The sequence below is a fragment of the Artibeus jamaicensis genome, unplaced genomic scaffold (genome assembly GCF_021234435.1).
Source record: "Artibeus jamaicensis isolate MK-2021 breed Jamaican fruit bat unplaced genomic scaffold, CSHL_Jam_final contig_432, whole genome shotgun sequence".
NCBI classification, from domain to species: domain Eukaryota; kingdom Metazoa; phylum Chordata; class Mammalia; order Chiroptera; family Phyllostomidae; genus Artibeus; species Artibeus jamaicensis.
This window is the reverse complement of record NW_026521828.1, coordinates 14802085-15026840: the sequence shown is the minus strand read 5'-3', so window position 1 is coordinate 15026840 and position 224756 is coordinate 14802085. Positions and strand designations below refer to the sequence as shown.

Sequence of the window (224756 nt, the reverse complement as noted above, 5' to 3'; positions counted from 1 at the left end):
AGAGACCCTCTTACTTCAGTGACAATCACAAAAGCCTAAAATTGACTCACAGACTCAATGCTTATCACATATACAACACACAGAGATGCTTTTGCTCACCCTTTATCTGCTTCGGAGACAACTACATTAGAGATCACAGGCATGCACCATGAGCCAATGTATGTGAGACAGTTACAATAGTGATTGGCATATTTTCCTTAGCAAAATACTCCTAATACCTCCTCCACACACAACCCCACCTAATACCTCACACACTGACCAAAACTCAGATGTACCTGAGTCAGGACCCTACATTTGGGCTCACACATATTAGCTCAGATTTACCTTAAAAAGTGTGCCACCAAAGTCTTGCCTTCCATGCTACATCAGCTATGTGAGGATTTTATATATATATATATATATATATATATATATATATATATATATATACACACACACACACACACACTCCCACCAGCTCACCCTCCTTCCTGTGCCTACCCATATATATTCTAACCCACACTCTGCCCATAAACAGGGCCCACAAACTTCGGAACTGGTATAAATCTGCAGAAACCCAGGAATTGCGGTGTTCCCATTTAACCAGGCCTCCTCTCAGAAACGCACTCATTCTTGTAGTCACTCAACATGAATGGTGTGCTTTCCATGCTCCTCACAAGATACTGGAATGACAGTGTTAAACGAGGTAGATGGGGGCCTGGCCTCACCAAGAATGTGGCCCATAGCCAGCCATCTGGGGAGCCAAGAATTTCACCATTCTACTCAATGTACTACACTCGATTTTCTGAACCTTCCACTACATCATAGGCTTTGTAAAAGGCAGAGATCTGATCTATTTAGTTTACCTTTGAATATCTTGAGCCTACAACATCTATAGACACATTATAGATGTGTCTATATCATATAGATGGTCCATAAACCCTTTTTTGAACAAATGATGATGAAGATGATGATGATGATAGCAACAACAGGGAACACTTATGGAGCTGTTGCTATGTGCCAATCACTATTGTAATTGTTTCATATATATTGACTCATTTAGTGCTCACAAGCACATGGCAGGCTTCTTTGTTTCTCAAGACACGATCTTAGAAGGCATCTCCATGGAATTTGATGACCTGAAACTCTGAACTTCATTTTGGGAGGGAAATTAGGATATTGGAAAATGGGATCTTGGTGGCAGGTCTGTGACAGCCTTGAAGGTTTGGGAGATGGAAGTGGACCTTAACTTGAGTCTAAGACAATTATGTGGCCACAAAGTTAAACTTGCCCCCAACGAGAAGAAAGGCATACGAGAAGAAAGGCATTTGCTTAAACTGCCTGTGCTCTATTTAAATTATTCGTGATTTCTTAAGCTGACTTCCTCTGGGCAGCCGCTCCTTTTTGACAAATGTTGATTGGCAATGGACCCAGAATTTCATATACTGAAATTCTGTAATACAGGTCATTCCCATCCTCTCAACCTCTTCTCTACTCATTAATTCATTGATAGACTTTTAGGGGGACACTTGCTATATGTCCAGCCCAGTCCTTGGTTCCCTCCTCTGGGGAATGTAATTCTAGTGGTGGGGGGAACAGACAGTAAATAAGATGGATGAGGACATAGTCACATGAGCTATGAAGAAAATAAGGTAACCAACTTTTAGATTGGCTGGTCAGGGAGGACTTTTAAGTCTTCGTCCCCTGACTCAATAAGCACCCCTGGCACAAACATTGTCAGCAAGGACAATAAGGCTATTAGCTAACCTTTATTAGGGAGCTCCTCTGTGCCAGACTCGGTGCTGAGGACTTTTCATATAGTACAGTGATTAATCTTAATAACACCACAACTCAGGTACTATTATTTCCTTTCTCACTATGGAGGAAGGCAAGGCTCAGAGTAAATGCCCACATTTTGACAGGATCCTAACAGGAAGCAATATGCACAGAGTCTGTTTCCTTTGAACGGGCCACATTCTGAATGTAGGTGCTTGCGTGTATGTGCCCGTGAGTGCGGGCGCAGGAGCAGAGATTAGCCACACTGTTACAGCTACATTGCTTCACCACTATGTTGCAATGTATATGCTAAATAATTACATTTGTTGATAAAACAGCATATTTAGAGTCAACAGCTATGTATACACATATGTATTTAATTAAAGAAAGAAGAGTGAATGGAAAAGGCTGATCTGACTTCAGTTCTGTAACTGTGTGTCCCTGGTTAACTTCTTGATGATGCCTTTCTACTTCAGATTTGACTCACCCACTTAAAAGGATTATTAAAGACTTCATGTCCTTGACTAAGATGTTGGGCTAAGAATTTCAGGTGCATTGCATTCATTTGCATAATAACTCACAAGTTTTGGTGTGATTGTTATTCTCATTTTACAAGTGGTAAAAACAAGGCTTAGACAAGTAAGTTTATTGCCCAAAGTATCACAGATAGCACTTCAAGCCAGAGTTCAAGCTTTCTACTAACTAGTTCCAGAAGCTGTGCTCTTAAAAACCACCCCACAATAGAGTTCTTTTTAAGGATCTAAAGAGATAATAAATGGGAAGACCAGAAGTCAGGTGTCAACAAATGAAATAATCCTGAGTGGCCCGATTGTTCTTGGCTTAATATCCTACCAACATCTTCCTAACAGAGGTCCATGGACATATGGTGATTTTGTCATGTCTCTCCCTAATAAGACAGAGGATGCATTTCTTATGGTAGTCACAAGCATAACATTGTTTTGTCTTAATTAAAGTTATAAACATTACATCTATGGCCACCTAAATCAGACTTCCCAGAGAAGGGACTCTCCAAACCCAGCCAGCTGTTTCTATAAGCAGGTAACAAACTAGAGCTTTCTGCTTTTTACACACTGGATCAAATTTACATTTCCTGTGACTCTGCAGTAAGTGACTTGCCACTGTGCAGTGAGATGACGTGTGATGTAAGCCCATAGCATATCTGGTTATAACTTTAGGAAAATGTATTCCGGAGGCGTCTCTATTACCTATAGATCAGCGGAAGGAGAGACAGCAGTGGCGTGCATGCAGCAGTCCCAACAGAGCTGCCCATGGAATACCTTTTACGCAAAATGAATTGCACTGCATTCTCATAAAGCAAAATTCTACTCGATAGAAGATGACATTTTAATGCTCACTAAGGCTGTGTCTCCATGTTCAAAATAGAGAAAAAATAAAGGGGTTTTGATCTTACCTTGACTCAACAGTGAATTTCAATAGTTCTGATCAAAACCCACCCTCTGTCTTTTTCTTCCTTGAACTGTGGAACTTGAACCTACATTATCTCTTTCTCACTTTATTGGTAGAAAGATCAAACCTCATTTTTTACCCTAGAGATGGCATATATGAGGCAATCTGCAAAACCGTCAGCTTTCTGCCCGATACATAGTAGTTGCTTAATAAATATTAGTTCATCATTTCCTCAGAATATAGTTAGATATGTCATTAATATCACACAGAGTTTGCAATAATGAGCTTTACCATGTCCCATGACTTTAGCTTTGTAGGGTTTATGGAGCAATTTGACATAATATTATTTGGAATATATGTTTTAAAATAACTGCTATTTTTACCACCACATACTAAGAATTTTCTTAAAAGGCTACTACTGAGTTACAGTTTAATATTGGTAAACAAAATGTTCATTAGAAACCTGAAACAAGGTTATTTCTTAAATATATCTACAATGTTAAAATCAAATTATAAAATATTTTTAATAATCTTAATCATGCATGCAGAAAAAAATCCTTGCTGTTTCATAAATATATATATATATATATATATGGAGAAAAATTATAAAAACATATACAAAATATTAATGGGGGCTGAGTTGTGGGATTATGGGTAACTTTTAGTTTTTTCTTTAATGTATTTTATATTTTCTAAAATATGTATAATAAATGTGAATTAATTTTATAATTAAAAAGTATGTTATTTTTAAATGGCATCCAGGATGTTATTTTACATAAAGAATACATTTATTGGGCATGTCAAAAATCTCTGATGGAGAATTAGTGAACCAAGCTGTTCACTCTTTACTGTATTATAAAGATCTATTATCAACATTAAACAATAAAAATAAAAGGAAATTAGATGCCCTCATCAGAGTCAAGTTGTCACCTTATGCAAAGCACCTCAGCAGTTGGACAGCTGAGTGAGAACATGGTCATTATGATGAGCAGGTGAAATGAAGGCTTAGAAATGTCCTCAAGGCAAATCCTTTCCAGCAAAGGGTTACTTAATGAGACATGACATAATCACCTTTCTAGTGGGGACATGGGGAAGATACTCCTTCTCAGTATCTTTCTTTTTCTTCTTTGTTTTTCTTTTTTTATCATTTTCCTTCTCAGGTTAATCCACTGAGCAACTCTTTTTGATGTTACTATTTTCAAATGTTCCAAGGCCAGTGTCAATCACTGAATTTCCTTTTGCCTTAAGTGAGAAGGAGACAAATGTTAAGTACATGCTGACTGATACGATAAAGCAGATATTTGTTTCAAATGCTCTACGGCTCTAGTTTCCTTGGATCAAGTTCACAGGTGCAATTAATCTCCTGAATGAAAATCTCTGAGTAAGGATAGACAATAAATCCAGTTATGAGATGTAATAGTAAAAAAAAGTAAAAAACAAACAAACAAGTCTAACTTCTTTACCAGCCACAATGACTCAAAGTGTGTTTTCAAGGTTTTAAAAAATATGCTTATTTGACCCTGGCTGGTGTGGCTCAGTGGATTGAGTGCTGGCCTATAAACCAAAAAGTCATGGGTTCAATTTCCAGTCAGGACACCTGCCTGGGTTATAGGCCAATGTTTCTCTCCATCTCTTTCTCCCTCCCTTCCCCTCTCTCTAAAAATAAATAAATAAAATCTTTTAAAAAATGTGCTTATTTGTTATTTTTCTTATTACTTTTCCTGGGTTTTGCCCAATTTACAAAAAAACTCATTGGTTTTATATTATTAAGTCTCACTCTGATTATTTAAAATAAAAATAATTCCTTCTTTTTTGCTATCCAAAGTAAAAACAGCAGTAATGAATCCTTTGTTTATTTCTTCCTCCCTTCTTTCCTTTCTTTTCAGTGAAATTTTCAAAATGACAAAAAGCACAGGGTAATTTAATAAAACTTGCATGTACTCAGTCTCTAGAATTTATAAATGTTAACTTTTCATCACATTTTATTCATGTTTTTAAGCAATAAAATGTAATAGAGTTCAAATGCCCCCTACCTGTTCTGTGCTTTCTTCTTGCCTCTGAAACAGAACCAATAGCCTATATTAATCTCACAGATTCCTCTGGAGACCTGCTCCTTTTGGAACCTGATCCTTTCATTGGGATTTTTAAAACTTTTTCTCATGCCAAATAAATTATTGCTCTCGTTTAATTATTTGCTCTTAAGAATGACCATCATGTGTTTGATATACAGAAGCCCCTCACTCTTAGAAAGCTAAGGATTGCAGCAATAACATAATCAAGGCAATTATAACTCATGTATCAGGGCAGAAAATGGCCCACTTAGACTCTCAGAGAAGGTGTGTGTCTTCAGAACTCCAGGTTTCTGAATTGAATGATACCAATTCTGTTAGGAACAGATTCAAAATCCAATCACTTTGCTATGATTGGGGAATATTTTTGCTGTTATTATACCTGGGGTGGCTCAAGGGACCTAGACATGAAAGTTACACTTAATATTTAAAAAGATAGTTTTTATTTTACTATTATTCCCTTGAGCATAAGCTAAGTACTACCCAAAGGAAGGTAGTCAAATAAAATGACAGTCTGAAAAGAGAAGCTCCTTTCATGCCAGACAGAATCTTGCTGGCTCGACAAGACGAGGGCACATCCTGGCTCCAACATTAATAGCTACCAAGCAAAGGCATGAATGGCAGATGCTAAGAGATATGGGAGAAAAAAACGGAAACATGGCGAATAATACTTTCATTGAGAATTTTATAGTTGTGTATAGATTCAGAAAATATAAATGCATTGGTAATGCCTTCTTACCCAGTGACTTTGTCTGATTTCATTTTCCTGTTAATAAATAACTCTTTGTTTAGGCAGCTCCCCAGCATGCCTTATTCCTCCAGATCTTGCATAATTATGACAAATGGATAGGAAGCAGGATCTGCTCAATGCTTCAAGCTCTTATAGTAATTTAATTGGAAACATGAAGAAAAAATAGGGAGAGACCATTAGTTTAGTCATGTAGCCTCAATTTCCATTTCTTATTAAGAAATATTAGAATATTGCTCTGGCTGGTGTGGCTCAGTGGATTCAGTGCTGGCCTGCAAAGCAAAGGGTTGCTGGTTCAACTCCCAGTCAGGGCACATGCCTGGGTTGCAGGCCAGGTCCCCAATAGGGGGAGCATGAGAGGCAACCACACATTAATGTTTCCCTCTCTCTTTCTCCCTTCCCCTCTCTCTAAAAATAAACAAATAAAATCTTAAAAAAAGAAGAGAAATATTAGAGCATTTATATGGAGTGGAACGTGTTTGAGAAAGACATGGAGTCTGAAGTGAGAAAATCTGGACCATAGTTGTGGGTACCCTACGTGAATCTGGAGGGATTGCATGAACTCTATTTCTGTTCCCTCACCAATAGAATTGGAATAAAAAGCTGTGGTGCTGGAAAAAATAAAGGTGAGATGTTGCATACCAAGTTGTAACTGTTCTCTATAAATGTTACTGATTTTTCTCAGAGCCTTACCCTAGTTGCTGTCACCCAATAAGTAGATAAGCAAAAAACACATTTTAATTACTAATGTTACCTAAGACTTTTGCTTTTCAATGGTAAATAGAACTATATGTAGTATATAGCCAATGACTACTACTCAGTCTTAAGAATGACCAAAGTGAAAATATAATTTGAGAAACTTGCATATAATTTGCAAGTCGGACACCTGCAATTGCAATCCTGAAGCTCTCAGATGTTTGTCTCCTAAAGGTATCCTAGATCAAAGATATAGTCAGATGTGTATGTGAAACTTACTATATAAAAATTCATCAAAAAAAAACAGATGAATGTTTTCAAACATCAATATTTCATATTATATCTCATTAAAATTTCCTCAGTGCTGACTATATAATATCTAACAACTTATTCAATTATTTTTAATGTTTTCTATCACTAGGAATTATAACTTTGAAAGTACAATGTTAACTTGCTAAAGTATTTATTTCTTATAAAGAATAGTCAATATTAAAATATGCTCAAATAATAAACTACAAAATTATTAGTTTTATTAGAAGGCATTTTTTGCCTATAAAATTTATACCTACAAAATTACATAGTACAGACTTTGGCAACAAAATTGATCATTATTAGGACAGTTTAAGAGTATATCAATATGGACTAATCTGAAATTTTGAAATTAGGAGGATTTTTAAAAAAAGATTAAAGGTTAAACACCATGTAAAAGTTATAGTAGATGAATTATCTGTGAAGTATTTTATTTTTAACATAATGACTTATTTTATGGCTGAATTTTAATTAAAAATTAATTATCAAACCAAAAAAATTGAATGAGTTAAGACCTGGGTAGGATTCATTTTTTTTAAACTCTTTTATTGATTATGACATTACATTTGTTCTATTCCTCCCCTCCATTCCCCTCCACCCTGCATACCCCTCCCCCACCATTTCCCCCTTTAGTTCATGAACACATGTCTCAAATTCTTTAGATTCTGTATTTCCCCTACTATTCTTACCCTCCCCCTATCTATTTTCTATCTACTGTCTATGCTACTTATTTTCTGTACCTTGTCCCCCCTTCTCCTCCTCCCACTCCCCTGTTGCTAACCCTCCATGAGATCTTCATTTCTATGGTTCTGCTCCTGATCTAGCTGTCCTCTTAGTTTGCTTTTGTTTTAGGTGTGGTTGTTAATAACTGTGAGTTTGCTGTCCTTTCACTGTTCATCTTTTTTATCTTCTTTTTCTTAGGTAAGTCCCTTTAACATTTCATATAATAAGGGCTTGGTGATGATGAACTCCTTGAATTTGGTCTTATCTGAGAAGCACTTTATCTGTCCTTCCATTCTAAATGAAAACTTTGCTGGGTAGAGCAATCTTGGTTGTAGGTCTTTGGTTTTCATGACTTGGAATACCTCTTTCCAGCCCCTTTTTGCCTGTAAGGTCGCTTTTGAGAAATCAGCTGACAGTCTGATGGGAACTCCTTTGTAGGTGACTATCCCCTTAGCTCTTGCTGCTTCTAGGATTCTCTCCTTCATTTTAATCTTGGCTAATGTAATTATGATGTGCCTTGGTGTGTTCCTTCTTGGGTCCAACTTCTTTGGGACTCTCTGAGCTTCCTGGATTTCCTGGAAGTCTATTTCCTTTGCCAGTTTAGGGAAATTCTCCTTTATTATTTGTTCAAATAAGTTTTCCACTGGTGGCTGTGCCTTTCCCCCTTCTGGTACCCCTATAATTTGGATGTTGGAGTGTTTAAAGATGTCCTGGAGGTTCCTAAGCTTCTCCTCATTTTTCCGAATTCTTATTTCTTCATTCTTTTCTGTTTGATCATTTTTTTCTTACTTCTGGTCCACTCCCTTGATTTGAGTCCCAATTTTCTTTCCATTACTATTGGTTTCCTTTGTATTACCATTCATTTCAATTAGTTTAGCTTCCATATGTTTCTCTAATTTGTGACTAAAATCAACCAGTTCTGTAAGGATCCTAATAACCAGTGTTTTGAACTGAGCATCTGAAAGACTGGCTATTTCTTCATCACTTAGATCTATCGGTTCTGGGGCTCTGAGTTGTCCTAGAGCCATTTTTGGTCTATTCGTGCTGTTAAGTAAGCGGAGCGAAGCCTTAGTTGTTTACCAGGACAGGGCAACCCAGGTCGCTGGTTTGTGATGCTGTGTGTGGGGGCGTGGTCAGAGAGGGAGCAATGGCGGACCTCTCCTCTAGCCCAGCCCATCCAGTCACACCTCTCGCCCCAGGCTTGTTTATCCTCGGAATTGTGGGAGCCTGCTGCCCTGCCCAGGCTTCCCTTCACACTGGTTTCTCCGCACGCAGATGTGCCACCAACCGACCGCAGACAGCCCGCCGCGCCTCTTCCCTGTGCGCTCCGGTAGCTGGCTCTCGATTAGCACCTTCGGCTGCTTGCGCACTGTGCACCACCCGGGAATTTTTTCTTGCTAACCTGCTCCGCTGCTGGCTTCGCTTCTCTTACCGGTTTAGCTGAGCATTTAGTTGTCTTTGGACTCCGTATTGTCGATTTTCCGTGTGGCTTGGTTGTTCTTAGATTTGGTTGTGCACAGAGGCAAGGTGGTTCCTCCACCTATATCTCCATCTTGGCAAGATCCTCCTGGGTAGGATTCATAATGTGCCTATAGCACGTGGTAAGTCTGGCAAACGTGGAACCTGGGAACTTCCCTTGTGATGAAATACAACAAGGATGTGATCTTGTTAGCTGGATTATTCATTGTTATGGATATAATTTTTGACATTAGCTAGCAAGTCATGAACACTTCTTTGAAAATTTAATAGTCAGTAATTAAAATATCTTAAATCATATAATGATGATGAATTTCACTATTTGAGTTATTCCCAGTGCTTTTTACATTGGATCCTGAGAAGTATTTAATTCATTCAGAATAAGACATAAGTAAAAACTTCCCATAGGGATGCCATATCCAAATTTTTTTAGAAATATAACTATTTCTGTAGATCTTTCAGTAGTCTTTCCAAAATTTTAGTACACCTTATGATAGGAAGGTGTACACCTTATGAATTTGCTTTTCTTTTTTTATCTTTGAAGATATTGAATAATGTCTAAAAAACCACTTTGAAATTTGTTCTTATTTTAATAAACTGTGAATTTTTGAGTTGGCCTTATTCATTCTTTTTCTGTATCTAAAGACAAGTTTTGTTTATTACCCTCAAATAGTTCAAACACAGGAGAGAAAATATTGGAGCCAAATGAACTATCACTGAGCTTAGGGGAGATGGCAGCTCTGCCCAGGTAACAAAAGGAAGTTTGTGTTTAATCAGTTTAATTCATTACATATTTAATGAGTACTTATTTTGTGTCAGGGAATATTCAAGGTATTGTGGGAGTTTATAATACAGGAGACAAGACAACTATTCAAATATAATGCTGCTCAGACTGTGATAATGGTCACTAAGGAAAGAAAAGAAAAGGTTTTCTGAAAAGCAAACCACAAGTCTCAAAGTGCAAATTGAGTGAGGTCATTCCTGGCAGAACGAGCAATCCTGGGAGCAATCCTGCTTGGCCAGAGAGGCTTGCAGGGTGGTAATGGATAAAGTCAAGAAGACTGAATATGATTGAATAGGGAGGATCATGAATGAGAGGGAGAAATTTCTTGATTAGGAAAAGAAGTACATCCTGGGTCATACGTGTTTTGCAATACTAACCTCGCCTGCAGCCATGAGGTTTGATTGCAGATGTAAGTCACTTCTGCATCTCCCCTCCCCCAGATTTCTCCTGTCTTCATCTTGCTATATGAAATAATTTTTAGGACTTTTGTTCTATTCCTTAAGACTTCCATTCTATTACTTAAGACTTTCGTGCTTTTGTAGTCTTAAGAATTTGTAGTTACAAATTCTCCTGACAGTGACCTTCAGCTATTAGTATCCTGATGTCCCATCCCTTGCTGAGTGGTTTGCCAAATCTCAAGGTATGATGCAAAGAGTGTTTGGAGAAAGGTTCAGAATCAGGAGGCAAGTTTTTACCACAGAAAATTTCCAAATGAGCCTTCAGTGTGTTTGAGACCAGAGTTGATGTTCTTTTGTCAGGGGCAGCAGGAGGAGGATTATTGGTGGAATATCTGTGATTCACAGCAGAGCAGAAAGCTCGGGGCTGTGCCTGAAGAGATGGACTGACTTCTGCCATTCTCAGGGTGGGGTGGGATATGAAATATAAAATCAAATAATACATACAGGCACCTAAAGAGAGGTTTTGATTCTCTCCATGAGAGTGTATACGTTTTCTGTTCTTCTATAACACATTACTGCAATTGAGCAGCTTAAAGTAATCTCAGAATTTCGATGGAGCAGGAATTTGCGTTCAGGTCTCCCCAAGGGGAACTCATGTGTCAAAGAAGTCTGAGATCCTACCTCAGTCTTGAGGTCCACTTTTAAGGTCATTGGTTAGCAGCAGAATTCTGTTATTTCCAGTAGCAAAAATTCCAGCCCAGTTCTTGCCAACTGTAAGCCAGGGGCCACTTTGAGCTCTTAGAGGCCACCTTCATATCCTTGCCATGTGACCCCTACTCCTTCATAAGCAGTTTATAACATGGTTATTTGCTACTTCAATATCATCAGGAGAAGCTCTGTTGCTTTTAGTCTTTGCTGTTTTGTCAAATCTCACCAGACTGGGTAAGGCCCACCATGATACTCTCCCTAATTAAAAATTGATTAAGGGCATCAATTGCACCTGCAACATTATTTCAGAGCAGCACCTAGATTAATAGTTGTTTGGTTATAACTGGGAGATAGTGTATACAACCAAGGCAGTAGGATGGTTGAGGGAAATCTTAGAATCATGCTTATCACAGATAGACATAAGCCAGAATCCTTAATAGGTGAGATTGCATGTTAATGTTTTTATTCTTTGGGGAAAGTTGTTGAAGAGTGGGCCAGGCCAGCCATTTCTTATATGTCTGAACAACTCCCTCCACTGCTTAGCATTTAGTGCCTAAGGATTTACCAAGTATCACAATATCTATGCATATATGCAAGGATGACTACATAGATACGATCCTATGATTTGAAATTATATTTTATTAATAGAATTTTGTTACATCATATTTAGGTGTCAACAAAAACTCCTGGTACTATAGAATAAATGATATATTGAATTCAGTTTATATCTTATGAGAGCCCTTGTGGAACAGGCACAGTAGAGGATCATGTTTCCAGTTCAGACAGCATGTTACTAGTAAGCAGCTCCCAGGCTGGCCGCTCCAGTTCTCTGAACCCTGACAGGCTGCACAAGGGGACAATAAACCTCACAGGCACATCTATTTTACAAAGTTGCTAGATCAAGCAAGATGACTGTAAAGCTCACAGGGGAATTTCTATGAAATTTAGGGAGAAATTCTTAGACAAAATCTCGATGAGTTATTTATTGGGCGAGACTCCCTCCAAATATTTAAGGAAGAGAAACCAGAACACTGGCAGACTCTTGCCTCATGTGGTCATGGTAAGATGATTCTTCCAGCTTCATCAATGGGCCTTAGAAGTTCTCATAAAGAGGCTCAGCAGTGGTCTAACATTGGGGGCTTGAGAACTTAATGTATGTCTACATGGCTAAGTAAAGTGTCTACTCTTTCTATATGTTTTTAAAAGGGAATGATGAAAGTATATAAGGGAACATTCAGGAGTTTAACCTTTTTTACATACGAAAGTTAAATGCTAGTCCAAAAATAATTTCTGTAATTACACTTGGATTGCCTCAGTGGCATCTAGACTACTGATCAGCATATTGTAGTCCATGGGCCAAATGCTGTACAATGCCTATTTTTCTGTAGCACTCAAGCTAGAATTTTTAATGTTTTTAAATGTTTTAAAAACTCAGAAAATATTTCATGATGTGTGAAAATTTTATAACTAAATTTTCAGTACCCATAAATCAATTTTTATTGGATGAGAGTGCTACTTATTTGTTTAAGTACTGCCCATAGCTGATTTCACATGCCAAAAGCAGAGCTGAGTAATAGCAACAGAGATTGCAAAATCCAAAACACTGAAGATATTTGCTATCAGTTTCACCAACCCTTGTTCCATAGTGTGTGCAGGTTGGTGAATGTGCAGAAAGATAAATTCTGATAACTTTTGGCATTGTTTATAAAGTGCAGCACTGTTAGAGGGCAGTTTGACAATAGATATCGAGTCTGAACATATTCAAGAAATCTGCCTGTTAAGATATATCTGCCAGGTATTTCTGCAGCAAGTGGTTCTCAGCCAAGACACATTCTCAGAAGTCATGTTCCCTAGTGTCTCTGAGACCAACTCTATTGAAACTCTTTTCCTTTCATGTGTTGCTACTGTTTCCTGACTTGGAGAGAATACCCAGGTCTCCCTTTCCTATCTGGTGCAGGTGGAAAATCTTTTGTAGGAACTGTTCTTTCAGCACCACAACCCACCCGTCTTCTCACATGCAGTTCACATACCTGAGTACAGATGGTAAGTGATGGATCCTTCAAAGAGCAAATCCTTATAATTCCCAGGATTTCCTATTTTAAAGATTTTATTTATTTATTTTTAGAGAGAGGGATAGAAAGGGAGAAAGAGAGGAAGAGAAACATCAATGTGTGGTTGCCTTCCATGCTCCCCCTGCTGGGCACCTGACCCACAACCCAGGTACATGCCTTGACTGGGAATCAAACCAGTGACCTTTCCATTCACAGATCAGTACTCAACCCCACTAAGCCACATCAGCCAGGGCTTTCCTATTTTAAACAGTAATGTTACCAGACTAAAGTCCATGTGCCCAGTGCTTCAAAAGGCCAAAACTCAAAGTGTTGGATTTTGGAGCAAGGAAATTTTTACTGATCAAGAAGCTGCCAACCAAGAAGATGAAAGTCCTAGTGGTACCTCAAATCCATCTTAAGAAAGTACAGAGTTCAGGCTTCTTTTATGCTAAGGAAAGGGGAAATGGGAGGGGCAAGAGGTGACTGACCACCCCAGACATCAGGGCACCAGATGGGTTCTAAGGAAGACTGTCTTTGTTGATGTAAGCCTCGTCATGAGGTTCCTGCAAATCTTTGGTAAACAATACATCCTTCCTTACCTTCTCAAGCTGCAAGCATAATTCCTCTAATGATTCACATGTCTATATACAAGACTGAGAAGGAGATATTAGCCTGAAGGCCATGAAAACAAAGGAGGCTTGAACAAGATGGAGTCAGAGAGAGAGCACATTTCACTGTTACAGTAATAGTCTCATATTGCTTGCAAGTGGCACAATTTTGGATTTTTCCAAACACAGTAGAATGTTCTAACTGGTTTTAGATAATTTCTTTTTTCTTTTTTTTTTTCAAGAAACATCAATGTGTGGTTGCCTCTCATGTGGCCCCCACTGAGGGCCTGGCCTGCAACCCAGACATGTGCCTTGACCAGGAATCGAACTGGCAACCCTTTGGTTCACAGCCTGCGCTCAATCCACTCAGCTACACCAGCCAGGGCTAGATGATTTCTTTTATGAAAAGTGTGCTTTGACTCTGCAGAAGAAAATACTTACAGTTTTACTGCTAAGAGAAAGATGTAGTACCTATGGTATAGCATTCTGCTTTGGCTTCATAGTTTTTTAAGCCAAAATACTCTGTTTTAAATGTTAACATTAATTGCAAAGAGTTGAAATTTTGTGCCAGTGTCAAGAAGGACCAAAAACCTGGACTGCAATAAGCAAATTAATGAATCAAACTGCTCCCTATTCCTGTTTCTAAATCTGAAGCAAACTGATAATTTAGCTATTACTTCTGTGTCTGTCAAAGGTGCAGTTTGACAATGGCCTAGGAAAAGTTAATAATTGAAAAAGTAACGAGAAAGTTATTTCAACTTTCCATGTTCTTGCCATTTTGTACCAAATAGATTTTGGTTCCATTTCAGAGAGGTTGGCAAGCCAGGGACTGAAAATATGGCATGAGGAGTAGCCTAGGTTGGCTTAGTGTGAATTACAGAAACATGAGTTAATTCTCCTATTAAAAAAATTCCCATGGGTCTACTGTATGTGAGCACTTTTGTATGCATAGCTGATGTGTCAGTCATTGTGGTATATGGGCTCCCAACATCATGGAGGAGACCAGCAAATAAACTGCAAATGAAAATAAATCCAGCTCAGACAAGGACCACAGAAAGCCATCTTTGGAGGGTAAGAGAAACCGAATTAAAAAAAAATGAGTAGGGAAAAGCAAAGTGGTATTGAGGGAGCACACTGCTGAAGAAGATTATATGTAAAAGACCAGCACAAGAGATAGCATGGCTGGTTCTTGGAACTGTAAATAGTTTCCTATTAACAGAGAGGGGGGACCTAAGAGTATGAGAAATAAAATGAGCAGATGTAATATACTTTTATAAGTACACAGACATAATTTTCAATATATAAAATATTTCATCAGTTTAACGAAATATGTATATGACAAGTCTAGAAGAAGTAGTTCAAAGGAAAGAAGAAGGCATATTTGTATTATATCTATCTGGTGCCTGGTAAGCCCTTAATATTAGTTATTATGGTAAGAGAAATCTTAAACTTAGGTTTTTCTGAGATGGGTGCTTTATTTGCTCTCTGATTTGTGGAGGCACAAAGGGCAGAAGCTGAGTGGGTCAAGAAGGAAGTTAGTGTAATGATTAAGAACCAGACAGACTTGAATTTAAATCCTGGAGTTAAATAACTGCTCTATGTCCACAGGCACAGTTTATAAACCTCTATAAGCCTATTACCTCATCTGTAAAATGGAGATAGTGCACTTCATTCACAGAACTGTTGTGAGGGTAAGATGCAATAATATATGTAAAATATAGCACAAATGGACCTGCACATAGAATGCACTAAAAAATGGACATTTCTTGTACCACCACAAAAGGAGACACAGGACATGTGGCAGGGATTGGGGAACATTCCCAGAAGATGTATGGTGATAAGGACAATTGTCTCAGCTGGGTAGGAACTGGTCTTTCTGTGGTCAGGACTGTTTGTAAAGAAGAATAATCCATCCAATGAATAGGCAGCAAGCCAAGATGGCTTGATCCTCCGCATTGGTTGGAGCCAAGAAATCTCTGAGTGTAAGGAGAATGTGAGTCACCTACTTACTGCAAATTAATTATTATTATTCAGTGGGCAAGGAGGAAAAATGCTTGGTCAGAATTAATCATCTTTAAAAAAAACAGTTATTTTAAATTTATTACATTTGAATATGGTAATGAGGCATTAGTCACTTTTATAACTCTTTGTGAATGGAAAAGAATTAACAAATAAATTTGAGCGTATCCTTTTCCCCCATATTTATTGAAGCCTGAGATATTTGTTGCATATAACAAAACAGGCTTTGAATCTAAAGTAATTTATAGTAAAATAGTGCTTAAAGTCCAGATTTTTCTGACTCTAACCAATAATTCCCAGTTCTAGCTGCACATTAGGATAGCTTGCAAAACTTTTTTGAGCTATCGATGATCATGGTTTACTCCTAGAGATTTTATAGAGTTGTTCAGGGGTAACCAATTCCTAAATATGAAATTCCTTGGTCAAAAGCAAACTTCTTTTTTAAGTCTTGCTAAATACATGATTTTCAAAATTTACAATATCATGCTATCACTGAAGGACTCAACTGAATAATAAATGGACCCCTGTCCCAAGCACCACCCCACTCTGCTGTATCCAGTTCAGTACGTTTCAAAGGCAGGTTTGAAAACTGGAAAAATGAATTCAACCATTTATGCCATCCTGGGAGGAATGGTTTTTCTCCCCTGACCTTTGTGATGAATCACTGACAACGTTAAAGTGGTGAATTTTCAGCCTCATCAGAGAACAAATCCCTCCCAACATTCTAAATAATCAAAACATTATCTAACACATCAGTGAACTGGATCCACATCACCTGACCTTGAAGACTTACTTCTCCAAATAAAAGATGAGTCCATTTGTCTTTATGTTTTTTTATGGCACTAAAGAAAACAGGTCTCCTGGTATTCTGTGAAATTGCAAGGATCTCATAGTCTGTGGCTTCAGGCAATCACTCTCTTCCTCCCTGTATTACACGCTCACTCACGTCAAGGGCTGGCAGTGGAGCAGAGATGGAACAAAGGCTGAGTCAAAATAAACCTTTCACTCACATGTTCCCATTGCATGCTGACTGGAATGGGAAAAATGATCAAATTATTTCCCTTTTAAAAATCCTCTAGATAAATGAGTCTTAAATTTGGGTTAATCTTGATCTCTTTAAAAAAAACATGCTTATTGATTTTAGAGAGAATGGAAGGGAGAGAGAGAGAGACAGAGAAACACTGATGTGAGCAGAAAAATCAAATCTCTTGTTGCCTTCAACAAGAGACTGAACACACAACCTAGGTATGTGCTCTGAACAGGAATTGAACCTGCAACCCTTTGGTGTGAGGGACAACATTTCAGCCAACTGAACCACACCAGCCAGGACAACCTTGATCCTGTTTAAGTAACTAACAAAAGTAAAGCTCCAAGAAGGATTTTTTAAGTTAAACGTATGCCTCAAATATTAACTACCTTGATCTCTAAAGTGTTCCATGAGTTAATAATTAAGAAACTTGACATTATAGAAAAAAATAAATAGGGTTTTCATCTTTTAGCTAGGGAGATGGTCACCATAGTAGAAAACCAATTCAAAGCTAAACTATGTATCAACATCTTTTTAAATTTTTGTTCTGATATAGACAAAACAAAAGCAAAAAAACCCAAACAAAAAACAAGCCCTGTGATTGTTTCCCTGAGATATAATTTTTTCCTCCTGAGTATAGTTCACGAATTGCTGTGTGGGTATGAAGGGTACTTCCCTCAATCTGGCTTCCTAGGTCAGTTTGACACTTCCATTTTCTGCCTCTAACAATTCTGGGGGTTTTATTCTCTTTCCTTTTTTTTTAATCATTATCTTCCAAACATCCAATCACAGATACCCATGAAGGAGCTTTGCTCTCATCTGGCCATAAAGGGAGCTGGTATAACATAAGGTCATAAAGGACCGAGAAATATCTGAGAAAATATTCCAACAGGAATTGGCTAGAATGGGATTCTAAACTGACACCTTAAAAATGGAGCTGCTACAGGAGGAATAACCTGGAAAGCTGTGCTACAGCCCTGTTTTCTATTTCAAGTCAGAAGGGGGAGTTGTAAGAAATCTTGGGAGAGTGGGCATGGGGGCTGTTGTCTAAAAGTGACAGAGAGAAACATGAAGTCCCCCTTGTCCGGCAATTAGAGGCCTTGGTTTGAAAATCCCAGAGCTACTATTCATTTAAAAGCTTTTTCTGCAAAGTGGGACAAGACTACAGAGTATTGTCTCAGTTGAGCTACGTTCTACCCCTTCCTGTCCTCCCACCTTGTCCATCTATGAATGGAAACGTGGCTGTTGATGCTGAGGCATGTGACTGGGAAAATTCTGCTTTCTGTCTTTAACCTGTTCATATTTAAGGGGACCCAAAATTTACTTATATGCTTCTTTATTAAGTAATAATAGTAAAAGCTAGTATTTATTGAGCTCTTACTATATGCCATACATTGACAAACTCATGACATCCTTTCAACAACCCTATAAAATAAGTAATATTATCTCCACTAAGGCATGGAGAGGATAAGTAGCATGCCCAAGTTGCCCAAAAAGTACCCCACCCACCGTGGATGAAAGTGAACTTACCAAGATATGATCTGCTTGGGGAGGAAAGGTGGCTGATCCCTCAAAGGAGAAGGGCCAAGAGCCCCTTCCTCAAGGGGTTTTTATTAGGTTCATTTGCACAAGAATACAGGTAAGAATTAAACAGTAGATAGCATTCAAAGAACTATGAGGGCTTATTCTCAGTCAGGGTCGGATAGCTAAAGAGCCATAAAACTTTGAGGAACAAACTTCTTGCTTGGACCCTTATCATTTAAATGAGAGCATTCTAAACTAAGCAGGTTCCACAGGATTTTACATATTCTTTCTTATGCCTGATCACCCCAGATCCCACTCTAGCCACAATGGGCTGTACTGCCTTCCCCATCATAGGTTTTTAGGCTTAAATGGATTAGAGCCAGGAAGTGCTTCTCTGAGAGGGAAATGAGGACTCAAGCTATGTCGGAATAGCTGGGGGATGAGGGTCCATCACTCCCTCTTTGTTGCAGCCCCCCCCAGTCCTTCCATGATGGCCTCCCAAGTGTCTGGCTTAGCTTGCCCCTCCTCTGAGGGGTCATACTCATCATAGACTAACCAAGCGTTGGGGGCAGGGGACAAGCTTTGTCTCCTTAGTGGCTCACATTCCAGAGGTTGATCACTTAGCCTTAGCCATGGTGGGCAGTTACAACTCCTGAAACTGATACAGGGTGCAGACAAGGGGGGGGCAAAAAAAGATTTGGAATGGTGTCCAAAATTCAAAGTGTATAGGAATATTGGAGAGACATATAAGATGTCCTCACCCTCCCCCCCAAGGGAGACAAATAGAGCTAGGGCCATTGAGAGCTGTTTTGCATAGCAACAGTTTTGCAGCTAACCTCTAGAATGATTATTTAACATATCTATAACTTTTAACTGGTTTCATAGATATGTTAAATAGTTGTGGCCAAGTTTTGAGCCAGGGAGAAGGGAGTGGCTTCTACCCAGGATTTAACTAGGGGCTGCGCTCCTGAGTGAGGAGTGTCTGTGTGAGAACTTGGAAAAGATGGGCTCCAGGACTTGAGGGGATAACTGCCCAGGTGAGGAGAGCCACATGGTTTGGGGCAGAGTGAGGACCCCTGCAATCATGTAAGAGAGAGCCACGAGGTTTCAGCAGAGTGAAGGACCACCTCTTGGCCAGGTGAAAGAGGGAGCCACGTGGTTTTGGGCAGAGTGCAGACCCCCTCTTTCCCAGGTGAAAGGGAAAACCACGCAGCTTTGCCAGAATCGAGATCCCTGCAGCCAGGTGAAGAAGAAAGACATGCGCTTTAGGTGGAGTGCGAACCCCTGCGGCTTTGGTAGAAGAGGCCCACTCAGCTTTGGGGTGCCCCTTTGGCCGAGTGGCCTGGAAAGCAGGAGAGACTTTGACCAGAACTGGGTACAAAGAACTGTTGCCAGTGGACCATGAGAGGGGACCACAGTACTTTGGATTAACTAGAGATCCTGCCTGACACAGCTGACGATACCAGCAGCCTGAAACACAGATGTGTGCTCTTTTCCTGATTTACGGTACCGAAGTTGGGACAGTGGGAGGAGGGAGAGCTGTGTCGGTGTAGGTGTATACCCTAAAGGACTTTGATATTTTAGTGGAGGCATTAGGCCTGAATAGCATTAAATAAACATTTCGTTTCCTTTTCACAAATCTCTGGCGTTGAGAGATGTCTTTCCAATTGGCGACGGACAGAAGAGCCCAATAGATATTAGTATTCTATCCTTGGGAGGGGCCCCTGTTCTTAAGCAGTTTTTGGCATTCCTAGGTGGGCCAAGTATTGCCCCCCCTTGGACCTCTTGTTCGGTAACAATTTGAACTCGCAGGGTCCACTGTAAATCCTGTCGTCTTTACTACTACATTCTACTTCCCCTGAATCCATGCCTACTGGGAATTTTCTCTGTTGGCCTTGGTGATGTGAGCAATTTAATGTAATCCAAACTTGTTATAAAATATAACTTTGAAAAATCAGTAAAATCATGACTCTCATACGTATAGGTATAAATATGAACATGGGTCAAAGATTTTATTAACTGAATAATGAGGAAACTATGGATGTGTTAAACCTGTGTATATACATACATTTATATATCAACAATGTTGAAATGAATATGAAATGGAGGCAAACCTGGATTCTTCCACAATGGGGGACAGAAGGCAGCTGGGCCTCCAGTGGATGGAATTTACATGTCTATAGGCAAGAATTATTTTACATTGCTATCAATTATTTACAGCTTACAGGGCTGTAACTCTCATAGAATCAGAGTAATATAACACTGGAAGGCTGTGCTATAGCTAGTGAGGTGTTTTCTACTGAAGCACAAAAATTTTCCGTGTAATACTTACAATACACTCTTGCTCCTTAAACCCAGAAAAATTTACACACAATAGATATAAAAGGCATTTGGGGAGATAGACATGAATAAACAGTGTTGTACCAACTACCGGATCAGACATTAATAAATAACTCCAGTAAGACAGCTTGTTAAAGAATATACGTAAGGGAAGGAGAAGATCCTTTACCTCTGGGAACCTACTAAAATTTCTATATGAGGCAATCTAATTGGAAGAGGGGACTGAAGGCTATCCTGAAGCTGCTTTTAGATAACACTTTACATAAAATTAAGAAAAGTAGACCATCTTTATTTTAAAAATGCCATGTCCTTGGTAGGACCCATTAAAGCCTCCCACAGCTGTCCCGTGTACTTCATTTGAAATCTAGGAAAAATTCCTTGGAGGAAAAGGTATTTATATTGACCCAGAGGTAGTAGGAATATGTAAAAGTGCCATGCAGACAGAGGTGTATCTTGGTTTTAAGACACAGAGACCAAAGAGGGGAGGTGTCATGGCAATGGGACTGTTGAGAAAGAGGCTGCAAGAGGAAAAGAGCCTGCCTGGAAATCCAGTGCTCCTTTGGCCTACACAGGTCAAAGCACCTGCTAAACTCTGTTTCCTTTTACAAGGATCCTTGACAGCAGGGTCCTTCCTTAATCCCAGAGCCCTGATTCCAGCATGAAAATAGATACTTAATATATATTTCCTGAATGAAAAAGTCTGGAAAGAAGAATGAAGTGGGGGAGGGAGAAAGACAGGAAGGAAGGAAGATTGAACCTTATCTAAGCACTCTGCTCCCAAAAAGAAACTTCCCAAATTTTACTGCTTCTGGAAAGAGCTAACCACAAAAAACCCACACTTCCTATAGGACCCGGTTAAGCTCTGCATCATGAATCCCTTATCTACTTCCCTTTATAAAACCACATGTCCCCATCCTTTTTCTTTAAGATGTGCTTTATTACTGAATATTTATCCTATTGTGACAGCCTAAATAAAATAATTTCTTTAATTGTTCTGTGTATTTTGTCTTTCACAGTTAGAAAGACGAGAGTTTTCTGGGTTTGAAGAACACTTCTGTGGGTCTGTGGGTTGATACAGGATGAAGGCATGCAGGCCTTTAAATTGTTTTAATTGCATCCTTTTTATATACATGAAAGAGCAGGGACCATGCTCTGTAAAAGCTTCAGATTGTAACTTGACCAAGAAAGAACTATTGCTGGTGGCTCTGACATTTACATCTTTGTTTCCAGACACGGGGTGAATTCAGGGACTTGCTTGAATTCCTCATTTTGGGAATCAGGGCTTATAAAGGAGGGTGTTTTTCCTTTCCTTCTTAGATAATAGACTGAGGTTGGGGATTGGGGTGGAGGAGATGTGAGTTGACTAAATTATGCTGTCAACAGAGAGACCAGTTTTGGGTAAAAAAAAAAAGGGCATGCATTTTTATTTATTCAAAGATAGTATTCAAAATGTTGCTAAAAGTGAATGCAAGCAACAAAGCTATCTTTGATCTGCTTAAGAAAAAAAATCAGAGAACTTATTGGAAGGATGTGGCATAAAAGTTAAAGCATAAGTGTAGCTCTGAGAGGTATATGGTAGAAAATTCGTGGACAGTGATGACTGAGTTCTTACTCCTTTTTGCCTCATTTTTCCTCAGCCAAAGAAGAAAATTGCAGGGAGAGGTCATCTGATCGGTAGGACTTGTATCACATACTCCGTTTGGCCAGGGGAGATCCTAATGAGTTGATTGACAGTTCTATCAAGACTGTAGCTGAAGAAGAAGAAATTATACAGCAAAATAGAAGAGAGATGGGAAGAACTGTTACTAGAAGGAGGAGTCAACAATTTTAAGCAGGCAAAACAGTACCTTTGCACTGAATTACCATATGACTCAGAGATTCCACTCCTAGGTCTATACACAAGAGAAATGAAAACATACAATCACATAAGAATTTGTAAATAAATATTCATAGCATCATTATTCATAATGACCATATAGTTGGAAACAACCAAAATGTCCATCAACTAATAAATGTGTAGTCATACAATGGAATATTATTCAGCTATAAAAAAATGGAGTATTGATGCATGCTACATCATGATTAACCTTGAAAACCTTATGCTAAGTGAGAGAACTCAGCCACTGGAGACCACGTATATTGTATGATTCCACTTATATGAAATGTCCAGACTAGACAAGTCTACAGAGACAAAAAGTAGGTTACCAGTAAGTAGATTCGTGGTTACTTAGTGCTGAGAGGACTGGGGAGTGGGGAAGAAGGGTGATGGGCATTGTCTGGAAAAGAATACTGGCTTCTTTTAAAGGCTAGAAACAAATACTGTTATTAAAATTATATTGCAGTGAGGGTTGCATAACCCTTGTGAATACACTAAAAACCTTCAATTGTACACTTAAATTGTATGAGAATCTCAATAAAGCTGTTGATAAAGAAGCAGCTTTTCCATTGCAATGCTATAATTGCAATAATGAAGTTTATTCTCATTGGCTTTATTATTTTTACTTGTAAAGTAAGTAGAAGGTATTGGAATGGATCTTAAAGAGACAGGAAAAATGGCCACTCATCTGTCATGATTTTTGCAATGTAAATTTCTCCTTTGGATTAGGGTATTGTTTTCTGGTAGAGATGGCTATCACCAGTGTGGTTCCTTAGTCAGCTATATAAGTTACCAAAAATAAGCATGGAATTTTCTGTCAGTTTCTTCCAAATGTGTCATCAAACTAAAACTGCTTGGGATGAAACTCACATGAGAAAGTGAAATATGGCTAAGAATTCAGGCTAAGATGTGGGAGCTCTGAATGACTGCTATTGATAGACCATTGATACATACCTAGAATAGATTGCAGAAAAATTCCCTCCCTTCTCCTCAGTTTCCTGATTTGGAAAAGGAAACAGATGAAACAGATTAGTGGTCCCTAAAGGCTGGTTCCTCATTAAGGGTTGTGATTTAATATTTCCTCAGAAATAATTTAAACACAAAAAAAACCAATGTAAAAAGTTCTGGGAAAATAGTATACATATTGGATAGATATAGGAATTGCTGAGATTTGGTGAATGCTACATGAAGCATTCTGCTGCAACCTGGTTATTCACAAGAGGTGGGAGAATCCATTGGCTATAAACACTCCTATTTTATGAAGCTATCTCCTTCCCCCTTTATGTGATTTATGACATTAAGTTTCTATATAAGAATAGTGTCAGTAAGCAATTATCAGGTTAAGTGCTTGTTATGTGCTGGTTCTGACAAATAAAGGGAAAGCTCAGGAAGGTGTTGTGACCAGTCCCTTCAGGTTAGGTGGCTGGGGAAGACCTCCCTAAAGAACTGGGCCTGGAAGGATTATAAGATTTAGTAAGGTGAAGGTCAAGGGGAGCTGCCTACAGGTGACATGGCATCTGTGAAGACCTATACTTGAAATTGAGCATGAAGTTCATTTTAGGAACTGATACATCCCATGTGGTTGGAACATGGAGAACAAGGTAGAGTGAGTTACATCAGGGGTCAGTGTTTACGGAAGAGACCCCTCACTTCTCACACTGCTAGATGCTCTGTTTATTTAATTCAAGCCAAAGAAAAGCATGAGGGGGTCACTGCTCTTATTTCATTTTACAAATGGGGACTGAGGCTTAAAGTTAAAATATCTTGCCTGTGGTTGCAGCGCTAGTAAGAGGGAAAACCTGGATGTGAACACAGTTTGCCCTGAGAGCCCGCATGCCCAGCTTTCACCTAGTACTGCCTGCTGACTGCGCACACCAGTCACCTCAGCTTCTCAAAGTGTCACCATCCCTTGATTGTAGGTTTGTTCTTTTTTTTTAACCTCAACTAGGATGACAGGCTGCTTTAACAATAGATTACTTAGTCTGTGATTCTGGTTAGGAAACCTATTGTTAAAGTAAATAAGACCCTTAAAAGCATAGCCAGAGCTATTAAAATGTTATAAGCCAACTTTACCCAAGATTCTCCACTAGGGATGAATATCAGAAGGACTTGTTATGAAATCCTATCTTTTAGAACTTCTATGTAATTTTTTTCTCCTTAACACAGAGTTGAGAAAGGTAAAAATAACAATGTCTTGTTTTTCCTGGGAAAACAACATAGATTTATTTGGGACAATGATTAAAAAATTATTGCCCCTATGTTTGGTCAATTTTTGCCTCTACATTATGATTTGAAGCAGAAAGGGCCACAAGTCCCTTTTTACCACATTTGTAAGAGGTTTGCTTTATGTTACTTCGAATGGTTCAGTGTGTGTTCCTCATAATAGAGTAAATCCCTAATAATGATAAACATCACTCCTCCTATTGTTAAATACTGAAGAATTCTTATTCCTTACCTCCAATGTACTGTTAGTGAATAAAGGTGAAGAAGGTAACGCAATGCGAGAATTGGATCCTGCACCATTCCAACATCAACAGACAGACCATTGGACATAATCACTTTCATTCTAGTCCAGTTTTTGTAGGAAAACCTTCTTGTTAATGTCTGAGTTTATTATCTTACCATTGGGAAGCTGAAAAAGAAGAAACAAAAATAAATACAATATTTGTCCATGATTTCTAATGATTGGACCTACATGTTGGATAAGATTGTCTTTCCTTTGACCTTTCGTAAGAGGTACTTTTGAAAGGAATCCTAGCAGCTAACAATTTGTATCAAAATGCTTATTGGGAAAGAGAAATATTCAGGAAGTTAGAAGATTAAAACTCAAAGTGGTTTTTCTTTTTCCCAAGCTGACCATTTTGATGGTTTCTATGCTCCAGCAAAGAGATGGCTTGTGCATTGCAAAGACTTCACTCCATGCTTTCTGGTTTTCATTTCTCTGTGTTTGCACCATGGCTAAAAATGACCCAACTTGTTAAAAAACAAAAATCAACCAAGTAAATATGAAGATCTAGTTAGCTTTAATAAGCAATTCATGAATCTGGCAGTTTCCCATCTAGCAAGGACTTTTGGTAACTTACACAAAATGTAAAGTTTTTATAGCCAGGAGGAGAGTGGGACTAAGAAGTTAAAAGAGTGGGCTATTTAGGGCAAGAACACTGACCATTAGGTGAAGGCAGAGGGCCTTAGCAGGCAGATGACCTCACTAGGGGTGATCAGGACATTCCGGACTGATTGGTTTAAAATTCCACTACTGGGAGAGGCCGGAAACTGCAGTTAGGTTAGGTATTAAGGTTTGGTTTGGAGTCTGCAAAGATGATTTAGGATGATCATCTGTCCCTGTTTGCCCAAGATTGAGGAGTTCCCTGGGATACAGGACTTCTAGTGCTAAAATCAGAAGAGTCGGTCACCCTAGAATTTTTTTGTGCCTAGTTATAGATTTTTGCTTGCACAAAACATAGAGGACCCTATCCCTTGTCTCCCGAGTCATAATCTCCTGCCAGCCCAAGCACCTAGTATTTTCAAAAGCTTCCCAGGTTGTTCTGCTAACCAGCCAGCTTTTGCAGTTTTTAAAAACTATCAAGTATTTCCTAAGCAGCATTATTTTCATTGGTCTCAAAGGGAAAATACAATCAATAGAACATCTCCTCTTTCTCATTTTTGCAACATCTTCAATGTTGAACTATTTTTTAAGTAAAAACAAATGTCCTCTTTGAAAAGAGAGCCTGTTATAGCCCTAAAATTAAACAAGCTGCATGCTCTTTTGAAAAAAAACTTTATAAAAGAAAATAAAGAAAAAAAAAACCCTGACTTTTGTCCAAGACCCCAGACTGGAACACCAGCTACCTACGTGGCTCTGAGAACTGTGAGAGCTGTGTTTAGACCAGGTGGTCTTTCATTCCCTCCAGTTTCACATGCCCCATTGAGGGAGGGATGGGGATGGGGACTCTGAACAATTTTTGCTGTAGGGCTTCAGAATGAGTCACCCCAAGATGTGCCTCTGTGGTATGGGAATTATTTTGAGCTAATGGCAACCAAGACCCTTCAGGGTCAAGAGAAAATCTGTAAATTAGGGGCCTTGACCATAATAAGAGATGATCAGAGATAGCCCTTTTTTTTTAGATTTTTATTTTTAGAGAGGAGGAGGGAGGGAGAGAGGGAGAGAGAAAAATCAATATGTGGTTGCCTCTGGAGCACCTCCTACTGAGGACCTGGCCTGTAACCCAGGCATGTGCTCTGTCTGGGAATCTAACCAACGACCCTTTGGTTCGCAGGCCTGTACACAGTCCACTGAGCCACACCAGCCAGGGCCTAAAGATTGCCTTTTTGACCTATCTATTTATTGGGTTGGACAAAGAAGTTTGTTTTATGTACGATGGCTCTAGTAGCACCTAATTGTCGCTGACTTCATTTGAAACAGTTTTGTTCGATTGTATTGTGACAGCTGTCATATCAGCATGCATTTAAAAAAGAACTTATCAAAACTGATAAATTTTTGTATAGCCCTTTTAACATTGAAGATGGAAGAAAATATGCAACATTTTCAGCATATTATGCTTTATTATTTCAAGAAAGGTAAAAATACAACTGAAACACAAAAAAAGATTTGTGAAGTGTATGGAGAAGTTGCTGTGACTGATCGAACTTGTCAAATGTGGTTTGTGAAGTTTTGTGCTGGGGATTTCTCACTGGACAATGCTCCATGGTTGGGTAGACCAGTTTTGAAGTTGATAGCAATTAAATTGAGACATTAATTGAGAACAATCAGTGTTATACCATATGGGAAATAGCCAACATACTCAAGATAACTAAGTCAATAAAGTTATTGGTGAAAATGAAAAAGTGTGTCTTTTATTTTACAGAAAAAGCTAAATGGACTTTTTGGCCAACCCAATATATGGCAAGGCAAACTGTTAATTCTTGAACATCTGCTCTTCTTACCATCCTGCAATGAACTTCCTTCCCCCAGAAGTCCCAGGGCATCATACCTCATCCTTATTTTGGAATGCCTTGTATACCTCTTTTTAACTTCCTGTCTCTGAACTTCTTATGTATGTGAGATTCCCATATGGGTAGATGTAATTAAATTTGGTTATTTTCTCCTGTCAGTCTGTCTCATGTAAACATAGTTAATAGACCAGCTAAAAGAAGGTTGAAGAGAAGAACGTTTTTTCTTTCCCCACACATAACTACTCTTAGAACCTCCACGAAAATACTAACTTCTTCTCCTTGCACTTTCAGTTCCTAATTCTTTTTAAAACTGAAGTTTATAGCCTCCCATTATAACATAACTCATGTTTATTGTAAAACATTTAAAAAGTAAAAGAAGGGGAAAAATGATCTAACTTCTTTCTCCCCAACATAGTCATCTTACTATTCTGGTGTATTTCTCTTCTGATTACTCCTATATATTGCCTTATTAAAACACATAAATATAACTGTTATCATACTAAAGATGCAGCATTGTATTTGTCTTTCCTTTTAAACAACATATTGCATCCCATGTAATATAAACATGTTCCTTTGCCATAATATACTCACCATAAATAGTGCTTTAAGGGCTGTATTATTTAAAGAGGATGAGCATAATTTATCTTACCAGTATCTTGACAAACTTACAAGAGTAATGCCCTTCAAATAATCAACGAAATTCAAATAGATCATTATGAGACAGATAGCCCCCAAACATAATCTGGACAAGAATCACTACTCTGATAGTTCATCTACAGCTAAATATTTCCTTTAAAGAATACATCTTTTCATTTTTCAGGAATATTTCTTTATTCTGGTATTTTGTTAGGGTATTTTTAATTTAGATGATAGAATAGCTGCAGATGAAATATGAAAAAGAAAAATAATCACCCATGATTCCCCTCTGCAATGCAGTCACTCAGAGAGTATAGGCATATAGAATTTATGTAGCTATAATCATGCAATGCATACAGTTTGGTGTTCCTTTTTTTTTCACTTATGACAGTATAGCTGCCTTCCCATGTTATTACATAGTCTTTATAAAAACCACTTTTAATGGTTGAGTAATCATCCACAAGTTACTGCTTGTGAAAACATAATTCCTATGGGTTGAGAACAGGTAACAATTATGTGAAATAACTGAGGAAGAAAAAATTATTTAAACACAATCTAAAGCATTAATTTTCAGGTTGTAATGTTAGCATTCCAAAGGTTACCATTGTATGGGAGATGTTAGAAATGGGAAAAAAAAACAGGCAAAAATGGAGTGACTTTTGCTAAGCCACATCTCCAGCCAAAACTTAATATGTAACCTAACTGCAGTTTCAGTCTCTCCCACGAGTGAAATTTTAAACCAGTCTGGAATGTCCTGACCAACACTAGTGGGCCAATCTGCCTGAGAAGATCCCTGCCTGCCCTTAAGAAAAGATGTCGTTGCCTGAAATAATGCACACTTTTAACTCCCTAGTCCCACCCTCTTCCTACTTATTGGAACTTTCCGTTTCGGACAGTTCACTGGCATGCACTTCTAAGTGCTAGATGGGATGCTACCAGATTCATGAATCACTTAATAAAGCCAATTAGACCTTCAAATTTACTGGCTTGAATTCTAATCTTTAAACAGATGAGAAATCTGAGATGACCCTATCTTTCTTCTGTACAAAGACTTCTTTAAATTTTCTTTTAAATATGATCTTAAAAAAAGAAGGAAGTAAAAATAAGTATAATAAATGATGTAACTTTTATGGTAGTCTGTCATTTGTTAGCTGTGTGACCTTAGGCAAGTCACTTATGCCTGAGTCCCTTATCTATAAAATGAGGATATTAATTTTACCCAACACACTGGGTTGTGGTAAAGCTTAAATAAATACATATGCAATATATGTATAGATATGTGTACAACAATGTCTGGCACCTAACTACTGTATAAGTGTTTGTTAAGTAAATAAAGTAAGATACTGGAAAAAACAGCATCAGATCAACAGACCTTGAATGAATTCATGTGAACTTGGAGGCCAGACACAGAACAATGAGACAGTGACTGATCTGTTGATGGCTGTGGAGGCGCCCAGTTAGAAACAGGCTCACACTCAGACTTGGGGGTGAGATTACCAAAGTGCATGAATGATGTAACTCTGATGCTCTTCACCTTTGGAACTTTAGGCCATTGAGTTAACTTTGCTGTTTCCATTTTTTCATCTGTTCAAGAGTAGAATCATCATTAATTACATCATAAGGTTCTTGTGATCAGTAAATGTATTTCCTATAAAACATTAGCCCAGGACCGAGCTCTTCCTGACTCTTCCACAACAGAGTCATCCTAGGTACAATTTATTGTCCATCATGCACTGAAATGTTTTTGGCACTCTCACAACTTGTTTATCTGTTAAAGTGCCAAATATGCTACATATGGTATCCAGATGGTCAGGATGGAAATAACTTTGGTTTCAATTTGCAAATAGACAATGGAAGAAGGAAATTGATACTGATATCTCTCTGATGTTAATGTGCCAAGACCCTGGTTTTGTTCTGTTTGATTTTTTTGTTTTTGTTTTTTTGTTTGTTTGTGTTTCATAATTGAAGGCAGTGGAGCTTGGGGAAGCATGGAAAAAGTGTGAAAAGACTTAATCTTAGAAATTAGGTCCCACTTTTGTCCTAAACTTGTCCCATGACCTTAAATAAGTCACTTTTCTGTTTCACTCTTAGATGATCTCCTGTCTAAAAGGTGGTGGTGGAATGAGAGACACCCTCAAAGTTATCTTTATCTCCATTATTCTTATGGAGTAAAGGGGACTGTGCTATTTTTAGAATCCATGGAGTATCAAGGTTTTGTGGACAAGTAGGTGTTATATTTTGCAGAGCAGCATGGAACTTTGGGGAAGACTACCATTTGTAAATTAATTTCATTCTCTCTAGAGGGGAGAAATGATCCCACAAATAACCAAGATCTGGTGCCTAAATTCCTGGAGAATATGAATGGTGTGCTAAGTATCTGCTTTTAAAGAAATTTTTATCCAGATATTTACAGTGGGAATTATGGATTTAGCTTAAACCCTCCCTTGTCTGTAAAATAAAGTAAATTTCCACCCTGCCTTAGCATTGTTCCTGGCTCTTAGCAGAGGGTAAGAACATTTTTTTGGTCAGCAATACAGTAGAATTAGAGAATGGTTGCCTTATTTAGTCATGGTGTGGCTGAGTCATTCCAACTGATATTGTTTGGAATGAAAACTTGACCAGATGTTCACTTAAATGAACCAGAGAGATTAATTATCAGTCCTACCATATTATCTAAAAGGGTGAGCGTGATCATCTCCTAAGAATTTCCTGGAGCTGCCACAAAGTTTGCTGATAATAGCTACAACCCGCACTGGATTAACACACACAGTACCAGGCACCTCTATAAATGGTTCCCATGTATTAATTCATTTAGTTGCACAATACTCCTTGCAGGGAGGTACTATTTTATATTTCTTTTATGACTGAAGGTGTGAGTATCAAAGAGGTTAGGGGCTTGCCTATAGTCACCCTGTAAGTGGTTAAAGTTGGACTTGAATCCAGGAACTTCGACCCCTGGGTGCATGCTTTTAAACCATGCCGCATTCATTCCCTATAGAATTCCCTGCTTTTGAGCCAAGGTACTATTAAAACTTGAATATATTAGTGTCATCATTAATCTATAAATGAGTGAAGAGGAATCCAAACCACTGTGAGTAAGGAAAAATATAGTGTCTGACCTGAGGGAAGGAAGAATGCTAAATTTTGGAGAAAACATTTCTATACCTGATTAGAAGTCTCTTGGGTTACCAAGACAACATACCCACTGTTTATTCATCTTTTAAAGTAATCTGAGGAATGTAAGAGGAACTGAGGTTTAAACCTCAATTCCTTGTCTGCAAAAGATATCTGGAATGTTTTGTTGTTACGGTCAAGGCCAAGAGGGTAATAATGTTGGTTGGTGCTTCTTGGTTGACCTTAAGAAGCAAAGAGTTGGATTCACCTCATTTACAATGGAATCCCAAATATTTCTTTGTTGTTGCGGCCTATTGGAATTACTATACTGGTTGACATTTGACATTTTTCTGAGTTTAACTTCATGTGTGAGAGCTCCCTTATCTTTGTTAACGTATATATGCTCCCCAACAATATAAAGAAAGCATAACATTTATGTATCCATTTAGGGTTTGAAATAACACAGTCATTTGAAAAGGGTGTTTGTTCTGGATAGGGAGATGTATGAACATATCTTTCAAATCTGAGACTAAGAACCTGTAATATATTTGAATGGAACGAGGCCATCTCAGACTTTATCTCCCATTTTTTTTCTCCTAAGGACTGTGTTAAAGATATTTTTAATACAGCATATTTTTCCAATTCTTCTTTCCATGAAGGTTTTCAATCTATTTGTATGTAATGCAAGCTTTCATCTACATAATTAGAATCCCAGAAGCTTGCAACAGTTGGCCATGACATCTGTATGTATGCAATTTTGTCACTGAAATATTGTGATATGACATGTGAATTAAAAGCTTCAGTAATAGAATAAGAAAGATTGCAAGGGAAGCAGCTTTGACACAAAATTAAAATATTGTGTTAATCACAAGCCACCAAATAAATTGGAATTTAGATTAAGGCTTTGATTAGCTATGGTATAGTCTACCCTAAGAATAAGAGAAACCATCTTTATTGTGCCTGATACTAAAGAGAGAATTTCTCCAATAGGGAATAATTCTGTCTCCTATATGTGAATGTTCTTCCTTTTAAAGAGTTTATTTTTCTACTATTAAAAAATTTTACACAATCAATGAATAAAGCATAGAAAAATGGAAAGATTACCTAGGGTATATCATCTTCCTCATACTGCTACTTAAATGTCAGCACACTTTTACTTGGTTGTAATTATGTTCTGCATATAAATGCTGCATCCTTCATTTTAAATCCTGAACATTACATTGTCTGTATTTTCTTTGTGTATGGAACCATAACTTTAATGGTTTTCATAATAGTCTTCTGAGTCAGTATGCTATAGTTTTAACTACTTATTCCTATGTCCCTAAACACCTAGGATGTTTCCTACTTCTCTATTACAATAAATAATAATTCAGGATTCATCTTTATGCCTAAACATTTTTTGTTTTAGGATTATCTCTTTAGGGCAGCATCCCTCGAATGAAATCACTACTCAAAAATGTATTCCTACAATAAATTCACCCATGATACACTGTTAATTGGTTTGTCCAATTGAAAAAACAAAGTTTGGAAAACAGAAAGTCACTATTTCTTAAAGGGATGGTGAGTTTTTCTGGTGCTTCAACTAGACTTTCTCAATTTCCCTTACATGATGTTACCTTCGTGCTTCAGCAAGTATTTCTTCCATGAACCTAAGTCCTTGAGTTAATTCACTGGGAGGCTCTGGTTGTAATCACTGGCTCTTTCCACTTAGACAAGTTCTCTCTGTGACATCAGTCTTCCACCTTTCTCCTGGTGCAAGAGGATACTGTGCTTATTTCCCCAAATCTGTACTACCTGTCTTCTGTGTGTTAATCCTTTGAGGAAAGTGGCCCTACCACAGCTGCTGAGGTCATCTCTGATTTAACCTAATTGATCTTTCACTTGCCTGCCACTCTATTGAAACTGCTCTGCTCATGTAACCAACAACTTCAGTTTTGTTAAATTCAATCATCAATTCCCTGCCCTCACCTTAGATAACTTCTTGGTAGCATTTAACACAGTCAATTAATTACTCCTTTCTTCTGGATACACTTTCTTCACTTGGCATTCAGGACCTACTCAAGTCAGCATCTAATCAAGAAAACAGAAACTATTCTTATTATTTGACTAGAGGGAATTTAATCCAGGGCCTTGATGACACAGGAGGCAAAAAAGATGAAAATGCAAATTAAGAGAGAGTGAGGAAACCAGTGATGGGCAACAGCGGGAGCCCTGTACCAACTTAGGCTGGGGAAACAAGGAGGAAAGGAGGTGCCCATGGGCCTGGGGGTTCCCAGGTGAAGCTAGAACTAAGGAGAATTTGTCTGACAAAAGCCAGCGCCAGGAAAGAGATATGGCTACAACCAGAGATACCCCTGGAACTCCCCAAAAAGGAGAGAATGTCCCTGGTTTCTTTTAAAAAAATATATTTAATTGATTATGCCATTACAATTGTCCTGTTGCCCCCCTTTCATTCCCCTCCACCTTGCACACCCCTCCCCCACCATCCCCCCTTTTGTTTATGTCCATGTGTCACAGGTTCTTTAGATTTTATATTTCTCATACTATTCTTGCCCTCCCCCCTGTCTATTTTCTACCTATTGTCTATGCTACTTATTCTCTGTAGCTTCTCTCCCCTTCTCCTCCTCCCACTCTCCTGTTGCTAACCCTCCATGTGATCTCCATTTCTATGGTTCTGCTCCTGATTTAGCTGTCCTCTTAGTTTGCTTTTGTTTTAGGTGTGGTTGTTAATAACTGTGTTTGCTGTCCTTTCACTGTTCATCTTTTTTATCTTCTTTTTCTTAGGTAAGTCCCTTTAACATTTCATATAATAAGGGCTTGGTGATGATGAACTCCTTGAATTTGATCTTATCTGAGAAGCACTTTCTCTGCCCTTCCATTCTAAATGAAAACTTTGCTGGATAGAGCAATCTTGGCTGTAGGTCTTTGGATTTCATGACTTGGAATACTTCTTTCCATCCCCTTCTTGCCTGTAAGGTCTCTTTTGAAAAATCAGCTGACAGTCTGATGGGAACTCCTTTGTAGGTGACTGTCCCCTTATCTCTTGCTGCTTCCAGGATTCTCTCCATTTTAATCTTGGCTAATGTAATTATGAAGGCTAAACTAATTGAAATGAAGGGAAATGCACAGGAAACCAATAATGATGGAAAGGAAACTGGGACTCAAATCAAAAGAGTGGACCAGAAGGAAGAAAAAAATGACCAAACAGAAAAGAATGAAGAAACAAGAATTCAAAAAAATGAGGAGAGGCTTAGGAACCTCCAGGACATCTTTAAACGTTCCCATATCCAAATTATAGGGGTACCAGAAGAAGAAGAGGAACAGCCACGAGTGGAAAACTTATTTGAACAAATAATAAAGGAGGACTTCCCCAGTTCTGCAAAGGAAATAGACTTCCAGGAAATCCAGGAAGCTCAGAGAGTCCCAAAAAAGGTGGACCCCAGAAGGAACATACCTGGTTTCTTTTTTTCTCCCTCCTTCCTAATTTCCATCAGTGCTTTTCATAAATAATCCCAATGGAAAGTGAGTAACATCAGGATTTTGCAAAAGCAGCCTGCAGTGGTCAATCCTTCTTTCTACTGTACTCCAGACTGGAGTGTGGGAAAAATGAGGGATCACTTCATGGTATCCAGGACCAAGTCTGGCACAAGGAACTTGCTCTATCCCCCACTGTTCTGGGCACTTCTTCCCTGTCTTTCTACTGGCTCCTACTTTTCTCCATGTCCTCTTAGTGTAGAGGTGCTCCAAAAATCAGTCCTTATTCCATCTTCTCAGTTACCTTTGAATGCTCAACAAACTTCCTCAACCCTAAATTGTTTAGAACAACCATTTATTGTCACCTCTCTTGAATGTGTAGGTTGACTGGGCTCAGCTGGGCAGTTCCCTTTTGGCATCTGTCATGAAGCTTTGTGGTGAAAACTGTGACGTGTTCATCAGATCCCCCTCAGGTATGAAGGACATATTACATCAGTTACTGAGAGTGTGGTTGATAATCTCCTCTTATGCCAAACTACTTCAAGGAATGCCTTTGAGGGTCACCTCACCCACAGTCTCACACCGTTTCCAAGGTGTCCTGTATCCAATGACTGATTAATACTGATATATAAAGCCCAGCACCTTCATTGCAACCTGAAACACACATGAGGGGTTATCCCATCCTCAGGGCTTTCCAAAGGGACAAGTTGTGGTTTCTGATGAGATTGTTTAGCAGCTTGACTCTTCTTTTTGTTAACTCTACCTCTTCCCCTCCCACAGGTGTTCACCCCCCAAAGCAATTCCTAGAAAGACACAGCAGAGTGACAGAAAGATGGTTCTTGATGACATGGCTGAGTTGGCTGAATCATACCACGTCAGGTCTTCACCAACTCTGAACCCTTTACTTATGGAAGGCAATACATCTTCATTATTAGTTAAGCCAGTTTAAGTTGCATTTTGGTTACCTACAATATAGAACATTCCCTGAGACACCCTTACAGCAAGATTTCAGTTATATTTTATAGAGGTACCTCTGGGGTTATCTAGGATGGTCTAATCAAAAGTCTCACATTTGTTTTCTAAGTTCTCCATCATTTTCTGTTGTCATAAACTATTTCAAACATACCCCCTCCATCAAGTTTTCTTGGCTTATGAATGCTTTTGCAAAGAAATCTCTTTTTAAATTACTATTTACTATTTTAATCAAATAATATCCATTAATATGTTCTAATGGCTGATCCAAGTAAATAGCCTTTTTTAATTTTAATTAATTTTATTTAGTTATTTTTCAAGTACAGTTTTTTGTCTATTTCCCCCATCCCAGCCTCCCCTTGCTCCCCACCTCCCTCCCATTTCCACCCCCCCTTAGTTCTTGTCCCTGTGTCCTTCCTATTTGTTCCTCCAAATCCCTCCCCCTTTTTCATTAATAGCCTTTGATATGTCTACTGCTGAGTTCTAATTGTTTGAATCTATTTCTGCTCCAACTGGGCCAAGTATCAGTGAATGGTGTGACCTCTTACTACTTTTTTGCACTAACTTCCTATAATTCTATGTTCTACTCACTCTGTGCTGGCTTTCTTCCTGATCTCCCAAAGAATCAAACACTTCTATCTTGGGGCTTTTGAACTTATTTCTTCAGCCTGAAACATTCTTTTTCTAGTTGTATTCATGGTTTCTTCCATCAACTTTTTCGCCTTTTTAAATGTCACTATGATGGTTAATTTTATGTGTTAATCTGCTGGGCCAAGGGATGCCTAGATAGCTGTTAAAACATTGTTTCTGAGTGTATATGTGAGCATATTTCTTAAGAGATTAGCATTTGAATCAGCAGACAGGATGAATGTGAGTGAGTACCATCCAAACAGTTGAGGTCCTACAAATAACAAAAAGTTGGAGGAATGGTGAATTTGCTGTCTGCTTCAGCAAGGACATGCATCTCCTCCTGCCCTCAGACATCGGTACTCCTGGTTCTCAGGCCTTCACACTCACAGCCTCTTAGGGCTATATGAAGACACCTGAGGACAACCTTGCACCTTAGCTTCACTTTTATACACTTGATGAATCATGGATCTGTGTAAGATTTTATTTACTACTGCTCCTCTAAAAATAATGGAAACAAAATGACATCGGTAAGTCATAAAAATATCAAGTCATTTATTTATTGGTATATCTCCTAGGTACTGCATATGTATTATAACAAATCAATCAACAAAGATTTGATCCCAGTCTCACGAAGCTTACCATCTCGTGGGTGAGACACACATTAAAGAAGCAAATACACAATGAAAAATTACAAGTCTAAGTAATGTTGAAGATAAGGCTTTTGTTGTTGTAAGTTAATTAGGAAATTTATGATGAAATATTTTGGGGGCCAAATGACATCACCAAATGTAGAAAAATGGTGATTGAACTTGAATATCTTCTAGAGAAAGATTCAAAAATCACTTTTTTGTTGCAAAAACTTGTTCAAATGCATTTCAACATTGACTCCACAATAGCTAATTAAAAAAAATCCAAGTCCTGCTGTGCAGAGCAATGGAAATAGTAAACAATGGAAATAGTAAGTGGAAATGAAAGGCCTTTTCTTTTTTCCTAGTCTGGGAAGAGCTTTGAAAGGAATTATTGGCTTGTTGAGAACTGACTGTAATATGGGCTTTAGTTGCTTAATTCCTTTAAGAAATGTCATTGTCTTTAGGTTATTTTGTGGTGAGGCCAGAGTCTTTTCCATGGTTTCATCTCTGAACAATGAGAGAGAATAACAGTTTGGGATCCTGGGAGCATAGAGCAAATACCACCTTGGACCTTGTTGGGGTTAACACTGAGCCCATCCTTATTTTCTTATAAAGCTTCTTACTCAAGTATAAAAGGGCACAAATTATAAGTGTGTGATTCACAGAATTATGTCAAAGTAAACATATCTGTGTGACCAGTTCCCAGGGAAAGAATTAGAACATTGGTAAAAATTTTGCTCATGCATACTCCCAATCACTACCCCTGCCTCTCTAAGGTATTACTACCTGGACGTGTAATAATATACAGGCATCTCATTATATAGTATTCAACATCATATATTCATTATATATTTATAACTCTGCATAGTCATTGTATATAAAGAAAATATCTAGTATCTAATTCTTTGTGTCTGGCTTTTTTTCTATCAACATTATTTTTGTGAGATTTGCTCATGTTTTTGTATGTAGTGGTTTACTTTTTATTATTGTTGCTCTGTAGTACTTTATGGTATGAATTTTTTTATCCATTCTATTCCTGATGAACATTGGGGCTAAGTCCAGTTTGAGGATATCAAGAAAATGCTTGGAAAAATATAATTCTAAAGAATCTTTAGTAAGCAACTACTGTATTTCTACTGAGCATACATCTAGGAGTGAAATTGCTGGGCCTTGGGTTTGTGTCTGTCCAACATTAATGTTAAACAGTTTTCCAAAGCAGTTGTACCCCTTTGTATTCTTGCTGAAAATATATAGAAATTCCAGTTCAAATTCAAAAATGGGCAATCTTTTCAATTTTAGCCATTTTGGCAGAAAATAATCTTACTTTAATAATGCTTCTTCAGGTAATCATCTTTTGCTTTGACAGTTAATTTTATATTCATTTACACTAGTTGTGCATAAATGTCATAAATCACCATATGAAACTACATACTCTAAAAGCTTTAGTCTCCACCAGTTCATGACTTCACTGCATTATCTTCCACATGCAATATACAGTAATAATAATAATAACAGATAAAGTCTGTTGAAAGCTTGCTATATGCCAAACATTATTTATTCCTCTTAACATTATTTAACTAATTTATTCCTTGTAACATCACTAGGAGATAGGTTCTATATTATCTTCCTTTTACAGGGTCCAGATAAATAAATGAACTCATCACAAGTATGTAACTGGTAACACTTGGGTTAGATTACAAGCAGTTCAAGTTCAGAGTTGATAATAAAGAATACCTTGCATCACCACATACTCACATGCAGTAGAAAATTCAGCACCCTTCCATTATCCCTCCAAATTCTTGGAGGCTTGCATTTTTCCCCTCTTCATTCATTCCTCAGATTGTTTTTGTTTCTCTTTTTCATATGGCTGGATTTTGATGAACGGATACTGTCATTCTTAATTTTCAATCTGTGCTAGTCTCCTGTAGGCTGGATGTGACCTGCAGCATGTCTTCTTTGATTTCCTTGTGTCCCAGTCCAAGGAAATGCATTACATTAGTTGGAGAGAGTTATGTCCCATCATAACAAAGCTACCATATAAAACTTAATGTAAGGTTTTCATGCACCTAAAATCCTATTGCCAGCCAGACCACTGAGCATTTTTCACTGGCTGATGTCTCTGAGGGTGTTCACACAGATGTCATTTTATTGTCCCCCTTTATCCTCTCTTCAGTATTTTCCTTTTACCTCTCCAAACTCTTTATTCAACACCAATGTAAGCATTTCAGAGTGTCTTTGTCACTCTTGAATTACTCTAGAAAACTCTTAAAATCTTGTTTATAACATTGATATAATCTTGTTTAATCTTGAATTTGTTTAATCTTGAACTATCTCTCTCTCTCTCTCTCTCTCTCTCTCTCTCTCTCTATATATATATATATATATATATATATATATATATATATATATATGTCATTCTTGTGATCTAATTTCTTGGCCTTTCAATTATTCTCTTGGGGCTTCTGTTTTCTTAGCTATCATGGACAATCACGGTGTTTTGCTGACACTGTAGCCTTTTCATCAACCTGACCATATTTTTAGCCATGGCCTCTTCATATCTGTCTTTTTTTAGTAGCAAAAATATGTGTATTTGTTAGGTAAAAACAGGTACTGTGGCAAACAAACCTCAGAATGCATAATATCTCAAATACAAGAGATATATTTTTGCCCATACAAAACACATAATAGATGCTCCTTACTGGTGAGTTACTCTCCTTCACTGGGTGATACGGGTGTGTAGGTCCCACCATTCATGGCCCTGCTACCTTTCACATATAGCTACTCAGATTTCTACCCTATTTAGCATCAAGTCAGGGGAAGGAGAAAGAGTGAGAAGGATGGGAGCTGGAGTTTTACAAATCTACCACATCTAGCCACAAGCAGCCTGGGAAGCATATCCAAGTTGTAGGCTCAGGAGGAAGAGGATATGGGTCTGGTGAACACCTGGTCATCTCTGCCCCTGAGGCATAGGGAACTCTATTTTCTCCTGGAAACAAAACTAGTTTCAATCATTTCGACGTGTCAGTAAACATGTTTGATGAAACACAGAACAGGAATGTGTCTATGAAATGGGCTCTGGGAAGCTTCACAAGCAATGGGACCAGGACAGGAGCACAAGTAGGAGGCCAAGGTCCATAGGACCCAAAAGAGGAAAGGGGGACAAAGAAAAGCAGTCTACTTGTGTTACTGTCCCAGGGTATTATTTTGCATTAATCATGTCTTCTGTTTATAAATACTTCATTTCATGTTCAATGCACTCAACAAACAATCAATACTTTGCCATTGTTTCCTATGAGAGATAAGTAGGAAGGATGTGAGTTCACAGGTGAGCAAAATGGGATTTTAAAAAGGTTGTAGTCATGCATTAAGGAATTCAGAGCAATAATGTGAACTTCCTTGTTCATTTGATGTCACTGCTAAACCCCAGGTCTGAGTCTGGGGTAGTGGTTATTCTTGATCCTCCCACTTCCATCTACCCCCTCTGTCACTCAGCCCCACCTCCATGCTCTGCTGTGACAGCTGGCTGGATTGGCCCAAAAAGGTTCATGAGACAGAATTGACGTTTTTCTATTGTTTTCACAAACTATTTCTCTTTGGAGCAGGCTGGAAAAGTAGCAAATTGTGTTCCAATTAAATTACTCTGTCTTTTCCCATTCCCATTTTTATTCTTAGGTCATGAGTTCTTTGGTTTATGGACATCGTCACAGACATCCACTCGTCCTCAGATTAGAGGCAGGGGCAATAAGCAGAAGCAAGTGGGGGAAATGACATGTTTGTTTCTATTAATTCTCAGGACTTATATTAATAGATGCTGAAAATTTCCCCTCACTGAATTTGCTGACTGTTTATAAAGGTAGGGAAAACAAAGGAATAGTTTGAAGATTTTAAAGTACACATTGGTAAGAACAGCTCTTACTGATGCATAGTCATATGATACAGACAGGCTTTCCTTTACCAGTGTACACTTGTATGTGGGAAATATTTCCCCATATTAAATGGAAAACCAAGAAGTTGGTGAATGGTATCTTTGTGATGAAGAGAGATGAGCCATCTTGGAATTAAAGAAGTATTAGCAATAAGCATATATTTTATATTTTTATATCAAAGGCAACCAGCTAAGAAGCTAAATATTGGTTAAAAGGAGAAAATTTGAAGTCAGTGCCACAGTTAGAACCACGGCTCTGGCAATTTACAGTAGTGATACTGAACAAGTTATTTGGCTTCTCTGTGCCTCATTTTCCCATCTGTAAAATGGGAATAATAATAGTTGTCATTGTCAGCATCATCATCATCATCAACTCTTAGGTTTAGATAATTATAAGCTACTAAAAATAAAATGCTTAGCATAGGAGCCTGGTACAAATTGCCTATTCTATAAAGGGAAAAGTGATACCCTCACTAATAGATTCTAATCTTTCATAATTCATCATCCCTCACTCCCCAACAGCCCCCACACACATATAACAAACACACAGCAGCCTACCATACAGGTATATTCATGTATGGTATATATCCCACCAAGCTTTTATCTCTGTACACATAAACATGTACATGTGTATATTCATATATTATTTATGTGCCTTTTTTGACTTTTTAAAATTTTAGTTGTTGTTCAAGTACAGTTTTCTGCCTTTTACCCCCATCCCAGCTATTTATGTGCTTTTTTAAAAAAAATTTATTTATTTATCTTTAGAAGGTAAGGGAAGGAGAGAAATATCAATGTATGGTTGCTTCTGGTGCATCCCCTGCTGGGAACTGGTCCCTGCTGGGAACTGGCCTGCAACCCAGGCATGTGCCCTGACTGGTAATCGAACCATGATCTTTTGGTTCACAGGCCCACACTCAATCCACTGAGCTACACCAGCCAGGGCTATGTGCTTTTTTTTAATTTTTAAAATTTATTGAATTATTTTTCAAGTACAGTTTTCTGTCTATTTCTCCCATCCCAGACCACTCTGCCTCATTTTGTGGTTTTTAATAAACATTAAAATAAGACCTAATTAGCAATTCTGTTCTGTAACTTGTTTTTCTTCCTCTACTTCATGATTTTTTATTATTATAAAGATGTGTTTTTAATTTTTTCTTAGGGTTCCAGTGTATGCATGTGCCATTTAATTAACCAGTCTTCTACTGAAAATCATTGGGTTGTTTTTAAATATTCACTTTGCCACATAAAATAGTGACCATCCCAATAGGATTACATAACACTTTTGGTTTCTTCAAGGAAATGTAATGAAGCAGAAGTCATAGGTTCCAATCTTTGTAAAGGTCATTTGTTATTATTTTAAGGGTGTGAACACACACTCAATGACTACAGGACTTTTTCAAGATCCCACAGCTAACAAGTACTTAAATAAATTTCAAACCCACGTGCCCCCTACTTTTCAGTATAATAAGTATCTATAGTAGGAATGGGCTATTGGGGAAGGTACTGGGCTTGGAAGCATTCAATTCTGATCTCAGAAACTAGGGGTCAGAAATGGCATGTGACACACCCAGGATCACACAGCTAGGAAGCAATAGATGACAACTTCTCTCCTTTAACAAACTCTAGGCAGGCTTCCACGAGTCCTCTTCCTGAGTAGATTTCAACTTTGGTCTTTAAAGAATTTAATAAAACACTAACATAGTTTCTAACAGCTCAAGGCTGTGTTCCTAGGATGACCCTAGCCCCACTTAAAGTGGGGCTAAGACCTTTCTAAACCTTAGAAAACTCAAGGTTTCCATTTTCACTTGCCTGACTCTACTGAGCCCCCAATCAAACCCCCCCTTCTTTTTTTTAAAACACTCATTCACTTCTGCCCAAATCGAAATTGAGCTCAGTTCATGCTGAACTCTATTCCTATTGCAATGATTAAAATCTGTCCTTACCAGTAGAACTATTGTCTGGCTTTATCTTTGATGTGGAACAGGGCTGTTCTAGAACCCCCATTGCCCGTTCTAAACTCGAGCTCTTCAGTGAAACCTGGGATTTTGTCTTTTGAGGGACTAAAAGCAACCCAGAACACTACTGTTATGCTGACTGAGCCTAACAGCTTGGGTTGCTGGGAAGTGCTTCCCTGTTTTCTCTTCCTTTCTGGAAAGTGAAAGCTTAGCTCTGTGACTGATACTTTCTATCCCTCTTGGCAGCAAAAAGAGAAAAGGTCATGGGCAGCTTTTACTGTGTCTGCTATACACCTGTCTAAATATATCCCCCGTGCACTGCTAGGTTCCAAGGCTTTTCCACATTAGCTCAGTCTTTTAGGTATCAGAGGATCAGGCACTCATTTATCACAGGCACTCATTAGGCCTTTTTAAAAGCATAAATATATGTTAGTTTTTGGCAGCAGGGTAAAAAAGAAGTGGGACAGGATAATTAATTTTTCTGGAAGAGAAGGAAAAATTGAATTTTTTAATATTATGAGAAAGAACATCATGGGCAGCCAAGGTCATGAATTAGTTGCCTAAGTAAAGGAATTGTCAAATGGCTTTATGTATGTCAGCCTTATTGAGAGATAATTCATATACCACATAAATTACCTATTTAAACAACTCAATGGATTTTGAATTGTTTTGAACACAATGAATTTTATATCATTTTCATTATGCCCAAAAGACCTTTTTATTCATTAGTATTTACTCCCCATCATCCCCAAGCCCTTCCAGCCTTAGGCAACCACTGATCTACTCTCTGTCTCTACACTTTTGCAGGAAAGGAGGTTTGTTTGTTTTATCATGTCTAAGTGTACCTATGGTTCAACAGCATTAAGCACACCACGTCATTGGACAACCATCATGGCCATCCATCTCCAAAACTTTATTCATCCTCCAGAACTGACACTCTGTCCCCATTAAACAATGACTCTTTACTCCACCTACCCCACCCACCCCTGGCAACTACCATTCTACCTTTTGTGTCTATGAATTTGACTATGCTAGTCCCTCATGTATATGATGTACCATCATATATGATGATATAAGTGGGATCATACAATATTTGTTCTTTTGTAACTGGCTTTTTTCACTTAGCATAATGTCTTCAAGCTTGATTTATGTTGTAGCATGTATCAGAATTTCCTTTTAAGGTTAGATAATATTCCTTTGTATGGAAAAGCCCCATTTTGTTTATTTTTTCATCTGTCAACACACACTTAAGTTGCTTCCATCTTTCGGATTTTGTGAACAATGCTGCTATGAAACGGGTGTGCAAATGTCTGTTTGAGACATTTCTCTTTTTGTCCTTTTGGACAGACTACCAAAAGTGGAATGGTTGGATTATATGGGAATTCTATATTTAGTTTTCTAAGGATCTGCCATACTTTTTTCCACAGAGGCAATTCCTCTACATCTTTATGGACACTTATGTTTGACACTTATAGTTTGGACACTATTGTTTGAGAATAGCCGTCCTAATGGGTGAGAGGTGGTATCTCATTATGGTTTTGATTTGCATTTCCCTAATGACTAGTGATGTTACTCATTTTTTCTTTGTGCTTATTGGCAATTTCTATATCTTCTTTGGAGGAACAGCTACTGAAGTCCTTTGCCTGTTTTTTTTTTTAATTTCATTGTCTGGTTTTATTGTTGAGCTATAGGAGTTTTTAATATATTTTGGACATTAACACCTTATCAGATATATGATTTGAAAATATTTTCTCCCAATCCATGGGTTGATTTTTCACCCTGTTGATAGAGTCCTTTGGTGCATAAATGTTTTATATTTTGATACAATCCAAATTACCTACTTTTTCCTTTTATTTTAGATTCCTTTGAAGCAGGGTTTATGACGAGAACTTATTTATAGATAGTTCATTTTGGAGGTGATCACAGGAAGCAGGAGTGATGGAAAGGAGAGATGGATGCAGGAAAGAATAAAAATCCAGTATAAAGGTATAGGATGGATATTGCTGTCATAAGGGGACAGAGGCTCAGTCCTGCCAGGACATCTGAAAACTATCTAGTCTCTCAAAATGGCCCATCTAAAGAACAAGAGAATGAAGCCTTTTCCCTGAGGTTCTATCTCCACTGGTTGAGGGTTACCCTGGAAGGTGATAGGTCTCTGGCAACTCCCTAGGGTGCACATGTTGGGAAAGTGACCTGCTGGACTTTGAAGAAGGCTCCTATGTGTGGTACCCACCTGGAGACTCAGACCATCATGCCTCAGCTTGCAGAGACCCTCCTCAACAGCCCGCGTGTCAGGTGTGGGCGAAGCAATGGGATATAGACTCCTGAAAGGGTCTGCTATGATTAGTTACCAGGAAATATACACTGTTTGCTTTAACGTTCAGCAGAGGGTCCACTGTAGGATTCAGACTGTGTCTGTGGGTGGTGACTGCAGGGATGAAATGCAAAACATATTCTTCTGTGGAGGAGCTCTGATATATAAGGGTGTGTGTGATAAGCTATAAAAACGAACCAAACAATCCCTAACAAGCTACAGTTTAATAGAGAAGATATAGCAGCTGTACAAAGCGCTGCTCTAAGGGAGAAAAGAACTGATCAATGATATATAGGAGACACATATGGGAGGGAGAGGTTATTTAGGAATGGGCAATAAAGGCTTAATGAGAAAGGTCACATATAAACTGGGCCTTATAAGTGAGGTTTATTTATTTATTCATTCAAGAAATATTTATTGATGGGTTACTGTGTGCCAGGCATTTTATTGGGTGCCAGGGATTCTGTGGTGAACAAGCAGAAATGGCTCCTTCACTATTTTCAATCTCAGGGAGAGACAGGGGAGATGGTTTATCAGTTAACTTATCAAATGAATAAACAAGATAACATCAGATAGTGTTCCGTGCTGTCAACAAAACTAAATGCGACAATTTGATAAGTGTTGAGGTGGGAAGCGGGTACTTCAGAGAGTGTAGTCAAATAATTCTCTAAGGAGAGTTTAAACTGAGGCCTGACTGAGGAGGAGAAGGCATCAACCCTGTGACCAAGAGAGGAAGATGTTCCAGAATCAGAGAAAATGCAAAGGTCAGGCTTGGCAGGTGTAAGGAATAGAAATGAGGCTAGTGATTCTGGAGAGTAAGAGCCAGGATGGGAGAGGGTATGAAGTCGGGTAGATGGGCATGGGCCAGGTCACACAGGACCCCGCAGGCACCATGAGGTCTTTGAACATTGTCTGTGTACTGGGAATGTCATTGAAAGGGTTTTGAGAATGAACTAATAGGATATAATTTTGTAAAAGATTGTTCTGACTGGTATGTCAAAAGTAGATCATGCAGGGCAGAAGTAACACCAAACAGTTCAGAGGCCCTTGATGATATCATCTGGATTGGACTTGAGAACAGCTTGGTTCAGGCTGGTGGCAGTAGAAATAGGAGAGAGCGGGCTTGGGATTCAGTGTTGGAGGCAGGCCTGAAGGTTGCTTTGACCTTGCTGAAATGATAGCAGGGGGCCTTGGACATGAAGGCCAAAATTAGAAGGGAAAAAAAGGGTTGTATAAGGAAATGAGGCCTTACTTTCCTCAAATGGCTTATGGGGCCACTGACAAGTAATGATGAAGATGTGGCTTTGAAAGAGATCAAGAACTTTAAACACTATGCAAAGGAATCACACTTCATTCTGAGGGCAACAGAGAGTCACTGAAGGTTTTTTAAACAAATCAGTGATAGGAGCCAAGCTGTGATCTTAGGTCTTGTCATCATTGGGTCAAATAGCTCATGGATCTAACAATAAGGAGAACAACAAACACAACAGCATGTATGTGCGTGCATGCATGTGCATGTTTAAGCAGGGAAAGTGAGAGCAGTTTGAACATTAAAACCAGCAGACTTCTTCAGAGGTTCATTTACTTCTCTGTTTCTGGATATTGCTATGGTGATGCTAGAAAGCTAGCCAGGAGGATAGAGAGCAGTTGACTGTCTCTGCACTTAATAATCTGATAGTATGTAAGACATTGAGAAAGAATGCAATAACTCAGGGCTTTTGCTGAGAGCAGTAAAAGAAACCAGATGAGGCTGAGCTCACATCCTCCCCAGCCACACCAGTGCCTCTCCTCACAGGCAGGGTTTCAGGCCCAGCTGGCCTGGCACTGCCCTGCCTGACATTTGGAGGACCTCACCCTGCATTTTGCCTCCTCTCTTCCTTCTGCTCCCTCAAACTAGAATATTGCAAGCAGACCACAAAGTGAAATGAAACCCCAAGCAACTAGAAAAGGAATTCTGCCTATAAAAGGGGTTTACTAAGGGAGGCTGGTTTCATTGGTGGAGGGAAGCTACTCCCTCCTGGAGTAGTTTGGCCCTGAGCACGGGTCTTGGAGAAGCTGTAGCTTTTTATTTAGATTTGGATTTTTCCACTTTCTTTCAGGAAGTCAGTGTGGGAAGCTGGTGGTCAAGGTATTTTCCTCCCTAATTAGAAACACATTCTTTCTGTTGTTGTTTGGGATAAAAGCATGAATTTTTCACTTTTCTCAGTGTCAGAGTAAATTTGTGCTCTCTAACTGGGTTTTTTTCATATAAGCTATTAAAAAAATTGAAAAGAGACCTTTCATCATCCTGAATTCTAAACCCTGGACATCCTTGATTTTTAAAATAGTGTTTTTACTCATTCCATAATTTTTAAGTACCTTCTATATGCCAAACACTTAGTAGGTGCTAAGCAAATAGTGATGAATATATGCCCCCCATTCTAATTAACATTATAACAGTGTTTTTTTTTTTTAAGAGAGAGGGGAATGGGAGGAGAAAGAGAGGGAAAGAAGCATCAACTGGCTGCCTCTCGTGCATGTCCCTGCCAGGGGAATCGAACTCACAACCTAGGCATATGTCCTAACCAGGTATTGAACCAGTAACCTTTTGCTTTTTGGGATGACACCCAGCCAATTAAGTCATACCAGTCTGTGCAGTAACAGTGTTTTTTAATCTTTGCTATAGTCATGCTATTGTGGCAAGTCTGTTACATGCATTGCCCCACTTAAACCTCCAGCAATCATAAGAAGTATTAGCAGTATCCTAATTGCATAGATAAGGAAGCTGGGGCTTTACTGTCCAGCCTGGAAGCCCACTGATAACCAGGACATTATGTGTGGTGTGATCTGAGGAGTGACAGGAAAGGCCACCGGAATTGTGAAAGAGCAGAGACTGGGCAATTTGTTCTTCAGTGTTAACAGTGAGATGGGAGTTACCAGTCTCTAGTACCTCCGACCAAATACTTCTCTAAAGTCCTTCCCAGCTGTGATATTGTGATTTATAAGAAATATATATATATATATTTGGTCATTCAGATAACCAAAATATATTTCTCATATATATTTGGTCTTTCTCTGTGGTTCTCGGCTCACAGCTCCCAACACTCTTAGAATTTCCTGAGCCTTGAGAATGATAATGGTGTCTTTTCAAAAGCTTCCTGATAGGTAAACATGGAAACTCAGGGAGCAGTGCACACAGAGAGCATGAAAGCTCTGCACCCCTTCCCCATACCTTGCCCTACGCATCTCTTCCATCAGTCCGTTCCTGAGTTCTAGCCTTTTATAATAAACCAGTGATTTAGTGAGTAAATAGTAAATGGCTTTCCTGAGTTCTGTGAGCTGCTCTAGCAATTAATCAAACCCGAGGAGAGGGCCACGGAGCCCTTTGATCTATAGCCAGTCAGTCAGGAGCACAGGTAACAACCACACAGGCTAGGTTGAGACTGACATCCGAAGCACATATTGGGGCAGGGGGCTCTTATAGGACTGAAGCTTTAGCCTGCAGGATCTGAATCTCTATCTGTGTATGTAGTGCAGAATTGAGTTGTGTTGTGAGGACACCCAGCTGGTATCCAGAGCATTGCCTGGTGATGTGGGGCACACCCCTTTCCTACATTAAAATTGGTACTGGAACCTCTATTCCAGCACAGCAGGTAGCTGGGCAGCAATCCCTGGGGAATCAAACAGTCTCCCCTCCTTTCTCCACCGGGGACACCCTACCCTCATGCTTTGCTTTATAGATAGAGTTATCTCAACACGTGCCAGGAGGCTTTGCACAGGCCCAGTCTCATTTCATCAGTTTCCTACTCTTTCTGTGATTGCATTCACTCAGGATTCATAAGGGTATTTTCACATCCTTTGATAATATTGTTTTAAACTTATTTGCTATACATACATTTTCATTTCCCTGCATGTTAGGATTTCAAGAATTGTTCAAAGTCCAATCTCATAGCCTTGAAAACTTTATCTTTAGGGAAGCAAGAGCTCCCTGTCTCCAAGTTGATGGCACCTTATAAAATCACAATATCCACAGCACAAGCTGGAGCCAGACTGAGTCAACATGATATATGGGCCTTAAAATCTGAAGAAACTATTCTGCAAATTAAAGGCTAATGAATGTATTCAGTATAGTCCAGAATATTTTCCAATATAAATTAAACAAATATATCCACATTTACCATCTCTTCCAGGTTAATTTACCAATAGGAAAGAAAAATGCTTCAAATTGCAATAATAAGACTTACCCACTAATGACCTTAAAATGATTATCTTCAAATATACATGCAAGGCAAGAAGTAGAATATCCATTTGTGGCAAGAGCGCAAACAAATATAGTGATAATTATAAAGTACTCTTTTTAAAATGTCAGATGTAAGTATCTTTGGTGTAGAAGCCCTGAGTGGTGTCCGCTGGCTTAGTGAAGAGCACAGTGTGGCAAAATGTTTCCTTCATGAGCATTAATAAATCTCCAATATCTCCTTTAAGAGGAACTTTCCTGATACTTTAGACTGAACAGTGTCCCTTCATATACCCATTCTTTCACCCTAAGTGACCACAGAGGATGGTCTGAAAGTAAAACTTCTAACTAAAAGCAGCTCATGGCAAGTGGTCATGTCCTAGGCTAGAATCTTCTCTGACAAAGGTCATACTTTACCTTACCTGAGCCTATCTGGAGTCTATTTGCATCTAAGATAACATACCTTTGGATGTGAAATTTCCTTTTTCCAGACATTTCAAAGCACAGGTGCCATACCACAGATACTAAGGAGAGACCACAAATCCCTTCATTGCTATTGTTATCATGTTAATTGTTGACTGTTAACTATCCTGTGCCCGCCTATGTAAAAGAAACATGTCTATCATTTTATTTTTTATCCATTCCCAGAGATTTCCCTTCTTTGCTTGCTCCTACCTCCTAAACTATCACCAGTGGATTTCATGAACCCCATTTGCACCTCCTCTTTTGACTGTAATGTATAAAATAAGGTGGAAAACTGCTATCTTTTGGAGCATTTTCTCAGCTCATTGAGGTTTTGCTTTCTGGCAATTACCATCAGTTTGGCTCAAGTAAACTCGCAAAAATTCTCTACTGGTTTGAGTGTTTCTTACGTTGACAAGAGATTCTTTGGTGTTATGGCTGAGCAACGTGGGTGGTTTGTTTTCTGTTTCTTCTCAGTGTATTTGCGGGGAGGGGGTTGCTGCTGTTTATAAAATGTTATCTCTCTGGCTATAATATCTGTCGTTGTTGTTGCTACAGTGCCCGGAATGTCTCTGACCCTGGGTGTAGAAGAGTTATGGCTGACTCGAGGACCGATTAATCACACTGTGGGGGAGAAGAGTGGGCTCCTGTGACCTACCCAGGGCTGCCCCCTGGAGGCCAGGAGCATGAGCCCCTTTCAGGCAGGGAGTGGAGTGGCTGGTGTTTTAGAATACTTGTGGGACCTCCCTTTGTGCTTGGTTTGTACCCCAGAAAACTTTAGTAGTGACATTCTATTGGGTTCTTTTATGGAGATTCATGGTTTCTGTGAGTATTACTTTCCCCTACCCCCTTGGCTGACCAGATTCAGTGATTACCAAAAGACTAACTTTAAGAAACTAATAGGTAATTTCTTAAAGAAAACTGAAAAAGGACAGCATTGTCCATAACCCTATCTCCAGAGAGAATATTTCCATTAAAACTCTTCATCTTTGTTCTCTGTATGGATATATATGCCTATTTATATAAAAATTATTTTAAAATGGAATTATTCTAAACAAACTGCCATATAGCTTACTTTGTAATGCCATTTGATGTCTTAATGGCATAGAATTTTCAAATTCCATACAGAACTTTTCTATTTTATACCCCAAGTAATTCCATAGCTAGAAATGCATGCCCTCCATGTGGAGTAGGTGGTCTGGCCCCTTGGTTGCCAGCTATTCAAACTGAAATGTGCCTACGAGTCACCTGGGGATCTCGTGGAAGTTCAGGTTCTGATTCAGGAGGTCTGCAGTATACTTGAGATTCTACATTTCTACTGGGCCAATTTGTGTGTTTTCTGTGCACTACTTCCCTTACCCCATAGCTGGCCACTGCATTTCTGACATGCTCCCTGATGGGGTTGCTGCCTGTGGCCCACACTTTGACAAACACACAGGTGTGGTGAAAAGAACTCCAACCCAGGAGTCAAAAACTTGTCTCCATATTTTGGCCATGGATTTTGGGGGAAGTTGGTAAACTTCTTAACTTTAGTTCCCTTTTATAAAGAAGGAACCACAATAATCTGAAAATGCTTAATCTAAAACACTGATTTATAGCTGTATGGAATACTTATATATGCATATCCTTATGTGGAAGCGTAGTTGAATAGAAAAACATCATCACAGAAAAGCCAGTTGAGGGGAGAAACAGAACTCTCTTAGCTCATATCACCTATTCATCCTCCCACTTCACCAAAATAATAAAATCTGCCATCAACATATAAAAGGATGTTCATTAAATGGCTTCTGTGCTTTAAAAAGTCCTAGGCACTGAATTTAGAGAATGTTAAAAAACAAGACAACAGGCCCCAAATGGAGTCACTTATGCTAAGCCCTGCATCACCAAACAGACTTACAGTTTTGCTCTCTAAGAAGTGAAATCTAATACCACCCAACAGGAATCGCTTGATAAGCACCAGTTAAGTAACCTGCCTGAGAGAACCCTGCTATCCCCTAAAGGATAGGAACCTAGCAATAACCAGACTGCTTTTTGTCTAGTATAACTCCTTGTCCTCGTTCCATTCGGACTTAAAAATCTTTCATTTTGTATAGCTCCTCAGAGCTCCCTTCTATCTGCTAGAATGGATGCTGTCCTATTTGAGTGGATTTTTGTTCAAATATTACTATGCCTCAGTTTATCTTTTAACAAGAAATAAATGGGTGCATGTTACCTTTACAAAGCATTCAATAAAAAGGGACCTCTAACTCAAATGTGAGTTGATCCCCTCACACAGTCTCTGCTCACCCATCAGCAGATTGAAATTTGATTCAGTTCTTTTACAAATAGACTAACATTTCAAATAGATGTCCAAAGGTCACAAAATCCACGTTTTCTGTGTCTGTTCTTTCTCTGTGTTTTCCGTCTAGGTGCCAGGCACGTCCTTTCTGTCCCCCAAGTCTTGTCTATGGCCTCCCATCTCGCATGCTTTAATTCCTTTTCCCTCCCAGGTTGTCCCCTCTGGACCGCATTCCTTTCCTTGGAAAGTTCTTGGCTGCTCTAGTTTGTATCTTCATATGCATTTCTCTGTCCAACCAAAGGCTCCTCCCCAGGAGTCTGGTGGGACCTTCTGTTTTTCTTGATATAATCATTTGAATTTTATTTTTCCATGGCTTCAAGAACAGAAGAGTACAGAATTAGACTTTTGTATTTCTCTTCTCGACTAGGAATCTTGCCAGTTATATCATTTTTTATCATTCCCGATAACACTTAAAAAATACAACAATAGACCCTTCATCACAGCTTGGCCTCCCTCACAAAGTTAGCCTCCCTCACAACCAGGGCATGGTTGTCCTAAGAGAAAGGACCCCCTCGCATGCACTGGAAGCCACTTGGTGGGATGTCTGCCTAGTTTCATGGGTGGGGTAAATGCTGAGCCAAGTCAGTCTGGGGCTTGCGTGAGTCCTGGGAAGTTCTTTGCATGAAAACTGAAGGAACTGATTCTTAAGTTCTGTTGGAGATTGGCCCCCTGTTAGTAAGTTCTGAAGGCCTCACACTGAGATCAAAATCAGGGGATTACATTCTCTTGGAACACCACCCTGGGTGGGCTCAGTTTGGGAACAGTCACAGCTAGGCAAAGAGAAAGAGTGGACAAAGAATGTTGTGTTAATTGGCCAAGTCAGGCTGAGATAAAATATTTGAGGCTTACATGTCCAGATACTTAATGAGCAGTGCTGTCCTTTACTTGAAATTTTTATAGTGTTGTCTACTTCACCTTGGTGCAATTTTCTGTTTTATCTCACGAAGCCTAACATGCTCTTCAGCTTCTTAGTGAGGGGTGCAAATCCTTCTCTGCAAGCCCACAGCAGCTGGGGAGGGGCTGAATATGGATGGTTTCTTTCTCTTACACTCCTAATTTTTACATAATTTTTGTATGTGTATGTGGCAGGAGATTACATTTCATTTAAATACATATGAGATACCACAAATCCTCTTTAGAATAATTTGGATATACTTTTGATATAAAGAGCCAACTTATACAAAAGGAGGTAACGCAGCAGCAAAAAGAGAATGAAGTGAAGAGGGGCGAAATTTATCGCCTCAAAACAAGTCTCTGATATTTTGATTATTTGAGGCAATCATTTTTGAGAGGCTATGGGTACAGGATACTCTCTGAAACTACCTTTTTGTGAGAGAAATTTACAGGTACAGTGGTCCCCTGTTATTCAGCGGATGAGGTCCAAGACCCCCGTGGGTGCCTGAAACCACGGGTAGTACCCAAAACGGTATATACTATGTTTTCTCCCTATGTGTACATATCTATGATAAAGTTTAATTTATAAACTAGGCACAGTAAAAGATGAACAACAATAACTAAATAATAAAATGGAACAACTATAACAACATATTGTAATAAAAATTATACGAACGTGGTCTCTCTCTCGTAATGATCAGATGACTGAGATGGCTCCTAAGTGACTGGCAGGTGGGGAGCACGTACAGTGTGAATACACTGGACAAAGGGACAACTCACATCCCAGACAAGAGAGAACAGAAGGGGCAAGATTGCATCATACTACTTAGAATGGCGGGCAATTAAAAACTGCATGAAGTGTTTATTTCTGGAATTTTCCATTTAATATTTTGGACTGTGGTTGACTGCAGGTGACCGAAACCACAGAAAACGAAACTGTGGAGACTACTGTGTGAGAAAAATATCCATTTGGAAACATATCTGCATCTCTGCACCAGGAAGAGGAGGATGACAAAATCTCTAGAAACTCGTATCGATGGAGAATCCATAGACTTAAATCTGTGTAAAAACCATTGCTGTGTTTTGCTTGCAAACCTCCCACACCTGTTCTTCCCACCATCCTCCACCCCTCAGCCCCCCTCTCCACCCAACATCTATCTTTTGTCTTTAGCTGAAGTTATTGGAAGTGCTGGTTTGGGTCTTTTCAAGAAGTTACTCAGTTTTCCTGGCTAGCTCCCATGTACCCAGGAGGTATATATTATTGAACTTCTGTTCATTTTTCTCCTGTTATTTCTGGGAGGGGAGGTCTCAGCCAAGAATATAAGAGGGTAGAGGAAAATTTATTATTATCCCCTACAAGAACAATAGCAGGGAAGCTGACAATAAAGATACTATATTTTGATATTTTAGAGACTAACAAGGTAATTAGGAAACAAATTATGGAGATTGAGTTTAAAGAAAAATGAGTCTGGGTAGGACTGATGGAGATTAGAAGATACTTTAGGAATCATGTGGATAATACGCTGGACTCATTAATGATAATCTGTATGTGGTTATACATTTTTTTGTCTTGGGAAGGAGCTTCTCACCCTGCTCATCATGTCTTACATTTATAACGTGGCTTCCATTTATTGATCACTTGCTATGCGGATAACAGTGTTTCGTAGGTGAACAGGGTTCCAGCCAATGGATGAGTTTATCACCATGATCTGGTACCTCGCCTAGGTTATGCAAAGAACTGGATGAAGGCAAATATAGTTGGCAGTACAACTAGACAGGTTTGCCAGTTGGGCTGCAGGAATACTGCCCAGAGAGGTCTAGATTTCAAAGGTCTCTGCCTGCAGAAACACTACTCAGTGGTCATTCCTTAATGGGCAGTGCTGAGTTCCTTCAGCTGCAGGTCAGGGGAGTGCCTCGATGCCTCTGTAAATTAGCATGTCAGGCTCCAGGGTGCACCAGGGACAGTTGCAAACTTGGTATATGATGAGTTGTAACCATCAACACTTTTCTTCCCTGGAGATGACTTAATTCTCATGGAACCTCAGAGCACCAAGCCTTCACCAGAATCTCTATTTGCTTTATTATTGACTATCCTGGACCTCAAGCTCCTTTTAAAATGTTTATGTGGCATATGGCTAAAAGAGGGAGGAGACTTGAGGGCTCTTGGGTGAGGGTAGAGCTCAGAACACAGAAATTAACACATCATCCATGATTTTGATGGTGGTGATTCTGCTTCCAATGACAAGCAAAATGTTTCCATTTCCATAGCCCTCAAGTGGAGTAAGTCATTTAATTTTCTTGGAACTTGGTAGCTGTATTTTCTTTACTTTTTTGACTAAGGAAACCAAGTTTCAGAGAATATTAGCTTGACCAAGAGCACATAATCTGACCAAGAAAGAGCTAGGCTTCAAACCTTAATCCAGTGACACCCAAAGCCCTGTCCTTTCCTTTTGCACATTTCTGCCACCCCAATCCATTGTCCGTGAACCCACCCCACTTCCAACTGCAGGGAGGGACAGGAAGGGAGTGTCACTAAGGTCTACCGCTCTGCCAGTTACTCCTAAGTAATTACCAGTCCTCTCTATCCAATTCGTTTTCTTTTTTGTGGGTTTTTCTTTGGGAGGAGTCCTGTGTATCTACCAACTTCTTTATTCCTTAGAACTGATAGATCTTGGGATTTCAGGTTAAACTTCAGTTTGCAGAAATCTGAGCCCAGTGAAGCATGTCATGGCCACATTAGTGTGGGTTTTTTCTTCTCCCTTTTTTTTTTCCTCTTAGCCAAGCAGAGCTGAATGGATGGGCTCTTGGAAACCTCATTGTATCTATTATGTTGGGATCATTATTTAAACAAATGTATTCACTGGGTACAAGTCAGAGGGACCAGGACACGGAGAATACTTTTTATCGGTCAGCTGGACTGCTCTTCCCATTTCACAAGTCTTTTGTGTCCCATGAGGACCCCTCAAGTGTGAAAGAGCTCACAAAGGAATTAGATGGACACGGCCTTTGTTGGGGAGGGGACAGCCAGTCAGTCCCCTTTGCCCCTTTGCAGATGTCTTGATCCTTTTGGCTGTTTTCTATCTCTATTCAAATAAAAAAAAAGGAGCTGATAAAATGCCCAACACACTGTTAAGGCCCTGGGGACTGCAGAAGTAGATGGAGCCACAGGCAGGTTTTTCACAAGCTCAAGATTGATAAAACCAAGGAAGTACATTAGGAGTGTGTGTGCTCATATTTATACATCAGACAGGGAAAAGGTGTTGAAAGATGCTGGCTCTGCACAGTGTGGTTCAGAGTTCCAGTAATTATCCAAGCGATTGTGAAAAATGTCTTCACCTAGCAAGACTTAAATGCTTCATCTGTAAATGGGGACAATAATTATAGTTATTTCATAGCATGGACTAAAGGGTTAAATAAAATAGAGGATGCAACATGTTTATGGGCACATTTTGAGATTTTATTGAACTCTTGCTCTTATAATTACAGTTGAGGATAGATTTATGGAGGGAGGTGGTCATGGGTCTTGGAAAGGAGAAAATTATAGAATGTTTCAGGCCCAAGTCCAGGGATTCATGGATTTTCGGGATTAAAGGCATCTGCAATTGATCTTTTCACTCTAGATACAAAGTTAGTGAACATTTCACAAATCTGAAAGGTTTCAAGTAAGCTACACTGGTTTAGCACATTGACATTTGAACATAATTTCCCAAACCACATTCCCACATAATAATAGGAATTTTTCCAAAGTTACTTCACTGAACCCTGTAAATAAAGAAGGGTGGGTGGGCAGGGTTTGGTCAAATGTATTTGAAAAGCTCAGCCTATTTGGAAGTTCTTAATAAACATCAGGATATAGGCTTGGAGTGGGTCCATATGAAAATAGCATAATCCAGTGTTAACCAAGTAAATGTGAATGTGAAATGTTCATTCTTTCTACTGCTGCTACTGCTGTTTGGAGTGTGGAAGCAGAAGTGTGTGTATATTAACTTCCTGAAGAGCAGAAGCCCATGGGGTGTGCATTTGGGGGCTGGACTCTCCAATTATTTCCAAGAACAGAGTTGGCTGCAAACTGGCTCACCCAGATGTGTGCTGGCAGATCAAGGGTCTCCATGCAGGGTGTCTAGTCCACCAAAAAAGTGTTCTTTTTAAGAGGCCATGGTGATGCCAGGCCTCTCCTGTAAAGTAGTCGTTCTAAAGGACCATACTTCTGAAGACTAAGAAGCTGAAAAGTCTTAGCAGGTAGAACCAGGCAGCCTTATCTCGGGAGGAAATACTTTATCATGATATTGGAGCTTCCCAGCAAAGCATGACTGGCTTTTTAAAATATTTGAGTTTCCAAGATGTTTTTATTATCAACTTGTATCTAAATCCTTGACTCACCTCACCGCTTTCCCACAGTAACATATAGATTATATGAAAGGGTAGAGCAATGGGTAGGACTGAGAATGGTAGGAAGTATGTGTTAGACATTGAGGGGGAAAAGGTGGAGCAAGAAAGGGAGGTATGAAGGTATGGAGGTATGAAGAAAGGAGGTGAAGGTATGGTTTTTCAATTTAAGTCTATATACATGCAATATATAGATGAAAATATTATTCTTATAACAAATCACTACATATTTTAGATATATAGTTTGGGTTGTATGGGAGTAGAAAGGTTCTAAAGATAACTGATGGAATTTTCAATTTTCTTTTATGTACTTAACAGCTACGTAACTATAGCCTAAAATTGGCTATGCTAAGATTTTGTGAATTACTTAGCATCTCATAGGTTACTGGCAATGAATCATGAGAACTTCCTGATACTGCACTTTTTTTTTGAGCCTGAGCCCATCCAGTATGCTGTGGCTTTGGAACATTTCTTCACCTCATGTATTCCTTATTTATTCCTCTGTAAATTGAAAATATAACTGTGTTTTGGGTTTTTTATGAAATAAAATACAAAACTAATACCCAAATAACCTGTCCTTTTGTTAGGGTTAGTTCTATAACAAGGTTTTTTACCAGCCTATAGTAAAATAAGAAAAATAAAATCACTGTAATGAATGTTAATTGAATTTTATACATTTTTCAAGATGCAGATAAATTCTTTCTACTCTTTTGGTTTAAAACTCCCCCTTCATTTTATAAATTTTTTTCAAAGTTTCTCCTTGCTTATTCCCCTATTTTATCAGTAGTTAGAATTCCAAAGTCCCTGAAGTGATGAGCTGATGATGTAGAAACTTTGGGTCTAATACAGATATGAGTCAGTGTTCCTATGAATTTAAAAAATTTAATCTTTATTGTATTTTTTCCATTACCATTTAGTCCCCTTACACCCTCTCCCCCCAGCTATCACCACACTGTTGTCCATGTCCATGAGTCCTTTTTCCTTTTACTCAATCTCTCTACTCCCTAGTCACCCCACCCCCACTAGCTGTCATCTGCTCTCCATCAATGAGTCTGTCTTTGTTTTGCTTGTTAGTTCAGTTAGTTCATTAGATTCCACATAAGAATGAAATCATATGGTATTTGTCTTTCTCAGCTGGCTTATTTCACTTAGCATAATGTTCTCCAGGTCCATCCATACTGTCACAAAGGGTAATATTTTCTCCTTTTTTATGGCTAAGTAGAATTCATTGCGTGAATGTCCCATAGTTGTTTTATCCTTTCATGTACTAATGGACACTTGGGCTGCTTCGTTATCTTGGCGATTGTAAATAATGCTGCAGTGAACATAGGGGTGCTTGCGTATGAACTTCGCTTCCTGTATGGAGTCATCATCCCTCTGTCTTGCAGTAAAGATAGAACTCTTCAAGTGAGATGGCACCTCTCACAAACAGGGATTTTTGAATGGTTGCCTTAGAAATGTCATTGGTGCCCATGGAACCAAACCAAATGACTCACAGCAGTATGGACCTGCTGGCTGCAGCCTCCATAGCACAGAACTTCTACACCCAGCGACAGCCCATGGACCTGGGAGAGAGCCACAAGCTCTCTCCCCTCAGTGTCTCTGGCTGCATCAACACACCAACCACGACTGATGGCCTGTTTTTTCTTGTTTGGCATTTCCTGTGTCTTTCTTCTCTTCTCTCCTCTCCTCATGCTAATTGTGATAGGTATCAGGTTGAACATTTTAAATACTTTATTATTTTATTTAATTAACAAAACAGCTTAGCAGGATGGGCATTATTTTCATCTCTGGTGTTCACAAATGAGGAAATATAGCTCAGATCACTATGGGCCATACAAGACCATACTCAGGAGAGTCACCTACTTGGTGCCTCATATTCCAAAGGTCACAGCATCGACCCTGTAAATACAAGTACAGCAGGGAAACCTATGGTGGCAACATTAAAAGCAAGGACTTTGGAAATATACAGCCCTCAGTTGTTGCTGATGCTGTTTTTAGTTTGGAAAATGGAGAAAATAATTGCGCCTTACTTTTATGGATATCATGAATAAATTAAATACTGTATATTAAGCCCTGGTGCATAATAAGCTTCTGTGAAATGATGACTGTCACTAATAATGCTAATAATAATAATTGGACTGTGATGCAAGCTGTATGAGACTTTGTAGAAAATGAGCAAATACATCTACAGTGTGAAGTAAAGTGGAAATTTGGGTGGTGGGTTCTGTGTTGGGTGGAAACCTTGAAAGACTGTTAACTAAAGGTGAAAAGGTGATTGGAGGTGGGTTCCCCTGTGGCCAGGGATTCCTTGTTGAGTCCGTGCTGGCCTTGTGGGCCCAGGCAGCCTTAGAAATAGAACGCCGGTCACCAAGTTCACAGAGCTGTCTCACTCCCATGGGGAGGGACATGACCTATGGGGGAGGAGGTTCATGCAGTTGAGGCCTTATGAAAGGAGTGTGCATGGACGAGAAGCTGAGCCCAGCTCCCAAGGGGAAGCCCTCCACCCCGGCTGTCTGGTTTGTGTTGAAAAGCAGAGTCAGCCTCTGATTACCTTGGCCAAAAACCCTTTCTCACAACAATCCAGGAACTGAAAGATTAGGCATGCTGCTGGCAGCTGCTGGCACATCCTGAACCACAGTGTTTGAATTTACTCCAAGGCTGGGACCCAGCTGCCTCATGGAGTGAGAGAGGAAGGGATTTCACACAGCTAAAAACCTGAAAGGGAGAACTTTGCTATGGAAAGAGATGAAGTCATGGCTCCAAGCATTTCCTCCAGATTGGGGGACTAAAGCCATGGTTTTGAGATCTGTAGAAACAAAAATCCACTATTAGGGTGAATATGTAGAAGCTGGCGAAATTGAGGGGGTATCATGTTTATTTATCATTTATTTGAACACACTGTCAATGTAGACAAGGCATCTCAGGTATTATAATTTCTCCAGAAGAGACTCATTCATTGGTTTTTATCTGGCGTATTGTTGTTGGGCACTGGTGAGGAGCAATGAGCTCAATTTTAATAAATGTTCTTGTATATTTATATGTTTGCCCTAAACAAATAGCTTCATTAATAGTTATTGGGTGTCCACCAGTTACATTGTCCTATATAAATATGTATATTTATTGCAACATGTTTATGTATGTTGTCATATATGTAAATATACATTTATAAATACATACCTATACATTTAACCTCTTATTTTTATTTTTTAAAATAGGTTAAAATTTTCTATTGATGTGTGAGAGAGAGAGAAACATTGATTTGTTGTTCCATTTATTGATGCATTCACTGGTTGATTCTTGTATGTGCCCTGATCAGGGATCAGGGAGCCCAAATTGGTTATCCATCTCTAATTTTAACATTTTGAGAATGTTATAGAAATGGAATCATACAGTAGGTGGTCTTCTGAGATTGGCCCTTTTCACTCAGGGGTACGCCCTTGGGGCCCACCCAAGTTGCATGTATCAGTAACCCATTACTTTTTATTGATGAGTAATATTCCATGGTATTGATGTAGCACAGTTTGTTTAACCAAACTGGCCTCCTTAAAAGACATTTTGGTTATTTCAATTTGAGAAAATTGCAGAGCTGCTATTAATGATAAGGTACAGGATTTGTTTGGATAGAAGTTTCCATTTCTCTGGGATGAGTGCCTGGGAGCATGGTTGCTGGGTCCCATGGTAAGTACATGCATAGTTTTATTTTTCAGAAAGCACCAAAGTATTTTTCAGAGCATCTGTACCACTTTACATTTCTACTAGCAACAGATTAGAGATCCAGTTTCTCCACAGCCTTGCCAACATTTGGTATTGTCACTGTTTTGAATTTTAACTGTGTTAATAGGTATGTAGTGACATCATAAGCCCTTAATTTGTATTCCCACCAGCTGCATTGCCAAATTGAAATAACCTTATTGGGATATAACTCATATTTTATTTAATTTTAAAATCTTAAAAAAATATGTCTATTGATTTGAGAGAGAGAGAGAGAGAGAGAGAGAGAGAGAGAGAGAGAGAGAAAGAGAAACATTGACTGGCTGCTCCCATATGCACCCATCCAAGGATCAAACCTGCAACCTGGGTATGTGCCCTGACTGAGATTGGCACAACCTTTTTGTGAATGGGACAATGCTCCAACCAACAGAGCCACCCAGCCAGGGCATCATTCATACTTTTTAAAGTGTGCAATGCAATGGCTCTTAGTTTATTCGCAGAGTACTGTGTCTATCATACAAGACAATTTTTGAATATTTTTATAATGCCTTAACAAAACGCCTTACCCCGTAGCCACTACTCTCCAATTTTTCACTCCACCCAACCTCAGGCAGCCATTCATCTATTTGCATTCTCCACAGACTTGCCTATTCTGGATTTCTTACATAAATGGAGTCACACAATACATGATCCTTTGTGACGGTCTTCTTTCACTTCACCTATTGTTTACAAAAATCCATCCATGTTGTAGCAGGTATTATGATTTCATTGTTACCAAATAATACTTTAATGTATGGACATTTCATTTGTCCACTCATCAGTTGATGGATATTTGGGTTGTTCTACCTTTTGGGCTTTTATTAATGCTGCTGCAATGGATATTCACATGCAAGTTTTGGGGTGGACATGTTATCAGTGGTCTTAAGTAAATAGCAAGGGGTAGAATTGTCACATTATATGGTAAATGTGTGTTTAGCCATTTGAGGAACTAGAGATTGTCTTTCCAAATAGCTGCACCAACTTATATTTTCACCAGAAGTATATGAGGGCTCTCATTCCCCCACATCCTTGCCAACAATCATTATCTTTCTTCTTGATTAGAGTCCCACTACTGCTGGGTGTATGGTAGCATCTCATTGGGATTCGCATCTCCCTGATGGTCTAATGATGGTGAGCATCATTTTATGTTCTAATTGGCCACTTACATAGCTTCTTTTAGTGAACCGGTTAGAACCTTTGCCCACTTTTTATTTGCTGTTTATTATTATTGAGTTTGAAAATTTCTTTATATATTTTAGATACATGTTCCTTATCAGATGTATGATTTTCCAAATTTTCTTGTTCTATGGGTTGTCTTTTCACTTTCTAGAGATTGTCTTTTGAAGCACTGAAGTTTTAATTATGATCATATCCAATTTAACTATTTTTTTCTTTTGGTGCTGTACCTAAGAAAGTATTGCCTAATCCAAGAGCATGAAGATTTACACTTTTCTTCTATGAATTTTATAGTTTTAGTTCTTACATTCAGGTCTATAATACATTTTTTTAGTTGATATTTGTATATGGTATGAGGTAGGAGTTCAGCTTCATTCTTTTCCATGGAAATACATATCTAGTTGTCTCAGCACCATTTCTTGAAAAGACAATTCTCCTCTTATTTTATTGTCTTGGCACTGGCATCAAAAATCAATGAACTGTAGGCCATGTATTTTAGACTTCTTTTTTCCTATCCAAAATCTTCATTTCCTGAAAATTAAGCAATTTAAGCTTCCAAAGGGTCAGCTAGTACTTGATCTAAAAAAGTTCCAGGAGCAACGACTTTTAAATCTGTGAGGAGTCACTTGCTCTTTATTGTAAATGAGATCTAGAAACTTTTTAGAGAGCAACACTGTATATACGGATGAGAGGAAACACAGTCCTGTGGCTCTGGTAACAGGAGGGGAGAAAGGGAATATTAAAAGAGGTGGAGAATACAATACAACCCTCGAGGCCAACTTTTCTTCTTTTCAGTTGTCCCTTTAACTAGTTCAGGGTTTTGTTTGTTTGTCTTTCCTCTATTCTCCAGAGGATATAATATAGCCTCACTTCAGTTAAAAATGCAGGATTTTGCATCAGACAAACATGGGCTTAAATCTGAGGTCCTTTGTTACTTCCTCCTTGTTTGATTTCTTCAAACTTCAGTTTCTTCTTTTGCAAAATTAGTAGTTATGTCTACCTCAATGGACTGATATAAGTATTACATAATATAAACAAATAGCACAGTGCCATGACATATTAAAAGACTATTATTATTACTCCCCCTGTCCAATATAGAAACCTGTCCTGTAGCCCATTCCCTTGGATTCTGCTCTGTAAAATGAGTGGATCTGCTAATATGATTTTAAATAAAAAAATCTTACTAACCACTTAGTACATTTGAAATGTTTTTCTTTTGGCGGAATAAGGAAGATTTCAATTGCTCTTATGCTTTACTTTTCTGAGTACATTACAAGCTGTATTAAGTTACTTTTACTACTTTGGAATTGTAAGGGTCCTAGAGTCACACTTAGTTATTGACATGTGATAGGAAGGGAAAAAGTGCAGGAATCTGCAAAATTCCACAGCCTTTCCTTTCACTGTTTCTGACTGTGGGCAAGTTGCTTCCATTCTGTAAGCCTTAAAGTCATCCCTTGTAAAATGGGGGTAAAATATCAGCCTGGACTCTTGTACAGAGTTGTTATCACATTCAAAGGAGGTAAAAGCTGTGTACAGCCTTAAAAATGATAAAACTGGCTACATCTGCAAGATGATTTTATTATTACATTGCAATACACAGCAAAATGAACTATAAGACAAATGTCAATAAATGTTTGGTTATTTTCATCAATATTATACTGCAGTTAGGACAGCATGGTCAAAAGCTTTGGCTATGAGACAAAGCCAAGGGTCAAATACAGAAAGCATAGTTTTCCACTGAGGCTCTAAGATGTTTTGAAGGGTTATTGCTTAGTGTTTTTTGGCTTTCTCTCCTGAAACCTTAGTGGGCTGGCTTGCTCAATGCTTTTTTTCTTAGTGGTCTGATCTTTGAGAACAGGAAATAGATGAACTCCACTTATAATTTTAAGGGCTTTAATTTTAGGGCCAAAGAAATGATTCCACAGGCTCTGGTTTGGTCATTTAAGAAATTCGATGCTCCACTCTGTGTGTGTGTGTGTGTGTGTGTGTGTGTGTGTGTGTGTGTGGTAACAGCAAACTTGTTTGAAGATCACTGATTCCTACAGTCGAGCACCAGGTTCTTCTTCTTCTTCTTCTTTTTTTTAAAGAAAATTAACAATTACTTTCAATCATAGTTATATATTCAATATTATTTTGTATTAGTTTTTTGTGCACAACATAGTAATTAGTCAGTCACATACTTTCCAGTGTTCCCCCCAATATTTTGAGTACTCCCCTGGCACCATCCATAGTTATTACAACATAGTTGACTAGATCCCTAGGCTGTACTTTACATCCAATGAATACTTTCTAACCACCAATTTGTATTTCCTAATCCTTTCCCCTTGTTCACCCAGCCCTCAAATACCTCTCCCCTCTGCATCAGGTTCTTTTGCTAAATTCAAGTAGAATTGAATTACTTACATGTACTTAAAAATAAGATCCCTTACAGAACTCCATTTCCCTAAAAGTAGCCGCAACCTTTTCCTTTCCACTTGTAAGTTTACCCAGAAAGTATGACGTGCACCTAAAGATTGACCAAGTCACTGCTCGTTGGTAACTGAACTCTCTCTCCGGCCCCTCCCCCCTTTTCAGACAGGGGTGGGGGTTGGACTAAAATTTCCAAACCTATCATCACATGGGTGATCATCCTGGTAACTGGCCTCCACCCACCAGTGGAGTCCAAAAGTCACCTCCTTAATGTAACCAAACACACCTTTACCATTTGCAGCATTTAGGAAATTCCAAGGGTTTTGGGGCTGTGAGCCAGAAACTGTGGCTGAAGACCAAAGAGCTCCTCAATCACCAGAGTGCAGCATGTCCCTTACACAAGTAGTTTTCATCCACACACAGGCACATGTGCCACACGGTGGCCATTCAATAAATTAGTCAAAAAGTGAAGGAATAAATGAGCTAACAAGCAAACAATGTTTGAGGTCTCATCTGGGCCTGAAAAAAATGGCTCTGGTGGGGGACACACATTACAAATGAAACAGTCCATGCTCAAGGGAAAGCTTCCCAGTAATGCCTGAGTCAGTGATTTTCAACTGGTATGCAACAAGAATGTTTAAAACGTGCAGTACCTGACTACTGGGGTACTGACCACTTTCCCTTTAGACTACCAACTAGAAAAATGAACACAGCCAACACAATAGTCATCCAGTGTTAATGAACAAAATCATACCTATTTTTGTCAGATTGGCAAATATATATACACACACATATCTCTAGATATCTCTATTTATCATCTATCATCTATCTATATCTATCTATCTATCTATCTATCTATCTATCTATCTATCTATCTATCTATCTATCTATCCATCTATCTATCTATGTTGTGGTGTGCACAGAAGTTTAATAATTAGTTTATGTGTGCCATGAAATGAGAAAGGTTGAAAATCACTGGTTTGAGCAAAAGGTACCTGACCACAGCAGGGCTTTATAGCGCTCTCCTGTGGTAATAGGGGGTGCTGCAATAATTATCACTCAGGCTTCCCGGAAGTGCCTGAGGCTGACATTTGGTCCCAGGATTTTCCCAGCCACTTGTTTGCTCCTCCTTTACCACCTGTCAACCCTGGCCTGAGCAGGAAGACTTGCTCTACAAGTCTTCTTGGTCCTCTACATAAAGCACTGCTTATTCACTTAACATTGCAGTGGTCTAGCTGAATTCATTTTGCTTGGCTTTTTCAGAAAGTGCCAGGAGACAGGATGGATTGTGAAGGCAGGATGTGTAGGGTCAGAAGCATATGACTGTTTTTTCATACTTTATGTTCTTATACTCACCTTTTATAGTACGTCCTTTTATACTGATAAATTAATTGAAAACAACAAATAATAAAAATGGGATTTAGGAAGTCTACTGAGTGAACCCTTCTATACCAACCACGCATTAAAACTGTTCGTACTGATCCTGCTATGCATCTCATTTAGATGCATACAACATCTAAATGAGGGCTTCTTACAACAGCCCTACAAAGGGAAATAACCTTATTGTCCTATGTGACAAAGAAGGAAAGGGAGGTTTCAGATGGTTCAGTCATCACTCAGCGACACATACCTAGAGGCAGAGATAGGACTGGGACCTGGACTGTGTTTCTTTCATACACATATTGCCTCTCATAACAGAGGAGGAAGAAAAATAGGTCAGAAAAAGAAAAGGCCAACATAATTGGGTGCTTGCTTTACTTCCAACAGTAATTACATAAAGTGAAATTGAGGCACCTGGCTGATTTTGAACTGGGCCCTCCCCTACCATAACTGACATACCTGGGGAGATGCCAACACCGAGAAGCAAGGATCCCTTGTTTATAAGAGGGATGTGAAATGCTGTTTATAGTTAAGAATGGCAGACTCAAGGGAAAAAGCTTAGCTAGCCAATGTTTTGTACAAACAACAAGAAATTATTGCTGTTTTCATTCTTGTACTTCTTGGGAGGTAAATGTTTTTATAAGGACAAAACCCTATTTTTCTTTTTAAAATCCTTTAAGAAACAATACGTTTGGCAAAGACATTTAAAACATAATACATGTAAACATTCAAGTACATTCACATAGCCAGAGAAACTCCAGACACAATAATAGACCGTCCCTTGTTAGGTCTCTGGAGGGACTTGGTTCAGACAATTAGGGAGTGAATCTAATGAACTGCCTTGATCCCCTTTGTCTGGTGTCTGAGGGAGTCTGGAATATTTGGAGACTGCATAATTGGTTGCTATGCTTCCCTGAGGCTTTGTGTTTGCAAATGAACCTGCTGCCGCCCTGAGGACAACAACCAGGCCTCCCTGAAATAAGAAGAAGCTGAAAAAACCAAGGTGGTAAAAAATCATGCCAGAAGGGTGGCCCAGGCAGTGCTTATATTTAGATTATTGCTCTCATATGATGTGTGGAAGAGAAACACAAGACCAAGAGACACAAAACATGCCCAAAAATCGGTTTCGTGTTTTCCTGGAGCTGACACTTTTTCCTGGACTTCTGGAGTAATGCTGCCCTCCTGTGGTCAGATAGTAGAATACAGGGGAATAGAGGCCTTTACCGGAAGGATACCATGAAGTCAATAGGGACTGTATTAATTTTTTTGCATCTGTTTCCTGGAGAGCTTTTGGTTTATGGAACAAAACTCCCCTTGAAAAGAAAGAAGGAAGGAAGAGAAGGGAAGTAAATAACAAAACAAATAACAAAAGCCCAGAAACAACAAAAATATCTTTCAAAAAGTTCCTATTTCCACCTTTCTAGAGTCTTCTTTTTTGCTTTTTAATCCTCACCTGAGGATATGCTTTGATTCTAGAGAGAGGGAAAAGGAGGGGGAGTTAGAGAGGGAGAGAAACACCAATATGAGAGAGAAACCATTGGTTGCCTTTTGTATGTGCCCTGACCAAGGATTGAACAGGCAGCCCTAAAATTTTAGGGGAACACAGGCCAAGCAACTGAGCCACACAGGCCAGGGCCACAGAGCCTTCTTTTATCATTCAAACCAGGAGTGACTCCTCCTTCCACAGTCCAGTACAAAAGCAACAGAACTGGAACAGTTTAGTGAGACACCACTAGTACTAGGAACTGTGTTAGGTGTCAAAGATTGAAAGCTGAAAATCACATATTCATGGCTCTTAAAACAACTCAGATTTAATTGGGGGTATAAATGGGAGTGAACAGAAGTAATTTTAATATACATGGAAAATGACAAGATAGGTACACGTAATGCTTTGGGAGGACAAAGGATGTTCTGTCCAACTCTTGAAGGGAAGGAGATTCTGGCTATGCTGAGTCTTCAGTGTGAGTGACATTTATCCAGGACAAAAATGGCCATGGAAAGCAGAATCTGACCCCACTCCCAAATCCCATGTTTGTTTGTCTTTAGTTCTATGAGCTGTTGAAAGTTAACCTCATGTAGGCCTGGGAAGCCAAAGAGAAATTTGAAAGATGAAAACAGCCTGGTATGATCTGCACATTAAGTCAGGCTAGAAACAACAGGCGGGGCAGACAGGGCTCCTGACTGAATGATGGAATTCGGTCCCAAGAAACCCATCGTGAGTTGCAAATATTGAGAGTAAAAAATGCACTTACTGTACCTAAGCTACCAAATGTCACAGGTCAATGTGGCCTACCTTATGCAGGCTCAGGACACTAATGTTAGCCTGTCTCTTGGCAAAAGTAGCTCACACAAAGCCCATTCTGTAACAGTGTCCAATAGCTCCTGTCGTTATTGGATACGGTACTGAAAGTGAAAACCAGAATGGTTGTATGGGTACTCACCACTAACACACAGTTGACAGCACACCGGCACAGATGGGTATACTGGAGGGGACGTCAAACTATATAACAATATCCAAAAGATGCAGGTAACACAAGGCAGCTAGCCTCGTGACTTGGTGGCTGGCAGGGAGCTGAGGCTCGCTGTTGTGGCCCAGCGTTACAAGCCGGGTTGAAGATCAAAACTCAAAGACCAGATTCTATGAAACACCTATTGCTGTTCCACCATCCTGAAGCCCAAACTTCGTAAGTCAAACTGTCCCGAGTTGGGGACCAGCCATGTTTACAGAGGGCACAACTGGAGATAGCTCATTTCATGAGGATGCCAAGGAAAGAGCTCAGGTGAGATGGTTTTAGAAGTGATGGAGAAGAGAGGACAGGTTGGAGAACACAAGTCAGCAGCATGTGTGAAGGATTCGACATGGAGGGGAGGGAAAGGAAAGTGCATAGAGCATGAAGACCATGAATCCATTACAATCCCACACAGCCTCTGTCATGATGCTGGGGACACAGGAGTGGGTCTGGAACAAAAGATGAGTTCAGGATACTTAGTGATCTGTGGAATCCGGATGGTGTTTACCCTCCTGATGCTGTTTCACTGGCTCAGGGCCTGACCTGTCTTACTGTACTTCAAGTTCACCAAGAGCAAGGGACATATCTCGTCACCATTGCCCTAGGCTGGCTTTGGAGAAAGCATGCTTTTTAAACTGTGAAAAATGTCTTCATAAAAATAAATGAGCACTTTTCGTGTTCTGTGTACTTCATAGTTAAAGCAACCAGCAGAATGAACTGATTTCAGAAGGGCTTAAAGAATGTCCAAAATATACCGAAATGGAGACAATGTGCTAGAAACCAAAGTAGTCTACAGAAGAAAAACCTAATCTTTGGGGTTTTCTTTCTCTATCAAACAGAAAAAAAATTATCACACCTTATAAATTTTCTGTAAGTTAGCCTCAGATTTTACAGAGCTCTCATCGATTATCGTATTTCCCAAGAGCAAGATGATTTTTCAGTTGACATATTAAATTACTTAAAAGTGGAATTATAAGATATATACACACTCATTACTTTGACTTTTTTCCCAAGCTTTAAATATTTTTCTACATACTTTCCTATAGGATCTATAATAATTAATAAGCATTTTAAAAATTTTGAATATATATCCTGTGGCTGTACAGAAATAGGTTTGAGGTGCTCTAAATTCAAGGCAAAATTAAAGTAAATTATTGGTAAAATTATGAAAATTAATTCATTAATAAAAAATTAGAAAAAAATTGATAAGATGCTGTAATTGAATTTCAGATTTGTTAATGCATTTCTAGGAAGTCAGGGCAAAATCATTTACACAGTAAGTTATTTATCTCTTCTAATAAAGGAAGAAACATCAGGTTCTGAGGTGGTTGGCATTTTGTTTTATTTCTTCTTTGTCCTTCTAAATTCTAAAAAAAGAGCTGCACATAATGACAGATGCTGTGGCTCTCGTTACCAGATTTTTATGGTAATAAGAGGCAACTAATACCAATGACTATTTGTTATGGAATTTTTGATCAAAACCCAAGACTTCATGAGTGCATCTGCATATGAAAAATATGCCTTTGGTATAAACAGGTTCTTACTTGGGACATTTTCAGTGAGAAAAATGCCTTCACAATTCACCCTCACATTTCATGTGAAACTACAATGTTGCTTAAGTAAAATAAGCATTCTCCATCTCAGCCACTTGGCACACATCTCTATAGATGTTAAGGGAAGATTTCATCCTTCATCCTTATGGGGTAGGCCAGCTGTAGGGGACACGGCCACACCTCTGTGATGCCCTTGTTCCCCAGTCATTCCCAGGCAGAGCTGTGTCCTGGGCCCACTGCAGGGGCCCTCAGTGTGGGCTTTGTCTGGACCTTGGGGGTTCACTGTCTCACTGTCACTGTGGTGGAGGGTGTCTGCCACCCCCCTTTAGCTGCTCCAGAAGTTGCTGAGGTACTTTCCTCTGGAGCTAGAAGTCATCATGGAGTTGTCGACAGGGTAACATATTTATGTTTTATACCAACAATGGAATTAATTAAAACAAAGATTTTCAGGTATAAAATTCTACAGAACCCATAACAACAATGGCCTATTTCATGGTATACTGATACACAGGCACCTTTCCCACAGAGGTGCAGCCAGTGGTAAGCCTTCATCCAACAGCGTCGACAGGGATGTCTCTCTCACTTGCCTCTGCTTTAAAGAGCTGATACGGCATGAAGCTGGGTCCTATGATGGGTAACAGAACACTGTCAGGAACTCATGAGCAACACTTCTTGCTAGTTAAGAGGTTACAATGGAAAGGAGCACCTTCTTTGCATGGATTTTTCGAGCCCACTGCCAAATACTGTAATTATTTTTAATAGTTCCTAATGGTGACTTACAAAGTTGGAACTCATCTCATGACATCTTGGTTCTTCATCTGTCTTGTGTCTACAGAGGCTGTTTTCTTCATTAGCACTTTGAGCATAGATACAGACATTCCAGGCCGTGGGAATGGGCACCTACACAATGAATGCTCATGTAGTTGTTAGCTTTTTACATATAGTGGCTCTACCAGGTAGAGGAAAAATGTTCAGTGGATCAAGGAAAAGAAGTAATATCTAGAATAAGGGTGGCACATAGCTGGCAAGAATCTCTACCAAACCACCCTTGGAGCAGGTGTGCTAAGGGGCGTTGCTCTCACCTTCTGAGTGTGACTCTGCCTTGGACTCCTCACCGCAGAGTCCCTGGTAGGTAGCCAAAAAACTTCGGAGTAGATGGATGAGAACCCTGCTCACCACCCTATGTTTTGCTCCCTAGCATCATACTGAGAGCCCTGACTTGCCTCCCACTTTGTTTTTCAATAGTAGGTAAGAGTTCATCTAAAAACAAAACAACAACCTATGAACAATGCAAGATAATGTTTTTAAAAATGCAGCTTGTTTTATTTTATATAAACTAAAACACCAGAGCTCATTGAAGCCTATATTAAATACATAAATTATAAAATAACCATTCATAAAACTTTACATACAGTAAGTTGATTCCAATCTCTGCGGTATTACATACAATACATGTACATGTCTGGTGTACTTCAGAGGATCATTCTGCTGCAACTCTGTCCATTTACATTTGTCTTCCATTAGTAAACAAGCACTGAAGCAATACATGGGAGTCATGCTAATGCGACGGGAAGGAAGACCCCAGCTGAGGAAGCTGATCAGAAGGAAGCTCTGAGAAACAGGCCCCTGGCTACCTGCATCCAGAAGACTTCTGGGGAACTAATGTCTTCAGACACATTGGCTCTTGAGCCCCCACAAGATCAGATCTTGAAGGTTAAAACATGCATGAACCCATCTACAAATGGGAATTTTAGCTGATAAAAATATGAGACTTTGGGCAATATTAATACTGTAGATTGCGCTGGACTTGCTATTGCTCTTCCCAGAAAACCACTGGCATCACTACAAGTCTGGTTAATAGGCTTGCTTAATTGGAAAGCCAACGAGTTCTTTGCCTCAGTCAACAACAGGGCATAGCTTTAATTAACAGAAGGTAGGGGTGGGGGGAGAGAGGCAGGTAAGGAGGGGAAGAGCAGACACCAGATGTCAAATAAAAATATGAGCTACCCAGCAGCATGGGAAAATCCCCTCCCATAAGTCCTCAATCCTGGAACAGAAGTACACATTTAGTAAGCACTCACACCATTGTACTATGTACAGAATATATATGTGTAGATATGTACATGGCATATGTATAAACGTGTTTGGACTTTGATCTGCCTCATTACCATGGTTAATGGGGGGAAATAGGCACATTTTGTGAACTGTCAATCAAATATGAGTGATTGCTGTTATTAATGGGCGCTGGGTATCTGCTTGTGGGGAATGGCATCGTCCACAACTTAGCAAGTTTGTGGAGTCTTGATTGTGGGCAAAGTTGGCCTCCAAGTTGTTTATCTGCACCACTTCCACCCTGTAGAACTTCGATGTAACTAGGAGGGAAATACCAGCATGGCTGCAAAGACCTCAACACAGAAACACAAAGACCAAAAACGGGAACTTCACCTAATCAACCACTTGTACTTCTGAGTCTGATATTCTATGTTGAATACAGCAAATTATAATCCTATTATTTTTGTCACATGGTTCCTTGAAGTAAGTATATCTTTAGCAATTTCCATTAAACATTAGACTCAACAACAGAAGATTCATGTAGGATGAACTAAACTGCCAAACTAAAGGCAGCAAAGAAATGTGCATGTTGCCCTGACCAGTACTCCAATGGAACTGCAGAAGATCAACCTTCCATTGTCTGAAGCCTCTTGCTGATATGCCAGAAATGCATTCTCAAGACAATATATAATATGGAAATGACAAGGCAACTGAACAGAATGGAAGCTTTCATCTCTCAATACCATGTGACCTACTCTCTTCCTTTAGAAGGTAGAAGTCCTAATGAAAGGCTTGTGCCCATTTTGGAAGCACAAACTCATTACATAAACAGCCATCTAAGATTTGCTTTGATTACTGATCTCTCAAAAGGTATATTGAACTTTTCAAGTACAGTAGATAAGTATACATATATTTTTTCTGTGCCACTCTTTGACAGATCAAAAATGCAATATTTAAAAATAAAACATCTATGCTTCCATCTATTTTGATGTAACATCACACAGATAATCCAATTATTTAAATATCAACACAAAACTGATGGATATTATTCCTAGTTTCCATACAAAGACTTGCTTCATTTTAAAACAATAAACAGGAATTACATTGAAGACAGTGAATGTATGTAAATTACACAATGGTTTTACAGAAAAAGTTGACAATAAATTGGCAAAAAGGAACATGTGCCAGAGATTTATTTTAAACTAAAAACATAGAAAGTTGAAATAAATACTGTAGCAAAAATTACTTAGCAAAACTTTATTTCCTGTGTTATTTGTGGAGAACAAATGTCCCCTTTCTCCTCCAGTGGTGATCTGCAAGCCCTCTACATCTTCTCTCCTCTCCCCCAGGACCATGGCACCTGCATGAAGTTACTTGTGAGTGGAAAAACCCAGTATTCTTCCAATCCTCAAATCTTACTATTGGCAATCATTTTAGTTCTATGACAGGTGAAAGGGATCATACTTATTTTCAGCAAATTCTAGTGTTTCCAAAAATAAAACTTAGGTGGCATTAGAAAACATCCACTTAGTAATAGATGCTTTCTAGTATTATAGCCAAATATAGTCTTCCATTTTTTTCCTTTTTCATCATAAAAATTTTCCTGTTTGAAAAAAACTGTGCTACACTGGGGCTTTTAGTTGATCTAAAACTATCTTTTAATATTGTCAGCTACCTTTATTTTCCAAGAGATGAATATTTTAAGAACTAAGTAAATCAACCCTGAAAAATGCTGTTCTGATCATTAACTCACTGGGTTAATTAAGATGCAGAAATGAAAGCTTAGAGTGGAGATTATCTGCCCTTTGTAAGAAGCAGAGCCACAGCGGTCTCCACTATCAATGAGATGCTCTCTTTCACTATTGCTGGACATCATGTAAGGGCAGCATTCCTTTAGATAAGGTCCATTTCCATGGATCCATGTGCAAGACTGTAACATACAGTTACAATTTTGTGAATGACGTTTATAATTGTGAAAATGGATGAGATGTACCTATAAAAATATTTAGCCTTATCCAAATAAACATTTTGAGCATCATAAGACTAGGTAAAAATATAACCTTTCAGCTTAAAATATAGAGAAGTTTGCTGATCTCCTGTATGCACCCTTCTTTTGCATTTGCCTGAAACACATTTAAGGATGCTTAGATTCATCCTAGCTGTCAATGCTCTCATGTGACTTGTGTGTGAGTGATGCAATGACATATAAGCTGACAATGTGTATGGTTCAACCACACTATTTTTAATTATGTTTCTAATAATTTAAACCATGATCCGTGCATGGACATAAAAATTCTAACTGCAAATTCCTTGGAGGGGAAAGCAAAACAGAAGGCAAGTCTTCTCTTTGTGGAGAAGATGGAGTATGAATTTGCTCAGATGGACCCTGGATTGGGAAAGAAGAGCAGTGGAAGAAAAAAGCCAAAGATATGGAAGAGTTGTTTACCCTGTTCTGTTTTTTCTGAGATTTGAAAGGATGGAGTCCCAGACTATAGGGGCACCCTCGCTCACTTTGCCTGCACAACGAATCTGCTCCTCATATTTTATCTGGAATCAACCCAACTAAATGAAGACTCCAGTGGAAGGAGCGTTATTATGTATATTGTATATTCCCAGTGGGGCATATTGCTGGACCTTGACCCCAAATGAAAGGGGTGATCAGATCAATGGTGATGTTATTTACTGCCAGCCTTAATTTTACACCTGGCTCTCCTATGATCAAGTGGAGTTTTGTATCATGGCATGCGTCAGCAAGTAGAAGAGCTAGGAGATCCTCATTCATCATTGAAATCACACATTCTTCTATCTTGCTCAATAGCATGAGATGATCTATTTACTAGAGAGGTTATTAGAGATCCTGGCTCTGGATCTCTCAGGCTTTATTGCTAGTGATGTGCCAGATAGTTTGACAGGACAGCTTCAGAGCTACACTGCTTAGATCCCACCAAACTGAAGCCTATTTTATTACACAAGGGACTCTTTTACTCAACAATACAAGAATGTCAAATAATATAGCAGTCATGGTGATTACAAAGCACTTTATGCTACATTAAGCACCTCTTGTTCCAGAAATTGCAAAAAAGAAAACTATATGAAAAAGCATTTTAACCTCATTTTGCAGATGAGGAAACTGAGGCACAGAGAGGTTAAATGACTGGGCCAAAGTTGCCTGTGTCAGCAGTAAATATCAAAACGAAAAGCAGACTCCAGCATCTGAGCTTTTCTTGTACATTCCTCAGTCACCGGGCTGGCTCTGAAAATGCCAGCACTAAAATTGAAGAGAAAGATACTGAGCCCACACAGGGGAGGGCTTGGGTAGCATTTCATAGTTTCTGGCTCCTTGCACACATTCTGTATGGATGGGAACCCCAGCCCTGTACATAAAACATTGACACTTTGAAAAATTGAGGCTGTTTTGTTATCTACAGTTACAATGAGGTGTAAAATCAGCTTTTCAGGAACATGTATTTGCTCTCAAACCTGAATCCAAGAATCGGTATTACATAACTTAGGAAAAGTACCAATCTTTTCACTGTCTCTGGTAGAAAACAACCTTATCAGTAACACACTAGTAGTTCCATGTAAAAAAGTAGAGCTATCTTGTTGCTGTTAGCTCTCTGGGGGGAAATTGTCATCAGTTTAAGTGACAAGGGATCCAAGTGCTCTAGGTGTATCAGGACATTTAAAAAAATAATCATAATTTAATATTCACATCTCTGTGGCAAATAACAGTTGGTAGTTTACTTATCGCCTCTATGGTGTTTTTACTTAAACATCATAACATTGGTTTGCAGGCAATTTTAAGCAGTCATGTGAATACCAGTATTTCAGAAACTGAAAGATTCAGAGATGCTCTCTGGCCCATGTTCCCTATAGATGTTGGAACTATAAATAGAACTGATTCAGGGAGCTTGTGATTGAGAGCATCATCTTCTTAATTTTCAATATGAATAAGATCAGTCTCTTCTTCATGGAGCAACACAGAGGTGACAGAAGGTCAAGGAAGCATCAAATCTGCTTTTATTTTTTATGTGACATTTGCCTGGGTCCTCTGCCTTGGTTGCCAGTGTAGACAGGGTCACCACAGTCCACTTCTCATCTGTCATCTGTGGAATGCACTGCACCTGCTCCACTGTTTGCAGAGAAACAAACTGGAGGGTGCTTTTCTTCTCACTCACATTGCAGATGTCTCTGTTCCTGAGTTTTAAATAATAATAAAGACAGAAAAGCAAATCCCTGTAGTAAAAAACCAGACTTTTCAAATGAAATATTTTATTGTAAATAGCTCCTCATGGGTATTCCTCGTGCTTCATTCCCACCCGCCCTTGTTATTTTGATTTTTTAAAATGATGTTTATTTCAGGACCAGTGTTTCCATGGGGTGTGGTGTTACATTAAAATGACCCCCCCTGCACAGCAGGGGTAGAATGTTTCTTTGTAACTTTGGTTCCATGCCCAAGACACATCTTTGCGTGATCTGCTGAAACTGTTCCCACTGCTGATTTTTTTCTTTACACAATATATGTTTATAGTTCTTTTCTTCTGGTTCCACATACACATGTTTCAGTAAATGCAGCATATATTGTAGATTTTTCAACAGGGTCATATAGGAACTGTCAAGTAAGAAACCTTGAATAATGGCTTTAAAATACACATTGTAGTCCTGGCTACAGGGTAGTTGTTAGCTTTTGATCTCCCTCTGACTGTTGTAAACATTTCTGCCATCTTGGAAGGTTTAGAAGCATTTGTCTTTCTGGGTCTTATCCGTGTTTTCGGTTACTCTGTAAAACAGAGGGAATATTCTTTAGTCACCATTTCTGTCAGTAGCTGAAACTGAAGAAAAAAACAAAATGCTATTTTTTAAAGAAAAAAGTTTATTCTTTACCACCTCTTAAGGTTGTATGATCTTGTGCAAGTCACATAAAGAATGTCTCTAAGCTTAATTACATTAATTTTAAAGGAAGAAATGGAAGGGTTTATTTCAAGGGTTGTGCAATTTAATGCATCTAAAACAATGAACAATTCTTGCCTCACAGTAAGTGGCCTAAAATACCAGGTGTTATTATTATGTGTTCCTCTGGGGCCTTCCAAGGCGAGGCCTTAAGAAGCTCAGTTAAATCATCATGGCTGCGAATTTTAATTTAAGATACTATTTTACAAGCAGGTCTGTCTGTGCCTTTTAGTGACTTACTTTTATGTTACACTTCTCCCCAACAATTGTGTCCAACGGCAGGTGGCCTCTACCCTAAGGTCCTGACCTGAGGATTCCCTATGACGTTCGTCACACTGGTTTCCTGGTTGGCCTGAGAGATGTCCCTGAAGGGGTCCTTCCCTGAACTATGCCTGTCAGGACTCATGGCCTTGTTCCTCTTCCAGTCCATGAGTCTGCATTTCACTTGGGTGGAAGTTGAGGGTACAATGTTCTCTTCCAAGCAACGCTGGACATGGTGCAGAGGATGTGCTGTTATGTGCTACTCAAGATCATGGTTGTTACAGTCTGAATGACATGGATGGAGAAAATGGGATTCCTATTTTCTCACTGTATGTCTACAACATGCTATTGAACTTCTCTAAGCCTTAATTTCCCCATTTATATAATAAAGAGACTAATTCTGTAGCAGGATTACCAATACCCCAGAAATGGTGACCAAGACCCAAAGGGAGAGAAAAGCAGGCCCTAAGTACTCCAAGGGTGCTTCCAGCCCACTGTACAGAGGCAAATTCAAGATTCGGAGAAATTCTCACCATAAGTGCAAGTCAGAAACATTTGGACTTTGTATTTGCAGAGCCAGTATGCTCCAAAAGACTAGATTACATTGGGACAAAGAGTGACAGGGTCCCGGGGCAAACCCATCACTAGGCAGTGCAGTGGCTGGGAGGAGAGTGCACTGTGGGATGGAGGGGAGGTACCCAAAGGCATAACTAGAGGCTGTGCTTGTACAAAGGAGACTCACATCCTGCTGTTCAAGCACAGAGAGATGCTCTCATCTTCCTTCGTCTCTCTGCAGGGACAGAAGAGGGATGGCAGACAGAGCTGGGCCAGAGGCTTTCTTCCCAGCAAGAAGCTGAGGCTGGTACCACCAGTGGTGGAATGCAGGGTGGCCATGGGAGAGCTTGGGCCTGGTCAGTCAGGGGAGGGTGCAGTGGGCGCCCTGCACAGCTCCTTAGGAACTCATGCACAGGTGCCCCCATGGTCCGTCTTTCATCACCTCTCTTTGAGGAGATGCTGAGGCCTGGTCAGTAATATCCAGAGGAACAGCATCAACCACTAGGGAGTACGCCTCAAGCCCTGCCACTGGAGCTGAGAAGCACGTCTCCCTTCCCCTCTTCTCGTTCCTGGCCCTCCAGAGGGGCTGATACTGACAGAGGGAAGGAAAAGGGATCCCTCACAGCCAGACTGTGAACTCCCTCCTCCACTGAGGATAAGAAGAAATGAGATTAAACAGTCTGAGATGGGATTTTTAAACGGAACTAGACTTCTAAAAACTGAAAGTGACTAAAACTTTTTGGAACCTACCTAAAAATTTAACTCAAACGTGAGAGAAGGAAGTAAGACCGAACAGTAGTTTAAGCTATGGTTTGAGAAAAATATATTGTTCAGAGTTACATCTCACTAGAATGAGACCCCTAAACAACTGGTTACAACTATAACATTCTCATATTCCCTGGGAAATAAGGAAACTGGTCTGCTTGTATATAAAAGACATTTTGAGGTATATGTATGTATATAGTGGATGTGTCTGTTTCTATATTTAAAATAAATGTGTAAATACGAAAATCTTTTACTTTTAAACTCTCAGTTTACACACTGTCAAAGATAGATCCTAGATTCTGTTTCAAAGACCATATGTATAATTTCTGTCTTTCATGCGTGTCCTAAAAGCCCATTTGAGTAAAACCATGTTGGGTTTAAAAAACAAATGGGCATAAAGAGAGTCTCCCAAAATGTTAAATATCTGTAAGTTGAGTGCCTATAAAATCGAGTATGATTTCTATGACAGAGCCAGATTAATTCAAACTGGCATTGTGAATAACTGAAGTGTTACCTAACAGGTCACCACTGAAGACCAGTCATTTTCAATGAGCTAAAGGTCAGTACGCTATAACTAAAACAGTGGAGAATACAAATTCATTTTTGATTTCAAAGGCCCTTCTGGATATTATAGAACCTTAGGCATTCTTTTGAATGGCTGCTTCCCAGCTCTGAGCTTTAGTTTCCTCCTCTGTGAAACAGGGATTGCAGCTCTCCCTTCTGAGAGTTCACTACATGCCACCAGCATCTAGGTCAACGAGTACAGTGATGTTACTGCTGACTGGTGACTCCAGTATCCAAGTACCTGCCACACTGCCTGGTTCATAGAAGAGACTCAGCAGGTATTTGTTGAGATCCATTGAAAAGTTACTAATGTTCACTATTCTTCAGGGTTTTGTAACTGCTAGAAGTTTCTTTAGGTCCTTTACAGAGACATATTTAAAAATATATTGCTTAACAACAGTAGCTAACTATTCTCTAGTTACCACAAATACCTAAAAACCATGAAAGGCAGCCCTTCCCTCTTCTGTCTTTCTATATCTCAGTGACAGGCACTGACATCCAACCAGTTACTGGGTCCAGAGCTCTCAGGCCTATTCCTGACACCTTTCACTCACCCTTCCTAGGCAACTTATCAGGTAGCAAAATACTTAATAAGTGGTAGCTGTTATTATCACCTCCATGTTCCAGGTGAGGAAACTGACACTGGGGATTGTTAGGGAATTGGTCTACGAGAATTCTAGGGAGGGATACAGAGAACAGTGAATAAAACTTAATTAAAGTTGAAGGATCAGGGAAAGCTTCCCTGAGTCTTGATTTTACACTGAGGTGGCAAGGACACACGGATATGAACCAGTAGGTGGTGGTGTGGGGGGCAGAAGGGAGATGGAAGCACACCTCAGAACGCGTGATCCGAGACAGAATGCTTGGTATGTCCTAGGAACTTGGCTTTCAGTGAGCCTTTCCCTGGGTCAGGCACCACATCGGTTGCTTTGCATATGCATAAAATCACTTAATCCTCAGAAAAATCATAGATGCCACTATTTGCTCATTTCTTATATTAGGAAATTTATAGTTAAAGATACAATAGTATCTGTTTTGTAGGGTTGTTGTAAGTACTAAATATAATAATGGATATAAAATGTACTTTTCAGCTGCAAAGCAGGGGGTCCTCTCCCTTATCATATCATTACTGTCATTAAAAAAGTATGTGCGGTTGACGGCTATGTGACAGGCACTGTCTAGGTAGCTAGGATACAGACCTGAACATGTATGGTCCCTGCTTTTATGAACATGCCTTACAAAATTAGAGTGAGAGAAATTAATTTTAAGAAACCACCCAGAACCCAAATGCATATAAAATTTGGCCAGAAGTGAAACTGAAGAGGACTCCCCCATGGGAGTCAGTCAGCAAGGATCTGCAGGATGAGCGAGTAGGTGTTCACTAAATAAAGGAGGAGGGAAGGTGTCCTGTGCAGAGGACAGCGTGGGCAGAGCATGAGCTGCAGGAGGGAGCTTGGCTCCTGGGGGGTGCGGATCCTAGAGCAACAGGAAGCCTGAGTCACTGTCTGCAGTTGGACCATGCAGGGCAGTGCTGGCCACATTAGGAACTGGGATATGACGTTAATGGTGATGCTTCCCTGGGAAGAAGACATGATTCGATTTTTGTTTCCTAAAACCCACTTGGGCTACTGTGTGGAGAATGAGTGACAAGAGGAGTGAAGTACTGAGCCCTGTTAATAGGGTACTGCCACTGTGGAATTGGGAGAGAATGTATTTGCATATTCTTTCCTTTGTTCACTCAGTCATTAAGTTATTCTCCAAACGACATACAAAGAACAAATCAGATAGTCATCTCAGTGCTGTGCTATCCAGGGCTTTGATCTAACACATCACAAATCTACCTTCACGCTCATTTACTGAGCCATCCATTTATCTGTCCATCCTTCAACACATCTGTCAGTTTAAAATGTACTCAATATCTAGTGCATACAGGCTGCTGTTGTAGACACAAGATACAAAGATGAATAAAACATAAGCTCTACTCTGCACTTTAGTAACAGGCTGATGTAAGAGACAGAGAGGAAAACAATTTTAATATGACTAGATAAAGGCTAATGGTTATATTCACATACAGAAATGACTAACTGGTAAGCCAAATGATTCATCTTATAGGCTTTTTTAAAGCAATATAAAAGAAGAAGCAAAATTTTCCTATTCTAAACACAAATATAGTAGAGATTGGTTATATTGCCATTTGTTTTCCATAGGTCACTGACAGGCCTTGCTGGGACCAGGGACTGATAAAATATAAATGCAATAAGAAATAAACACAGGCACGTTTTTAATGGAGAATCTGTAACTAGTCAAGTATGGCTGTTATATAGTAAAGTATTTTTTGTTAAGCTTTTTAAAAGCAGAATAATAATATGGTATTATGTACCTTTTAACATGTTTTATGTTATTAGACAAGAAGTGAAAATACTGAGATCTTAAGATCAAGAATCCATGGTTGAGGCCTGGCTGGTATGGCTCAGTGGAATAAGCATTGGCCCACAAACTGAAAGGTCACTGATTCGATTCCTGGTCACAGCACATGCCTCGACTGTGGGCCTGGTCCCCAGGCTGGGGACATGCAAGAGGCAACCAACTGATGTTTCTCTCACACATCAATGTTTTTTTCCCCTCCCTTCCTTCTCTAAAACAAACAAACACAAACAAACAAACACAAACAAACAAACAAACAAACTCTAAAAGAAAAATCCGAAGAGATAGAAATTTCTTTAAAAAAACCATGGTTGACATTAGAGAAGTATCATTAAAAATGAGCTAGATTACAGCAAGGGAATATAGTCAATAATATTGGAGTAATTATGTATGGTACTGGGGGTACTGGAAATACCAGGAGAACACTGTGTAAAGTATATGATTGTCTAACTTCTATGCTGTACACCTAAAACCAATGCAAAATAATATTGAATGTAAATTGTAATGGAAAAAAATTTAAACTTAAAAAATGAACTGTATTAGAGCATGTGGATAAAGAACCATGGCCACCTTCTCTGCTTGAGAAGCAACCATCAACAAGTTGTTGCTATTCTGTTCTTCATCAATCCACTTCTCTTTAGAAGAAGGGGATTTTGAATGGGTCATTGTATCAGAATGTAACAAGCAGCCTGGTGATAGCTCTTCAGGTACTCCTCGCACTTTCTCTCTCCTTTGTCTCTGGGTGTAACTAATGTGAAGGAATCAGTGGTGCACCGTTTCTCTGCAATAAGTACACAGATGCATTGGACAATGATATCTTCTGACACCACTGGTGACCCCTTGCTTCTGGTCAAAGTCCCAACATAACCCTTGGAACTGAATTATTTTTTATTTTTATTTTAAAGATTTTATTTATTTATCTTTAGACGGGAGGAGAAGGAGAGAAGGAGAGAAATATCAATGTATGGTTGCCTCGCATGTGTCCCTTGCTGGGAACTGGTCTGCAACCCAGGCATGTGCCCTGACTGGGAATTGAACCTTGATCCTTTGGTTTGCAGGCCCGTGCTCAATCCACTGAGCTACACCAGCCAGGGCTGACCTGAATTATTCAGTCAGCAACCCCTGAGAGTGGTGAGGGGGCCTTCCTGGAAGCCCTCAGCAGCTTTTAGATCACGGACAAAATGACTTGAGGAATTGCTGAAACAAAAGCCCGATTTTAAGGAAGGTATGGTTATATTTAAATTAGTCTTCGGTTGAAGAACAGAGTATACATTATTAATTTAATAGGATAATACTTTTATGATTATTTGCATTGTATTTTTACTACCTGCCAACAAGCCAAGCATAGTTTTTTTTTCTTTTTTTTTTTACTTCTTCCTATCTCTCTCTCTCTCTTGCCTGTTTTGGAGATGAGTAGCATGAATCAATTTTCAGGAATGTTTTATTCCCTTGTATTATTTAAACCCAGATTATTCCCTGAAAAGAGGAGATGAAAAGGCAACTACTTGACTTGGTTTAGGTGGTAAACCACTTGGCAATACTGGAGATTATAATTTCAAACTCAGGAGTCTATAAAATTAGTAAATATAATAGCTTTCTTTAAAAAATAATAGGCCCTGGCTGGTATACCTCAGTGGACTGAGTGTTGATCCCATGAACCCCAAGGTCGCCTGGTTGATTCCCACCCAGGGCACATGCCTGGGTTTTGGCCCAGATCCCCAGCTGGGGGCGTGGGAGAGGCAAATGATCAATGTATCTCTTGCACATCAATGTGTCCATTCCTCTCTTTCTCCTTGCCCTCCCCTCTCCTCTCTCTAAAAATAAAAAAAAATAATAGCTAAGAGTTGCTGACTACTGAATTATGTCATGTTCCAGGCAATGTGATAATCTTTTTAATTATTTTAACATAACACTGTACACTATTCTATGGAACATAATATAATTATAGGTAATATAATGATAATTATTCTATGGAACAGAAAACCTACTCTCATGTAGATTAAACCTATACCATGGACCTAGCTGGAAAATGGCAAGATTTAAACTTAACAGTCTATTTAACTTCAAGGCTCTAAATTCCTCAGCCATTTTGCTGTACATTAATAATCATTTTCATTCAGCATACAATTACTAAGTGGCAATTATGTGCTACTCTGGAGGAGAAGCAAATCAAACTTTGTACATTCCTCAAGGATTTACAAGTAAGAAAATGGGACAAGATACAGAGATGAGGGCATTGTAATTTCAAAACCCAATAAGGAAGGGGCACTACACTAATTGGGAGGATTCCTCTGGCAGTTGATCTACATACAGATGAACACAAATGATGCTCAGAATGTGAGAGAAATGTCCTCTCTTATGGGTGAGGCAGTCTGGTGGTTAAAAGTGGACTCTGGAGGGAGGCTGTCAGGGTGCAAATCCTCGTCCTGAGAATTGCAGCTGTGTGGTCTTGGGAAAGTCACATGCTACAGTCCTTCCAAATGTTTTTTTTTTTTTTTAAGCAATAAAAGCAACACCTACTTTACAGGGAGGTTTGTGAGGATTTGTCTGTCTGTCACTTAAAATAGCACCTGGTACATAATGGTAGCCATTATTGATGTTACTCTGCAGACCTACACATTTTCTAGCTAGTATGTATTTATGAAGTCGGGCTTTTCTTTCCTCAATGAACACATAGGAATTGTGTCTGATGAACTTTTATTTGACCTGTTTATGCACTGATTGTTCTTTGTGGGAGGGCTGTTTGTTTTCTGATCTCTGACCATTTCGATCCTTTCTTGGAGAGCATCACCGATTTCACTTAAGAAATTCTCCTTCAATTTGAGAGACTTAACTGTCTTCATTATTTGCTGAAAGGCCACCACTCTTAGTGTCACATAAAGGATATTTGCCAGTCTGAAAAGAAAATGTTTTGGAAGGAATAAAAGCAGAGAGTTGGTTACATGAAGACACGGCCCTCTGTTTAACTCCTTGTGCCTGCTGAAGCCTGCCCACTTCTAAGTTCCCTCTGTAGGTCATGGAGTTATCACCATGGAAAGAGAAAATGTCTCTCTTTCATTTTCCAATTTGCTATAGAAAATGTTCAATAACATGAGGTCCAGGGAAGTTCCTTGAATAGTATGAGTTAGGAGGATAACCAAAGTCAGCACAGGCCATGATAAATGGATTTAGAAGTGCATTAAGCCCTTTCTCATTTTTTAAATAATGTTATTGAGACTTGTGGTTTCCATCCCTGGGTAGACGTCCAAATCATCTGATATGCTTGTTAAAAGTACAGACTGGTCCTTGCTCTCTACCCCTCCCACCAGCTATCTCCCCTTCATGTCCAGTAATCTGCTTCGTTAAGTCAGAGGAAGGCCATGGAGTTTTTATTTTTAATGGCATTGGGAATCATTGGCTAAGATTATACATGTATTCATGAGACATGGGCTTAACTTAATAATAATAAGACTCTTCTTTTTTTTCTAAATTGACATTGACAATAATTTTATTTGAAAACCCAAGATCCAATTTCACTCTCCTGCTTTCCTAAGTTCTGATAAAGAAAGGTGAGGAGAAAGCGTTAAAAAAATCAGTCATTGCTTCTTAAGAGTCACAGAAATCAGATTTTTCAAGCTGGAAAAGATACTAAAAATACATTTCTTCATTTTGCAAACATAGCAGCAACCTTCTCTGTATAATGATTACAATGAGATTACTGAGATCCACAGACATTGTGACTTCCCAAAGCAAAACTGTTCACTAGAAAAATATCTTGATTCTCATTTTACTTCATAGTTGCTTTATTTCTCCAATAAACACCTAAACAGTGGATCTGCTTTTCATTTTATGGCATGTAAGTCAATCAAACCAAGTGCATTTTTTTAAATGTGAGCATAGTAACTACAGTAACTACATGTATCATCCTTCTTAACAAATACCTATCAGAACCACATTTGGAGAATTAAATAGAATCTTACCTTCAAGAGGCACCTTGACATCAAGGCCATAGAATAAAGGCAAGAGAGAAGAACAAGAATAGAAACAGAAACTGCAGAAGAAAAAGAAGAAGATTATGTAAATCTGAATTTCGATAGTGCCATTCAGGTAGTACAAAACCTCAGCTTTTCCACATTGCTTGTCTGATCACTTCTCATATAATACCAAGTGCCTATTGTTTCAAAAAACATACCTGTTATTTGTCTACTGGCAAAGCAATGGGATGAGTAACTGGTGTTCCACTAACATCAACTCGTTGTTTTAGAATTCTGAGGGTATCTTACAGATAACTGGCCTAAGCCCCTAATTTTAGAAGTGAGAAAAATAAGCATAGGGTGATTAACCAACAGACTGACTTCACATAATTTCAAGGCATAGTGACGTTTAGAACTTAGACCTCCTAAATCCTACTCTAGTTTATGTCATTATGTCTATTTTTAATGTGTGGGAGGTGATTTCAGGTACAATATAATCAGAGCATACACTTAATCACTCAGTGTTATCTATCACTGTGTGGTTAATGTGCCAGGTTTTAGGACTAAGGCACAGCAGGAAGAATATTAATATGCAGGTCAACATGTGACAAATACAGTGGGATACTCCAGAGGGAAATGGGACACTATCAGTAATCACACCAGGGCAACAGGTGTAAACTGGGTCTGTTCTGCACAAGTGAGTCTGTGTGGCCCCCTGTTGGTGTGAAGTGCACTTATACACTGGTGGGCGCTTTGGATGGTGAACGTACAATGCTGTTCCAGCCTGCCTGATTTGTTGCTCTTCACCAAGACTCTTCACTAGAGAAGCAGGTACTATGATGGACCAACAGATTCCTGAGTGGCATGAGTATATAGCCAACTTTATACCGATTATAAAAGGTCATGGGGCAGGGCAGTTTTCAAACAGATTTCTTTGGTGACTTACTCTTACAGAGCCAGGAAGTCTTTTGCTTTGTTAGCCCTCTTCAGGAGCATTCCGTTGCACTTGACATCTTGTATGGCATGGAGGACATTCCCGTAACAGACATGTTATTTGCCTATTTCTTTTAATGCCATTGCTTATAAGTCTTTGGCTTCACTATGGCAGCATTGTATGAACAAGTTATAAATAAGGTGATAAGATCAAGGTATTGGTAACTACTCTATTCATCTAAAATGCAGAAGGTGTTCTTTTCATTTCATTCCTTGAAAATGGAGAGGGATAGGATGGCGCCTGTAGCAGGCAAGAATGGAGGAGGACAGAAATGGAAGGCTTCCACTGTCCCCAGGAGAAGGTCAAACAGCAGCACTTCTCTCTGGGCACGGAAAAGGAGATGCCCTGCATTTAGTCTGCAGTGAGATTCTGAGCCTGTGCTGTGTGGTGGGCACACCTCTGGCCCTGATTTGCCATGGATTGGTTACACGATCTTGGAAAAGCTGTTCAATCGCGGAGCGATTGTTTTGTTACCTGTGTAAAAGGGGACCATAATGTTCACTGTATCTGAATCACAGAATAATTATGAGAACCAAACAAGATGATGGAAGTGGAAGTGCTCTGGATATGGTGGAATGCTGCACATTTTGGGCAATTTTGCTGTTTGTAGTTATCACCTGATTTGTATTAACTGTGTGCATGGGAATTAGGAACAAAGAAGGAACCTAATATGTACACTAAGAGGGAGCTCAAGTATCCCAGGGGAAAGAAAAAAAGACTGCCTCTGAAATAAGGAGCTTTAGCTTTATTACCAGACTTGCAGATGAGTAGAATGCAGGTCAACTGGGCAGAAGAATAGAAGGTACCCCTTTTACTCAAATCTCCAATCAGAAACAAACTGGATTTGATTGTCTTTGAAGTGGCTTAACTTACTACTACAGGTGGAACATGTTGCTTTGATAGCTAAAGAATCCTTATTTTCTGTTAGTGCCTTATGTCATTATCCTAAGCATTTAAGGTCAAACCTGGGAAATGAACACTCACACGGCATGCTGAACAAAACATAATCCTAATCTCCCTCCTCCCAACATTTCCATGGGGTTTATGAAGGGAATGGGCAGGGTGGTGACATTAGCAAATATAAAAAAGATACACCCTTTATTTATTTGTTTTCTCCAATTGGATGGGGACCAAACTGAACTAACATTCTGGGGCAGAACTGCCTTAACCTGGACTATCTCCTTGAGCCAGGCCTATGGCTATTTTGGGTTAGCAGAGAGAATGACTAGAGCCAAAAACTCGCCATTCAAAAATGTGGGAAATGGAAGACCTGGCATGTCCTTGACAACCAGGGAAGCTTCAGAGCAGTCCCTGTTTTCTGGGTCTTCTTGCCGAACACCTGGGAAATTAGACTAAGTCCCTGGTTGAACTTTGCCTCATTCAATGCTGCAAAACTAAAGCACATATTTCTGAAATGAGGACACATCAAATTTAAAATTTTGCAGAAGTATACTTTCTGTTTGAAAGTTTTAAAAATTATGCTTTTAAATTTGACATACACTTTTTTAGTGATTTCTAATATTCACATAAGAGATCTAATTTGTTTCTCACGGACAGGAGGTGAAGGCAAGTGTTATCATCCTTATTCTGTAGATGTGGCTTAGACACAGGGGGTGGAATCACTTACCCAAGGTCAAACAGTACCTGAGACCTGACCCACATAAGTATCCAGGTGACTGATGGTCTGGCAAGTGGCCCCTACTAACTCCACCTCACCACATACACATGAACAATCACCGAAGTGATTTGGGATGAAACAAATTCTAACCACTGTCTTAGAAATGGCAGATGGTTTCCTATTTCCTTCCTGGGTGGCTATAAAAGATATTGCAAAGCAACCATATGATTTTGCAACACAAGGATCAGACACCTACTTCCAGGCAATCAGACTGGAAATCCTGGAAAACCTCTGGCCATCTTTGCTGTGTTCCTCGGCAGAGAGCTCTGGCATCAGGGGCAGGGTAACTTTTTGCTGTGCAAGGCTGTCTGCCTCACTGCAGCTGTTCAGCGTCCCTGCACAAGCACTACCCCACCCCTTCCCCACCACCCCACCACACACATCTGCGATCGTCTTTTTGAAGAATTACTGTGCTTTATACAATACCAAAAAGTACTGGCTCACTTGGAAGAAGCAGTGACTCTTTCAGATCGCTGGGGGCAATGACACGAGGAGGTGACATGAGGGCACAGTAATCATATATTGATCTAAATTTCTGTATATATTTTTGAGCTGAAACTGCAATATCAGAAATAAGGGCTGTTTATGAATAATAATAGGATTTTTTTAAGGTGCTAAAAGATTTTAAAAAGAACATACAGTAACAACTCAAAAGAAACTTTTGAAAATAAAATAAAGATGAAGAAGAGGAAACTGAGAAAAGAAAACACAGAAAAGAATGGGAATCAATACAAAGGCAGGAATGTCAAGGCTAGCTTACTGTGCTAGAATCCTGGTCCCTGACCCAAGGAGAAGTCCACATCTATTGGGTTGGCCAAAGAGTTTGTTTAGGTTTTTTCTGTACAGTGGCTCAGGAAGTGCTTACAGCCCTGGCTGGTGTAGCTCAATGGAATGAGCGCAGGCCTGCGAACCAAAGGATTGAAGTTCAATTCCCAGTCAGGGCACATGCCTGGGTTGCAGGCCAGTTCCCAGCAAGGGATGCACGAGAGGCAACCATACACTGATATTTCTCTCCCTCTCTCCTTCCCTTCCCCTCTAAATATAAATGAATAAAATCTAAAAATAAAAGTGCTTACATGTCCTAACTTCATTTGAAACAATTTTTTAGGTTGTATTGTGACAGCTGTCATATCAGCATGCACTTTTGGAAAACTTATCAAAATTGATAAATTTTTGTGCAGCCATTTTAATATTGAAGATAAAATAACATAAGCAACATTTTCAGTGTATTATGCTTTATTATTTCATGAAAGGTAAAATGCAACTGAAATGCAAAAAAAGAAAAGGATTTATGCAGTGTTTGGAGAAAGTGCTGTGACTGATTGGACATGTCAAAAGTAGTCTGTGAAGTTTCTTGGTACTATTGACATTTTGGCCAAATAATTCTTTGCTCTGGGGCTGTCTTATGCATTGAAAGGTGTTTTAGCAGCACCCCTGGCCTCCACCCACTAGAAGCCAATAGCAGGAGATAGTCAACATACTGCAAACATTCAAATCAATAAAATTCCTGGTGTAAATGAAAAATTTGTCCTTTATTTTACAGAAAAAAAGCCATAAGGACTTTTTGGCTAACCCAATACTACACCTGCCTATGCAAAATACACAGTCACTGAGAAGAAAGAAAGAACATACCTAGTCTAGTGAGTGACACTGACATTAATTTCTGATTAAAAAATAAAAAAAATACATATTGAACTTAACACATACCTTTTCTTCTAAGTCCTTTATCTGTCTTTTCTGGATGTCTGTTTTATCTTCTAAGTCACGAATTCTCTGAAGAAAGAAGAAAAAGGAAAAGCATTAATGGACATTAAGGTGAATAAAAAGATTATTCACCAACCTAAAACAGTCAACTTCCTATAAAGACATTAGCATTAGCACTAGCAGCTGGAAATATCACATATATGTTTTTCCATATCCATAGTTGCATTTTAAAAATTAACTGTTCTTACAGTGGAAAATTACTGACATTGATTATATTAAAAAAACATTTGCTAGCCCTTTCTACTGGGTCTATCCCCGCAGACACCTGCCCTGTGAGAGTTAGAGTTCTCACCCCGCTGTCCTCGGGCTTGGTGGTGGGACCAGTATTGGCCAGGGGTGTGTGGCTTGGGGGAAATGCTACATTCTAGGAGAGACAGGAGTGTGAATCAGAACTAGTGAGCAGGAAACAGATGCCATTATAAATGATTTGGATTAAGATTTTTGGCTGTCTGTTACTATAGTAAAAAATGGCTAACACAAATGTAAACAACCCTATTGTTTATCGCTAACCTTACTTTTCAACCTTATTTTACTGTTTCAGGGTGGAATTTCCTCACAAAGCATGATTGACCAGTTCTCATAAAGCAAAATAGAGTTCACACTTCCATAAACATTTCAAGGGGGAACTGATAAATTAGGGAAAAAAACATTAAAAATGCATATTTTTACACAGAATTACACAAATTCTGAAGACAAAAAAGTTCTAGGACTATTTCTGAATTTATCTGTCAGCCGTACAATAAAATTCCAGTAATTTAAATAGTGTGGATTTGAAATCAACATTACATAGACAATTATTTCCAAGAGAAAAGTCTTCACATTTCTACCTGGCAAGCTAAGCCATTTATGTTCAGGGCACATGGTTCCACAGTGTAGGAGTGTTATTTCATGCCTCTCTGGGGAATAATTAGAAAATGGAGAACTGGGATCTGGGAAGAAACCACTGGAAGTGGAATGGGGTGTTAAAATAAAAAGAGAGCTTTTTATGATGCAATATGGGGAAAAAAGGGAAGCTAGATTAGAGAATACTTGAACTTGGACATTATATTTCCCTTCCTCTAAAACAGTGGTTCTCTATGGGGGATGATTTGGCCCCCCAGTAGACATCTGGCAATTTCTGTACCCATTAAAAGTTAGTTGTTAGTTAGGTAGTGAATTTATTTTAAAGTGTAGAACCCTGTGGTTTTAGTACATTCAGTTACCTGGACATTTTAAAATCACATGTGATTACTGGTCACAATGGGGAATGGTGGTGTTGGTGTCACAAGCACCCAATGGGCAGAGGCCAGAGATGCTGCTAACTGCCCCAAAATATGAAAATAGCCCCCCACCACAAAGAATCATTGGCCCAAAATGTTAGTAGTGCAGAGACTGAGAAGTCCTGTTTTAAAAGAAAGGGGCTAAAGTGCGTGTAGGAGAGGATGGGGTGTTTTGGTCAGAGATCATCAAGGCTGACCTTGAAATGATACAACAATGAATGTGGAGGGTGTGTGTGTGTGATATGTGTGCTTGTGTATATTTCATGTTCTAACACTACACAGTAAGAGAACAAAATGGCTGGATATTTCCACCCTGAGTGCACAAATAATTCCTTGGTATGTCTACTGGATGTGAAAACTGCATCAACATAATCAGATACATGTGAGATTACTGTAGTATCTATTCAACTACCAAGTCTGTGCTTGCCGGGCAACTTCTTACTCATTCAGGACTGTGCTGGAAGTAACAGAGAAGGCAGGTAAAACATCAATTAGTTCCTGACCTCAAGGAACTATCGGACCTGGGTGGGGGGCAACATTTAAAACACAGGGGAAAACAAATTCAGTAGAAGAGGTAATCAATGGCAAAACCATCTATAACTTCATCACCAATCTCCAACACCTTGTACAGTGTTCAGCAAAAGAAGCTGCCTATGCATATATATTAAATGAGTTAGTTAAGGTACACTGTGTGATGGTTGCTTTATTTCTTTTTTTCTTCCCATCCACTTGGCATCCAATCCAACAGGAAATGCTGTCATTAGTACATTCAGTTACCTGGACATTTTAAAATCACATGTGATTACTGGTCACAATGGGGAATGGTGGTGTTGGTGTCATAAGCATCCAATGGGCAGAGGCCAGAGATGCTGCTAATTGCCCCAAAATATGAAAATAGCCCCCCACCACAAAGAATCATTGGCCCAAAATGTTAGGTTGAAAATGAATCCATGTTCTACTTCCTTTTTATCTTTACTACTACCAACTACACCAAGTCCCTGCTGTCCTTCATCAGGGCTGGGATGATAGATAGCTCACTGCCAGCTCTTCCTGCTTCTAGTCTTATCCAGTCTGTACCCATCTACCCCTGCCGGTGTGAACTGTTAGGATGGCAAATAATCATGGTACTCTACAAGTGTAAAGGGGGTGAGGAAGGGGACAAAGGGAGAGTTAGCTGAGTTGTACTCAAAATATAACCCAAGCTCCTTCCAGGCCCTACATCATCTGGCCCCATCTTACCTCTCCAACTTCACCCCATATCAATGCCACCTTGGCTCTGAGTGCTCCTGCCATACTGGTCTCCTCTGTACTCCCTGAATATTGCAAACACCCCCAACACAGCCCCTACTCTCCCAATCTTCTGGAACATTGGGTCTGATTCCCTGGGCTTTAGACGTTCTCAGAGAGGCCTTGTCTGACCAGCTGGTCTAAAAGTTGTCAATTCTGCTCCTGAACTCATACACGCTGTTGCCACTCTCTGAAATTGCCTTGGTCATTGTTGATTGGTGTTACTGCTTTTTCCCTCTTTTCTGGGAGGAAAGATGAACAAAACAAAATAAACCATCTCTTTTGTAAGTGAAGTATCTTAGATGACTAAAAAAACCTTAAAAAAGATGACAAGGTTTTAATCATACATTTAGATAATTACTTGTCCATCTTAGGAATAAATACTTCTGTGGTTCCATGCCACAGCTCCTGATTTGTTGAAATTAATTAAATACTTTGTAGCATAAGAAATTTATGCAGAAGATATGTTCATTCCCTGGTAACAGGAAAGGAGGTCTGTAGTAATAATGATGCCACAGAATCTACTATCAAATGCTTTAAAAACTCTTTTTAGGGTCAAAACCTAAACCTTTATGATGGACAATGAAGGGGCATTATAACAAACATGCATACATTTATCATCTCCCGAACAAATGGTTTCTGAGTTTCCTGTTAACTTGGGGAGTCTGTTAGCCTATAAAGGTCCACAAAGGCCCTGGCTGGCATAGCTCAGTGGATTGAGCGCGGGCCTGCGAACCAGAGTATCGCGGTTCGATTCCCAGTCAGGGCACATGCCTGGGTTGCAGGCCAGTTCCCAGCAGGGGACTCATGAGAGGCAACCATACATTGATATTTCTCTCCCACTCTTTCTCCTTCCCTTCCCCTCTCTCGAAAAATAAATAAATAAAAAATATTAAAAAAAAATAAAGGTCCACAAAGCTCCTGGCTACATATGAAGTATGCTAACTAGTCAAGTTGTCCATGCATTGTTCATATTGGTGTCATAAAATAATCCCTGTTCCTTTCCCACTCACCTTGATCTCTGATGACCATATGCTTCTTACTTCTTATATAACCCATTTGGATTTTGTACCAGTCACTTGTTATAACTTCTGAGTACCAAATATTATAGCACTTCCAATTCTGGAATTCTTATAGAATCTGCTTTTGCCCTATTCCTTACCTGCCAAGGTATAACATGATGAAGAATTCTGGCCATACACTGATATGGGTGTCTACATTGAGCCTCACTGGTCTGGATGTATTATATAAATCACATGACTCAAGCTGCACTGGACAGTATGTATGTGGTTATGTACACTGGCCTTGGAGACAGGCGAACCTGGGCTGGGATCCTGGTTCTGTTGCTTACTACTATCTCTGTCATCTCGGGCAAATCATTTACACACTCTTATCTCTAATATACCTCTTGGGATAATAAGGAAACTTACTTTAGTGGGATCTTAGGAAGACTAAATGAAATGATGTCAGTGGAGCCCTTAGTTTATTTGCTGACATGAAGCAAACACCAGGAAGTGGCAGCTTCTAAGCTTTGTTATTGTTGCACTTTGTTCTGGGAATAAAGAGAAAGGCCCTTGTGTTCTTTTGCCCTATTCAGGTTACTAGGTTACAGACTGAGGTGAGCAGCAGGATGAAAGCATTATTCCTGTCCTGGAGAAAGTCCTGCTCTCCTGCATAACAGAGATGATCAGGATGAGATGAGATGATCCATGAAATTCATGACCAAATAGCTGCAAAAATCATACCAATAGGCAATGTTTCTAAAATGTCAATTTTCACAAGACTGAGTCATTGCAAAATATCCATCCCTTATCTGAATGCCGTATAAAGCAACAGTTATTTATTTTACTCTCTGAAGATAGCTTCTACCTCCTGGGCTTCTACATACCCATATCCAATACCACAGACTTAGTATGAAGTGTCATTTGCTTAGTACCAACCTTATAGAGAAGTCACTCAATCCTCACCTGATGGGCTTGCTGTAGGAGCTCCATTCTCTCCTGAAGAATCTGACAGTCATACTCTCTGCTCTTCCTCAGCATCTGCCGCCGTAGCTTCTCTACTGCGGTCCTCAACTCCTCCTGCTGTTTCTCACTTAATAGTTCACCAAATTTGATGACAGTTTCTTGCTGCAGAGCATTGTACAAAGTAGCTTCTAGTTCCTGAATTCTCTGGCAAATAAAAGTAGAAAAGTCTAACTTTGGAACTTTGAATGTAGATGTGGTGTGAGTGTGTACATACGTGTATATATGAGAACGGATATATTATTTTAGTCTTCCAGGATCATAGCAGTAAAATAAATTTCATAGCTTATCCAGACTAACTACCCTTTTGGTAATCCCCTTTATGAGATTCCATAAGAATTATTTAGCCAATACGTTAACTTCTTGGATGATGGTAAATTTGTTCTTTTTCTTGAATGACTTCCAATTTTTAGAAAGTTCCTACTTTGTTATAATAATTGTACATCCTTCTATTCTCAAATGTAGCTGGAAACAAGTTTGTTTTCCATTTGATAGCCCTTCAGATACTCAAAGACATCTACTATGGGAGCCATATTTTTAGAGAGAAATAGTAAAAAATCATCAAAGCTGGAAAAAAAATACTTGAAATTAGAGTTAAATTTCATTCACAAAATGCTACTTCTCGTGTACATGACGTACCTCTGTACCTAAAGATAGCTTTACAATCTCCATATTTTTATTAAAATAAAATTTAGGAAATTTGATCTAAAAATGGCCTAGAGTCTTTAGAATTGGTCTTTTTTTTTAATTAAAAATTCCCTCTTTTTTTAGATGAAGAGTCTACTTTTCCTCCTATTGAAGTGTTTTGTTTTAAAACATGCTTCAGACATCTTTAGTGAAAATCTACAATCTTACTCCCTGTGACTTTGACAGAGGTTAAGTGGACATGCCCTGGTGAGGTGTGTTTCCCTAGGTCTTGTCTTGGACTATGCAGATCTTATCTTTCTAAAGTTAAAGATTCTAGTCTGAATGAGCAGACAAGATGGGACACACAAAGACAGAGCTTCATCTTTTTAAGTATTTTAAGTGCCCTTAGAGGAGGCAACAATAAAGGGAGGGACGGGAAGAAGCATTTCCCTCTTTATTACCTAGCAACTAACTCCTTCTCTCTTTACCCCATCAAGTAATGCTCAGAGCCTCTTATTAGTTTTCTAGGGGAATTACCAATTCATCTTTGTTGTAAGTAGAATCTAAGAGCTTCACTGTTTTCCCAAAAATGACGCAAGCTGCTTCCAGGAAAGAAGGCATTATAAGAACCTCTACAAGCAACTCCTTGAAATGTTCTTCTTTTAAGTTTGCTCTTTTTCTCTTGAGTCATTGTGAATAATTGCTGGGGGGCATAGGAGTAGGGGAAGTTCATATGGAGAGAAGAAATGCAAGCTATACTCCAATAGCAGGAGTTACTTATGATGACTTTTGTACAGGGCAATGGACCAACTGTGCTCCTCAGTCAGTACGATCCTCTATGGGACAGAAAAGGGTGCAGCCCAGTTACTGACATAGCCTGATCTGTGGTAGCTGGGTGATGGCAGTTAAACCCACAGTGTCTGTAGTCCCATCTAAATGCCACCCACTTACCAATATGGGCAGAGTTTTTTTACTCTCTAAGCCTTTGTGCCCGCATATGTAATACAGGGATAATGATATCACCTATACCTCACAGGGCTGCCATGAGAAATAAGTAAATTAAGTGTGTATAATGAACATTAAAGGCTTTATTTCTCTATCACTCAATTAGGCTCCCAATTGGATTTAATCCATTTGCTCTTTAATCTCCACTGCCACACAGTCTGGCTTTCATTAAAATGTTACATAATGGCATGCATTTAATTAAGAAATTTAAAGGTACAATTAAATATTTATTATTATAAGAATATTGTAACATCAAAAAGCTAGAGATATATTTTCTGAAATAAGAAATGGAAACCACTGAATAAATAAACCATTGCTTAGTGTGGTTTACTGGAGTACGGGCATGATAAATTAAACAGGATGCTTTCCTCCACAGCACATAATGGAAAAGTTCTGTGTGTCTTGATTGCTTGCTGCACCTACCATATATGCTTGGTCGAGAGCTTGTTTTCTGTAGTCCAGCTCTTCTTCCAGATAGCCTTTGATTTTGCAGAACTGTTCCTATAAAAAAGGGCCATGTTGATAAATAGAGGGCTTAGTTAACCAGAAAGTGATATATAATTGTATTGATCAATGTTTTCTCTAATTCCTGTACAAGACAAATCACTAGTATTTGTTGGGTCATTGATTTTGTCTGTTAGGGAAATAGTTCAACTTCCATCGCCTTACCTAGAGAATGTGAAAATCAATGGAAAGGAGGATAAAAGACATAATGAACCATCCACACAGAGAGTTCTAAAGGGTTTGTATGCTAATTCAAGAGCATGTGATCAAGGATAGATTTTGACAAGATAAACGTTACCTAAAAAGTATATCTGCGCAAATATATTATGATATTGTATTTTGTAAGAATATTATGAAATATAGTACAGCAGAGTTGTATAATAAAAATATCATCCAAAGTCATCTGTGTAAGATTAGCAAACACAAAGATAGATGAGAAATTAGAGTGAGGCGGCAATTCCACCCACAACCACAGTGCAACTTTTAATGAGTCTCTGCTCCTGCTGCAAAGCCAGTGTGACTGAAATCTGATGTTCCCTTACTGTCCTCAGCTTCGGTGCACATTTTGCCATTAGCATTTAAGAATATATGTATCTTTATATGTAATACATCCCAAGACCAGTCAATTATTTCTTTGTGTGTATAACTGTCTCCAGGCCATAACCACCTGCATGAGGAACTTCACTGGTGACTCTCCTGGTGACCTCAGAGCTCCAGTGCCTAGAATGGCACCCAGGACACGTTGGCTGTGTAACTCGTATTTGTGCATTCAAAGGGTTTTTAAGGTATTTTCAAGACAAACAGTCCTTGTTGTGTGCTTTGAGTTTAGAAACTAACCTCTTCATAAAATTTAAACCCTATGTAAAATATAAGCAAATGATCAATAATCTGTCACATGCTATATAAATGCAAGCTCTTCTTATTATAAGATTCCCTAATTTGATAATAATCACTACTTGTTTTTTTAGTAGTAATAACATTAACAACAGTATAATTATAAAATTCTATAATGTATTGCTATGTTAATAATGGCCAATTCCTAGGCTTGAAGATTTTTTAAAAATAATTAGTTATGGTAAAATACACACAATGTAAAGTCTACAATCTTTTTAAATTTTTTGTTTTATTTATTTTATTTTTAGAGAGGGGAAGGGAAGAGGAAGAGAGGGAGAGAAACATCTCACACTTTCTCATCTCGGTACCTGGCCCACAACACAGGCATGTGAACTGACCTGGAATTGAACCAGAGACCTTTTGGTTCACAGGCTGGCACTCAATCCACTGAGCCACACCAGCCAGGGCAAAATTTATCTTAACCATTTTTAAGTGTTCTCACTGTCATACAACTGATTTCCTGGGCTCTTTCATCTTGCAGAACTACAGCTCTGTAACCAACTCCCTTCTCCTTCTCCTCTGAGCCGCTGATCACTACATTGTACTTTCTGGCTCTATGAGTTCGACTGATCTAGATACCTCATGTAAGTGGAATCATGAAGTATTTGTCTTTTGATTGGCTTATTTCACTTAGCATAATGTCCTCAAAGTGCATCCATGTCACAGCATTTGTCAGAATTTCCTTCCTTTTTAAAGGGCCATTAGTATTCCATTGTATGTATAACCACAGCTGCTTATCCATGCATCCACTGATAGATAAATGTGCATTGCTTCCACATTTATGCTACTGTGAATAATGTTGCTTTGACCATGGGAGCGCAAATATCTCTTTGAGACTTTGCTTTCAATTGTTTTGTATGTGTACCCAAAGATAATATTGCTGAATCATACGGCAATTCTACTTGGTACTTTTTTGAGGAATCACCATACTATTTTGCACAGTGGCATTACATTCCCATTAATAATGCACAAGGGTTCCAAATTTTTCATATTCTCATCAACACTTGTTATTTTCTGTTTTTTTTGGATAGTATCCATCCTAATGGGTGTGAAGTGGCTGAGAGATCTTTAAAACCAGAGTTACACCCAAAATTTCTGCAATTTTTGCTATAATTACACATGATAAAAATTATTTAGCCTAAGAGAGAAAACATCTAGCTGGAATTTCTTCAGCACTAGTTTTGGCAATATTACAAAAACACAATGTGATTGCTTTGGATAATGCTACTTGACACTCTTGGATGCTTCTGGGAACCCTGTTCCACAGGCTGTACACAACAATGAGAAGGCTCCAGACTTTCATCACTGCCAAATAAAACTGGTAGAGGACAGTCATTTTCCTTTCACTTTGTCAATTTTCCCTCAATTTTACAATACCTCATCTTTCTACGCACCATGTCACTTTCCAATTCCATCATTTTCTGGTGCAGGGCGGCCTCTGCTCCTTCGATTTGCTGGATCCACTAAATAAGACAAAAGTGTGGACATGATTCCTTGATATGGTGTACACGGTGTTCTCTAGTGAGGGGCTCAGTCGCTTTCCCTTGCATCTAAGAATGGAAGTGAAAACTTGGTGCACTCTATCTCTTATTTCAGAAACAAGACTATAGTTTTTCTTTCATTAATTCATTCATTCAACAAAAGCGCTCATTCATGTCTTCCATGTGTCAGGCAATGTGCCAGCTATGATGGCAACCATCACATTTTTGTTCAACAAAACATTTTTGCCCTCATGGGAGGACACCACGAAAGGCTTTGTTAGGAAGTGACAACTATACTGGAATCTGAAGAATGAGTCAGAGGTGATAAGGCAAAAACGAGGGGCAAGTTCATTGCTCCAGAAAGGATGCCCAATACTCCATGGTTGGGGGGAGCATGATGAAAGAAAGACTAGAGAATTAGCAATTTTTCAGTATATAAAACAAGACAGCTAAGTGTTGAAGGATAATTTTTGTTGAGTACAGACGTTTTAATCACACAAAAAAACTTAGAAATTTTCCCTAACACTTAAAATACATCATTCTGTTACATGGTATTCCTGTTAGCATTGATCAATACCCTGAATAAATTTAGACTTTGAATATTACAGGGTGAATCCACCACATATATGACTTAAAGGAACAAATTATTATAGTGCATCACGAGGTAATTGGGCATAATAATCAAGTGTGTGAGTTCTAGGGACAGATTGCTTTGGGTCCAAATCCCAATTCTAGCTTTTCATGCTTGGAAGATTACCTGATTTCTCTAAGGCTCAACTTTCTCATCTGTAAAAATGGAGTTAATAATAATGGAAGATGAAGATGCATTTCATGTCATCAGGGAGAGCACATCCCAGACACCACTTCACATGTAAATTCTTTAACACACATCCCTAACAGAAAAGGCATTTTTCCTTTTAAAGAGTAACCAAAGATTTCGACATTTTGGAAAATTAGCACTAATAGCCTGTGCTTTCTGATACCCAGTCCGTATTAAAGTGCCTGCAGCTGTCAGCAAACAGCTTGGTTTGCTTGAATCAAGATGCCAAAAAAAGAATTTCACTATTTCTTAAATACCTTTTTACTTTATAGCAGTCCTTCCTTCTCCCTCTGCCACTTTTGTCTTTAATGTCATTGTTTTGTTTAAATTGACTGGCTCATTTGGCCTGTAGAACTCCCTCATCTCAGATTGGAGTAAAGCTGATTGCTTGCACATGGTTTCGCTTAATCTGTAGCAATTTTTATATGCATTTAGGAATTAAGGAAGCATCCAAAGGGACTTACACAGTTTTCATTTTATTCAACCATGTATACATGACTCTCAACCATGTGTCAATTCTGAAGACACCCTGAGCACATGCAGCCGTTTATCAGGCTTCTCTCCACTTGCCCTTTCCTCTTCTCTCACTCTTCCTGCCACTAACCAGGACCGGACACGAGGGGGCAGAGCACACTGCTGCTCTTCTGACAGTCCCCGGGTTGGAATTTCTGAATGAAACTGCAGTGAGCCATCACCAAATCACAGAACCAGTTGGGAAGAATTTATAAGTACACATCCAAGGAAGAAGAGCCTATAAAAAGAACCAGGCTCCAGTTTATCACCTCTCAATTGTTAAAAAGAAAACTGCAGGCCCGAATGGCATCATTTGTGCTAAAGCCCATGACACCAAACCTAAACTTAGTATCTGACCTAACTGCAGTTTTGACCTTCACCAGAAATGTGATATTAATCAACCAGAACGGAATTCTCTGGTCAACACCAACGAGGTCCCTTCTCCCTTTCCCACTGGAGGAAGAGGCGACCTGTATGATAAAAACCTTGCTGTTCCGTTTCCCCCTGAAAAGGTGTCCTGGCCTCAACAATAATCATTTATTTTCTTTAGTTAATAGCTCCCTTGCCTCACCCTTCTTCCTGTAAAAATATTTCATTTTGTACAGCCCCTTTGAAGGCCCTTCTAGTTGCTAGTCACAACGCTGTCTGACTCATGAATTGTTTACTAAAAGCCAATTAGATCTTCAAACTTACTCAGTTGAATTTTGTTCTAATAACAAAATCCTTCTTTACTGGTTCCCAAGCTTGGTAGGGGTTGCTTGAATAATTTAATTTAGAAGGTTTTCCATTTTTTAAGAATTACATGTTTAAAAGACTTTAGAACAAGAATAATCCACCCACCCCAAATCAGTGTGTAGATGTTTTGGTGTGTGTTCTCATTCTATCTGGATTGCATCACCCTGAAAGATAAAATATTCATTAGGTATTCCAGAAGGCAAAGCCATGTGCGAAGAGAATGGCCTTTAACCCTGCCCTGTGCCTCAAGTGCTAAGCCAGACACGAAGATGATTTGAGTGTTTGTACAACTTATTACCTTCTCTGCCAGGGACAGCACAGTGCTGGCCTGGATAATGGCCACTTGTTCTTCATTTCTCAAATTCTGTGAAAAAGAAAACCAGAAAATGAGCCAAAGACACTTAAGATATTTACATTACCAGAAAATATTGCCTAAGCACCTGCCTCAGATACAACTGCCTGGAACCTTAACGAATGTCCTATTTAGCCATAATTCTTAACAAAGAGTTCATTCACAACCTTTACAAAGCATATTGTAATTTTTATACCACTCTAATACTGACTTGGTTTTATGTTTTACGGTAAGCATACATCATTAATAATCAGCTTATAAGAAAAGCATAAGCCAAAATAAAATAAAGAATAATCTCTGCCTAGCAGTTTGATGTGATTTAACTGATACTGTTATCTCCTTTGACAATTTTTTAAGGGAAAAAAGTGGTGTGACTCCTCAACCTACATAAATCATTCATCTAATATCTCAATGAATGATGCTCCCACTGAATTACTATGCCTTGACCCTGCCTGGAAGGTGTTTTTAGAAAGAAAAGGGATTATAGTTCCCTAGTTCATTTTTATGGGGCTGCCACCAACCCTGCTATTTAGCACCATTTGCAACTGCATGACTGATTAATTTCACGCTGGATGCCTCCAAGCAACAGTTAGAAGGCAATTAGCTTTAATCACTGCAGATGTATGCGGTCGGCATTCAAATTGGAAACCTTCTCATGAAAAGCATTTTACCAGTTCCCATTTCTGCCACCACCTTCCTGAGATCCTTCCAATCCCTTAGCTAGGTTGCTTGATAAACTGTTGATTCTTTTCAGGGACGTACATCCTTCAATGAACATGGCCTTCCACCTGGTATTATTTCACATGTGATAAGTATTTTCTTGCCTCTCTCTTTTGGCAAATTACTATCTTTCCTGAACTTATTTAATTCATACTCACTCCATTATCGCCCAAGATATCAAGCTGCTTTATGAGATCAGGGATGTTCACATCCTGCAATAGCAAGGAAATAAACTCAAGTCAAAGACAAATACGGCTTACCATTCTTCTGGTGCCTCGACCCTAATTTGGGGAAGACATTTCAGTGCCTGTAATTCCTTGGGCTGTTTTCAGTGTTTCCATTCCACTTCTGATAAGGTGTGTGAACTTCAGGAAACTACGTAACAGTTTATTCTCAATTTTGCCAACTGCAAAATGGAGATAAGAAGTACCTCCTTCGTAGGCTAATCTTGAGGATAACAAGATTATATACAAAAGAGCCTATACTGTAGTAAAGGCTCTAATTAGCTAATTAGCTTTCTTCTTCCAGTAGTTAAGTTTTTTTTCAATTTTGGCAGATTTCAGGTATAAAGAAAAGCAATAGGTAATAAACAGAAATAATGAACTGATTTCATTCTAATTGACAAAGTTCTGACCTGGTAGAGAATGTGACTGACAAATGAAAAGGTGTAACACAGTTCCATTTTTTGGTAGTGAAAAAATGGAATTCTTTCTATTTTTTGGAAAGAGATGATTTTTACTATAGTCCTTGCATCAGTTTAAAGCAGGTTAACTCCCTTTGAAAGAGTTCCCTTGGATACAAATTACCTCCATGGGATTAGGTTGTTTATGATTAATCTAAAGAAAAAAAGTATGTAAGGAAAAAAGTGCTTTTTTTAATGAAACAAAGTGCTTTGAAGCAAAATGAAGTAAAGTGCTTTTCATTTAATTAGAGTTAAATTTTTAAAAAAGGCTTTGCTTTACAAATTTTCATGTAGCCCAGGAAGGCCAGAGGTTTAAACGCCTTGAAGTGGTTTAAGACAGAGGTCAAGAAAGCACAATTTTACTACCTAATCCACCCCCGAACCCAACTTTTTATCCCATTAGTATCACTTTCTCCTTTTACTCATGTTCAAATGCAGTACAGCAGATCCCACCACAGGGAACGTCTAGCTCAACCTCAGAGGTAGAGAGAAGACAACTAACTAGAGCAGGTATATTTGGCAACTCAGAGTGGGAGTGGGAAGGGCCATGTGGAAGGTAAAGGAGAGGCCAGGAATAGCGGGAGGCTTCCCCTCTTTACCTCTGGAATAATATGCATGTGATTTTATTACGCTGAAGGACAATATTGATTCCAGGAGATGGAGCTGCCTTCATTCAATCTTAATACTTATCTATAATGTATGCCAATACCACTAAGGATAGAATTATATTCAGTCTAATTGAGCACTATGTTATAAACTTTCAAAAGAATAATTGTCCCTAAATTAAACAAACCTAAAAAGAGGGTGGACTAGGTGACTTCAAAGCCACCTAGTGCTGAAATTCTAAGATTAGGAATTCCACAGCACTTACAACAAATACCATCACAGAGGGACTAACAAATACATTTTAATCTGGCATACCTGAAATATGTTTACCGAAGTACTGAATTCATTTAATATTTCCTCTAGGTAACTAAGGGTAATTATCTTAATATTTTGATTTCATACCATTCTTTATGTCACTTTGTTCTACATAATTATGGCTTCCTGTGTTCTGTGCTGTTATCACTCACACATCTGTCACACATTTATTTCACATTCTATGGATTTTCCAATAGAGATGACTAAAATTCCTGTGTATTTTGTATCACAATGACACCCAGTGACCAAAAAACAAAACAGTTGTGAGCAACCTCCCCTTTCCCAATCTCTAGTTTTTCTCTTTTCCAAAAACAGAAAAAATTAAGCATTGGCCTACCTTGACACCTTCTTTCATACAGTAGATCTGTAGAGCGCTTACACCATCTGAGAATGGGTGAATTTGCAGATTAAATGGAGGGGATCGTCTTTCTCTTTCCTTGAAACACAAGGAAGAATGAAAGGGAATTTAAAAAATGGAACAACTGATTAAACACTGAACCAGTGGTCTATTATTTCAGCAGTTTTTCAAGATGACATTTGGTAAAACAAACAAACAAACAAGCAAACAAATCAAAATCCCTCAGGATGTTCATGCTTAAATTTAATGGCAAGACCTGATTTGTTAACAAAGGTATGGAAGACAATTTACAGACAGTGTCATCCAATCTTACAGACTTTTTAACCAGGGAACGTGGGAAGTGGAGTTCCACTTTAAAACTATATGGATGTTTAGTTTCACCAGGAGTGATGTTCTGACCATGAAGCTTTATGGCAACTCACAGACTTTTGCATATTCAATTCACTCAAGCTTTCTAAGTAGGATGTATGGGCTACCAAAGACAACTCTTCTTCACTGAGGCATACAACTGCTGACTCTAGCCAGACCTAACTTGAAATAAACTCAAGAAGAAATTGCTGGCAAAATAAGAGATATCAAATGGGAATTTTTATTATCCTTTACATTTCAAAATACAGTCATTCAGATACTAAGCCAGATTCTGCATGATACAATCAAAATCTGATTTGATTGATATGCTTTACTTAAAAAACGAAAAACAAAACAAAACAAAAAACCTCTGAAATATGATCTGCTTAACCAAATATTTCCCCAAATAAGTTACCTTGCTTCTTAGCCTTTGGCATAAGTGGATTATAGACTAAAAAATGTTGACTGACAAATTCAAGTGTCTAATGATAAAAGAGTTTTGTCTACTGCAATTTTGAAATACAACTCTTAAGGTGACACTTTTTTTTAGTCAGAATTCAATAAAGGATAGAAATGATTATTTAAAAGCAATGAATTACTGATGAAATTTGAAATCTCTTATTTAAATGATTTAAAATCTATTCATTAGTGTTGTTTACAAAGGCAATAACAGTGTTTAAGAATATGGGGGTTTCAGCAGACAATCCCGAGTTGCATCAGTGCTTCACCAGTCTCTCATCACAGGACTCTGGCAAAGGAGTCACTTCAGTGGCCTTCTGCTTAAAATCTCGATTGTGGTTGTGATGACCAGTGAGAGTATGCAGCGGAAATATGTAATTCAGCACCTCATGCAATGGATGTGCTCAGTGTATGTTAACTGCTATGATTATTTATAATCATAATTTCCTTACTTCTAGCTCTAGGTTTCGGAACTCCAGCAGCTCATTCTGGTCTCTGGCATCCTGCAGTTCCTGTTGTAACCGGTGATTTTCTGCCTCCTGTTTTTCTATCTAATAAAGTAAATCCTCAGTTAGGTGAACATTGCCAATACAACTATGCAAAGCAAGCATGGGTAACATTCACTCATCAGTGAATAAATCATCTAGATCACAAAAAAAATTCCCAAGTACATATGAATAAGGTAAGTCTTTGGCTTTCCTTCTAGTTATACTTCAGTTGGGTTTTTCAGGAGGAAAATGCGGGAGGACACACACCTCCATTCATTGAGATCAAGTCTAGAGACCCTGTGAAGAGTGAATCTGAGGGTACTCAGTATGCCCTTGCCAGGGACTAGTGGCCAGGGACTAGTGTCCTAGAACTAGATTTAATACTTGTATCTCTTACTTCTGGAGTTACAAGTTGTTGGAAAAAAAATCTCTAAAATATAAATTAAAAAAAAACCCATCTCTGATCACTTACAAACTTTTCCGAATTCTCTCTTGAACTTTCTCTTCAAAGTGCTTTTCAACTTTCCCTTATGGTACTTGTTGACCATTGGTCTCATGCTGGCACTGAGCCTTGAATGGAATTTACCACCCAGTACAAACCTGCCTCACTCTATGGACAGTGTCCACGTCTGTTCACAGAGACCAACAAAGTTCCGTGATGTGCAAAGAGTTTGGGACCATCTTTGATGTGAGCTATGTGAGTGGACCTTATGCACAGTAGCTAAGTTAGAAATAAAAAGAAAAAAAATGGGCTTTTTAGCATCAGATGAATTTTACTTGCGTAAGTATACAGACTTGAAGTAGCATGTTTCCCTTTATTGTCATTTCAGGTTTTTTTTTTTACTCTTAAAAAATCTAAGCTCAAAATTCTGCTTTTAGCCTAAAGAAATCAAAACCAAGTAAAATAAGACAGAAGACATAATGAAAATGATTTTTTCAATGATAAAGAGATATAATGGCACATTTTACTTGGGCATCTCTGAGGCTACTAAAATCCTCTTTCTTTCATAGCCTCATGATACACAAACAGCACAGGAAAATAAAGATGGGAAAATAGTGAGATATCATGTGACATTAACTAGTCAACTCAAATTTTTTACAATAGATTTTTGTAGTCTAGTAATTTTGAAAGTTTTTAGAAGTTGAATTAGATAACAAAAAGAGATTCTACTTCCTTAGCATCTTGGATTGGGGTCAGAAATGGGATATTTGGAAAATTCCTGGTTCCGGTGGTTAGTGCTAGCAATTAGATCATTGGTTCACAGGTTGTAATTGACAGACCAGGCCCAATATCTAATGCAGTTTCTTTATGGGACTCTTAACTTCTCTGAGAGTAGAGTTCTCAGTCCTGGAACAGCCACTTGCTTTGTATATGTCAGCTCTGCCTCTCATCATGCAGAAAGTGAGATAGGATGCCTTCACTCTGCTAGACCGGAGGGGAGCGGGAACAAGTATTTGCTTTCTCTTCTCATACTTACAAGAGTGTTATAATTTTCATTACTTGTCAAAGCTGGTAAATATTGGTAGAAATTATTCTAAGATAATTTCTACATAATTTTGGGTAGACCTACAGAATTATTTCCCATATTCCAATAGGTTTTCAAATTGTTTTGTCAAGAATAATATAAGATTATTTTGTTATTTTTATTAGATTCCTTGGAAGGTAAATACCAAAGGAAAAGCCATCTTTGAACTTAAAATGATCTCCGTTATATTTCATTGCCCCAAATCAAAAACCTATGTTCAGATACCCAAAATGACATATACATTGGGACTAAACCATGCTTTTGCATCTTGATTTGTTGAGTAAAATCCTAAATGTACAGTTTTGTGCTCTGGAGGCATCTTTTTAAAAGTTCTCTTACTAAAAATATATGTATACATACACATAGCCAAGTTTAGCAAAAAGATTAAAGTGAGAACACAGTCTGTGATGGGTTGCAGCATGGCCTTGGAGTCATAATCTGTCACTTCCTTGCACAAAATAACAAGTCCTATTCATAGTGTGTTTTTTGTAGATGAACAACCACATAGGATGAGTGCACGTGTGGGTATATATATATATGTATGTATGTACAGTATATATACAGCATATATATATGGTTAACACATCAATAGGTTTCGGGGATCACATCCTTCTGAGTCGGCGCAATGCCCAGCACAGAGCCATGCACACGTGCCACTCCATGGATGGCGATGGCGGTGACAGGGATGCGGTCAAGCACGCAGCAGGGGAGAGTGCAGCGCCAAAAAGCCTCCCCTTCCCCTAGCCCCTGTGCCACTCCTGAGAGGACCCCCTGCTGCTCCTGGATCTCTTATCGTTTTCTCCTCTGCCCCACTAGGGTGTTGCGCCCGACATACCTTTTCTAAAAGCTCCTGGTTTCTCTTAATGAAAAGTTGTTTATCTTCTACCCAGTGTGAGTCCTGTTTGACAAAGAATATCGCGCAGTCAGCATTTCAGAGTGGCACGGGAGAGCCTGTGTTGTCAGACCACTTTGCCAGAACTGTCGTCTTTTCACCTGGTTTTGTTTGCCTGCTAGAGACTGGTACATGACACCCACCCCTGCCAGCTCCTTATTCAGAGACACGGGGGCCAAAAGTTGCCAGGAAAGTTGAACCCCCTTTTCATTGTCACTCACTACCTCTAACTTTTTTCAGTCTGAATAATCCAGGACCAGCCTTTTGGGGACTCAGAAGTGACCACACAGGCAAAAAGTGACAAGGGTCAGAATGCACACAGGCTAGATACATATGGATGGAAAACATTAAAATGCAGAACCATAAATTAAAATGCAGCATAGAGGCAGAGAATGTAGCTGGAGTGGGGATCTTTGTCTTAGCAGTTTGTGAGCTCTAGGCTATTTGTACCGGGCTCCTCTTCCTTTGGCACTCCCTCTTTTGCCCAGCCTCATTTGCTGTTGTAGCTGGGTTCACACTCTGGCCAGAAAAACACCAGGGACAGAAACAGAGAGCCGAACATTCTGACACCACTTGAGAAAGGTCACTGTGGAGAGCCAAGCCGTGTCCTGGGTGCGGCCCATGCATGGGGTGATCTAGAGGAAGGTCACATGGAACAGCCAATAACCAAATGCCTACCTGCCCTTTCTGAGCCAGAGTTGCTTCCAGATCTTCGATTTTGGCTTTATACCTCAGCACCTCTGCTTGGAGCTGTTCTTGGGCCTAGTGAAATCGAAATTCCAGAACTCAGTAAGTAAAATGGTAATTCAGTATTTTTCTTCCCCTTAGCTTCCTTGATTAGAACTCAACAAGACAAAAAAAAGAGAGAGAATATATTTATAACCAAATAATCTTTTAAAACTATTTTTATGACCTAAATTCTTGCTTAAAACTTTCAGTGGCTCCCTTTGGATTCAATGCCATTGGATTAAAATTCAAACTCTTTAGCCTGGGGTTTGAGGTTCCCCATTTTATGTTCAATCTTTTCTCACTATTCATGAACAACACAAAGGCTACCCCTTACCTGCTGGTGACGGCCTCATTTCTTTATGCTTTGTCACTCTCTACTGTCTCATTTGAACACATTCCCCTGCTGAAGAGCCTTCTTCTGTTTTGCTCCTCCAAAATCTTCCCATTCTTTCAGAGCCAACTTTGTACCCTGTATCTAAATCCAAATCTATGCATGTATGTATGCACATGTATGCGTATCTGGCAAGTGCTGTGCGTGTGTGTGTATCAGTAATTCTGAACGTTGACCTTGTATGGAGCAACCCTACTTCATTTAAGCCTAGTAATTTGTTCTTAGATTCTCTTGTACTCTCTGTGTATATGATCTTATTTTCTGCAAAAAATTAGGTTGCTTTTTTTGTTTGTTTGTTTTCTGTCTATACACATATTTTTCTCTCCTCTTATCTGGATAGGTTCTACAAAGATGAATAAAGTCAGCAGTGGTAGGTATCCTTTCTTTATTTTGTATTGCTCTGGATTGTAAAATATTATATTTACCTTTATTGGGTTAAAAAATTCCAAGCTTAATTTGCCAAAAATTATTTTAACTTTGAATGGGGTATTGAGCACACTCTATTTTTTTGTTGTATCAAAATTTTACCTTTTGTTTTCATCGATACTATTCAATCTACATTATCTTTTTTAAAGATTTTATTTGTTTATCTTTAGAGAGAGGGGAGGTAGGGAGAGAGGGGGAGAATACAATAATGTGTGGCTGCCTCTAGTGTGCCTCTACTTCTTTAAATTTACTCTGTTGCTCTTTTTCTCACATTTGATTCATTTTAGACTATTTTGCTTTGAACAGTAAAGTTTTGTTTTGATTTTTATTTTGTTTTGTTTTTACTTTAATGGCCAGAGATCATGCTACACCTTTATTTACATGAGAAAGTGAGATAAGAGAAAGAACTGGTTTCTACAGCATCACCCCTGTAAACCACAAAGCACCTGTTAATTACTTTAACTGACAATCTTATGTTGGGAAGAGCGCTTAATAAATGTTGACATGGAAAACTGCAACTATCATAGTTTGGGGGCCTAACGATGAAAGCACACACACAGATCCCTTTCTAATGACTGCTTGCCTGTGTGTTCCAAATCACAGTGTTCTTTTTTCAAGCACGTTTACTCACATATGTGTGTGCATGTATATATGCTGCCATTAAAAAATATATAACTATGATATCTGTTCTTTCCCAATATGCAACTAACAGGAAGCCCTACAACACTCCTCAGAGGGTACTGTAGACCCTCTAAATAAGAAGTGGGATAAAACTACTGGTGGTCACGCTCCTTGCCCCTCGTTAATCTTAATCTATGGGGCATTAAAGCTTGGTGGTTATGACTCTGAACTCAGAAAGACTAATTTTGTATCCTAGCTATAATCTAAGATAACATATTCTGATTTTAAGCAAATTAAGCTTCATTTAATTCTTACTATTTCCACTTCTGTAAAAAGAAGATAAGAGTGAGTAATGGACAGAGTTATTAAAAGATTACATGAGCTAGCAGTAAGTAAAGTGCTCAGCACAATACCTGGAACACAGCCAGCATTAAATAAATGTTAAATGTTAGTATTGTGTGCATTTTTTTGAAATAGGCTTATGAGAGGCAGCTGTGAAAAATGAAAGAAACATTTGACCCAGTAAGATTTGAGATGGAGTATCAGTTTCCCATTTTGCTTTGAACAGTACCCTGCTATCCTGTGTGATCTGAGGCAATTTAATTAAACTCTCTAAGCTTCAAATTCCTTTTTTATAAAATACCTGCCTTAGAGAGCTATTACAAGGATTAAATGAGATTTTGACGGTAAAAATTCTTGGTAAGCTGTCAGTATAATGCAGTGCACCTATTAACTAAGAACAGAAACTGGCTAATCATTGCTTTTGAAAGATAAAATGTTTTTTCCAAGCAAGAAACTAAAAAAATGAATTAGCAACATTCAATATTGTCTGGAAATGTAAGTTTTCAAATAGCAAGGTACTCAACTATCTAAAAGGGACAGAAGCATCGATCCACACCAGTTTTAATGTCTCCAGATCCAAGGTTTGTTGGCATGAAAGATACAACAGTTTAAGAGCTGCAGAGGAGAGAAGGGTACACAGAAAGCTACCCTATTGATATTTTTATGTCCAAGATTCTTTTTTATATTGTGACCACTGCATTAAAAAGCCAATTCCAAGCACTGTCCACAGATGCACACTGACCTTGGCCTCTCTCTCGGCGTCGATTATGCCTCCAGTCTGCTCCTGTAGGAGGGCATATGCTCTTTGGAGGGCCTGGTATTCTTTTGTTAATTGTCGAAATCGTAGCTCAGATTCTTCAGCTGCTAAACTCTTGAGGTGGAAAAGCAAATGGTTAAGAAATAATCATGCTAGTTTCAAGTCCTGTGTTCAATGTGAAATATTCCACTTTTTAATGAGAAGTTAAAGGTTTGTTTAATTTTGAATTCCATGGGATATGTTCTTAACTCTAAAATATGTAGATGGACAAAAATTTCATAATACTTTAGGGGAGGGGGATTGGGAGGCTGGGTAAAAAAGGGGAAGGGTTTGAGAAGTACGTTTGGTAGTTACAGAATAGTCATGGGGATGTAAAATACAGCACAGGGAATCTAGTCAATAATATTGGAACAACTATGTACACTGCCAGGAGGCTGCTGGGAGTATCAAGGGGACACTTTGTAAAGTATATGATGTCTAAAGCTGCATACTTGAAACCAATACAAAATAATACTGATACTCTAGTTTCTCTTTAGAGCATATAAATCTCTCACCTTTTACAAAATAATATTGAAAGTAAAGTGTAACTGAAAAATAAAATTTAAAAATACTGTAATATTGTCAAGATGGGCACCTCAGAAATAAGTATTTTAACAAAAGAAGCACTTGATTATTACCTATTTGGGCTTGGGTTACAGTCAATTTTGGATGCAAATGACAAGAATTTATACCCTGATTACAGATCCAAATTTGAGGAAATGATATTCAGAGTTGTAGCCTCACCTTCTTTCAACACATTCATATCAACAACTTCTTCCCCAGATAAATTGTTAAAAAACAGAGTTTTATAATCACCAGGAAGTTCTGTGAAAAAATGCAGATTTGGGGGTTCCACCCAAAAAATCCTGAGTCAGGAGCTGTGTGGTAGAGTCTAGGAGTTTTCACTGTAACAGACATCCCCAGATGGTTCTGATGAAGGTGGTCTAGGCACACACTGTCTTAATTATATGTCTAAGCTTGTTTCTTTCTTCACAGGTTCCCTAGCTGAAGAATTTTGAGCAATAACTTTTATTTTGAAATAAGTCTTTGGCTTACAGAGCTGAACTTTAAAAAAGTTTCTAAAAGGGCTACATGACACAGGTGAACTATTTCTAATAGATATCAAAGTCTCAAAGTCAAGTGTGGTCTCAAAGTAGGTCACTGTTATGAGATCATTTTTGTTCATTGAAGAGATAAGGAGTGAAATGCTTTTTCTCCCCCTTAAGGAAAGAGTTGGTGACATCACCACAAAAGCCGAAAGAGGTGGAAAAGCTTACTTCATCCAAGTCATCATCAGGAGTGGCTGGTGTCCGGTCTGTTCTGAATGATGCCATGGATGATGTCTCTGAGTCCATGGAGTCCTCGTCATAGCCAATAAATGGGTCCAAAACAGGCCTCTGATGGTGGACAAGTACACATTTACCAACACAAGTAAACTGGGAAAAGCTGGCAAATTATCAAAGCACTGTCGGTTGGCATACATGCCAGTGATTACAGATGACCTGGATTCTTTATTGCTTCTTTGATGAAATACAAATATGGATATGACCATAATAATTCCAATAAAAGTTTGACCCATGTTATTCAATTTCTGATGTTTAGAGGTTAATTAATATTGGCTCTCTTCATGGAAACATCATAGCTTCTTTTATAGTATTTTTATATCATGATAAGTTTGTGTAACTTACTCCTTTCCAATATTTAAAAATCACCAAGGGACTCTAAAAGTCCTGGCCTCTATGTGAAGAGGATTATCAAATCTTAAGTCTTACCATCTAATTCCATATCCAAATCAAATGATGTACCTGAGAGAATTAAAAATCAGATAGTTTACATAATAAAACTTTGTGTTTTATTATTTCATAAGAGGCTATAGAGATACTGATGAACTGAGAATATCATTATCAATAATGCCATCCAAGTGAATAATAAAACTATACTAACTGATTATAGGGTGGGTATCAGATGCTAATATTATTTAGTGGGAGGCAGAAAATCATGTGGCACTTATATGTTCCTGGAGCATGACTCTCTAACAACCCTTTCTATGTCAAACCTTGTAGCTTTTTAACACAGAGAGTCATATGAAAGCAAACCCTTTCATGTCAAAGCTCACAACACAATCATTTCTGGACCTCTTAGAACTGCCAAGAGAAGAGATTTTCTTTTATCAAATAAAGCCCATGGTTTGCTGAAGTTCAGGAACATCTGATTTATCACATCTTTGCCTCACTGTTTGTGGCAAAAGCCTGCTAACCCAGTTTGCTCATTACCTTAATTGGCTTGGAACTTCTTCTGTGCCTTCTCCTGCGGATGAGCTTCTCACGGTCCTGGAAAACAAGTGAAAAAGACTTTCCAGATCTTGAGTTCCTGCATTGTTCCCTATAGGTTTTATTGTTGTTGTTTTGTTTTGCACAGACAGAGTTGTTTTTCCACAGAGGCATTATTTATTTCAATTTATAATAAGATTATGTTTTATATATCAGCAACTCTTGGGTGTGATGCTTGACTATTTTCCAAGTGAGAATATTCTCCAGCTTCTCTTCTTGATCACCTCTGTGGATCTGAGAGCCTCACCATCAGGATGTGGACTGTGTTTCTAAATCGTCAAGTAGCTATGAAATATTTACTCTTATTCTCCCAAAGCACAATTGTTTAGTATTCTCAGACCCAAAATTACTTTAAATTTCAGTGTTGAAAAAAATGTTACTTCACAATAAAGTCACACCTTATCCTTTTCATTTAATCACCTGAAAGGCATGGAGAGTTACCTTTTGCTATTCTTGGATCCTTGTTCTCACCTGCAGCCTCTGAAGTCGTCACTCAGAGACATCATGGGAGCAGGGTGTCTTGGCTGAAATCATCTGGGGCAGCGATTTTCAACCTTTCTCATCTCATGGCACACATAAACTACTACAATTCTGTGGCACACCAAAATACATTTTTTTCTGATCTGACAAAAATGTAGGTATGATTTTGATTCATTTACACCAAATAGCTATTTGAATCTAAGGAAAAGAGATCAGTGCCCTGACTCAATATTCATTGACTGGTTTAAAAATTCCTGGGGCACAATGGTTGAAAATCACTGATCTAGTAACTTTTCAGGGGTGGAAGGAGGGAGGAGAGTATTCGCTGAATTTTCTGGGAAACTCAAAGAATATCTAGAAATAATGTTTTTGTGGTTCACTGTAGTGAATAGAAATATCCTGAAAATTTGGTGTTCATACACTAAGGACTTTAGGTATTTACTGTACACATTTAAGGGTAGATAAAATAAGAGACATTTATGTGTCTTTGAGAGTCTGGTTGGGATACCTTAATGTGTCAAAAGTCTTCAAGAAACATTTGGCTTAAACTCAGAATACCTAAGCCCCAGCAAATTCCTAGACTTATGAATCTGTGAGGTTTATTTGTTTTGAAGGGTATGGAGGTAAAGGGAAAGACATAGCACTTTGGAAGGCCACTCATGAAGAATAATCTGGTTAAGCCAGTGATGTTAACTGTTTTTTTTTTAAGTTTAGTTTATTTATCTTTAGAGGGGAAAGGACGAAGAGAGGGAGATAAATATCAATGTATGGTTGCCTCTTGTGTGCCCCCTGCTGGGAACTGCCCTGCAACCCAGGCATGTGCCCTGAATGGGAATTGAACCGAGATACTCTGGTTTGCAGGCCCAGGCTCAATCCACTGAGCTACACCAGCCAGGGCACGTTAACCATTTTTGATTTCTCACCTTTACATGTAAAAATGTTTTAATCATACAACTTCAATATATCTGAAACTTTACAAAAAAATGTATGCTTAGGGTACCGTCCTAATAGAGTATGTGTATTATAACATGTACTCAACATAGAGAATTTTAAAAGGGTGAACCACATGTAATTATAAACAAAACTTATAATTTTTTCTTCCCTCAGTGGTGATAAATCACCTTGCTCTCTCTACTTTGGAAACTATTACCTAAATCCCCCATCACCAGTTCCTCAACTTTCTGGATCTGGGCGTGGTCTAGAAGTGACAGAGATGCCATTCACAGTATAAAGACAAAGGGGCAAAGGGGGAACCCAAAGGCATGAAAGGTCTTAATCCAAATGCAGATGGGAGCAATAACTGCTCTACCTGCTTCACTGGGTACTGAAGTTACGGTCAGAAGAGCTGGACTACCTGGGATGTCACTGCTCATTCAACAAATATGTATTAAACTGCAACTAAGTGCTAGATGGGCACTGACTTAGGTGCTTGGAAACAAGATGCATATAGTCCTGTTACTGTAGGTAAAATATTTAATCTCTGAGTCTCAGGATTTTGATACTGGAAGGTAATTATAAAATATGCCCAAGCAACATACCTACACATATTGTAATGCAGTTGGAAGTTTCATGTGCTTTGCAGCTATTATCTGTGTTACCAGATAAGTTAACAAATTAATTTATTATAACTGATGATCAGATTATAATTGAAAAGAAATAAAATAATTTAATGATACAAAGTATTTTTGGAATCTAGTCTCTTGAACCTGTTTACATATTGAACATATGAACTTGGGCCTTTGGGGCTAACCCAAAATTATTAAGTGCTTCCAGTATGTGTTGGCTACTTGTTCTTGGGAACAGCTGAGCGTTCATAGATTGATCAAGACCTACCCTGGTGAGCTCATCAATAATGTTCTGTTGTTCAATGACCTGAAGTTTTAGAAACTCTGTCTCTTGTTCTTCATTAGCTTGATCGAGGTCATTCAGAGACTTTAATTTCTTCAAGGGTGGATGGGTTGTTATTTTTTCTCTCTGGATTGCAAGAGAAGAATGTACAGGTGAAGACTTAAAAAAACCCAAACTTTAGTAGTTAATGAAATATTGTAGAAACTCTATAAGGCTCTAGCTAAATCTGAAAACTTCACAGCTTCAATACACACACATCCAAGTAGAACTCTCAAGTACAATACATTTTATTTGCTATAATAAACTGAAATCTTTGGGAAAGTCTGACAATCTCTATAGCTGTACTGAAAGTCTGTTAAAGAGCGTACTAGCATATGCCTTACCCACCCATAATACAAAAGATGGCATTTATTCCCCAGCTACCATGAGAGCTCTTAGATGATGAGGGATACCCACTGCATAGCTGTGCAAAAAGCACCTAAGAGGAATTCATGGAAGGAGGTGCTGCAGCTGACAGCTATGTTGAAACCACACTTCCCTATCTCAGTCCTTTCAAAGAGTGTACAGATTCCTGGAAGCACTCCTACTGTTCTGCAAATTTAGAAGCCCTGTAAAACCCAGAGCCAGCAACCTTTAAAGGTTCCTTGCTTACATAAGGGAAAAATCCAAGCTTTCATATATAGCACATTGTATTAAAAAAAAAACAAACGAGAAAGAGCATGAAGTCAGGCGATTGGTATAATATAAGAAAGGAAGCTGCAGCTTTGCAGAGTCTGGGACCCCTACCATTTCTGAGTTTTCCTTGGTAATGGCTTTCAGCTTCTCCTCCATGCGTTGCAAAGACAGCATCAGCTCATCATTTCTCTTGGCGAGGCACTTGTTCCTTTCCAGAAGAGGTTTACATTGTTTTTCGGTTTCCCGAACACGTTTTAACTGAGAATACACAAGTTACAGTTTCCTCAAATGGCTTTTCACCAAATTCTTCATAATCCTCCAATAGTGCTACCAAGAATCTGCTTTTAGGAATGTTCTAGAAGAGCAATCTTACTCCTTGTTCCCCTCAACTCTTCCAGCCCAGGTACCTGGCATTGCTCAGCCCCAACCCCACCCTGCTCACCACCCCACTCCCACCCACCCCGGGCCTCACTGGCTGAAAGACATAAAGCAGCTCATTGGAATCACACACTCACTAAGGAACACAACCAGGACCCAAATCCAAGCCTGGTTGTCCCCAGAGCTCATTCTTTCCGTCAGGAATATTGCCAAGCCTCCTAACTCACACTAAAGCTTATTTTAAAGAGAGTTTTACTGAGGAAAAACAAAACAAAACAAACTTCTGAAACTCTATGGATATTCATGTTTAAGAACAACTAATGCTCACCAAGCCTTAGAAAAGTATGGTTGGTGCATTGTTACTATCCACAGTTAACTGTGAACACACTGTGGTTTGCCTGGCTAGTCTAAGGCAGGGTTTTCAACCTCTGCACTACTGAAATCTAGGGCCAGATTTTTCTTCTGTTCTGTGTATTGTACGATGTTTAGCCCACTCTGGCCGATGCCCACTAGATGCCAGGTATTGCCAAACCCATTTCTACTTGAAAAACACTGGTCTAAGTTTATAAATGTTGACATAGGATAACCATTAACAGTCTTTCCTTTTAGTATCAAATCTCTCCCATTTGGATAACATATTTAGGGTCACCCTATACATACTGAATTTCCATGTTCAAGTTCTCATGATTGCTTCATTCACTTCATGCTAGTGGTTCTAAATAGGAGTATGCACTGTGGGAGGGGTTACCAAAAAAAGAAAAGTGGAGGGATGTGTCAGAAATATCTGAAAAGATTGTTTAAAGTACTCACTCCTGTTTATGAGAACTTACCATTTTGGGAATTGCTGGGGTAGGAGACTTAGTTACCTGTGAATACTGTAAAAGCCTCTTGTGACTCTAAAGCAGTATTCTCCAACTCTATCCTAATTGCCATTTGAACACTCCCACTTTATATCAAAATCAAAACTGAATTTATATTTTATGAATAATCTCATTTAACCCTCAGTTTTGAGCTTTAGTGCCTGAAGCATTAATATTAAATATTGAGTACATGTAAGACAAATAAATTATTCCCCTAGGTTTACTATGTTAACCTGTGTCTCTTTTCTGGAGGTCAATGCCAAGTGTTTTAAATATTTAAATTTACCTATATATGCTATTTATAGAAAGTGTAGATAAACATAAAGAAAAGGAAATATCTGTAATTTTAATGTACCATACATCAATAACCACAGTTCCACAGTACCCAACAAAATGGCTCTTTAAAAGATATTCTTTAAATACAAGACAGAAAGGTTGAACATTATATATTTTCATGAAAGCACTAAAGAAAAAGACTGATATAGTTCAATTAATATCAAACAAAAATTTAATGTAAAGTATAACTAGAGATAAAAAATTCATAATGATAAAAGGGCCAATACACCAAAAACATATAACAAATCTTAATTTATATATATCTAGTACCATCATTCATATACTTATGTGCATATATATATTAAAATTGACAGAACTAAGAAAGAAAATGAACAAATCTGTTAGAAGAGCAAGCAGACAAAAATATCAGTGAGCAAATAGAGGATTTAAAATAAGACTATTAATAAACTTGACTCAAGCCAATTCTAATAATTGCAGATATACCTTCTTTTCTGGGCACATAGGATATTTCTAATATTGAACATATGCTGGAGTCATAAAGTAAATATCAACAAAATTTCAGAGGAATGAAATAATACAAAATATGTTTTCTGACTATAGTGGAATTAAGGTAGAAATCAGTAACAAAAAAGATACTGATAACTCAAAAATCTCAAAAGTTTGGAAATTAAGTCAAACCCTTCTAAGATGTCTAAAATTTCAAAGAAGACCTTTATAATATTAGAAAAGATGTGCATTAAACAGCAATACATTATGACATAAAAATGGGATAAAGCTAAAGTCATACTTAGAGAAACATTTATGACCTAAAATGCATATTTGAAACAAGGAAAGGCTGATAGTAATGTTTTTATACCAATAGCCACCATTAAGAGGGTAAAATATGGAAAACACAAATAAAAAAGTAATTTGGAAGAAACGGATACTATTCAATGGAGAAAATTCCAAAAATATTAATAGCTTCAGAGAGATAAAAAAAGAATATAACATTCATGAAACAAGAATGGGAGGCTATAAAAAACAGACAAAAAAATGAGCTAATACATAAAAATTTAAAAGGCAACCAACCTAGGAGATACAATATCCAAACAAACAAATAAGCAGGAATTACAGAAAGAGAGACCAGAGAAAATGGCGGCATGGAAGTCAACAAAAGAATTAAAGAGTCTGGTCAAGATGGAGGCGTAGGTAGACACACTGTGCCTCTTCCCACAACCAAAATAAAAACAACAACAATTTAAAAACAAAAACACAACCAGTACTGACAGAAAATTGAACTGTATGGAAGTCCTACAACCAAGGAGTTAAAGTAAACACATTCATCCAGACTGGTAAGAGAGGCGGAGTTGGGGAGCCAGGACAGAGACAGCTCTTGGCAGGGTGGCTGGTGGACCCTGGGCAACAAAGCGACAGCTGGCGGGCCCAGTAAGGCAGTGGATTGTAGAGGGGCACAGTGCATCCGGTCCCACATTCACGAGCAGATAAGCCAGCGAAACTAGGGAGCAAGACAGACCATGCAACCCAGGGTCCCACCTGAGGGGAATAAAGCCTCAAACACCAACTGAAAATACCTGTGGGGGTTGAGGTGCCGGGAGAAAGTCCCAGCCTCATGGGAGAGTTCACTGGAAAGACCCACAGGGTCCCAGGATGTACACAAGCCCACCCACACAGAAATCAGCACCAAAAGGGCCCAATTTGTTGGGGGAAGTGGGGGAAGTGATTGAAATCCAGTAGAGAGCTGAGCAAGCACCACTGTTCCCTCTTGGACCCTTGCCCCACATACAATGTCACAACCCAGCAAATGGGTTGCCCCACCCTGGTGAACACCTAAGGCTCCGCCCCTCGCTAGGTAACAGGCCCCATAAGACAAAAAAAAAAAAAAAAAAAAGGCCCAAATGAAAGAACAGATCGAAGCTCCAGAAAATATATAACTAAGTGACAAGGAGATAGCCAACTTATTGATGCACAGTTCAAAACACTGGTGATCAGGATGCTCACAGAATTGGTTGAATTTGGTTGCATATTAGATGAAAAAATGAAGGCTATGCCAAGTGAAATAAAAGAAAAAATACAAGGAACCAATAGCGATGGGAAGGAAACTGGAACTCAAATCAATGGAGTGAACCGGAAAAAAGAAAGAAACATCCAATCAGAAAACAATAAAGAAACAAGAATTCAAAAAAATGAGGAGAGGCTCTAGGACATCTTTAAACATTCCAATATCTGAATTATAGGGGTACCAGAAGGGGAAGAGGAAGAGCAACAAGTGGAAAAGTTATTTGAACAAATAATAAAGGAGAACTTCCCCATTCTGGCTACGGAACTAGACTTCCAAAAAGTCCAGGAAGTTCACAGAGTCCCAAAGAAGGTGGACCCAAGGGGGAACACACCAAGGCATACCATAATTACATTACCCAAGATTAAAGATAAGGGGAGAATCTTAAAAGCAGGAAGACAAAATGAGAGAGTTACCTACAAAGGAGTGCCCATAAGACTGTCAGATGATTTCTCAAAAGAGACCTTACAGGCAAGAAGGGGCTGGAAAGAAGTATTCCAAGTCATGAAAGGCAAGGACCTACATCCAAGATTGCTCTATCCAGTGAAACTTTCATTTAGAGTGGAAGGGCAGATGAAGTACTTCTCAGATATGGCCAAGTTAAAGAAGTTCATCATCACCAAGCCCTTATTTTATGAAATGTTCAAGGGACTTATGTAGGAAAAAGAAGATAAAAGACACGTACAGTAAAATGACAGTAAACTCACAATTATTAACAAGCACACCTAAAATAAAAGCAAAAACAAACCAAGCAAACAACTAGAACAGGAACAGAACCACAGAAATGGAGATCACATGGAGGGTTATCAACAGGGGAGTGGGAGGGGCAGAGAGGGGGAAAGGTACAGAGAATAAGTAGCATAGATGGTAGGTAGAAAATAGACAGGGGGAGGGTAAGAATAGTATGGGAAATGTAGAAGCCAAGAACTTATAAGTATGACACATGGACATGAACTAAAGGTGGGAATGTGGATGGGAGAGAGAGTGCAGGGTGGAGAGGAGTGAAGGGGGGTAATTGGGATACCTGTAATAGCATAATCAATAAAATGTATTTTAAAAAAGAATTAAAGAAAATTTCCCAGGATGAAAACCTATGAATTCCAAATTAGAAGAGCCACTGAATGCACTATGCAATCCTATATAAAAAAAATAACCCCACACACCAAGCCATATTCTTGTGAAATTTCAAAACTTGGGGACAAACAGAAGATTCTGAATGCTTCAGAGAGAAAAAAAACAGGTCACTTACAATAAAATAAGAATCAAATGGCTTTGGATTTCTCAACAGCAACAGCGAGAAGAAAAAAAAACAAGGAAAAGCAATGTAGCAATATCTTCAACATTTCTCTAAATTGAGCCAAACAATTTATTAAGTATGATAGAAGAATGAAGATATTTTTAGACACTCCAGGACTCCAAAAATTTATATCCCAGCCATCTTTCAGAAAAAAACTAATGAATATTGAGATTCACCAAAACAAGAGAGGAAACCAAGAAAAGGGATGACATGAAGGAGAAGAAAGAGGAAAGTGTTGAAGATAAACTCAAGGGGGAATGTTGAAGGTGGATCCTGGGTTAATAACTGAGCATCAGGTTTAGAGGACAATAGTCCAGATTGAAGCAGTTTTACTGAGACAGCCTTGATGAGGGCTGCCATCCTCGAATACCTGCTGCCTTTTTAAAGGAGGACAGAATACATAGTGAGCCTTGTTACTACCTAGTGTTATACCTATATCTAGCCTGTCTTGACCATATGCCAATTACCTGAGCTCCTGCTTTCTTCTCCATGCCTATTATCTAAATCGATGGAAAACAGGTAGAGCATATGCTCCTGGTCAGTGCATCTCAGTCTTTAGCATGTATCAAAATCACTGCAGGGCTTGTTAAAACACAGATTGTCAGTCCCTAACCCCAGAGATTGTACGCAGTAGGTCTGGGCTGAGGCCTCAGAATTTCTTACGAAGAAAAAAAAGTGCTAAAATATAAGCCACAGAGCAGGATATTTTTAAATATGAATATCCAATAGACGGGGTAAAAAAGTTCCTAAAGTTAATAAGAAAATGAAGACAGTACAATATGGGCAAACTAAAGAGGACAAAACACACAGGCCACTGGAAAAGCCAATAGATATTTGAAAATCTACTCAATCTCACTTTTAAGAAGAAAAATAAAAGTGGAAATCACAATAAAACTGTACCACACACCCATGAAAATGATTAAAATGAACAATTATTCTTGCATTTTGGCAAAGACGCAGAAAAACAATAACTCTCATACATGGCTGGTGGGAAGGTAAATCCTTGTAACAGCTGTGGGAAACTGTTCAGTTTTCTACACTAAACTGCATACTATATGCACACTCTATGACCCAGCAGTTCTGCTCCTTGGTATGTTCCTACCAGCAATGAACACACTTTCTCACCAAAAACATGTTGCAGGTACAATTAACAGCTTAAAATGGTTAAGAAACAACATACATGTTTATTAACAATGGAAGAATAAGAAAATTATGGTGTGTTTATTGAACAATAGAGTATAAAAATGAACAAATATTATATGCCAGACAATGGATGACTCTCACAAATGTAATGCTGAACAAACAAACAAACAAACAAACACAAAAGAGCGATATTGTTTGATTCCATGACCAAGTAATTTTAAAATCAGCGACAGACACCTGTCATGGTAGAAGTCGGTGTGGCGGTTAACTTCAGAAGGGTGACTGTAGGAAGGGGTCACAAGAAGAGGTCTGAGATGCTGGTTGTCTTCCACTTACCCATCTGGGTGGGGTTATATGGGCGCATCACTTTGGGCATATTTATGAAGTTGCTCCTTTATTATTTGTGTACCTTTTTGTTATACATCTATAATATCACATACACTTTTATAACACAATTTCACAAAAAAAAAGAGAAAGAAAACATAAGAACTCACCAATTCATTTCGTTCATCTCCAAGCAAGGTATTCCTGTCTTCTAATTTTCTTATAGTGGCATTCAACTCAGCTATTCTCTTTTGATTTCTTCGCAAATCCTATGCATGAAAGTTAAAATGGATATTTGGTCAGCAACACTTTTCACAAAGTTTTGCAATACAGCTCTTAACAGTAATAGGCTTAGGTCCTTTCATCTGTCTTACAAGGTGAGAGCAAAATGTTCTCTTATTCAGAGAGGAGCAAATACTTACCTTTTTTAAGCCCTCAATATTTACCACTTAGATTCAAGACCAAGTCTAGCTGAAACTTCAGATGAATTTCATGTGGTAGCTAATCCCTGGAGCCCTGACTCCTGGTGGGGGGAGGTCTTTGGATTAGTTTATTGAATCCATGAGCTGTGAGACACACAGCTCACAGCTGTGAGTTGTGATTATATGAGGTTCAAGGAGCACCCTTGTGTCATGGCTATACATTGCTTCCCACAGCTGACACAGATGCCTTGCTACAAAACTTAGCCGAAGAAGGGATAAAGCACCAGGCAGAGATGGGATGTGTAAAATCCTGCACATTTCTGAAGAAGACGGTAAGAGTGAGAAAGTTGGTGCATGACCTTCATGTATAAATGGAATATTTTGCCCAGAGCAACTGGTTTATCAACTGGCATAACTGTCATAGACCACCTTCCACACATCAGTCACAGCTTAATTCTATTCTGTAGAGTTCATAGGACCATTATTACCATACACTTGCAATTCCATTATCATCTTGCATTTTGATCGTGCTGTATTGTTGACAGGCAGTTTCTCACCGATTACATGCCTAGCTCACAATACCCTAGAGGATGCAACGGAACAGGTAAGACTCATGGAGGTCATAACTTGTTCAAGGTCTCGTGGCTGGTATCAACAGATCAATAGCTAATATGTATTAAATGCTAACTATGTGACAGACACTGTTCAATATTTCACATATCAATCTTTTAAACCTGAGACCAGCTTAGAGCACCACTATTGCCTCTCTTTTACAGATGAAGAAACTCTGAGCAATGAAATCATTTGCCTAAGGTCAAACAGTAAATGGCAGATCCAGGATTTGAACTAAAGGGTCTGACTCTAGAGCCTATTCTGTTGACAATTATGCTACACTGCAGGCAGGTAAGTGTTGGTGATAGAACTAAGATTTACACCTGCTAAATCCTAGAACTAAGATTTCCATCTGCTAAATCCTAGTTCTGCAGTCTCTCTATCACCTATTGGGATAGAGATATCCTGAATACCTATTCATAAATTATTCATTACTTGGGTACTACTTTGGAACCTGTCTCTGTGCCTAAATAATTCATTTTCATCTTTTCAGCAGCTAAATAATTTGAAAGGTATAAAGTATGAAAGTCAACTATATATAAGCTGATTGCCATTGCTGTACTTCTGAGAATAATTTCTCATATAAAATGATGAAAATTCACAAATAAGTGGCAAGTTTAATCAAACTAGAAGCATTCAGAGGATTATTGCTTTAGTCTTTCATAGTTACACATTTTGACCCCTGGATATGATAACCATCTTTACCAGTTTCCAACCCAACTGATCACACAAGGGAAAATTACCAGTCTTGGCAAGAGGCAAAGCCTTTTCATCCAATTTATGATTTTTTATAATAAATAGGCTGAAGTTTGGATAGGTATCGATGGCTCACAAAATTCTATGAAAGATTTTTAAAAGATCTGTAATTCTCTTGTGATCTGCTAATGCAGTATATACCACTTTGCTATCTATGAATTCAGAAAACCTTGTTCCCAAGATACTAGCTGGTTTTATAGGAGGAGATAGAATTGATTTCTTAGTAGCAAACAGGAAAAGTGCTTAAGTGAAAAGTAAAACTTGGGAGCTAAATAAAAGATGACTCCTGTGTTCTCAACTTCAACTTGGACCGACTTACAGGACTGCTGCAGTGCTCAGAGCCGTCTCCTGCTCGCCCTGGGATCTCTCGTTTCGGGCTGCTCATGTTGCACTCTGCCTCCTTGACCAGAAAAAGCTGCTCATCCAAAGCCTCCTTCTGCAGCTGGAGTTTCTGCACATAGCCTGTTTGCGTCTCCAGTTCCTTTTCCAGGGAAAAGATGATCCTGTCCTTGGCTTTGATTTCATCCATCTGAATTAAATGACACCCAGGACATTTTATTTAACAATGCTGTGAAGAAATGTATTTTTACAATGACATGTGGTTAACTTCTTTCTGCTGATTGCTATGGAAGAAAGTCAATGCTGTTGAATACGAGGCTAATTAGGTATCAAAGAGAGTAATGTCTTTTCTCTCAAGTAGGTTCTGTGTAGATGCTTTGACTCAATATATTGTTGGAAGTGGTCTGGGTTGGTTGAATAGCAAAAGAAAAGATTCACTTTAAAATGGGTCATTAGTGTTGATAAAGGCAGATACTAAATATACCATGTTTCCCAGAACAATATTTGACATCACCTCCTCTTTGGAGGAATACATTTGAGTTCAGTTCAAATAGCAGTAGCCACTAGGAGTAGGCTGTTTGTAACTGAAGAAGCTTCTGAATTCCCAGGAGCCTAGTCATTTCTAAAGGCCAATGTGTTTGCATCCAGCCTATGAATCTGGAATGAGGTCCTTCCATGGTTCATGTCATCTAGCTCTTTCCATTCCTATCCACCTTTCAGGGCAACCATTTTACCTTTCCTGTCAGAAAACCCTGGTTGGAACAAGAAGAGGGATGGGAAATACCGGGTTATAGCAACACTGTTTCACCTCATACACCCGTGGGATGTATTTATTGAACCCCACACTCATCCCTGTGGAGCCTGGGCGTGGCCTCAGAAATCTTTCTCAACAAAAGGCCTATAAGCATTCAATACCAATTGTTCAGTCTTCCATTAGACTAAAATGCTTTGGCCATCCCAGGATGAGGCCAAGTGGGTTAAGTGTCTATAAATAATTTTTTAAAGATTTTATTTCTTTTTTAGACAGAAGGAAAATGAGGGAGAAAGAGAGGAAGAGAAACATCAATGTGTGGTTGCCTCTCATGTGTCCCCTACTGGGGACCTGACCTGCAACCCAGGCATGTGTCCTGACTGGGAATCGAACCAGTGACCCTTTGCTTCACAGGCCCGTACTCAACCCACTGAGATACACCAGCCAGGGCATGTAAATAATTTTTGAAGACAGCATGGCCACCAGGTAACACCTTTCTTTTCATTTCATTTTATTTTATTTGAATATTCAAATTGGAGGTAGAGAAAAGTCACTTACTATGAGCAACATTATACTCTTCTCTTTATAAAAATGCCTCTTTATAATAACAAGTGACTTTGTATAAATCTTTCTTTGCTGTGTTCCTTAAACAACAACAACAAAGGACAAACACTGTGTTACACAGTCATGTATGTCTCACATGTAAATGTACTGTAAACATCTGTGAGCTGCTGCCTCCAAGTCACATGGTGAAATTTTAAGTCAATTTTGGGTGGCCATCGGGCTAAATTCTGTGATAGTATCTGGTAACTTGGTGAAAAATTTAAACACTGACCTGTTAATTTGGGAATAAAAGCACTGTCTTTATTCTCTACCTCCTCCTAGAAGATCAGCTCCGATGTTACTCTTTACTGAGTGGCACATTAATTTGTCACAACTGTCATCCATGCTGTTATCTACAGTTTACCAGAGTTCCAGATATACATGCTCCTAGGTGGTCTCGATGTAACCTACCCAACTAAATTTGCTGGGGAATCACTCCATTCCTGCTAACACAATCATCCTCATCATCCCCATCTTCATAAGTGAAATTTACTCATCTTCTACCACATTCACAGCACTAAACTCAGAGCTTTACACACCTTATCACATTTTCTTAACAGTCCTTTTCTGTAGGTTCTGTTATCACCATTTTAGAGATGATGACCGGGGACTAAAAGGGTTAACTCGGTCATAGCCACATGGCTAATTGGTGAAGCCCGATTATAAATTCAATCTTCTGACTTCAGAGCCCATTCTATTAGATTCTATGCTATAGTGACTCCAAGATTATTTCTAGCATTTCTCCAAGTGGTTTTCTAGAGGATATACCAGTAATTAGTGTTGAGAAGGCTCTATTATACACAGTGGGTATAAGGATGGGCTGTGGACTCTGAATACCAAAATCTTTCACAGTTCTGTTCTTAGATGAGAATGGAATATGTATTTCTGATATATACATATATATATATATATATATGTATATATATATATGTGTATATATATATATATATCTCAAGAAGAAGTTGAAAAGTAAAGGTGTATCTGTGTGATTGAAAACATTTACCACGTTATTCAGTTTGTACCCTATTTTTGAAGCACTCTTCAGGTAGCTTAGATTTGATATTGTCACTAAGGAGGATTTCACATCTACTTCAGCAATATGGTGATGAAAGAAAAGTCACAGAAAAAACTACATATCAACAAGTGGATGTGCTTGTAGATTTTACATTGAAAACTATCAACAGACAAAAATACTTAATGTAAAGCTTTCTTTTCATTCACCTACCTTCTGACTCCAGAGTTCACAGGGCTGATTTGTTCTAATCAACCACTTTTGTTTCAAAAACCAAAGGCAAGACAGAGACCAGTATTTCTACACTGTGTTTGGTCTCTTTTGTCAACCAGTACAATGGAATGAATTGCAGATAAAGAATTTGAAAAGCGTGGCAAAGGCAACATTTTACAGTCACAATGTATTGCAGTACAAAGAAAATTACACGTGTTTAGTTTTCTAAAATGTTCTATGGTAATCACTTTTTACTTAAAATAGAAATCCTAGAGATTGAATACAGGGAACATAATTAGAATTCTTAGAAAATAATTGCTTAGAATTAGCAGACACAAGACAGAAAGTATAGCTTTTCCCAAGAAATAACTGTTCTTAGAGAACTATAAAATACATTCCAACAGGTGATGGTTAATTTGATAAGATATAACTAATGTTAGACATTCTGAGTATATACATGTAAGCGTTTCTTTTAAAATAATTAGACAAAGTCATTCTAGGCTTTTACACAATAATGTATTTGTTCTATTTTAGACATAGCGAGAGACAGATGGCTTTGGTCATGCATATTTTTATAAAAGACCAAACTCTATAGGAGTTGGAGTGAGTCTTTGAACTTGATAATAGCATATTTAGGAATAAGCTATATCGGAATTTGCATTTAACTAAGAAATTATAATGACCCCTGTTTATTTGGGGAAAACATATTTTAAAAAGTGGCTGGAAATTTTATAGCTCACATTGCTTTCCGCATGGTTCCCAGAAAGATGACTAGTGAGTCACGCAGGATTTTCCCCGTAGCCACCCCTCTCAGATGTCTTAAAAGCCACAGAAACATCCCTTATCCCCGTAAAAACCCAGTTACATTTTTATAAATAGAAAGCACATGAAAGCATGCTGATTTTGGAAAAGCTCATAATTTAGAATACTTTATAGACATCCAAGAAAACAGGAGTTATTGAATAGGTACTCTCCATGTATACAGGGCTGGAAGAATCCAGTTTTTATAAGAAAGGTGATCCAAAATCTTTTACATTTTGACTCTCTGCCTGTTTGTCTGCTTACCTACCTGCTTATCAACTTATCTTGTATTTTGGATAGAACACAAAACAAAGGTGAGTGTATAATCCACCTATGAGAAATACCTGGAAAAGCAAACCTGTGGCACTCTGAAACCCTGGAAAGAGAATGGTTCTGCACTGGGTTACTAACCAGCCTCCGAATATCCCGCTCCGACTCCCACTTGATCTTGGAGATGGCTTCCTGGTGGGATTGATGCTCACTCCTCAGGTCCCCAGCCTTGATTTTATCCGCTTGGATCATATTGCTTAAAGCCTCGTCCACCTGCTTCTTAGCAGTTTTCAGGTCCGCAATTTCCTGTAGGAGCTTAAGGCGCTCTGCATCAAACAATTTCCGGGCCTCCTCCCGGGCCTCAATGGTGAGCGCTGTCCTTACTTTGTCGCTGCTGCCATCCCGCAGGGCGCACAGAGCTGACTTGAGCCTCTGGATCTCCCCATCCCGCACCTTCACTGTCCTTGACATTTCTTGCTCATGCTGCTTGATGAGATTCTCCCTTACAGCCTGCAGCTCCTTCATCTTCTCCTCGTGGAGCTTGGCTTTGAGTTCTGTCACCAGGACCGTGTGCTTGCGCTGTTCTAGCTCACGAATCCTCTTTGCTTCTTGAGTCTTCTCTCTTTCAAGCTTAGCTACCTACAGGCAGAAAGGTGAAAGGATAAAAGAGATGAGCCTCAAAGGATAGGAGTCCAAGGCAGGATTTGCAGACTATGCCCCTGTGATCTCCTAAGTCCTTATATCTTTTCAAATTCCAGGACACTGTGTGAAGGGAACCACAGGTTTTAAAGCTGGGAATACGTGTGTAAAAGGAGGAAATACCTGAGGATGCTTGTATTACTTTGTTCAGACAAGTATTTGATGTGCTAGGGCCTTTCTAGTCAAGGTGTAGTCTGTTGACAAGCAGCATGGGTATCACCCAGAAACTCATCAGAAGTACAGAATCTAGGGCTCCATGCAGATGTATGAATTAGAATGTGCATTTTACCAAATCCCCAGGTGACTGGTATATACAGTGAAATTATGAAGTGGTGCTATAATGGTTTTTGCCTTGGTAGAGAGAAGTTCAAGGCAGACCACCTAGAGAGCTTTTTGGACAATGCATCTCTAGCTAGGTCCAACAGATACACGTGAGTGTCTCGAGACAGTTTGTAGTTCATTATAACCAGTCTAAAAAATTGTGGCAGTTGCAGCCTGAAAAAGCCTGTGACTCCTATTCTATCGTCTTCTTCCCCCAACTCATGCCTGCTGTCTTTGTTCCTCTTCATCGTGTCCACGCTGGACGCACACACCCCACCCTGGAAAAAAGGGAGACTCAGGCAGCCACCGCGGTCATATCTAGTTGACTGAGACTGAGTCTCTGCATCTATAAAGTTGGAAGGTTTCATAAAATAATTGTTAAGAGGCTTTTCAGCTGAAAAGTGTTCAGAATCAAACTTCTTACTGAAATCACTGTAATGATAATATAAAGTGTCTTGAAATTTTACTTACCTTCACAGTTTATCTGCCTTTAGCTACAACAGATTTTTTTAAGTCCAGATGACATTTTATGAATATTTTATTTTAAAGACATAGCAGTTGTTCCCATAGTGGCTATTCTAAAAGAACTCAGGGCCCATGGAGACTTGGCAACGTAAGCAGCCAGGCACCTTCAAACATCTGTCCTTCCATCTCGCCTCCAGCTTAGACCAGGGTCCCTTCCTGGATGCCTCTTATCATACATGCACCAGAGCTGGAGTATCCAACACAGTGGCCACTGGCCACACTGAGCACTTGGAATATCGAAAGTCTGAAGACTTAGCCTAGGTGTAAAATAGATGCCAGATTTTGAAGACTTAGTATAAGGTAAAGAATGTAAAATATTTCATTAAAGTTTTATATTACTTACATATTTAAATTATAATATTGGGAAAATTAAGTTAAATAAAATATATTATTAAAACTAATCCATTTTACTTTTAAAATTCTTGTTGCAAGAAATTTTAATATCACATCTACATGGCTTGCATTGCAGCTCCTATCGTATTTCTCAGGCTGCACCTGCTCCAGGGCTCTTGGCTGTTCACTTAATGAACCTGGCTGTCCCCACATGCTGGTGATATTCTCCGAGGAAAGCCTTGTTCTGATTTGACTGATGTGCCTGCTCAAATGTCACCCAGGGCTCCTTGACACTGTGGAATAAACCCCTCGACATTTTGCTTCACCTTTCAGGCTCTCAGAAGATTTGGTTGGACTTCCGGCTCTGGAATTTTCCTCTTCAGGGACAGGGAAGTATGTCATTGTGTACACATGCCTTGCTTTCCTATACCTGTGTGCCTGCAGCTTCCCCTTCCTGACCCGCCCTTCCCTCCTTTGGGAAGCCTCTCATTTCACATGGCTCAGCTAGAGTCACCCTCTGGGGTCATGCCACCCTTGATCACTGGGGACAAAGCTCATTTCTTCTGCTTTCGTCTTGCAAGTGTACTTTTACAAGTACATCTCTTTACTTGTCCTGTCAACATTTTGTTTTATGCTATGGTTTTTTGTACACTTGTCTGTCCTCACCACCTCCTCTCCTATTTCCATCCAGACTGGAAACTCCTAGAAGGTGCCAACAAGCCTTGTTCATCTATGTATATCCAATGGTTGCCAGCACAACACATCAGAAGAAGTAAAAAAGAGTGTGTGGGAATAAAGAATGGATTCCAATATGTTTCCTTGGCTAGACACCTAATGAGAGGTGGTTAAGAATAGTTATGTTCTATCATACGGTTTAGAGAATACAGGCTTCTAAGGTTACCAAAAGCAACCCTTCACCCACTCCTTCCCTGTATAAAGCAAGAAAAAAAACAAAACACCCCTAACATATAAGGATGCCTACTTGCCCTCTGCTTGATGTTTCTCTCAATGCTTCAATTAGAACAACTTAAATCTTAATCCCCATTTGTCTACAATGAACTGAAGTGGCTATCTTCTGGCTCAGATGTGGACAAACTACAGCCCATGGCTCAAAACTTTCCTGCCCCCTATTTTTGTGAATAAAGTTTTACTGGAACACAGCCATTTCTATTCATTTACCAATTGCCTATGGTTGCTTTCAGGCTACAGTAGACTTGAGTCATCTTAGAGAGATTGTCTTATAAAACCCTAGATACTTACTATTTGTCCTCTACAGAAAAAAGTTGCTAATTCCTCAACTAGATGGAAAAGAAAACTCTTTGAAAGGGGGTTCTTATTTTTCACTGACTTAGAAACTGATAATTTACCTTCCATCTAGAATCTTGGGAAAGTTAAGTTTAGCTCAAATAATAGGAAATTAGTCATCTTCCATTTCAGCAGGATGTTTTTACATTGGGTACTTGGAATAGCATCAGGACCACAAAGGCTAGTATCAAGTTACTACAGGAAATTTTAGCTATTCTCCCTAAAGTAATGAGAACACTGGTAATATGGACAAAGGAGAAGAAATTCTGGGTTTGCATTTCAATTTCATCATCTGCTATACCTAGGAAAGTTGCTTTACCCTTCTGAGGATCTTTGATTATTCTCTTTTTTAAATTTCATTTAATTATTGTTCAAGTACAGTTTTCTGTCTTTTAGTCCCATCCCAGCCCATCCACCCCCAGTGCTCCCCACCTCCCTCCCATTTCCACCCTTGTTAGTTGTTGTCCATGTGTCTTTTATACTTGTTCCTGTAAATCCTTCCCCTTTTCCTTTGAAATTCCCTCCCCTCTCCCCTCTGGTCCCTGTCAGCCTGTTCTGTATTGCAGTGTCTTATTATTCTTTAAAAAAAAAAAAAACTATGAAAGAGTTACTTTCAGGGTCAAATTAGATAAGGCACAGGAAAATAGCTTGAAAAGTAATGTACTAAGAAATATAAGGTATTATTATTGGATATAAAATATGGTTAAAATCTAATATTATTTAGTCAAATTCTCAGTAGGTACATTCTATCACTGAATAGATTCTATCACTTTGTAATTTGTTTCTCTCAAATTATAAACACCAACTTTCATGGGTATACTGTAGAGATAAATTTTTAAAAATCCATGAAAATATAGTTTTTAAAAAAACATGGAAAATATAGGGGTTAGAAAAGCAGGTTTACAGTTGTGAGTAGGAGATCTTACATTACTATTTCTTAATTATCGTTTTATTTATTTGTGTTACTTGCCATCTTCATATTGTTATTATTTTGTATCCTTACTCTCAGGATTTCTCTTCTAGGTAACGATGGCTGATAATTTATCCTACTTTTACCCACCCATGTGCATTTTAGATTGAAGACAAAAACAAATACAAACAAGTACTGGCTTTATTGCCCATCACATAAATGAATCCATAGAACCCAAACAAAATTCAAAGGCACTGAATTACATTTGGCACTGATATTGGTTGTCATAGAAACTGGTGGGGGGTTGTAGAATTTCTAGGTATAACTGCTTTTTAAAGCTTGAGAGGAGTGTTTTATTATAAAGGAGATGCAAAGTCTGTGATTGCCATTTGGATTTAAAGAACCAATAAAATTTTGTGATAAAATAATTTTCTGAGAATTATTTGCAGACCATATTGTAACAATAAGAAAACAGATCTTAATATCTTACTGGGAATTTTAAGAATGAGTATACAAAAAGATCCATGTACAACTACGAAAAAGTATGAAGATGATAATGTGCTGAAACGGAAGAACTGTTTAGTGGAAGAAAGAATCAATTGTGACTAGTGGAAATGTTTTATGGAGAAAAGTTCCAGCTGGATCACATAATAGCACTCCTCAAGGGCTTGCTTTGAGTCAGGTACCTTTCTCTCCTAAAGACTATGCACATGTCAGGACATTTAACCTCCTCACAGCATTGTGATATAGGTAGTGTTTGTTTCATGTGAATTTCAGGTGAGAAAAGTGAAGAACATCTCATGTAAGCATGATGTAAAGAGGGTTGACTGGAGCCCAAAGTGGGTCAGAAGCCGGGTCTGGGTCAGAACCCAGACCACTTTGACAGCTCTGAAACCTTGGGCAAGCTGCTTCACCTCTCGGCCTCTGTGTTCCTGTTTATAAACCAGGATGGGCGCTATCCTTTTCATAGAGCTGTGGGGAACGACGTAGATAATCTGCCAAAGTATCTGGCAAGGCAGGACCACCTGGTAGATGAACAATTATTAATATATGGTAGATATTACAATGTTCATTTTGATAAATCTTGCTATGCAATGCTATATAAATGCCAACATACATAAGTATCCATATTATCATGATAAGACTAATAACAGTATTATTGCATTAAAACTGTAACAAGTATTTTCCTAATATAAATAGATGTTCAAAGGTAAGATTGGGTTTCCTCAGGATGGACTGAGTCCCCTGACATTGATGGCATCTAACCTTAACTCGGAAGCCACTTGGATGATGTATACACAGAGGGAATGGGGTACCGGCTGGGACAGGGCCAGGGGGTGAGCCCTGAACAAGCTTTGAATAACACAGCTCCCAAATCCTTTCTACTGAGAGGCTTTATGTGAAAAAAAAATCATTAGAGAAAGTTAATCCTAGTGGAAAAAGCTTGTGTTATAACAGAAGGAAGGAAATTACTGACTCCCTTCTAAAGACCTACTATCCTCTCCTGTCCGATTCCAGTCTGGCCTTTGCAAAATGCCAGTGTAAATTCTGCCAAGATCAAGTTGGCTGTGATATGAGAACCCACAGGACCTGAGAAATCTAGGATTAAAATTGGACAGTCCCATTAAAGGTAAGGAGGGCTGAGAGGTTATCAAGGCAAGACAAGCTAACAAAAGCACTGGCTCGGATTATGGGCATCGAATCTTGCTGCAGGTCTAAACTCACTAGGTGGGTCAGGGTTTCACAGGTACTACATAAATCCCAATCAGGAGAGGCCAAGGAGGGGAAGGGGCAGGTCACTTCTATGGGAAACTTCACACAACCTGGGGAAGCACAAAGGATTCTAGTTTTTCATTTCTTGATCAGGCTCCCTGAAAACAAAACTAAAGACACAAAAGCCAATAGTACTGCACCCCAAATGTGGGCCCTGAACCCAGAGGCTCTGAAGCACTCAGTGAGGATAGAGAAATGGCTGGTTTTCTGAGAATGCCCTTGCAGGAACAGAGCATGGTGGAATCGGGTTTTCAGCATTACCTACGTCACTGCCTTAGTGAAGGCTGGATTCCTATGTTGGCTCCTCCACTTGTGTGTCACTTGTGCGTCAAATGAGTTAAAGGGTTTGAACTGCATTTCTCCCTCAGTGAAGTCAGGCCAGTCACTGCAGCCCTTTGTCCCCAGCTCACTGTGAGGTTTGCAAAGATGATGTGCGGTCTCTGAAGGGCTATTCCCATGGCGGAAACTTCTGTTTGGAGCTTCCTCCTCCCAGACCCTGCACTCCAGGCCTGCTGCTCTCTGCCACTGAGCCTTCATTCCCTATAGCCATGGGTTGCTCTTAGGTGGGAAGCCCTGGGGTTTGTGGGGCTGGATTTCACATTCCACAGCAATCCCTGGTGTGCTCACAAACATTAGCAATGCATTATAGCCTCACAGTGTCCAATCGGAGACACTTAGAGAAAAATACTACAGCTTAACAGCTCAGGGTGCTGGTCCAAGAATAACACAGACCTGCATGGAAATCCTCTCTCCCCCAGAGCCCGGGATTTCCCACTAAGTAAATACTGTGCCAGGACTTGATGCTATGGTGCTATGGAAAGTTTTTTAAGGGATCATGAAAATTCATTCAGCAAGTAGTACTGTGCACCCCCTCCATGCCAGCAGTAAAAGCACCGTGACACCTGACTTAGGAGACCTGATTTAGGGGAACTTTAGCAGACACGGTCTCTTACCCACAGAGGGCCACAAGTTGTTGGGTGTAGGCAGCAAGCAATAAACAAGCAAGCAAACAAACAAACAGGGTACCTGCAGACAGCACAGAGTTCTTTGATAAAAAAGTATCAGGGTGATGTGGTAGAGCAAATGGGGAACAGTGCTGTTACCTAGACTCAGTGGTCAGGAGGCCTGATAGCTGAAGAACCTGAGAACTATCCGGATGGAGGAAGAGCTGGAACAGGCATGTGCCTTTCCTGACACATCCCTGCAGCCATGGAAGGGCCTTAGCTCTTCTATCTCATCCAGTCCACTCATTTTGTAAATGCGAAAATGCAGGCCAGATAAAGACACAGGGTCCAGCACAAAGGTCCCACGTTGCGCCTTTCCTCCCCACCACACGGCCTCCTTAGGTCCACCCTCCAGTCCTTATGCCAGAAGTACAGTGAAAATGACCTACTTCTCTGAATATTTATTCCTAGGAGTGCTTGGTAAATCTTTTAGATAATTTCTACTCAGCGCAAGTTGACCGTGTCTAACATTTTTGCTTCATTTCCCTGTAGTGGAAATGCACACATCTGTGGGGGAAGGCCAGGGGTATGCTCCGACTGGTTTCTCCATTTCAAATTTGCCTAATAGTGGAAAACACAGTTCTAATATTCTCTTGTTCTCTGCCTAAGGTTTTTGGATGTTTCTAGACCTCCACATTTTTAAGGGCATGGGCTTGGAAGACATGGAAACAACCTAAGTGTCCATCGAAAAATGAATGAAGAATATGTAGTATATACATACAATGGAATATTATTTAGTCAGAGAAAAGAAGGAAATTCTGCAACCTCTGACAAAATGGGTGAACCTTAAAGGCATTAGGCTAAGTGAAATAAGTCAGACAGAGAAAGACAAATATTGTAGAATCTTACTTATATGTGGAATCTAAAAAACCAAAGTCATAGAAACAGGGGTCAGATTTGTGGTTGCCAGAGGCAGGAGGTAAGAGGTGAGGGACATGGGTAAAATGTCAAAAGGCACAAACTTCCAATTATGACAAATATGTCCTGGAGATGTAGTGAACAACAAATTACTATGGTTAGTAATATCTATACTAACTTTTGAAAGTTGCAAAGATAGATCTTAAAAGCTCTCATCATAAGAAAAAATTAACTGTGTGATGTTAACTCATTGTGGTGATCATTTTGCAATATATGCACATACCAAATCATTCTGTTATAAAACTTAAATTTATATGATGTTACATGTCAATTACATTTCAATGAAACTGGGGGGAATATATCAAATAAAAAGGAGCATAGGCTTGGGTGAAGAAGGGAGGAGAGTTGAGAAACTAGCTCTGCCCCTTACTAACATGTGACTTTGGGTGAACTGCTTTACCTCCCTGAGCCTCAGTTTCCTCATCTATTAAATGGGGATAACAACAGTGTCCACCTCAGAGGGTAGCAGTAAAGAGGAAATGCAATAATGAATTATAACACCTAACATGTTTGCCACAAACTAACTGCTCAAAAACTAAGACACACACACCCCCCTTATGAAGCAGAGACCACTACTCTCCCATTCAGTGGACAAGGAGAGGAAAACCCTGCGGGATTCCATGACCTGCTCAGGGTCACTCGGGTGCCAAGTGAAAGTGCTGGCAATAAGCCAGGAGAAAATTTGGCAAATTTTTCACAAGTTTACTACAGCGTGACAGAGAGTAAACATTCAGTGAAGTGTAGCTACTTCTCTCATCAGCCCAAAGCATTTATAACTCTGCTCTCTACACAATGTGCTCTGGAAATGTCACTGGGATGATCTGTCTTCCTGGCAAAATAAGTAATGCCCCATTGTTCCAAAGGTTTCCACTCTCTAACTAGTCTATTCCCCAGGAGCCAAACTGCTATTTTATCATCAGCATCTCGGAACCAAACCGAGAGTGTGCATCCACATCTTGGCATCACTCGTATTCTCTTTCTTAATGCCTGAGCCTTGGAAACACAATTCTATTTATTTTGATAAAACTGCTTTATGACTTGCTTGCCCTCTAAATTCCCTTTGTTCTTCAGGGAAGGCTGCTGACAGGCGGTGAGCCTTTGCTTTAGCCCCTGCGGTGGGATTGTAATTAACTGCCAAGGAGAGGGAGACAGGGAGGCAGCCTGTAGGGGGAGGATAGGGCAGTGCTTTTGTTCAGGACACTGCCTTTCAGTCTCTTGTCAGAGGAAGGGGACAGTACACCTTCCTGACTTAGACTCCAGTGCCAGGTCCTGGATAAACAGGCAGCCAAGTCCAGGCTCAGCTTAGCCCTTTTAAAAGACTTGAATGTGTAGAACATTGGCAGTGGGGGGGACCCTCAGGGCCCCTGCCTCTTTGAAATCCCCTGAGTTTGTTCTCTGTAGATCAGAGGCAGTTTCTGGTTACCTCTCTCTGGGCAAACTGGCTTCTGCCTAGGAATGTAGTGAATGTAGTTTGTTATCCAGTCATTACTACAATTAAAGGAGGCTCCTCCCTTGAAAGGTTACATTGCCCCAGGGAAAGTTAAAGCCAATGAAATGTACACAGACTGTCAAACTGGGGAGGAATCTTAGAGTGGAGTGTTTGTAAAGACGAAGGCGCAGAGCCACCCATGTGGGGACGGTCAGGACTGTTGTTGGAACTATAAATCTTGGTTTTCACCCCACCTATTCCATCAGAATCCTTCAAAAGTCCAGGGGTCTCGATTTTTAATAAGTACCCCCAGGTTATTCCAAGGCACAGTGATGCTTGAGAGACATGGATATGGAGAAATAGATTCAGTCATCTGACTTACAGATCAAGATACTTAAATTTGTCCCCAAGAAGAGGCAAAGAAAAAAATCCATGGTCTTCTGACTCACAAACAATTATTTAAAAAAAAACAACATTATGTTCCTTATAACTTCATAAAAATGAAGAAAATTCCTTCACAAATTTTACACTGGAGCCTGTTTATCCAAGGTTAAGGTTTTGTTGAGATAGGAGGTAAAAGGCTTTGGGTGGCCTAATATTTAATAGATTTGGGAGAAAGTAACTAATTAAAATTTAATAGTAATGTTAAAGAAGAAGAGATAGATAAAACAGAAAAGGGGTATCTGATGTTTTGTGATCTAAAGTTTGATCAAAAACATTTTCTACTATACAAAGAATTTTCTAGATAAAACTTGATGTTGACATGGCTGTGCCCAGTGTGCAGGGAGCAGACACATCTTACTGCATGTTGGGTATTTCCAAATGTTTTCCTATCCATGACCCTACCTGACAGCCACATAGCTCTGCTGGGATAAGTGTTACCAAATCCATTCATAAAATTCAGAAAAGTAAAGAAACTCTCTTAAGCTTAGTTAGTAACCAACACAGTCAAGAGCATGTTAGAAAGAATATTACTATTACTACCATTTTTGAGAGTTTACTATGTACCAGGCAGCTCTCTGAGCACTTGACATGAACTTTCTCATTTAATCCACATAACTACTTTATATACTTGTCTAACTTAAAACTTCATCACAGCTCTATGAGATAGTACAGTGTTACTGATGAAGAAACTAAGGTATAAGGAATAAATCGTCTTTCATTCATTCTTTGACTCAATCAAAAATATATGTGAGCTTTTCAGTTCTGGATATTTCTCTGGGCTTTAGGAATATAGAGGTAAAGTAAGTCTCTGTTTAATAGAGATTGCACTTTACTGGGGAGAGAGAAGCACTAAGCATGTAAGTAAATAAATATGTAATTTTCTATGAGGTGAATCAAGAACAGCCAGCCTGTGGGGGGTAACCGGGCACATTCTGTGTTAGGGATTGTGGTTGGATGAATGACTGCAGCTGTCACTTGAAAAAAGTGAGGACAAAGCAAGGAGCTGACTGGGGAAGGAACAAGAGCAAAGGCCCTCCCTGTGGCTGGCATCTCTCTTGATTCTTCCAAGAGGCTGGAGCAGAGTGATGGGTGGGGTGGGCAGGGGTGGGAGCTGAATTAAAGGGAGAGCTGCAGGGAATGTCCTGTAGTGGTAGGAAAACCCCTTTGCTTCTGAGAGGCAGAGGAAGCCATTGAAGGGTTTTGAGTGACGTGATGTGATACACTTTAGAGACATTGCATGAAATGCCACTTCAGGAATAACCTCTAGAAGGTGAGGGAGGAACTTGCTCAAGTCCACAACTATTACAAGTGTCCAGGAGAGGTGGTGCTGGTGGGGGCCATTGTCTCAATGATGAGTATCTGGTTTCCTGAACCAGGCTTTCTGCAGAGGCAGAGATCAGTCTTGTGACCCTGTTATCGTCACTTTCTGTGTATACCTGGGCTCAAATCCCCCCTGCCACACAGGAGAACATCTCCGTGTGTACAGAAAGGCAACAGGCATAAAGGAGCAATAGAGGGGGTTGGCGGGCAGAGCCAGGCCAGAACCACTCTGCAGGCTGCGGCCACAGGGGCTCCACTCACCTTGGACTTCTCCTGATGCAGCTCTATCTGGATATCTGTGAGCTTGGTCCTGAGGTCTTCATTGGCAGCCTGAAGGGCAACAATGAGCGCTTCGGGCTTCTCGCCCTTATTTCGCCCTTTCTTGGACATTGTTCCTTTCTAAATGGAGTGTGTTGCTTTTTGATTCCTCTCACATGGGTGCTGCCATGTTACTGTTTCTTATCCTGGAGCGCGATGTTTCAGCATCTACTGTGTGGTGTTCCTCAGCAAGGTCTCCTCAGCTGCTGCCCTGGGAACCCTGAGAAGAGACAGTGGTTAATGCAGTGGCCAAGACCTAGGCTAGTGCTGGACAGTCACCCTCAGCGATCGTTCCAAAGGGCCTGCTGGAACACATTGGTGCCCTTCTTCCCATCCTCCAAAGACCTGGGAGTTTGTGCTCATATCTCATCGTGCTGTGCTCCTCCAGCCTACACCTGCCCATTCTCCTTGCCTCATCACCTCCATTCCACTCACGTATACACTAACCATAAGGAATACCTTTTAACTTGCTGATTCTTTCTCTCTTCCCATAAGGGTTTCTCCTATTCTATTCATTTTCCCCATCCTCTGTCCAGCTTCCTCACATGGTCCTCCCTTATGTCCCCACCCTCACACCCAGCCACACATACAGTGTCGTTTGACTCCCTTCTAGGACTTCTTCAGGTCTCAGCTGCCACATAGGTTTCTCCTGGAGACACCCCTCTGGTTTCTACATGCCCTTATTGTTTAACTGGGGCCACCCTGAAACTGTAACCTTGGTGAGAGCAGGAATGTGTTGTTTTTATTTACAACTTGCTTCTCAGAACCCATCATAGGCCTGGCACATACCAGGTACTTCATTAGTATTTGTATCAGGAAGTCACTTATGCAATGACTTCATAGTCACCCCATAAAGAGCCCCAACTTTAAGAGAATCTGATACATAAAGACCTAAAATTATGTAATGAATAAACTGTGAGAAGTGAGGATTAATTATACTGGGTTAATTATACTTATTCATTCAGTCAGTATCATTAGGTTTCCTTCTATATACTCTGCTCAGTACACTATGTTGAAATTAAAAATGTTAGTATCAAGGAAAAACAAAACCCTCAACAAAACCTTGATCTCTTCTATCCATGTCATCATCATCATCATCATCATCATCATCTATTTGATAACTGCCTTTAGAAAGTAAACCAGTTGTTTCAAAAGTATAAACCAAACCTCTCCTTCTGATGGGGTAAGGAAGGCTCTCTGAAGAGGGCTGCAATGGCCTTGAACTTGAGGAATGAGTAGGATATTAACAGGAGAAACAGGTCAAGTGTCCTGGTCAAAGAAATGGCTGGTGCTATGCTAAAACAAATAGAAGCACAGTAATAACTATTTTGTAGTAAAAATGGGGGCTGATTACTTACAAGTCAGGATATGGTTTATGGGCAGTAATGTCGGAAAGGCTGCCTGGAAATGACAAATTGTGGGAAATCTGGAATGTCGATCTTAGAATTTGGGAATTTTTTTTTTATCAATAAGCAATGGGACTCTGCTGAACTTCTTGGCAGTGCTTTGGCCTGGTTCTTCTGGTGGCAGAGTCGGGAGAGAATGGAGGTAGGGAGCTTGCCTACTGAACTTACTAAGGTGGAGAATAAAGAATGAAGGCTGAATTAGGACAGAAGCAAGAAGAGAGAGAAAAAAAGGAGGATGTGTCCTGATTTAAAAATTCTTAAATGCTTCATAGGAACAAGGATGTTAGAAAAACTTCAGCACTAATCTGTCAGTCGATGGAAAAATATTACTACATACCAGAGGAACTCTGCCATGCAACCTTTCAGAAAACTGAGTGTTGTGTGCATGGATGTGCTTCAGTCTAGGATGAAGAGGAAACCCTACTGATCACACATTTGTCCTGGCAGCTGTGTCTCCCTCAAGACCCCTGGTATTCAGCATTTAACACCATGCTGGGATCCTGGGCTTTCTGCTACCTACCCTGTGAACTCTGGGACCATGCTCTTTTTGTTTGTGTCCCTAGGGAAATGGGATAGAGGAAGGTTAGGGGATTGGGAGAATAAGTCTGTCTCTTGTAGTCATGAAACTGCACCACTATTCCACCCTTAATTAGATGCTGGAGTTATCCTTCATGCTTGTTTTGCAAGTGATGACAATTCATTAAAGTGTACGCCTAGGAGACTTCTAAGAGGCACCATTCTTTGGTTTTAGAATTAAAATGAATTCAACCAGCATTACTGAAAACTTTTTTAACAAAAATTATATGGTACTTGTCTTTCTCTTACTGGTTTATTTCACTTAGCATAATGTTCTCCAGGTCCATCCATACTGTCACAAAGGCAAGATTTCGTTCTTTTTTACAGATGAGTAGTATTCTATTGCATAAAAGTAACCCTTGCTTTTTTATTCACTTATTTACTGATGAATACTTGGGCTGCTTCCAAATCTTGGCTACTGAAAGTAATGCTGCAATAAACATAGAGACCGACTCATAGAGAGCAGGTTGGCAGCTGTTGGGGGAAGAACAGGGGGTTGGGTGGGAGATGTGTACAGAATGAACAAGAAAAGGAGAGAAAAATCTCATGGACACAGACAACAGTGTGGTAATTACCAGAGGAAGTGGAGGTAAGGGGGGGTGGAGGAAGGTAAAGGAGGGATAATGGTGATGAGACAGAGACTTGACTTGGGACAGTGAACACATAATACCATGGACAGACGATGTGTTGTAGAATTGTGTAAACCATGTTTTGAGATGTCATAATCCTTGTTGCTATCTTTTGGATTCCCATGCTTAATTTCACCCCTACACACTGTTATCTTGCACTGTGCTCTTTTAACTGGATTTAGGAAGCTTTCCTAAGGATGAGTTTAGCAAAATAAATCTTTTAACACTATATATTCTTATTTGCCTGGTCCTTTCTTTCTGGATTCAAATTGTTTTGCAGCTATTGTAGAATAAGAAAGAGTACAAACAATTCTATACTCAAGGTCAGACAGAGCAAGAAAAGTGAATCAGAGCCCTTGCCTGAAGTAGGCGCTTGCTCTCTGTGGACACTATTATTGAGGGCAAACTAGCATGTGAATACCTAAGTCATTTGGGGGAATTGTCTTCAGGTAATTATATTTACAAGTGACACCAAGATTTTTCTATTTTAGGTTTAAGTGAAATATGTATAACTTATTCTGCTGTTTCCTGGGTTACTGATTTCAAAGACCTGGAATTAAAAAAAAATACTATTATAAAGGCACCTTTGAGTGTCAAACGTGAGCACAAATTTCTATATATAGGACATGCATAATGTGCACCTGCTACTTAAAAAAACAATTTTGTATTAAGAACATTATTTAAGTAAAAGTTTGAATAAAATAACTTTTGGATACAGTATACAGCTTTATTATAAAGAATTGCATTTAATTTTCCACATGCTACTAAAAAAATCTGGCTATCAATATTTTCCCGTTATAATATACTATGCTACAATATAGTAAATTACAGAATATACATTATTCCCTTTTTTAACATATAGAATTCTGTTTTGAGTTTTGTCCCAGAGGCCAATGTCTAACTATACTTTTTTTTTCAATTGGTGGGATTTTTGAAGCAAGGCTATGAGTCTAAAAGAAGGAAAATAATTTAAAAAACTGGACTGATTGTCTCTTGACTCAAAATTACATGCAAGGTTTTATGTTATAGTTGAAGATGATATAGTAGCATCCACCAACCAAAGCTGCATCTATTGTGTGCCAAAGGAGAGAGGAAAAACACACACACACAAAAGAGGAAGAGTAGCATGAGGGCAAGGACTACGTCTCTCTGGTTCCTTGTTGACCTCAGAGTCTAGTACAATGGCAGGCACAAAATAGATTCTGAGCCCTGGCTGGTGTGGCTCAGTGGATTGAGTGCGGGCCTCCGAACCAGACAATCGCGGTTCGATTCCCAGTCAGGGCACATGCCAGGGTTTCAGGCAGGTTCCCTGCAGGCCAGTTCCCAGCAGGGGACGCACGAAAGGCAACCATACATTGATGTTTCTCTCCCTCTCTCCTTCCCTTCCCCTCTAAAGATAAATAAATAAAATCTTTAAAAAAATAGATTCTGAATGAATACGACTAAATAAACAAATGACTTCACCAAAAAAGAAGACCTTAAATTTAAGGCTGAGACAATGAAGGATCAAGAGGAGGGATCAAAGAAAGACAGGTAGGTAGGACAACTGTAAGGTTAAGTGCAAGGAATACATTACAAGTCACTAGCCTAATGTAGTAGGGAACAAATCGGTGTACAGCTAGAAAAATAAGGTAAGGGTAAATTATGCATGTCCTAACTGCCTCCATATTGTATTTATATTCTGTTTAATAAGTACTGGGGATCTGCTAAACATTTTCAAAAGAAGAGGCATCATCTACTTTTTTAAAAGAAAGATTAACCTTGAAGTTAAGTGCAGGGCAGGATGAAACAGAAAGAAACGAGAGGTTAGAGGTCCAGAGAGGAATCTATTGTCACTGTTCAGATATAAATAGATAAAAGTTTGAATTAGGATGGAGAGTAGAAGGGCTGTTTTCTCACCGAACCTAATGGAACTCTTATTCATCTCATCATCATCTTCTTCATCATCAACATCATGTTATTGAGTACGTAATATGCACTGAGCACTGTATAATGCAGCATTCTCTATCCTCCTGTCCCAGATTTAAAACAAGACTAGGAAATACATGCAGCTAGTAGTCCCTATTTATACACTCAAGCACTGAGTTGATAGGAGATCAGTTCCTGTACTGGAAGTCACAGAGCTAGGTAAATGGTAGAGTCAAATGCATTTTAGTCTGAAGATTCTTATGGATTTAAACCAGTAGCTCTCCTCTCTAGCTGGTCTGTGATGTGGGAAGAGTCACACACTGCACTGATTGCTAGGAAGTCGTGAAAGAGAGGAAGAAAGGTAGAGGAGGACACCAACCCTTGTGCATGGGACACTGGAAGAACATGGGCACCATCAACGAACTCACTTAGATGAAAGGAGTCGTGTGTGAGTAAAAATAATAAGAATAATATTTTCAGGGTGGTTAATATAAGCCAGGAACTATGCTTAATGATATGTTTATTTTCTCATGTAATCCACCACATCTTAGATATTACTGATAAAAAGTAAGCTCCCAAAAGAAATATAGATTGTGCAAAATTACGTAGGTGGTACATGGCAGAGTCGGAACATGACATGGACAGTCTCACTTCAGAGCCTGTGACCCTGGTGACTATGCTGTACTGAAAACATCACAGTTTGCTTTTAGAGAAATTACATTTGAGGGACAGCAGTGACATCTTTTTATTATTGATCATTTGGTCTGTTTTTAAAAACTTATTCCACAACTTATTTGTAAATGATTTCCAAGAACTTTATACAAATAAATGCTTCAGCATAGTGTATTTACTAAGTACATTGTAAGATCTAAGACAGTTAAAATGAGGTAGATAGTACATATGTATACATATATAAAGAAAGGTGTTCAAGCAGCAATTGTGGATGATGAGAGAGATATTAATTTAAACTTATTAAGGCTTTTCTTCCCCCTCTCCAAAGTCTCTATAATAATTGTCATAAGAGTTCTGTGTTCTAAATAAAATAATGTTTCTGGGGGAGAATGAAGAATTCAGTGAGGGAAGGGGAGCAAAGAGAAGGTAAGGGCAGGTAACCCCAGAAGCCAGGAGTAAGGCTGAGACACACAGTCATGCTTTTAACAGCACATCATGAAAATTCAAATTAGTGAAAACGTAGAGATTTTGCTCTTGAGTCTGAAATGTTTGGACTCTAAAACACCTCTCCTCTCTAATGAAGAGAGAACCAGCCATCAGGCACAGCAAGTCACAGCAAATAGCGCTACCAAACCTGCCAAGTGAAATTAGAGACCAGAACGGGCTCCTTCTGACTGGATGCTGGGCCCCTTCTCATAAAGGAGCTAACCTACATGGCCAATTAGATTGAACCTTGAATAGTCATCTTTTAGAAATCACTGGGGGCCCTGTTTTTTGTTTGTTTTGTTTCAAAATCAAGCTGACCCTTCTCAGGGAAGCCTTCACTGCTTGCCAGCTTCTGTGACATCTTATAGACCAGACAGTACAGATCGCTCAGGGAAGCAAACTGCATTATATATGAAATTAATTTTCCCTTCAATTTCTCTATCTCTTTTTGCTTCATGAAGGCAGAGATTTCGCTGGGCCTGTTCACCACTTTATGTCCAGTGTGTAGCATAGTGGCTGACAGATGCTACTCAAAAATAAAAATGTTCACTGAAGCAAGAGAATGGAGCCCAAATGAAATTTTCATTGGCAAGAATAAAGAATGCCTTAAACCCACAAAATATTAATTAATGTCATTCTCCCAAAATATGGACCATTATAGGAAGAGGTATAATTCACCATTGACTTACTCATAATGTTATTTTACCCCATATTAAACTCTATAGTGTATCAGTAGCAACTCAGTATTCAGAAATTTAAGCAATGCAAATGTAAGCAATTTACATGTGTAAAACATACTTTTTCCTGGCATTTTATTTGACTTATTATCTCCTAGAACAGAAACTAGGAATTACAATTTCTCACTTAAAGTTTTGAACTATTTCTATAGATAGTTTTGCTAGAAAAAGCAGTCTCAAAGACTCGTTTTTTATATCCACATGGACCCTAAAGGAAGATTCTGTGACCCAGTACTTCCTCTATGCATCATAAGCAATCTTTGATATTCCAAAGCTCTGGGGTCCCAGCCTGTAATATACTAGACCATTATAGCATTTGTACAGATAATTATATTTCAAATACTTACCCACCTCATACTGTGACAGATGAATACTACCACGACTGCTAATCATCCTCATTATCCTCATTGACCGTTTACTCCTGTTGGCCACTCTGCTAAACTCCTTACAAGCATTATCTCTTTAATGCTCTGAGATGTGTGTTAAAAGTCATTTAGCCCAGCCCCAAATGTATGATTTATGAATCCTCTCTACAACTCTCCCCATTGGGAGACACTGACATGTAAATAATGAACTGCAGGCCTGAGGGTATAATGAGCTGAAAACATGAAGCAAACTAGGCAGTACTGGGGCACAGAGGAGGAGAGCCACTTCCCCAGGGAGGCTGGGGACAGCTTCTAATGGAAGGGACCACTGAGCTGTGTCTTGAAAGATAAGAAAGGATTTGTCACATGGTTGTGGAAATAAGAGAGAACTGAATAATTATTACATAAGAAGATTGGGTAAAAATTATGGATGTATCCATACTACTTATGAAATGGAGTTGGGGGAAAGAGGAATTTGGAAAGGGCTCATGTTTATATCTGCTATTAAGCTCATCTGTATTATTATACTTCAGGTAAAACATTAAATTTGGGGGTGGAGGGCTCCATATTCTGAACTATATGGTGGAAGGAACTGCTTAATAATAATTCTATTGAAATTTTTCTATTTGTCAAGCACAGTAGCTACCACTGTACATATATTATCTCACTATAACAAATTCTTGGCATAGATATCACTTTCGCATTATACAAGAAAAGACATTTAAAAAAACTTTAGATTTGTCCAACATTATACAGCTGGTATGTCTAAGAGCCATTCATTCAATTGTTTCCTGAGAGCCTATGATGTGTCTGTCAAAATTTAAATTGGGTCAGCCTGATTCACAAACATTTGTGTTAACCATTACATATCACTTGTCTCTCCTTTAATATCAGAAAGGTCATATATTTTTCTTTTTGTATCTTTCATTATCTTTAAAACTCTCAGATGACTCAAAACAAGCCCTGTACTATAGAGATTAGAGTGCAGGTTTACTAAACCATTTCCTGTCCAGAGAGTAACACAGACTTAGGGTGAGGCTGTGTGGCATCACGGAAGCAACGTGCTGAGCGGTGATGGCGTTCATCACTTTCACTGATAAATCCCATTTTCCAGGGCACTTACGAACTAGCAGTTAGCACTTTTCCTGTGTGAAATAGGGTAAATCAGGGGAATACTTTATGCTTGAAAAAAACAGTAGGCACAAATAGCTATTAAGTCTTAAATGATCACAGGAGATAGATGAGATGGGATTTGAAGCCTAAATTTATGGCTGTGGTGGAAACACTTCTTCCAATGTTGACCTGGTTGCTTTGTGTGGGGCCTGACAAAATGCAACCAATAGTAGTAAACAGCAATCGTACTATTTTCCTTGATTTCTTTGAGAGGAGATCAGGGAATTTAGGGAACACAGATGACTGTTGGCCTTGGGCCCAGCTCTGGTTAGCAATGGAGCAAGGATTTCTTTCACACAAGCTGTACAGGAGTAGAGCCCATTGTCCTCACTCTGTCCCTGCAGTGCCTCCCTCATGGGGTGGCGGGGAAAAGTACAAGGAATAATGCAGGTAAGGGGTTTAGGAGGGTGTGTGTCAAATAAGTGCTCTCTTTTAAAATCAGTTTCTTTGACAAACATGTATTGAACACATAACAGCTGCCAAGCACTGTTCTTGGCACTGAAAAAATAAAACGAAACTTACAAACATCTCTGGCTCATGGTGCAAACCTAAGAGTTGGAAGAGACACAATAAGCTTGATAAACAAATTAATTAAGCACTATGCTGGATTATCACAACATGCTCTGGGAAAATCACAATAAAGTATGAAGGTGACAGGAAGTGTCCAGGTTGGGTTGCCACCTGAGATAAGGAAAAGCCTGTGGTGTTATTCAACCAAAGGTTGGAAGGGAGTGAGCCATGCAAATGCCCTGCAGAGGCCTAGGGAGAGCATTCCAGGGCTGCAAGGCTAGTTCACGAGCTCTGAGCACAGACGTCCGAGGTCCAGGAACTGCAGGGAGCCAACGGGGCTGGAGGGAGCCAGCAGCCAGGAGAGCAGCCAAGTTGAGGGCAGGCATTAGGAAAAGGGCAGAGTGTGCTGACCATGTTGTGCTTTTTACGCTTTTACTGAGTTGAGTCCCACTGGAGGGTTTGGCAGGAGGTGGCCTGATCTGACTGAGGTTTTAGCATTTCAGTGCAAAATGTGTTTAAGAGTAGAAGTAAGGAGATTGGCTGGGAGGCCACTGCAGAACTCCAGCTTAGGGATGGTGATGGCTTAGGCCAAGGTAGGGATTGTGGAGGTGTTAGGAGGAACCAGATATAAGTCTCCATTAATCTCTTTAAGTTGGTGTTTGGCCAAAATCACAATCAGTCAATTGAGATGCACTATACTGTGTGCCTCTGATATATATTAAGGTCCCACCCAAAGAAAGGCATTATGTCAGGCATTGCAGGAGAAATGAGAGTGAGTATTCCTGCCCCTCTGAGAGCTTAACTCTAGTGAGTGGACAGCACATCATAATGGTATGAGGCAGAATGTGGTCATACGCACTCATCCAGTGAATATTTTGAGGGTGCAGTTTCAGGTTCTGGAGATAGAGCTGTGGATATACAAGACAAAAACTCTTGTCCTCATGGAGTTGCTATCTGATTACAGTGAGACAAAAAATTAGCAAGGTAAATGTATAAACTAGATAGCATGTTAAGAGGTAACACCAAGCCACTTTACAAAAATCAAAACCATACCTGTACAATATGTAACAGTGAAAATTTAGGAACACTGTAACATCCACATGAAAGAAACTGGCTTAATAAAGTGGTGTGTCCAGTCTACAAGTTAGTATGTAATAGTGAAAAATAGATAAGTAGATCTGATGAACCAATGAGACTAACTGCACTTCAAGACATTTGTCAAAACAGCAAGATGATGAATGAAGTACAAAGTATAATGTCATTCACATATAATTCTATGTGTACATATATGTATATTAAGCCATAATATATCTTGGAAAGATATATTGGGTGACAGGTTCCACCTCATGTGGGATCAGAAAGCTTTCCTAGCTGCTGCATGTCATTTGCCCAAACCCTCTGGGGAACGGCACCTGAACTGGAATGAAGACCACCAGGTTTGTGATTGTCCACACCTTGTATGAGGGGAGTCTCTGTGGCAGCCTATGTGTCATACCTGTAAGTGCATGTCCTCGAGCCTCTTCAGTTATAAGTTTGCTTGATATTTTTTTTGATTAATACTTACCCCCTTGTTAAAATAAAAGCTCTGTGAAAATAGAGATGATGCTAAATTTTGTTCATCATGGTGAAGAGCATAAAAACAGTACAGAATGCAATTAATGATAGAGTGAATAAATGAATGGATTGATGAGTGGTAAGTAGAGAGTACAAAACTCATAATTTTGGCCTTAGGGGTAGGGTTATGAAAAAAGGGTCCATCTGAAAGCAAAGCTTCCTCCCTCCCTCCCTCCCTTCTCTCCTTTCTCTTTCTCCCTGTCTCTCTCTCTCCCCTAATCTGTCTCAGTCTTTCATTTTCTTGTTTTTGTCAAGTTACATTCAGAGCATTTGTCTTTCTAAGTCTGTGGGGAACAAGACTCAAAAACAGTTCATAACATCAGGGAACACTGTCAGCACTGGCACTGATGATAAACACTATGAAAAGGAAAACAAATAATTTCTTTCTATAAGGTAGAGAAATCGGATGCTGTTCAACATTCTGTCTTCTTAACAAACAGCACAATAATAGTTATTTGTACCATTAATTTTGTATATAACCTAAAATTGTAGGCAATTTTTATTTGCTAAAATCAGTAAAAGCCATACTTTTTGTCTGTTTTTAGAGTGAGCTATTTATAAACATAATCACATACTTTTACATTTTAAAAATTACAGGAAAATAATGTTGCATAATGGTTAAGGGCAAGACCCTAAACTCAGAGACCAGCTCTAACCACTTACTGTCTGACCTTGGACATATTACTTAACTCCCCTCTGCTGAGCTTTTAATTTCTATCTCATAGGGTTGTTGTTTGTATCAAATAAGCAAATATATGGAAATACATGCCAGAGTAATTGGCATAGTAAAACTCGATACATTTTAGCATTATAATTACTACTAGACATCTGATATTTGATGAGACCATGGTGAGTAGTCATTAAGATAATCTCATCTATGTTGTAAGTACAAATTACAAATCATTTTTCTTTTTCATCTTTCAGAATTAGAACACAAAGAACAACACAGGCAGGTGAGTGATGCATGGGGTTACGAATGGCAACAGATCTTGCAAACACATTTGTTTGTAACAAAAAATGCTGAATGCTTATTTTTGGCAAAGGAGTAGGGAGCATTAAAAATGTCAAAAAATGCAGTTAAAATGCCCTATTTCCATTCTTTAAAAAGGCATTAGTTTTTTTTTTTTTGATAATTTTTTTAAGTTCAAGTTTCTACACTTTCATTTCAGTCCTGTCAAGTCAAAATTTCAAAGGACGGTTAAAAACTCAGGTTAACAGAATGTTTTAAATGGTTTAAAGATTCAGAACTATAATTAATTTGGGGGGTCAAACTTCTGATCAGATAAATCAGATTTTTGGAGAAAATCAAATCTATTAAGCATAGCATTAGTGCGTGCTTCTTCTCAAAGAAATAATTTCTCCAAACAACAAATTCAGTAACTTCTTTGTTCAAGAATTTTATAGCCAATTAATATATTTAACTCTTGAACAGAATAGCCAGGCTGGAACTGAGGTGTTCATGGTGTCCAGTAGGATCACTGTCATTCAACCTCAGATTTACTGTTCAGTTGTCTGCTAGCAGTCACTGGCCGCTCCCTCCATTGGAAATATAGAGGATTAAAAAGTTCCTATTTTGGCTACAGATCATAAAGTTCACTTTCCAGGGGGATGCCAGTTGTTTTGCGAGGTGCTGCCTATCTTTGTGGCTAATTTGGGGATCACTTATTATACTAGGAGACATCCGGACCACCGTCAGTCATCCCCCTAAACCAGAACTTCCTGAGGTGGAAAGGCTGTGAAGAAAAACGAACTACCCCAACAAGATTCCTGCAGATCCTCTCATTGTCTAGCAAAATGAATGGCCCATGCTTGTCAATGCCAGTTTATCATCCCCACTCTTTGTCTGCGGCTGGCAAGTCCCACCTGCAGCTTTTGCATTCTGATGGGGCCTCTCAGGCCTACCTGTGCGTGCCTTTGTGTTATTTCTCCTCGTGAGAGTCTTTCTCAAACTTTTTAAATTTTTAGTACTGTTCAGCTTCATTCTGTTTTGTTGTTGAGAGCCGGAGTTTATCTTTGAAAAACAACACAGTAAAGATGGGAACTCTCTGTCAAATGAAGAAAATAAAAGAGAACTAAACAGTTCAGAGAAGTTAAATTTTATTTCTCTTGTCCTTTTGACCAAAGTAATGCATACTCATATCTGGGTGAGAGATTACCAGATCATGACAAATTTTGTGTTTGTTTAAGGGTCTTCATAGGAGGCTGAGTGACTTGAAGGCACAGGATAAAAGAATCACATGCAAGCAAGCCAATTTGCTTTTTGTGTGACCATTTCTAGATGTAGAACTAGAAGGATTTTCTCCCCTCAGTCTCAAATTTGAACTGAGAATAAGTATTTATGATCAAGGTAGACTCAAAACAAGCTGTGGACATAAGTGCCAGTACTCAGGATTCTTGTGGAGTGATATTTGTGCTACGTGTGACAGTTTATAGAGAGCTACCAATCGGACCAAATTAAGTGCTCTTCACGTAAGCTTAAACAAAGAAAAGTCTATAAATTGGCTGAGAGAATAAAAACGCAAAGCAAAAAGGCACCAACTAAACTCCACAAGGGAGAACATACTGAAGGAGGCAGACCTCTTTTCCTTCAACTAGAAGGAGATGAAATTCAGGATGGCTTCTCTCAGGCTGCTGCAGGGCCACAGATCCCACGTTTCTTCTCCAGGGAGAGCCAGACAATAGGATTTCTTCTTATAGCATTATCCAATGGGAATAGTGTGGCTTCAGCTACTACAGCCCTAGCCTGCGTCCTTGAACCAGACCTTAGGTTACTCTCTGACTTCTGACTAGCAAAGCAAGGCTTACTTGTGTCTTTTCTTTCCTAATGTTACAGAAGTGGACTGCAGCTGTGTGTGTGTGTGTGTGTGTGTGTGTGTGTGTGTGTGTGTGTGTGTAAGAGAGAGAGAGAGAAACTAGTTAGCCCAGGGTCTTTTCCCCTCATTAATGGCATACTGATTGATAGGAGATGAGGACTAACGTTGGCAAACTTCCTTGACTTAGACTGAAACATAAGTTATATAATTAAAGACATTTTAATGGCAAGGTTATGCTGAATAATACATACTTCAATTATATAATACATTTAAAGCCACAACAGAATCCATATCTAAAATCTGAATATAATTATTGATATTTACTCCCATTTAAAAGGAGAGACCCAGCCCTGGTTGGTGTGGCTCAGTGGACTGAGCACCAGCCTGTGAACCAAAGGGTCGATTGCTCGAGTCCCAAGGCAGAGCATACGCCTGGGTTGTGGGCCAGGTCCCCAGTAGGGGGCTCTCGAGAAGCAACCACACATCAATAGTTCTCTCCCTCTTTCTCCCTCCATAATAAATAAAATATTTTTTAAAAAGAGACCCAAATCAAACAATGTTTTAGAAAGAGCTTCCCAATATATAGGTTGCTACCCGTCTTAACTTTCCTCATCTCAATAAGGTCAGATAATCACAAAAACAATGTTAAGTATGTCCCTTTGGAGGCTGGCCAAAGTTAGCAGGCACATACCAAATGCCAGCTATGCTTAAGATCCTCTCCTATATGGTATGAGGTTTCCTGAGACTGACATGTTTGTCACTTGCAAAAGACTAACTACTGCCAAATACACTTAGGAAAGTTTGAAACCAATGGAATTTGTTTGCAGTAGAATAGAAGTTTCACAAGAAACAACATGTGAGATAAAGAGGTGGCCCAGGCAAAGGTTTTCCTTCCTCCAAGTCCCAGGTCAGTGAAAGGCAGGTGTAGTGCTGCAGTCCAGGTGTCCCACACTTTCTTTTCTCAAGAGGAGATGCTGTTGTTCTTACTTTCCTGTTCTCTCCTTGCCTCCCCATACTGGGGGTTGGGGGGCTAAAGAGGACACCGGAGGTGGAGCAAGGTAAGAGGAAAGATAATTGGGAAGATAGATTCTTTCTCACAAAGGACTGAATTAGCCACTAATAATCAATAAGCTTCTCCATGGAAAACCAACTGGAATCTCCCTCGTAGCCAATCAGCATGCTTATTTGCTCAAGAGTGAAGTCTGGCAGAGGTTCTGCTTTCTTAACTTCTACATATCTTTGGCTATCAACAATCATTTGTATTTGATATTACTGATTATTCTTCATGTTGTTATAGAAAGATTAAAATAGAAAAGTTTTTTTCTTTAAAAAATTTAAATTTATTTTTCAGTTACAGATAACATTCATTATTATGGTTCATGTGCACAAATTAGTGATTAGACATTATATGTCTCATGAAGTGATCACCCTGATAAATTTTGTACCCAACTGACTCCATCCATAGCTATTACAATATAATTGACTTCATTCCCTATGCTGTACACTTTACATCCCCATAACTATTTTAAAATTGGCAATTTGTATTTCATTAAATTTTCTTTATCCTCACTTGAGGATATGCTTATTATTTTTGAGAGAGTGGAGAGGGGAAAAGGGGGTGAAAGAAACATCGATGCAAGAGAGAAATATCAATTGGTTGCCTGTTGTATGTGCCCCAACCAGGGACCAAACCCACAACCTAGGCATGTGCCCTAACCAAGTATTGAATCAGCAACCCTTTGGTTTACAGGAAGACGCTCTAAGTAATTGAGCCCCACCAGCCAGGGTGCAGTTTGTCCTTCTTAACCTCTCTTACCTTTTCCACCTATGACCCCCAAACCCTCTCCTATCTGTCAAGCATCAGTTCGCTCTTTGTACCTATGAGTTTCTCTTTTGTTTGTTCATTTATTTTGGTTTTTAGATTTACATAAGTAAAATTTTAACAGATTTTACACATAAGTGAAAGCATATGGTATTTGTCTTTCTCTGACTTATTTCAGTTGATACTGCTGATTATTCTGACTTTGAAGAACGCTCTGTGGAGTTAGGAAGCTTCTGTGAAGAGCAGCATTAGTGTGTCTGTGAAGGCAGCCAGAGGCCCAGTGAAGGTGTGTTTGTTCACTTTTCTGAAGGACACCACATGCATTGGATGGAGCCAGAGAGGAAAAAATAGCACTAACAAAATAGCAGAGTGCGAATAACAAGGTACAGGCAAAACATCTGCACACAAATCAGCCAGGATATTTTTATCTTGTCATCTGCTATGCCTAGGATGCGTGAAATCTTTTTGGAATCTGCTCACTTGTGCTGCAAGAGAGAATATTCTTTATTCTTAAGGATAACTGCCCCCTGATTTCTTGATTCCTTGGATGCCTTTTGTATCAGTCAAGCCCATTCGGAATGTATATGGAAAAACTTGTCTTGCTCAATCTGGATGTGAACCAAAAAGTTCTAACACTCACTTATCTTTTCAGCATCTTAAGCAGTTGCTTGTTGAAGCCAGAAAAAATTCCAAAGAATTTAAATACGCTCTTAGGTACAGAATTTATTTGAGGTGCTATGTGACCCTTGGCAAAGCCCTCTTCACTTTGGGCTTGAACTCCCAGGTCTGCAGAATGAGGGAGTTGGAGTAAGTAAAATCTCTGGTTGATTCCAGGGCAGAAATGCTCTGCCCCTGTATCCTCAGGATAACGTGGTGGGAAGTTGTTCATTCAGTTTGACACAAAGCATCGAAACAGAGCAGAAGCTCAACCTTATGCATAATTAAGAACTTGTAACTCAAAACTACAAGTCTATTTTTTTTTTTACATTTCAGAAAAAGCATGTTTTACAAACACTGCTTTGGTGTGGATGTGAGGAAACACTCCTGTATTACAGCCAGGAATGTAAACCAACACAACCTATCTGCAGAGCAATCTGGCACGGTGTTTAACTGAAGAAGCACACACCCTTTGATTCAGACATTCTACCTCTAGGAGTTTATGCTACAGGTATCCTTGCCCATGTGCCAGATGAGTTTTGTAAAAAGGTAATCATTACACGTTGTTTATAGTAGCAAAACACTGGAAAACAACTTAAATACCAGTATCTTTAATAGAACAGTATCATGCAATTATGACAAAGAAATAATTAGATCTGACAGAAAGATCTTAACATATATTGAGAAAAGCCTTGCAGAAATCAATGGCCTTAGCTAACTGATTACAAGGATGCTCAAAAGGAGTGCCGACTTTTTTCATCTTCCCCAAGACATGCATGGCAGGAATGGCTGTAAGGCAAGCAATCACATTCTAATGAAAAATGGACCAGCAACTCTTCAGTCAACCCTAGCAAAGATAGGACACAGGCACTCTGGGCACGGTATCCCATTCACGTGGTCTCTCCTATAGCTTATGCTTCTTCTTCCATCATTACCTTCCCCATAAAGCCTGTGTGTTAACATCTTGTGTTATAAATACTCAGAACTCTTTTTAACTCTCTCTTTTATGGCCACCTGATATAATGGGCACCTTTCAAAAAAAAAGAATAACAATTACAGTATTGAGTACCTACAACAACTATGTAGCACGACTAGAATTTATGTGGATTTTGTCATTTCCCCTAAAAACTGTGATCTAACTAAATATTATCTCCATTTGTTAGATGAGGAAACTTGGGCTCTGGGAAACCTAACAACTGATTCTAAGAATGACAGTAAGAGGTTGTTTGTTCTTATCCTGTCAAAGCTTAAGTGTGTGTACTAGCGTGTTGTGCTCCCGAGCCTTTTTATACAGGCATTGTGATTTAATACATAATGACTGATCCTAGGAGCCAGGCACCATGCAAAGCCACGCTAGAGGGTCCCAGGAAGGACAGAAATGGACCTGTGCTCTCAGTGACTCTGGGTGCCTGCCCATGGTAGAGGTGCAACTGGTGTTGATAAATGTAGTGTTTCCCAAATTTTAGGCATTTTCTTACCATCCTCACAATTTTCAGCATACACATATACCACCTTTAATTATTTAATTAATTTTACTTTAAACCTACTAACTTTTCCCCTTAAAGTTCATCTTGTTTAGCCCCAATCTACACACACATATGTGCAGGACCAAAATTTTGGTATGCTAGTAATGTTTTTCTAGTACATGCCACCACAAATATATGACTACTAGGAAATAATCCATTGATGCCCCATCTAATATTTCACTTTAGGAAATCCTAGACTAATGCCAGATGGTGGCAGAGTGAGAGTACCCCCTCCTATACCTCATAAGATTCTCCCCTGAGAAAAATTTTCAGAAAATAAGTAAATATTTGTGGATATATATGTAAGTTTAAATCTCCCTTCTTTCTTACACTCTTAAGAAACTTTGCTCAGAAATCATCCTGACTTAAGATTTTTTCTGACTTTTCCTAGACCAATTCATGCAGCCTACATCAAAACGGCCCAAGTCCTGTCCTGCAGAAGCACTCAGTTCAGATCATGACTCCTTCCCAGCCTCTTGTTCAATTCGGTTTTGCTAAGAAGCCTCTTACTATTTCTGACCTGATTTCAAACACTGACTTGTAACAACTTCAGTATCAGAAGCCCCTGTTACATATCACATCAGCTGTCAGAGTCAAACATTTGGAGGGAGAATGCACAGTGGAAAAAGTACGTCTGTCTATTTTGGAGTAGGATGTGTCACCTGGGACGGTGTGCCAATGCTAGTGAATGCCTGAGCTGTCCCACAAACTGAGCAAGTCACATATTAATGGCTTACTCTGAAGTCAGGGTAAAGTAAATGGGAAGTGGAGATATTATTCTAGCCTCCCTTCTTTTGTTCTCCTATTTGCATTTTTTAAAGGCCCCACTGTACTCTCTTTGCATTTTATTCATCAATGTGCATGCATCATCTCTCCATTGGACTACAGATTACTTAAAGGCAGTGCATGATATTCTACTACTCTTTGCATCCTTCTGTGTCTAACAGAGCAACTTGCATATGAGAGAGGCTTAACAAAGTCTGAAGAAATAATAAATGAATAGGCAAGTCAGGAGACATGGGCTCCACTCCACTCTGAGCTCTTTTACTAATTGCCTTCTTAAATTTGGGCCAGTCAGTTAATTTCCTTCGAACCCAGTCTATTCATCCTGACAATGACAGGGTTGGTTTAATTATTCTCTAAGGAATCTTGGAGATTGTTTGGTTTCACGTATTAAAAAACTTCCAAAAATTAATATGAATGCTTTATAACATTATGGTGATACAAAATTTTATCATTTGTTTCATAAAATATATTAGCTATCAAAAAAGAAAAGTCAAATAAAATACCTAAAATCAAAAGGTATGCATTGTGTCTACAGTAATGTCAAGAAGTAAAAACCACAACATATGGTCCTTTGCAACTGGCTTGTTTCACTTAAAGGTAAGAGATCCCAGAATCAAGACTGGACTTTGCCACTTACTGGTTGGATGACCTTCAGAAACAAGTTAATTAACTTCTGAGGTTCAGGCCCTGGTCTATAAAATAAAGATTATAATACCTTCTTTCTCTCTGTCTCCAGTTGTTGTGAAGTCCATTCAGATAATATATATGAAAGCAGTTTATATAGTGCTGTACAAATGAAGGCTGTAGTTTAATCCCTCAGTACCAATGTTCTAATGGTATTCAACTATATATTATTGTGACACAATGGATTTGAAATGCTCCAAGGCTCACTAAAAAGAAACATAAAAATAAAATGATAGATGTGATGGGAAACAGCTTTGAAAACTTAATTACATTATGCAAATGTAAGGTCATATTTTATATTGATGCAGATTTTTGAACCAGTTATAGGAACACATTCCAAATAGTAAAATGTCTAGGTAACAAATGAATGTTTCTGAACAGAGAGAAAAAACATCTTTATACTATTAATTTAAACCAAAAATTTCTAGGCTCTTACATTTTAGAATTCTTCACTAATGTTGAACAGATAACATGCTCAACATTAGTGGCAAAATTCTGTAACAATAGAGACATGAATGAATCTACCTTAAAATAACTTTCCTTATATTTATTTTCTTTAGACTTTGAGAACATGGGCTCACTGGCAAAAGAGAATACGGCCATTGTGATAAAAAATAGATGCTTAATCTATTACTCGTGTCTAATACAAGGGGAAACATACATCAACTGTAGAGTCTGTGGGGTTCCCTGTAGTCATAATAGGGTAATTGCCAGTCCACAGGAGGGATGATAAAGTGGTACACGCTATTCATTTATTCATTTATTAGTTCATTCAACAAGTATTTATTTCGCATTGTGTATTATGCTTGAAAGTGGAGACTCGGTAGTGAATAAAAACAACACGTTTCTTTCCTTCCCAAAATTTTCAATCAGAATAGACAAAAAAAAAGTTACAGAACATGGAGGCAGAGTGGCCTACTGGCGAGAGTTCAGACAGCTTAAAGAGACAGATGCCTGTGGGATTTGGGGGCAAATTTTATTAAGTCTTGGTTTCTTCAGGGATAAAAATGGAATAGTACTATCACTGATCTCCTGAGTCTTTTAAAAGATTAAATGAAACAATAGCCATGAATCACAATGTGTGGTACAGAGTAAATCCCTATTAGATGGTGGACTTTAAGGCGTTGATAAAGATTTCTTTACTAGCTATGGAAATCTGTGCTAGTCAAATAGACTTTACATCATGTTAGAATATTCTAACAGAAACCTTATGTTATTCATAATTTAGATGTCATAATTTAGTTGCTCTTTGAGAAAGTGTGAAAATAATCATGTTTTGTGGATAGTCCTTTCTCAAATCACATGAAATTTGTTGAAAGAATAGGCACAAGGACCACATTTTGGAGTCCTTCCACCAATTATACTTTCATAGGGCTTCATTCTCACCTCTTAGTGTGGCTTTCTCACATTATAAAATTGCCTTGCCAATATCAGTTAGTGGAGGCAGGGAGGGGACATTTTAAAACTAGGAATTGGATGTTTCACTTGGTTGCTCCCTCATCCATCTTTATTTAGACACCATAAGCACAGGGCACCTAGCACCTACCCCTTCCACTCTGATGGAAATAATGGCTGTCTCTGAATGTTTAAAAGCAAAAATGGAAAGGCATCCATTTGAGCTTCAGACACAGACACTCTTCATTCTTCTTCTCAAGTAAAACCCTCAGCAATAACTCTTTTAAGAATGCTAAGGACTGAAATAATACTCTTTGTTATGCTGAGTTCATATAGCTAAGTAATTCTAGTTAGGCTTCCCTTAGGAAGTACAGCTCACAATTTAGAAACGTGTGTATGAGAGGAGGCAGAGTAAAGGGAATTGTCAAAACTGGGATTCTCCAAAAATAAACTATACCCTGAATATTAGTATGTTGCATAAATTTGATTTGTTACACTTTACATTTAAGATATTTCTAGCCAGGAATCATATAATGAAGCTGGCTTGAATTTGTTTGCACTTTAAGGAATGTAGAATTAGAATATTTTTATTACACTAATACAAAATTGCTTAACATTTCTTCATTTTTTTTGGCAGTTTACAAACTAAGAAGTCTGTGCAAATGGGAGACTTCATTAACTTCAAAGTTCCATTTTTACACAAGACATTTTTAACAAACAGAAAAAATATTAGGAAAAATTATATGCACTTTTTTGAACATTCCCTAAATACCAGATACTATCCTTTGGGTTTTATATGCATCAATTTATTTAAAATAGTCTTTTAAAAAGCAGGTAATCCCTTTTATACTTCTGACCACATTAATAATAGGAAAAATGGTAAATTCTTAAGTACATTGGGGATTCTACTTAGTTAATGGCAGACTGGATAATTCTGAGCAAACTAAAACAAACAAGCAATTTAAAAACCTGGGGAGAATCCCAAATTTTAAAAAGTATCAAAGAGCAAACAAGATTGCAAGAAATCACCAGGCTGACATCTGGGGAGACACCGAAACCCAGGGCCAAGAACAGAGACCACTTGGGCTTCCGGAGTCTGGACAAATCTAAATGAACACTGACTATTTAAAAGTATTAGTATTTCCTGTGAAATAGATAATTAAAATTCACCAAAATAAGAGCATATAACTTTATAATTCAAGAAGAGTAAATACAGTTTTAAGGACTTGGAGAAATATAGATATATGGATTAAAAATAGCCTTTGATAACTCAAGATTGTAATTACTAGGGTGAACACTAAAATAATAAAAAGATACCTGTAACTTCTAAATTAATAAAAAATAAATTTATCAGTTGTAATTTTCCTGTTAACACAAAAGCAGTAAAGAAAGGAGAGAAAAGCTAATATAGAATTGTTTAGGACATAAGGAAGTACTTGATGTTTCAAAATTTTAAAGCCAGTGAACTGAAAATTTCTAAAGAGCCCTCTATATCTATAATATTTTAAAAATGAACTAATTGCTCTTTGCACTCTCTTTTCAACTTCGCTGAAATGGCTAATCTCAGTATTTTGCTTCTGGTTGCCATTCTCACCTTAATGGTTTTATAAACACCTGTGTAATTTTTTAAAGTCTTTTTTATTGTTGTTCATGAAGATGCTGTTATGACTTCCTCTCACAGATTGCAGGTTTGTCTCCTTGCTCATTTTAGCTATTCCTCTCTCCCTGCCTTTCTCTTCCCTTCCCTTTCTCACTCTCTCCCTACCCAACTTTCGTTTTTTACTATGCTTTTGACTGTATTTTGTGGTTCCTTGTCTAAAGGAGTGGCTGTTTCCTGGCAATTGCTCCTAATGACTTCCCGGTTTTCTACATCTTTGAGAATTTGCACCAATGAGCTCTAGAATATCATAGACTAAAATGTCTTATTCCTTTTCTCCCCCCACAGAGTGAAAGCTATTTGACCTGAGGTTCTTTAAAATACACAACTAGCTCCAGCAAAGTATAGCTAGTGGAAAGATAACATGGGACAATGTTAGTTATAGGAAGATGGAGACAATATTTTTGTTACAAGGGAAATCAAGAAACTAAACCACCTGGTGCTGAAGGTATCAAGTTTGGTGTTTTGTCTGATAAATAAACTTATCTATAATTTACTATTCCCTTGATGCCATCACAACTAATTTTCTCAAGAAACTATCTACTTTAAATTATTGCAAGTAGAATATAGCATAGTTCATTTTTATTTGCATCTTTCTCTTCTTTCTTCCTGCTACCCTATTTTATGTTATTTATTGCAGGAGAGATAGAACTAGTTTGACAATGCTAGTATGGTCATCCAGTGTTAGCAAAGCATTTACAGGAGAGGAAAATAAGGATATTATGTGATTGATTACACACTAAATACAGGGTGCAGCCAAGAGGGGGGACCAAAAAAGGGATTTGGAATGGTGTCCAGAACTCAAGGTGTCTAGAAATATTGGAGAGACATATAAGATGTCCTCACCTCTTCCCCCACAGGTGTGAGTTGGGAAAAGGGACACATGAAGCAGGGACATGCAGGGTTGTTTTGCACAGCCACAGCCTTGCAGCTCATCCATGGCATGGTCATTTAACATATCTATATCCTTTGACAGGTCACTTGGATATGTAACTGATTGTAGGAGGAGTTGGAAATGGGGGTACAGAGGAAGATTGGCATAGGGAGTTAAACCCAGACACGCAGCCATTCAGAGGAGGACCACACAGCTTTGCCAAAATGGGGACCCCTGTAGCCATGTGAAGAAGAGAGCCATGCACTTTTTGCTGAGGACCCCCCCTTAGCTCTGATGGAAAAATGGAGAACCATGAGGCTTAGCCAGAATGCAGACTCCTGCAGCTTTGGTAGAAGAGGCCCACGCAGCTTTGGGGTGTTCCCTTTGGCCACGTGGCCTGGGAAGCAGGTGAGACTTTGCCTGGAAAAGGGGTGAAAGAATTCTTTGCCAGTAGGCCATGAGAAGGTGCCACATGGCTTTGGATTAATTAGAGATCCTGCCTGGATGGCGACACACCAAAGGGTGACAGGAGCCTGGATCCCAGACATGTGCTTCTTTTCCTGAGTTAGGATACCCTGAATTAGGGCAGGGGGAGAAGGAAGCACTGTGGGTGTCTGTGGGTATCCAAAAGGACTTTGACATTTTAATGGAGACACTGGGTCACTACTTTAAGTCTGTATAGCTTTAAATAAACCTTTCCTCTCCTTTTCACAAATCTCTGGCATTGAAAGACATCTTTCCGATTGGCGGCGGACAATCGAGCCCAGTAGGTGGTCCACATGGAATTAGTACACCATCCTTGGGGTGGGGAGCCCCCTTGGACTTCTGTTCTGTAACACTATAAGCATACATCATTAGCACAATATGAAATCCAAAGGAAATGGTGGGAATTTTAGAATATCATCCATAAATTTTACATTTTGATAGGGTAGTCTTTCTAAGCTACTTAGACTTTGTGCCTTGTTACTCTCATTTCAATATCAGACTTAGAGAAAAGCAATACCATATATTACAAACAATCAGACACATAAAATCCAGACATATGTGTATTTTGTAGACATGTTAATTTACACCGCATTTAGTATACTAAACATTTTACAAACTTGCATATAATACTATGATTTTAATATCCACTTTCTAGCTTATGTAATCTTTTTCAAAGATTTTATTTATTTATTTTTAGAAAGAAGAGAAGGGAGGGAGAAAGAGAGGGAAAGAAACATCAATTAGCTGCCTCTCACATGCTCCCAACAGGGGACTTGACCCCTAAAACCCAGGCATGTGCCCTGATTGGGAATCAAACTGGCAACCTTTCAGTTCACAGGGTGATGCTCAATCCACTGAGCCAAAACAGCCAGGGATGGCTTACATAAATCTTTAAGAAACAAAATAGTTCCATTTCCCACATACTCTGTGAGAGAAGATTTTACCTCTGGAGGATAAAACACAATTTAACTCACCAAATTAGCAAACTCCTACATATGTTAACTGGAAGACTTTTCAAACTAACATGGAGACCATGTAAAATAACTCTCCCTCAAATAAGAAATATTCTTGTGATTTAAAAGAAAGTTTTAAAAGGCGGTTGGGTAAGAGTTTAACACAATGACTTTGTACATCATAGGTGGTATATCCTATTACAATGTCATCTTTGGGTTATCTACATGAATTTTGGGTAATCCCTGGGGTGAAGAATGGTCACTGTTTTGGAGAGACGGTTGTTTGTTTATTTTTTAAAAAGGAACTTTTCTTTTCTCTCATTGCTGGGTGTTCAGTCACAGGTAATTTTTTAAAAACAGGTATAAATTTATCCAAATATAGTAAGTTGATACTTTTCCTTAATATTCACAAGTTGATTCTCTCTTACTCTTCCATGCCTTTCAATGTAGCTATTTTTAGCAATAATACTCTGCTTTTATCACACTCAGTATGCAGTCTGTATAATCCATCATTAGACATCATAGAAAGAACTGCACAACTTTATAAAAGCACTCATTTTTTCTTATCCACCAGGTATCACTACATAGTCGTCTCTTCATAGTAACCTGGGGACAGCAATCCCAAGCACTTAGCTCTTTTAAAAAATATAATGAACCATCTAAAACCAAAAAAAAAAAAAGAGATGCATAACATTTGGAAGACACTGTGGTAAAATGATCTTATAATTGCCCACCATCCATGGTAAAGGATTTTCACATCTCCAAAGGGCTTCAATCAAATTCAACTCACTATCTAGAAGACACTATTTATTATAAAGAAGCACAATCCACTTCACCAGATAGTTGAGAACTTATTTTGTCAAAGGCTCACTGCAAAATGATAGAATTACAAAGACAAATACATTAAATAAATAATTTTTTATTCATAATTCTATGATACTTTTTGAACACTTCCTATTTTTTAAGCACTGAGCTAGGTCCTGAAGATAAAAGACATTTGACCTCAATTTATTTTTTACTCTAGAGTACTTACAATGCAAGGTATTTTTCCTTTACTATCTAATGTGTCATACACTCATCAATGAACGCCCTGGTAAAAAGGTCAAACTTACGTTTTCTAGTGCCATAATTTTTGTCATCTCCCTCTTATTTCTTATCACACCTGAAGCCTGATATAACGAGACAAAGTGTTGTATAGCTGTATCATTTTATGTCTTTCTTGTTCTTCAATAACAATAACAACAATAAAAAACAAAAACATCTAATGTTCTATGTACTTATCACATGCCCAGAATTGGACAGGTACTTTAAAGGTATCATGTCTTTACACCTATCTAAAACACTCGATCAGATAAAAGCTATTGTCATTTTAATTTAATGTAAAGAAACTGAGATTTGGAGTGATTAAATTTCTTGAGTTAATAATCATGCTAAGGCCAAGATGGAGACGTAGGTGGAGGAACCACCTTGCCTCTGTGCACAACCAAATCTAAGAACAACTATTTTTAACAACAATCACAACCAAGCCACACGGAAAATCGACAATATGGAGTCCAAAGACAGCTAAATGCTCAGCTAAACCGGTAATAGGAGCGAAGCCAGCAGCGGAGCAGGTTAGCAAGAAAAAATTCCCGGGTGGTGCACGGTGCGCACGCAGCCGAAGGCGCTGATCACAAGCTAGCTATGGGAGCGCACAGGGAAGAGGCGCGGCGGGCTGTCTCGGTTGGTCGCCCAGCTGCAGGCGGAGAAACCAGTGAGAGGGGAAGCCTGTGCGGGGCAGCAGGCTCGCACAATTCCGATCGGATAAACAAGCCCGGGGCTAGAGGTGTGACTGGACAGGCTGGGCTAGCGGAGAGGACCGCCATTGCTCCCTCTCTGACCACGCCCCCACACACAGCGTCACAAACCAGCGACCTGGGTCGCCCCGTCCTGGTAAACAACTAAGGCTTCGCTCCGCTTACTTAACAGCACGAATAGACCAAAAATGGCTCTAGGACAACTCAGAGCCCCAGAACCGATAGATCTAAGCGATGAAGAAATAGCCAGTCTTTCAGATGCACAGTTCAAAACACTGGTGATCAGGATCCTTACAGAACTGGTTGATTTTAGTCACAAATTAGAGAAACATATGGAAGCTAAACTAATTGAAATGAATGGTAATACAAAGGAAACCAATAGTAATGGAAAGAAAATTGGGACTCAAATCAAGGGAGTGGACCACAAGGAAGGAAAAAATGATCAAACAGAAAAGAATGAAGAAATAAGAATTCAGAAAAATGAGGAGAAGCTTAGGAACCTCCAGGACATCTTTAAACGTTCCAACATCCGAATTATAGGGGTACCAGAAGGGGGAAAGGCACAGCCACCAGTGGAAAACTTATTTGAACAAATAATAAAGGAAAATTTCCCCAATCTGGCAAAGGAAATAGACTTCCAAGAAATCCAGGAAGCTCAGAGAGTCTCAAAGAAGTTGGACCCAAGAAGGAACACACCAAGGCACATCATCATTACATTAGCCAAGATTAAAATGAAGGAGAGAATCCTAGAAGCAGCAAGAGATAAGGGGACAGTCACCTACAAAGGAGTTCCCATCGGACTGTCAGCTGATTTCTCAAAAGAGACCTTACAGGCAAGAAGGGGCTGGAAAGAGGTATTCCAAGTCATGAAAACCAAAGACCTACAACCAAGATTGCTCTACCCAGAAAAGTTTTCATTTAGAATGGAAGGACAGATAAAGTGCTTCTCAGATAAGATCAAATTCAAGGAGTTCATCATCACCAAGCCCTTATTATATGAAATGTTAAAGGGACTTACCTAAGAAAAAGAAGATAAAAAAGATGAACAGTGAAAGGACAGCAAACTCACAGTTAGTAACAACCACACCTAAAACAAAAGCAAACTAAGAGGACAGCTAGATCAGGAGCAGAACCATAGAAATGAAGATCTCATGGAGGGTTAGCAACAGGGGAGTGGGAGGAGGAGAAGGGGGGAGAAGGTACATAAAATAAGTAGCATAGACAGTAGATAGAAAATAGATAGGGGGAGGGTAAGAATAGTAGGGGAAATACAGAATCTAAAGAATTTGAGACACGTGTTCATGAACTAAAGGGGGAAATGGTGGGGGAGGGGTATGCAGGGTGGAGGGGAATGGAGGGGGGGAATAGAGCAAATGTAATGACATAATCAATAAAAAAAAGTAAAAAAATAATAATCATGCTAAGAAGAGGCTCAGTTCAAGCTCCAATTCCGGTGTGTTATGTAGGATGGTGATACAGAAGGAAGATTCTTCCTGTCCCTGCTCCATATTCATGAAGTCTTCACAAGTTTGAGCAGTTTAAACTGATTTTTAAGACAGTCGATCAGCTGTTTTCTTTTCCTTTTTAATCACTGTCCAGATATAGATTAGATAGAATAGGTAGCAGGTAGGTAGGTAGGTAGGTAGACAGAAAGACAGACAAAAGTAGGTAAGTAGATACACAGTTAAATAGACAGACAGATAGGTAGACAGAGATATTGCTTTCATGTGTAAGTCAAGGTGTCTTGAATTAAGGGTTAACCAACATCAGTTTCGGTCACAGATGCACAACCTTGGCCAACACATTTAACCTTCCCATTTTTGTTTTCTCATCTATAAAGTCTTAATTCCATCCTTGCCTAGCTTAACTCCGCACTTTCATGAGGATGAAGTGAGAGGATGTTTGAGACAGCACTTAGGAAACTGAAAGGAGATACTCAAGTGTCAGCAATAAAAACTGGGGGGAGGGGCAAAATACAGAACACTCTTAAGTGTTACAATTTTAAAAGGCTAAGACAGGTTAGATACTTTCAAATTAAAAGCTTTGTTCTATGAAATACTTATTCCCTGAAAACCTTTTCCAGCACAGCAGAGCAAACACAAGGATTTGTCGTTACACAGGAAACAGCAGAGCAGTGACCAGGGACAGGGACTTCGAGGTCAGGTGGGCCTGGCCATTTCATTGCCAACAAGACCACAGAAGAGGTTTAACATCTCTCAGCCTCACTTTCCTGTCTATAAAATAGGAATAACAACAGCTATCTGAAAAATGGTTGTGAAACTTAAAAATAATGTAGCAAAATGACTGGCACATAAAAAATGCTCAATAAATGGTCTCTGCGGAGTGATGTGCTGGGTGATTTCCTACCTGTGCACTTGTATTTGATTTTTAAACTGTGGGTCAAGCTTGTGTGACTTCAGGCCTTTCAGGTTAATAAGGGATGCAAGCAGAGAGCGGGGACAGGAAGAATCAAGGTGAGTTTGTTACACTGGAACAAAGTGAATAAACAAGAATTGGAGGGCAGTGTCCTAGACTAGCCAAGGGACAAGAATATTAGTTCTATTAATATTTTGGATGCAGAGAGTTCAATGAAGCCTCAAGGATCTAGTTTGACAATAAAAGGAATTGCTTAGAATTCTTAAGAAATCATTAAAAATGAAGCAAATTTTGGGGGGGGAAGTGACACAACTTAGACTTCTGAGTAAAGCCATGGTAATATTCCAGTTTGCCCAGGACAGATAAGCGTCACATCTGCTGTCCTGGTGGAATGATTAATGGTGCTCTAAAAGCATCCAGGTCTGGCTGAAGTTTTCACGGGAGCTGTGGAAGTAGCAGATTCTTCAGGACCATGTTATATGCTTTACAGGCTGTGTACTGTATCTCAAATTCATGGCCATGTATATTGAGGAAACAGCCTCAGATTCAGAGTTCCACGAAACACAGCAATGCTCTCCTTCCTCTCTCTCTCTCTAATCTATATTATTCTCCTCTAAATTAATCGCAACAATGGCTTTGAAAAATAGGTCACCTAGATTTCAAAACTATTTTGTTTTGAGCCATCTGGGGCTGAGGACGATTGTGAAATTAGCTGTTCTTGGTATCACGGCAGAAACCCGACAACACGCTTATTTGCACATCTGCCAGAGTGGCAGCATTGTTCTGGGTATTTGATATTCAGAAGATGTATCAAGAATTTGAATCTTACAGAAACAAACTACTCAGCATTTCAATTAGAATCCATGTGCTGCGCATACAAAGCATCGCTACAGAAAATCTTGCAACATGTTTAGAATATGTGGGTTTGAAAAATGAAACATCCCCGAGCAGTTTCAAGTTAAATTGCATCCTGCATGGGTGATCTCCTCCCTTGTCCCTCAGTTGCTCTAAGGTGGTTAAAACAGAATCCTGATTTGCATCTCCAAATTCTGAGCACCATAAGTTTCTAGTCCATGTTTAATGACTTATTTTTTGCACATTTAATTGACTCTGTATAAAGCTTTGATTAAATGGCAACTAAGAACAGAGGTCATGTGACTCCATGCATGTCCCATAACACCCAATGTAACTATAAAAAAGATGAGTGACTTCATTTGGAGTTGCCATTTTTGTGCCCTTCCCCCATCTCGCTGTGGTAGTTTTTAATGTTCTCTTTCCCTGCATGTTTGTGGGGGCCCTCAGCGTTCTATTCAGGGCTGCTAGTATAAACTCAGAAAAAAGACATGGCTTCATCTCTTGCAAGAAGTGGAGCACGTTAGAATTAAAACAGGGCTATTTTCCCCATCTGCCTTGATAATAGATAGAAGAAAAAACACAGGGCTTATTGTGATCTTTCAGATAATAGTAATAATAACAAAAACTAGTACACTACTACCACTGCTGCTAATAATAATGACAAGTGCTTATTGCACATTTACAAGGTGCTGAAGCCTTGTCCTGTCTCCTGTCATTAATTCTCACAAAACCCTGATGAAGTCAGTACGATCACCCTTCTCCCTTGTGTAAGGACAGGAATGCTTAGAGAGGTTAGGTAGATTGCTCAATGTCACACAGCTGGAATTTTTTTCATGAGATTAGGATTTAAACCCAAATCTGTCTGACCTTTGAAATTTGCTCTTAATCTCATGTTATGATATTTCTCTTTCACAGTATGAAGTTCTGACTTATCTAACACCAAATGCTTTATTAAAATCCTTCTGTCTTCCCAGCACCTTCAAGGAAATATCTAAAATTAAAATGTTTATGATGCTTATAGGGTTTAAAATAGATACAGATTACTGTGTGAAACTTACTCATAATTAAATCATGGTGTAGGTGAGGATTTTTTTAAACCATTAAACTCTGAGGATCTTAAGGGGAGAGATGGTATCAAACATTCCGTCTCTATCAATGAGTACAACAGTTGACAGGTAGATGTCACCAGGTAATGCTTATTGAATAAATGAAATAAAATAGAAAAAAACCCTACTGTATTCATGATCCTATTGTTCACTTCTGTTGTGAGAGTAGATCAGCCATAGAAAAACTGAAATAGGCAACTTCAGTCCATGCTGGGCACTGTATTTGACAAAGGAGGGAAGGAATGAAGGAGAATATCTACCATTGCATCTGTGCCTTTACTGCACTACCTCATTCTTGGTGGCATTTTCCATTTTGTTCCTTATGCCCTTTCTTATTCCTATTCATTCCTGATATGGTTTCTGTTCTTCCACTTGCCACTGCTGTTTCAGCATCTTTGTAGGTAAGGTTATTGACAAATTGATTGGGGGGTAGGATTTACAAACTACATGTGGATCATAACAAACTGCTAATGAACTGCTTTCTCTTTCTAATGAGTGTAAACAAAAAGCCTGATTTATCTTCTGTATAAAGGGAGGGGGTGTCAAGGGCACCCTGGGGGCCTTTGCAGACATCTGCTCAGAAGAAAATGCTCCACTGAAAGAAACAAAGCAACGTGCTCCTCCCAGGCAGACCTTCCACTACTCTGCAAGGTTTCATGCAGAGGGGCAGAGTGGGAATCCCTGAAAACGCATTCCTGTGGATCCGCGTGTGCTGGGTCAGCGGCCCAAAAGAAGGTCTCCTTCAAGACCCTAGCTATTTGGGCATCTCTATTTTAATGTGTGTCTCATCTGCCAGACCTCAGTTTGGGTGCTGCCAAACAATGTCACCTTGCCCAAATTACTAAAACCTAGTTCCCTTACTTGAAAAATGTGGGTGGTGCAAAACTTATATCAACAATTTACAGATCACAAAAGCGATCTTCAACCAGCAGAGCCACTTCAAATGTTTGCCTTTATTACAGAAATCACCTTCCAAATAAATCCACCAATTAAACTCTCATATTTAATGGTTACTTTTCATTAATAATCGGCTGTCCCGAAATTCTGTGAAGGTTGCACGAAGTGTTTTAGCTGTTGTACTTTCTAGTAGCCATTGTAACTGCTCACTCAGTGCAGGTGCCATTTCTATGAGACACTGAAGTCAGCTCAGGGACTAGGATGAGCATGGTCGAAGTCAGGAGTTTGATACCTTGTGGTCTCAGTTTGTAGTCCCACTCATTACCAGTTTGGGCAAGTCCATCTTCTCCTTGAGCCTCAGGCAGATTAAATGAGGCAACTGCTATAAACTAATGCTCTTTTCTGCCTGATTTCCAAATCTGGCTTAAAAACAAATACAGTGAACTTTTCCCATCTACAAGTTTCAAGAGATTAGGTTTTCTAGTTCATTTAATTTCCTGATTAAAATTAAAATTTTGTTTCAGTCACTGCCTAGAATAGTCTAAAAGATAAATCCATTTAGTTTAAAGAACATTAGTGACTAGGGGGTCTCTTAGAATTTACTTCATCAAAACCCTGGATTTTAAAGGTACCTGATATTATTTTTATGTGTCTTTTTCACAGATTTTATGTTAGCCCTGTATTATTTCTATAGTAAAAGACTGGACATATTCAGGTAACTGGTAGCAATTTAGGGAATTTAAGGGTTAATTCTTCACACCTATCTACTGAGTATTACTGTTTCCTAGTGGAGTTTCCAAGAGAAAGAGGTTCACGAGAAGTGACACTATGCCAGGCAGGGAGAAATTTGAGGTGCCCCTGGTTACCATCATTGCATGAGATACTTAATTTGTATAAGTGTTCACTTGTTTTCTCTAACTGCAGAAATGGGGATTTGTCCCATTAGGTAAGATATTTGCTGAGAGTTTGATGTCAGATCCAGTCATCTCCATTCAAGACCACAAACTTGGAGGAAAAAAAGAAAAGCCAGAATATTTCCAGAAACAGTCATTGCAATAACAAATCCTGAATGTCATATTTAATTTTGATTTCTTTGATTTAAGTATTACCTGATCTTGTAGGATGAAAATACTTCCCACTTTAATGTCAAAACATCTCCTAATAAAATTAATTTTGAGGCTGAAGCATATGATTATCATTAATTTTTTTCTTTGTGCCCTGTTCTAGCCTAGCTGTAACTCAGTCCTTTCGGTGCTATAAATCAGAATGAAAAATAAAGAAGAATGCAGATTTTAACTTTTTCCATTTTTAGACCAAGGCATTCAAGCTCTTTTTTTCCTAGAGGCAGGAGAAATGAAGAAGAAACTCACTCTTAAATAGCACTGAGATTTTAATTCCCCTTAACTGAGACGGTAAAGATAGAAACTTAGAACTGAAGTCCTCAAAGGTTGAAAATGTTACAGGTTTTTCTGTAATTTTTTTACTTTTGTAATCTTTAAGGTTTATATTCTAACCAAGAATGCATTTAAGCTGTAATAGACTTCTAGGTATAGCTATTTAAAATAATATATGGGGATTGGTTTCAATAGCTGCTGACTGATTTTAAGATTTTGCTCACAAAATGTTTGCTCTTCTACTGGAAAATAACATTCTCACTAAAGGTAGTCAGGACTCATAATGGACTCTTAAGTCACTCATAATTTGAGTGACTTAAATGTCTCACTTGATACAAGTATCTTATTAAACACATATATGTACATGTATAGATATACTTGTTCTAAAACACAAATATAATGAGTTTAAGTAGTTTGTGTTTTATAAGAAAATTCAAGGTGTAGAAATTCACTGCATGGGTCTGGAAGACAATGACCTAGCCCTGAATGCTGAAATCTGACTTCCTTTACAGAACTGCTGGACTCATCATGACATATTGTTCATGACATATTTTAAGTATGAAGTTGATGATTAAGAGCATAGGCTTTTGGAGGGAAAAAAACTCAGAACCAAATATTGGCTCTGCCACTTACCAGGTGAATGACCTTGAGACACTTTGCTGAGTTGTAATCTTCACATTGGAAAGGAAATAATGAGTGTCCACCACCCCACCTGACTGTCATTGGGGTTATACGATAATGAGAGGGTCGCAAGAAAAAGAGTGCTCATGTCAACATTGTGACCCAGGCCATAGATGCTGCAAACCAAAGAGAGATGACAGATCAAAATCCAAGTTTTCAGGGTATATCCTGAGAACCAGTTTAATGATTCTTGGGTCTTCATCCAAAGGCCTTAAAGAAGTTGTAGGGTATTTGTGTGAGGGTAATGAGGAGAAAGGTTTTACTTAGCTGATTTTAGAAAAGAGGCTTCAGGGGGTTTTATAGCACACCTGCTCCTTCACTCTCAAAGGCATGAAGATGCCTGTCTTCTCCACAAAAGCCTAGTGAGGGGCCTTAACATATCCAGTGGCAGAGCTTGATATGGGCATCCTGGAACCTTCACAGCAATGATGATGGCGGCAATGGACTTGAGTCTGACTTCTGCCAAGGAACTGGGGCAGTGGGACAGAGTTACTGCTGTGACTGAATTTCCTCTAACAGATCAGAGCATATGTGAGTTTACACACAAACTTAAGCCATGTGGCAGGAGGAGCTGGCCTAAGGGGCAATGGGACTCTATCCATGAGGGTGCACACGGAGTGTCCTCCTAGACCACCAGCAGTGGAGTGAGGGGTGGCCCCCCCAAAGGAGTGACACTGCCTGGTTCACAGGAGAAACAGCTTCAGGAGCGCATAAAATATCTACATGAAGAACCCAGAAAAGTGTTTACAGAGTAAGAGTCAGCTTTGAACTTTTTTCTCCTGTGGTGGGGGAAAAAAGATCCATCAGAGAAAAGAGCATGAAGTCATGGTGAAACAGGACCAGCTCAAGTAACAACAACTTCTCTATTCTCTTCTTCCAATGCTGCCACCACAGAAAGGGAGGTGGCGGTTGAGGAAAAGACAAGGACAGCCCCATACACACACACACACACACACACACACACACACACACACACGCTGCACACTGCAAGAGGCAAGCCTGCATTGTGGGTGGGAGAAAATCCAACTCCAAGTTGTGATCATCCTCTGGGACTAGATAGTCTAATTTCTAAAATGAGACTATCTGTGCTTTAGAGAGATCACATGGCTTTCTATTACCTAAGATGAACCGCAAAAGCCATAGCCCCTGCCTTATCCATCCAGGGTCAAAGAAACCCTATGCCTAGTATGAAAATTTTAAAGGGAGCAATGAAAAGTAAAAATAAAGTGTTTTATTATGCTTCATGAGCTGTACTTACTTAAAGTACAACTGACTATAGGTATCAACTGGGAAACCTTATTTGCTAGACAACAGACCCTTATCCATATAACAGTATGGTGCTTTATCTTGAGTCACACACCAGCTTTCCTGGCTTTAGTCACATGCTACAACAGAGAAAGGAGGACTAGTTATATATACTCCAGCATGATGTTATATAAGGCAAATATATAAAGTAGAAACGTAGGTAGCACGAAGATCTAAAGCCTAATTATAGAACCAGAATGCAAAACACACATTAATTACATGGACATAAAAAAGTTGAGGACTGATTGCTATTACATATATATGCATATTTTTGCATATATATTAATGACTCTTGGGTTTTCACCCAAAGACCTTAAACAAGTTGTAGGGTATTTGTTTGAGAGTAAAGAGGACAAGGGTTTTATTTAGCTGATTTTGGAAAACAGGCTTTGGAGGATTTTATAGCACACTTACTCCTTAACCCTCGAAGGCATGAGGGTTATAATATATATAATCAGTGCTCTATGAAGCCAGACTGAATATTACTGGGGAAGGGGCAGGGTTAGGGTGCTAACCATGGCAACTGTGACAAAAAGGGTAGTCTTATTTAAAGGACAGCCAATTTCATGAAATTTCTTTTTTCTGCAAATTGACTAAGAGCCTTTCCCAGGCTAGAACCCAGCAGTTCTCAATGAACCTTCCCTGTATGGCCGAGTCTCTCCAGTTGGTGCTCAGCATATCTGCATTCCCAGCATTCTGTGGACTACTTAGATGTAGTATGGATGGTCACGATAATCCTGAAACCTTGAAGGTTACTACTGCATCTTCCAGGAAGCCCCTTGCATAACAAAAGAGCTAAAATTAGAGCCCTGACAACAGGCTTTATCTCCCCAACTGGACCTTAACACAGTGATTGGCACTTCTTACGTGATCAATAAATGACAGTTGGAAAATAGTGTCTCCACTATCATTACCACAACCCACCTTGAAGAACAAACTTCACATATAAGCGTGGTGAAGAGGAACACTGTCTATAAAATGAGCTGTGGGTTCTTTTTAAGTGAGGAGGAATTTAATATAATCATACATCACTAGAGCTGAAAGGCCCAATGAGATGACTTCTTGCAACCCCTCACAGGACCGAGACAACTAGTACTTCACACAGGATGAACTTCTAGGAGGGAGCTGATCAGCACAGAGCGCCCTGTCCATTCTGGCCTGGAAGTGCATGATAGCTGTACTCTGTCCCAATAATCCCGGCTAACTGCAATACATACTTGGTAATCAGCCAAAGTAGGTGTTAGGCTATCACTACCTGAAACAACCATTTCAAACCTTACATACATACTAAAATAAGTTTAGTACTTCTCCAAATATAGATTAGACACATTTGCACAGGGTATGTTTAAAATAATTCTGATGACAACTGCATTGCAAAAAGAAATGATCATTTAGTCCCATTACACTCCCCTCCCCTCAGCAATCACCATACTAAATGGTTATGGAAAAAATACAATAAAGATTAAATTTAAAAAATTATCAGATATATGCTTTCTGAAAAATATACCAATTCCAGCTTCAGAACATGAACGCCAACATTCTACTTAGAGAGTAGAATTGTGAGTGGTATTTGTTATGTATCTATTCCTCTGAATTTTATTACTTTATTTTCTAAATTTCTTAAAATGAACACATACAACTTATTTAATATATTAGAAGGTAAAAGTAACATAAGTACACACTTTTTACTACAAGCTAGGAAATTGTTCAAGGTGAGCACAGTATTGATGTTGATTGAATTATCTCCAAATCTCACTTGGCCACACACGTGTGCACACAAACACACAGACACACAATATTCAGAGAAAACAGCTTTGCCACAATTGAACTGCACTGCTGAGCAGGATACTGTTACTTTGATATTGTGTTATCTGGGACCTTCTCATTTAAGCCATGTGGATCATTTTTATCTCTCCATAAGCTACATGGATCATATATTTTCATACTATTGTACTGTACTTTTAGTAAATTTTAGTGGGAATTCCGTGGTATGGCATCATGTTTCTTAACGCTAACTGGAGACACCCTAGCTGTCACAACAGCAGGGCTTGTCAACACTGAAGTACTAGCTCAGAAGTGAATATTATACCCTGATGCTTGTTTATTCAATGCAACTAAGGTGCACAGCAGCCCACTCTCAGCCTTGGCCTCCCAGGACTGTGCCCCTGAGATCTTGCTCAGTACAGCAAGTGGACTTGTTCAACCAACTTACTCTTCATATACCAACTTACTCTTCAGCTCCTCAGTGGGAAGAAGTGAGTTTTGTGTTCATTCATTCACTCCTTCATTTATTCAAGAAATATTTATTGAGCATTTACTATGTGCTAGGTGTAAGGTTAACAACCAATGAAGTCTGGCGCTCATGGAACTTACGGTCTTTTGAGGGAAGACAGACAATCACAAAACAAGAATAAGTATGCAGTATGGCAGGTAACTCAGAAGAAAAAGTAAAGCAGGGTAAGGGAGAGAGAGATGAGGTATTATTTATGCAGTATAGTCAAGTAAGTGCACCGCTATGTTCAATAAATGCTTGTTGCATTAAGTAAATGAGTACAACTGTACACAATCCCACATTTGTTCAGTTAGCTGGTCCTTCAAAAAATGATGACCTGCAGTACTTAACTGTAACCCTCTCCCCAAGGCACTGCTGTTTAACTTATTGAACTATTAGTAATTCCTATACTATTTTCATGGTAGGAGCAAATTAATTATTAAAATATAAATATCAGTGGTTTAGAAAAATGTCTAGCACAATGCTTGGCAAACCGTAATTATATCACAAGGCTGTTGACTCACAGCACTGATAACCTGAAATAGGACTGAATGTTGATTCTCCCTCTAGAATTTTACACACTACCCCAAACCTCAATGTTTGGCTTTTTCTCTGTGAGGAAACCCTTCAAATAATAATCATAACCATAATGTACCTTATTGAGTGTTTACTGTGATAAATAAATAAATTGCTGTGCTAATCCTTTGGATTTTTATTTTAGGAATCCTCGCACTGACACTACAAGGGACACATTTGCTGACCCTTTTTCTGCGAATTAGGACATGGGCTTACAGAGTTTAGGTGAGCTGCTCCGAATCACACAGTTGGCAGGCGGCATGACAGTCTTGGAGCCATGGCTGTCTGGTTTGAGCTGAGCCTGCACTCTTCATCACTCTTACTCCCGTTATCACAATAAACCTTACTGTATCCATTTAATTTGTAATAGCTTTCACGTAGATGGCTGGTTGATCTGTTAAAGATACAAATATCGCTTGATGGCACTTGAATATCAGTACTACAGTGGGTATGTATGTGAAGGCAAAATCCCTTTTAAAGAAGAAAAAGAAATCTGTGTATATCTCATGGTAAAATGCAGGCATTTGACTTTGATCTCAAAGGAAACTTATAGCTCAGATATTTTAAAAATATCATCTGTTCACTGCTGGGATGAAGTCGAGGTTGAGCAAGAGAGAACCCGGGTTAGTAGATTTTCCTTATTATTTCTCCATCGTCCTTATCCACAGATGGACTACCTGACTGCACAGTCTAATGCTACTCTCAGTATTTCAGAATGTTCTATATAGCAGCTGATAACCTAATTAATGTAGGGAATGCATCTAGAGGATGCATCTTCCTTCTCTTGTTTGTGGTCCAGAGTACTGCATTTGAGTTGGATCTGATTCCCTTGTGAATTCTCCAGAGCTACCAGAAGGCTCTGGAAACCCTTAACCTCATAGTGACTTTTTTCCCCAAAAGGCTCAGCCTTGAAAAATAGAACCAAAAGTTATGCTCCTCTTTTGAGGCTGGCATTTTTTCAAGGTTAATCGAAGCCTGACTTCAGTATTTCTTCCCTGCAGCACTGAGTTTTTCTCTCTCAATTTCTTTTGTCTTTTTCTTTCTCCATGTCTCTTTTCTCCCCCCTCCCTTCCTTCCTTTCATCTTCCTTGTTCTCCCTTTTATTATTAAAAAGCCAATTGTCTCATTTGTTTTTCAAAGAAAAAAAGTCAAATAAATGAGCCAACACAGGGAACTGGCCTGTCTCCAGAAGGGATCTGGAGACATCAAGGAGGGAACCTAGGATGCTAATAAAACTTTTTCCCAGCTATGGTTGGCAAAGAAAAACAGTCTTCCCCAACATGTCATGCCATATTTTGTAATGACAGGGGACACTATGCTTCTGATAAGGAGCCACCAGGTTCCAACCTGACCCTTTGCATGACATTATTAAGAATATGCTCAAATTCTCAACAATTCACTGAAGAAGCACGCTATCATTTTTGTAAATAACTTGTCAAAACTCTCAAAAGCCAGTGTATTAAAGAATAAATAAAGTCTAAAATAATTCCCCAAAAGTTGTTATATATTATAAACCTATGAAAATCCATCAATCCTGTTTGGATACAAAAGATACAATACAAAATAACTGTGCTCCTCACAAAAGTAATTACATTATTATATAAAATTAACCACTATTCACTAAGTCCATACAGTCTTGCAATAGGACAAAATTTTCAGGTTTTCTTTTTTTTTTAAAGATTTTATTTATTTATCTTTAGAGGGGTAGGGAAGGAGAGAGGGAGAGAAACATCAATGTATGGTTGCCTTTCGTGCGTCCCCTGCTGGGAATTGGCCTGCAGGGAACCGGCCTGCAACCCAGGTATGTGCCCTGACTGGGAATCGAACTCAGGTTTTATGATGGATGTTTTTAATCCTGTCAAGGTACCTCTGTGGCTATACACAGGTCTTCACATGGACATAGCATTCCAGTTTAAATGTGAGATGCTCTGTGGAAATGAGGAGGCCGGCCCTCCACCCCTATTACAGACCCAAGGAGTACTCCCTGAACAATGGGTCCTGTGGGAAAACACAGACAAACAAGTCTTGAGGGATGAAACTCAGATTTACAGTAACACAGTAACTTACAGTAATTTACCAATAACCTGAGAATAGGCCATCAGTAACATATTTGCTAGTGCTGGAAAGTAAAGGGTAAAAATGTCTTGAAATAATTTGGAAAACTCAAGATCTATCCTTTTAGATTCCCAAACTTTAAGATTCCCAAAGATGTTGCGAGAGTCTGATGGATTAACCACTCCTTGCTTTAAACAGAGACAACCGAGAGTAACAAAGTTTGGCTTACGGTCCCTGCATCCATCATCACTATAATGAGCAGTGACTGTGTTTGCTGTGGCTAAGTTATCCCTTCAGTGTCTGTCCACCCAGGAGGAAAAAAAATACCCATCCTTCCCTCATTGCTCCAGATGTCCTGAAGGTTTCAGCTCTCAGGTTTGATTTTTATGGACCTTTGTACTCTTCCCCTTTTATTATTAGCCATTATATTTCTCACATAGGCTATTGAGCCTACAAATAATAGACTCTCCTCTCACCTGCACTTTTCTTTTTTTCCTGAGAGTTTAGAGGATAAAGGAACAACTTTGTTGGCTGTGTCTAAAAACAAAACCTAGACTGCATTGAGGCACTGTTTTTATGAATTCAAGCTATAGGGCAACTTCAGTACCTGACCATCTATGAATTTATTTTTGTGCTCTTTCCTATTCAAAGGACTATTCAGATTCATCATTCAGAAAACTGTGCGTAGAATTTTGGTGGATATTAATATAGTTGTATGGTTAATATTAGTCATGTCTTTATAGTAAATACAGACAGGGATTTGTAGCTTTTTTATTATTATTAGTTGTGTTAAGGATAGATGAGGTTATCAAAGAGTTAACCTCTGATATTCTGAAGAGGTGACATCAAATTTTGAAACTTGAGCATATAAGACACAAATTGAGAATAAACAAAATATATATGCACATACAGATGGTTTAAAAGCAGTGGGCTTCTGCATGTGTCACACTCGGCCAGAGGAAACAGGTACAACTTCTCGTGGTTCTTCAGTGTCTGAGCCACTGGCAGTTAGCAGGGCTTTGCCAAGCGTCATGCACTGCTTAATGGCCTCTCATTTAGACTTGCCTGGTGGAGGTGTTTCCTCATTTAATTCTCCCTAGGAAAAGCCTGATAAACTAAGTTGTATCTATGGGTTAAAAACAAGAATAGAATTAACAGGAAGACAGACCTGCAATCTGTCAGAAGAACAAGTTTCTGGAGCCAAGTGCTCTTCTGAGACTTTAGGTACCCTTATCCCCTATATAAATTATTGTTTATATATGAATACAGGAATCTAAGTAAATATAACTAATACAGAAACATAAAAATGCATATATATATATATACACATATGTACACATATGCACAAAGGACTTCTCTTGGAGGCTAAAACATGTAAAGTATTCAAGAAATATAACCTGGTTCTAATACTGCAGAATTAGATATTTGCCAAAATATTAACTAATTCTATCTGTACTTTACTCCATTTTTATATATTCATGTTTATTAATTCACTTATTAGTATAAAATATTCACTTTCATTTTTCTAAAAATGATTATTACTCAGAAGTTGTCATTTACACACATTCAAGGCATGATTGCTGCTCACATATTTAACTTTACAACTAGGGCCTTGGTTGTGCATTGGTTTGCTGTGCATGGTTTCTTTCATGATTCCTACATCTTTAAACATTTATAAGCCACTTATTCTGTTAATAAATATAAAGCTGCCAAATAGAACCAGTGCTTATAAGTTAGTGCGTTAAAGCAGAAGATCAAGTTTTTTCCTAACAGCATTCACCCTGCAAAAAAAAGCTGTCTATCTGTCCAATGCCTGTTAACAATCTGGAAGCACTGTGATTCACAGGCTGTGAAAAAGACTTCATGTCAGTACAAATGCCCCGACTTGCCCACATGCCATAATGCTTATAGTTTTCACCCAGTGTAGTCATTAGGAGGTCTTTTCAAAGAAACAACGTTCTTATAAATATCTCCGCAGGAAAAATGACTTGAAACATCATTTCTGCCTAATCACCAAGAGTTTCTCTTCTGGGGGTAAATTAAACAAGTTCAAAAGCAAAAATTATAACACTGGCCATAGTTGGTCTGAACACATGAAAGATTCTAGGAATAAAAACTGGCGATTACCAAAGACGTAAATAGACACCGGCTAACTTTGAGGTAGTCTCATGGCCACCTGGTCTATAAGGACCTCACCACGTGCCACATAAACTAAATCAGTAGCCTTCTATTAGTCTCCCCTTTTTCAGACTCTGCTTCCTGAAACTGAGCTTCAAGGTGCCATCAACATACTGTCTGAGAGTGTCTCTACTGAAAATTACAAGTGACTTCCCCTAATCAGATTCCTTCATTCTATTTAAAACACTTGAATGTTTTAACCCAGCTGATTTTTTTCGGGCTTATTGTCCCAGACCTCCTTCTTTATCCTATGTTCTAGCTAGATTGAACCGCCCCTATTCTCCATATATATCCTGTGCCTTCCTACCTCTGTACATTTGCATAATGTAATTATTTTTATTTATTTATTTTTATTGACTTTAGAGAGAGAGGAAGAAAGGGGGAAGGAAGAGAGGGAGAGAAAGAGAGAAACATCAATTCGGTGTTCCACTTATTTATATATTTATTGGTTATTTCTTGTATGTGTCCTGATTAGAGATCAAACTCACAACCTTGGCATATTGGGATGATGCCCTAACCAACTGAGCTACTTGGCCAGGGCCCGTAAGCTATTTACTCTGTCTGGAAAGTCTAAATGCAAAAATTCCCTTAAGGCTTGGGTTTGCTTAACTATTCACTTGATGACATGTATTCTTCAAAGTGCATCTCATATGCTACTTCTTCTAAGAAGCCATTTCCCCATATGTTATTATTATTCACAGCAATAATGGGGAACACTTACTGAAGGTTTATGCTGCACTAGGCACTCTGATAAAGGTTCCATAGATTTCTGTAACAAATGAGAAAAGTATAACATAGTGTTAAAGAGTGCCAGCAGTCAAATTCTGGCCCTAGGGCATATTTGCTGATGAACTTAGGAACTTATTTACATTCTGTGTTTAGTGCCCTCATGTGTAAGCTAAGACCTAATAGAATTATTGTGGGGATTATGTAAAATAATACATATGATGCCCTCAAAACAGTCCTGATACATTGTAATTATAGTATAAATATCTGATGCTGATACTACTACACCTCACAGTATGCTACCAGGTAGATGCCATTATTCCCATGTAATAGATGGAGAGACTGAGCTAGAAAGGTTGAAACACTTCCAAAGTTACATGGCTAATATGTAACAAATCCAGAACACACATATCTCCATCAACTCTACACCTGTGATCTTGTTTTCAGCAATACAGGTGGATTTGTTGTCTTTGTTTTCAACAAAGTGATTTTCCTGGATGAGGCTTGAACAGTAACAGCCACAACAACATTTACTAACATTTATTGAATACTTATGAGATGCAAGCACAGCACTCAGCACTAATTAATTCTCTCATTAATTGTCACAGCAAACAGGGGCCGTCTTTATCCTCATTTTATAGAGGACGAATTGCACATTACAGAAATTTGTTCAGTCACCCAGCTTATAAGTAACAAGAGCTAGGACTCAAAACCTGACTCTGATCTAAAACCATATCCTGCTTTACTTTTAGCTGAAATTATTCCCTAACTTCCAGTTCACTTAGAAAAAGCTCTTTCTACAATACTGGGTACTTGGCTAGTTGTGCTTATGTCAGACATCATTGTCAACCCGTCAATCATCTGAAAAGCAGGACCCTGCCCCAGTCACCTGGCTACCTAACAGTGCCTTTCAAGTAGGAGAGGCCTAATAAATCTTGTGATGAATTGAACCTCATGTCAGAAGTTAAATCATAAAGAATCAAAAGTTGCACAGAAAATATTTTGCATACATGCTGACACTTTAGGTTGCAACAACAAAGGGCTTGAGTCTAGTTCCACTAAAAATGACTAATGAGGAACAACTTTCACATTAGTTAAAAGAGTATCAGCCTTGAAATTGGATTGAGCTGGAATCAAGTCCCAGTTTCCTCATCTATAACTAAAAGATAAGAATAAGACCCCTTGCTTAGGGTTTTTGATGAGATTTGATAAAATAGTCATAAACACTACTTGGCATTGTGACTCTACATGGTAAGCATTCAGTAAAGTGTGCTTGATAAATAAAAACTCACTATTTTTAGAAGTCAAATAATTAAAGAACAGTTCCTTGGTCACTCAAGCAATTGCCCCAACCCAGATCTAGAGTCTTCCTCAAAAAGATTGTAAAATAAACTTGGGTAAAGATGAAGGAAAAGAAAATAAATAATTCCACAGGAAAAGGTGCCCTGAAAGGGCCAAGTATGAGAGAGACCACAGGAAGGGGGCCACTTCGTGGTAAACAGCTTCATTCTTAACCCAAGGGACCCATTCCCCAGAGGGTACCTTTGTGTTGTTACTATAGGTGATAAAGGCCCCACAGTGAGGGTTTCCTTTGTTCCCCCATCTCACTGGCAGAGTAAATTTCACATGTCATAATCATTTATTTAGAAACTCTGATCTCCAATTTATTAAGAGCTGCAGGATTAAAACTAGCTGTAGAAAAGATAAGAATGGTATTAGAGCTGACAAGAGACAAATGGTAAGCACACAGATTTGCCAAGGAGGGTATTACTCTTGTCCAGTAAATATAAATAAATTAAAAAAATATATTTTTCCACTTTAATCAATAATATTGTCTACATTACTGCAGTGTTTGAAGGTTCTGACTGCTATGAATTGAAAACTGTGTTCCCTATGTGGAAGCCCTATCCCCCAATGTGACTATGTGGAGATCAGGCCTTTGAAGAGGTAGTAAAGGTTAAGTGAGGTCATAAAGATGGGTCCTTAATCCAATAGGACAAGTGTCCTCTTATTGAGAGGAAGATACACTGGAGCTCTCTCTCAGCGTGCACAGAGGAATGACCATATGAGGGCAAAGTGAGAAGGTGACCTTTCACAACTCATGAAGTAAGGTCTTACCAGAAACCAACTCTGCTGGAGCCTTGACCTTGGCGTTCCAGCCTTCAGAACTATGAGAAATGAATTTTCTCTAGTTTAGGCCAGCCCAAAGTGCAGCATTCCAGTATGACAGTTGGTGCAAACCAATGATAATACTAATATTTACATTAAATTCTTTTCTGTCCTATATAACAATAATGGTTATATTTTTCCAATGAGAAGTAAGGATGGCTTATTGAACAAAGGACTTTTTAAGTCAAGGAGTCCATTTGGGAGATGTAGTTGGGATTTCCTGGCCTTTATACTTGAGACAAAAAGAAAAAAATATTAACAACCCACACAGAACACTTGTTTTGTAAAGTAGCTTTTTATTAGTGATTTTTTTCCCCTAAGTGCTTCCCTCCAGAAATCAGGCATGAGCCAAGGGCCAAGGCAGACAAAGACACAGCAAAAGTCAAGGGAAACTTAGCTATGATACAGGTTCTCAGTTACGTGGATAGTACTCTTTTTCCTTCTGAAATTTAAATTCTTTCTCATTGAAAGTGATTTACAGTTGTATCTTTTTAGGCCAGCCCTGGTTGTCAATTTCTTGATCAAGAGGACAGAATAAAACCATGGCCTGCACCGACTGATAAGGCTCCATTGGCCTTTAAGGACTTCAGGCTGAAAGTGGTTCTGTGGCTTAAACTCAGCTGAGAGCATTTCTTTATTCTTCCTCGCAAAAAGTCTTTTTTTATGGCCTTCTCTGTGCCTGGTACTGGGAAAGCCCTATGAACAGATCTAAGTCTTTTGTCCACAGCTTACAAACTAGCATGTACATACAGACCATCATCCAAAATTAGCCAAATTAATAAATATTTTCTGATGATGGTAAGTGTTCAAAAGATCATAAAAGGTAGTAATGGATGACTTAAACAGTCAACTGAAGTGAGTCCAGACTGTAGTCAGGCCATGCTAAAATCTGGGGACAGGGACCCCCCAGGGGACTGGTGCAGGGACCTAAGGAGACATCAGGTGGGCGTGTCTGAAAAATCAGACTGAAGAGTGGTGTGGCTGGGGTTAAAAGGGCCCAGAGTAAAAGAGCCTCGAAGGGCATATTCAGGAGAACTGAGGATGTGCACTCAGTGCTTTGAGAAGCCTTTGCTGAGGTTCCTCAATTAAATTAAGTACATCTAACTACCACAATGACCCGCAGTCTGTGTCTGTAAATAAGGCTTGAACCAGGCACAGCCATGCCCAGCAGTTTAAATACCGTCAATGTCTGCTTTTGTGCTCTAAGGGCAGAAGGTTGTGATAGACTGGATGGCCCACAACACCTAAATATGCCCTATCCGGCCCTTTACAGGAAAGGTTTAGTGGAGTGGAGCAGGAGGAGCAGTCTGGGGGTAGTGCAGCCATCCAATAGGGAGGCAATCGTGGCTCGGACCAGAGTGGCTGTTGGCAGTACAGCAGTGGCAGGTGGACAGGTCACCGCATGCTCTGTAAGAAGAGATGACAGAATCTGCTGCCAAATGAAACATGGCAGAGACAAAGAAAATGATGGAAAGGAATCAGAATATTTCCAGCATGTTGGCTTGAACAATTGAATGGGTAACAGGGTCATATGCTGAGACGGAGTTCTGAGGAGGAGCTGCTACTGGGAAGGGTGAGAATGAACAGCTGTTGGGAATGTTTAGTTTGAAATGTCTTTTAATAAAGCCTGTCTGTTGCTTTGTTTTCAGTCCAGTGCAGCAATTCTCAAGAAAAAAAAAGCAATGACTTTTTCTCTGTCCTTGTTCCATTACTCAAACAAAAGCCACGTGGCCAGCAGAATGCTAACATTCCTCCGGATGCTAAACGGTAAACACTCCAGAGGCAGGTGCCATGCTTATGTTGCTCATCATATCTCTATACCTCCTCTAGTACATGGTATACCTAGAATCTTAATAAATACAGGTTTTTAAAGAGAATGGGAGAAACACTCTGCAACCAGTCACTGAACACTTACCTTAATATCAGGGACTCAGTGAGGCACTTCACATGAATTACATTATTTAATCCTTACAGAAATTCAACATGCTAGTTGCTGCTATAGCAATTCTACAGATTTGGAAATTGAGGCTTAGAGCAATGGATCCAAAGCACCAATGCCTGTCCATTTATATTTCAGTGGGAAATGTAAATGGGTGAAGGGGACCATAGTGCGACAGCCTCCCTTAAGTGGGCAATTGCTTTTTGGCTGCCACTGAGACTTTGTCTGAGAAAAAACAGCCACCCAATATTGCCAGGTCTGATTTTTTAAGAGAAGCTGGAAACCCAATTTATTTTATAAATATGAAATCTCCAAATTAAAAAAAGAATAGACCATGCCCAACAGCAAGAATTAGAGAATCTAATCATTGCAGGCACTTCTCACACTTTACTTTGCAGACTAACTACATTTGTAACAGGAAGAAACACCAATCTACCCCTTAGTAAATATTTTTGGTGAATCTGGTATAACACACTGTCCTGTGTGCTTAGCCAAATGTATCTTTTGTTGAGGATGTTTGTTATAATAGCTAAGGGAGGCACTAGCCATTTGCTTTTTCTGTCTAGAACACTATAGCCTTTCTCTAATGTTTGAACATCTGCTTGATGACTATAGTAAATCCCCAAATCATATTGTCTATGTGGCTAATGAATTCATGCAGTCCTCCTAATGCAATGATGTAACTATGCTGACCTTACTGTGCCAACAAGCCCTGAGATTTTAGAACTGAAGATATCAAATGCCTCCTTTTTTTTTTTTTTTTGTAAAGATTCATTTCTCGTTACTAAGTCTGGGTTTTGGAGAACAGATATCATTTTGATGGTTCTCACTTAAGTTAATTTCATAAAAATGGGAGATTAGAAAATGCGATCACTGGCTAATCTTTCCAGTTTTAAGGACCAATTCTAAATACTATAACAAAGAGGGAAATATAATGTTTAAAGAATATAACAAATTCAATTTGGTGAACAATCACCAAATGTCTATTATATGCCGGGATCTGTGCTAGGTCCCAGGATAAAAATGAACAAGCCACTGCCCTTGGCCATGAGCACTTACGTTCCAATGAGGGAATCAGATCCATAAATAATAATAGATGGAGACATGTGCTATAATCAAAGGATTACAGAATACTCTGGGAACATTAAAAAATGATTAATAATGACTTCATGGGGGCAGAGCTGGGAGAAGTCTAGGTCAAGGAAAACTATGCAGGAAAGGTTACAACTCAGCTCTCACTTTAAGGATGGCTAGAGTTTCAGGAATCAACTGTCAGAAGAGGTGCATTCTGGGGAATATAAGCTAATATCTATCAAAAGTTTACCATGAGGACATTTGTACCTCATTCTTCACAGTAACCCAGTAAGTAAAACTTGTTTTAAATCCCCATTTTTCAGATTAAAAGACCGAGGTCCAGAAAGGTAATTTAGCCAGAGCTTCACAGCTAGTCTTTGGGAAAACTTGTATGCAATCCCAGGTCTATGTGACTTGAAAGCCTGGGCTTTTAAACCCATACTCTCTCATCAGGTGGTGTAAGCGGTATGTGGACACACCATGTTTTTGTTTGAAGACTAGAGATTAGTCCATTGCACAATGCACACTGCAGTGACTGTAGGGGTGGGGGGTGTAGCTATACACATTTCAATATCAGATTTGTAAACTGGGTCCAGATTTTAAGACTGCAGAGTTGGAGCTTTACTCTGAGGTCAGCAAGGGCTTCTTTGAATGCCTGCAAGAATCAGAGTAAGATTATTAAGCATGAGATCATCAGATAAGTCCGGAAACTTTGAGGAAACCAAATGCTAGAAAACCTGTTAAAAGGTTATTGAAATAATCCAGGTAAGACAATGGTGGTCTAAACTTGGCTACTGGTACTGAGTACATGGAGGAAGATAAGGATGCATGAAGATGTTGTAGAGGAGAATCAGCACAATTTCAGACTGGATTAATTGGAGAGATGAAGGAGAGGTACCATGGGTGACATTAGGGATTTAGGCTTGAATAACTGGATAGGTGTTGATGGGACATAAGGAGAAGGTCCATGGATGTTCAAGTTGATAAGTCCAAGAAATAATTGGTAATATAGAAATTTGTCTTGACCACATAGATGTAGGAAGCCACAAGAAAGAGGAGATCACCTGTAGCCAGGTAAAGTGTGGGAATGAGAAGAAATAAAGATCTAAAATATAATAGCAACACCAATGATAGTTATACTCATACATGGATGTTTAAAGTTTAACCTGTTACAAAACATTATGCTTCCCAGTGCCTCTGTAATTTTTTTTTACAACTAGTCTATGTACAAATATTTAATGGCTAGAGAGTTTCAGCATTCACTCATACTAGCACATCAGTAAATTGAACATATTTCAGTTGGGGACCCACAGTGAGAACTAAGATTAATTAATTTTATGTATATATATCCTATATTGCCTTAACAAAAAAAATGGATATTATTAATATCCATATAAAAGTATCATAAACAGATGAGTCTATCAATGCCATGGGACATGGCATTAAGAATATTTAAGAATATTTAAATATTTAAGAATAAGAATTAAGAATATTTAAATATCTTTAAATAGAAATAGTCACTGTGATTATTAATGTTGCAACTGTAGTGAATTACATAAAAGTACCATGCTTTGAAAGAATTTTTTTTAAGATTTATTTATTTATTTATCTTTAGAGGGGAAGGGAAGGAGAGAGGGAGAGAAACATCAATGTATGGTTGCCTTTCATGTGTCCCCTGCTGGGTACTGGCCTGCAGGGAACCAGCCTGCAACCCCAGTATGTGCCCTGACTGGGAATCGAACCTCAATTGTCTGGTTCGCAGGCCCGCGCTCAATCCACTGAGCTACACCAGCCAGGGTTGAAAGAATTAATTTTAAAGCACCTTATATTTTTATATAGTCACTGAAGTGTCAGAAAAAATTCTATCAAAGACAATTCACATTTGTGTTGTCTTTATAGCAGAAATAATTTGTCAGTAAAGGTCAGTAAGAAATGGCAGGGAAGCCCCTCCCCTTACCCCTTACCCAGGTACGCAGAGATTAGAACATTAGAATCACTGTGCACTTCACCTTCTGAGCTATTCAAAAGGCTTCGTTCGTGAAAAGTTCTCATGGATATAAAACACTAAACAAAAAAAAAAACTTGTCCAGCATGATGCATTGTATTTATATTTCTTTTTGTTTAAGGAATTGAAAAAGCTTTACAAGTAAGATCAAATAAATGTTTTTCAGTTAGTTGCCTGTGGGACTGGTTCCCCACTCAGTGGAACCTGGGGACAGGTAAACAAAGAGAAGAAAAGGAGGGGAGACAGGCATCAACTGTCATCTAGTCACCAAAGAAGTACAGGGCTGCACACACTTGTCCTCCAACAGGACTCGCCACTATAAACAGTCAATGCTCTACCCTTCCCATGTGGTAGCTGCTGATTCTAGACTTTGCCATCTGTTAACACAGGTGAGTAACAGCGAATAAAACATCAGAGGTGCAGAGGGGAGGGAGGTGAAAAAAGACAAGACAAAGGAACAATAACAGTGCTTCCAGTGTTCAGGTAACTGTGCTAGATGCTGTCACATTTACAATATGCACTCAATAAATACTTAGCTTCTATCTTAATGTATGCCACTTCAATTTGTGTGAGGAAGAGACTAGTGGAATTTAACATATATGCTATAGTGCATGCTATTTGATTAAGAAAACCAGTTTTTGTAGAGAAAAAGACAAGTCCCCATTAATTAAAAAGGCATGAGGCAGAGGAGGCACCATTCCATTCATAGGAAATATGACTGCCAAACATATTTGGGTTCTACCAAACACAGAACCCAAAAGACAAGGGAATGGAAACAGCCGCTGGGACAAAGAACACAAATTACCCACAACCGTTTCTCGACTGGAGGAGCAGAGCAGTAATATGTGGCATTGGGGGACATCGCTCCACCCACAGGATTAAACTTGGTCTTTGAATTTTTATACAGATCTAGAGAACACCTTTGAGAAGTCGCAGATTTCATGAGACACGTCAACCAAGTCAGGGAGAGCATCCCAGTGGCTCTGGGAGTCAGTGGCCTGGGTGAAATCTAGCCTCTGTCACTTAGCCACAGCCTAGTCATGGAACTTCTGGACCCTGGTCTCCTTTCCATGAAATGAGTGATAATATAAGCCAAAAAATTTTTAACTGACACATAAACTGTATCATGTGTCATTTAACCTTTGAAGGACAAATTTATCTATTGAAAGGTTTTCTGCATAGACTTTATTTTAGGTAAAAGAGTCCAATGCAGTAATGTGAACAGTTTAGTAAAGAGTCAGGGAATAATACGGGTCCCTGAAATTTGACTCCTATGATTAAAATGCCACAAGACCAACAATGAGAACATAAAAGTACTGAGGCAATCAAAACATTGTCTATTATTTTTCAATTTTACACCTTTTTCTAAACAGTTATACAAAAGTATGTGGCACTGTCTGAGGAACAGAAAGTGGGGTACACAAGGAAGAGACTAGCAGAAGATGACATTATAGAGGGGCACAAGTTCAATTTGTAGGGCTGTGTAAACTCGGATGAGGAATCTGTCTTGATCAGACAATTTTGAAGTGAAAGTTATAACCTGATTCATATTTAGAAGCACTGCCCCACTTTCTGTGAGAGAGGGAGAACACATGACCCTTCCAGGGGTCACAAAGGTAGTTCAGGCAGGGAAGACGGTGGCTCTAACTAGAAAGGGAGAAACAGAGGTAAGAAAGTGGACCGAGTTAGGGAGTGTTTTGAGGTACAAGTAACAGGATTGCTAATAGATTGGGTGTGGGGTATCAGGTAAAGAAAGAACTCAAAGGCAAACTGGCTTAAAAATGTTAGAGGGTTAATGCCACCGAATAAGATGGAGACTGGGGAAGGACGAGTTTGTGCTGAGTGTGACGTGTCCACTCGTTGCCCCTATTAAGTTCTACTTCACCCCTATTAAGTCTGAGAGACTTGTACACACAGTGAACCTGTTAAGTAGGTAACTGCGTTTGAATCTGGACTTCCCAGAAGTCAGGACCAGAAATGAGAGTTGTCACCCCTGTAGATGAGAATGCATGAGAGTACTCGGGGACAGTGTAACTAAAGAGTGAACAAAAAATGGGCCACATACTAAACCTGACAAGATCAGGGGAGGCCTGCACGGTGGCCTTACAGACTCAGAGACCTAAAGCCACCACAGAGGCAGTCTGAAAATAAAACTTCCTAACTAAAAAGAGGTCTTTGCAGTTAGTCATGTCCTGGACTGGTATCTTCCCCGACAAAGGTCGCTCTTTCTCTTAATTGAGCCCGCCTATTGTCTTTTTGCGTGTAGGATAATATGCTTTGGCAGGTCAGGGTAATGTCCTTTCTTCCCCCACCTCTCAGGACACAACCACAAGAGCAGAGACCACAAACCCCCTCATTGTTATTTTTATCATGTTAATTATTGACTGTCAACTATCCTATACCTAAAAGTGTAAAAGAAGTATGTATCTATTTCTGTTACTTTTTGTCCGATCCCAAAGATTTCCCTCGTTTTGCTTTCCCTTGCCTCCTTAATCTATCGTCGATGAATTTTGTGTACACCCATTTTATCTTCCCCTTTGATTCTGATGAATAAAGTAAATGGTAAGACTGCCATTTTTTCGGAGCATTTTCTTGATCCATTTATATTTTGCTTCTTGGCAATAGTCATCAGTTTGGCTCAAGTAAACTAAAAAATTCTCTACCATTTGGAACATTTCTAACGATTACAAAAGCCTAATGAGGTCCATGCCTGAGCTTTGGTGACCCAAATTCTTAGAAGAAGAAAGTAAAAAAGGAACCAGACACAAGAAAGGAGAAGAGCAAGCAGGTGAAATAGAAGAGATAATCACTGTAATAGAAACCACGAAGGAAAAAAACATTAAGAAGGGACTGGTCAACAGTCTTAGCTTGAGAGGTCAAGCTAAGAAAAGGTCAAGATTTTAAAAAGGGCTAAATAACTAGAATTTGGCACTGCAGAGATTCTTGGGGAGTTGATAAATGCAGTCTCCGTGGAGTGATGGGAATGGAAGCTCAGCAAGAGTGAGTTCAGGAGGAAGTATTGGCAAGCAGGTGTAGACAGCACTGAGAAACAGCTTTTTCAACAACTCTTGCTGTGGAGGGCAGAGTGAAATTGGGGAACTGATTATAAAGGGGATGCTGAGGTCAAAAGAGAACGTGTTTACGGCATGAGATACATGAGCATATTTACATACTGATGCCAATAACTGAGTTAAGAGAAAACAATGGATGTTTCAGGGGAAAGAGAATGAAGAGATTTTCTCCAATGCAGGGGAAAAGACCTTGGGAACGTGAGAGGGGATGGGATTGAGAATCCACAGGTGCCTCTCTGTCCTCCACAGGTACAGGGACACTGTTCCACTGTGAGAAGTGTGAGGCCCTACACTAATTCGAATTCATTCTAATTATAACTGTGACCTCATAAATGTGTTAGTCAGGGTGGAAGGAAGTCTAGTAGAAGAGTTAAATGAGGGGTGTAGGGAATCTTTCTCCCTCCAGTGTTGCTTAATAACTCTTTTTATAACAGAATTTTTTAAGTGAAAGATTCTCAGAAAAGCTCCTAAATCAATGTGTTCTCATCAGTTATTCAGCAAGAAAAGAGCCGACAAATTATATCACTGTTTCTGATTTACGCAAAACACACAGGCTATATTTGACAATGTAATGATCCTGATGATAAATACTGTATACAGGCCCCAGTATTAATTCTTCAAGGAGTTAATAAATACCTATAGTCTTTCTATATGCCAGTACTGTAAGAATTGTATAAATATGGTTAACTGGTGGGCAGCTATGAGGCTTTCTCCTGCTTCCTGCTAAGCTACCGCATTTGAAGGGGAACCTTCTCCTACTCAGCATTTCCTCTGCAGTCTCCTGATGGAGTCGGGTTACTTGGGCTTTTCAACATCCTTGAAGCACTGCAGGGAATATAGCCTGGAATTGATGCTTCCTCTTCATTGCCTTTTGTCTTTGGAGTCTGGTGCCCCCACATTTAGGCGAGTATTTTAATTTAGAGGCAGAGCAGAATCTCAAATTGACAGAGAGAAGGTGGTTTTTTTCCCCATGCACAGAATAGAGAGGGAACAGCCATGTATTTTGGTCTTCAACACTGTTCCTGGGATAGAGTAGCAGTTTAATGAATTGGGCACTTGGAGGTTTGATACAGTCTTGGTGGTGGAAAAAAGTACCCTGGAGAAGACTCCAAGAGAGGAAGAAAAACTTGGCAGGAACAGAGAAGACCACTTAAAAACAGATAACCTAAAGTTGATTATATTTAATGTTTCTACCATTACCTCAACTATGCCAACGAAGGAAGAGCATGGAAAAGTAGGAAATGAAATAACGTGATAAATGAAAGACCACATTTAAGTGACCTGTTATCAACCATTATGACAATTGGTGAAATAATTTAGAGACCCAGAGGCAAACAGCTTTTACACTAACAGCCATGTGGCCTCAGGAAAGTAGGCAAACTCTCTGAGTTTAGTGACTTCCCATGACATGATAATATTAATACCGATTTAACAAGAGTGGTTATCAGGCTTACATGAGATAAGATGCAGAACACCCATCATTGTACATGATATACAGGATTCACTCATGAAGCAGAGGCCTGCTTCCACTTCTGGAAAGAGGAAAAGAATTGTAAATTCTTCAAGAGCCTTTCTGTCCAGTTGTGGAAACAAAATGAGAACAGTTGAAACAAGGAGAACAATTATGAACTCAACAGCACAGTAGTGATCACAAGTATGAAAGGAATTCAGATCAGGGGACATCCAAGTGCGCTGCACTACTGCAGCCAAAGATTTGTCTTACATTCTGAGGATCCAGGGTATGAAACATACAACAGCAAGTCAAGAAAAAAGGATGTTGAAAAGGGTCAGGAGGGACAGAGAATACTGGAGCAAAGACAGATAAATGATAAGGACATTGAATAAAATTAAGCAAAAGTGATAAGTGAAACTCTGCAACTAATCTATAATTTATGGAAAGAGCAATTCATGCTCATAACACATACATAAAAGAAACTAGACTGACTAAGAAGGATGACATTATAAGTATGTACTGAATAAATACTAATAAATGACAATAATGGTTTATCAGAATTCCTTTTGTAAACTAAGAAAAAAATATAGGAATGTAAAACAATAGGGTATATTTTCCCAAAGAGAAATGACCCCAATATTAATTTGCATGATTATTAGTAGGCAGATCATCAAGGAAGCTTGGGTCTCTTCCCGTGGATGGTGGTGATGTAATCGCTTTGGTTTGCTTCACCAGATTTTGTGGCTTTCCTTTGTTACAGCTTTAAACTTGGCAGGACAGCTTTGCTGATTTTCATTTAGCTTATCTAAGTCCTAGAGTTTTCATTTCCTGCAGACATTTATAGTTCATAGTTATTTTAATTCACATTAAACCCAGGACTTTGGAATGCCAGTTCTGTGCTTTCACACTGTGTCACACTAGGTCACCCTAAAAAAATTGCAGCTGGAATATGTAAACTTGGTACCAAAACAGAGACTGTGGGCAAAGAATATCTGTTAAAGTCAAAGGATACTCTGATTTTATGAGAATTCTGACTCAATGTACAACAGTAAAAGGTGTCCTGAGAAATGGGAAAGAACCAAAAAAAAAACACCAAAAAACACCAAAAAACCCCCTGTGCCCTTTCATTTAATTTTTTCTTCTTTCAGGCAGACCTATATTTATACTTTGATTAAAATATTACACATATGGCAAGCTGGCTTCCAACATGGTCTCTGCAAAGAAAAATCTAAAAAGCGATTTTCTGAATATGCAAGAGCAAATATTTTATAGGGTAGAGAATGCTCCTGTCTTGGGGTCTACTTACTTCGCATTCATAATGTTGAGTGGAAAGAGTCCTTAAAAATAATCAAATATGACCCTTTAAATTAGTCAGAAAACCTCTCAACAATATCTCTGTCAATCAATCATTCACCTTGTATTGTACTTGAACATCAGCACTTGCAGATCTGGGCTGAAGTCAAGAAAAAGGAGACTCAATATTGTATGCATTGGACTAATTAGCTTAGCAGTATACCACATTATATGGCTTTTTAAATGGCTTTAGATTATATGGCTTTTTGGATTTAATGACCTTTTGCTAAACTGAATGGTAACATTCTCTTTCTTTCTCTCATACACATACACACACACTTAAACATAGTGAAAGAGAAAAGTGACAAAGAGCTTTATTACCTTAGGAAGCATATATTCTGACACTTGACTGCCAGAAAATGTGATGGAGAGCCACAAAGTCATCAACACATTTATAGTTGGAAGAGTCATTCTTGGAGGTAATATAGCCCCAAGAGTGTCTTTTTACTTAAAAGAAATAATGAGTTTAAAAGATTTGCCAGGGTTTTAAAGGTTTCTTGATTACAGAGAGATAAAGAATTACAAATTATTAAGTAAAAAGGACCTGGGTTGCAGGTTCATACCCCACACCCCCACAGGGTATGAACCTGCAACCCAGGTATGTGCCCTGACCATAAATAGACCAGCAACCTTGCAGTTATAGGGATGCTCCAACTACTGAGCCACACCAGCCAGAGCAGAATGACAGGTTATTTAACACTGAGGCTGGAGTACTAATAATCATAGCTCAGAGAAGGAGAACCACCACAGTGAAGGCAGGTGAATCAGAGTCAATACTCTCATTAAACATTCAGTGACCTTTTACCCTCTGGATTTACGTTTTTCTTCACTTTCTGAGTTACTTTTTATGTATTAAATGCAGGATAAAAACATTAATGAAAGAGTCCTTGACTGTTGCTGGAATCAATGTCTCTAACATGTCTTCCAATACTTCCCGTGCATATGATGGCCTCATTAGATTCATATACTAGGAAGGGTTTAAAGGGGAAAAAAACTTTAGAACTTAACAGTCGTTCCTAATTCCACTTGATCGTGTTTTCTGACACATCCCAAGTGATGAAGACTCAAATAAGTGAAATGCAGAGCATAGCAAACTAGTTGTGCTGCAAACGGAATTGTTTGTGTGGCTTTGTTTTACTTTTTAAATCCGAATTGTGCTTCTCTAAACGGGAGATCACTTGCGGATTGATTCGATGTCACTGGTAGCATTCTTTTCTTAACTTTAAAGTGAGATAAGTTACAATGCTCTCTCCCCACCCACTTGCAGGCAAATAAACTCAATCTTTGTGAATTTACTGTTTTTCTTCATTCACATTCCTTGTCTGATGTTCCTAACCAAACTTTCTAGTACAGATTTTCACATGTTTGATACCCAACTTGCAAATGTCCTTATGTTCTCCGATAAAGGCCTCCGTGTCTCTTGGCCTAATTTTAGTGTCTACACCTGCTGCTTACTGTGCCTTGTTCCCCACTCTCCACTTCTCCACCCATGCACCTAACTTAGAAAAACACACTGTAGGTGTTAGAGTTACTCTTAAACTTCAATTTTCTTTGTATTAAAACCAGAACCACACATGTAAAGAATATTCATTTGCATTTGGCTTGAAGAATAAATTACACTTCTCTCAATTTGAAATGTTACACTATTTCTAGTGTCTAATCAAACAAATTCACCAGGTGATGTCATAAAAAAAAAAGATGATCTTTTGTCAGGATTCACATTAAAATTAGATACTTGAGTTATTTTACAATTTCTCAGTTGAGATGGGTTTTGTCACAGCGTATTAAAATATACAATCTAATGTACATTATTAAAATGTACAATATAGCTCTAGCTAGTGTGGCTCAGTGGATTGAGTGCCAGCCTGAGAACCAAAGGGTCGCTGGTTCGATTCCCAGTCAGGGCTCATGCCTGGGTTGCAGGCCAGGTCCCCAGTAGGGGACACATGAGAAGCAACCACACATTGATGTTTCTCTTCCACTCTTTCTCTTTCCCTGCCCCTCTCTCTAAAAATAAATATAATATTTAAAAATTAAAAAAACAAAATGTGTAATATATAGTGAGAGGAAATAGTCACTAAAATCATCCACATTTTGTTTTTATTTCTTCAGTAAAGAACACATGTAATTTAGCTAAAATAAGACTGTGTCCTAATGACAGGAGTTCAGGCCCTTCATGGTGGGGTAACTGGGTCAATGTCTGAAAGGGGAAGAGTCAGATTCTGGAACAATGTGTGTGGAGCTTTGTTCTCTTCTAATTATCCTTTTGTGGAGGTCTTCAGTAAAAATGAATTTTGACTACATCATATGGAGTTTTAAGCCTGGAGTTTTGTATTATTAACCCCGATTTTAATAAGCACCAGGAAGTAAAACCAGTAGAGTCTGATGAAAACAAGATGATGAATACCCAAGTGAAAGTTGAAAATTTTAGCTTTTCAATAAATTAGATATTTTGGCACATAAAGTATTAGTGATATGAGTTGTCTCATTGGATTTCAACCAATTTTGTGACAGGATCTTTTTTCCAAAAACTTCAGGAGGACATCCAATGGGTGTTACCCACAGAGAGCCTGGATCCCATCTTCCCAGCCGTCCCTTCCTCCCTCTGGCTCCTCAGGAGCACTGTGGGTGTCCACGGGAACCCGCTTGGAACCTCTGACACAGAGCAAAGCCTGCGCCTTTCAGAAACCCCAAACTGTCACTCTAAAAAGTTAAACAGTTGGGTTTGTGGACAATTTAAAAATTTTGATGACATAAAACAAAAGCAAGATAAAAGGACAGCTAGATCAGGAGCAGAACCATAGAAATGAAGATCTCATGGAGGGTTAGCAACAGGGGAGTGGGAGGAGAAGAGGGGAGAAGGTACAGAAAATAAGTAGCATAGATGGTAGGTAGAAAATAGATGGGGGTAGGGCAAGAATAGTATGGGAAATATAGAATATAAAGAACTTGAGACACGTGGTCATAAACTAAAGGGGGGAATGGTAGGGGTGGGGAGGTACAGGGTGGAGGGGAATGAAGGGGGGAATAGAACAACTGTAGTGGCATAATCAATAAAATAAAAATTTTAAAAAAATAAAGAAAGAAAAGAAAAAAAGACTTTATGATAAAAAAAACTTTAATTTAAAAATATTCACCTGATTTTGCTAATGAAATAAGGTAAATGCATTTCAGTGAATTTGAAAAACACAAACTCAATGAAGAAATTTCTCATAAACTTACCATCCAGAATTAATTATTCCTGTTAATATTTTGAATTACACTATTTTGGTCCTTCAAAAAAGTGAACATACGTTTGTGTAAGTTTTTCCCTTTTCACAATTGGCATTAAATTACATCTTTTGACTTCTGGACTTCTTTTTTAACTTAAAAGACACATCTTACATTCTTGTCTATGTCACTAAACCTTTTTCTACAACATACTGTTAAAGGGCTTCCCTGTATTCCAAAGTTGGGATAGGTCACAATGAACGTATCGTGTATAGTTGAACTGCACACAGAGAAAGACAAATCAAGGTTTCGACCTTTTCTCACCAAAACCTATACTTGTCAAAGCTCCTGCTCTTCACTAAAAGTGAAAGATTTAGACAATAAATTCTTTAAATTGCATTGAATTTAGCACCATGGAAGCTATAAGTATGCAGAAATAGTATTATTCATGCCATTAACTCTGGGATTTGTGCTGCTCAGTCTACTTTGCAGTTGGAATATTTTCCAGGAACGAAATTCTGGTAAAACTATTCTCTGAATCTCTTTAGACATGAAGAAAATGTTTGTAGTTTAAGAATTGTCAAAAACCCAGCACAAAGTATTTTCTTGCTTTTCTATTGCTTGAAAAAAAAGTAGGAAGGATGATTAGGTAATTTTCTTTTATTAAAATATATTTGATTCATATTTAAATGTCTGTTTTAAAAATAAAATCTTTTCAGGAAAAACTATAAAAAAGGACACATGGACAAAACGAAGGCAGGGTGGGAGCAAGGGAGGGAGGTGGGGATGGCTGGGGGGAGGGGGAGGGGGTAAATGCAGACAGTTGTAATTGAACAACAATAAAGTAATTTTTAGAAATAAATAAAATCCTGTATTACATTCTACAAATACATATAACTCACACATAATCTCTTAGTAGTAGTTATTTAAACACAAAATCTTCAAATGCCTTAGGACTAGGATTCAATTTGTTCCTTATTTTTTCCTCACTGAGGAAACTGTGGGTATGTGGACTTTGTTCTTCAACGTAAACTTTAGCAGAGTCTTGCTATCCTTCACTTAGTAAGTATGGGGTCTTGATTAATATATTTAACAATAACAACATTAAATATATATATGCCTTTTGTTGAGGTCCAAAACAGATGTTGAGAAGGGACAATCCCGAACGAGCCCCGGATGAAGTTAGGCTGACCAGGAACTAAAGTTAGGCTGACCAGGAGCAGGGAAATTTTTACTTCCTAAAAGGGCTAACCGCCAATTTCCCTAATAAGCCAATGGCAATCAGCTGTTCAGAGCTAGCCAATAGCTAACAGCCACATCTGCTTCTGTTCAAAGCTTGCTTGCATACCCCTATATAAGGACATAGCTGCAAGGACCGGGCGCGGCTCTCATCTGCAGCTCTCCTGAGCATAGTGTCCTCGGACACTCAGAGAGCTCGCCCCTGTGCAGGTAAAACTTGGCCAATAAAGTAACATCTTGAAAATTCTGAAAGTCTCCGAACCTCTGTTTCTCCTGACGGCGGATGCAACACCTTTCTCTTCATTAACTTTAATTTTCAGGAGCACAATCAAATTTCCATAACAATAGTAAAGTGGGATAGCTCACCAGTTAAGAGTGACTTTGGAGTCAGGCAGATTTGAGTTCAAAATCTGCTTGTATCAGTTATTAGTTAACTAATCTTTAGTAAGAATTAAATTGCTGCCCTGGCTGGTGTGGCTTAGTGGATTGAGTGCTGGCCTGAAAACCAAAGGGTCACTGGTTTGATTCCCAGTCAGAGCATACACCTGGGTTGTGGGCCAGGTCCCCAGAAGCGGTGGAGGGGTGGCTGGAGGGGGACGGCACAGAAGAGGCAACCACACATTGCTGTTTCTCTCCCTCTCTTTCTCTCTCCCTTCCCCTCTCTCTAAAAATAAATAAATAAAATCTTTTAAAAAAAAAGGAATTACATTGCCTTACCTAAGTAAATCTTATTTAGCTATGTATAAAATGGGTATAACTACTGCCTCTTAAAAATTGTGTTGGTGCAAGGTATGTGAGGATTTTAGCACCGGGCTTGGCACCTGGGCAGCATAGTAAAATAAAAACCAACACAACAACAACTAATATTAATGTCAAATACATTTTGAAAAATTTTTTCTTAGATATTTTAAGCTGAATTTAGTCCAAAAATTAGATTGACATGCCTCAATAATCTCTATTTACTAATGTAAACATTATTGTATTTGGCTCCTCGACTGAAAGACATAATTTAGGTGGAGAAAGAAAGGACTGATTACCAATTCAGATCTGTCCTCCTCAACATGGGCATTAGCAGTTTAGGTCCACTAGCTAGAATAATATAACATAATTCACAGGGGTGAATTCTCAAAAACAAAGCCTCTGATGGAAATTGCTGTGCTACTTATGTATTCTATGTAAGTGTTAAATATGATAATATTATAGTTAAGTTTGGTCCTTTTAAAAACATAAGCTCCTTTTGGACAGGCAGTGGGGCTAATAATCAGAGTCTATGAATGCCTTCTATTTTGAGGAACTTCAATTAGGTTTTTATGGAATTGGTAATGATGATAATGATACAGATGTGGGAAGTATTTATTCATTATCCCTGCCAAAGCTCCTGGTTTTCACGTACCCATTAGTTGTATGTGAAAGCAAAGACTTGGCAAGGATAACCAAAGGGCCCAAGTCACCTTAGTGCCTGAGTTAGGACGTACAGACCAGGTCAGATCATGTCATAATTCTTTGGCTCTGCTTCACATTACTGATGGGTGGATCCTGCGGCTGTTTGGGCCAGCATCTTATTTTTAAAAATCTAAAGTAAATAAATCTGGATTTCAGTTCTATACTTTACCCTTAGTAGTTAAGTGATGTTGAATATAGGTAGACTCTCTGAACTTTACCCTGAGGATAATTATAAATAATAGAACATAATGTAATATAATAAGAGAAACATTATATAATAGCATCTCTATATGTTTGTTGGATTTCAAAAGTTCTTTGTAACTTGCAAAATAAAGTTTTAAACACATTAACTGTTTTGAAAAATGCCTTAGCTTGCTAATTATAAAAGAGACAGAACAAATAATTGATAGGGTATTAGGAGGACACACCTGAAGCAATCTATCAAATGGTGTCACTGTGATTACCACCAAACCAGATCAGCAGCCTTAAATTTCATACAGATAGTGCATTTTTATCAAAGGCTTACATACTGGGTTATTCTTTACATTCATTTTCAGCTTCCATATTAATGAAATCTGAACGTTTCCAGGAAAAACAAAAACCATGCTTAGCTGGGAAATGACGTGGTGTAGTGGGATTAAAATGGGCTAAACAGGGGTCAAAACCCCAATTGTCTCAAGGGCCCAAGAGTTAATGCCAATTAAATGAGGGGGCAGGAGAGTTGGGGGTCAAGGAAGCACAGCGCCCACCCAGAGGGATATCCATTACAACCTCCAGATATGTTTGCCATGAGGACACGTAGGCCTAGTGATGCTAGGTCTTATTTTCTAAGAGGAGAAAGATAACTCAGATGGTTTTTGAAATATTAAAATTATAAAAATTTTGGCTCAAAATTTGTTTTTAAAAATACTATGTCTCTATATTGTTGTTTGCAAACACTTACACATGAGATGTGTCCAGTCCACAGTTCCAGTTTTTAACCACTGTGCTATATAATCAGTCCTGACTTCAATGCCAGCATTAAACTCCCTAACTGCAGGGCTTTGGCTAGAAAATTTAACCTGAGCTTCACCTTCCTCTTGCAATGTGGGAAGAATGATGCTTCTGTTGTTAGAATTCCAAAAGTGGACACAGATGAAAACAGTAGAACAGATACATGACAGGTGCTTCAAAGAATTTAACTCTTCTTCCTCTTTTCCTAGATAACCTAGGAAAAAAGTAAGTCATTCTGTTTTCTTCTTTTTGTATGTGTTATAGTCACAGCATGTCAGAAAGCCTTGTTTTTAAGGTCAAAGTTATTCCACTCACTGTTGGAATAAATTGCTCTACTTGAATTATGAAGAAAATTTGAAACTATGGATATCCTCAATTCTTGTAAGTAATAGAGATGAGTCACCAGCAAGTCTGAAAATGTTTTCAGATTGACCAAGGGAGAGTGCTGTTTTGCGAATTTACTGTCTCCTGAGCAAAATGTTTTTCTTCTATTTCATCAGCTACTCTCAGTCATAAAGATCCTTGTGTTAGTCAAACAGCATTTAAGGACATCAAGAAGGTGATTAAGTGATAGAATACCATGAGAGCTGAGAACAGATCAATTCTGCTTAGATTACTGTTCACTACACAGCCAAGGATCAATGTGTCAAAGCAAGAAGGTTATATAAGATAAATCTGGACTGTTAATGTTTTCAAACTATACAATGTTTGTGAAATTTCAGTTGGCAGATGACCAGTGATTGACTAGAAATATTAATCCTGTCTCTTTGCTACCTTCCAGGGACCTTGACTATACCATTTAGGTTTGACTTCAAAAACCATAAGTAGAATGAAAGAAAAATGTAAAATCATATGCCACGGATGGGGAAACTGGAAAATACAAGGTAAACCCATCAGGAGCATTAGAATGAATCGGGCTTGTATAAGCATGGTATACTGTGCTCCATGGAGGATAAAAACCCAAAGGTCACCCAGCGGTGGAAGAATCAATCTCCCTGTTGCCAGCTGATATCTTCCTTTTTCTTGTTTCAGAGTGTCACGTTGTACCCCTGTGGCCCTAAAAACATGGACAATCTAACTAAGAGGAGAGCAAGATGGCTAAATATTTCTTTTATGCAAAACTGACTAGGGTAAGGGTTTCTTGTTACATTATTTTTTTAAATTAGGGTTTATTTTGAATGATTACTAATGTTTTAGGTACCTGGCTCAAAATACTATCAATTCTAAATTTTGCAGATGTCTTTATTTAAAGAAGTGCTTTAAAAATAAAAATAAGTTATAATTAAAATGTTTTCCTTAGTACAGCACAAAAATTATGTTTTCTAAAATTCAAAATTAATTTTATGGTTAATTAACTACCACTTAATTATTCCTTAAGAAACACAAGGGATAAGAACTGAGCCAATGGAGTGAGGGTAATTCCTTCCTCTGGGTTTAGGTAACCGGGGCAGAACAGATGATGGAGAACCACAGAGGTTCCTGAGTACCAATTTTCACAATCTGCATCACCTAGGAAATTCACAAGAAAGCAACATGGGATCTATAATATCTTTATTTTATTTTTAAACATTGTATTTATTTATTTTATAGAGAAGGGGAGGAAGAAGGAAGGGGAGAGAAACATCAATGTGTGGTTGGTTGTCTCTCATGCACCCCCTCCCAGGGACTTGGCCTGCAACCCAGGCATGTGTCCTAGACCAGGAATGGAATAGGCGACCCTTTGATTCTCAGGCCAGCACACAACCACTGAGCCACACCAGTCAAGGCTATAATACCTTTAAAACACCTAAGTCCTTCTCTATGTCTTGACAGTGCCAATTGGCAGAATTAGAATCTTGTGAATTCTCATGTGAATTCAGTGTTGATTTTCAATGTAAACTCTCCAGACTGGTTATTGTTACATAAAAACATTGTCAACTATACTGTTATTCTTTTATGTTTTGTTGGTAGAATGACACTATATCCTAAATTTTATGGAATGGTACATATTTAAAATATTCTCTCTGGTTGTTTCCATCAGTATTCTTGCATTTAAAAATAAAACATATTTTTGTTTGGAAATATGTGTTCAAATCAGGTATATCTAACCTATGAATAGTTTATGGGACTTAAATATGGATCAATAATGACTATAAAGTAAGAACTTAGCTTATTTTAGGAAGTTACCTCTCTCTATGAAATGTTGCACAAGAAAGAGCCAGATAAGAAGTGTGAATGAGAAAGAAACATTTGCTTGGTTTACATTTTCACTGTGGTTATAATGGATAGCATTTTCCAGGGGAAAACTTCCAGTTTGGAACAGAAGGCATGATGAAAATACCACCCTTTTTTCTTAAGCTCATGCTGGCAAGGCTTTTTTAAGATTCACAATGATCTCAGCAAAATATCCTTCATGAAAATAAGACCAATGAATTGTTTTCTGACTAGACAGGATCAACTAAACTTAGACTTAGTTTTCTATGTAGATTATAATTGCAGTTGGACTCCAGAATTTCAAGCAGTAAATGATCTTGATACAGAAGCCAGAAAAAGAAGGGAAGACTCTTCCTCACACTTTATCAGCATTTTAGGCACCAGGAGAGCTGTTCCCATTGGCCTGAAGATATTTCTCCATATTTACTAAGTACACCTCACTCTTCCAAATTATTCATTTTATATTTGATTTCAAAACTTTCATGAAAGCAAGATGCTGCCTTAATTTACCTGTTGAGTGAGTTTATTACCACCATTTCTGTTTCATCTTGATTTTTTGGATACAGATATTAAGAAAGATTTGTATATAATTAGTGAATTTATTAGGGTGGATTTCTAGAATAGCATAATAGCTATGAGTATGTATTATGTAATTTGATGTTAATATTAATTAATTGCTAATTTATTTTAATAAATTATATACACTGAAACCAAAGGTATTCCCTTAATGGTGTCATTATTCCTGACTTGCAATTCCTTTTGAAACAGAATAAAAAGAACCACAAGGGAGGAAAAGAAATATCCACAGCCTTTCTTATTTATGTCACAGCATATAGTGAACAATTTTTAATGATGGAATTTTAAGTGTTGTAATGTGTTAAGTTTAAAAATTTGGTTTTCTTCTATCACAATTTGAAATCTTGAGACTATCACATATATGAATACAAAACCTATTTTATGTTTATAGCAAAAATAAAAGAATAAAAACAATGCAAGGAGCTACTAGTGAAAAGCTCTTCAACAATTTTAAATTAGAGGTGTTCAGGCGACAACCCATTCACTCATTCACTCAACCAGTACTTACTGAGCACATTATATGTTGTGCCAAGTTATTTGCTCTTAACAGTTTCATTTTCTGCCCTCATAGAGCTTATAATCCAGTGGAGGATAGAGAAAAATCAAGTAAGCAAATAAATAGCTCTATAATTACAACTTTGATAAGTGCTATAAGGGAAACACTGTACAGAGAGTAATATATGTGTGAACCTCTAAAAGAAGTCATATTAAAGCTCAAACATAAATTATAAGAAAAATCCAACTATTCATAATTTAAAAGAAGAAGAATCTATTAGTGGTCATAATTTAAAAGATGAAGAATCTATTAGTGGGTTTTCATTTAAAAACTTTATGCATATTAAAAACAAAACAAACAGACTCATCAATACAGATAACAAACCAGTGGTTGATGGGAAGGAGTGGAATGGATAAAAAAGGTGAAAGGAAATAACAGGTCACACTCACAGTTTTAACATAAATAATGCAGGGAGATGTAATGTACAACATAAGCAATAAAGTCAGTAATATCATAATAACTTCATTTGGTGGCAGATGGGTAATAGGCTTATTATGGTAATCACATCATAAGGTATATAAATGTAGAATCACTGTTTTATACATCTGAAGCTAATATTATATGTCAACTGTACTTTAATAAAAATATAAAGTATAAAAAATAAAAAAATATATGCTTGTTTAAGGACTATACATGCCAAAAAAATGTATCTTAGTTTAGTCTGAGAAGTCGTGTAACAGGTAATGTATGTCACTGACATATTTTTTTCATAAAGGACTTGAGTTGGTCACAGAGGTTAAGACTGTGAGATGCCACCACCATACTGGGAAAAATAACATGAGTCTGAAAAAGATTTGGTTTTGTTTCTTAATTGCTATTAATGCATGCACCTGGTGAAATTCCTAGTGATTCAAACAGGGATTTCACTGACTGTCAGGGCTTAAAACTCATTCATTATCAGCAGACAAGAGATGACAGAGGTTAACGTCGTGCCCATTGTGAGAGGTAGTGGCAAGTCTGGGTAACATCTCTTAGTTCCTGAAAATGATGCTTGACTCGCAGCTGCTGTAAGTCAGTAATAAGTACTTCGAGGAAATTGCAAAGAACCCCAAGTGGGGAAAACAGCTTGGATCATCAAAAAAATGCACACAGAGATTAGAAATTTAGTAGACATATTTCATTAACATAGAAAAAGAACTATCGAACCATGCTTAGAGTATGACCCACTGATGAAATTGTATGCGTGAGTGTGTTTATACTGTCATATGGGGGGAAAACCCTAGAAGGAAATATTTCAAAATGCTAAGAGGAATTATTTCTTGATGGTAGGCTTATGGGTGATTTTCTTTTTAAACATTTCAGTATTATCTTTTTTTCTCATGAAAAGCATGATTTTTTTTACATGTGAAAAAAGCCTTTAAAAGACAACCTTGAATTGTACTGGTGACTATTGACTCAAGGCAGAATGTCTTTTGTGTGACAGATCTCACTCAGACCGCAAGGTAATGAATGTGAGATGACAGCTCAGATGGCATCCTTTGCTCTTTGGCCAATGATGAAACACCAAACAGTCAGACAAAGTCTGTGCTAGGGCTTTTGCAAAGAAGGGAGACACCAAAAGTTAGGTTATTTTGAAGAAAGGTACTACTTGACTTTTGATATTTCAGAAAGGCCTAAAAGTATTTGTCCAGGGAAAATATCAGGGTGTAGTTGAAGTGATGTACATTGATTTATTATTTAATGTCATGTTTATTTTTAAGAACATGTAGATGGAGAGATACTTAGTAGATGGAGGTAAACCTAAGTTTTTTTCAAGGTGCAAAGCACCAAATAAAATTGTTACCTCCTAACTTCTCATTAAAAATAAAATAATACTTAGTCATAAAATAAGTACACATCAGTCCAACAAAGTTCTCATTTTTTCCTTAGACAAATTCTTCTGTGCTTTCCTGAAATATTAGGAATCCCAAATTTTCTCCAAAATAATTTTTGTGTGCACCTTTTTTTGGTCTGAAGCCCTAAACATACATTTAGTCTATTAAGCCAATTCAGTATCACCAAAAAAAAATCATGGCATCTGAAATATTCAAATAAAAATCCAAATAAAGCCCTAGCCATTGTGTGGCTCAGTTGGTTGGAGCATTGCCCATGGACTGAAAGGTCACAGGTTCAATTCCTGGTCAGGACACATATCCAGGTTGTGAGTTCTATCTCTGGCTAGGGTGCATGTGAGAAGGCAACAGATGTTTCTCTCTTACATTAATGTTTCCCTCTCTGTCTCTTCCTCAAAATCAATGAAACAAAAAAATGTCTTCAAGCAAGGATTTTAAAAAATCCAAACAAAAATGAGACACACTTAATGCAGATTTATTATATCTGATATTCTGAATTTCAAATTGGCAAGACAATTTTGTTAACTTTTCTAATGTGGCAGACTTGGGCTTATGAGATTTACAGTCCATCCCAGTTAGAGCATTTATCAAACTTGAACCTGAGCAAGTCTAACCTCTCTAAGACTGTTTCCACTTATTTAAAAACAATTACAGTGGTAGCATTTGTGGGGATATAAGGAAAAGATAAAACAATGTAAGATGACCGAGAACTACAAAAGATTATATTAATATAAGGCATGATGACTGATATAAGGTATGTTATTTTTGTCATTAACTTTTTCACATGTATGCATCTTATATCTTCCAAGGATGTAATTCATGTAAGAGGTATACAAGTAGTTGTTTTACAATTGATTAATTCATCTCATTTGAAAACACACTTTAAGTTGGAAGATTAATAGCTGGGATGTGAAAACAGGAGGAATTATAAATGACCTCACAGAATAATACCCAAGTATAAATCCAGTTTACTTGTTTCAGTAAAAACTGATTGTTGAGTTATTTATGTTGAAACTTCCATGATAAATTTTGTTTTCTTTTAGGTCCCCAACTATGGGGTAAGAAGCATTAATCTTTTGATAAACCTATGAGAAATGAAGAAAGCCATTTTGTTTCTCCAGATGCTTTCTAAGTCACCCTGATGGAGACTTGAAACATGCACATAAAAAGGAAATATGTTTTGCTCTGACCGGTGTTGGTTGGGTGTCCTACCACAAAGTAAAAGGTCACTGGTTGGATTCTGGGTCAGGGAACATGCCTGGGTCGCAGGTTCAGTCCCTGGTCAGGGTGCATAGGAGAAGCAACTGACCACTGTTTCTCTCTCACATCAATGTTTCTCTCCCTCTCTTTCTCCCTTCCACCCCCTCTCTCTAAAAGTAAATAAATAAAATCTTTAAAAACAAAACCTGAAATATGTTTTGAGGTCACCTGAAGAAATAAAAAATATCCTATCATAAAGTGAGAAATTAGATAATGTGTTTTATTCCAATTAAAACAAGTTTTACCAAAGTTTAAATACTAGTCAAAATATTCGCTGTCTCAACAAGAATGGCATTTTCAAGGCAGTACTTGAGAAAAAGATATTTAATAAAATTAATTTGCTGTTACACAGCACATTTAAACAATAACTTAAACATACCTTTATATATTTTGTTTTTCCTCACATCAGCTTGCTGGCTCTGGAATTATTTTGTATCTAGACCCCATAAAACCACATTTCATTTTTAAAGATTAGCCCTACAGAGGGAAGAATTTTAATATGGTGTCACATTCCACAGAGTTTCTGAGAAAGGGCTCTTGTGAACTGGCCAATGTTCAGTTCCCTGCATTCTGACAAGATGGCATGTAAATTTCTCCATGCAGATGACCAACTATATTTCTTCAAAAAATGTCCCAATTCTGTAATTTAAAAGTCCGTCGCAAAATGGAGTTTTGCTGTTATAGGTCTAGAAGTACCTGATATATTAAGCAACTGAAACACACTCTTAAATGGACAGTTTATTTTAGAAAAAGAGGTTTTAAGACAGAATCTAATTTATCCCAAATAAATCCAGTCTAGATCATACTTATAGAGGTGCTGATGAAAAGAATGCATTGCCTTATCTGGTTACCCAGCTGACAACTCACATTTGCTATCAGAAAGTTTTATGTTTTGTATTTAAAATCTTCATCATTCCTAATGGAGTTGAATCCCATTGACCATATTTCAAGTTCCAAAAAAAAGTCAAGAAGCAATGACTTATGTACAAACTCTCATCTCTTCTGAAGCAAATAATTGCCATTTCTCTGTTTTCTCCATATGAAATTATCCTAGTTTCCTTATCCTTTCTTAAATTAGAGTTCAACTTGTAATCCTTTGAATACACTTCATTTTTCTGTGGCTCCTCCATGAAGGCCACATATTCATCTCAAGTTGTAGGATCTGTATTCCCGTCATGGTCTGACCACACAGCTGAGGCATATGACCATCTGTTCTGTGTCCAGGGTTTACAGGGATTTGCCTCTGCTCAGATTGTACCCATTTCACCTATAAAACCATGTCCCAATGAAAAGTCAACACAAAGGAAATAGAACAAAGCATAGAATACGGTCAACTATAACATGTCTTAATTCTTTAAAGCTTATTGTACTAGTGAATACTGAAATTGTCATTTTTTGGAGGCAAAGTTATCACCAAAAAATTCAGGATGCAGTGTGTTGAAATTCTGATGTGACATGGAAACTCATGTTGCTTGACTTTACGTAGCTGTTACAAGTAGGCACATGGTAGCATGACTTTACAGAGTTGTGAATCTATACAATGGGATATACCATAAGCATATTAAATGCATTCTTCCTATTAAGCTGCCAAAAGAGCTTTCCCATATATATATATATCAAATAAGATAGTTATTCTCAGAGAAATTACATTATAAACCTGATTCAAATATGCATAAACTTTTTAAATGAAGGGTGGCCATGGGTAAAATAAAATGAAAGATTAAAACCAAAAATACTGATATTTTATATTGTAAAAAATGTTTTCCCTGACAATGATAGTATTAGACATGACATTGATGGATAAAACTAGTCCATATGATGAATATAATATTACTAACACACTGTTACCTGCAAGGATTTTTCTGGCTTTCATTCAGTGACATCCATTACCCTGGGTGGCAATGGAGCCCTGTACCCTATTCATTTCAGGCATCTTTAGTCTCCTGAGCTGCCTTAAAGCCTTGACATAATAAAAGGTCAAGTAGACCCCAGTAAGCATTTGTAAACTACAATATACTTCCTCCCCCTTTTGGGCTGCAAGCCACACATTCTTGTGCTGAGCTTTACTCCTTCGTATTTCAGTTCATTGTATAAGCAGGCTAATTTGGAAAGGGGGTACTTAGGGAAGACCTAGATTTTTCAAAATGACCCTACTTTCCTTCTTGACCACCTAAAGAAGTAAATCCACAATGGAACATTTGAGAGAACTCTAAAATGGTGCCTGGATACCGAAGGAATGAACAGCAGATAGCAGCACTATTAAATAAAATGAATGCATTTCACTGTCCAGCTCGCCTGTGCTTTCTGGGACACAAGGCACAAATGTGAAAGGGTTGGGGTAGGATTTCAAGAAAGCTGATTTGTTTCAACAATCATTTGGCAAGATGTTGTTCACAAATAATACCACAAGCCACCTCCCTTTCTGATCATTGTCAAGTCAGGGCTCTCAAATCAACCCCCACAAACATAATTAAAAATACAGAAAAAGAGAGAGGTACGCTATAAATTTGCTTCAAGGGCTATGATACAGGATAAATGATAGGCATCTGCCTTAATTGGTCGCAACAAAACTAAGGGGCAATAACAAGAATAAATCTCGCATTAATCCAAATGAAGCCAATTAATAATATTACAAACCAGAAGCATAGTTTCAAAAATAAATTACCTCCAAGCATGCAAGGGCATTTATAACCCATAAAAATGATTGCAAAGAACATTCTGCATATAAATATGTTTCATAAATGCACTATAAATACTAAGTAGTGTGTTTACATATGATATGCATATCCATTGAGTATATTTTTGTATATTCAAAATCAAATCTATGTACGAAAAATGAAACCGTATCCAGCAAATGGTTTCTCCACAAGAGTACATTAGAATATGGAAGAGAATGCTAAATTTCTAGGGCCGCCTTTCCTAAGCAATAAAGGAAGTAAGAAAAACCACCTTATAATTAGGCAAGGAACCTTATGAGGCACCGAAGGTGTTTTTGAGGAAGGCCCAGCCCTATAAGTGTGAGCTGCAAATGAAATGATTCCTTTCAAAACACCAATTTCTTGTTGGCTCTTTTTCCACCCTCTGATTCTGTTGCTAAGCTTGGAAGGAAAGGAACCAAGTGGCTCACTCTGCACTCAAAGCCCATTCAAGATAAAATCAGAACACCATTTTTTTTAAAGCAGGATCCAATGTTCTCTCTTCCTGGTAACCTTCCCCTAGGTTACCATCTCCATCCCCATCTCTGTCTCCACATCTTCCTCTCCTACTCTGAGGGGGTCATTGTTCACGTGCAGGCCACATATGTCTACACGGGTCATTTAATAGCAAGCTAAACCAAGAAGATAGCTGCACCGTCTCCTACTTACCTTGCTGAGACCGGGAAAAGCTGCTGAAAGGAGGAAGAGATGCAAACTGAATCCATTTTCCTTGTGACCGAGCCGGATGCAGCCTCCGAACCCAACATCAGCAGCGGCTGCTGGGATTTTTTTCCCTCTGTCTCTGGCTGGCGACGGTGCTAATAGGAACCACCCTTCCAGCTCCACTAGACTATCAGCAGTCGAGGCGGCAGCAGCACCAGCATCACCGCTTGGCCTCCTCCCTCTCGAAGGATGGGGTGAGCTCAGAAGCAGCCAGGAACTTGCAGCAGACACCTCCTCTGGCTCCTCCTCTCCTGCCCCCTCCCCCACAGCCCCACCCCTGCTGCAGTGGAAGCTGCCTGCCCCGGCAGCTGCTGGTTGTCATGGTAATGACCAATGGTGAGCGACCAGACTACGGGGGAGGGGAGATGTTTGGACCGCACTGGAGGGGAGTGAATTTGAGGGGCTTCGCTCTGGGATGCTAGTGGTCTCTCTTACCTTGGACTGCGGGTCTTCAAAAGTGGGGCAAGGTTGTATAGGCATTGGAAGAGAATAATTTAAATTGAAACGAAATCTAGACTGTAACCTACAAAACAGCTCAACTATCTGTGCGCTTTCTATGGTTTCCCAATAAAATGTGTGATCAGAAAAAAATAACGAATATGGAGAAACTTATGTCGTGTAATAGGAGAGTATTATCATTCTAAAAATGTTTGTCCTGTATAGCATCTTTTACTCAATGCCACTTAAGGTTGTTAAAAAGCAAAATGAGTGGCTGGACTTTGCAATAAAACAAGAGTCCGATTTCTTGGCACTACTCTCCCTTGCTGTTTTCAGGTGGGTCACTGGGTTTTTCCAGCTCCCCCTGTGAAGAAGACCCGGAATTAATTGGCACTACCCTGTCCAAATGGAAGCTGAATCAGAGGAAACAGAAATTCCTTGAGCAAGCAGGGTTCTCAGTAGCACAAGTTGGTGGACAGTTCCAAACATTTTTAGTGTCAAACTCCTGGAGGGTTGAGTTTCCTGCGGTAAATTCCATGCCACTTTCATGAATGCTCTTTTGGAGCTCCCAAAACAGCTGGGAGCCAGGGCAGCAGGTGGAAAAAAAGGAAGTGAAATCAGTAGGGTTGAATTCTAGGTGAGTTCTGTTTGTCACTAAATTATAGATGACACTAGTATTTATCTCATGCAGTAGTTGTAAAGGTCGACTGAGATAATGCACTAAAAGCCTTTGCCATGTACTTAGTGCACAATAAATGATTACTATTATTAGTAGTAGAAAAGTGTATCCACATCTTAATCCAAGAAATTAAAGGAATAGCATGGCAATTGCAGAGACAAGAAAAATCGAGGCGAGAGGACACTTAAAACATGTTATCTGTGTTAGTGATGATTACAATGAGGATGACAGACACAGGGAAGCCTCCGAGAGATTAAAATCTCTCTAAAGTGTGACAATGGAGGATGGTCTAGGCTCTAAAGGAGTTGAATACATTGCCTGAATTCACACAGCTAATGAATGGCAGAGCCAGAATTAAAACTCTGACTCTTCTCACACTGACATCTGCTCTTGTTTAACCATTACATTTTTCTGCCCTTCTGCCAGGGAGCAAAGATACTCTTTGTTCTTAGCCCATAGGGTTATTGGTAGGTTCAAACAGGATTAGCACAAGTTTCAGAGCCGCACGGCTGGGCTTGACACGGTTTGGGCCATGTTAGTTAACTTCCCTAAACCGATGTGTCTTCCTCACCTGTGAAATGGCACTAATCCTAGAACCTCATAGAGTCATCGTAAGAATTAAATAGGATGATGTGTAGAGAGCATCAGGACAGCTAGTATGTACTAAGTGTTCAATAAATATTAGCTATAAGTATTTGTTACTCATTCTTACATAATTAGTATTAGCACCTGAGAGACTTTTTCCTGCACCAAAAAAGGCCTTGATGCCAGGGCCTTATTCTGACAAAGCTGATTTAAAGGCATATCGGTTGTCATGGAAAGAGTTTCAACTTACCTTCAGCACTTGGCATGGCCTCTGGGTCCTCTCCGGGAGGCCGCACCTTGCCCCATCAGCTAGTGGCCCCTGCCTCCCACCTGAGCCCAAACAATCCCACAGCCCACACTCACACCCACATCAGCACCACTGTCTGGAATTTTCACCATAGGCATCTTTTCCACAAGCATTTCTGTGCAATTATGTCATAAAAGGTACTGTAAACTGATTGACAGTTTGGGTTGTTTGGAGGGAGAGGGGTCATTTCTCCAGTGACAAGTCAACCTCTATAAAAAGAAGATAAAATAACTGGTTGGGGGAGGTTGTTGTTTTTGTTTTTGGTGGGGCAAATTTCTTGCAGTTACTCCCATTTCTATACTATATGTAAATCTTAGATAGCCCTCATAATGGTCTACTCAGTTACCACCAGACGTGGTGCTGGTGGCCTTAAAACAGCATTTCTTCGAGATGATGAGAGCTTTCCCCAAGAGTTTGAGACACTATGTTGAGAGCACAGTTGAACCTACATTTTCCATAGAACGAAGATAGGTGCTTAGATACAAACAACAAAATAAGATCAGTTGTTTGCATAGTATTGCCATGAAGCTACAGACATTTTAAATGTATTCAGCTATTTTGTGTTTCTCAATAAAATCTTTTGAATTTTGTTATTCATTTTTTCATGTTTCATTTTGTTCTTTTCATGTCCCTCCTTTATTTGTCATTCTTTCATCTTTTTACAGCAAAATTGCCTTACTGCCAATTAATTAGTAGAAAATGCTTCCTGCAAAGACTCCTTGGGCAGAAGTTCTTGTATCAGGAGCATCACGTAAGTGAAGTTCTATAACAATAAGGAATGAGTCGTGATGATCTCACGTCTTTCAGTTTTTTCTCTGCATTTCATCCTCTGCTGTCTTCACAGGAAGAGTGTTGAAAGAAAGTTGCAGGTTGTAGAAGCTTTTGTGCTTGTTTAGGTGACAGGATGGCCTTGTGAGGAACATGGCACCTAGCGCCCAGGGCTGATTTGGTTGGGGTGAGTGATTCTGGTTTTAATTTCTTATGAACACAGAATCAGCTGGGGGAGAGAAAAGCTTTCTGTGGGCCCTGTTTGAACAATTTCGTAATTTAAACATTGAAATACTATTCTCTTGTTCTTTTCCTTATCTGGGCAGCACGGTTATCGTTATTTAACAATGCTTGATGGTTATTTAATTATTTTTAGATATTTAATTATGTAGAAGTTACTTTTATTTAATAACTTGTTACATATTTACTTTAAAATAAAATTTGTTTCTGGCTTTTAGCAGAACAATAATGAAAATAGGCATGGTAGAGAGAGTGTCTTTAGAGAAAGGAACTTAAAGCAAAACCATACTTTTTTTAAAAAAAGTAAAACAGACTTCAACTGTATTTGTAATCGTTTTTATTTAACAAATTAAACCTTGCATTTTATTTTTCTCTTCATTGCCACACCCTCTCTTACCATGCTTTATTTTTCCATAGTATTTGTCATCTAATATACTGTATTATTTATTTGTACTTAAATTTTTTTATCTGTCTCTCCCCACTGGAATTTAAGCTATGAAAGGGTGGGGATATAAAAATTTTTTCAATGACAGTTGACATACAATGTTATATTAGTTTCAGGTGTACAATACAATGATTAGACATTTATATAACACGGGGAGTGATAACTTTGATAAATCTTGTCACATTTGACACCATACATAGTTATTACAATATTATTGATTATGTTCTCTAGGATGTACTTTATTTCCCCATGACTATTTTTATAACTGGAAATTTGTACATCACAATCTCTTCCCCTTTATTACCCATCCCCCACCTCTCAACTACCTACCATGTGGCAACCATCAATTTGTTCTCTGTATCTATGAGTTTGTTTCTGTTTTTGTTTATTAATTTATTTATTTATTTTGGGTTCCACATGTAAGTGAAATCATATAGCATTTGTCTTTTTCTGTCTGACTTATTTCTCTTAGCATAATACCCTCTAGGTCTATCCATTTTGTCATAAATGGCAAGATCTCATCTTTTTTATGGCTAACAGTCCATTGTATATATGTGCCACATCTTTATCTACTCACCCATTGATGGACACTTAGGTTGTTTCCATACCTTGGCTATTATAAATAGTGCTGCAGTAAACAAAAGTGCACATGTGTTTTTTTTAACTAGCGCTTTGGATGTTTTTGAATAAATACCCAGAAATACTGCTGGGTTACATGGTAGTTTCATTTTTAATGTTTTGAGGACCCTCCATTCTGTTTTCCATAATGGCAGCACCAATTCACAATCCCACCAACAGCATGTGAGGGTTCCCTTTCTCCATAGACGTATTGATGATGGGCATTTTGACAGGTGTGAGGTGATATCTCGTTGTGACTTTGATTTGCATTCCCTGATGATTAGTGATGTTGGGCATCTTTTCATATGTCTATTGGCCATATGTATGTCCTCTTTGGAGAAATGTCTATTCAGGTCCTCTGAAGGTTGGGGGACAGGGTTTGTTTGTTTATTTGTGAACAATGCCACCCTATATTAAGTGCTCAATAAATATTTCTTGAATGAATATGCCAGTAAATAAATATAATATCAATAAATTCTGCATTGAATCATGGTTATATAAGTTATTATAATATTTTTCTAGTTATATATTTAAAATGATTAAATAATAATTATTTTAGTTGTATCCGTGCATTGATATGCATAATGCATAATATGCTAATGTATAATGTCTATCTAATCCATATCTTAAATATACATAGCTATTAAAATGGAAATGTTTGTACATGCATATTCAAAGTCATCTAGCATATTGCCAATAGTATGTATGGCTTCTTTGGGAAATATTGATTTTGTACTGAGTACTGAGTGTCTTCCTCAGTAGTACTAACAGTGACCAGACTGTCTGCCTCTCCTGGGATCTTCCCAACTTTGACTTCTGCATTCTGTATGAGATGTGTGAAAGAGTGCAGGGTGTGGGTCTTGGCTGCAAAAGTGGCATTAAATTTTCAGGGGAAACCACAGCAGAATGGGAGGAAGCTGCAAAGTGTGGGCTATGGAGACAGACTGCTTAAATTGGGTCCATGCTTCACCATTTGTTTTCTGAGTGACCTTGGGTAAGCTGCTAAATTTCTCTGTGCTTCAGTTTCTTCACTGTATGACATAAGAGCAGTACCTACTTCATCTGGTTGTTTTGAAGATCAGTGTTCATATGTGTGAGGAGTTAACCAGTATCTGGCATGTAGTAAGTAAATGGCAAACAATAGAAGCTACTACCATTATTTCTTAAATGTTTATTTATCTATTTTTAGACAGAGGGGAATGGGGGAGAAAGAGAAGGAGAGAGACATCAATGTGAAAGAGAAACGTCGATCAGTTGCCTCTTGTACATGCCCCGACCAGGGACCAAACCTGCAACCCAGTCATGTGCCTGGATAGGTAGTCAAAATGGAGACTTCTCATTTTGCAGGACAATGCCCATTCGACTGAGTCACACCAGTCAGTGCAGTAGCTTACACCATTACTAATATAATTTAGAATTATAATTATGCATAGCGCATTTTTATGGATGTTTTAAAAACACTCAGATCACTCAGAGTTATTTTAAGAACTTGCTGTTATGACTACAGAGGCAATGTCAGCAGTCTATGAGGATTTCTGCAGATGTCTGTCTCAGAGGTAGGCCAATGTCCCGATTTCCCCCTAGAAAAGAAGCAAAAAAGGAGAAGTTGAAATAAACTTGTTTATTCCGTGTTTACTCTCTAAGAGATTATTCACATATTTTATATTTACAGAGAACATTAAATGTAAGCAGTCAAGATATTCTTGCATTTACTAAGAACAAGGATAACACCGTTCTGACCCCAGTGCATATCCTTTACCGGCAGTATCAGTAAGCAAGTATATTAGAATTCTCTCATGAATACATAGTCCTGTAGCCAAACATCATATGATGACTCCATGCATAAGCAGGTGGACACTTTGGCCTTCGCTTACTCCATTTCCTCTAGAAGTTGCTTTTCTTTCCCCAACTCTTCAACCTTCTGGGTTTATCCATCACCTCCTTCAGGGAGTCTTCAGTGATACTAGGGTTAGCATTAGAACTGAGATTCCCATTGTCCCTTGTCAAGTCTTTATTGCTACACTTATGCTGAATGGTAAATTTTTCTTGTCTTTCTCTCCTGTTTGACTGTAAGAACACTGAGGTCAGGGATGCTGTTTGTTGATTCACTTATTGATACATTAACAAATATTTTTTGCTAGCAACTACTGTGTAATATACTGCTGAGTAGGGGCATAGCTGTTAATAAGATAACATGAGCATTCTCTTCACAGGGCTTAAAAGGGAAGTGAGACTGCCTAAGTACTTAAATGAAGTTGAAGGCTACACCAAAAAAACTACAGGAAGCTCTGATGGCATGTAAAGGGAGAATGTAACTAAGTATGGGAGCCCTGAGAAGATATTATTGAAGAAAATGTGAGGTTGGGCAGTAGGTGGTTTCAGACAAAGCAAAGGAAACATATGTAGGTCCCTAGGTGTGGAAGAACATGGTATATTACTCAAGTTTTGTTTAATGCTATTACCTGGCAGAATAACTGTGCATTATGTGCCACTTATGTGTTTCCTCAGAGAGTCTGCCCCCTTCCTTCTCTAACACATATAAACACAGAGATTCTTTTCTCCATATTTTCCTTCTGATAATTTAGGGAATTAGAATTTGTCAGTGAGTAGCCGAGGAGCTACAGGCTTTGTGGAATGAAAAGCATAAAGAGAAACCAACAGATTCGGTGTTCTTACCACGCTGACAGTAACCCCTCTTCTGTTAGAGATTTGTTAAGTAAGATTTACATGGTAATGCAATCGTTTGCTCTGACGTTAAAACAGTTTTTCCTTTCAGGTCCTGTGCAATTGTATGTAACCCAGTGGCAGAAAACACATGGGATTAGATTACTAGCAGATCAGGGACACCAAAGAAATGAGGAAAGTCCTGTTTCAATTATCTTTTTCCAACATTTAGTGATCAGAAAATCTACAATAAGTTTGTTTAATTTCACTGTGCATGTAAATTTTATCTGAATATTAGAATTGCTCTTTCTTTCAGTTGCCTATGGGAGGCACCATAATTTTTATAATTTTTACAGTCAGAATGTCTTGGTACATATAGCACTAACAGTAGAAAACATGAGCCAGGTAGTGCAATTATCACGTGCATCCCACAGTGAACATACATAGTTCTTATCATAATGGAGCTGAGCATCTAGTGGATAAGTAGCCAAAGAAGAAGAAAACAAAACACTAAAATCACAGCAGATTTTCACAAGTGTTGTGAAATAATGAACAATTGAAAGGAAGTTAAGGACTGGAGGTGGGAGGGGAGAAAGAGGATGATTTGCTGTGGGGGTGATATGTAAACTGAGAAATAAAGCATAGAACATGCAAGTCATGTAAGAACCAAGAAAAGAGAGTTTCAGATAGAAGAATGAACTCAGAGGAGAGAACTCAGGAATGAGAAATATTTTTGAAGGTCAGTTCAGTTGGAGATGGTGAACATGAGGAATAGTGACATGAAAGGAAGTTGGGAAGGTGGGCAAGAACCAAATTATGCAACACCTTGGAGCCCACTATCAGGCAGTGAAGAGTCACTGAAGAGTTTAAACTTGCTTCAAAGCATTGTGGGAAATGAATTAGTGGTAGGCAAAAGTAGATGTACTTAGGATGCTGCTGTCATCCATGATAGAGATGATAGTGGTTAGATTAGGGCCCTGCCAGTGCATCTGGAGAAAATTGGGCTGTTTTGAATGAATGCATTTTAGAGGTAGCATTGTGGGGACTTGCCTTCTAATCATAAGACCTTGTAACCATATCTTATCTCAGTCTCATTGTTTTATCTGTAAAGCCAGAGTAAAAGTTGCCTTTGACTACTGAATGGAGATTTAAATGAATTATGTTTGTAAATACTTTAGCACACGTCTGGCACATAGAAAGATCTCTGTGATTTTCAGCTGTTCTACAATATTTCCCCTCCCCATACCTGAACCTTTCTTATTAATGCCTTTAATGCCATTCTTTTCCTTCTAGTCCCTAAATTTTTAAAAAATTTTCCTTAATACCTCCCATCTCAAGATCCCCAAATGATTTCTTAGTTCCCTCAAATGGCTAAGTACTAATTTTTCTATGACAGACAGGACAGGTGCAGAGGGACTGAAGAAGAGGAAAGGATAACCAAAAAATGGAGCTTACAGATTTCATGGTCTCATATTTATGAGCCCACTTTTTAAAAAATATTTACATCCTTCATTTACATTTTATTACTCTTCAGTTTGTTTCTTATAGTTAATTTGAAGTGTGAACTTGGAAGCCTGAAGCTTTAGGAAGCTCCACGTTAGAAAAATACATAAGAAGAAATTTGAGTTTTGTGGGGCTTCCCTCCCCGTACCAAGGGCAACCAAACTTTGCAAGGAAATCTTTGCGATTTCCTGCATCTGCCTAGTGCTGCCTTCTGTAGCACTCTTACCTACCATGCCCCTGGTAGGTAAGGGCATCAAGCTAAAGGAGTCAGACATTACCAATCTGAAGCAAATAATTTACTTCTGAGCAGGGATGATGGAAGGAAGGTGAGGCAAAACCCACTGAGTTGAAGTTACATGTCAAGAAAGCAGCTTTCTTTGTTTTAACTCTTTTTTAAACCTCTTTTCTTTTACCCTAAGTCCAAATTGCTGCTCTTTTCCCACTATCTGTTTCTCCTTCTAATACATTTCTCAGTCCTTAACAAAACCCCAATTCATCTCTCAAATAAATCTGCGAAACTCTAAATTGTGGCTGAAATAGGTTCAAAAAAATAAAATCAGGACCCCAAGGCAAATGCCAAATGCACACATCAGTGATATTTGTTTATTTAGTTATGTCAGAGGACCTGTAGTATGTCAAAACTGGCTCAAAGGACATTTGAGAAGCTAGACATTTATAGGCAATATGCAAAGGAAAGGACAAGAGTGGTTTTACTTATGTAGTTTATTTGAGCTTCAAGCCTTGAGATACACATTTTATACACAGGACTGATCGTTGTGACCTTGAATAAACTAAGCTAGTGGTTGACCTTCTCGTAGGTCCTCAGGGCTAGCCCTTGTATTGCTTGACTCTGTGGGAATGTCCAAGAGGAAGAACAAAGTGCTTTGTATCATGCAGTCTCCTAAACCCCCAGAATTCTCTGAAAAATGACTTGGGTCTGGGTTTTTGCAGAGATCTATATGGAGACATTATAGGACAAGGGTAGGTTTGTTTCATGTAGGTTTCCTTAAAGGAGGAGAAGTCTTTATGTCCCCGACCTCAGTATGAAATATCAAGCCCCAGAAAGAATATTTTATGCCCGACTGTGGCCTCTGGGACCTAAATTGAAGCCTGGCTTTTTCTAGCTCTTGAATCAAAGGTTGGAATGGGTATTAAATTTACTTTTGAGGACCTTGGTTCCTCAGATGAACCTTAGCAATGTTTTATGAATAGGATTTTTAGAAGAAAATATTTTTGACCAAAAAAAAAGAGCTTAATATAGCAGCTACTAACATCTGGTCTTCCCAGGTTTCTTTAATCTGAACTTTAGGTAATACATCACACAATAATTGTTTGCTTCATCCAGTGCCCTCAGTCCTCATAATTCCCTTCATTATCCCATGCCCTCATCTCAGGTCAGACAGATTCACATATAAAATAGAGGATGAAAATATGAAGATAATTGAGGTTAATAATTCTCAGTTCAGAATGGTAATTTCTTGGTTTGCAGCCTAGTCTGAGAGACCAAACCTGGAGAGGAATCCTGGTGCTGTTCCTGTCCATTTTCTCCAAGCAGTGGTTCAGTGATGTGTCACCAGCATTCCTAGTGTCCTCCTGGTATGGGCATCCCCCACCACCACCCCACAGTACAAGAGAGACTCACTCCATGAGGGCAGTCAAGGTCCCACAGTCTTTGTAGCTGTATGAGGGAGCTGTAGTTGGAAGCTAGACCTTAATCCCACCCCCCAATCTTGGCTTGATTAGAAATTCATCAGTAGAACATTGATGCTCACTCCTCCTGGGATCATGGCCAGAATTTGTTGAGTCTAACTGTAAAACCAGGATCTTTTCAGTCATGCCTTCTGGCAGGACCTCAACAACACTGTGGGGCTGCCATGGATGTATCCTGCGTCTTATGCTAGTAAAGAGTCTTAGATTGGCTTTCGCATGTACACTTTGGTGAACACATTTGTTGTGGCAGAATCAAGTGGAATAGAGCTTCATGCTAAGTCTTCTGTCCTATTTCTCCACTGAGTCACTTTTTACTTTGGGCAAGAACCTCAGGGAGACTTCCAGCCAAGATGGAGACATAGGCAGACCCACTGTGCCTCTTCACACAACCAAAATAATGACAACAAAAATTTAGAAACAAAAAGACAACCATTACTGACAGAAAATTGAACTATGGAAGTCCGACAACCAAGGAATTAAGACAGACACATTCATTCAGACAAGTAGGAGGGGTGGAGTCCAGTGGCCGGGCAGAGAGAGGTCTCGGCAATAAAAGTGGTGGCTGGTGTGGACCCTGGGCATGCAGTGGCAGCTGGCATACCCTGAGCATGCAGGGAGTAGCAACAGGCCGCTCCAGCAAGGTGGCAAATTGTGGAGGGGCACAGCACACAAGGTGGATGATGGACCAGACTACCCCACATTCACACACAGATAAACCAGGCGAAATTGGGGAGCGAGACAGACCACACAACCCAGGGCTCCAGTGAAGGGAAATAAAGCCTCAAACCACTGATTGAAAACACCTGTCGGGGTTGAGGTGCTTGGGGAGACTCCCAGACTCACAGGAGAGTTTGTTGGAGAGACCCACAGGTTCTCTAGAACATACACAAGACCACCCACATGGAAATCAGCACCAGAAGTACCCAGTTTGCTTGGAGGAAGTGGTGGAAGGGACTGAAACACAGCATTGAACATAGCAAGCACCATTGTTCCCTCTCAGACTCCTCCCCATATACAGCATCACAACCCAGCAACTGGGTTGCCCTGCCCTGGTGAATATCTAAGGATCTACCCCTCACTATGTAACAGGCATGCCAAGATTAAAAAAATGGCCCAAATGAAAGAATAGATCAAAGCTCCAGAACAAGTACAACTAAGCAACAAAGAGATAGCCAACCTATCAGATGCACAGTTCAACGCACTGATGATGAGGATGCTCATAGAATTGACTGAATTTGTTTGCAAATTAGATGAAAAAATGAAGGCTATGCTAACTGAAATAAAGGAAAATGCACAGGTAACTAATAGTGATGGGAAGGAAACTGGGACTTGGATCAGTGTAGTGGACCAGAAGGAAGAAAGGAACATCTAATCAGAAAAGAAAGAAGAAACAAGAATTCAAACAAATGAGGAGAGGCTTAGGAATCTCCAGGACACCTTTAAACATTCCAACATCTGAATTATAGGGGTACCAGAAGGAGAAAAGAAAGAGCAACAAGTGAAAAACTTATTTGAACAAATAATAAAGGAGAACTTCCCCAATCTGGCAAAGGAAACAGACTTCCAGGAAGTCCAGGAAGCTCAGAGAGTCCCAAAGAAGTTGGACCCAAGAAGAAACACACCAAGGCACATCATAGTTACATTACCCAAGATTAAAATGAAGGAGAGAATCCTAGAAGTAGCAAGAGATAAGAAGGCAGTTACTTACAAAAGAGTTCCCATCAGACAGTCAGCAGATTTCTCAAAAGAGTGATGTTACAGGGAAGAAGGGGCTGGAAAGAGGTATTCCAAGTCATGAAAGGCAAGGACCTACATCCAAGACTGCTCTATCCAGTAAAGCTTTCATTTAGAATGGAAGGACAGATAAAATGCTTATCAGATAAGATCAAGTTCAAGGAGTTCATCATCACCAAGCCCTTATTATATGAAATGTTAAAGGGACTTATCTAAGGAAAAGAAGATAAAAAACATGTATAGTAAAATGACAGCAAACTCACAATAATTAACTACCACACCTAAAACAAAAACAAACTAAGCAAACAGTAGAACAGGAACAGAACCACAGAAATGGAGATCACATGGAGACTTAGCAACAGGGGAGTGGGAGGAGGAGAGAGGGGGAAAAGGTGCAGAGAATAAGTATCATAGATGGTAGTTAGAAAATAGACAGGGGGAGGGCAAGAATAGTATGGGAAGTGTAGAAGCTAAATAACTTGTAAGTATGACACATGGACATGAACTAAAGGAGGGGAATGTGGGTGGGAGAGGGTGTGCAGGGTGGAAGGGAGTGAAGGGGAGGAGATGGGAGAACTGTAATAGAATAATCAGTAAAATATATTTTTTAAAAAAGAACCTCAGGGCTGGGATGGGAGTAAAAGACAGAAAACTGTACTTGAACAATAATTAAGTAATTTTTTTAAAAAGCAAAAGGCAAAAAAAGAATAAATAAATAAATAAAATCTTTATTAAGAAAAAAAGAAGAACCTCAGGACTGAGGGCTGGCCAAAGAGGAGTGATAGAACCCTGTGCTTTAGTCACACACTCACCTTTCCAATACTCCTTCCTACTCTTTTTCTTTATGGCACGTTTCTATGGGAGCCTTTGTAGTCAAAAGAGAGGATTCTTTTTTCACCAAGAAATCTCTAAAGTCTCCAAAATTAGCAGGAGTTTTAATAATCCAAGGCTAATACTAGGGACCAGATTTTGAGTCAGAGCTTCATGCACCTCTTGTCATTTGTGCTCTGATTTGTGTTGCCCCTTTATTGTCTCCCATATGCAAGGGGGCAGGTGGATAGAGATGAGTGGGAAATACCCCACCTGTTTTCTTCTGAGAGCTGCAGAAAGAACTTCACCATCACCGGCCACCCTGAGGGGAGCCCTCTGGAGACACAGAAACATCCAGCGCCCCCAGTCTCTGGTGC

The 224756-nt window shown here is 38.8% G+C and overlaps 1 protein-coding gene across 1 annotated transcript; it reads right to left on the bottom strand.

Annotated features, from left to right (window-relative positions):
* Positions 1 to 76586: 76586 nt before the first annotated feature.
* On the bottom strand, positions 76587 to 212038 carry JAKMIP2 (janus kinase and microtubule interacting protein 2). Its single transcript, XM_037161894.2, has 21 exons — positions 211825 to 212038; positions 140091 to 140367; positions 128990 to 129487; positions 125179 to 125388; positions 123240 to 123338; positions 116826 to 116972; positions 116025 to 116165; positions 113655 to 113711; positions 112659 to 112778; positions 111328 to 111456; positions 108755 to 108838; positions 108020 to 108082; positions 105623 to 105721; positions 104343 to 104441; positions 102561 to 102614; positions 101629 to 101694; positions 99176 to 99244; positions 96807 to 96884; positions 94695 to 94898; positions 90125 to 90190; positions 76587 to 77053 (listed from the first exon to the last, which is right to left on the bottom strand). The coding sequence occupies exons 2-21, from the start codon at positions 140217 to 140219 to the stop codon at positions 77033 to 77035; spliced, it is 2433 nt and encodes an 810-aa protein (XP_037017789.1). The 5' UTR covers positions 140220 to 140367; positions 211825 to 212038; the 3' UTR covers positions 76587 to 77032.
* Positions 212039 to 224756: the final 12718 nt, after the last annotated feature.

Excerpts from the sequence above, each read along its gene's own strand:
- JAKMIP2 (XM_037161894.2), bottom strand. The coding sequence starts at position 140,219 with ATGTCCAAGAAAGGGCGAAATAAGGGCGAGAAGCCCGAAGCGCTCATT. Across the intron at positions 129,488-140,090 it reads TGCATCAGGAGAAGTCCAAG|GTAGCTAAGCTTGAAAGAGA; the intron begins GTGAGTGGAGCC and ends TTCTGCCTGTAG. Across the intron at positions 105,722-108,019 it reads ACCAGGAGCTTTTAGAAAAG|ATAGAAAAACAGGAGGCAGA; the intron begins GTATGTCGGGCG and ends TTACTTTATTAG.